At 35.2% G+C, this 256,295-nt stretch overlaps 6 protein-coding genes and 7 long non-coding RNA genes across 26 annotated transcripts in view; 6 read left to right on the top strand and 7 right to left on the bottom strand.

The window, feature by feature from the left end:
- The first annotated feature begins 4,952 nt into the window (after positions 1-4,952).
- Positions 4,953-15,523, top strand: LOC127852805 (uncharacterized). Of its 2 annotated transcripts, none has more exons than XR_008036270.1 (3): positions 4,953-5,090; positions 7,328-7,449; positions 14,672-15,523. It is a non-coding gene; the product is annotated as an uncharacterized LOC127852805 (long non-coding RNA). The 2 variants fall into 2 exon arrangements; XR_008036271.1 differs by having other exon boundaries at positions 4,973-5,090; positions 7,227-7,449.
- Positions 15,524-39,242: 23,719 nt separating this feature from the next.
- Positions 39,243-44,446, top strand: LOC127852798 (uncharacterized). Its single transcript, XR_008036263.1, has 2 exons — positions 39,243-39,391; positions 42,573-44,446. It is a non-coding gene; the product is annotated as an uncharacterized LOC127852798 (long non-coding RNA).
- Positions 44,447-49,206: 4,760 nt separating this feature from the next.
- LOC127852795 (uncharacterized) lies at positions 49,207-64,534 on the bottom strand. 2 transcript variants are annotated; one of them, XM_052386782.1, is made up of 8 exons: positions 64,463-64,534; positions 63,460-63,947; positions 62,836-63,034; positions 62,418-62,517; positions 62,003-62,184; positions 60,260-60,457; positions 59,671-59,852; positions 49,207-50,314 (listed from the first exon to the last, which is right to left on the bottom strand). In XM_052386782.1, the coding sequence occupies exons 5-8, from the start codon at positions 62,145-62,147 to the stop codon at positions 50,039-50,041; spliced, it is 801 nt and encodes a 266-aa protein (XP_052242742.1). In that variant the 5' UTR covers positions 62,148-62,184; positions 62,418-62,517; positions 62,836-63,034; positions 63,460-63,947; positions 64,463-64,534; the 3' UTR covers positions 49,207-50,038. The 2 variants fall into 2 exon arrangements, with proteins under 2 accessions (XP_052242742.1, XP_052242741.1); XM_052386781.1 differs by lacking the exon at positions 62,836-63,034.
- LOC127852801 (uncharacterized) lies at positions 51,556-54,161 on the top strand. Its single transcript, XR_008036266.1, has 3 exons — positions 51,556-51,980; positions 52,965-53,094; positions 53,843-54,161. It is a non-coding gene; the product is annotated as an uncharacterized LOC127852801 (long non-coding RNA).
- LOC127852799 (uncharacterized) lies at positions 55,705-58,773 on the bottom strand. Its single transcript, XR_008036264.1, has 3 exons — positions 57,333-58,773; positions 56,777-56,910; positions 55,705-56,218 (listed from the first exon to the last, which is right to left on the bottom strand). It is a non-coding gene; the product is annotated as an uncharacterized LOC127852799 (long non-coding RNA).
- A 9,342-nt stretch (positions 64,535-73,876) lies between the features above and the next one.
- On the bottom strand, positions 73,877-183,811 carry LOC127852782 (uncharacterized). Of its 6 annotated transcripts, XM_052386746.1 has the most exons (25): positions 183,754-183,811; positions 183,521-183,613; positions 182,797-182,943; positions 181,676-181,822; positions 179,760-179,984; positions 179,475-179,570; positions 179,173-179,247; positions 178,892-179,041; positions 178,489-178,557; positions 178,215-178,379; positions 177,338-177,562; positions 176,659-176,730; positions 175,209-175,541; positions 174,264-174,425; positions 172,277-172,406; positions 170,848-171,002; positions 170,255-170,361; positions 169,838-170,017; positions 161,693-161,819; positions 160,977-161,533; positions 160,548-160,706; positions 159,689-159,769; positions 78,617-78,856; positions 77,953-78,055; positions 75,824-77,086 (listed from the first exon to the last, which is right to left on the bottom strand). In XM_052386746.1, exons 1-25 carry the CDS (start codon positions 183,791-183,793, stop codon positions 76,611-76,613), a joined length of 4,314 nt encoding a protein of 1,437 aa, XP_052242706.1. In that variant the 5' UTR covers positions 183,794-183,811; the 3' UTR covers positions 75,824-76,610. The 6 variants fall into 6 exon arrangements, with proteins under 6 accessions (XP_052242703.1, XP_052242706.1, XP_052242707.1 ...); XM_052386747.1 differs by lacking the exon at positions 159,689-159,769 and having other exon boundaries at positions 78,617-78,937; XM_052386745.1 differs by lacking the exons at positions 159,689-159,769; positions 160,548-160,706 and adding an exon at positions 79,727-79,885 and having other exon boundaries at positions 78,617-78,937.
- Positions 132,963-133,593, top strand: LOC127852804 (uncharacterized). The gene is made up of 3 exons (XR_008036269.1): positions 132,963-133,144; positions 133,195-133,344; positions 133,495-133,593. It is a non-coding gene; the product is annotated as an uncharacterized LOC127852804 (long non-coding RNA).
- LOC127852803 (uncharacterized) lies at positions 135,208-138,692 on the bottom strand. The gene is made up of 4 exons (XR_008036268.1): positions 138,640-138,692; positions 137,335-137,414; positions 136,692-136,913; positions 135,208-136,261 (listed from the first exon to the last, which is right to left on the bottom strand). It is a non-coding gene; the product is annotated as an uncharacterized LOC127852803 (long non-coding RNA).
- On the bottom strand, positions 141,595-150,840 carry LOC127852794 (uncharacterized). 4 transcript variants are annotated; one of them, XM_052386779.1, is made up of 3 exons: positions 150,474-150,840; positions 149,940-150,028; positions 141,595-141,910 (listed from the first exon to the last, which is right to left on the bottom strand). In XM_052386779.1, the coding sequence occupies exons 1-3, from the start codon at positions 150,622-150,624 to the stop codon at positions 141,833-141,835; spliced, it is 318 nt and encodes a 105-aa protein (XP_052242739.1). In that variant the 5' UTR covers positions 150,625-150,840; the 3' UTR covers positions 141,595-141,832. The 4 variants fall into 4 exon arrangements, with proteins under 4 accessions (XP_052242739.1, XP_052242737.1, XP_052242740.1 ...); XM_052386780.1 differs by lacking the exon at positions 141,595-141,910 and adding an exon at positions 143,737-144,640; XM_052386777.1 differs by having other exon boundaries at positions 149,940-150,840.
- LOC127852619 (uncharacterized) lies at positions 183,811-198,625 on the bottom strand. Its single transcript, XM_052386570.1, has 6 exons — positions 198,600-198,625; positions 196,116-196,157; positions 188,256-188,991; positions 187,697-187,849; positions 184,946-185,401; positions 183,811-183,816 (listed from the first exon to the last, which is right to left on the bottom strand). Exons 3-6 carry the CDS (start codon positions 188,748-188,750, stop codon positions 183,811-183,813), a joined length of 1,110 nt encoding a protein of 369 aa, XP_052242530.1. The 5' UTR covers positions 188,751-188,991; positions 196,116-196,157; positions 198,600-198,625.
- Positions 198,626-212,316: 13,691 nt separating this feature from the next.
- LOC127853653 (importin subunit alpha-1-like) lies at positions 212,317-233,316 on the bottom strand. Its single transcript, XM_052388341.1, has 12 exons — positions 233,124-233,316; positions 226,478-226,656; positions 225,775-225,906; positions 225,006-225,196; positions 221,475-221,647; positions 221,253-221,335; positions 218,399-218,609; positions 217,834-217,943; positions 217,436-217,612; positions 216,237-216,419; positions 215,695-215,850; positions 212,317-213,432 (listed from the first exon to the last, which is right to left on the bottom strand). Exons 2-12 carry the CDS (start codon positions 226,529-226,531, stop codon positions 213,334-213,336), a joined length of 1,569 nt encoding a protein of 522 aa, XP_052244301.1. The 5' UTR covers positions 226,532-226,656; positions 233,124-233,316; the 3' UTR covers positions 212,317-213,333.
- A 3,473-nt stretch (positions 233,317-236,789) lies between these two features.
- The window catches only part of LOC127853352 (centrosomal protein 43-like), a 40,378-nt gene continuing 20,872 nt past the window's right edge, over positions 236,790-256,295 (top strand). For 2 of the 4 annotated variants that reach the window (XM_052387813.1, XM_052387810.1), the window contains exons 1-12: positions 236,790-236,922; positions 240,433-240,486; positions 242,200-242,254; positions 242,495-242,583; positions 243,176-243,325; positions 244,258-244,287; positions 245,297-245,353; positions 245,640-245,710; positions 246,323-246,384; positions 250,505-250,531; positions 253,957-254,090; positions 255,384-255,550. In XM_052387813.1, the coding sequence (XP_052243773.1) occupies positions 236,842-236,922; positions 240,433-240,486; positions 242,200-242,254; positions 242,495-242,583; positions 243,176-243,325; positions 244,258-244,287; positions 245,297-245,353; positions 245,640-245,710; positions 246,323-246,384; positions 250,505-250,531; positions 253,957-254,090; positions 255,384-255,550 (977 nt within the window). In that variant the 5' untranslated portion in view covers positions 236,790-236,841. The remainder of the gene's footprint in view (positions 236,923-240,432; positions 240,487-242,199; positions 242,255-242,494; positions 242,584-243,175; positions 243,326-244,257; positions 244,288-245,296; positions 245,354-245,639; positions 245,711-246,322; positions 246,385-250,504; positions 250,532-253,956; positions 254,091-255,383; positions 255,551-256,295) is intronic. The other 2 variants (XM_052387812.1, XM_052387811.1) reach the window with 2 other exon arrangements.
- On the top strand, positions 237,606-238,670 carry LOC127853354 (uncharacterized). Its single transcript, XR_008036581.1, has 2 exons — positions 237,606-238,036; positions 238,505-238,670. It is a non-coding gene; the product is annotated as an uncharacterized LOC127853354 (long non-coding RNA).

The following is a 256,295-nucleotide window of genomic DNA, read 5'->3' as shown; positions in this document are numbered from 1 at the left end:
TTATCATTTATAGATAAGCCAAATACAATATAAATGTTCAGAAAAATAAGTATAAGAATTAGAAGTAGTAACAGCAGCAGTTGTAGTATAATAATAGGTGGCCATAGTACACATATTACCGTTTTCATTTTTGTGTGTATTTTCTAATGATTCGATCCCATTGTCGTAAATTCCCTCTAGTAAAGTTTGCTTATATTTTTCATGAGGGGACTGTACAATCAAGTCGCCCACCATTCCGCTAGCACAATACTGACTGGATTTGTTAATAGAGATCTTGTTTATTTCGTCTGTATCGTTTTTTAGACCTTGCTTGTGTTTCTCATATCTCTGGATATTACTATGAATATTGCTGGCGAGTTGCAAGTTTTCAAGACTCCTCTCTTGAAGTTTTTGCCAGTGCAGATTTCTTATAAACAGCAATTTTCGGAGCTCCTGATCTTCTTGGCTGTTTCCAGATAGCGTTTGCCAACATTTTAAAGAATGAATACGTCTATCTAAAGTCTCTATTATCTTAAGCTTGGTGTTTAGTTCATCTTCAACTGTAAATTGTTGTTGTCTGGCGTTGAAGATCTGTAAAAAAAAAAAACACCATTAGAAGGCTTTAACGCGCAACAATACGCTCTCTTTTACGTGGGCACACGGCATGATGTGAGGTTATATGAATGAAAATAAACATGTACAAATGCAAGCCTAACAGCAACATTATTTGGTAAACCTTATATCACGTAAATTTTGTCAATAGTAAGCGTCTTCAATTATTTAAATTGTCGACCAGCCTGTTATTTGTCTTTAAACCCCAAAGCGAAATAATCTGGCTAAGTTTGGGCATGCTACTAGTTTGTTGTATTGTGCATCGAAGACCTATTGGTCTGCGAAAGCAACAGCGATTGCTATGGCGTACCGTTTGTGTAAATGTAAACTAAAAAATAACTAAAAAAACATACTTGTTATATGCTCATTTTAATGCCTATCGGGAAACCTTTAGCCTACTTGAATTTATCAGATAAAGGCTTAAAGGCTATGCAGTCGCTTTTTTAAATCACCAAAGGCATGCATGCTCCTGTTAAAAATAATGTTGGATTTGTTTGATTCGTTTATGTTACTTCAATACTGTGTTATGCGTGCGAGGTTTGGTAGCGGGGTTCCAATTATGAGGACATTGAATGAGTTCAAAGAAAAATTTTCAAACGAATACTTGATGTCAAAATGAGTTTTCTTAATTCAGCAGTATATGGGGAACTAGAGCGATACCCATTATATATTACTAGCTATGTACGAATTTACTAAATATTTTATAATAATGTATACTGTTTAACAAACTTATTGTATATTATATAGTGCATAGCACTAAATGGTTTCAGCACGAATCGAATGTACAAGGGCGGCATATCCAATTAAAAGGTAACATATAATAAATGCCACCTTGCATATCAAATTCGAACATTAGCATTTCTAGCTCAGAATGCCTTTTTGCTGCATATTTAAAGGGGCGTCCATACTTCGGAATTCATTGAAAAATCTGAATGGCCGACCCCCGGTTTTCTTCGTTGCTATCTAATATCTTGTAAGTTACGCAGCATCGTATGAGGGTTTCATGTTTTGCATTTCCATGGATATTGTTAATAGAAGATTTCAAAAATATCGCGAAAAATCGAGAAATTCGAACCGCAATTTTGATTGATTATGTTGAAGCAAAAGAAACCGCAGAGTGCACTCTTTGTTGACTTTCGTTAAAGAAGCGTAAATAACAACGATGAAATTGAATATGTTTGTTTCATGACTTGTGTCCGTTTCCTAAAAAAGCCATTTTATCGAATTCTATGTCGGAAATATTTAAACGCAGGGCAGTTAGTGCCTGCAGACTAAATGTGATGAAGGTGTTTTGCTTCACACACTGTTCTGAAAGCGTCTAATTTTATATTCAAGTTGAATTGTCTGTGGCTGTTGTTTAACGTTCATGCAGCTTTCATACAACTTTTGCCATCGTAAAATACGCCACATTATATATTTAAACATGACTCTAAATTAATTCAGGAGAGAAATTAGATTTCGATTCCAATTATACTTATCAAATGTAATTTAGCCATTTTAAACCAACACACACGAAATATATATATGAGTCATTAATCGGTTTTGCAAACGGGAACCGTATTGGACCCATATGGTTCCTATATGGGTCCCAAAGAGACTGCATGTGGGCCACAAATGGGCGGAATGTGGGTCCTATCTGAGTCCCATATCGGCTCAGTGTACATTCATTTGTTAGCTATTCGTTAAACTACTTAAAACAACTAATTCCAAGATCTAAAACTTTATTTGACGACAATATTTGAGGCGCAAGGTATTCATGCTAGGATTATGACTCAATATGCTATAGTTTGACTACGGTCTTCCTGTCATCGTCTTAAGTTCGTTGCCTCAAGGCTTCTTGAACTTCCATGTCCATGTACTTCAATTTGCCAATTCCATCGAACTTATTTTACAAAATAAAATAAAAGGCATATGCATTAATTTTTAAGTAATGCTTTACATGTCTACTTCGTCCTGGCAAAGTATTTTAATATAATGTCACTGTTTGATACAAATTCCAAAAACGGCATCACGTAACACAAAATTTCTTCTAAGAAATAAACCATGTTATTAACTGTTTTTAAGCACAATGTGGCATTTTGGTAGTATGAGAATATCAACGAAATAAATAAAACATTTATTGTTACATACATGATAATTGTAAAAAAAAATACCGTTAGTTTTCTTCATTGTTGACACTGCCAGTAGTTTCGTATTATTAATTGAAATTCTTGCACCTATTCAGGTATATTGTTGGACCCAGATGGGCTCCATTTGGGTCATACGCTATACGCTTTTAAGTGTTCATAAACTTTTTAAGATAAAATTATATTTGCTTTAAACTATAGTTTTCTTACAAACGAGCGGAAACACAAATGTTTTTTTACAAAATGTTCATTTAGTTTTTTTTTCCAAAAGTGCTGAAATGTGGACTACATATTGGTGATTTGTTTGGCCATATAGCTCCCAAATGGGTCGAATATATGGTTCAATATGGGCAAGCCATTATGATACTCATAGGCTCGTGTTCGCTGGATTAAAAGTTGTATGCTTCACATGACCTATATTTGAACGTGATAAACATGTCTTCAAACAATCAATATGACAATCATTGAGCCTAATTATGTTTATAAAGGAAAACCTGGATTTCACACGTTTCATTTGGATTCGCATTATGTCGATATTAAGATAACTGCAGGAAAATCAATAGCAACAACTATTCATGGCGATTATTTGAACACAAACGTTCTAAAAATAGTGAAACCAGTGAAACGTGGAACAGTACCTTTGCTGACATCGTGTGAGACCTTAAGCCCATATCGGCACCTCCGCATACTATCTAAAAAACGTCTTCGATCGTACGCAAATGTGTATTTAAATCGTCTATACCAATATGCAATGTTTAGGACTGGAATACTTGATCTCACTTCTCTAAAATCTGCAATATAGTGTTATGTAATAGATGTTCAACGACAACCCCCTCTTCCCTTACTATCCTCGTCTTTAAAGAAATGTTCTGTACATTTTTAGAATCGAGAAAAAGCACCACATGTCAAACAACCCAACATGTAAACATGCGCTTGAATTACATTTAATATAATGCTGACATATTAAACTATGTTGTTGATATTGCATGAACTTGGAAACTAAACGGAAATAAAATTCATCAGCATGTTTATTTTGCATAATGCGTTTTTAAACCTATGAAACTTTTCTGTTGCAAATCATCTCCTAGTTTTGTTTCCTTTTAAATGACGCATTATTACTTCTGTTACACTTGTATTTTGCAAGAAAGGGTAGTGCGTTTCCGAACAGTGTTTTCAAATCGCAATGATTTAAACAGATTTGAATTAAAGCGGACAATCCTAATTGCCGCACCATTCGCACCTCGCGATGTCCGTATTCCTTTATATAACATTTCATATGTTGCAGTGGTTCTATGAATTAAATTATAAAATGACATCAGCTGAAAAAATAGATGACTTACATCGTACCGTTAAAGTGCATCCGCCCATTTCAATACACATAAAATGTATAACAAGGGACAAAATTGTCACCAAACCAAGTTTTCAATTTGAAAATAAATCTAATAAAGGGAAACAATTCAAAATGTGCATTGTTACTGATTGTTCCTAGTTACCCCCTTGTGTCGAATTCAATCTATTTTTAGTCGTGGCGACCTTGATTTCAATGCATACTTCCTACAGTCGTATTTTCAACCAATCAAATAGCGGTACTGTATTCGCTGCCAGACAGCTTGTTGCTACGGTTCACACGCCATTCGTTAAATTGAACGTGAAAAGTGTTGCTAACGAAAGTATTCATCAAATAATTTCAAAATGTACAGGCACCGCAGTAGTCTATCAAAGCACAGATCTTAAAATCACCGTGCCTAGTTATCTGTTATATGACGATGGTATCATCAAGAATTATATTTAACCCTTTTCCTTGAATATTTCTAACAAATGTACCGCAATTATTTTCTTTATTAGTGATAATACAGACTTGAATACAATAATATAATGTATTACGTGTGAGTTTGCATTCAAACATTATGTTTCTTATCGTTTATCTTGTGTTGTTTTGTTTGGTATTGCTGTTTTTTATAAGATTGTTGGTGTTATATTTATTATTCTGTTTTAAAATGATTATGATAATGGTTGATCTCATACGAATGATTGTGTTCATTATTGCTCATCTGTGATAAATATTGATCTCAACCGATTAAAGCGATATTATGGGCATCTAACAGTATATGCGTTGTTTATAGGTGTCTATCGCAACCCTTGTTTATTTTTGGTGTTTTCACTTCATACACACTTATTTTTGTTAATGCAGCATCAACATACTAAAACAGAAAACTAATGCATTTGAATATCAACCGTACTTTCGTTTTGACAACTGACGACAGAAATGATTCGATGAACGATGTGAGTTTAAGTGTAGTTTTCATGCAGATTAATTCATACGACACAAAGACACAATTTTGTTTTACGGATCATTTCGGCTTAGAGGACTGGGTGAGTCATGTAAAATATCGAACATAATATATTGTTTTTATAAACAACTGGTAGCAAGATGAGTTGTACATAATTGGTCAGTTACCACATATTAACTAACTTTATTTACCTGTTAATTCTTTTCAGCTCAATTCACTGTGAAAAATGCCCACAATATCACTTTAATTCTGATGTTTATTGATTATCTGTGATTATTGTTGATCTCACCCAATCCGTTGGAATATACAAATCTGCTATTTGTGTTTATCTAATTCGAATCAATATGCTTAAAATATATTTTCGGGATATATCTTTGTCTCATTGGAATCATTTACAAATTGTCGGCAAGTAAATTTAAATCTGTAATGGCAACAACAACGTGATTTATTGGCACTGGCTTGATCTTTTCTCCTCTTGGGACATGCCATTGTTTCGAACACTTGTACAGCTAAGTAAGCTAGGAACTGCGGAAATATTACGCAGTTTTAATCCCTGTAGTGTTTTTAGCAACCCTATGATGTGTCAACAGAGCCCAGTCAGTCTGAAAAAAATGTAAATATTCTGCATTGTGCAATGTACACAAAAACTAACGATTAATAAAGATGTTATAAATAACAATGAATACTTTTTAAATAATTGAATAATCATGTATAATAACTCAACTAACTTTACAACTGCAGTGTGATTTTGTAATCTTTTCATCGGACAAATCGATGTTTAAACGATGCGGTTTTTCATTTTTCCGCATTGATCTCGAGCAGTCAGCGACGACACGCATACGGTTTTCTTCATTAAAAATCTTTATATTATGAATGTATCCCTGAGTGTAATAATTAAGACCTCTATTTAAAATTCTATCTGCTTGTTTATTATTATGTGGTAGGAATTTAACTGAAATATTGTCAGAAATATTAACAAGCGTATCAGATGCTTCAGCATCAGCGGACGCCATATTGGATGTAGCGTGTGAAGCGTAGCAACAATCATTAAGGACGGGTCAGTGAGCGGAACTATGCATTGGGAAAAAAAGTCTGATAAAGGGAGACAATTAAAAATGTGCATTGTTTATGAGTGTTCCTAGTTACCCCCCTTGTGTCAAATTCAACCTATTTTTAGTCGTGGCGACCTTGACCTTGAAGATATCGACGTTTTTCTTTCGTATGACACACTGTCCAATGATTATAAAACAATGTACCGAGTAATTTTAAAATCTCATTATGAATGACATAGTTATGGCCCGGACGAGATCATTTATGGCCATTTTTTACATTTGAACTCAAAGTGTGACTTTGACGTTGCAGATATCAACGTAATTCTTTCGCATGGCACACCGTCCAATGATGGTGAACACATGTGCCAAATGATTTTAAAATCTCACGATGAACGACATTGTTATGGCCCGGACAAGCTTGTTCAGCCCGCCCGCCCGCCGATCTAATAACCATTTTTTTCCTTCGGACAACCGGGTTAAAAATAGTATTAGATCGACCCTATAAATACTTCGTTTTAGGATACCTCACAAGAAAAACCCATCGCGACAGATCATAAACTGTTTTCCCACGTTCGGCATTTGAGTGTACAAAACTGATTAAGACCAAAGATCATTAGATAGACGTTGATAGTGTTTACATAAGCAGCGTATGGGTCAATACAAGACAGTTTTAAACAATGTTTTGGCAATACTGATATAATTTGTCTATTTATATTTCCCTTATCTAATTAGTTAAACCTATTTATTTGAGCTCGATTGCATCGAAAGCCTTATGCTTATTGAAACACTTTTGAGTCCATGTCATGGGTAGAACCAGTACTTGGTGTTTTGGGGAGATCTAAAAACAATCCCACGGTGGGAATCGAGCAAATGAACGCCATGTCGCTAGGCGGACACCATATCCACTACGCCACAGTGACCTTATCCCTTATCTATCTACGTGTAATGTTTTATAATGAAATATATTATCCATTTGTCAAAAACGTATTTAGATTTTTGTAACATTCTACATACATTTGAACTTACATTGTTCGTCATGTGTATGCAAAGCTTCATCTGTATATTATATAATTTTCAATATTGTAGCAATTAGTTCTATTATTGTAACGGTCGTCTGATATTGAACCTTGTGAGTAACCTTAAGTTTGTGACTTGACCTTTAACAGATGAACATGTGAGTTGTAAGCGACGCGTCATGTTTTCCTGTCATGGGAAAAAGGATCAACACATCCAACCCACCACACTATAAAAAACCCACCCATTCCAGGTCGGACGATGCAACTAAATGTATCGAACACCATCCTTCAGTACCATAAAGACGAAATTTTGAGGGAGCGAACATAGAGGAACGCAGTAGAGCTGTCAGAATACTTTGCGCTCGGATTTATGGTAGGCAGCTATGATTTTGATGATATGTAATATAATTATAATAAAAGAACGAACAACATGATACCATTTTTTGAGAAATAATTGTAAAACCAATCGCATTTCAAATGCATATCGATGTTAAATAACATATTTAAATTGGTTGAAATAATATTTTACTTGCATCGTGCTTATATATTGCACCCGCCTATTTCAATTAGAGCTGTAACGATTCATCCATCATTCGATTCGATTCGATTTCGATACCAAATGGTCCGATTCGATTATTTTCGATTCGATTCAAATTAAACTAAAGCTTTGTCACAGACGTGACGAATACCCCCACATGCCGCATTGATACATAATATAAAACAGCGGACACCATGCTCAATTTTAAAATCGCACTAAGTGACCCCTTGACCTAGTTTTTGACCCAGAAAGGCCCATGCTCAAACTTGGCCTTAAGATTATCTCCATAAAACTTCTGACCAAGTTTGGTGAAGATCGGATGTAAACTACTTGAATTAGAGAGCGGACACCATGCTGAATGTTTAAAACGCACTAAGTGACCCCGTGACCTAGTTTTAGGCACGGAATGGCCCATGTTCAAACTTGTTCTAGGGATCATTTAGATAAAACTTGTTACCAAGTTTGGTGAGGATTGGATAAAAACTACTTGAATTAGAAAGCGGACAACATAGTGTGGTTTAAAACGCACTAAGATACCCCGTGACCTAGTTTTTGACCCAGAATGACCCATATTCAAACTTGACCTAGACATCATCTAGATACAACTTCTGACCAAGTTTGGTGAAGATTGGTTGAAAACTACTTGAATTAGAGAGCGGACAACATTGTGATGTTTAAAAAGCACTAAGTGACCCCGTGACCTTGTTTTTAACCCGGCATGACTCATATTCAAACTTACCCTATACATTATCAAGATACAAATTCTGACCAATTTTGGTGAGGATTGGTTAAAAACTACTTGAATTAGAGAGCACACAACATGGTGAGGTTTAAAACACACTAAGTGACCCCGTGACCTAGTTTTTGACCCGACAAGGCCCATGTTCGAACTTGACCTACACATCATCTAGTTACAACTTCTGACCAAGTGTGGTGAAGATCGGATTTAAACTACTTGAAATAGAGAGCGGACACCATGCTCAATGTGTAAAACGTACTAAGTGACCCTGTGACGTAGTTTTTGATCTGGCATGGCCCATGTTCGAACTTGGCCTTCAGATCATCTAGATAAAACTTTTGACCAAGTTTGGTGAAGATCAGATTAAAACTACTTGAATAAGAGAGAGGACACCATGTTGAATGTTAAAAAACGCACTAAGTGATCCCGTGAACTAGTTTTTGACCCGGCAAGGCCCATGTTCGAAGTTGGACTTAAGATCATCTAGATACAACTTCTGACCAAGTTTGGTGAAGATCGGATGAAAACTACTTGAATTAGATATCGGACAACATGCTGAATGTTTAAAACGCACTAAGTGACCCCGTGACCTAGTTTTTGACCCAGCAAGACCCATGTTCAAACTTGGCCTAGACATCATGTAGATACAACTTCTGACCAAGTTTGGTGAAGATCGGATGAAAACTACTTGAATTAGAGAGCCGACAACATGCTGAATGTTTAAAACGCACTAAGTGACCCACTGACTTAGTTTTTGACCCGTCAAGGCCCATGTTCGAACTTGGCCTAGACATCATGTAGATACAACTTCTGACCATGTTTAGTGAAGATCGGATGAAAACTACTTGAATTAGAGAGCGGACACTTAATACGGACCGACAGACAGACCGACAGACCGACAGACCGACCGACCGACAGCCAAGTTCACTCCTATATACCCCCCCCTAAACTTCGTTTGTGGGGGTATAACTATATGTTGCTTATTTTGCAAACTATTTCATGTTTGGTTTGTCAAGGGCATGAATTAATATGTTTGGTATTTGTTATTAACTTATTATGTTGTACATTAAAAGTGTTTAATTTTTGAAATTTTAAAAAAGCAACATAGTTTTATAAGTAACAAATTTATTGAACAAAACTTTCTGTTGAATAATTCTTAAATAACATAAAATGCACATTGTATCACAGAATGCACACAGTTTAGTTAACAAACCATATGTATTGAGGAAAAAAATGAGATCAAAACAACTTTCATGTGACCTGTTGTATCAGATTGTTTTGCTAACATGTTAAAAGGGCTTGTCGTGGGAAATAAAGATTCCAATTTGAAATATCAACCGAGTGTTTTCTCTTTAAATATTGCCTCAAATTGGTAGTGATTACAGATTTAGGGTCACTTACGTCAACAAAACACATTTTACAAGTTGCCTTTGCATCAGAACCTTCGCGAAACCCGAAATGTTTCCATACTTTTGGTTTTAATTTTGACGGTGCGTCTTTCAGCGTGGTTGAAGAAGCCATTTTACCGGCTGATGTAATGTTCAGCATGTTATTCAGTCATTCATTGGATGCCATATTGGCTATTGACCAATCACAAGACGTATTACAAATGACAAGAAAGTTTAGACGACGGATTCGGAAAGTAAGGTTTAAAATGCGGATCGATCAGGATTGCATTGAATCGAATTGAAATTGGCCGTATTGATACCAAAATCAAATCGGCGGCTTTGAACCGGTTTTTTGATTAATCGAACCGAATCGTTACAGGTCTTATTTCAATGCACATAAATACTTTTTAATAGTATTACCTAAGACACTATAAATACTTTGTTTAGGATCCCTCACCAGAAAAACACATTAGATCATAAACTGGTTTTCCACGCCGGGATATTGAGTGGCAAATTATGGATATGTTACATTTGTTTGATCATAAAAGATTTGTCTGCTATATCATACGATTTAAAATTATCTTATCGATGTTTTAATAATAAAAAAAGAAAAACCGAAACGTCGAAGGAGAAGAGCTCTGTATACCTATGTCGGAGACAATATGTTTTCACAGCACTCATTCGATGAATTCATTACGCAACCGGCCGGTAATTTATGGCAAGAATGTTTCAGATGTACGAAGCTAATTAACGGACACATGAAATTGTAAGAACATCTTGATTGCATCAAAATCCTCTGGCTAATTGAAACACTCGAGCCCGTTTTATGGGTAGAATTAGTACTTGGTGTTTTGAGGTGATAAAAAAACGCTCACACTGTAGGAATCGAGCCCATGACCTCCCGGTCGCTAAGCGTACACACACACAATGTATAAAAAATATTATTAGATCGACCCTATAAATACTTCGTTTTAGGATACCTCACAAGAAAAACTCATCGCGACAGATCATAAACTGGTTATCCACGTTCGGCATTTGAGTATACAAAACTGATTCAGAGCAAAGGTCATTAGATAGACGTTGTTTGTGTTTACATAAGCAGCGTATGGATCAATAAAGGACAGCTTTAAAATATGTTTTGTCAATACTAATTTAATTTGTCTATTTATATTTCCCTTATCTAATTAGTTTAATCTATTTATTTCAGTTCGATTTTATCGAAAGCCTCAGGCTTATTGAAACACTATTGAGTCCATGTCATGGGTAGAACCAGTACTTGGTGTTTTGGGGAGATCTTAAGAACACACCTACGGTGGGAATCGAGCAAATGAACGCCCGGTTGCTAGGCGGACACCATATCCACTACTCTACGGCGACTTTATCCCTTATATACATGTATCTACGTGTAATGTTTTATAATTAAATCCTATATCCATTTGTCAAAAACGTATTTAGATTTTTCTAACATTCTACAAGCATTTGAACTCACATTTTTCATCATGTGTATGGCAAGCTTCATCATTATATCTCATATACTTTTCAATATTTTAGCAATTAAGTCTATTTTTGTAACGGTCGTCTAAAATTGGTCATTGTGAGTAACCTTAAGTTTGTGACTTGACCTTTAACACATAAGCATGTGAGTTGTACGCGACGCAAGATGTTTTATTGTCATGGGAAAAATGATCAGCATTAGTAAAAGGGCGTTCCCGGGTATTGATGTAAGTCAAATGATGGGAATGCAAACATAAGAGCAGATATATTGAAAATAACAAACTTTGACTTCATTTAATTATCATAGAGCAATATAAGTCGTGAAATTATATAATGACATCACCTGAAAATATAGATAACCTACATTGTAGCGTTATGGTTCATCCGCTCATTTCAATTCACATAAAATGTTTAAAATAGTTTAACATCGACCCTATAAATACTTCGATCGTTTTAGGATACCTCACAAGAAAAACCCATCGCGACAGATCATAAACTGGTTTTCCACGTTCGGCATTTGAGTGAACAAAACTGATTCAAACCAAAGGCCATTCGTTAAACGTTGTTTGTGTTTACATAAGCAGCGTATGGGTTAATAAAAGACAGTTGTAAACAGTACTTATTTAATTTGTCTATTTATATTTCCCTTATCTAATTAGTTAAACCTATTTATTTCAGCTCGATTGCATTGAAAGCCTTAGGCTTATTGAAACACTATTGAGTCCATGTCATGGGTAGAACCAGTACTTGGTGTTTTGGGGAAGTCTAAAGAACACTCGCACGGTGGTAATCGAGCAAATGAATGCTCGGTCGCTAGGCGGACACCATATCCACTACGCCACGGCGACCTTATCCCTTATCTATCTACGTGTAATGTTTTATAATTAAATCCTTTATCCATTTGCAAAAAACGTATTTAGATTATTGTAACATTCTACAGACATTTGAACTCACATTTTTCATCATGTGTATGGCAAGCTTCGTCATTATATCTCATATACGCTTCAATATCGTAGCAATTAATTTTATTTTTGTAACGGTCGTATGAAATTGGTCCTTGTGAGTAACCTTAAGTTTGTGACTTGACCTTTAACACATAAGCATGTGAGTTGTACGCGACGCAAGATGTTTTATTGTCATGGGAAAAATGATCAGCATTAGTAAAAGGGCGTTCCCGGGTATTGATGTAAGTCAAATGATGGGAATGCAAACATAAGAGCATATATATTGAAAATAACAAACTTTGACTTCATTTAATTATCATAGAGCAATATAAGTCGTGAAATTATATAATGACATCACCTGAAAATATAGATAACCTACATTGTAGCGTTATGGTTCATCCGCTCATTTCAATTCACATAAAATGTTTAAAATAGTTTAAGATCGACCCTATAAATACTTCGATCGTTTTAGGATACCTCACAAGAAAAACTCATCGCGACAGATCATAAACTGGTTTTCCACGTTCGGCATTTGAGTGAACAAAACTGATTCAAACCAAAGGCCATTCGATAAACGTTGTTTGTGTTTACATAAGCAGCGTATGGGTTAATAAAAGACAGTTGTAAACAGTACTTATTTAATTTGTCTATTTATATGTCCCTTATCTAATTAGTTAAACCTATTTATTTCAGCTCGATTGCATTGAAAGCCTCAGGCTTATTGAAACACTATTGAGTCCATGTCATGGGTAGAACCAGTACTTGGTGTTTTGGGGAGATCTAAAGAACACTCGCACGGTGGTAATCGAGCAAATGAACGCTCGGTCGCTAGGCGGACACCATATCCACTACGCCACGGCGACCTTATCCCTTATCTATCTACGTGTAATGTTTTATAATTAAATCCTTTAACCATTTGCCAAAAACGTATTTAGATTATTGTAACATTCTACAGACATTTGAACTCACATTTTTTATCATGTGTATGGCATGCTTCGTCATTATATCTCATATACGTTTCAATATTGTAACAATTAGTTTTTTTTGTAACGGTCGTATGAAATTGGTCCTTGTGAGTAACCTTAAGTTTGTGACTTGACCTTTAACAGCGGAGCATGTGAGTTGTACGCGACGCGAGATATTTTCTTGTCATGGGATAAATGATCAGCAGTAATTGAAAAATCCTCACAGCGTTTAAAACTGTTGAAGAGCGAAAAGCACTCTGAAGGGACACACACACACACACACACATACAATAAGTGTGTGCACTATAAAGATCTTAAAAAGAGCCTCGCTCTGGGAATAAATGCATTTGCATAAAGTAATGTCCCAGATTAGCCTTCGCAGTATGCACAGGCTTATCAGGGACAACACATTCAGCTTTTATGGATTTTTTTGTTTAAAAGAAGTCTCTCCTTTGCAAAAATCCAGTTTGGGCGGAAAGTGTCGTCCCTGATTAGCCTGTGTTGACTGCACACGCTAATCTGGGACGACACTTTATGCACATGCATTAAGCCCTGTTTTCCCAGAGTGAGGCTCAAATTCATTTGTTTAGAAATGTACTGCAATAATTGTGTGCGCTTAAGAACTTAGCGATGTCCTTTAAAATTAGGTCACGTCTATTGCTTGAGAGGGACTTACATGGAAATGAAGTTCTTTGTATGGTGGTCTGTGGAGTGGCTACTTCATTATTAAATAAACCCACTCACTTATAGCCACTTTCAAGAACATCTGTTCCTAGTATGTTAAAATAATACTCAAAGTACGTTGACACAAAAACTATTTATAAAAAAATTTCCTTTCTTCGTAAAATACCATGCATCTATTTTTTAAGTATTACTTGTCCAATATTTAGTTTTAACAGTTAAGTTCTTTTCATCAAGACTGCATGAGAGTACTATGTAATAACCTTATATTTGTTATAACAGTTACAGAAATGGTGGACAGAGGTCCCAAATTCATATGTATAAATTAATTATAATTTGTCTGTCTGTCTGTCTGTCTGTCTGTCTGTCTGTCTGTCTGTCTGTCTGTCTGTCTGTCTGTCTGTCTGTCTGTCTGTCTGTCTGTCTGTCTGTCTGTCTGTCTGTCTGTCTGTCTGTCTGTCTGTCTGTCTGTCTGTCTGTCTGTCTGTCTGTCTGTCTGTCTGTCTGTCTGTCTGTCTGTCTGTCTGTCTGTCTGTCTGTCTGTCTGTCTGTCTGTCTGTCTGTCTGTCTGTCTGTCTGTCTGTCTGTCTGTCTGTCTGTCTGTCTGTCTGTCTGTCTGTCTGTCTGTCTGTCTGTCTGTCTGTCTGTCTGTCCGTCCGTCCGTCCGTCCGTCCGTCCGTCCGTCCGTCCGTCCGTCCATAAGCTTAAGGTATGCTTCTTGACAGTTTGAATACTTATTTAGAATCAGGAATTAGCCATAAATCATTAATACATTATGATAAACAATGGTTGTTAGACAAATTCTCCAAATTTATACTATCACTTGATTGATGCATTGTTCTTCAGTGATGTTACGCTTGACCACCAATCCAAAAGTATAAGAATGGAATCCAAGGCAGGGCAGTGGGTTTCTTCAGAGACAATATCCATGTTTCCAACCCAACTAGAGGGGAACTTGTATGAAACCCAGAGGGTAGCCCAAGTATCTGTGCTTTACACAGAGGGGTCGCCTACACAGGGCACGATAAAGAAACAATAAAGTTCATAGACATTTCATAGAAATAGAGCTTATTTTATTTAATAAGTGTGATACTGGCAGTTAACTCATTCAAAATATGTACATGCCTCTATCAACTAAATCATGCCCAGATAAAATATGTTAAAAGCCTGAGACTGGCAATAAAATCAATTCGAAGTAAAACAATATCTTATCTGCATTAGACTGCAACTTTAATACATAAAAGATATTTTCCGCGTAATCGTGTCCAAATATATACACATAACTTGTGGCTTTATCCCACTAACCATGTAAATAACGGGACACTTATCGCAAAACAGCAACTACTTTCACAATGCCTTAACAAGTTTTCTGAGTACATACAATTGATATGTTAATCAGTTATATCAGTCAGAGTGTTGAAATTTCGGGTAATCTATACATTAAGTTGTAATTATAGGAACTTGTGCATTTCATAAATGTATCAACTGAGAAGAATTGTTTTTAGATAAACGCAGGCGTTTGCAAAACACTTCATACACTGATGAAATACAGAACAAACTTTTTATTTTTAATTGAGCATATTGAAAGGATACTCTTGCTTAATGATCGTGTGATGTTTGCATCACTTATATACTAAACGTGTGCACTGTATTTCACAATTTTTTAATAGGAGGAAATACCATATGCCGTATCAACCATGCATGGTATAATACTTAAGCTGTCCAAACTTGCTCAATGTTATAAATCTGTGTGAAGATGTCCTCAATGGAAAGATTGAAGCCCTTTTTCTGCCATTGCAAGACTATTTAAGAACACTGCCCGATTGCAACAACGTGTCGGTTGTTGTTGATTTCTGGAAATGACTTCACAAAGTGCATTATGCCATGCCGTAAGTAAAAAACACACGTACTAGTATAGTATACTCAATATATTTCTGGACAATACACAATATTGTAGGTGATATACGCATTTTATAATTTGAAATGAACAATTTCGCGCTCGGTCTTAGATCATGTATTGAAAATCAAAGAAACTAAACATGTATTCGCAAAATGTCATTCACGAAAACAGTAATTATTCAATTAATTATATTTTTTTATGCATAACCCATTGTTTCTCTAAACTGGTATGTTCTTTTCACACCGAATAGTGTATAATATAAATTATAACTGTGCCTTTGTTACAAACACGCTAACAAGTTAAAGAGCGCCATCTTGATATATCACACATGTAAGCAAGTTTGTACCTTAAGTTTTCATTAATTAATATAATAAGCAATTAGTGAACATTACTGGCCTTTGTTACAGACACGCTTACAAGTTAAATAACGCCGTATTTTATATTTCGGTAACACTTTTTTGTTTTATATTTTTACTGCTTTGATATTAAAATTTAGGGCAAACGGACCCAGGGCGAACAGGATTTAGGGCGAAGGGGAATAAGGGCGAACTGAGATTAGGGGAACGGACCAGGATTCATTCAGTCCACAGTTTGTCTGATGTCAACTGTAAGAGAATCATGTTAATGTACATAAAGTGGAAGTAGAATACTTTCTGAGGAATCAATGCACTTAACGTTTCGACGAAATGTTATAATTGTCGTTCAAGAAAAGTTCAACAACAAATGATAAATTGACAAGTGCTTTTGATTTCGACAACTTTCGGAGTTAAACTCACAAAGAAATATCGTCTAAAATCTTCGTTAGGACAGCCAAAACGGCCCATACACACACCATGACTGATGGAATAGATTATTTTACATTAAAATCCATCACCTCAGACAAAATGTGCAATATGTTGAAGCCAAACAACTCAAAAACTAAGGAAAACATACCATCACAAAATTGATAAATTGCCAAACTATACCCTACTGTATTCTTTGTAGGCTGACACAAGCTGAGGTTAATTTACACCATAAAAAGTCAAAGCAAAATATGGACAATTATCGTTCCACTGCACTGCTTATCATTTTGGTTAAGGTAATACTTAAAACTAAAGCTATTGTTTATCGCAAAAAGTGGGTTGACAATGTACGCGAAACGGAAGTCAATTATAAAGTCGTTTACTCGGAAACGAGGTCAGCGCCAAATGGGCCAAAATGTCGTTCCCAGCCACAATTCTATTTATAATCAACCAATGAAATTTTTTACTATGTGCTATGTCAGCACATAGTGGACTATTTTTATTCATTCATACGAATACTCTTCCGCGACGAGTATAGTTAAAGAATGTTTTTTTTTTAATTTTACTATATACGATCAGTTTAATACTATTCCATTTAACACGATATTCAAATTATGTGTCAAATTGTAAATGAAAATAGTTCAAGAACTGAAATCGCTCCCCAAACTCTTTTTTGCGCTGCGCGTATGCTTACAGGTTCGTTGGGTAATGGTAGTAAGACACTTCGAATCGTAATTCGTGGTCTAGTAACCTTAGTCGTTCGCAAGCGAACAACTAAAAATGACAATTGTATATTGTTAAATGACAACTCCATGTTACCATATTACAACTTGCATTTGAAATCAGTTACATTATATATTAAACAACTGTATTTTTAAGCCCCCTTTTGAAGAAGAGGGGGTATATTGCTTCGCACATGTCGGTCTGTCCGTCCGTCCACCAGATGGTTTCAGGATGATAACTCAAGAACGCTTAAGCCTAGAATAATGAAACTTCATAGGTACATTGATCATGACAGGCAGATGACCCCTATTGATTTTGAGGTCACAAGGTCAAAGGTCACAGGTCAAGGTCACAGTGACTGGAAATAGGAAAATGGTTTCCGGATGATAACTGAAAAACGCTTACGCCTGGGATCATGCAACTTGATAGGTAGATTGGTCATGACCAGCAGATGACCCCTATCGATTTTCAGGTCACTAGGTCAAAGGTCAAGGTCACAGTGACCTGAAGCAGTAGAATGGTTTCCGGATGATAAGTTCAAGTCTGAAGCAGTAAAATGGTTTACTGGAAATAGGAAAATGGTTTCCGGAAAATAACTCAAGAACGCTTACGCCTGGGATCATGAAACTTCACAGGGACATTGGTCATGACCCGAAGATGACCCCTATTGATTTTCAGGTAACTAGGTCAAAGGTCAAGGTCACAGTGACCTGAAGCAATAAAATGGTTTCCGGATGATAACTCAATAATGCTTAGGCCTGGGATCACGAAACTTCATAGGGACATTGGTAATGTCCTGCAGATGATCCCTTTTGATTTTCAGGTCACTAGATCAAAGGTCAAGGTCACAGTGACTTGAAGCAGTAAATTGGTTTCCGGATAATACCTCAAGAACGCTTAGGCCTGGGATCATGAAACTTCATAGGGACATTGGTCATGACCGGCAGATGACCCCTATTGATTATCAGGTCACTAGGTCAAAGGTCACCACCACCACAACCACCACCACCACCACCACCACCACCACCACCACGGCTGTAGAAACAGTTTATTGTTCATGCGCCATAATGCTAATGTAAAGCACCTTAATGAATATCATTTGTTTTTGGTGTAATGGACATGTGCTTTCAACTTTGCAATTTTGCAATGTATATTCATACAACTTATTTTTACTGTCTGTGCTTGCCTAAGTGCATTTCACTTTGTTGCTGCCTTGATGATCTTTCTATGCTGCCAGGTACAGCATTATTTTATTCCATGGAACCAATATAAATTTTACCTTCTTGCGCATATTATAATGCAGGGAGACCACTCTGGCAGGTGTACGATTAGATCCGGGGTGTAGACTACCTTTGTCGAAACAATAATTCCGGGGCTAAATTTTTACTAGGCAAGATTACTAGGGGATTCAAGTACCCAGAGGAAGCCCCATCTGTAATAAACAAACTAACCAACACGCACCACGTAGTATTGAACCAAGACCGCAGAAGTGAGAAGCGCGTGTTGTAAATATAGGGAGCATACAATTGCCATATTATTAATTCCAATATAGGTCTTCCGATTGATATGTGATGTTTTGCAATATTTCATCACTTCTTGTTTCATTTTTTTGGACATGTTCTTAAAAAAAACACTTTTCTGTTTGATGGCCTTTTAGAATTCATTTAGTCAACTGTTCCTTTAACATTTACTTCAGCAGAAACTTCCCTATATTTTGTCAACAGACTTTCAACGCCGTCGGCGCTTTGAATGTTTCCCTGCAGGGAGGGGTATGTAGGAATCATTTTGTTGGTCAGGTTCCTGTCTGTAGATCTGCCATAGAATCATATTGAATTCCATAGAAATCGTTCAATGGAATTCCGTGGAATATTGGCACTAACTTTCCATACGATTCCGTGGAAAAGTGAAAAAAAAAACAACAACAGGAAAACTTGATATGGTATGGAATGCCGTAGAAAACCGTGGAATTCCGTCGCATGCCGTAGAATTCCATAGAATGTCGTAGAATTCTATGGAACTCCGTGGAATTCCATGGAACTCCGTGGAATTCCATAGAATGCGGTGGAATTCCATAGAATTCCGTGGAATTCCATAGAATTATATGGAATTCCGTAAAAAGCTATGGAATAAAATAGAAAGCTGGATTAAAATAAAGAAAAAACAGGTTAGAGATTAATGGCATTTTATTGACTTTAAAAATAAATTTGCTAGTGTAATTTTCAGGGTGTAGTTTTAGCTCTGAATGGCTTGAGCAGGTCTCGCAGAACATATTTCACTGCGTACTTCATTGTGGAGGGCCATTTTTGCTTGATGACTTCTACAAAAGAGAAATATACAAAACAAAATATTAAATGGTCAATAGTTTTTTTTTCTTATGATGTTGCATTAACCCAATTCGGTCGGGAGACTAGTTTTATATACTTTTAATTATATTTCATACAGGCTGTAGACAAGTTCAGGTCCAACAATTGTTGGGCGTGATCTTGGCAACAGCCTGTTTGTTTTTAGAACTACATTTTTTTGATAAAAAATGTTGTTTTATGACATATTGATAGTGTTAAAGTGACTTGGCCACGCGCTCAACACCTGTGGTCACCATAGGACGACATATGCCCTCCTTTTCTGCATTTTTCTAAACCTAAACGCAAAGTGTTTTTCCACATTTTTCGAAAACTAAATGCAAAGTGTGACAGAATTTCAGACGGACAAACAGACGGACAGACAGTGCGATTTTTATATGCCCACCTTCTGGGGAATAAAAAACATACAGAAACAAGAGATGTGTTTTCCAGAAACACAATGCCCCCTACTGCGCCACTTTGAAATAAAATTTCTATATATCATTTGGCAGGTATAGAAATTATCTCCCTTTAAAGCTTGTTACTTCCCTTGCCGCGGGCCTTGGATTTTTATTTTTTTTCCCTTTGATCTTTCAGGATGACCTAGACCTTGACTTTTCAGCACTCAAATCGTGCAGCTCCATGAGATACACATGCATGCCAAATATCAAGTTGCTATCTTCAATATTGCAAAAGATATGACCAATGACGTTAAAGTTTCCGGACGGACAGACAGTTCAACTGCTATATGCCACTCTACCGGGGCATAATAAATAAGTCTAGAAACAAACCTTTAACACATGAATGAAAACATGATTTTTATTCAAAACCTTTGTTTTTAGCCAAATCGCAAAGACAAATGTCAGTGTTAAAACGTGAAATGTCCTTTTTTGGGTATAAAAAATTAAATTCAATATTGCAATATTGCATGTTTTTATTTCCAAAAACATGCTTTTTCATTATTATTATACACCAATTGAAACTGTATTGATCACCACAGCTAAATACTTACAATGACTTTTACTCTTCTCCAGTAACTTCTTTTTGTTGCAATTGTTCTTCAGCCATTTTGAATTTTTGCCTGATGACATCATCAGTGATGTCATCATGACATCATACAAAATATGATGTCATTCTACAATTCTCAGTAACAAAATAACACATGAATTTTTGACAGCTGCAAATCAATTTGAAAGGAAAAAGGAGAACTAAACATGTCCCATGATATTTTGTTGTATTAAAATAAAGCTTAATTTAATAAAGCCACCTATTTTAAAGCTGTTCAACCTGAATAAACCTTTATTTAATAAATCCACCTGTTTTAAAGCTGTTTTACCCATATAACACAATATTTATTTCATGCAATATTTACACACAAAAAACACAAAGTAAATTAAATTACCTGGTTTCATCTATATAGATCTATACAGTTTCAAGGACTTGTGCTGCCTATTCAAGGTTTTTCAACAAATCTTCTCTTGAGATGTCCTCTTTTTGTAATTTTCGTACGCGAATTAGGAACAGTCATAGAATTGTACTTGCTGTTCTAGAACAGTTCCAATTTCTAGAACAAATTTATAATAATATTAATTGCATTTTCTTTTTAATTAAAAAAATGTGATGCAAATAAATTCATGCAATTGTATTAAACTGAAAATACATTTCAGACAACCAGCAAAAAAATTCGAAGTTATTTTCCATCGATTTCCATCCAAGAAAATGTCTAAGTTATTTTTCATAACGATTTCCATAAAAAAAGTCAAACTTTCCATAGTGTTTTCCATATATTCCGTAGAAATGCATGGAATTTTAGTAGAGATTCCATTCAATTCCATAACAGCTTCAGATGGAAAATTGGCAAGTGCATGGAATTCCATCAACTACCATTGATTTCCACGGAATTCCGTTGAATTCCATATCATTTTCTATAGAATTCCATAGAAAAGTGCTAATGACTATGGCAGATCTACAGACGGGTACTACTACTTCTACTACTACTTCTACTACTACTACTTCTACTACTACTACTACTACTTTTACTACTACTATTACTACTACTACTACTACTACTACTACTACTACTACTACTACTACTACTACTACTACTACTTTTACTACTACTACTTACTACTACTACTACTACTACTACTACTACTACTACTACTACTACTACTACTACTACTACGACTACTACTACTACTACTACTACTAAACTACTACTACTACTACTACTACTACTACTACTACTACTACTACTACTACTACTACTACTACTACTACTTCTACTACTACTACTAAAACTACTACCACTACAACTCCTACCACTACTTCTACTACTACTACTACTACTACTACTACTACTACTATTACTACTACTACTACTACTACTACTACTACTACTACTACTACTACTACTACTACTACTACTACTACTACTACTACTTCTCCTACTACTACTACTACTACTGCTACTACTACTACTACTACTACTACTACTACTACTACTACTACTACTACTACTACTACTACTACTGCTACTACCACTACTACTACTACTACTACTACTACTACTACTACTACTACTACTACTACTACTACTACTACTGCTACTACCACTACTACTACTACTACTACAACTACTACTACTACTACTTACTACTACTACTACTACTACTACTACTACTACTACTACTACTACTACTACTACTACTACTACTACTAATACTAATACTAATACTAATACTACTACTACTACTACTAATACTACCAATCTCCATGCAGAGTTGTCGTTCGTTGCTCTCACATACACCTCTGCGTTGGGCTCAGCGGCTATATTGGACAAGAATCTTGTCCATAATCTTGTCAAAACCGAACAAACGCATTCAAAGTATATTTGATTGGATTTTAATGATCAGAGGCATTAAATAATGAAATAGGTACTTTAATTTTACGATACATTGTGCAAAAACTTGGTAGTTTTAATGCAACTCTTTGGAGCTATTTTATTGCCCATTTACGCAGATGGAATCATTCCGCGCACTTAACAAATGTAAACAAATGAACACATTGAGTGACGTTAGGCATTGCTTCGACGGCAAACGTGTATTTACAGAGAGGAGACGGTCAGTTCTGTTGTATTTATCAAACAAATAATGGGACCTTATTTTGCTAGTTGTATAAGGGAAAAGAAAAATGATTAGTACTTAGTAGTAGAAGGCTCTTGAACATTATTCATACGGACCAGTAGGTTTATGTTAAAAATCAAAATATTTTAGCATGTAGACTTTATTATTATTATTACTGTATTACTCATGCATACTTTTTTCCACCGTTTAAACTTAAAGATGACATCCATACACACCTGCTTTTTACCTCTGACACAATAAATGTGAACAAATTGGACAAAAAGCAAAAAGTGTTCTCAGGCTAGTGATTTAATTTTAAATATATGACAGAAAAGACTGCCTGTGAAGAACGGCATATTTTAGATGATCAAATATCCTCCTTATTACAATATGATCAGGCTCCGGTCGTTGTCGGTTCAGATGCTACATGTACTTAACTTGCAAGTACCCAGGGTACTCTAAAGTATACTACAATTTACCCGGCTTAGGAAATACAGTTAAAGGCAACTTGCCATACTCGGGGGTACTTTTTAGTATATTTTTCATACCCCTGGTACTTAGAAGTATACTTAAGAGTACTTGGGGTACTAAAATGTTGTACCTGAGCCAACAATTACCAAATGAGCGTTGGTGGTTACTGTCCTTTCTCAACACTCCAGTTTCAGATGAACATTACTGAAATTACAAAGATGAGTTCAAACATTACCACCACCTGTGAGTGTAGCAAACAGTCAACCTTTGATCCCTTCATTTATAGTCATCTGATCTACATGTAACAGGAAATTCCTCACTTCAATTATTTTATTATGTTGTACTAGTACTGAAAGGTTTGATACTAGCAAATGTACATTTTTAATAAGAACTGTGTACAGACTGATATATAAAAAAATATTTCTTTCTTATTAGATTCCTGTAAGTATATTGGTGTTTCAGTATTTTGATATTTCCATTGTGGTAGTCAAACAAAATTGACATTATTAAAGAAACTAAAACATAGGAAAAAGTCCCTAAAAATGGTGGCATATTTCTGGGATATTAACAGAGAAAAACAAAAGCAATACATTCTTGTTAGATTTTAATAACAGTATTAAACACCTGTGTTTAGGAGATACCATTCAATAAGGATAAACACAAAAGTTGAAATTACATGAACAATGCAACAAACTGAAGTAAAGCAGTAATGCATTGCAGATTCACAGATGTGTGTTATATAAAAAAGATCCATTGAAACATTATCTTAAGGGAAGTTTTACATTATATCACACATAAACTATTTGTTAAGGTTAATAATCTTTAAAATGCTAATTTTCCTCTAACATGCCCTTGTATTTCAAGATAGAATACTTTCCTTGCCAGAGGAAAGAGGTCTGGGTTCAAATCCCAGCAGGGCTTCAGAGGAGATGCATTTTGGACAAATGATTGTATTTGCATTTATTGTATTTGCTTTACTTTATCCTTAAAATCAACGTGCAAATGTCTTGAAAATAATCTTTGTTTTTACATAAATTAAAATACACCAACCTTATGAATGACATCATTTTAATTCGTTTTAGGCACTTAAACTATCACGCAAAATTCAAGTGCAAAAGAATAACATTTATGGTTTCAATATACTCAATACAATACAAACACAGCATAATGCAAAACGTAGATAACAAAATAAACTCAATAATTATGTATACAACAATTTCACAATTTATAACAATTAAAATAACTTGATAATAACTGATAATAGTAATGTACATGTATTTTAATACATCTAAGTAATAAAAAACTTGACAGATGTCATACTACGACTCACACAACCATTAAACCATTGATGACATTGCCTTAAATTCCTTTTTATCCATGACCACATGTGTGAATTTAAGGTTTGAAATTGTGGGTAAAGAATGAGAATTGTGCATGTGTGCACATGAACCGTCTAAAAAGAGGCAAAAACAGTTATGGGTTTACAACTGATTTCTGGATATCTTCTAATTGGACTCTAGCAGTATGTGGCTTGGAACTGGATTCTCATCTTGTTGAAAAGCCAGTTAATAATGATTTATATTTTATGTCCTGGGTTTTGGCAATTAGATCAGTGTAGGAATGCAGCTACTTAACTTTTTCTGTAGAATGTTTCTTCATTATCACTTTTCCCCTTTTTAGCTCATCTATTTTTTTTAAAGAATATGAGCTATTGCCATCACCTTAGCGTCGGCCTCCGGTAAAGTTTTGTGTTTAGGTTAAGTTTTGTGTTTAGGCACTTTTCTCATAAAGTATCAAAGCTTTGCATTCAAAACATGGCACACTTACTTACTATCATGAGGGGACTGGGCAGGCAAAGTTACATAACTCTGACTGGCATTTTGACAGAATTATGGCCCCTTTTGTACTTATAAAATTGAAAATTTGGTTAAGTTTTGTGTTTAGGTCCACTTTATTCCTAAAGTATCAAAGCTATTGCTTTCATACTTGCAACACTTACTAACTATCATAAAAGGGGAGGGGACAGGCAAAGTTATTTTACTCTGACTGGCATTTTGACAGAATTATGGCCCCTTTTATACTTAGAAAATTGAAAATGTGTTTAAATTTTGTGTTTAGGTCCATTTTATTCCTAAAGTTTCAAAGCTATTGCTTTCATACTTGCAACACTTACTAACTATCATAAGGGAAATGTACAGAACAAGTTGCATAACTCTGGTTGGCATTTTGATGGAATTATGGCCCTTTTTTGATTTAGTAAGATTAAATATTTCGTGAAATTTTGTATTTAGATCCACTTTACTTCTGAAGTATAAAGGCTATTGCTTTGAAACTTTAAATACTTTTTCACTATAATGAGGGTCCTGTACCTGGCAAGTTGAATTTGACCTTGACCTTTGAATGACATTGACTCTCAAGATTAAATTATTAAATTTTGCTAAAATTGCCATAATATCTTTATTTACGATCAGATTTGATTCATTCTTTGACAAAACAACACTTACCTGACATACCACACTGGACTCCACCCAAACCATCCTCAGGCCCCACCTCAGAATCCCCCCCCCCCATTTTTTTTTTGAAACATGGTTAAAAAAAACACAAATATTTATTTGTATTATTTTATTTTTGAAAGACTGTCAAACCGTCCAACCCAAGAATCCCCCACCAAATAAACAAAACTTTTCTTTTTTGAAAGATTATGTAATAAATGACCACACCCCCACACTTAAAACCCCTCTCCACCCTCACCCCTCGCCCCTATTTATTTTAGCTCGATTGCATCGAAAGCCGTATATAAACGCTATCGAGTCCGTTTCCTGGGACTAAAACCAGTACTTGGTGTCTTTGAGGGAGATCAAAGAAACGCTCTCAGTGGGGTTCAAACCCATTACCTCCCGATCGCTAGGCGGATACCATATCCACTACGCCACGGCGATCTTGCCCCTTTTGATTGAAGTTTTGATATAGGTCCCTTCACCTTTAAAAAGAAAAATAGAAGAGCGGTCTGCATCCGCTAGACGGTGCTTTTGTTCACATTTGAACTCTTCAAAATTGTCCGATTTTGACAATTTTCTAATGATTATGATACTGGAGAACAAATGTCTTTCTATTTATTGGGAAATGTTTTTGTGTATTTTTTCCATAAATATCCATGCAATGTATTTCCTGAAAACAGACAGAATTGCATATTTATACAAATTTTAAGCTATACATTAATGATGGTGACATTATGTGTTGCATCATAATATATTTTGCAGACAAAAATATAATACCAACCCTTGTCATTAGAGTCGTTAAATGGTAAATTGACAGTATATCACTTGACTATTGCCTCATTTTGAAACACGGCCATACAATTTGATTCTATGTTTATCGTCTAAGGTGTGCCCAAACTTTGTTTGATCAAGCGGAATTTGTTTATTTGAAGTGTATGAAAAAATATAAAACTACAGAAACCCACATGTCGACAATACCCGCGTTATTCCAGAAAAAAAATGTACCGGTATTCATGTTTGGTGAACAGGTGTTATCCAGGTCTCCTCCTTTGGAAAAATTTATTAACACCGTCAGTACAAATAAGACTGACTGATTGAATCAACCAGTGAAATATTCATTAAAATAATAAGAATTTATATGGCAAGTGATTTTGAAAGCTTTGTACCCAAAGTTAAGTAGGTTTTGTAAAAATCTAGCCTTCATGGAGTAAGTCTGTACTTAAATAGCTCCAAGAGACTGGCAAATAAGTATTTTGTTTCGATTAAGATATAAGCCCTTCCAATATTTATCGTTTAGAATGGTTTCTCTGATTATCAATAACTGCATAGATTGAACATTGTGAATGTGCTGTTTTGTCTCTTATACTAGCTTTTTATATTGTATATATTGCCCTTTCAGATTTACTTTCAAATATTTACCCAGTAATTGTAGATTTTAAATATTCTGTGACCCAAAAATATAGGTTTGTTAACATCAAACAACCATATCCATATTAAAATAATGAATAGAGACTGATATAAGATATTATGGTATGAGATGGTTTTCTTGAAAGCAGTGAATGTAATGTAACCGTCGTGCAAGAGATTGTTAAGTATACTGTAACCTTCATTATGAACGCATGGAATGATCATGACATGCATGAGACGCTCTCATAAAAATAGTCCGTTCTGAGCCCATCACAGAGGTGAATGTAATGTAACCGTCGTGCAAGAGATTGCTACTACTACTACTACTACTACTTATACTACTACATCTACTTCTACTACTACTACTACTTCTACTTCTACTACACAGCTCAATTAAGAGTGCCTCTCGAACACACATCTGTACATAAAGTGGTATAACGACTTCATGACTATCTTTAAGTACCTTTCACCGCTTTTCTTGAAAATAAAGCTAGTGTTTTGAGAATCAGCACTTGATAACATCATTCGCTGATCAAATGAGCTGTGTTATTTTGATTCTGGGTCAATATCGTTTGTCTTGATTTTAATACAAGATTAGCTCAAATTGCGACGTTATTTCGTTATTGTCCTTTTTGTAATTTAATAATTTATTATAATTGTTTGGGCAAATTATTTTCGTAATATAGTTCGTGTTCGTTAATGAATTTTTCAAAACCAGTACATGTTTGAAAATACACTTAGTTGGTGTTCGGAACTTTTACGCATTAATTGCATAACTGTCTTAAACTTGATATGCCTGTTGAATCGATCACAATCGCGACCACATTTTCTAATTCCTAATGGAAACATACTTAACCAAAAGTATGTATTTTATTCTTTGTCCAAGTCGAGTAAAACAAAAAATAAATATTGGACTTTTGCACGGGAAGCACGTGAAAATTAGACCCGCACTTGGCTCAGACTGCTTCTGCTCTTACTTCTACTACTTCTGCTGCTGCTCCTACAATTACAGCAACAGAAGCAGCAGCAGCAACAACAACAAACACAGCAACTACTACAACTACTACTACTACTGCTACTGCTGCTGGTGCTACTGCTGCTGCTACTGCTACTGCTACTGCTACTGCTACTGCTTCTGCTACTACTACTTCTACTACTACTACTACTATTACTACTACTACTACTACTACTACTACTACTACTACTACTACTACTACTACTACTACTACTACTACTACTACTACTACTACTACTACTACTACTACTACTACTACTACTACTACTACTACTACTTCTACTACTACTACTACTACTACTATCTACTACTACTACTACTACTACTACTACTACTACTACTACTACTACTACTACTACTACTCTACTACTACTACTACTACTACTACTACTACTACTATACTACTACTACTACTACTACTACTACTACTACTACTACTACTACTACTACTACTACTACTACTTACTACTACTTACTACTACTACTACTACTACTCTACTACTACTACTACTTCTACTACTACTACTACTACTACTACTACTACTTCTACTACTACTACTACTACTACTACTACTACTACTACTACTACTACTACTACTACTACTACTACTACTACTACTACTACTACTACTACTACTACTACTACTACTACTACTACTACTACTACTACTACTACTACTACTTCTACTACTACTTCTACTACTACTACTTCTACTACTGCTACTACTACTACTACTACTACTTCAACCACTACTACTACTACTACTACTACTACTACTACTACTACAACTACAACTACTACTACTACTACTACTTCTACTTCTACTACTACTACTACTGCTACTACTACTACTTCTACTACTACTACTACTACTACTACTACTACTACTACTACTACTACTACTACTACTACTACTACTACTACTACTTCTACTACTACTACTACTACTACTACGTGCGTACGTCCCGAAAGTTTGTTAACGCAACTTCTCTTAAACCGATGGGCGGATTTTAATCAAACTTTCAGGGATGAACACCCATATTGTCTAGATGATGATAAAGGCGAGAATTTTTGCTGCAACCAAATTTGACAGAATAATGGCTCTTTGTTGATTTTTCAATTATATAGTTTGTGAACGCAACTCATTTAAACCAGTTGGTGGATTTTGCTCAAACTTTCAGGGATGAACACCATTATTGTATAGATGATCATGAAGGAGATATTTTTTGCTGCGACCAAATGTGACAGAATTATGGTCATTCATTGATTTTTTTCAATTATACAGTGTGTGAACGCAACTCCTCTTAAACAACATGGCGGATTTTGTTTAAGTTTTTAGGGATGAAAACCCTTATTGCGTAGATGATCATGAATGAGAGAATTTAAGTAACAACCAAATTTTACAGAATTCCGGCCCTTTGTTGATTTTCCCACTATACTACTGTATGTTATAAAGAGGAAACGTGCCGAAATTTTGTGAACGCAACTCCTTTTAAACTGATTGGATGATTGTGCTCAAACTTTCAGGGATGAACACCCTTATTGTGTTGATAATCATGAAGGAGGGATTTTTCGCTGCAACTTAAATAAGAATTTGCAACAACTGCATGCTCAACATTTTAAGCAAATGTGCAAAGTGGGGGAACCAGTGTCCTCTGGACACATTTCTAGATCTATTTGCGTTTTAATCAGAGCTACTGGTACTGTGACATGTAACTGTGGTGTATGCATTCGAGTGATTTTGTGTTTTACATGTATCGCTTTTGTTGCACTAATTCCAGATGACTAATTGTGTGAATGTTATTGTTTAAGGGGCTATGCCATTTTGAGGGGTTCAAAAAGGGCAAAGTTTAAAAATAATAGAAATTGAGAATGAAAGTTTGATTTATACTGAATATATTTCACAGGAAATTTAATTATCCATTTTGAACAAAAATCATGGTTTAAATTTATTTTTGTTTGTTTTGCCATTTTCTTGTTACACTTTGACGTTTCTTGTTTACATTTTGACATCATAACTTTGAATGGTCAATATCACTGCATCTGATTTGTAACAAGCGAAACAGCTCAGTTGGTTTAGGTGCTGTCTGGTATTATTTACTCTTATAACACCTAAGTGATGAGTTTGATCCCAATCCAGGTTTTATATTTTTCAAACATTATTATAATTCGTTTTTATCTAATTAAACTCAATGTTTTTTTTATCAATTTCGGTTAATTGATCGAATATGTATTATTATAACCCAATAATATTATTTAAAATATTTTTAATTAAATTAGAAATCAATATTTTTGTTTCCATAGCCCCTTTAAAGATTATTTAACATTGCCATTATAATCAGTATTAGTAAAATTGCAGTTAATTATATACGGTTGTTTGTTTTAAGACAATATTTTGAGAGAAATGAATGCATGATTTGTGTGTTTTTTGGAACGTGGATTAACACACTGTCTTTCGTGAATATTGCAATTTGAATATAAATATAAATACTGAAAAACATTAAAATCGAAGATAAAACTTTCAAAATAAGATGGAATAATGAGTGATAAGTGGTTTTTAGCTCATCTATTTGTTGAAATGAGCGTCGGCGTCTGCGTCGGCGTCCAGTTATGTTTTGTGTTAAGTTCCACTTTTCTCATAAAGTATCAAAGCTATTACATTCAAACATGACACACTCACTTTCTTTCATGAGAGGAATGGGCAGGCGTAGTTAGATAACTCTGGCTGGCATTTTGACAGAATTATGTGCCCTGTTTATACTTAAAAATTTGAAAATTTGGTTAAGTTTTGTGTTTAGGTCAACTTTATTCTTTAAGTATCAAAGCTTTTGCTTTCATACTTGCAACACTTACTAACTATCATAAGGGAACCCCACGCCCCACCCCAGAATACCCCCCCCCCCAAAAAAAAAAAATATATTGTTTTTTTCCATTTTTTTCTCATTTTTGAAAGATCATCTAATAAATGACCACACCCACGCTATATCCTCCTCTCACCCCGACCCCTCATACAAACAATAATCGTTTTTGAAACATGGTTAAAACAATATTTATTTTTATTATTTTATTTTTGAAAGACTGTCCAACCATCCTACCCAAGAATCCCCCCCCCCATATTTTACTGTTTTTTTTTTTCGTTTTTCTTTTAAATAATGTTATAAATGACCACAGCCCCACACTATACACCCCTCTCCACCCACACCCGTCCCCCTTTTTGAGTGGAATATTGAGATAGGTCCCTTCACCTTTAAACAGAAAAATAGATGAGCGGTCTGCACCCGCTCGGCGGTGCTCTTGTTGTTTTCTAATCCTTGTTTGATAAACCTGATCTATGAACAGCAATAACCTATTATTCTCCATGTCATCTTTGGCATACACAATTCTTGGTTTGAAAAATTGCCATTCCGTGGGCACTCAAATTCGTGGTTTTTCATTTAAAAAAAAGTTGATCCATAATGCCATAACTGTTCCGAGACTGATCAAAGTCGGGACATTTTATATAACTTTGCCTGGACAATCGATCAGGAGGCGGGACATCCGTGGTTTCTGCCATGTCCATGTATAGTGATATATATTTAAATGTGTATTATTTTCAAATATTATTTGTTTGTGATTTCCAAATATGTAAATAAGTAAGATAACTTGCATTTCTCAATAAATAGCAATCAATTTTTATGTCCCCCAGTCTATACTGTGGGACATATTGTTTTTGCCCTGTCTTCCTCTTTTCAGTATATAATTTTCTAGGTAGTAAGTATCATAGAAGTAACAGTTTGTAATGCTTTTAATTTCCGTTGTATTAAAGGGATCTTTTCACGCTTTGGTAAATTGACAAAATTGAAAAAAGTTGTTTCAGATTCGCAAATTTTCGTTTTAGTTATGATATTTGTGAGGAAAGAGTAATACTGAACATTTACCATGGTCTAATATAGCCATTATATGCATCTTTTGACGATTTTAAAACCTAAAAATTATAAAGCGTTGCAACGCGAAACGATTGAATAATTTGGAGAGTTCTGTTTTTGTCGTTAAATTTTGTGAAACTACGAAGATTGCTTATATAAGGTATAAAATACGTCGAGTAAGTGTACTCGGCGGAATAGCTCAGTAGGCTAAAGCGTTTTTACTTCAGGACTCTGGCAGGACTCCAGGGGTCACTGGTTCGAAACCTGGTCCGGGCAATGTTCTTTTCCTTTTTTTAATTTTATTCTTGATTTTTTACTGGAGCTTTTACGATCCAATGTTTACATTTTTCGATATAAAGCATTTAATGAATAAGTTAAAAAATGCCAAAATCTGTGAAAAGGCACCTTTAATATACACTGCTCAGCTGTACGATTCGGCTCTTTAAACCTGTAAATGCATCTTCTTCGTGCACTTGTGCGACGATAAGGACGAAAACTCGATGGGACTGAACACAAATGAGTTGGTGCTTTCAGACATTTATTGGTCCGAAAGTATGGTTGCACACTACCTCACTTTTGGATATTACTTGCTTTTTATATATATAAATATTCAAGTATACAACTAAAATGAAACTTCAGCTGCTCCAGCAGCACAGCATTCCAATCATAAACCGCGCCTGGTCCTTAATTAAACCAACCAGGTGTAATGCATACATGATAAGGGTAAACTGTGGTTTATCCCACTTTTACAGCGAATTCGGTTGATTAAAGCCCCGTTGATTAAATTTCTGCTATAATACATGGCACGAAATGACGTCATTGTTTCGACAAAATGACGTCATAATTCGAACGAAATTATCCAGTTAAACGTATTTCGTTTAAATAAAAAGGTTTACTGAATAAAAAGTGGGATAAATAGAATAATAGGTTAGTGTTGATTATAGATCAGGTTTATCATGCTCGGCACGAAAAACGAAAAAGCACTCGCCAAGGCTCATGCTTTTAGTTTTGTAAGCCTCGCATGATAAACCTGATCTATAATCAACACTTACCTATTATTCTCTATATAAAATGTAGTGTTTTTAGCTCACCTGACCTCAATCAGGTGAGCTTTTGGGTTCGGTCTTTGTCCGTCGTCCGTCCGTCCACATTGGTTTGTAAACACTCTAGAGGCCACATTTCTTGTCTGATCTTCATGAAACTTGGTCAGAAGATTTGTCCTAATGATACCTCGATCGACTTCGAAACTGGGTCATGCTGGGTCAAAAACTAGGTCACTTTGTCAAACAAAAAGAAAAACCTTGTTAACACTGTTAAAGTCACGTTTCATGCCCAATCTGCATGTAACTTTGTAAAAATGTTTGTCTTAATGATATGTTGGTTAAGTTCAAAAGTGGTTCCGGTGCGTTGAAAAACATGGCCAAAAGTGGGCGGGACTGCTTTCCTTATTTGGCTAAAGAGAAACCTTGTAAACACTCTAGCTGTCACACTTTTTATTGATATCTCGGACGAGTTTGAAAATGGTCCAGATCGGTGAAAAAACATGGCCACCAGGGGGCGGGGAAGTTTTCTCTATATGTTTATAGTGAAAACATGTGAACACTCTAGAAGTCACATGTTTGGTCCAAGCTTCATGAAATTTGGTCAGAACATTTTTTCCTAGATACGTGAGTTAAGTTCGAAAATGGATCCGGTCCGTTGAAAAACATGGCTGCCAGGGGGACGGGGCAGTTTTCCTTATATTTATACAGTAAAAAAGGCTTGTTTACAGTCAAGAAGTCACATTGTTTGCCCAATCATCACGAAACTTAGTCAAAACATTGGTTGTATTGATATCTCGGACGAGTTAGAAAATGGTCCAGATCGGTAAAAAAACAAAATCAGTGGGCGGGGCAATTTTCTCTATATGTACATAGTGAAAACATGTTAACACTCTAAAAGTCACATTTTTGGCCCAATGTTCATGACATTTAGTCAGAACATTTGTTTCCTAGATACGAGAGTTGAGTTCGAAAATGGTTCCGGTCCGTTGAAAAACATGGCTGCCGGGGGGGGGGCGCATTTTCCTTATATTTATATAGTACAAATGCTTGTGAACACCCTAGAAGTCACAATTTTTTGCCCAATCATCATGAAACTTGGTAAAAACATTGGTTTTATTTATATCTCTGATGAGTTTGAAAATGGTCCCGATCGGTCAAAAAACATGGCCGCCAAGGGGGGTGGCAGTTTTCCTTATATGACTATAGAGAAACCTTGTGAACAATCTAGAAGTCACTTTTTTGGCTAACCATCGTGAAACTTAGTCAAGATATTGATATCTCAGACAAGTGCTCAGATCGGTGAAAAAAATACTTTTAAGCTCACCTGATTGCTCAGGTGAGGTTTTAGGATCGGTCTTTGTCCATCGTCCGTCCGTCCACATTTAATTGTAAACACTCTAGCATTCACATTTCTCAAGCATTCTTTATCAAAGTTGCTGAGAAGCTATATGGCCACAAAATCTCAGTCAAGTTTGATAATGAGCAAAATTGCATAATAAATGCCAGAATTATTGCCCTTAGATTGTCAAAATTTCCATTATATTATACAAAATCCTTGTAAACACTCTAGAGGTCACAATTTTGTTTCAGATTTTATGAATCTTGGTCATAATATTTATTATTTAAGCAAAGTTTGATGTTTGGTCATGATGGGTCAAAATATAGGTCAGCAGGTCAAATCTTACAAAAACCTCGTAAACACTCCAAACGCCAGAGGTTTGGTTCAATAATGAGGAAACATGACCCGGATGTTTGTCTGGACAATATCTAGACCAAGTTTGACGTTTGGTAATGTGGGGACAACATCTAGGTCATGGGGTCTAATCTAACAAAAACCTTGTAAATACACTAGAGGCCATAGTTTTGGTCCAATAATGATGGTACTTGACCAGGATGTTTTTCTTGATGATATCTAGGCAAAGTTTGACATTGGGTAATGTGGGGTCAAAATCTTGGTCACGAGATCCAAATCTTACAAAAACCTTGTAACACTCAAGTGCCCACAATGTTTGATTCAATAATGATGATACTTTAGGAGGAAGTTTGTTAGGACAATATTTAGGCAAACGTTAACATTTTGCTCATAAAATGACTAGAATTCTAACGCCATTAAAAGAAGTTAACAGTGTCTTATTTTTTAAGTTGTTTTGTTACATCATACCCATAACCATGAGGGTTACAGTATGACTATAGCAATAATAGCAAAAAAAAAAATTTGAATAGCAAACAGTGCAAGGTCTTTTTAGATGTACATGTATGCCGCACTACCGGACAAATTTTTTTCACACCAATAATAAAACAAAGAAAACAGTCAGAAGTGTTGCCTTGACCCCATGCTACGACCATCAAAAACTTGTACTGAACTGATTTTAAAATGCAATTAAAAAATGCATGTAGCCGCATCGCAAAAAAAAATGAAACTATTTACTTCAGATTTACATTTGATTACTAACCACTTGATGCAAAATATTAATGAAAGTCATTATGCGGTTTGTTCCCTGCACAAAATCACGAATTGGCGGTCCAAAATATGGAGTATATTCAAGTGTTTATGCAACGCTCTCTCCATATATGGAAAACACTACAGTCGCATATATTAACCAGAATCGTTTAAAGTTGTTTTCTTCCAACTGGGAAAAAGAAGGGCAGTAGGATAAGGTCGATGAAAGTACTTTGTTAAAGTATTACTTGTTTTAATTAAAAAATTAATTTACACGAAATAAATACCATTATAATAAAACACAACGTTTTTACCACATATCTATTTCGTTTTATAACATTTGTTTGATAATACTGTCGATGTAATCGATGAAAAAAAAAGTCGATTGTTTCACTTGTAGAAAACACCTACATTTCCACCACTAACGTAAAATGCGCATTCAGGATATTGGATGATTATCGTAAGATTCGCCAACTTGACGATTATTACGTGATAGAAGCGTTTATGAGTGACGAATAAAAGTTTGTCCCATTTAAAAAAAAAAAAAAAAAAAATAGAAAGACTTATAAATAATCTTAATTATTAATATTGTGGCTGTAATGTTGCCAAATTGTATACCTAAAATGTAGACTGGCTCATTAACCCGCTCTGGTTTGTCGTGTGTTGTGTATGCAGTGTTAATGATCACGTGATCAATCACGTTCCATAGTTCTGATTTAATATAAAGATAGCATGTGCATAATATGGATAATAGTCTGCCTTACGTTCGGTATGTGTTTGTCCGTGGTAATCGATCTTTATTTCATAAAAAAATATGTGGTTTGAGACTATTCGGCGAAGGCATAATGATGCCACAACAAGATGTTTGAAAAAACAGCAACAACAAAAGCATAGGTAATTACAAAAAAAGTTGTGATTTTCAGCAGTTGAGCAGGGGTTAGATACCTGGACGGTACATAGATGCGTATTTATTAAATTGCACAATGAGAAATGGTATGCGAGACGCGGTAAAAACATGTATCCGATTGCGATGCTTTATTTCTTTGATTTGTTCGGATTCATTCACTGTTTTATAATTTCTCTTACACACACAATATAAAGAAGTGAAACTCCAGCTGCTGGAGCAGTATTGAATTTTCATTAAAAACAATTAGTTGGTCTTTTATTTAAGGCAAGTGACCGATTGCCCAAACAGTACAAAACAGCACAATACAAACCAACATAAACACAAAATATGAATAAAGCTGGGGTCACCGCCTTGGAACGGTCAATGCAAAGCATTGGGGGTTTAAACCTGGTTATAGAGCGCTCAACCTCACACTTGGCCCAGCAATATTCATAATACATTTAAGTGTAAATAAAATTTAACGTCATAGCATTGTAACTCAAATTAAACAATAATAAAAGGGAATTAAAGCGCATTCAATTTAATTACTATTTAAATACTCAATTGCATTGAAGATACAAGAGTAACAGAATTACAACTTTTTGACGAACGATCAAATAAAACTATTAACAATTGTCAACTACATTCCTTCTTTATAGAAAAGGTTTGAGAATATAGAATTATAGAGTTAATATCTCAGATAATCATCGCGCAAATACAGGAAGAAGCAGAAATAATGGGTGTAAAAATTCCATATTACATAGCTTGGTTGTTTATTTGACTGCTAAACTAATTAAAAATAATTAAATCAAACAAGAAACGCCTATCAGAGAGAAAATATAAATAAAATGGAACATTATAAACCAATGACCTATGCATGTAGATTACAACTGGGAAAGTCCGTCGTATGACGTCACAAAAATCCATAATGACATGAACAAATTCCAAGGGCAGTACTAAATAAAAATATTAATGGGGAGCATAACTCATTACATTCTTTATTGGTATTGCTTTAAAACATGTTCTTATGCAGATTATCGAGTGCGGGAGGGGGTCAATTGGAAAGGGTGGGGGTTTCGTATACTATCAATCCTCGTGTCTATGTATATACATTCTTTTCTTACGGACGAATCGGACTGATGTCAGAATGATAATCTGGTATAGTTTCGTTTTAAGACACATTTTTCGGGATGTTGCTTTTTAATTTTCATAACAATCAACCTACTGATATAACAGGACATAAAAACACGTCATTAGAAAAAGCACATGACAATCTGTAAGTGCCACACATTCATTATGTCAATTGACAGGATGCAACCCTAAACAAAACACAATATATTCAGTGTGCTCAAGCTTTGTTGCACAGCCGGCAAACATGTATCGTAACATTTCCTTGAATACTTAAGGGCGGTGTCTGTCATATGTTTCACTGAAATATGAATAATATAAGTTAATCAATAAATCAAAGGTCCTGAACGGCGTATGAATCTGAATTGCCCGTGCAATAGCCGGTTGTGCTACCATTACACGAACAAGTAAACTGTCACATGTTTGGCCAACTGTATTAAAGTTTTGAAACATAACTAGTGGTTCGCAGACACCATTCGCCTATGTGTTACAAATACATTGACAACTATTTTAAACAAGAACTTTCCCTTAACAACCCATTGATCTAAAGTATACAAAGGTGAAACTTCAGCTGCCCCAGCAGCACAGCATTCCCATCATCAACCGTGTCAGGTCCATTATTTACGGCAAGTGACTAATTGCCGAACAGAACAGCACAACACAAAACAACACACATCAAATGACGTTGAAAAAAGCTGCGGTCACCGCCTTGGAACGGTCAATGCTAAGCATTGGGGGTTTTTAACCGGTTTTAGAGCGATCAACCTCACCCTTGGCTCAGCGATATCTAAAACACACATAAGTGTCAATAAACATTTACCTTATAGGATTGTAACACAAATTAAAAGGCAATGTAAGGGAACTACAAATGCTCAATTTAATTTCGGTTTAATTACTCAATGGTAAGAAAAAAACAGAATAAAAGAGTTACATTTTTTTGAGGCACGATGCAATGAACAAACTAACAAGTATCAATTACTTCCCTTCTTTTGATAAAAAGCTTTCAAGAAATAACGTCATATAGTTTATTTCTCAGAGCATCGTCACACAAGGGCGGGAAGAAGATGCAATAGTGGGTGCAAAGAGCCATATTGTACACCTTGGTTGTGTATGTTAATAGAATCGAAAAATAAAGCAAGGAAAATTGTAATTTATATGACAGTTACCACCGAACAAATATTCCACTACAAGCAGTAAAATATGTACTGTAAAGGGAGGGGGTGTTAACAATATTAAACGAAAAGACAATTAGAAAGTAAACTATTTATTCGTTATATAAATACAAAATCATATAAACAATATAAACCAAAACATCCAGACTGAGAAGTATTAAAATGAATTAGCAATTTGTCCAAGATAAGCAACTCACAACTCTCTGAAACAAATGTTTTCCTTAGTGGGTTTTTTTCTATTCGTTTGTAATTGAAAAACGTAAAAAAGCGGGGTAAATTTATTCAAAAGCCAAAACGCTTACACATATCGTAATTTAAAGCCTTTCTTATTTGTATATTGCATTTACACCAATATTCTGTCCACAAAGACTAAAGTGCAAAACCAAATGCTAGTCAGCGATATTTTTTTACAATCACAAGTGGACGCCAAGTGCCATCGACAAAACGCATTCATTCACTTAAAACAACATGTGTCAAAAAGCAAAGCTCTTAAATCTATATACGTCACCTTGGCGCAAGAACTCAGTAAGTGCATATATAATAAATGTGCACTTACTGAGTTCTTGCGCCAAGGTGACGATATGATGACGTTTGCACATGTTGAAATGTATAAAAGCACAAGGCTGCCGCACACAACTACAGACTTAACAGATTCTTTCGTGATAGACTCAATCATCAAAACATCTACAAGCTATCTTCAGAGGCTGTCTGGTGTTAGCGCGCTTGAAAGGGTAAGAGTTAAAAAATATATATGTTGTTCTTTTGTTGTTGTTTATATCTTTATTGAAAAAATGCATTCTTTTTTAATTGAATTTTTTGTTCTCATTTATTGCGCGAAATTATTTAATACAAAATTGGCATACTTTATACAGTTTAATAAAATTTACCATCTTTGATTAAAACATTCAAACGTGAAAAAAAACGGGGAAAATGTGCACAGATCTGTCATGTAGTCGATTGAAAAAAATGCTTTTTGTTAATTACCATGTATTGTACTTGATATTATTTAATATGGTTCATTTAATGAATTCTTTTTATTTCATATGTTGATTTGGTTTCGTGTTTTTTTGTTGTTGTTTTTTTTTTTAAATCAGAATCGTCTTGACTTTAGATGATACTTAAAGCTATTGGGCATGAACTTTGAGCATCAACGTAATTTAAACAACTACTTTGTAGCAGTAGGGCTTAACTCTGATTAACTCATCAGTGTCAACCTAATCCCTTTTGACAACGACTTAATGCTAACACGGTGGTGTAAATATTGATTTAACTTTAACGAGAGTTTTGAACAACCAACTTTATATAATGTAATGCTATAAGGTTACTGTCTATTTATACTCTTATTTAACGTGATCAATTCTGGCCCAAGTGTGTGGTTAGGGATCCCCGTAAACCGGTTTAAACCCCCAATACTTTGTTTTGACTATTTTAAGGCCGTGACTACAATTTTGATCGTATTTTGTGTTCGTTTTGTAATGGTTTATGTTGTATTAGGCATTTGGTCACTTGCCTTAAATAAGGGACTTACTGGTGGTAATAACGATTTCTCTTCTGATAATGTTTCAGGAATGTTTAAGACTGCAAACTCATTAAGTCGATCTTTACCAACTTTGTTCACATAATTTAACTGACCACGTCCTAAGCATTTTTGTTCATGTGATATAAACTATTTTTATACTTTGTCAATACTCAGGTGATGGAGACACTCGGTGTCTACTTTTTATACTCTTTTTTTTAAATAAATAAATTAAGTAAATGCAGTTTATGCCCTCAACACTTATAAAATGGTTGTGCATGTATATCTGCCTTTGGCCGTTCGTCAGTCCGTATGTACATGCGTACTTTCATCGCAAAAAATGTCCAGGCCATAACTCGAAGACTATTTGGGCTTTACAGTTATCATTCAGGCAGGGATTTTTTTTATTTTTCTTTCCTACTTCATATTTGAATTGAACATGTAACGTTATAAATTTCTATAAAGTCATTAAGAACGACACATTCTGGTTCCCGCAGGTTTCACGTTCATTTAGCAATACGAAACAAGCATTGCTTTTTCAACTATAGTGCTCTGAAAATCGAATAAAAATGTTAACTCTCAGGCGCATTTTGGCAAATTATTATAATTTTTATTCAAAGTATACAAAATAAATCCATAGCATAATAAACGCCCAAACAAAGTTCTATTTTACGTATAATCATAGGTCATATCCATTATTCCATCACTTTGGTGTTAAGACATACCGATAGCAAACGAGAAACACGTTAATCTGCTTGAGCTGTGATTTCTGTAATACGTATCCGATTTATAAGCTTTTTGGACATACGTTTATATAATGTTCTCAATCATTTTTGACGATCCTGCTTCAGCAGCTCGTCTAAGTAATCATACCATGAAACAATTCTTCACAATGGCGACCTACCTAAAAGACCGAGCCGATTGAGTTAGCTTAATTTTATCAATCGGCATACCTCGCTGATTATCATTGAAGTAGCTTGGTTCCCGTCCTCTTTCAAATTTATCGAGAGATTCGGGACAGGAACCACACACGAAACTGCTGGTTGCACTTAAAACTCTGTTACGCTGGGAAAACCCCAAATGTAGTTATCCCCACGCTCACACGTTGGACTAGCCTGTGTCAGACAAGTTAGACTAGTCTGTGTCAGACAAGTTAGAATAGCCTGTGTCAGACAAGTTGGACTAGCCTGTGTCAGACAAGTTGGACTAGCCTGTGTCAGACAAGTTGGACAAGCCTGTGTCAGACAAGTTGGACTAGCCTTTGTCAGACAAGTTAGACTAGCCTGTGTCAGACAAGTTAGACTAGCATGTGTCAGACAAGTTAGACTAGCCTGTGTCAGACAAGTTGGACTAGCCAGTTTCAGACAAATTGGTCTTGCCTGTGTCAGACAAGTTTGACTAGCCTGTGTCAGACAAGTTAGTCTTGCCTTCGTCAGACAAGTTAAACTAGCATGTGTCAGACAAGTTAGACTAACCTGTGTCAGACAAGTTAGACTAGCCTGTGTCAGACAAGTTAGACTAGCTTGTGTCAGACAAGTTAGACTAGCCTGTGTCACACAAGTGGGACTAACCTGTTTCAGACAAGTTAGACTAGCCTGTGTCAGACAAGTAAGACTAGCCTGTGTCAGACAAGTTGGACTATCCTATGTCAAACAAGTAAGAAAAGCCTGTGTCAGACAAGTTAGACTAGCCTGTGTCAGACAAGTTGGACTAGCCTGTGTCAGATCAATTAGACTAGCCTGTATCAGACAAGTTAGACTAGCCTGTGTCAGACTATTAAGACAAGCCTGTGTCAGACAAGTTGGACTAGCCTAAGTCAGCCTGTGTCAGACAAGTTAGACTAACCTGACTAACTAACAAAATGTTTCGTACCCAATTTTTGTTCGTACCCAATTTGTTTTTCGTACACAAATTTAGTTTGGCACAATTCTTTCGTACCAAAAATTTTCGTACCCATTTTTTTTGTACCAGATTTTGTTTCGTTCCCATTTTTTTTTCGTACCCAAATTTGTTTTCATACCCCAATTTCTTTTCGTACCCAACTTTTTTTTCGTACCCATTTTTTTTTTTGCATAATTTTTTCGTACCCATAATTTTCGTACCCAAATTTTGTTTCGTACCCAAAATTGTCGTACCCACATACACAATTGTGGTGATGTAGATAAACTTAAATTAATGCTTGTTTATCCATCCTCTTCAAAAGCATCGTTACACCAGTACTGTCAGTAATTTGATTTTTAATGTTCAGCAGGCATTCAACTCGTACGTTTCGTAATTCCACCATCCACAATGCAAGTGCGGTGGCGCAATTGGTCAAACAATTTGATTGTTAATGTTTAAACAAATGCTTTCTTCAATTAATATGAATGTAATTTGAAAATTGTTCTGCTTTGCAGCGGTAAACATGAATGAAAAAAAAGCCATTCTTTTGATGATATTCATATTACACGATGGAACAACAAGCAGACTATTGCCACCTACACATGCAATTGTCAATACAACACGGCCAGAAGACAAGTTTCCATTGGAAAAAACGTTCCTTGGACATGGAAGCGCCATTGAAGGGAAATTTGACGATATGCCAACTTTTGCAATGAATGATTTACAAAATAATCATGATGGCAGCGAACGTGTGCAAGCTTTACGTCGACTTGCCAAACGACATCTTGATCCTAAGTATTTGAGACATGGGGATGCAATATCATTGAAATACACGGCAATGCGGACTGAGTGGTTGAGTTGCTGGGGATCTGGATATTGGTGTGAATTGCGTTCGTGCCCTGGAACAAATAATCCGTCACACAGCTGTCGAGGAGAGGTTTTCTGGATCTATGGACGTGGAAGGCACCCCAATCAAAAAATACTGACATGTGATACTGTCGGTCTACAGTACAGCTTTATGCGGGGTTCCCATTATTGGCTCAGTGAAGATGAAAACCATCAGGGGTACTATTATAAGACGCGCACATGCCCTGGTGACGGTTTCGAATTTGGCTACGGGTGGTCGGGTTGCCCTAGGGAAAAGTTTGTAATACGAGTTGAAGGAAAGGGATGTGGCGAGAATGTGGAGGACAGGGATGACATACAGTTGCAAGCCGAAAACAACTTTTATGTGGCAGGTTATTATGGTTACCGTTGGATATATGCCACCCATACGGAACCGTCGCCATGGAAATTGTATATCCTTTAATTCTCCAACACTAAAACCATATAAACAAACTATTATTTCCATTTCTCAGTTTTGATGGAAATGGTGTGCTGTTGGGGCAGGTGAAGTTTCACTTTTGTATACTTTAAATTGTTTATGATGTATGTAATTTCAACATGTTAACTATTGCTTTTATTCAATTTTTAGTATCTCAGTATATATTTAATGCATGTCCATTGAATGACTAATGTTTATATATAAAAAGTTCTGGTAAAGAAAGAAAACAATTAATACAAATATTTTATGAATAATTAACTCGAGCTTTGTCACACACGTGACGAATACCTCCACATGCCGCATTGACACAAAATATGTTGCATGTCGTCTTCACAAAAAAATAGAAAGCTACTTGTGGCGTTTTTTTAAGAATCATGATGCAACTGTGACCTTGATCTTGGAGATAGCGACGTAATTCTTTCGCATGGCACACAGTCCAATGATAGCAAAAAAAGTACTTAGTCATTTTTAAATTTCACAATGATAAGCATAGTTATGTCCCGGACAAGCTCATCTATGACCAATTTTGACCTATTCCCCAAGTTTGACTTTAACTATGGAGACATCGACGTTATTCTTTCCCATGACTCACCATCCAAGGTCGATGAACAAATGAACACAGTCATTTTTTTTAATATCACAATGAATGACATAGTTATGGCCCGCACAAGCTCCTTTATGGCCATGCTTGACAGTTGAACTCAAAGTGTGACCTTGACCTTGGAGATTTTGACGTAATTCTTTCGCACAACACACTGTCCAAGGATGATGATGCAACCATTAATGAAACGCCCCCCAGATGTGCCGAAAGATTGTACAATCGCACAATGAATAACATAGTTAAAGCCTGGACAAACTTTCGGGACCGACCGACTGACCGGCCAACCGACCGACAAAGTGACTCCTATAAAGCCCCCTCCCATATAAGAACAACAAACATATTCATTAAGAAGTTCGTGTTTATGTGTATTCATGTACAAAAAAAAACACAATACAAAACTACATTTGTACATGCTTTAATAAACATTGTGTATCCATATGTATTCAAATAAATATAAAAACCTACCGGAGTTATTCTGTAATTTATAATTGAAGTCATAATTGAACATTGGCAGTCGTTTTTACGAAACTCAGTTTAACCTCGACTCCAAGTTATAAACACAGTCGGTTTCTCTTACCTATGTGATGCGTTGTCTATGATAACAGAATTAAGGCACAACTAATTTGTATTCACAATGTCTTAATATATATGTAAGATTTCATGTTTAATATTGCTGTCGGTCCAAAACACCTGACCGTTTTTTGTTCCAATCCCACCCCCACAAAGTTGGCGGCAGATAGCGTTGCCCTTGTCCGTCCGTCCGTCCGTACTATAATATATATGCTATGTTTAATATTCTGCCGTAATTTTTGCCAAGATACCTTATGTCACGAATTATTCGAAACTTCACGACAAATTTGCGTTGTTCGATGATTTTTGTTTGATATATTAAAAACAAATGTCCACGTCAGACTTTTTTTAATCTTCTTGATCTTAGGTTACTTTGGTAACGCGTGAGTTTTAAATTAAAATGTCACGAAATAGTGTTTATTGTAATTATGATTATATACACCAAAATATTGCTGTTCGTGCAAAAAAAATCAGACGCTTTGTGTTATTTTTTATTTGTATTAAACAATACACAATTGAATATGGTCATACGCTGCAATTTTGTCACAAACAAAAACAAAACAATATCTGCTTTCCAGCTGTATATAAACTTACACGAAAAATAGACACCTGGCGTAGAGGTAGCGGTTAGGGTTAAGGATTAGGGTTATAATTTACTTGTTCGAGATTGATGTATTCATACATTTATATGCATATTGCGAGAGATCTTAGGCAGGTTCAGACAGAAGCTATACCAAGAGCTGCATTGAAGCTCATCTTCGCAACAAACATAAAAATGAGCTGTGATATCGTATACACCTTAGTGATTGGTTTGAAATAAAGTTAAATCAATGTCAGAGTAATCATGTAAACATGCAGATATTATAAGTTACACTGTTAGTAACTGATGGTGTATGGGATATACACCCTCAGTAATTTCATACCATACGAGAGCGAAGCTCGAGTATGGTAAGACATTACTGAGGGTGTATATCCCATACACCATCAGTTACTAACAGTGTAACGATTATATCTCACCGACTACCTTTAAAGTATATAATATATAATATAATATATAATATATAATATAATATATAGTATAATATATAATATATAATATAATAAACTATATAATATATAATATTATGTAATATATAATATTATATATACTATATAATATATACTATATAATATATAACATATAGTATATAATATATCATATATAATATATGATATATCATCTATCATATATCATATATCATGTATAATATATAATATATGATATATCATGTATAATATATCATATATCATATATAATATATCATATATATATTTTTTATATATTATATAATATATATATATATTATAATATAAATATAATGTTATATATTATATATTATAGTATATAGTATACATTATATAGAATATATTATATATTAATAACAATACTTATCTAGCAGTTTATCGAACAGACGCCATTTTTTACGTTGATAGGAGTATGGAAATTACTCGGGGTGTATGGAAATTACTCGGGGTGTATGGAAAATACACCATGGGCACGTGACCGCTCTAAGCCAATCGGATAGGGTCATTTTTGTAGGAGGTGAGATATAACATTGTACACATGATGAAAACTGGATTAATATCCAGAGGCCGTACTTTATAAAAGTAGTACAATTATTATTATAAAACACATTCGTTTAGAACTAGAGCATTGAGGGTAATGTTGTAATTGTCGATGAGATATTGTCATCAGCGCTTTGATGTTGTAATTAGCGAAAGGATTATGTCACCAGCGCTGTTATATTGTAATCAGCGATGTGATATTGTCATGAGCGCTGTGATAATTTCATTAGCGTTGCGATAGTGGTATCATCGATAAGATACTTTCATTGGCGCTGTGATGTTGTCATTAGCGCTGTTATATTGTCACCCAAGCTCTGATATTGTCATCAGGGCTGTGTAATTGTCATTAGCGCCGTAATATTGTCATTAGCGATGCGATAGTGTCATCAGAGCTGTCATATTTTCATTATCGCTGTGATATTGTCATCAGCGCCGTAATATTGTCATTAGCGATGCGATAGTGTCATCAGAGCTGTCATATTTTTATTATCGCTGTGATATTTTCATCAGCGCCGTAATATTGTCATTAGCGATGCGATAGTGTCATCACAGCTGTCATACTTTCATTATCGCTGTGATATTGTCATCGGCGCCGTAATATTGTCATTAGCGATGCGATAGTGTCATCAGAGCTGTCATATTTTCATTATCGCTGTGATATTGTCATCAGCGCTGTAAAAATTGTCATCAGCACAGTTATATTTTCGTCAGCGCTGTGGTTTAGTCATCAGCGCTGTAATATTGTCATCAGCACAGTTCTATTTTCGTCAGCGCTGTGATTTAGTCATCAGCGCTGTAATTTTGTCATCCGCGCTGTGATATTGTCAAAACGCTGTTATAGTCATCCGCGCTGCGATATTATCATTTGCGTTGTGTTATTTTCATTTGCGCTGTGTCATCGTCAGCCGCGCTGTGTTATTGTCATCCGCGCTGTGATATTGTCAAAACGCTGTTTTTGTCATTAGCGCTGCCATATGGCCATTAACGCTGTGTAATGGTCGTTAGCGCTGTGTTATTGTCATTAGCGATGTCTAATTGTCATAAACGCTGTGATATTTTCATTTGCGCTGTGTCATTGTCAGCCGCGCTGCGCTGTGATATTGTCATTAGCGCCGTTTATTGCCACAGCGATTATGACAGTGCAAATTACAATTATAATAGTGCTGATGACAATATCAGAGTGCTGATGGTAAATAACACCGCGCGGATGACAATTACACAGCGCTAAGGACAATATCATATCGCTAATGGAAATATGACTGCACTGATCGGAATATTACATCGCAAATGACGATATCACAACGCTGTTGACACTATCAGAGCAATAATATCAATATCACCGCACTTATGGCGATATCACTGCGCTGATTATATTATCACTGTGATGATAGCAATATTACAGCGTCGATGGCAATATCACAGGGCTGATTACAATATCATATCACTGATTATAATATCAATGAGCTGATTATAATACCACTAAGTTGATTATAATATCGCTGAGCTGATTATAATATCACTGAGCTGATTAAAATAGCACTGAGCTGATTATAATATCACTGAGCTGATTATAATATCACTAAGCTGATTATAATAGCACCGAGCTGATTAAAATAGCACTGAGCTGATTATAATATCGCTGAGCTGATTATAATATCACTGAGCTGATTATAATATCGCTAAGCTGAATATAATAGCACTGAGCTGATTATATTATTACTGAGCTGATTATAATAGCACTGAGCTGATTATAATATCACTGAGTTGATTATAATATCGCTGAGTTGATTATAATATCGCTGAGCTGATTATAATATCACTGAGCTGATTATAATATCGCTGAATTGATTATAATATCGCTGAGTTGATTATAATATCGCTGAGCTGATTAAAATAGCACTGAGCTGATTATAATAGCACTGAGCTGATTATAATATCACTGAGCTGATTGTAATATCACTGGGCTGATTGTAATATCACTGGGCTGATTGTAATAGCACTGAGCTGATTATAATATCGCTGAGTTGATTATAATATCGCTGAGCTGATTATAATATCGCTGAGTTGATTATAATATCGCTAAGCTGATTATAATAGCACTGAGCTGATTATAATATCGCTGAGCTGATTATAATATCACTGAGCTGACTATAATATCGCTGAGCTGAATATAATAGCACTGAGCTGATTATAATATCACTGAGCTGATTATAATAGCACTGAGCTGATTATAATATCACTGAGTTAATTATAATATCGCCGAGTTGATTATAATATCGCTGAGCTGATTATAATATCACTGAGCTGATTATAATATCGCTGAGTTGATTATAATATCGCTGAGCTGATTATAATATCGCTGAGCTGATTAAAATAGCACTGAGCTGATTAAAATAGCACTGAGCTGATTATAATATCACTGAGCTGATTGTAATATCACTGGGCTGATTGTAATATCACTGGGCTGATTGTAATAGAACTGAGCTGATTATAATATCGCTGAGTTGATTATAATATCGCTGAGTTGATTATAATATCGCTGAGCTGATTATAATATCGCTGAGTTGATTATAATATCGCTGAGCTGATTATAATATCGCTGAGCTGATTATAATATCGCTGAGTTGATTATAACATCGCTGAGCTGATTAAAATAGCACTGAGCTGATTATAATAGCACTGAGCTTAATATAATATCACTAAGCTGATTATAATATCGCTGAGCTGATTATAATATTACTGAGCTGATTATAATATTACTGAGCTGATTATAATAGCACTAAGCTGATTATAATAGCACTGAGCTGATTATAATATCACTGGGCTGATTGTAATAGCACTGAGCTGATTATAATATCACTGAGCTGATTATAATATTACTGAGCTGATTATAATATCACTGAGCTGATTATAGTAGCACTGAGCTGATTATAATATCACTGAGCTGATTACAGTATCACAGCGATGATGGCAATATCATAGATGTATAAGGAGTATGTAATGTTCCTAATGCATACCACTTCATAAACATAATAATTAATATCCGAAATTGTCTGCCGTACAAACGTTTATTGCCTGAAGTGTCTACTGAAATGAGTTATCCGGAAATAAAGCCATGTCAACAAACATTATAGCAAATAAAATAAAAGTAACATTCGACGTTTCAGCCTTTTTAAAGTATATACAACTGATGCAAATCAATCACATTTGAATGCCAAGGCTTTTACATGTGTTATTATTATAATAAATGTCTAACATACTAAACAGTAAAGGTTAATGTATACATAATAAATATACGTGACTCGGTGCTTCTTTGTTTAAATATAATTCATGTGATTAATATTTAATTGGTATTCACTGAATCGATTGGAATTATGTTTTGTGTGAGAGATTTAAAAAAAAAACAATATGCTTATAACAAAATATCAAAAACAGCATCAACACAAATGTGCGCATTGGATCAGAGGAAAACAGGGCTTAATGCATGTGCGTAAAGTGTCGTCTCAAATGAGAAAGTGAGCGTACAGGCTAAGCAGTGACCACACTTTCCGCCTAGCCTGGATTTTCGTTCAAATAAGACTACTTTTAAACGTAAAAAACAATAAAAGCGGAAAGTGTCATTCCTAATTAGCCTGTGAGGACTGCATACACACAATTCAACGCAATGATTACAATTATCTCAACTCTCAAAATCACAAAAGAAAACTTAATTGCCTTAAAGACAACACTAGCTAATGATAACATGAGTTTCTCCCCTGATCATGCCTTTTGAGTTCAATTAATCCTTTCTTGAAATGCATTATTGAGATATATGATCACATTTATAAGCATTTATACATAAAGATAATACAATTAAAAAGTGTTATTAATATGTAAAGCATTTAAAATCTGACTACGATTTTAGCATCCAATCCACCTCCCAGTTCCTCATTTGCATATTCATCTCGTTCCGGTCCTTGCTGCGTTCTATGCTCCGCCTTTTCCGGTCCATTGGAATCTTGGTCATCGTGTAGGACGTGGTCACGAGTCGACTCAACGTAGGACACAAGCCAGAGACCCACCTTCCGTTGTAATGTGATTATGACGTCATCTTCGTCGGTTTCCGAATCGATGTGAAACGTCACGAGAGAAACATTTTTGTTGTACATCATCAGAATCTACAATACAATTTCAGTCTTTACTTCTGATTAGAAAAGCAACAACCCTTACGCACTGAAACAACAACAAAAAAACACACATAAAGTTAATGAACTCGGCATTTTAATACCTGCATGACGCGATTACCATTTCAGTCACAACCTTGCACTAGTAAGAAGGCTCTCGTCAAACAAAATTGAGTAAGTTTTTATTGAGTATTGATTTTTTTACAGCCTGTGCCTTTATGATTTGGAAAATTAGCGCAATAAACCATGAAAAATAGCCCGTTTATCAATGGATTTGGGGAAAATAAAGCATTATTAATATAATAATAAATGACAGAATAACAATTGTTTGTAAGTGCATGTTTGACTGCATTTTTAAATTTATATTATAAAGTGCTCAGTGCTGCTTTAATTTCTTATTACAATCAAGATCATGTTTAGATAATATCCTTTCACATGCATATTAAACTTGCAATAATTTATAGATTCTTAAATACACAATTAAAGCATCAGTGATCTTGTTGTGTTAATGATTATTAAACTGAGTTAACTTAATAAATATAATTTGTTTAACTTTCAATATTTCAAAAAACGCTAATTTCCAGTCTAAAACGTCTCATTTATTAGACATGGTCACAATATTATCTTCAAATGTGAACAAAAATGTAATTGAAATATCCATCAAGTTGGCTCAAAATGTTTAACAAAAGTAATTATACCTTTGAAAAAAAAGTCCCCGATTTGATTATCAACATTGTAAATCAGAAGCTCAACTTTGAATGTGTATAGAGAACAGTTTGTAACAAAGCTCGTTGCATACAGTGGTTATCATGTTGAATATTTTCCAAGACTGAAATATGTAACCTTAAAACTTGGTAAGATTAAATAATCAATTTGTTATCCTTAAAATGTTATACATAGTTTCAGCGTTTTTTTTCTCGGGTGCTTAATAAGTCCAATCAAAAGCAAGTGTTGCATAGTTCCGTACTCGAATCTCAAAAAGGGCAGCAACTCTGAGCTTGCCTGTATGGTATTTCTAAGTGATTTTTCGTCCTTGGCTGACTCCAGACTTACCTTACCTGTATGGTATTTCCACGCGCGTTTACGCCCTTGGCTGACTCCAGGCTAACCTGTATGGTATTTCTAAGCGCGTTTACGCCCTTGGCTGACTACAGGCTTACCGGTATGGTATTTCAGAGCGAGTTTTCGTCCTTGGCCGACTCCAGGCTAACCTGGGGGCCGTTTCATCAATAATTACGTATTTTTATACGATCGTAAATTATGTATCGAGATTAATGTAGTCGTTTACGATTTTACATAAACTCCGTTTCATCAACGAAATCGTAAATGCAACATACATAAAATACGACTACTTAAATATACGTATTTTGTAACCGAAAAAAATAGTGACACAGTCTGAAAAATTGCATGACGTAATTTTCGCGCGTTCTGTCAGCTAAGGCAAACATCGCACAAAAAAACATACTCCTATAAATATGAGGTCGAATTACGTCTAATTATTTGGACTAACAAAAACAATGCTAGTTGTGAATCGAAACAAAAACAAACACTGGAAAACGACGTGTAGACCGGTGTGGAAGGCTACCGATTGCTGTTTGGCCGACACTCCTTCCGTTACTAAACGCAAAAAGAAGTTATTTTGGATGGAGACGGTTGAAATGTGAGTTGAGAACTTGTTGGTTATGAATGAAGACCGCTGAAATAATTCGCGTTCAGGATAAATCTGAACACGAATTATTTCAGCCAAGTGTCTGCCAAAGCAAAAATCATCAAAAGACTCTAAGGCGGCAATTGATATTGACAAGAATGAAGATTTTTTGCTTATTTTCTTTATCCATGAATAAAAATGTATTGGTAAGATTAATTGTTTTGTTAATTCTATGCAGAAATGTGACTGTGGTGTAGATCAATTAACAGTTTAATAATATAATTTAATAGAGACCAATCGGAATTCAGGCTGACAATAACAAGACATCGTGGATTGAAAGTTTGTCATGTCAGCATTTTTGTGTTCAATTATCAAATATTTTATTTCAATAAGGTATTAGATTCACATGACACATGTTTAGTAATCACAAATGTCATATCATTGAGAATGCTATTTGTTTGTCTATTATATAGGGGATATTTGTTGGATTCGGTGGATCATCGTTTTTAATTCACGAGTGATCATAGACAATGATATTTTCACAAGTGGCGCAGCCACGAGTGAAAATATATATTTTCTATGATCACGAGTGAATTAAAATCAATATTTCAGCGAATCCAACAAATTTTCTTTTTATTTTATGCTTTTTTCGCAGTTTATATACATTGTTAAAGAGTTTTACTTAAGAATGTCGTTGGGATTATGTCGTCATTTTGTCAAATAAATGACGTCATTTCACATTAAGCAATGAAAATTATCGATAATTCTCACTGATAATTTTCATTGTTTGAAATAGTGAAATTATCCGTTTTAATCCACCGATATTTCTCTATAAACCACCGGAAAGCATTAAATAAATATCATTTTCCACAATAATTTATTATAGTGTTGATTCACAAGATGTAAATAATCATCATTGATTTATATTGCTTTCTCTGCAAAACTGTGTTACATGTAAAGATCACAAATGCAGTTTTCATTTCTTTGTTTTTCCAGAAAAGAAAATGTTATTACTGGCTGAAGGACCAAAATTGAATGGACAGAGAACACGGTTGACAAAACTCAAACAGAAGTTGTGTCACTCAGCTACATTAAAACATAAAACTGAAGGCAGAAGCAACAACTAGTAATTATTTATTTTTTCTATAGATTATAGTAAAGCTGACTGCTAATTATTTCCTACAATGAAAATGTAACAATTTATGTTTTCAATTTAAAGCTGGGCTGTTTTCGGAGAAAATCCAAGGTATTGTCATAGCCAGCGTGTTGTGTCGTCCGTGTCATGCTCAGTCCTTAACATTTTGTCAATGTATTGAACTTTAGCCATAAAATCAAAGTGCTTCCACCTATAACTTTGAAACTTCATATGCAGCTCCACCTTGACGAGTTCTACACGCCTCACCCATATTTGGGTCACTAGGTCAAAGGTGAAGGACCTTAAAATAATTCTGACAAGCTTTTATTCGTTAAAAAATGCACCCGTAGCCGAGCGTTCACACCTGTTATGCGGTGCTCTTGTTTTTCATTGTTCTCTGTTTTATGGGGATAAAGTATTGCTGCATATTTTCATTTAACTTTATTACCGGTAACCTATTTACCAGGGTATGAACTTGTGTGTCAAGGTATTTTTTATTTAATTCTTTCGACATCCATGTACTTAAAAAAGAAATTGGAATGTAGAGCATTAGTGTCACACACAAATGTTGAGTTTAAGTTCAGAAAGCTAGGTTAATTTTACAATACAAAAACCAACTTTCAGAAACAAAACCAGGTCATGTAGGCATGCTTACTTATTATGAACATAGTGTCATATGTTGTGTATTTAATATTTAGTTCTGTTAAATGTATAAACTAGTAAATTTATCTGCTCGCAGCAACATGTGAAGAATGAAGCAACAGCGTAATAAAACTCGGGAGGAGATGTCGATGGCGTCAAGGGGAAGATATGCCATTCAGAGGGACATAAGCAATAATCATGAGGAACTGGTTTCTCTTTAAAAAAAATGAAATTCTAAATTGCTCAATTGTTTCTGGAACTTTTAATTAATTTTACATGTGATGGTGTTCAGTGAGTCCATGAAACTTATTATTACACATACTATCATGTAAGATATAAATTGTCATATGAATTATAATACCATGCCCAGTTAATATATTTTACTTCCTGATTAATAATAAATATTTGTGAATGTTCTTTGTGTTTTATTCATTGAAAACTAGTGTAATAGCAACTGTTATCAAATACCATAAACATTATTATCATAAACATTTCAATAAAAATACAAAAAAAATGCACAGGTAAACAACATTTTAACGGTAGATGACTAAATAATTGAACAGAGACTCATAAAGGGGTAAAGTTTAGTAAATACATTCGGAAACAATCTAATATATTGGAAAACTTCTATTTTTTTATGACAATAATATCCATATTTATAGACAGCACACTTATTATTATAAAGTACCGTTACATTTACAAGCCCACTTTTTATGCCCCACTTCAAAGAAGAGGGGGTATATTGTTTTGCTTGGTCGGTCTGTTCACCAGATGGTTTCCGGATGATAGATAACTCAAGAAATCTTAGGACATAGGATCATGAAACTTCATAGGTAGATTAATCATGACTGGCAGATGATCCCTATTGATTGTCAGGTCACTAAGTCAAAGGTCAAGGTCACAGTGAGTTGAAACAGTAAAAGGATTTCCAGATGATGAATTAAGAATGCTTACGCCTAGGATCATGAAACTTCATAGGTACATTGATCATGACTTGCAGATGACCCCTATTGATTTTCAGGTCACTAGGTCAAATGTCAAGGTCACGGTGACTCAAAATAGTAAAATGGTTTCCGGATGGTAACTCAAGAATGCCAACAGCTAGGATTATAAAACTTCGTAGGCACATTGATCATGTCTGGCAGATGAATCCTATTGATTTTCAGGTCACTAAGTCAAAGGTCAAGTTCACAGTGACAAAAAACGTATTCACACAATGACTGCCACTACAACTGACAGCCCAAATGGGGGGCATGCATGTTTTACTAACAGCCCTTGTTTTAATGTGGCTTTGAGAATGTTCATTACAGAGAACACCTTTTAGAGCGAAAGTCAGTGGGTAAAATATCACTTGAATAATTGTTAATGGGGAAAAGTACCTTGAGTATATGATCTTTTCTGGAGCTCAGATAACTGTTCAATATTCAAGGGACCTTTTCCAGTCTTGGTAAATTGACTAAATTAAAAAAAATAAGTTTAAGATTCGCAAACATTTGTTGTAGTTATGATATTTGTGAGGAAACAGTAATACTGAACATTTACCATGCTCTAAAATATCCATTAAATGCAACTTTTGACGATTTAAAAACTTGAAAATTTTAAAGCGTTGCAACTTTCTGCTGCAACACTCGACGATTGAATAATTTGTAGAGTTCTGTTGTTGTCGTAATATTTTGTGACACGATGAGGATTGCTTATATAAAGTGTAAAATACATCACTCATTGTATCAACATGGACGGACAAGTGGTCTTAGTGTGAGGCTTTTACTTCAGGGGTCAGTGGTTTGAGCCCTGTAGGAGTTACTTTTTATCTTTCTTTAATTGTATTCTTTTTTTACTGGAGCTTTTTAGATCCAGTGTTTACATGTATCAATATAAAAGCGTTTAATGAAAAACTTGAATATCTGCCAAAATTTAGGAAAAGTTCCCTTTAAAATAAATATTAAATCAAGCACTTGGTAATACCTAACACATAACTTTTTTTATTGGTCCTCAGAACATTGACATTTTTTTCTTTCACAAACCTATAACCTTGAAGTAAATATTAGACAAATTATGCATACACAATTATAAAACATGCAAACATCAGCTGTTGTAACTATTGTGTCTAGACGACCAGGAATACCAATCTCTCCAAATCAGCTATGACACAACTTTACGCCATTTGGCTGAGTAGTGTAGCTCTGCCTATTCAGAGAAGACTCGAGCCATCTATCACTTTATAACATTTATAACTATAAATTTTTAACACATTTTATGAAACAGTTTGATCAGCTGCTGCCTCTTATCACATGCTGCTCGATGTACTGGTGTGTTGTTCATAACTTCCGGTTCCATCACATTTCCAACCAATTCCTCTATCAGTGGAACGTTTGAATCCAGACACAGGTTATGCAGGGGCATGTACACAGTTGATATTTTACAGCACTTATTGGACTTGAAAGGCCAACATCCACCAGTGGCATGCAGATATCTAAACAAATATCAAAAGTATTTCTTTAACATAGACATTTGTCTAAGTGACTAAATTGTCCTGATACCATTGACATTAATTTAATTTCAATATAAATTATATATAATATATAGCCTACAAAACACTTTATTTGTGCCTGTATTCACTATTAATGCACAATATCATTTAAATGCACTAGTAAACAATATTTCATACATAGAGTCTGATGATAAGCAAAATGAATTTTTAAGATATAAAATAAAATAAATAAATCATCAGTTTATTTAAACGGACATTTTTTTATGAAACATCATATTTACACATGCAAACAACCCTCAGTTATTATAAAAGTTAATTTACATATAAATTCTAAAATTTGATAATTAAAGTTGTACATTATCAAGCTTTAAAAGTTACGTTTGATTTAAGACACTGTGAGAAAGAGATTGGCACTAATACTTCATTTAAATACTGTGTGGTAAGTTGATCTCGCACTAATAAGACTTATATTTCACAACCTATATAATATGTTACCAATCTCGTGATTTCAACACTCCAAATGCCCTTTCTACTACCCACCCTCTACATAGATGGTCATTGTAGGCCTGTTCCGCAGCATGGGAGGGATGAGGTTAAGGGGTCATCAGGTTAGTCCTTAACGGATACCCACTATCTCCCAGCAGATGACCCTCATCATTGGTGCTCAGATATTGCTGTAAATTGAAATATTTTATTGGGCAGTTGCTTTGTCTTTGATAAAACAGCAGTCCACAGTTAATATTGTTAGATTAAGGTAGGAAAGCATCTCAATAATTTTCACAAAACTAGCTTAAGTATTATCAAATCACTATATTTTAGTTACCTTACCTAGATGAAATAATGTAACTTAAGACAATATTTAAAGATAATACTGATAGCTGCATTGGCTAACACATAAAAGAACAAAAGCTTGATCACACAGTGCTAATGGTGCTTATTGTGGTAGTTAATGATTTTTGCGCATGTACGTAACTAATAATTATTAGATGTCAAAGATGATAAGCATTACGCTTATTTCAACATTTTATGGTATTTATCTGCTTTATACCAAATTTAATGATAAGGTAATGAATCATAATACTGTATTTACATTTACCTCATGCTGGCATCAGCAACAGCCTGCATATTAATGGCATGGAATCCTCAGTAAGCATCTCCCTTGGCAATATGCAATATGCCAAAATCTATAAAAAAATAAAAGTTATTCATTAACATGAAAGTGCTCATCATTTCATGTTCACACTACCAACACAAAAGGGAGGAATGCAGAAAAGGAGTAAATAAATAAAAAAGCCCCATCAATATGCACGAAATAAATTTTTTGGATGGGGGGTGCATATTTATAGCACTGCAGAATTGAATTTGACAAATAAATAAATTGTAATCAAATGGAAACCATATAGAAATAAATAAGGTAATTGTTCTGCAATTATTAAAGACATAAAGTACAATCTACTTTACTCACGCTCGATTGGTTATTCACAGCTTGGGTACTACTTACATGTACCCCTGGTATCATTAAGCATACTTGCATGTACCTCGGGTAAGGTTAATATACTTAAACGTACCCGGTCCTTATTAGACTGTACCCGAGTTGTATTATTGCCCAAAATTCGATGTGGTACAGTGCACTACAGATAAATGTAAAGCCATATTGTTTATCTAAATTAAACTTACCTTTTGAAAAAACTGCATCAATATGCTTTTTGAGTATAAATTTCGATGATATAAAGACTATTTGAGAAAAAAATGACATTAATGTGAACATAATTAAAAAAATTAAGCCTACAACAACCCATTTAGCATTAAATTTCCGGCTATATTAAAGTATATTAACTGTAACAGGGTTAGCTCTACATGTAAGTATACTTAAAGAGTACCCGGGGTACAGGTAAGTAGTATCCGAGCTGACAATGACCAATCGAACAACATTGTAATCAAATGAGAACAATATAGAAACAATTAAGGTGATTTTTCTACAATTATTAAATACATAAGGTACCATTTCTCAGCATCTACTTAACTAACCAATACAATAACTTGTTTAAAAATAGCAAACACAAACAACATCATGATGTCATATTCATTTTCATGATCACGATGTTATAATCAACAATTTCGAGGTAAAGTATTGTTCAATCATAACATTTGGAAGTAGAACAACTACAAGTTCAACATTAGCGGGTGGGGTAAATCAGTCTGCACTTAAAGTCATCGATAAGTATACGTCGACACAAAATAGAATGAGTTTAACATAAAGTCATTTGTAAAGAAACAAAACAATAAATGCTTAAACTAATAACGGTAATCATCGAATGCTTTTATTAAGAAAAGATACAACAATAACTTATTCTTCAACCATTTTGCAAAATCCGAGTTGTCAAATGCTAAGTAAACAAAGGGCAACTACTCTCAAGTTTTTGGGTTAAATGCTACTTATTTGCTATTTGAAAATAAATACAATTTTATAATTATACTTGTTTAAATCAATGATTTCTTCGCCTTATTTACATACCTAAGCGACGGAATGAAAGGGATGAGCTCGCCGGCAAGTTGGTGCTATGTCTTCCCCGATCAAAACCAACAATCGCTCTATTCCACCCTTACTTAGACGATATATCGAAGCAATGTTCTCATCTCTTAGGTTTTCGAGAACAATCTCTCCCTTAAAAGCCTTGGCATTGGTAATTGTTCGTCTCCTGCCATCTTGGATGACAAAAACGACCGCCATTACGTTAATTTACGGGTGCCCTTACCCAGTCGTATATTTATGTATGAAATTTATGTAATTTTAATTTACGATTTGCTTGATGAAACGCGATTTCATTGAAACATCGTAATTTATGTAAATCGTAATTTACAACTAGTCGTAAATCGTTGATGAAACGGCTCCCAGTATGGTATTTCTAAGCGAATGTACGTCATTGGCTGACTCCAGGCTTACCTGTATGGTATTTCTAAGCAAGTTTACGTCATTGGCTGACTCCAGACTTACCGGTATGGTATTTTTTCAAGCGAGTTAACCTGTTCTTACCTGTATGGAATTTCTAAGCGAGTTAACGTCCTTGGTTGACTCCAGGCTTACCGGTATGGTATTTTTATACGAGTTAACGTCCTTGGACCTGTATGGTATTTCTAAGCGAGTTAACGTCCTTGGCTCTTACCTGTATGGTATTTTTAAGCTAGTTAACGTCCTTGGCTCTTTCTTGTATGGTATTTCTAAGCGAGTTAAAGTGCTTCGCTGACCACAGGCTTATATGTATGGTATTTCTAAGCGAGTTAACGTCCTTGGCTCTTACCTGTATGGTATTTCTAAGCGAGTTAACGTCCTTTGCTCTTACCTGTATGGAATTTCTAAGCGAGTTAAAGTCCTTCGCTGGCTCAAGGCGTACCGGTATGGTATTTGTAAGCGAGTTAACGTCCTTGGCTCTTACCTGTATGGTATTTCTAAGCGAGTTAACGTCCTTGGCTGACTCCAGATAGACGTCCACGTTGCCCACGGCTCTCCAGGCCAGCTCCTGTTCCACGATCTCGAGTAGCGGGCTCGGATTGTCCGCCCCGCCGAAGATCAGTTCGTCCGCATTCTCGTGCATGTACGTGGCGGTCGTGAGTGGTACTAAAAAAACGCAATCGTGGTACATCGACTGTTTTCGGAATAAACCGTAAGATAGATGCAATATATCGTATGCTGATCCAGAGAGTAAAAACATGTAATACAGTGGGGCTATTAGCGCTTCGTTCTGGGTTAAACGCATGTGTGTCTTATAATATTAACATGTGAAGTCCGAACAGGCTAATCAGGGACGACAGTTTCCACTTTGATTGTTTTTTTCGTTAAAAGGTAGTCTCTTCTGAGCGCAAATTCAGGTTAGGTGGAAGGTATCGTCTCTGATCAGCCTGTACGGATTGCACAGTCTAATTTGGCAGGACACTTAACGCACATGCATTAAGTCCCGTTTTCCAAAAACGAGGCTCAAATCCATTTGGCTTGCATCAACAGTCAAACAGTGAGAGCGCTCTTACACAGCAAGGCGTAGATCTGTGTGTTCTCGACGCACACCCTGCCATCATGACAGGCGAGCGAGTGGACACTGGACTGGGCGATGTCCGAGTTAAAGATGGACACCTTGTCTAGTAGTGGCTGGAACGGGACACTGGCTCGAGCAAGGTACTTCAGGATCATCTTCGTGCACTTGAGAACCTTCTCCTTCCAAACGCTTCCTGTAAATCGAGTACAGAAAATCCACAGTTTTCCTATCCTAAACATTATTTAAAAACATAAATTATAGGCACTTTCAGACACAATGTCTGACAAGATGACGTCAAAAGTTTACAGGCACGATGCTATGTATGTGTGGCTTATTGAGACAATTTCGGACACAAATACTGGCATTAATGGCGAAACAAAGCGCCTATACAATATGTAATTTGCCGATAACAGGTTTCGCAGATTCTGAAAAAATAACTGCAACAGCAACAAATGCATGTTAAAACCGTTGATTATTGCTGTGCAAATGCACCATACGAGTTAAACCATGTGTTATATGTTTCTAACATTTATGTTGAGCCTACCAAACACGCGCGGGACTATTCAGGACCTGTTCAATGTCGCATATAAAATGTATAAATAGTTATATTTTGAAAAGAACATTGCCTAACTTTATTGTATTTAGTTATATTGCGAAAAGAACATTTGTGCTTGTGTTTAATTCGTGGATCGGTCAATCCACGAAATCAACGAAAATTAATTTCTGACGAATAATAATGATTTTACAGTATTCATATCCTTAGCATTATTAACAAATGAAGCATAGACGGGAATAACAATGTGTTAATTTCGTGTCTTTCTGATTAATGTCAGACTTCGCGAAACATGTTAAAAATCTGAAAAAAAATGTCCGACAAACATAGTCACTTTCGGACACAATGTCTGACAAGACAATTTAAACAGTTAAAAGGGACATGCCCGTATTGCTTATTGAGAAGTGTCGGACGCAATAACTGGCATTGATGGCAAAACCATGTTCCTGATATGTCGTTAACCAGTTTAAAGGATTTTGAACGACGACAGCAACAGCAACAAATACATATAAGTCTCGCTCTGGGAAAACCGGGCTTAATGCTCGTGCGTAAAGTGTCGTCCAAGCTAAGCCGGTGCAGTCTGCACAATCTTATCAGGGACGGCACTGTACACATAGACTGGATTTTTGTTTATAATAGACTTCCTTTCCACGACAAAATACAAAACAATCGGAAAGTGTTGTCCCTGATTAGCCTGACTGCTCAGACTAATCTGGGACGACACTTTAAGCACATGCATTAAGTCCAGTTTTCCCAGAGCGAGGCTCTTCTTAAAAGCGTTGCTTGCAGCTGTGGAATGCACCATACGAGTTTATATATCATATGGTAAGGTTATATTTATACGTTTCCAAGAACGTGTATGTTTGCCTACCACATGCGCGCGGCACCATTCAGGTCCTCTACAGTGTTGCATATACACAATATATTTAGTTATATTGCTAAATGAACATGTCCATAACTTATATATTAAGTTTTTAAATGGTAAAAGAATATGACCATATCAAGTGCGAACTCTACACGTGTACACGAGAGATCGATTAAATAGAACTTAAAATTCCGTCCCTTAGAATGATAATAAATAATTGTTAACAAAAAAAAACACATAAAATTATGATGTAAATTAAAATCACGAATTTATTCACACCAGCTGCCCATTAATTTGAACGCACAAACTGAAATCCCTACCAGCGCTCGGGCAGCCACCGCAAGTGTCGACGACGCACGCCTCGATTTCCGGCATTATGTCTAGACGCGGAAGTTTCCCGGTGCCCGCGGCAGACGTCAGACGTCGTTGAAGAATTACGCTTATGTTGTTACGTGACTCGTGCATTTCCACGCAGAATGAATTGTCTGTTTTCCAGCAGTGTCTAGTGATGATGATATATATGTCAGATGATAGAAATTAGATTATTAGTTACCAGTGACCTTATAGGCAATTACATAATCAATTTTATTAACTGAACTAATGCGTTTGAAATACGCTTGTCCAAGGCTATCTGAAATATCAATAGTGCAGCGTATTAAATTTCAATAAGAAATATTGCACTGGTGGCATATATTCGCTTTCAAATTATGACAACTTATTGGACCTAGCACTTACCCTTCTTGGTCGAGGTCAAAGTTGAAGTAGAAATATTCGCGCCCCAGGGCGGGGGCGTTACAAATCACGGGGTCGGGCCTGGCAGTGACCACAGATCCGCCTAGTATTCAATAAAAAGGACAATTATTAATATGAGCCTCGTCCGGAGAAACAGGGCTTAATGCATGTGCTAAGGCTAATCAGGGACGACACTCTCCGCTAAAACTGAAAGAAGACACTTTATTAAAACGAAAAGTACCACGCCAACGTCAATGATTAGTCTGGGACGACACTTTACACACATGCATAAAGCCCGGTTTTCTCCCAGCGCTGCTAAATAAGATAAACTAAATAAAGCATAGTCTAACATACCCTGTACAATCATGTCCTGTATGAGTTTCAATCGATTAAAGAGTGGTGTGTTGCCGCTGTCCCAAACCTCTACAACAAAATCGTTCTCGTCGGCAATCGGTCGGACGTCAAAGTAGAGCCTGTCGGCCTTGCAGCCGACGCCTATGCCGATCTGCTGCGTATGCACGCTCTTTGCGATCCGGATGAGGGCAATGGCCAACCGGAACAAATTCTCCTCGGAGGCTACGTAATTGGGCTTTAACTCTACGGCTTGCCCCATTTCGAATCTGTTACCGTCAAATGTACATGTTTGAATAGTTTGTAGGAAGTAGTGCGGCATCTTAAATATTAGATAAGTCCATGCGCGATTTAAATCATCGACATATTCAAAGCCATGCATTTTATCTGGGCTGTGGGAAAACGGGGCTTAATTCATGTCCGTTCAATGTCGTCCCTGATTAGCCTGAGTAGTCGGCACAGGCTAATCAGGGACAACACTTTCCGTCTAAACAGGATTTTTTGCTGACAAGAGTCTTCCTTTAAATAAAAAATATCATAAAGGCGGAAAGTATCGTCCTTTTTTTCTGTCTTATCTGGAGCGACACTTTACGCACAAGAATTAAGTCCAGTTTTCCAAGAGCGAGTCTTATTTAAAATTTGATCGCATGAGTCGTATTGTAGGGCGTTACTTAAGTAACAAATTGAACCTCACCTAATCTGCTCTTTTTCGTGGCGAGTAGCTATGTTGTCCAGGTTGACCGATCTTGGCCTATAACCGGAACCAGAAATGGCGTAAAAACCGCCCTTAAAGTCATCATAACTAAGGTCCAGAAGAAACACCAACATCGTATCGAGGCGAATGTATCTTTTACCGGGACTTACGAACGCGTTCAGTTTGAAATGTTCTGACACATCTCCGCTCGAGGTCGATACGTCGAAGAGCAGGGTTTTCTCGATTCGTTCCTTAAACTGTCAGGGTAGTCGTATTCGTCCTCTTCCCCGAGTGAGAGGGGAACGGAAATCAAGTTGGCGGTCGGAAACTGGGCCAGATTCGTCTGAATACCGTCCTGTACCTTGACGCACACGTTTATGACGTAATTTGAAACATGCATGACGTAATCTAACCCGGCCAAGATGGCGTATTGTGCGAACGCTGATGCCGAGAGATGTCCGCCTGCTTTAAGCGTGATTTGAGCAGCCCTGGAACAATTTTAAGTTAAAATAACACGGATAATTATTCGGTAAATACTAAATAGACTTACGTACCCGTAGCAAAGAACCCCCAACCCCCCCCCCCCCCCCCCGAAAAAAAAGACACAAACAACAATAAATGTATTCAATTTCAAAGTTAATAGGAGAACCAAGGTTTCATAATTGGCAAAACTACTGCTTTAAATGTATTTCAAAGGTTTCACGATCGGTTGTTTCATGTCATAATAACTGAATTCGAGTTTTCAGTAGATAAGTTTAATAAAATAATTCCATCGATATTTTCATTAATATGTGAGAAACCTGTTTTAATGCTTGTTGCCCTTCAAACATGTATGCTGTCAAGATTTAAATTAATTACTAGCACCACTTTTTTTATATTTTGATTCTGTTCATGAACTCGTTTTACAAAGAAAGGCGCCAACCGTTTAATCTTTCAGTTTGTGTTAATAAATAAAAGTGGATACAACTCAAACAACTCTAAACACCTAAGTAGACCGCATTACCTCCCTTCCATAAACTGCTTATCTTTAAGATTTGTAATATTCATCGTCAATGCTTTCTTGACGACCACTGATAAATAAAACATACACGAAATATTTTAACGAACTTCTATGTGTTCGAATACTTCGCAAAACAACATTCAACTATAATGAAAGAAAGTAATTTTACAGCAGAACAGTGCGTCAAACGACATTTTACTATAAATAAAAAAAGTACTTTTTCCCCCCACCAAAGGCGGAGGGATATTGTTTTGGCGTTGTCGGTCCGTCCGTGGCATTGTACACCATCTGTTAATAACGGAGTTATGGCTCTTTGTTTATATTCCGTGTCAATGCAGCATGTGGGGGTAAACGTCACGTCTGTGACAAAGCTCTAGTTTGGCGGGGGATATCAATTCAACGAATTTGCTTGTTCTTTGTTGTGTTTACCGCGTTGACGATAAAGAAGATGTTAACGTTAAACAATGTTATAACTTAGTAATATGAAGATGAAACATCGCTGCAATATGTATTGTGTTTTAACATGACACTCGCTGATTTTCCTAAACATCATGAACAAAATTAACGTTGTTAAAATACACAATAAACAACACAAAATGAAGTCCAGATTTTGACAGCGCATCATTTAAAAATATACAAGTAGTTTTAATTTGAGCCTTGTTCTGAAAAAAAAGGTCTTAATACATAAGCGTAAAGTGTAATCCAATATTAGCCTGTGCAGTTAGCTCAGCCTAATCTGGGACGACAGTTTCCGCTTTAATGGATTTTTTTGTTTGACGGAAGTCTCTCCTAAACGAAAATCCATTGTTTTATTATACAAAACGTTTGATATACCGTGAACTTGAGACGATGGTGAAAAACAGTGTTTGATAGTTATAAATAAATAATATTAAAATAATCATACATAACTCTTTCAGACGACGGGAGAATCTTGGTCAGTCGCTGAAGCCTTGCCGCGAGACGCATGTGCATAGTGCGGGTGCCACACCAGTTCCAGTGGTCGTCAATGTCTCCCGAGTGCAGAGTGCAATCTCCATGACAACGCCTCGTCTCCACGCCGCACCACGCCCCCGTGTCGCCCTCTGGCTCAAAGTTGGCGTCACTCAGTGGATACTCGATGAGTCTGGTAAATGTTACATTAATGGGCTTTGCTCTGAGAAAACTGTGTTCAATGCATGTGCGTAAGTTTTCCGTCTTTACTGGATTTTCATTATGATGAGACTAAAAATTCATTAAAAGCGGAAAGTGTCGTCCCGCACAGGTTTTTGCGGACTGCAAATGCTTATCTGGGACGACACTTAACGCAGGTGTATTAAACCCCGTTTTCGCAGCGCGAGGCTCAGATGTAACATTTCTACTAGTAAGGTATTTTTAGGAAAATATTAAGGGCCTCAAAAGGCACAGGATGATGCAAAAAAGGGGCAGGGAGGAAAGGCTGGCCAGTCTGGCTACAAATATTGACTGAATCGAAAGATTATCTTCCTTAAACACATGTTATTTTTATGTTTAAGTACATATCGTTTGCATTTCTCATTTGGTTTGTAAAAACATATACTTGATAAAAAAAATAAGTTTGTGTTGACCATTCTAGAGTGGTGGTGGATTTAAGGGGGCGGGGGAGAGGGCAAATCTTAATGAAATCCTATTGTAAAGTTGGCAATGTCAAAATTAAATGCTGTTTTATTGGCCGATAAACAAATTGAACATTATTTATTAGCGTTGAAGATCTGCCAAAATGTACGTGCAATTGTAATAATAACAGTTAACTTAATGTTTCTATCCTAGCTTAAAAAATCGGAGCTAATTTCTGCTTTATTAATTAGGTGATGTTACAACTATATTTGTGCTCATCAAAGATTAGCAAGCAATTTTATAATAATCGTGAACGACCTGCAGCTCGCACGTTATGGAAATTTTCATTACTCTGCTGGTACAAATTAGTTTTATCAAGAAACATATAAGGCAAAAAACTGCTGTTTGTTTCAAATAAAATCTCTAAAAACTGGGTATTGTTTATTTCTGTATCGTTCAGTAGTTATTTCCCGCTTTAAGAAGTATAAATTGACAGAGGTATTTTATTTCTCTTACATTCTTTCTCTCTGTAAAAGCTTTTTTTGCGGATATAAACAAATGTAGCTAACATTATCGTTATTTCAACCGGGAATACATTTTTTTTAATAATACAAGATAAACAAGATTCGACCAGTTAAATTGAAAAAATAACCCGTCTTTTAAAATTTATATTATTAAAAAAATAATACAGGAACGGAATCAAAATTGAAACACAATTTAACAAGAAAGATATATTATGACCTATAATCTGTCGACGTTACATTGTTTTGACGGCATTAGTTGTATTAAAGCTGCGATAGTATCGGTCGAATTTCTGGCGAAAGATTTGCAAAGACGTCTAGTTGAAACCTATAACAATTAGTGCATTAGCCACTTATCAATTACATTCATATTTTGTCGAGTATTAAATACTTATTGTGTAGTATCGTTTCCGAGTAAACATTGTTATAATTTCACGCATACATATATATGTCATTATAACCGTTGACTTTATTGCAACAGTTGAATTATCCTAAGGGATATTAAATTATTATAACTCTCTGATTATGCTCCTTTAATTGACGTTTCGGCATAATGCCTTTATCAAAACAATGGAAATTATATGTTAACTATTGCAACAGTTAAATATTGTAAACATGAATTTTGATGTTAAATTGGATACGGATGCAAAACAAAACACAATTTAATTACAATAAAGTTATTGTGTTTTTTTTTAAAGGGGAATATTATCTTCGGTTGGTTATTAAATTAATACAAACCAAATAAACGGTAATGCTTCAAAACGCATAAGATTGAAAAACATGTCAATGTTAATAGTTCGCTCTTATGAGCTTGATCGAAACATTTATAACACAGAATTTTTTTTTGATATTATAACAATGATTTATGTTATAATTTATTTATTATTGGTGTCCCATGTCCTTTTCGGAGGTTTTCCCTAAAGTTACTTATTTAAACAATGCAAAAGTTCTTTTTTTGCATTGAGTTTCGTTCGATTTTACGGAGACTAATTTACATAATCACGTGACTAAATGCTCGCATATTCAAATTACAAGAATGGCGGATACAACGGTTTTCTGGTAGTCCCTCATATTTATTTTATTATTTGTTGTAAAAAAAATTATATCTATTTATTTATATTTATATATTAGCGACTGTTGCTGCTCAAAGGCGATTGACTTTAAAAAAAAGTTTCAATCCACGTTCATCTCTTACAACACTGAACCTTACGAAAATTGCCAAACAAGATTTTAATTAATCCTCTTGACAATTGAATCGTTTTTTATGAAAGATGAACACACAATGACTGTTGAACGATAAACCATATTTACACTTAAATGCATTTACATTTTAATTTTTAATATAATTGTTTTGTAAAGTCATTAAATAAGTTAAATATTTTCACTTCAGTAACTGACAACTCATAAACGACGTCAAACTTGAGTTTCAATCGTCAATATAGGAATTTTAATAGTTAAGTATTTTTTAGTATCATCAGGAATGAAGTTTAAGTCATTTAATACTGTATCATAACGTTAATTTATCATACCCTAAAATGACGTCCAAACTTAGCTATATAAAAATATTACCCTTCTATGACGTCAATCGCTGTGTTTTAGAGTAAATTCAAAAACAACAAAGACGCCAAAAGCTAAGTTTCAAATATAAAATTTAAAAAAAAGCATACAATAACTTTATAACTTTCAGACAATAAATACCATACACTGACACCGATAGTAGCCGTTAAGGTTTTGAATTTGTTTAAAAAGAAGCGGAATCGAAAATTGTACGACACCGTCATATTAGCAGTATTATAACATGATTACAAAGTTTTAAAAATCAAAGTCAACATTCTTTTTTAACGGAAACTCGTAGCTTTTTAATACAAGTATTTAAGATATTAAAGCTATAAAATTAAAGTAAACTTTGTAATGACCAGGTTTCAAAGTTTTTCGCTCGAAAAAACACCTGCGAATTATTTTTATACGCTTATGTGTATATCGAAAACCATATGAAGTTTTATGAAAACAGTACATTGATTTTTGCATAAGAGTATATACACAATCAAGCAATTCGTCTAACAACAGCATATCCTTCGAGTATTGCGTGTCGGTGGGAACGACGTATCGATGTAATCCGAGAGATGCAAATATCTGCCAGATGCCTTCTTAGTTCCGGTTCCGATTGCTTACAAGTTTTTCCCCACGGTATTAAAAAAAAAATATCCGGTAAGTGGCTTATCTACGGGTAAGTAAGTTCTCTTATATAAAAAAAATACGATGTCATTCACAAAATCTTGCACAGCTGCATACGTTTTGTTATGGATTGAGAAAGCATTTCACGATTTCCGATAGCTATTTTACAGAACAGAAACATGCCACAGTAAAATGACGTCATATGGCGGTGCGCGCGTTAGACAGAGCTGTATTTGTACATATATGGCATTTTATGGACAGTTAATTCTAGCTTGGCATTAACGTCCACCATTACATGTATTTTAGGGAAAATGTACAACACACAAAAGGCAATAAACATGCCCACATTCAAATGTGAAAATGAATGCATATACATGTCATTCGTGTATGCATGGTTGTAAGTATGACAACTGCAAAACACACTTGCTATGATGTGGTTGCTATTGCGGATACATGTTATCATCGGTTGCTAGGGAAAACGCTGGAAAACAGAAGCGAGACATGTTGCAACTGTTTTCAAACATATCATTATCACTGATGGTCATATAGACAAAAGAAACAAACTTTGGTAAATTGCTCATTTACAACTCAATATGTTCGAAACCAGAGCAGAATACATTAAAACATAATTCTGACTTTATTTGATTAGATAGTTATATAAAACCTGTAGGAATCTAATAAAAATCGGTTAACCGAAACAATATATATAATTTACGGTATTGTATAACTTCCGCTGTGTATCCTTCGATGTGTCAAGCAATGTAAGCCGCTTACACAATTTAAACGCAACAACCATAAAATCTACGTTCTCACCTTTTATAGTTATGTTTGGCTCCCTCACTCCAACAGACGTCACCGAAAATGACGTTATCGGAAGTGAGTCGGGACGCTGCCGGTCCGTCAGCAACGTCCCACTGCCGCCGCTCTCACCATATCATCCCCCGAGAACTCCAACACCTCATCCGCCGCCATCGCTACCGCCACTGCCGCCGTTGCCCATAGTAAACACCTATGTAGTTTTATTCAGATGTAAGTACTAGTTCTAACCTTATTTAGCAGATGAACCGTTTTAAAACAAGATTTAAGCATTACTTTCATAGAAAATAGAACATTTACCTATTAAAATGCAATCTTAGATCTAATACACTGTAGCAGAAGTAATGTTAATTTAAAAAGCGTGATTAACCGCGCATGCGCATTACAAAATATGTTATACAAGAGAAAATAAACTCACTGTTTGGTGATGTACTTCGTTTGCCTTTCTTTTTATTCAAATTACTGACTTCTTTTAGTGTTAATATTACTAAGTAATAAAGGGTTATTTTTGTGAGTATTTTTCGCTGCTTTTATCAAAATGCAATACCTGCTTTAAACGTAGCTACAAAACAACGTAATCCATACATTATTAAAATATCACAATGATTTTAAAAATAATTTAAAAAAAACTCCGACAAATACAAAATTGTTACATGTATTCTTAAACGTATTAAGATTGAATGCGTGCAAAGTGCGCGAACTCAGTTTATATAGAGTCGAAAACAAATGAACCCAGCATTACATCAGCGCTTTTTATCACCCGGTTTCCAAAATAAAAGTGCGAAAGTAAAACTAGATATGCAACTGCTTTCGATAATGGTGGAAATCCCTCGTGACTAGTGAGGTGTTAGACCTTAATAGAACCAATGCTTCGATATATATTCTATAAAAATGAAAGAATATTGTAAAGCTAACTTTTTGTTTTTTTCGGTGGAGACTTTAACCCATTCATGCCTAGCGTTCTGAAAAAAGGACATTGCAAACAGCGTAGACCCAGATGAGACGCCGCGGCGTCTCATCTGGGTCTGCGCTGTTTGCTTAAAGGAATTTCAGTAAGTAATATTCTAAATATAGAAATAAATATACTAGACATCCCTAATTTTGAAAATAAATTGATCCAATTTAGAAAGATGGGAGAGTCCACTGGGCATAAATGGGTTAATAACGTTGGTATTAAAAGGACTTGTTCACAGTTTGGCAAAATGACTGTTTCGTAAAAAATGGTCATATATAAAAAAGACTGTATTACTTATATTAAAATACGCAATATAACACTTTTGAGTATGAAACATGTTAAACAATTATGTTTTGATAATATCAATCGAAATCGAAAAAAGGAGTTTTTACAAGTGATCTTATATAATTATACACGTCTGTAACGGACGTGGGGCTTTAAGAACGAATCAGATTCAAAAGCAGTGGAGGCGAGAAAGCTTTTGCATCTAGAGGTCACGTGTTCAAAACTAAAAGTAGGCAAGCTTTGCTGTGTTTTTATTGTTATTTAAAACTAATCAAAACATTATAGTTTTGTCAAGAAAGCTATTAAATGATATTTGTCAAAAACACAGAAATCTGTGAACAAATCTCTTTAAAGAGCTACTATGTTTCATTCAAATTCCTTGCAGCATTCAATGTAGATAGCCTTATGATTTAAATAAATCGTTTACAGTGGAGAAAACCACTGTAAAAAATAAAAAGTTAAATCCCTATTTATGTATATTTAAAATAATATCTGAATCGATCATCATCACGTCGTAATTAAATTGCAATAAAACAAGATAATATATTCTCTTTTATACTGTTTATTTTGAACTAAATTGTTGTGGTTTATATTAATTTACACGCGTGTAATATTTTATTAAATCCGACCGAAGTATCAGTTTCAAGCACGGCGGTATGCTTTTCTATCGGTAAAAATAATGCTATGCCTTGGTCGTTCCAATTCGATTCTTATCTTTTTGTTGTTTGTGTGTTGTATTTTTTTGCCTTTTATTGTATAAGCGAATAGGACACTTGCCTTACATGAAAAACCGATACATTTTCTAAGGTTTCACTTTTCCTATATTCGAAATTGCGGCAGCGACTTTGTGATTTATGCTTGTAATCAATTGAACATCGTTCTGGGAAAACAGGACTTAATGTATGTGCGTAAAGAATCATCCCGTATTAGCATGTGCAGAAAAATTCTATACAAGCGGAAAGTGTCGTCCCTGATTAGCCTGTGCGGACTGCACAGGCTATGCTGGGACGACGCACATATATTAAGCTCAGTTTTTCTAGAAGGTGACTCAGTTCAAATTTCAGCGTGGATGATGCATCGTACCCCCGTAGATCAGTATTTAAAAATGACAAGATATCTTAATTTGTTACAAAACTTTATCTTCTAGTATATGAAACGGACGAATTAACGACGATTCTATTGTAATATGCCTTCTATCTGGAACAGAAAATACATTGAAAAGAATCTTGTCTTCGCTTCAAATAATGGCAGTCTACCGATGCAAAAACTACTAAAACACTGTACAGTTAATATATATTGCGACATAAGTCGATAATCCGGTTTCCTTGAACGAAATTAAGTAAATACAGTGTAAATTAAACAACAAATACAAATAATAAGAATTAAATTAAAAAGATAGATACATTTCACATTTTTACTTGGAGTTCTCTTGTCTGTCCCATATATTTGACAGAAATATTCTAATATGTGAATAACTAAAGCGATTGACGAATATATCATAAATTCTACTTATGCTAACTAAAGCTTTTGGACTTTTTTTGGTATTCAATATTTGTGATCATGGGGAAAATCACAAACGGCGGAGTTGGCAGAGGGCGCTGCGGCGGAAGAGGTGGTATGTTGGATCACGGCGTGCGGGGTTTCGGAGCCGGCGGAGGGGTACTTTTGGGGTTGGAGTTGCGAACGGTAGGACGGAAAGTGAGTGAGTTTTAAAGTTAAAGTATGCACATAGTTTACATTTAAACCAAGCAATAGTATCATTAATTTATAGACGTTATCTATACTCCTATTGCATGTAATATGTTTCGTTTAATTTTAAAACTCACTCACTTTCCGTCCTTACGTTCGCAACTCCAACTACTTCCATTTACATTTTAAACCAAGCAATATTATCATTAATTTATAGACGTTATCTATACTCCTATTGCATGTAATATGTTCCGTACCTTGGTTTATTGGGGCTTAAACCACTCTCTATATTTCTCCGTTAAAACTGATTGCACTTACGACGACACAAATAAAGCCCGGGCATCAAATCCAGCGCCATATGTTATATCGAGATTAAACACAGATTCCGGCAAATATTCGTTATCTAATAAAAAGTATTGTTTAATGTTTGCGCATGCTAATTAGTATGGCCAGTGCAACCGATGCATTATTTTAGAAACGAATCGCACTCTGCGAAAATGTAGTTTCATGCATGATAGTAAAGTGTCGTCCCTGATTAGTCTGTGCGAACTACAAAAGCTAATCTGGGACGATACTGTAAGCACTTGCATTAAACCCCGTTTTCCCAGAGCGTGTCTCAACTAGCTTGCGATGTATCATTGTATTGACTTATAGTCTATGATGCGGAGTTCTGATGCGAGTTGAATACACGCAGTATAACCATAATATATCGACTGTTATTTCATAAATGTTGGAACATTACCGTAATATAATATATTCCATGCAATTCTGTATATACAGCACTGTAATGCAATAGAATGAAGATGTTCCAAATTTCAGATTCATAGATTTATAGCATCTATACGGATTCAAAACGGATATATGAATCAATAATGCAATTAGCAAATAAAGTTAGCACTAATAGTTCACGTGCGCTATCTGCTGAAATGTTTTCACAACGTTAAAGTGGGCGTAGACAGAGTACATTGGAACCATTAACTAAACAATCCTAGCTACTTGTTAAGTCACTGTAATTTAGTTTGGTACTTGATATGGTAGCTTAATGTTCAATACATCTGGTTCGCAAAGCATGTGCAACGCTGTTGATGACGGCTACAGTATAGAAGGCAACGGTGGTGGTGGTTTGGGAACCGGAAGTGGCGGCAGACCGGCGGTCTTTAGGTATCATCATCATCACCGTCATCATGATACAAAAACATTACCATAATCATTATCACAAGCATCCCCACCGCCATCACCACCACCATCATCATCGCCATCATCGCCTGCAACACCGTCACTGTTGTCGTATTCATCATTGTTAACATAGCATTTGCACAATCTCAATCATCATTTACTATCATTATGGTTCTATTATTTATATTATCAAAGTCAAAATAATCATCGTACGAAGAACAATAACAGTTAGAACATCTGAAATCATTTCATTTGCATCAGATATTACAAACCAATTAAAAACAGTTTTTAGTTAACACAATAAACATTTACATATTAATGTAATACCTTATATATCCCTTTACTAGGCCAATGTTGGATTTTAAACACAGTTAATCTTAGGTCGAATTGATATGCGACGTCGCATTGATATGCGAATGACGCCGTCCCAATTTGTCATGTAACAGCGTTTAGATATCGCGTATTTATTAAGACAGTCTTTACCAAATTCATTATTAACGACCTTATCACCATGATCACCATCATCAACAACACTGTCACGTTCAAACCATTCAGAGGTGGAAGGTGTCCAGTCATATATTCGAAATCGTTTCACATCAATATTCTGCAAAGCTTCGAGTTCTTGTAGGATGGGGATGTATTCCTCTGATGGACTGTAATGTATTTTTTCTGTGTCAAAAATGTAACGACCACAAACGAATTCATATCTACACTCAAGTGACAGTTTGTTCACCAGCTGGCGAAATTCTGATCGATACAATAGATCATAACAGACAGTCACATGATACAATGACAGGGGAAGCAGTAGGTCGATAAAATGAGATAAATGCATTCTAAGCGTTTCCAGCTGTTCGAGTGTTGCTAGTGACCGTGACATTGACGATACATGATCAATGTCCAACCCCAAAGAAAAAAGACTCTGACCCGAAATACTCAGATTCTTGACACCTAGACCGATTAGAGTCTCCCATAGACCAGGGCTATCATGACAGACAGCGAATGCACATGTACTGTTTAAATCTGTTGTTATTGTTACATGTGATATACGCGGTGAGCAGAGAAAGGGAATCACCCCAGTCTTTACTTGATCGAGTGAAGTTATATCACAGAACTTCAGATCACATGCCACCTTATGATCAAGTGTTAAAAGTGTGGTGAGCAGACTGCGCAGCCAGTTGGAGGAACACGTTACAGCAAACAGTTCAATTTGTTTTATGGAGGGCAGTACTGGAGTATAGGCTGCACACAGTGCTGGATCAGCACCGTTTAGCAGACACCATGTATGAATGTTTTTATTGTCACACCTGTTGAAATCAAAATCATGCACACCAATAGAGTTAAGTTCTTGAATGTTATGAATGAGAAGTTGCTTCGGTAACACTTTCACTTGTTTGCTGATTGTTATCAAATTTAAGTTTTCAAACATTGACAAATCTAGTTCATAAGATGTGAATATTTTAATACATTTTAGATTCTTATAATTAGTAATAGAGTGTGGTAGTAAAGTTACTCCTTCCGCGAGATAAATTGATTCTATGTGTTCGTTATGTGACATGTCAAGCGCTTCACATTTACAACCGCAACACATTATTAGATCTTTCAACTTCTTCAAACCCGCAAGTGCATTTGGTAGCACGGTAACATCACTTTCGAGCAGCAACTGTTCCAGGTTGTGACACGCTGATAAGTCGAACTCCATACAAGATGCAGACGATCTGACTTCTTTCTGATTTCCTCTTGTAGAGGGGTCGGCATAATCACATGCAGCTAATAAATTGGTTCCAGGACCCTGACAAAGAGAGGAAGACGCGTCTTGTGAACGTATTGTAACATGTCTGTACATAGATATCTTAACATGTAAAGATCGAGCCCGTGTAGTGTTCAGTGCAAAGATGCGGATCAAATCTTCATCATTATTACTGTCGAATTCAAAGTGACTCAGATGTAGGTCTATTGGAGTGTTTTTGTTTGCTGCAGCCTCCGTATAACCCGAGATGATGACACTTCGGAAACCATAGTGATCAAAACAATGAGGAACATCGTCGACCTGATTCATCAGTGCAGATAGTTTATTAGCTGCCAAGATGTTGAAGCCACAAAGGAATATGAGGACTTGAGAAATATCCAGATAAGAACCCCTATTAATTTTGAGATATTCCCAAATGACGTTATCAATCACGTCTGTATTGTTGGAGATGTGAAGAGCAGCAAAGAACTCTTGAACAGTCTTGTGGACAAACGAGCTTGTATTATCATAACATTTTTTACTTTTTCTTTTGGATATTAATCCTGAATGTAGTGCGAACTGCTTTGTACCTTCAGACAAATGAGCCGAAAGATTAATGTCGCTGAACACTAGTGATGTTTCTTTTTCATTTGAAAACAAAAATGAAAACGCAGCTTTGGCTATAACATCTATATGTTCCATGTTTGGTTTAACATACTTCGTGCGAGAAAAGCAGTCTACTGGTGATGGGCAGTATTGATCGAAATAACTCATTTGTGGGTTAGCTTTTTTACATAGGTTTTCAAGCAAGGTGGTAAACAATTCACACCTTGACGATCCGGTGAGACTCTCAGCAATACCATCTACCCATGTACATAGGACAAGCGTGTGCAGCATAGGCGAAGATGATATCGAATCAAGGTCACGACTCTTCAGAAATTTCTGAAACTGATCCACAGTTTCGTTAAGATCCTTTGTTTCATCAAGAAGATGTCGTAGTATCCTTTTACTGAATCCATAGGAATCGATTATTCCGTAGACTTCCAACAATATGTCTATTTGAGAATTTTTGATACGTTCATCCGCGAGTTTCCATGGTCGAGAAGTTGTGAGCACAATGCAATGATCTTTAGGAATACCGTCCATAGATGGCATAGCTTCTTTACCAGACCACTCATCCAGACCGTCTTGAACAACAAGATACATCACATTTCTCATTATTTTTAAGACTAGATTTTACTTGCTATCCCATTCGTCTGCCGCGTAGATTTTGTAGATGAGCTGAGTTTGTATCATATGTGTTACATGTGTCTGTTCTTTCGAATCGCGCAACGAAATGAAGAAGAGAAACTTGAAATTATGAAGGGTATCAACATCAACAAACGCCGTTTGTTCCTTTGTAGATTCATTCGAGGACTCATGCACGTTACACCAATCGTCAACTAACTTGGCAGCAAAACTTGTCTTGCCGCTTCCCGGTTCGCCTTGTAAATATGTACGTCTACATAAATGATCACCTCTATAAAAGCAATCTTTGTATGTCAATATTTCTTCCTGTTGTGTGCGTCTACCATCATTTTCTATTTTCATCCTGTGTATTTTTGGAGTGGCATAGACATCTTGTACGTGCTTATTGAGACTAGGATCCAAAGTAGACAGAGGCACGTAGCAAACGGTATCACGGTAATGGTTCACCAATCGCTTGAGAAGATCTGAAATAGTAATACTTCTTCATTAAAACGAATTACCTGTGTGTTTCTTCGCAAAAACCAGATACACATTTATAGAAAAACATGGCGTCAAAGGAGCATGCTGGTGAATACTAAGATATTGTGTTTTCAAATATAAGATTTTATTACATTACATTACAACATTACAGCGGTTGAATAAATTTGTCTCCTTTAATAAATGTGCGCAAAAAGTAGTAGAAAAGTAGTTTTGAAATATGTAAAAAATACTCTCTTTTTTAATTTCACATGAAACATCGCTCTGAGCATAATCCCTACCGATTAAGTGTAGTGTATATAAGACACTTCTAAAATGTAGTGCGCATTGATTTCTGTTATCAAGTTCGAAGCCGATAGAAAGCGTGTATCGAAAATGTATTCTGCAACTTGTATTTCGTATTAAAAACGATCTTACCGCATACAAATGTAACCAGATAAATATATTCGTGAATTTATGCATTATTTGAATACGTGTAATTTTTCGCGGAAATGCAGATACACATACCCATAAAAAGCACTTTCACTGGTTTTATGCATTCTGTCCTGAGAGTATATCGTGATGGCAATCATTAAAGAAGATCAACTTAATGAAAAGGCTATTCCATGGTATTTTTAAATACATGTACTAACAGACAGAATGAAGGACAGACTGGCCATCTGACAGACGGATCCACTGTGAATCCAAGAAAACCCACCTCTTCTTATATGAGGGTGGTTAATAAACCCAAGTTAATACGATTGAGTGCTAATGTTTGTCAGCTTGGTAGTTCATAATTATTGTAGTGTGCACATATGTTAAAACGAAATATTATATAAATATATATATTGTTCAATAAAACTTGTTCACAAACCTGTTACGTCACGCTCGTATTCGTCTAGCTCCTTTCCAATCGCTGCTTGATTTATGCGGTTGATGCTTTCCTGTGTCTTGTTTTCAATGCTTTGTTCTCCAGCCTGTGTCTTATTTTCAATGCATTGTTCTCCAGCCTGTGTCTTGTTTTCAATGCTTTGCTCTCCAGCCTGTGTCTTGTTTTCAATGCTTTGTTCTCCAGCCTGTGTCTTGCGTTCAATGCTTTGTTCGCCAGCCTGTGCTTTGTGTTCAATGCTTTGTTCTCCAGCCTGTGTCTTGTTTTCAATGCTTTGTTCTCCAGACTGTGTCTTGTTTTCAATGCTTTGTTTTCCAGCCTGTGTCTTGTTTTCAATGCTCTGTTCTCCAGCCTGTGCTTTGTTTTCAATGCTTTGTTCTCCAGCCAGTGTCTTGTTTTCAATTATTTGTTCTCCAGCCTGTGTCTTGTTTTCAATGCTCTGTTCCCCAGCCTGTGTCTTGTTTTCAATGCGTTGTTCTCCAGCCTGTGCTTTGTTTGTAATGCTTTGTTCTCCAGCCTGTGTCTTGTTTTCAATGCTTTGTTCTCCAGCCTGTGTCTTGTTTTCAATGCTTTGTTCTCCGGACTGTGTCTTGTTTTCAATGCTTTGTACTCCAGCCTGTGTCTTGTTTTTAATGCGTTGTTCTCCAGCCTGTGTCTTGTTTTCAATGCTTTGTTCTCCACACTGTGTCTTTTTTTCAATGCGTTGTTCCCCAGCCTGTGTCTTGTTTTCAAGGCGTTGTTCACCAGAATGTGCCTTTTTTTCAATTCGGTGTTCACTAGTTTGTGTTTTGTTTTCAAGGCGTTCTTTCCCAGCCTGTATTTTAGCCTCTAAGGTATTCAGACCTTCTTTCAGGGTCCTTTCAGCCTCTTCGGAAAAACGTTCTCCGGCCTCTTTTGCATGTGTGAGGGTCTGATTTGCTTCTTTCAACATCTTGCCCAAATCAACAAATGAAAGACGATCATTCTTCAACTACAAACATTATTTGCATTTGTTGATTATTATCGATACAGATTGTCATTATTATATTATCTGTGTCTGCATATTATACAACAGATCAAGTAGAGCAAATTTTGCAAGGCAGTAAAAAATATTAAAAAATTATCAAATTGACATTTGTTTAATTCATATATGCGTCTGTTTTTAATAAATCTTTAATGGATTGTACTAATTATTTACTGTCATTTAAGAATGCGATTTCAATATCTCCTTTTAATAATGTGACTTCAGTATCTCCGGCAAAAAAGAGTGGATATTTCAAAGGTGCAAATGTGCGTGGTAAAGTTGATATGTGACGACAGTAGTGATATGCCCTGTATGTCCAGTTTATTGGTGCTAGTTCAATCCACGATTTTGATGTTATTTCCTAAAACAGTTTTTAGATTTTCATTAAAAAATATTTCAAGCGCAATTTTCTAGTCACATAACCAAGCACAGGTGCAGTAGATAATAGCTATAGACCAATTTACATAAACTGTACGATACAATAATATTTTCAAATAAGACATTCCTCTGGTCTGTTATTAAATTATTATGTTTTCTGTCCACTTAAAGCGTTTGCTAATTGCATACCGTTCCTAAAATGGTTCAGTATCAGGATGAAATACAAATATCTATTCTTACATGACACATATTTACAATTCGCTTAAAAATATCATTGTACAAATATTTCTGTGGACTATTGCTTACATCATTTTTCACTAAAATACATTATATACGCCTTTATATGGAGACAAACAACACAAACACAATAATATTTACATCACCGAGTTTCCTGCGCGCATTTGTCGCTGAGGGATCATGCAATAAGTGGACTGGATCAGCAAGTAGGGTGGTCAGTGTCAGAAAGAAGTCCTGCAGATCAGCATCTGTGACCTTGCAGTCTGCAGTGTGGCGTACATCTCGGCCTATTTGACGCACCTTTAGGGAGCAAGGATCGCTGTGATGTTAAGGACCGAGAGAAGAAAAATTGAGGTAAACCTACACACTTCGACTGTCAGTGAAAATGTGGCATGCGTTTTAAAAAATGCTTACATAAACATAGACTATTTTAAATAAGAATTGTATATTTGATACAATGAATAATAATTGCATGACATACATCTCGTCACAACACATGAACGATTCAGATAACAAACTAAACTTTAAAAAAATAATCACATATTCAGTCTATTAGAATGATACATTTAAATATTACCTTTTCTAGTGGGCATTGCTTATAAGGTGGAGGCGGAGATAGACATGCGGCGGAGATGCATGTCTGGAAATGCGTGCAGTTCAACACAATGCTAACCACACCATTGAAGTCTGATTCTTTAACAGAGGATACGCTGCTATATCCGTCCCGTGGGAGGTAGCATTTGCCAATTTCCCACGGATCCATTGCCCATCTTTCAGCTTTAGTGTTTGCCCAACTAGGCCCATTAAATCTGTGTAACAATGTGATATTTTGTTTCACCTTATGACCTGTTTGGCATGACGTTGGTTGTTGTGAATTGTGGAAAGAACAGTTATTTCGTTTCCGCTTTGTACACACGTCCTGAGTTGGACACGGTATGAGGTTTTGAATAAAGCATTGTCCACAACTTCTACCAACTAATGTTTGGACGTTATGTAATTCCTTCAGAACAAAATCAGTCAATCCTTCCTTTGTAAAATTGAGGGAGATGCACGCTTTAAACCAGTTATTGGTATTCTTATCATTGAAGATGTTAGTGTCGGCAGCCATCCCCACGAGACTACATGAACCATTCTGTAGAGAGATAGTTTGTGGACAACCGAAGAGTAGATGATATTATGGCATGTCATCAATGTTCTTGTCCATGAGCATCCTCTGATCATGTTATTTTGGTTGCTTTATTTGTCCTATAATTAAAGTATATTTTACAAAACTTAGATCGTCTGTTCAAAGAATAAAATCAACTGAAACATTAGGCATATCATTTTATACAAACCAGTATGTGTAAAAACTGAATCATCTACAAGCAAGTAGGTATATTTTATTATACTCATGTATTCAGTTGTCAGAAAAACATCAACTCAAACATAAAGCATGTCATTTATCACAGTGTGCGTGTAAAGCTGCATGTAAACTCTATTAAATTAGAAACAAAATTTAATACCTGAAATGTTTGTTTGCATGTTTACATTTCAAACATAATTTTATTCAAATAATATTATCATGTCAACAGCTTTCATATCTAAAAGCTGCGATGTTTGATAAATTTGTCTACGTTTTTTTAATGCGTAATCACAGTGCTCCAGCTAGGATTGAAAAGGGCAGGGAGGGCTATTTTGTCAAATGGACAATTTCGATGTGCAGTATTTTATCAAAAGTGCACTTTCGAGCGCATGGTCGTGTCTGAAATGCATATTAATTTATTTTATTAATAATTGTGAGAATAAATTATTTTCATTATAAAAAAATGCAAAAAAAGATATATTTTAATAAATAAAAAGGCAGGGCGGGGCCTCGGAAGGGTAGGGCGGGGCGCACTTCCATTTAGGCCAAGCTGGAGCACTGGTCAGTGCTCAAACTAGGATTTGAAAAGGGCAGGGGCGGAGGGGGGCTATTTTGTGAAAAGAGAACTTTCGAGCGCGCTCTACTTTGCAAAATGACACTTTCGAGCGCGCAGTCGTATCCGGAATCGCCCTGTTGTATATTAATTTTTATGTTATTAATACTTGTTAGAATATTTTATCTCCATTATTATAAATACATGCAAATAAAATGTCTATAATGAGAAGTTAATTAATCACAATGTAATATGAGATTTATGAATTAAAATATGTCTAAATACATAAAAGGGCAGGACCGGACCGCGGAAGGCAGGGCGGGGCTTGAGAAGGGCAGGGCGGGGCGCCTTTCCATTGGGCCTAGCTGGAGCACTGCACTTGTTTTCACAGTAACTGTTTAAGGGAATACATGTTTATAGACTAAGACCCTAGTCTGATTTCATTTATGAATAACAAGAGCCGATTGTTTTTTACTGTTTCCGTGAAGGATCGGATTTTATGTCCATAATTTTTGCGCATGTGTCTTAAAATATAATTAGTCTAAAAGCAGATGCCTCGAAACCAGACACCATGGGCAAACAAACGATTGTATATTCAGTTACCTATTAAACAACTGTTTAAGTGGCCCCTTTAGTACCCAGAGCTATCTATTCGACTTGGCATATGTATTTTACAGAAGCAATTTTCGAAGATTCTCCAAATTTTAATTAAAAAAAAAATGCTGACTATCCCACAACCCAATTTTCTCAACAACTCTAGACAAAAAAATACAGAAATAAACCTCTGCAGCTTATACAAATTAACTATATCAATATTCATGGTGCAATGTTTTTTGATGAACCATAACGATTTTAAACTCATCTGAGCTATTATTAAAACAAATGTTCTGACCAAGTTTCATAACGATTGGACAATAAATGTGACTTCTAGAGTGATAAAAAAGGTTATACTAAAGCAATAAAATGAAAAATGCCTCGCCCCCCCCCCCCTTGTTGTTCATGTCAACAGATTTTCGAACTCATCCAAGATATCATAAGAAAAATGCTATGACTAAGTTTCATGAACATTGGGCAATAAATATGACTTCTATAGTGTTAACAAGGTTTTACTATAGCCATATAAGGAAAACTGCCCCGCCTCATCCAATGTATTGTTGGTACACATGTTCTGACCAAGTTTCATGAAGATTGGACGATCAAGAATTACGGGGTCGGAGACACGTGCCCCCCGCCCAAACTGAGCTTTGAACTAGTGACCTAAATTTCAATACGAGTCATCTACTTTCTAAGGCCACTGCACATGTGAAGTATCAAGCCAATCGGTCAATGCATTTACAAGTTAATCGGAAACGATTTTCACTCTATTGAAACAGTGACCTTGACAATTGATCTAGTCACTCCAATTTCGATACATGTCATCTACTGTCAAAGGCGAATGCGCCTGGAAAGTATTAATGGGTCAATTGGTTGACGAGTTATTGATCGGAAATGATTTTAACACTTATTGAGACTGTGACCTTGACCTTTGAATTAGTGACCTTAATTTCTGTAGGGGTCATCTACTTTCCAAGACCATCACACATGTGAAATATCAAGTCAAGTGGTCAATTGGTTGACGAGTTATCGATTGGAAACGATTTTCGCACTTATTATGATAGACCTTGACCTTTGACATAGTGACCCCCATTTTAATAGGGGTCATCAACTGTCCAAGGCCAATGCGCATGTGAAATATCTAGTCAATCGGTCGATTCGCTGACGAGTTATTGATCGGAAACAAACTGGTCTTCCGACAGACCGACCGACAGACTGACAGACCTACCGACATTCAGAAAACAACATACCCCTCTTTTTATAAGGGGGCATAAACATGTGACTTCTAGAGTGTGAACAAGGTTTTACAATAGCCATATAAAGTAAACTGCCCCGAACCCTGTCGGCCATGTTTATCAACAGACCGGAACCATTTTCGAACTCATCAAACATATCATAAGAGCTTACGTTCTGACTAAGTTTCATGACGCGTGGATATAAAATATGACTTCTAGAGTGTTAACAAACAAGGTTTTACTATAGCCATATAAGGGAAACTGCCACATCCCCTGGCAGTCATGTTTTTCAACCATCCGGAACTATTTTCGAACTTGTCCAAGATATCATTGGGACACATGTTTTGACCAGGTTTCATGAAGATTAATCAATAAATGTGGCCTCTAGAGTTTTAACAAAGTAAATGTGAATGGCACAACCTAGACGATGCACAAGAGACAAAAGGCGATCACAAAGCTCACCATGACCACATTGTGTTCAGGCGAGCTATTAAGGGAAAATGCCCCCCCCCCCCCCCTGCCATTTGGCGGCCATGTTTTTCACGCACCAAGAACCATATTTGGACTCATCCGACAAATGTTGACGACGCACAACACACAAAAGGTCTACTTATTTTTGTCATCATATTGTGAAAGTAATGCTTTTAACAATAATTAGTGCTATTTTTTATCATTTAGGTTTTGCAGAAGTAAGGACTAAGCATTGTATAGAAAGTGTCAGGAATCTGGGTCTAAGGACAGAATATGAGAATCAGGATGGTGTGTACAATCTGCTGTGTAAAACTTTTGCGTCCCTACTACTCCCACCAGCCTACATCCAAGATGCATGAAACAATCTGGGAAAGGGAGAAGCCAGCGAGTAGACTCATATTTAAAAATTAATCAACATTATTTGGAAAATTTAATAAAGGAATACATCCGTTTAGGAAATAAAGTGAACATAAGCGGAAAAGTTTATTATAAATTCATCAATTATATTTCGCCCTTTTGTTTTTTATATGAATTTTTAAATTATACTTGATTGAGGAGCATAATTCTAACAAGGCAAGTGTCAAATTTCATATAAACAAAGAGGAAAATCGTCTATGGGTTATTCTGCAATAATTATGGGCGGAGCTTAAACACTGAAAGCACGCGCTGTAACTAAACAAAACATGCCGATACATTTTCCACCAGCGTGATAATCCAGTTGGCTGTTTTTGAGGGCGGAAATCTGATCGACAGAACAGCTGAAATTTAATTTTATGGGCGGAACTTCACATAAAATAGTACAAAATAAAAATAAGATACATTGTATAAATCTATAGTAAAACCGTGTTAGAATCGATATAATTCGTGTACGTTATAGTGTGTTGGTTTTAAATTTAATCCCTATGCATCGAAGCTGCCGGACGTGGATTATTCGACATCAAACAATAACCTAAACGAATTATTTCTTAATCAACCAGCTATACCCCTGATTGATCTTTCAGAAATCTGCGCAAAAAACGTTTGGTTCATGCCAAAGGCTCTACAACTATCTGTTGGACAAGATTTCTTGTGAATCACTTACAGATCAAATGGAGATTCCATTTTCAGGTCCTTATATACCGATTAATTTTGATGAAAGGTCATCAGATTCAAATGAACGAGTTCTTGTTGTTCTTCTGGGTTTATCGCTATTTGATTTTCTGCTATAATTAATATGATAATCTGAAGTAATGAATCTATAAGATTAATCTATTATCATAGGACAATGATGTATTGTTGAAGTTTCTGAATCAATTATAATCATTATCAGCAAAGCATCAACATCAGCATCATTAAAAACAACTTCAATACCTCACTATCATCGTATGTCTTGAATGTTATCACTTTCGAACTCGATCTAGGTATTGAAAGAAACATTCTGAGCAAGTTTTATGATAGGGACAATTTTACTTCAAGGGAGTTAACTATGTTTCAAAATAGGTATGTAGGGAAAACGGTCCCGTCCCATGGTGGCCATGTTTTTCAACGGACTAGAAGAATTATTTAACTCGACCAAGATATCATTATAAAAAATCTTCTGGAAAAGTTTCGTGGTTATTTAATAAGGAATTTGAATCATTTAGTGTGAACAAGGTTTTACTACAGCAATATAAAAAAACTTTCCCATCCATAGTGCCCATGTTTTTAGCAGACTGTAACCATTTTCGAACTCGGCCCCAGATATCAGTATTCAAATGATCTGACTAACTTTCGTGAAGATTTGACAGCACATGTGAATTATCGAGTAATATAAAGGCAACTTCCCCTCCATAACGGCAATATATTTAGCAGACTGGAACCATCTTCGAACTCGGACCAGATAACAGTATCAGAAGAAAAGAAAGTTCTGACCAAATTTCCCTAAGATTTGGCATCAAATGTGAATACGTGAGTGCTTCCAATGTATTTTCTTCAATTCGACTAATTGACCAAGACTTGTAATCGAATTAACATTACCTGACCCATAATATCACTATGAAAAATGTTTTGACCATATTTCTAGAGTGTTAACACGCTTTGTGTATTTGACCTCGTCAAATGAGCATATAAAAATGGTTCTTAATTGATAAAACATCTACGTGACGTTTGTTAACTGTTTTTATCATACTACAATAAAAGCTCTCATAGAATAGACAGCATGCTAGCAATATACCAACTTACAGCAAGTTAAGTTTAAATGCATTTTCGTAACAAAGAAACAACAAATATTTGTTTGAATGTTGTTCAATATTTCAGTTTCTGTTAATTTCATGATCTTTTACAAAAGAAAATTAACACAAACTTGTGTAACAAACACTACCGTGGAATATTGCTACAATCTTGTAGACGACCGCATTGATGGAGATCAATTGAATTTAATCACTTCATATTATAATCATGATAAATATATGGATACAGTGAGATTCTATTTCAATAATAATTAATTAAACTTACAGATGAGGCTTTCATTCACTTCATATCATTACATGAACAATCAAATCTTGTTAATCTCATGACATGCATAGAAAGGTTAAATGTTATGACGTCCACAGGACGTTTGGGTTATCGTCCTCATTTATCTTAAATGAGGTCAGATTGATTACATTTTATAATCATCTCAAACTAAGATAGTTACAATAGAGGAATGAATTTATCAGCTAAGTTTCATACTAAATATGAACTCATATTGTGACTAAATTGGATGTCTCACCAGTATACAATAAAGGGCCTGTCATTGTTTAGACAGATGCAGTTGATTTGAATACTCTGATAGCACCACACTTAAACACATACAACGAGTTCTACAACTTTCCCGTTGTAATTGTCTGCGTCTGCATGATGTCAGTGTTACGATGAGCCAGCTCATTTGCTGACTCAATACAGTAAAACCATTTATTTTCGTTATCATTAAATTTCGTGAGTTTTCAAGACTGACTATTTTGGTGACACGTAAAATTATGGATGTATGATTCTGGAAAACACAATTATAAGGAGTAATGTTCGCAGGTCATTTTCCGATGTGTTTTTAATACTTGTCATCGCTAAATGGCAGTGGAGGTAGTGGGGTCACTCCCAGGAGGTGGGACCTGTTTATGACATACCAATTAACTTGTCATTGTTATGATGTGATAGTAACTGGACTTTTGTAATGCATGCCTATTCACAAATACATGTAAATGGTCAGCGGATAAGCTGAATTACCGTGAACGATTGTTTTAAGCGACGAAGCTAATTTCGTATAAGCCATATTCAATTACAAGCATGGACATCATAAATACATAATAAATATGTTTTTATTTGGGTGCACTAACAGCGCAGATTTAATTTTAATCAGGTGTTTATCATCCGATCCACCGCTAGTTGGCCATCATCATAATCATCATCATCATCATCATCATCATCATCATCATCATCATCATCATCATCATCATCATCATCATGATCATCATCATCGTCATCGTCATCGTCGTCGTCGTCGTCGTCATCGTCGTCATCGTCATCATCATCATCATCATCATCATCATCATCATCACCACCAACACAACCACCAACATCACCATCATCATCATCACCACCACCACAATCATCATCATCATTATCATCACCATCATCACTACCACCATCACCACCATCATCATCATCATCGTAAGCAACCATTATCATCAACAAAAGCAACGTCAATATCACACTAGATTAGTATTTTTTCAATGGTTGTACTCATTCTCATAGAAATGCAACTTCAACCCGTGTTGTTAGTTTGCAATTAAGCCAACATTAGGCGCTAAACTAATACGAGCTGTATATCCGAAATATTGTTTAATAGACTAGAACCATTTTAGAACTCAATGGAAATATCAATAACATAAAACTGGAACCATGTTTGATCTCGGGTCCAATATCATTAAGTTCATTAACACAATGAGACAGTATTAACCTCGGTCGAGATATCGTAAGGCAACCGTTCTGATCAAGTTTCATGAACATTGGACTAAAAAGTGATTTGTAGAGTGTTTACATTATTTTACTTTAGCCATTTCAGGAAAACTACCCGCCTCCCTGGTGGCCTTGTTTTTTAACCGACCGGAAACATTTTCAAACTCGGTCCATATATAATAATACCAAATCTTGTGACCAAGTGTTAATGAAGATTGGCATAAGTTTGACTTGTAAATTGTTAACAAGTTTCTACTATAGCCATACAAAGAAAAGTGCCTTATCCATGTTGGCAATATTTGCAACGATCCGAAACCATTTTTAAATTAAGCCTAGATATCATTATATCAAATGTTCTGACCAAGTTTTATAAAAAATTGAACTATCAATGTGACTTGAATAATGTAAGCACGGTTTTACTATAGCCATATACGAAAAACTTCCCCGCCCCCTGACGGCAATATTTTTCATCTAACCGAAACAAAAACGATGTTCAACCTCAGATGAGATATCATTATAACAAATGCCTTGACAAAGTGTCACCAATGTTTTACTATAACAATATAAGGAAAACTGCCCCACACACTGGCGGATATGTTTAAAAAAAAATCCACATACCGCCAAAGTTTCGCACCTTCATATTGAATATTCACCACTAAAAGTGACATAATTAGTGTGATATATATCAAAACGGACTATGATTTTCATGATAGTAATATTATAATGTAACTCGCTGCGATTAAACTACAGTATATCGTGCAACAAATGGCACATTTATAGATAAGCGTTACTTTTGTTGTACATATGAAGAATGATGTATTTGATGAATTTATTGGATATAGAATAAACATATATGTTGGTTGTGCAATAAATATGGCTAAAACAATTGTTAAGGGGATAGACAGAAGGATGAGATTGTATGGTAACGACCATTGAGGTAACACTTCTGTCTTCTTAGTGAAATTAAAAAAGATCAATTTAATAAGGGAATGTCAACCTAAAAGTCAAGCAACTGATAGTGGTTATGACTCATATTACAACATTATATATATATGATTATTATACCTCACTTTTATTTACAATGCTAAACTCCCATAGGCCATCGTGACATAGAAATACTGTCAGACCCAGCGGGAATAAATTTACTGTCCAAAATATACTGTATCCCGCTGCCATAGCAATCACGTGCCACCAGCGGGAAAAAATTTACTGACAAAAAAATACTGTATCCCGCTGCCTTAGCAATCACGTGCGGAATGTTCGAAAATTATACTGTCCCATTCGCGCATGCGTAGTACGCAGTTTTGCGTGTCCGTTGTATTTGGATAATTAAAATATCGATTGCAGCTGAAACTGTGCTGTAGAATAGATTAAAGCCATTATTTAAGCTTTGACAGGAGTCAAAAAGAAAATCAATTTAGTATAAACGACACGCTTACCTCAAAGGCAACTTTAATCCAATGCTGATTACAATAAAGTTACAACGATATACACTTCAAGTGTCTGTTCTTAAGGTGTTATGCATGACAAACACACAATCCGAAATACGTTTTGGATTCGTTTGATGCTTTTAACAAATATTTTACTGTTAAAAAAACCCACCACGTCCATATTGTTGTCCCAAAATGTTTCGTCACCGAAATGACGTCACACAAGTACGTCATAAATTGCGTAATCAAGTGATGAAAATAAAATACGGAAAGCTGGTTCTGTAATATATTTTTAAAGAAATAATTGACGACTAAGAAAATTGATGGGATAAATTGATTACTAGGTCGGTGCCGAATAAAGCGAAGTTCATTATGCTCTGCCCGTAAATCTGAACTACTCCACATATTAATGGTTGTTCATTGCTGAAATTAAATTCAATTATTGAATATTAAAATTGTTCATGGTTCATATAAATTGTTCATTTTTGAATAGTTTATTCGGTATAATAAAATAAATATTACATGTCTGACAGGGTGACAGTAAATTTGTCAACTTTCGGAAAAATATTGTCAACCTTGGCTTCGCCTCGGTTGACAGTATTTCCTCAAGTTGACAAATTTACTGTCACCCTGTCAGCCATGTAATATTTATATACTATTCATTGAATGATAATAGGAAGAGTGATGAAGATATTTTTGATGAGCAAATTGATGAAGACAATTAGTATAATGCAGATACAGAAAAAACAATGCTTTCGGGGAAGCGAAAGTAGAGAAAATGATAATGATCATAATGGTATCAAGCATTCTGGTTTAGTATAATATTCCAGCTTAGGTGGGCTACACTTTAATTTAACACATTGAAACTATATGTATAATTATTATTTCAAAATGTATTGGATTGATTGATTAATTGACTTGATTGATTGATTGTCCTAACTTCTTTCGTGAACAATGTTAACAAATTGTTTCTATGATCGATACGAAAATACAATGGTGGCCATGTACTAATGTAGTTAAACCCTACTTTACACGTGATTTGTTTTCCTTTTAGTGGAATCCAGGCATGGCTTTTTCAATTAATAATAAATACATTGTGCGAAATTTTCCTTGAATTCCTTGTGAATCCTTTATATAGACAGATGCCAAATATGAAACAAAAAGAAAAAAGTATAAACGCTCGTTAACATAACATCTAAATTGAGGCAAACGCTCTATCTAGCAATATAAAAAGGTGTACATTCATGTATCTGATAATTTAACGGAATACGCATGGTATTCGTTCGACAATAGCACATGAACAACTGATTGTATACGTACCTCAGTATTGATCCGTAATGTTACGCTTGTACCAGAAACGCCTCTTAGTCCGTTCAATGTCGTCTTTTTCACGTGACGTGCGAACTTTCACTCCAACAATTGTACCGCCAATCCAATCGTGATACATCGGCTATCTCGGATTCCTCCGTAAGATAGGCCTCGTGGCTAACGGTCGCCATATTGCCTTGTATTACTACTTTACTACCCAAAAGGTTGTCAGTCTATTGTTATGAGGCTGTATACATGCGCGTTGAACTAGCGCCAAACTTTTTACCGAAACTTTGATATTAAGAGCACTATTAACGTTCATTTGTGTTGCATTTTGACCTATTATCCAAGTGATTTACTTTTCCATTATTATTTAATCACCCTATCATCCAATTTTTAAGATGAAATTACGGTGTTTACAAAACCAACCAAACCGAAAGTGAAACTGGATGCATTACGTTTCGCGATGTAAACATTAAATATTTGTTCAGTTTGAGGAAGCGAATCGATAATAGACGTTGGAATATGTATGCAATACAGACTATCATTGCCGATCGTAGTACTGGCTAAAAAATACCTTTTATGACAGGTCATGTATAGAACGTTAATCAAATGAAATAGTGACCATAAATCACTACAAATTTCTGGGTTGTTCATTAACCCATTTATGCCCAGTGGACTCACCCATCCTTCTAAATTGGATCAATTTATTTCCAAAAGTAGGGGTGTCTGGTATATTTATTTCTATATTTAGAATATTTCTTACAGAAATTTCTTTAAGCAAACAGCGCAGACCCAGATGAGACGCCGCATTATGCGGCGTCTCATCTGGGTCTACGCTGTTTGCAATGTCCTTTTTTTCAGGACGCTAGGCATGAATGGGTTAATATAATTAATGCATGTTTCTGATCTAATTGCCTGTATCTAGTTGTAATTACCATGATATTGATAAAATTAAAACGTTTTTTTTTTTCATAAATTAACATTACATGTTTTATTTTTATCATTTAGGGAATATATAATTGTATCATTATCATCATTAAATATTCTGAAAATGATCTAAATTATCATGATTACTTTAAAGTAGAATTTTTAAATTTTACTCATTATTTTTAATGAATTTCCACATTTGCTTGATTCAAAATAAAATGTATTAATAAGGGTTTCAGTTGTTAGTTTTAACCCTTTTTTAGTTCGATTAAATTTAAAGTACTAACTACGTACATGACATGTGAAATGCTCTTGAGTTCGTTTCCTGGGCCTAGAACCAGTACTTGGGTGTCTCTTGGAGATTTCTTAAGAATGCTCCCACACTGGGGATCAAACCAGTGACCTCCAGATCATTAGGTGGACACCACATCCATTACACATCAGCGACCTTTAATTAGTAAATTACTTTAGTATTGCAGCATTATATAATGTAATGTTGCTAATTATTTTTGGAAAATGATTAATGTGCAGTACTAAATAAATCTAAATGCATACAATTTTAATTGTGTATATTGTGTGATTATTAGTTACAAATTCCCTTTTTACAGGTATACTGGATTATGAAAGACTGATAAACATAAAATTGACAACTCATCTCCCCAAGGATACTTTGTGTGGCTCATTCTCAGAACAAACCCATAGTCAGTGAGAAAACTACAGTGTAAAAATACCACTTGATTGTGACAATTATGGCTGACCAAGCAAATGTTATCATTTAAAATAAAGAAAACTTCCAGTTTTTATACCAATTATGACATTGGCCAACACAGAAAATGATTATAAGGTTGATTTTCCCAAAATTGACTGTTACAATTGGATACTGTTTTAAGCTTCACTCTACTTTGTCTGAAAATAAAAGTCCTAAATGATGTAATAGAAACATACATATTTAATTTTTAGTTTTACAAGGATATATTTATATATACATATATTATAATATCTTTTTATCGATGGTCAATCAATTTAAGTTTAACTAATATATACATACACATTTTATACATGTGTATGCTTTGATTTGTTTCTATTGAAGCCAAATTAATATCCCATTAGATAGATAGATAATATCACAGCAGTATTCCTAGTTTGTCTGCAAGTACTGCAGAAATCATGGATTATTATTTTACTGAGTCAGCCTTAATCTTTATATTATAATTGTTAAAACAGATTAAGATGTGCATTATACAATTGAGGATGCATCAAGATTAAAAAATGGTACATGTATAAATTAATAAAGAATCAATTACAATAAGAAACTGTGCATTTTTTTCAGTATTGTGTGAAAGGATTTGAAGTAATTATGTGTTTTTGAAATATGATTTATGTGAATTTGAATAAATATATAAAATTTAGTGATTTTCTCAGACAAAACTGTTAATTACATACTAAAGTATTCAGAATGTATTATTGTAATATTCATTCGAATTTTTTAGTACAAAAAGCACTTTTCCCTGGCATTTGTATTTATAGTAATTGCATATTTTATAATTCTGACAGCATTTATAAACTGTGTTCATGCAAGCATGAAACCGGTTTCATTTTTTGAGTATTTAAACAAGAGGGCCATGATGGCCCTGTATCGCTCCACTGCTGAAAAAGGCTGAAACAAATTTCTCTGCATGTGCAAATACTTAAATATAGGCCCTATTTAAGCACATGTACACTTTTGTGACCTTCTGGGCTGGGTCAAATTTAACCCCAGGGGCATAATTTGAGCAAACTTTGTTGAGGACTACTATATCTCACTACATACAAAATGTGGTAGCCCTAGGTCCTAGAGTTAAGGACAAGAATATTTTTAAAGTTTTCACAAAATAAGCAAGATATAAGCGTATATAATGTTCAATTTTGTGGCATGCGGGTCAGGATCAAATTTGACCCAAAGGGCATAATTTGAACAAACTTGGTAGAGGACTATAAGATGTTACTGCATACCAAATTTGGTAGCCCTAGTCCAAATAGTTTTCGACAAGAAGATTTTTAAAGATTTCACAAAATAGGCGCTTTAAAAGCGTTTATTCAATTTTGTGACCCCCGGGGCAGGGTCAAAGTTGACCCCAGAGGCATTATTTGAACAAATTTGGTAGAGGTTTATTAGATGTCACTACATACCAGATTTGGTACCCCAAGGCCCAATGGTTATGGACAACAAGATTTTTAAAGTTTTCACAAAATAGGCCCCATATAAGCGTATGTTCAGTTTTGTGACCCCGGGCAGGGTCAAATTTGAACAAACTTGGTAGAGAACTATTACATGTCACTACATACCAAATTTGGTAGCACTATGTCTTATGGTTAAGGACAAGAAGAGTTTTAAAATTTTCACAAAATAGGCACTATATAAGCATATAATTGATTTTGTGGCCCCCGGGGCAGGGTCAAATTTGACCCCTGGGGCATAATTTGAACAAACTAAGAAGAGGACTGTACAATGTCACTACATACCGAATTGTGTAGCCCTCGGCCTAATGGTTATGGACAAGATTTTTTTTTAAGTTATCACAAAATAGGCATTATATAAGCATATGTTCAATTTTGTGACCCCCAGGGCAGGGTCAAATTTGACCCTAGGGATAAAATTTGAACAAATTTGGTAGAGGACTATTAGATGTCACTATATACTAAATTTGATAGCCCTAGGCCGGATTGTTATGGACAAGAAATTTTTTGAAGTTTTCACAAAATAGGCCTTATATAAGCATATGTTCAATTTTGTGACCCTCGGGGCTGGGTCATACTTGACCCCAGGGGCATAATTTGAACAAACTTGGTAGAGGACTATTAGATGTCACTACATACCAAATTTGATAGCCCTAGGCCCAATGGTTATGGACGAGAAGATTTGTAAAGTTTTCACAAAATATACCCTATATAAGCATATGTTCAATTTTGTGACCCCCGGGGCAGGGTCAAATTTGACCCCAGGGGTATAATTTGAACAAATTTGGTAGAGGACTATAAGATGTCTCTACATACCAAATTTGATAGCCCTAGGCCCAATGGTTATGGACGGGAGATTTTGAAAGTTTTCACAAAATAGGCCTTATTTAAGCAAATTTTCAATTTTGTGACCCCCAGGGCAGAGTCAAATTTGACCCCAGGGGCATAATTTGAACAAATTTGAAAGAGGTTCACCCCAGGAACATTCCTAAGAAATTTCATCAGAATTGGACCAGTAGTTTAGGAGATGTTAAAAGGAAAAGTTTATGCATGGATGCACGATGGACACAGGACCTTTGGCCAGTGGAGCTAAAAATCAAATTAAACATTTAGTTTTGATGTAAAATCAGTTTTAATATGCAAGTGTCTATTTCACTTATAAATTAAAACAGCATATTATTCATTATTGAAAAGATTATTCCAAGCTTGATGTCATATTTCAACTTTGCATAGTGTAGTTAATTGAACATTGTATTGAACTGTATGGGCAGCTATATTTTTTTATTTATGTATGTTGTATTATACAAAATGCATTATTTCTACCACAAGTAGACCATATAAGGCCTACTGCTACTAAATAGGCACTGGTATGAATTTGACACTGTTTTTGATGCTCATACAAAACTTTAATTATTACTACACTTTAGTATATTAAATATTTTCAAGTTTTTGTTCAACATTTTTTTGCAAATGAAAAGAGTGTCTTAATGCATTTGAAAATATACTTAAAACAAACTAAAAATGCATTTTAACATACCTTTTTCTGGTAAAGTGTATTTGGGGTGATAAAAAATACACTTGAAGAGTATAAATGCTGAAAAAATGCAGAAAAAAATACATTTGTTTCTGTTAGAAGTGTGTCTTGTCTGCATTTTTAAGTGTATTAAATGCACATCAAATGCAGATAAATACAATGCCAATACTGTTACATGTATTGTAATGGACATAAAATGCACTTGTTCTTGTAATTAAATGCTTTAGTGAATTGAAATAACCTTTTATAACGTTTTAACAATTAATAATACCTTTTTATATAAATTTTCTTTTGAAATGTGACACTTAAATGATTTTTGCACCACTAGTAAGAGATATAATTTGTGCTCATAATGCTTTATCATTACACTATATAATATCATTTGTTGTATGAAAATTACCAGTTAAATTCATGTGAAAGCTCAAGAGATCAATAGCAGCGTGCTATACCCTGCTCCTTTTTACATGACTTGATGGTATTTAGTCCCCAATTCTACATGGCCAAGGGAAAATTAATGTGCAGATTTGACAAATAAGTCTTAACTGGGATCCAATAGGCAGACTTTCATATTACTTGTATTTAATTTAAATCATGATCTGAATTGCTCTTTGGCAAGTCTTTGTTGGTCACAGTATTCAACTGAATTTTGTTCACTTTGTAGTGATTATATTTTCTATATTTATCAGACAACATCTTTCTTCAAAAGTTTAACAGGATTGCTTGGTTAATTTAGAAACAAGATCAATGCATCATAACATAAAATGAAAAAAATGTGTAATAGTAAAAATGGCAGCAAAAAAGCACTAGATTATCTGCCTTAAATCTGAGACGATATGTTGATGTTGTGGAATTTCCCATAAATAATGTGTTCCATAGTTGTATAATTGTAAAGTCACATGCATGAGTGGTGTCAATGTCACAATACCAATTAAAGCCTATAATTTACTCAAACAATTTGAAGTTTGATGTGTGTTTTTTTCAAGATCTGTTATATATAATTATATATACATGTATATATATATATTGTTGAAAAGTTAACATGCAATAAGTTTACTGTAATGAAGTGACAAATAGTTTTACTGATTTGGTTGGATGCATATATGCAGATATATCATGGTTTGTGCAGAGGACAGTAGCAAAAACAAGAGCTGTCTCCGTAGGATGACATACGCCCCCGATAAACGCTTTAATAGAAGTTATTAGCATTTTTCAAAACCTAAACGCCAACCCTAAGTTCATGGTCAAAGGGGTCATAATTTGTGTGTGTATGGGAAGGCCTTGTCCATATACATGTACACATGCATACCAAATATGATTGTTACATCTGAAGGGACATAGAAGTTATGAGCATTTTTTCGAAACCTAAATGCAAAGTGTGACGGATAGACAGACGGACAATGCGATCACTATATGCCCTCCTTTGGGGGCATAAAATGTGTTTCACATTGTTTTGGTACATTAGTAATGTAGTAAAAAGAACAGAATCATCAATTATAAAGTTATTGATTATAAAGTGTTGCTGGCATATTTGATGCATTCATCTAGCTATAAGAAGGTCCCTGTTTTATCCCCACTGGCAATGAGTGAGGGTTCTCAAAATCTTTAAACAATATGAATAACTACATATAGGGTCGAGAGCCTTGTTGATATGGGGGCTAAACACCTGAAGTCAAAGCGACGCAGGTTAAAGGCCGAGACCGAATAAATAAACCAGAGGCCGCATGAGCCTGCTATACTCTGAACAAGTATTGTTTCTTCTCAGAAAACTGGCTTAAGTGTCTTACTAAGCTTTAGACTTTGAGTTTCAGTGCAATCAATCTTAAATAAATTGGTCAAATTAAATAATAATTTGTAAAGAATAAACATTCTGCATAAATTCAATTATTTACTTTACCTGTGTGCATGAATCATTTCAGTCTTGATGGTTAGTGAACTATGTCAAAAGCACCATATCTATGAAACACTTGTATTTTGAATATTGCAATGTTCCACAGAAATGATGCTGATGATAATTCTACACGATAATGAATTACAGTCAGTGTATCTATTCCGTCACACCTTACGCTTTTTCGCTGCAAATTTCTCACGTGCGATAGACACATTTCTCTATTTTCGTATGATGAGAGACACTTTTTTTTATCGATAATTTAAGACTTACTTGAATTAAATCGAGCACGTGTAAGTAGGTAAAACCACGCGTGTAAACCTGCACCCGACGTGTCCGTTTGCGATAGCAGAGAAACTATTCCGAATCGCATATCTATTTTTAGATGTGTGCTCTCGGGGGTCATCTCAAAATGATTTTTGACTGTCACTTTGAGCAGATTTTTGTACAAAAAGGTATCGAGACATTGTTACAAAATATGGGGTGTAAATAAAAAACACGATTAAGTAATAATTTTACAATTTTATTTCTAGCAAATCAACTGCCTGTTGAAATAACACTTTCAATGCTGGATATTTTTTGCGTGTCTTATCAACAATGTGTTTCAAAGATAACACACACATTTGTGTAGTTGAATCTTTGTTACAAACTGTCTCAAATCATTTTGGCTATTTTGGAAGGCTGAGCTAATTGGATGCAAGTGCTTAAATCCAGTCCATAGACACATTAATTCCAAATCTTGAAATGCAGCATTGAAAGGTTTAAAATCAATAACAAGGGATTTTCATGTAAGTACCAGCTGTCTATACACAAAGTTTGGTGTTCATTATGCAAGGGTACTTAAGTTATTTAGCAAATCAAACTCTGAAGCCCACCCACACACCAGCTACAAGTGATCACATTATACAACCTGTCATAAATGACAGGCATATTCAAATGGCCACAAGTATATTTTGAAGTGAATCATTAAACAAACCTACTGGCAATTGTGGAGTACTGTATTGCATATTAGTATAACATATCATTTGACTCTGTTGAATGGCCACAAAGATTTTCAACTTTTGTTTACAGACACTGGACCAACCCACCGATGTGAATCCAATTCAGCCCCATACTTTGTACATGGGGTAAAATAAAAAAACCTAAATCCTTTTGTGTTCACCTTGTTGCACAATGTGATCAACTGATCATGTGAGAAAATACCACATGTACCATACTGTATTCATTTTTATTACAGTTCATACTGTATGTAACCTTATATGTTTACATTTATTAAAGGCAAATATTTCCTATGATATCATAGTTTATTTATACAGTACTGCGTGAGTATAACATACATTTTAATTTATAGCTAAGTTAAGTATGAAACTGTGCTCTGTATTCAATGAATTTGAAAATGGCTTTAGGAAGTTCACAACTAAGATACACACAGCAATCAAAATGGTATTTAAGTCAAAATTGTTATGTGTACCATTATAAGATGCACATTATACTTTGAAATATTTTTTACCGCATAACTATTTAATTGATTAAGATAATTAATTACCCGCTTTACAGATTTTGCTGCCTCTACAGCTGGACTACAATGTACTGATGATCTGTTTGTCTTCTGCTTTCCCATGGCAATTGTATCTGCAAATGTAAATGATATAACAAGTGTTAACCCTTTACAATGCAATAACAGGGTTTTACAAGATTTTGATGATGACACTAGATATAATTGTGATAAAAGGAGAAATTGCTCAAATTTGAGCAATTTCCCTTTTTATCAAAATGATATATAACCTTCTAAATCAACTTTGTCTTATTACATTACAACTTAGTGTGTTATCTGCAACCTCTTTCAGTTTGGGATGGTCTAAACCTAAAAATTAAGGTAATGCGGGCTACACAGAATGTTTCATGAATATTTAGAAATCCGCCAATTTATTTGAATTAATATTATAACTTTATCTTTATAATAATATCTGTCAGCATATACTCTTTAAATTTGTTCTGAGACAGCATACATTTAGCATTTCCCTAATGCAAAGAATATTATTCAATGCATTGGATAATTTGTGTAAATATTGTGACAAAATTATAAACTGCTCATTAATGAGCCTGCAGCAGGGATATAGTGAACACATTGTGACACACTGTGAATAATGAGACCAATTATTTGAAAGAATTCATCATAGCTTTTGTTTATAATAGTGTTCATACATGTATATGTGTGTGTGTGTGTGTAATCACATGAGCTTGAAATTCTATCACTACATAAAGTCTATGCATAAATTATTAAAAAAATACCCCACCCACCCCTCTTCTCTATATATAAAAAGACAAGCTGTCTTTTTATATATAGAGAAGAGGGGTGGGTGGGGTATTTTTTTTAAATAATTTATGCATAGACTTTATGTAGTGAAAGAATTTCAAGCTCCTGTGGTGTAATTCTGACAGTTAAGACAGTTTGTCTGACCACTGAAAGTTTATTTATTTTCATTACACATTTACAAATGGGAGAAAATATTGCAAACATTTTATTTCAAGGCATACTTTGCATGTCAACCAAGTTTAATGACGAACTATAGCATTAAACAACAGACCAAATCCGCAAAACATGCACCAAAAATGTTTGTCGAAGTTACGGTAATGTTTATACGGCCCCCGAGTTATGCATCCAGGTGGTACGGAATAGATACACTGACTGGCCTTTATATAATGGTGTTTATCTTTCTTAAATGAAGGTGGAAATGCATATTGATGACTGTAACGAGTAAAATATATATAATTCAAGAAAATAACACGAACCTTTTGGTAACCTCGGTCATTGAACAGATTAATGTTGTCCACCGACTTTTCAGACGTCCGAAAAAACGCGCCGGAAATTCAACCGATCTGAAGCCTCGTTTTGGAAATCCAAGCGCTGGCAGACCAAGAGTTCATACATTTTGTAAACATCCATTCAGTAGACAAAGAAATAATTACTTTACATGAAACAACAGACAAAATTAAGTTTCTAAACATACTCTCTCCGTACCAGCCATTCAATCTAGAAATATGTCGGAATCGGACAGGAGCCGGAATAGATAAACTGACTGTAACTGATAGGAGTACTTATAAGTTTTAGTATTGACATCGAGTAAATTTAAAAATTAAATCGACTGTTTTCGTTATATTTTGTGAGGTACGAGGATTGCTTACATAAACTTGATTAAGTATGAAACACATCACTCATTGTATCAGCATGGATGGCCGAGTGGTCCAAACGGTAGACTTTTACTCCATGGTGTCAATGGTTCGAGCCCATTTGAGGGTTACTTTTGCTCGATTGGTCATTGTCGGCTCGGGTACTACTTACATGTACCCCGGGTACTCTTAAGTATACTTACATGTACCCCGGGTACGGTAAATATACTTTATCGTACCCGGTCGATTTTAGACTGTACCCGAGTTATATTCCCGCCCAAAATCCGATGTCGTAAAATGCGCTACCGATTATCTTAAAAAAACTTCTCTTTTAACAAAACTGCATCAACATGCTTTTTGAGTGTAAGTTTCCATAATATAGAGGCCATCTGACAGAAAATTGACATACATGTGAATATAATAAATTTCAAAAAGTAGCCGACAAAGACCGATTTAGCTTTACATTTCCCGGGTACGTTTTAGTATATTTACTGTATCCGGGGTACATGTAAGTATACTTAAAAGTACCCGGGGTACATGTAAGTAGTACCCTACCCAACAATGACCAATCGAGCATTACTTTTATATTTTTATTCAATTTTATTCTCTTTTTTTTTATTGCAGGTTTTTAGATCCAATGTTTGCATTTATCAATACAGCATAGAGTCTATAATGAAAAAAATAATGTGGGGAGTTCTTATGTTATAGTTAGATTTTGTGACATTTAAAGGATTGCTTATATAAAGTATAAAATAAAACACTGGCTATATGGGAGCACTGATGGCCCATTGGTTAAAGATTTTACTCCAAGGGTCAGTGGATCGAGCCCAGTTAAGGAAGACTTCCTTTCTTTTTTTTTTATTCTTTTTTTTTATTGAGGTATTTTGCTCAAATGTTTACTTATCAATTTAAAGTATTTAATAACAAACTTCAATACATGTCTAATCTAATCTGTGAAAATGTCCCTTTGAAATTGCTAGTTTTCCTCTTACATGCCCTTGTATTTTAAGATAGAATACTTTCCTCTCCAGAGGAAAGAGGTATGGGTATGAATCCCATCGGGGGCTTCAGAGGATGATTCATTTTGAGACAAATGTTAATATTTGCTTTAGTGTATCCCAAAATTAGCCTAATACTAAATTATAACTGTAAAATATAATTCAAAATAATGTTTGTTTCTATATACATTGTGATCCATGGATATGAACATTCAATTATTCAAGAAACATGGATGATTTGAGGGAAGAATACGACAGCAAACTTAGAATGGACATTCATTTAAGATTGTTAAGTAACCAAAACTATAAATGTTGTAAAGCTTAAAATTTTGAATGACGTCCTTGCTTCTGGACAGCAGAACAGTTTAGGCATAAATGATTACTCTTTTTCTTTAGAATCAACATTGATGCATTATTACTTAAGCAAAGTTGAACTTTTTAAAAACTCGATGAATTGGGAACTGAATTTTTCATGTTCGTAACCAGTACTGAACATAATGTTACTGGTGAACAAATGCCTCTTCTCTTTACACTCTACAGGAAGATGGTGTTTTTCATAAATATCCAGGTTAATTTGTATAAATACCGGGTAAGACCTCGTATCATATTTATATACATGTAAGCTATACATTTATGATGATGACATTTTGTGTTTCGCTGTAAATTTACAGAGAAAATATACTACAACGCATGTCACCAGAGTTGTTAAAAGGGCATTTAGACAGTATTGTCCCTGACTTTTGCCCATTTTGACATATTCTTATAAACAAGAGGGCCATGATGGCCCTGTATCGCTCCACTGCTGAAAAAAAGGCTGAAAGAAATATTCTCGGCATGTGCAAATACTTAAATATAGGCCCTATTTAAGCACATGTACACTTTTGTGACCCCCTGGGCTGGTTCAAAAAACCCAGGGGCATAATTTGAGCAAACTTTGTAGAGGACTACTATACCTCACTACATACAAAATGTGGTAGACCTAGGTCCTAGAGTTAAGGATAAGAATATGTTAACAGTTTTCACAAAATAAGCAAGATATAAGCGTATAATATAATGTTCAATTTTGTGACCCGCGGGTCAGGGTCAAATTTGACCCAAAGGACATAATTTGAACAAACTTGGTAGAGGACTATAAGATGTTACTGCATACCAAATTTGGTAGCCGTAGTCCGAATAGTTTTCAACAAGAAGATGTTTAAAGATTTCACAAAATAGGCGCTTTATAAGCGTTTATTCAATTTTGTGACCCCTGGGGCAGGGTCAAAGTTGACCCCAGAGGCATTATTTGAACAAATTTGGTAGAGGTTTATCAGATGCCACTACATACAAAATTTGGTAGCCCTAGGCCCAATGGTTATGAACAAAAAGATTTTTAAAGTTTTCACACAATAGGCCCCATTTAAGCATATGTTCAGTTTTGTGACCCCCCGGGCAGGGTCAAATTTGACCCAAGGGGCATAATTTGAACAAACTTGATAGAAAACTATTAGATGTCACTACATACAAAATTTGGTAGCCCTATGCCTTATGGTTAAGGACAAGAAGATATTTAAAGTTTTCACAAAATAGGCACTATATTAGCATATAATCAATTTTGTGGCCCCCAGGGCAGGGTCAAATTTGACCCCTGGGGCATAATTTGAACATACTAAGTAGAGGACTATACAATGTCACTACATACCAAATTGTGTAGCCCAAGGCCTAATGGTTATGGACAATTTTTTTTTTTAAGTTTTCACAAAATAGGCATTATATAAGCGTTTGTTCAATTTTGTGACCCCCGGGGCAGGGTCAAATTTGACCCCAGGGATAAAATTTGAACAAATTTGGTAGAGGACAATAAGATGTCACTACGTACAAAATTGTATAGCCCTAGGCCGGATGGTTCTGGACAAGAATACATTTGAAGTTTTCACAAAATAGGCCTTATATAAGCATATGTTCAATTTTGTGACCCCCCGGGGCAGGGTCAAATTTAACCCCAGGGATAAAATTTGAACAAATTTGGAAGAGAACTATAAGATGTCACTACATACCAAATTTGGTAGCCCTAGGCCCAACGTTTATGGACAAGAAGTTTTTAAAGTTTTCACAAAAAAAGGCTCCATATAAGCGTATGTTCAATTTTGTGACCCCCAGGGCAGGGTCAAATTTGACCCCAGGGGCATAATTTGAACAAACTTGGTAGAGGACTATAAGATGTCACTACATACCAAATTTGGTAGCCCTAGGCCCAATGGTTATGGACAAGAAGGTTTTAAATTTTCACAAAAAATTAGCCCTTTATAAGCATATATTCAATTTTGTGACCCCCGGGGCAGTTTCAAATTTGACCCCAGGAGCATAATGTGCATAAACTAAGAAGAGAACTATTACATGTCACTTCATACTAAATTTGGTAGCCCTGTGCCATACAGTTATGGACAAGAAGTTTTAAAGTTTTCACAAAATAGGCCTTATATAAGCATATGTTCAATTTTGTGACCCTCGGGACAGAGTCAAACTTGACCCCAGGGGCATAATTTGAACAAACTTTGTAGAAGACTATAAGATGTCACTACATACCAAATTTGGTAGCCCTAGGCCCAATGGATATGGACAAAAGATTTTTAAAGTTTTCACAAAATAAGCACTTTATAAGCATATATTCAATTTTGTGAACCCCGGAACAGGGTCAAACTTGACCCCAGGGGCATAATTTGAACGAACTTGGTAAAGGACTTAATATGCCACTACATACCAAATTTGGTAGCCCTAGGCCAAATGGATATGGACAATAATTTTTTAAAGTTTTTTACAAAATAGGCCTTATATAAGCATATGTTCAATGTTGTGACCCTCGGGGCAGGGTCAAACTTGACCCCAGGGACATAATTTGAACAAACTTGGTAGAGGACTATAAGATGCCACTACATACCAAATTTGGTAGCCATAGGCCCAATGGTTATGGAGAAGAAGTTTTTAAAGTTTTCACAAAATAGGCCTTATATACGCATATGTTCAATTTTGTGACCCCCGGGGCAGTGTCAAATTTGACCCCAGGGGCTAATTTGAACAAATTTGGTAGAGGACTATTAGATGTCTCTACATACCAAATTTGATAGCCCTAGGCCCAATGGTTATGGGCGAGAATATTTTGAAAGTTTTCACAAAATAGGCCTTAAATAAGCAATTTTCAATTTTGTGACCCCCGGGGCAGGGTCAAATTTGACCCAGGGGCATAATTTGAACAAATTTGGCCAGTGGAGCTAAAAACTGATTCTTTGTTTAGCATGCAAAGGGGATGGAGGAACATTTGTTGGTGCCTTTATGAAAAGTTGTTTCATTGTGTGGAAAATTGAGTTTAAAAATGTATACACAATGCCTAATATGTGGCAAATTCCAACAATGTCTGTGGTTTTTCATGTAAAAAATAAGAGATGTGTTTGTCAGAAACATAATGCCCCCTATTGCGCCGCTTTGAAGCCATATATTTGACCTTTAAAGATGACCTTGACCTTTCAGTACTCAAAATGTGCAGCTCCATAAGATACACATGTATGCCAAATATCAAGTTGCTATCTTCAATATTGCAAAAGTTATAGGAAATGTTAAAGTTTTCGGACAGACAGTTAGCACATATAAGTTGGTTTTACAAATTCACTGAGTGTAAACATTGGGCACTTATATAGCTCAACGTGACCGGGAAACAAATTCTTGTGTTCTGATTTACATATTTACACTTGCAAAATTTAAAGTTAAGAATGGTAATTGTTCTCTTATTGCCAACAACTGCATAAATCTTAACATTGTAAACTGGTTGTTTTGTCTTTATTACTACTTTTGTACATTCTTTTGTATTGCCCTCTTTCTATTAACTTTCAACATATATATTATATCCAGTAATTGTAGATATCAGATGTTTTGTGATGTAAATGTGTAGGGTTCTTGTTACTTGTCACACCCATTTCCATTTCATAATGCCTTAACACTGATGTAGGATATTAGTGATTTTTGATTATTGTATTTATGTAAACTTATTTTATATGCTGATGAAAGTGTCATCCTTTATTTTCACAAAGATCCTAGTATCATCAGTAGTGTTTTTTGTAAAGAACTTGAAAATTGTATTAAATGGTTAGTGGATAACAAACTGTCTTTACACCTTGAAAAAACTGAATGTATAGTGTTTGGTTCCAAAAGGAAATTATCTAAACTTCATAATTTTAATGTAAAATGTAATGATCACACTATTGTTTCTCAATCATCTGTTGAACACCTTGGTTCAATATTAAACACTGATTTTTCTGCTACATCTATTGTTAATAATATTATTAAAAAGGTGAACTCAAGAATAAGATTATTCAGGGGCGTAGCTAGCATTTTTTGAGCTGTAGGCCCAAATATGTTACATCAAAACATACATCTTAATGTGATACTAGTAACAAGATAATAGTATCACCAGTGCTCTCTAATAATATATGCTAATTACTATTTGATCTCAAGACTATAGTCTCAAGTTTAAATGAATGATATTTGTATGTGTATTAATGCCACCATTTTTGTACATTTGCCACCCATATATAGGACCCTATTGGAAATAAGTTGCAAAACTTTCATGGGACATCCTGTGGTATATATATATCATGTCTTGATTTCAACATCTTGTAACTACTTGTTATTTCAGATCTCTGCTAAATACACTGACTAGTTACTTGTAACTGAATTTAACTGATTAACTTTGACTGTGATATTCAAAATGTGATATATCAATGCATTGTGACCCAAAACCTGTGATAATTGTTTTCCAATTGTTAAATGTTGTAAATTTACTGTATTGTATGATCTGTACTTGTATGAAATATATATACATATGCATGAATAATTCAATATTTAGAAAAGTGTGACTGACACTGTTTCCAGACATATAACAGTTAAATTACTTCATGTCAGTAATGGCAGTCAGGGATGGAAAATATCTTTTTTACAATTGTTGCCTGCACTGACGACCATATTTAGTGTTTTTGTTTCCCATCTAAAGAGTACCGACCCAAAACCATGGGCATGCCTGTGATATGTATTTTAAAGTTTCTTAAAAGATAAATAATATAAATTTTAACAACACCACTGCTCGGTTTTAACATTTCCAATACAGTATGTCTTATTTTTGAGAGGCCATTCAGAATTGAGTTCATTTCCAAGGGCAAAGTTATGCCTTAATATATTAATATTACCAAACTGAACATTGTTACACTGTCCCTAATTTTAATGGCACTGGATTGTTTAAGGCTTCGAAAAGCTATTTGCCTGGCCGGGATAACAACATCTGGAATTAAAATGCCTAGGATAAAATATAAACAATATCTGCCAGAAGTACTGTAGGGTTTACATCATCAAATGGATAGAAAGAATCGTTTTTCAAATTCAATCAAGCCCCACTCAATGTTAGTTCTCTGACATTGAGATACAGTTTATGACTGCCTGGCTGGTCACTATAATGCCATTGGGACCAACGTGGAGTTTACTATTTCTTATATTACACCAAAGAGTTTTCTCTGTACCACTGTACAGTGTTGTACGATTGTTTATGGTATAGAAAATAAACATATTGATTAAATCTCAAAGTTTGTCGCCTGCAGCCGAACATCAGCAATGGTGCAATGAATATATTTAAGAAATACTGATTCTTTTAAGTTTGAATAATGTTGTTGTTTTCACTTCAATAAACAACTAATTGGCTTTCTTAACATTTTATTAAAATTTGAATATTTTGCATGCAATAATATCTAATTTTAAACAATAACATTAATAAATATTCTATTATATTACTCCTTTGATATTGGTCCTTATATATCTATATTATCGGTTGATTTAGTGCAAATTTACTGGTGTGTAACCCGAACTATATTTTCGGTGTAATATCTTCCGCCTAGAGGCGTTAGACATATCCTTCCACCAAATACACCCGAGAGACGATCGCCGTTATGGCGGAATTGTCCGAGGAGTCCCGATTGTGTTAACGTTATCATTTCACGCGGTACAACACTCTGGATCAGCAGACGATTTATTTCATAAATCAATCTCTGGGTTAATGGTCGCCATCTTTCGAACTACTTTCAAAAGTACAACAACAACAATAACAGTAGAAGACAATTTTAATTGCGAAAAGTTGAAAAATTGAGTACATGTGTCACGGTTGTTGAGTGAAATAGTGTTATTTTCAACTGTGTATGAAGCATGTGAACTGGTAGTGGAATAACCGAATTGTTGGTGGAAATGGAATTTAATACAGTCAGTTTATCTATTCCGGCTCCTGTCCGATTCCGACATATTTCTAGATTGAATGGCTGGTACGGAGAGAGTATGTTTAGAAACTTAATTTTGTCTGTTGTTTCATGTAAAGTAATTATTTCTTTGTCTACTGAATGGATGTTTACAAAATGTATGAACTCTTGGTCTGCCAGCGCTTGGATTTCCAAAACGAGGCTTCAGATCGGTTGAATTTCCGGCGCGTTTTTTCGGACGTCTGAAAAGTCGGTGGACAACATTAATCTGTTCAATGACCGAGGTTACCAAAAGGTTCGTGTTATTTTCTTGAATTATATATATTTTACTCGTTACAGTCATCAATATGCATTTCCACCTTCATTTAAGAAAGATAAACACCATTATATAAAGGCCAGTCAGTGTATCTATTCCGTACCACCTGGATGCATAACTCGGGGGCCGTATAAACATTACCGTAACTTCGACAAACATTTTTGGTGCATGTTTTGCGGATTTGGTCTGTTGTTTAATGCTATAGTTCGTCATTAAACTTGGTTGACATGCAAAGTATGCCTTGAAATAAAATGTTTGCAATATTTTCTCCCATTTGTAAATGTGTAATGAAAATAAATAAACTTTCAGTGGTCAGACAAACTGTCTTAACTGTCAGAATTACACCACAGGAGCTTGAAATTCTTTCACTACATAAAGTCTATGCATAAATTATTTAAAAAAAATACCCCACCCACCCCTCTTCTCTATATATAAAAAGACAGCTTGTCTTTTTATATATAGAGAAGAGGGGTGGGTGGGGTATTTTTTTTAATAATTTATGCATAGACTTTATGTAGTGATAGAATTTCAAGCTCATGTGATTACACACACACACACACATATACATGTATGAACACTATTATAAACAAAAGCTATGATGAATTCTTTCAAATAATTGGTCTCATTATTCACAGTGTGTCACAATGTGTTCACTATATCCCTGCTGCAGGCTCATTAATGAGCAGTTTATAATTTTGTCACAATATTTACACAAATTATCCAATGCATTGAATAATATTCTTTGCATTAGGGAAATGCTAAATGTATGCTGTCTCAGAACAAATTTAAAGAGTATATGCTGACAGATATTATTATAAAGATAAAGTTATAATATTAATTCAAATAAATTGGCGGATTTCTAAATATTCATGAAACATTCTGTGTAGCCCGCATTACCTTAATTTTTAGGTTTAGACCATCCCAAACTGAAAGAGGTTGCAGATAACACACTAAGTTGTAATGTAATAAGACAAAGTTGATTTAGAAGGTTATATATCATTTTGATAAAAAGGGAAATTGCTCAAATTTGAGCAATTTCTCCTTTTATCACAATTATATCTAGTGTCATCATCAAAATCTTGTAAAACCCTGTTATTGCATTGTAAAGGGTTAACACTTGTTATATCATTTACATTTGCAGATACAATTGCCATGGGAAAGCAGAAGACAAACAGATCATCAGTACATTGTAGTCCAGCTGTAGAGGCAGCAAAATCTGTAAAGCGGGTAATTAATTATCTTAATCAATTAAATAGTTATGCGGTAAAAAATATTTCAAAGTATAATGTGCATCTTATAATGGTACACATAACAATTTTGACTTAAATACCATTTTGATTGCTGTGTGTATCTTCGTTGTGAACTTCCTAAAGCCATTTTCAAATTCATTGAATACAGAGCACAGTTTCATACTTAACTTAGCTATAAATTAAAATGTATGTTATACTCACGCAGTACTGTATAAATAAACTATGATATCATAGGAAATATTTGCCTTTAATAAATGTAAACATATAAGGTTACATACAGTATGAACTGTAATAAAAATGAATACAGTATGGTACATGTGGTATTTTCTCACATGATCAGTTGATCACATTGTGCAACAAGGTGAACACAAAAGGATTTAGTTTTTTTTATTTTACCCCATGTACAAAGTATGGGGCTGAATTGGATTCACATCGGTGGGTTGGTCCAGTGTCTGTAAACAAAAGTTGAAAATCTTTGTGGCCATTCAACAGAGTCAAATGATATGTTATACTAATATGCAATACAGTACTCCACAATTGCCTGTAGGTTTGTTTAATGATTCACTTCAAAATATACTTGTGGCCATTTGAATATGCCTGTCATTTATGACAGGTTGTATAATGTGATCACTTGTAGCTGGTGTGTGGGTGGGCTTCAGAGTTTGATTTGCTAAATAACTTAAGTACCCTTGCATAATGAACACCAAACTTTGTGTATAGACAGCTGGTACTTACATGAAAATCCCTTGTTATTGATTTTAAACCTTTCAATGCTGCATTTCAAGATTTGGAATTAATGTGTCTATGAACTGGATTTAAGCACTTGCATCCAATTAGCTCAGCCTTCCAAAATAGCCAAAATGATTTGAGACAGTTTGTAACAAAGATTCAACTACACGAATGTGTGTGTTATCTTTGAAACACATTGTTGATAAGACACGCAAAAAATATCCAGCATTGAAAGTGTTATTTCAACAGGCAGTTGATTTGCTAGAAATAAAATTGTAAAATTATTACTTAATCGTGTTTTTTATTTACACCCCATATTTTGTAACAATGTCTCGATACCTTTTTGTACAAAAATCTGCTCAAAGTGACAGTCAAAAATCATTTTGAGATGACCCCCGAGAGCACACATCTAAAAATAGATATGCGATTCGGAATAGTTTCTCTGCTATCGCAAACGGACACGTCGGGTGCAGGTTTACACGCGTGGTTTTACCTACTTACACGTGCTCGATTTAATTCAAGTAAGTCTTAAATTATCGATAAAAAAAGTGTCTCTCATCATACGAAAACAGAGAAATGTGTCTATCGCACGTGAGAAATTTGCAGCGAAAAAGCGTAAGGTGTGACGGAATAGATACACTGACTGTACACGTATGTCAGTAATGGCATCTTTAAATTTTAACAAGTTTTTAAGTACGTTGTGGGAATTCACAGATCTACATTAAATTATTACTTAAAGAATGTTATCTTGAAAATGACGAGCTGAAACACACGTTTAATTTTTCATCTTTTTGAGGGGGCCGCCATCTTGTTTTCTAAAGTAGTTCCAAATCCAATATGACGGCCGCCTACGTACATCAGAGAGACGGTGTGGTGTAGCCCACTGTCCGATGCGTTCAGATTGAACGTTAACAGTAACACGTTCACTAGGCGGATGTATTCGTGATACATCAAATATCTCCGGAATTCTCCGTAATCTTGGTTTATGGTTACATTACACTAAATCATTTTGTAATCATCCGTGGTCCCTAAGTAGTGCCTATTTCTAAATAGATCATTTTCTCTTCTGTCTTAAAAGCAATTTAGCGATAGCACCCATTCTTTTTGCCGGTATTTCCCTAATCCTTTGTGAGTCTGTTACATTTCGTTTATTTTATTGGGTACTTCATTGAAAGATGAACGTTTTGGGAGCGTTTATTGCAGTACGGGGCTTTTGTCGAAATCTCACTACCGGAATCCTGTTTTCCGATATTGCCTGAAATTGCTCGAATTCTACTTTCTTATATATTGTAAGAAGGTATATTGTTAGTGCAATTATCTGAAGAGGACAGAGTGATCTTTATATCAGACTTACACAATAAGATCAATAGGAAAGGCAAGAACAATATTTTGTATTGGCATATGTATAATGGGACCTTATTTGACTCGGAATACGTGTAATCATACCTTATGTAATGAATCGTTTGCTGATCCAGAGTGGTCTATTAATAGTGCTCAATTTGTCGTTGTCGGCTCAGGTACTACTTGAAAGTACCCCGGGTTCTCTTAGGTTTACTACAATGTACCCCAAGAAAATAAAGGCAATGGTCGAAGTGTGGGGTACTGTTTAGAATAGTGTGCAGTAAACGTAAGAGTACGCGGGGTAGTTATAAATAGTACGTGGGCCGACAACGACCATGTGAGCCTTAGTTGCAGCTTGGTGTACATGTTAATTTAAATCATAGAAACTTGAAATAGACTAAGAAACGCCTTTAAAATGGCGCAGATACTTTCACGGACGAAACTTTCCCCTTTTATTGGATGTTTCGTTTGAAGGAAGTTTTTTTAGCAAAAATCCAGTTCAGGCGGAAAATGTCACACCTGCATTAAGCCCGGTTTTACCATAATAATAGAAACATAATAGAAATACTACTATTACATTATGATAAAATACTTCTTATAAATTTCACAGTTGTTTGCACTTTGGATCGCTGTAAATTAATATAGCCTAATTACAGGAAAACTGGGCTTATTGCATGTGCTCAAAGTAACGCCCCATATTATTCTATGCAGTTCGAACAGTTTTATCAAGGGCGACAATTGCCGCTTTAATGGAATGATTCGTTCAAAGGAACTTTGTTCTTAGCAAAAATCTAGTTTACGCAGAAATTGACGTACCTGAATAGCCAGTATGGACTGCACATACTGTTCAGGGGCGACACTTTATGCACATGTATTAAACCCGGTTTTACCAGAACGGGGCTCAGTGGGAACTCACGGGCCGCCTAACTTAGTTCAAGTCACGTTCATTAACATGCTCATTGTCGACACAACTTTTGGCGACACATAATAACCCCACCTAATGTTCAATATAAAGTAAGCGTTACCATATTTCTACATCGAAATTTTGTCAGCTTATGAGAAAATCCAATTGGTTTATAACCGCATGCTTTTGCCATCTTGAGTTTTGAGTACATGACCCAACTATATCTGGTACATGGCAGAGTTGTAGAAACATAAGCAATTAAAATATTCGCCTGCAAATCCACGTGATTTGCTATCGCATGCTTGTGCGATGAAAACATAAGGTTCAAGCTATCTGGCACAAATATATCGGTTTCTTGGCAGAGTAGTAGTTACGCGTTAAGTGTGTGTCTTCTTAAAACCCACGTGATCACATGCTTTTGTGACGTTAAACATTAGGTTAAGGTTATACGCACATGACCAAAATATATCGGGTATATGACAGAGTATGAGCTACGTAAGTCATTTTACGATCGTCTTAAACGAAATGCTAAAACTTACATCGGGAAATATTGCACAATACTGTTTGACGTAAAAATAAGAAGTCAACACAACGCGTGCACAAATGCACGCACACAGGTCTCGTGAAAGTACAAGACTGGTATCATTTCAAAGATGAACCGGTCCTCTTCCGATAACCGCATTTAAAATACATGGCATGTGACTTCCAAGAAAATTCAGACACCGGCAACACGGGTTTGATAGTGAAATCTGACCAAACACCATACCAGAATTAAAACGTCCGAAAAGTTGATATCATAAATAACCGAAAAGGGCGTTTCTATGGTTGATTCATTGATTTTATACTAGTAAGGGGGGCGGAACTCTTTAGAATCATCGTCGTCATCATCGTCGTCGATGTTGCCCCCACTCGTTGTGTTTGTCATAATGTTTTAGTAGTATTTCAATTATTATGGGAAAACCGGGCTTAATGCAGATGTGACAATTTCCGCCCGAACTGGATTTGTGCTAAGATAAACTTCCTTTAAACGAAAAATCCAATAAAAGCGGAAAGTTTCGTCCCTGAATTGTGTTAAGCCCCGTTTCCCATAGCGAGGCTGTTATAAGTATTGATAGATTTATCAAACAGACACAGGGTTGGACGATTAACATAGAAAATTCGAATATTGTTTAGATGTTCACATTATTTTACAATTACTGCATCATTATTATGTAATAAGGCAATAATATAACGAAGTACATGATTTTATTTCCGATAGTTAATAATATTTTACGATGACGTGATGTAAGTTGAAGGGTGCATCTCTTTAGATTTGCATGTATATATGAATAATTTAATAACCCAGAATCTGTCTTATAATTGTTTTGGAATTATCCACCTGTTCATTTGTGAAGTTGAATGATCTGGTATAGATTATTAACTACCATATACAAAATAAACAAACAAAAATGCGCAACATTGATTTTACGTCCTGCACTTTTCGAAGGGCGATAATTTTGTAGAAACGACAAAAACAAAATCCTCGTCAGTTTTCTCCGTTTTTAAATCGTTAGAATATAGTAAGACCAGTATAACAAAATCACAGGAAACTCATTCCCTTTACAAATTACAAAATATTACTCAAAAGGTAAAAGAAAAAGAAATCCCTTAAAGGGAATAACGATATTAAAAGCTTTGAAAAGTATTTTAATAGTGGCTTAAAGACTTGTCAACGCAGAATGCTGTCGTGAGGCTGTCCGGTTAGCAAAATAGCCGGTGCACGCGCTTTTCACGTAGGCGACCGGATCAATGCCCTCTTTCGGCGCCGGTGAGTAAATTTGTTGTATCCTGTAAACCTGTGCCCCCCTTACAAAAAAAACAATAACAAAAAAACATACATACCAAAAGACCATATACATATTGACAAATCTTAGAATAAAAACTATAAACAGTCGAAACATGACGGTCAGAAGTCGCGGGACCGACATTATAAGCTTAAAATTCAGCCTACGGCGTTGATGGACCTCACACACTTTGAAATACGCACACATGCCTTCGTAAGACGCAGTTAGAATTTGAACACTGAAGCAAAATAACACACACACATATGTGATTTTTGTTTCAAAATGTCTGAGGAAAATATGTTTTGAAAGGTTGTCCTTGTTATAGTATAAGCATAATTACTATGAAAGTCGTTATCAAATGAATGAACCGAAGTTCCCCTATATGCATGGTCACTTTTTTAAACATAACTGAAATGTTATAAATGTATGTTCGAACGCCACTGGACTAAAATGGCATAACATATGTTTTATTTGTTAAGTCTATTCATCATCAAGTAATTATAAGTAGACATTTGATCACGCTGGCCAGTCGGATACTTTGATAACGGTTTGATATCGGATGGCACATCGATAACAGAGAAAAACATACTTCACGCGCGAATCATAAGTTCCTCATGTTTTAAAATTTATATCCTTAATATTAGTTTTTGAAACACGGTGCATGATGAAATTGATGAATAGTATATAATGTTGTGTTGCAAAGTATGAATTTTAAAGAAGAATAGTAGATATTTGTCAAAATGAGTAAAGTCCATCAGAAAACAGGGAAACATGCTTAGGCGTTAAATAACAAACTCACTGACAACTCATTCCCTTCACAAAATACGATATAGTACTCAAAAAATAATACACTTGATAAAGAAACCTCTAAAAGGGGAATAACGATACCAAAGGCCTAACAACGTATTTAAGTGATTGCTCAAAGACTTTTCAACGCAGAATGCCGTCGTGAGGCTTTTCGGTAAGCTAAATAATCGGCGCTTTTCACGTAGGCGACCGGATGTAGTTCAAATCTTACAACACAAACTATATACAGTCGAAACACGATGTCAACGCTCGAAGTCGCGGGTCCGACTTTTTAAGCTGAAATGGCAGCTATTATTAATGCAGCCTCAGACGCTAATGGACCTCACACACTTTGAAATCGCACACATGCCGCAGTTAGAATTTGAACACTGAAACACACACATATCTTTATTTTGTTTTCAAAATATCGGAGTTAAATATGTTTTGATTGTTTTCCTTGTTATATGATAAGCATAATTACTATAAAAGTTTTTTATGAAAGAAATGAACCTAAACATTGTCACATTTTCAACAGATACTGGAATGTTATACATTATCTTCGTGTTCGAACGTCACTGGAAACGAATACCAAAAATGACATTTCATATGTTTATCTGCTTAGTCTATTTATCATCAAGTAATTGTAAGTAGACACTGTATAACGCTGGTGATGCAGCTACTTCGATAACGGATGGCACTTTGATAACGTAGAAAAACAAAAGCCGCAAACAACATCCAAGTTTCTCTTGTATTTAAATGTATATCCTTAACATCAATTTTTGAGACAACGTACATTGTGAGGTTGAGAAATGGTATATCCTATGGTATTGTGAAGGGGACATTTTATGAACGAATATTAGATATTTGCCAAAATGAGTATATTAAATCTGAAAACATATGATAATACATATTTCAACAGCATAAACATTCTTGGAAATATTGCTGTACAGTGCTTGCTATTCCAGCATGAAGAGTAATTATTGTGCTTGGAATAGTGACATTTTGATAGTACTCAATGAAATATGAACAAAGATGAGCAAGTTATAATAAGTGGTTGGAATGACATTGTGTACACTTTGATTCCCTATAAAGGGCTAGTCGGCAAACGGGGACTGCCAAGAAATGGGCACTCTGATATCCGAGTTGTATCTTCTACTTAAAATGAGTTTATTTATATTGTTACTATTCTTACCAAAGGTGTGTCTTTCCCAGAAAGTAGAGTAACAAATGTGCTTAAAATACTGAAATGGTGCTAGTATCAATGGCATATGAACGAAGATTGAGGATAGTTTAATTGGTGATATGCATGATGGTGTAGACACTTTGATTTCCGATAATGAAACCGTCGGATAACGGAAACTTTTAACAAATTCTGCACTATGATATGTTCTAGAAAGTCGAGAGTACCAGTGTAGTACAAAGGAAGCAGACATCGAGATGATTTCACGCTTAAATGTTCAGATTTTAATCCTCAAGATGTCGTGTCTTAATTTAATATGCCATAAAAACATGCTCATATTCCAAACGGATAAGAAAAATGAAGCAAATGTGCGGTTTCGTTTTTAATGTACGTCATAACAGAAATTGCTTATTGTTACCTGCTTACTATAACAGTGTTCAACAGCTTATTTCGCATTTTTTGGTTCACTTAAACTAGTGTGTTATATCTGTTAAAAGTGTCGGGTAATCGGTAACAGAAGTGCCATTGTCATTAAGATGATCGGCTAAAGAGTTTTGTAACATCAATAGACATATCAATGCTTTATTGCGAATTGACTACACTTTCTACATTTATTTCTAAGAGTTTTCATTTTGTTTAAATATGTACTTAATGTCCAGTTCATGCTGATGGAATTTTATCGGTTTTTTTGCATACAATAAACCGTTCTTCCGTGATTTGCATTCTTCGCAATACGGAGTGCAATACCATTAATCGGCCAAACATTGTTTCGTGTCTGATAAAAGTTGAGGGAGATATGGTAATTAACGTAAGCGTTTACTACTCTATCATTCGTGATGAAAGTTGTTAAAACACGTTTAACTTTGCAATGCATATGCAAATTGCGTCTTTTATATCAGAAATAGTTTGTAATGGAATAATTTTGCGATAGCGCATTTTGAAGCCGTGCGTAAATTATCAAGAAAGTGTGATACAAAATCTTATAACTACCGTGTTACGTACAATCTTAGGTTATAATGTTTAAAGTTTTATATGTCTCAATTTTGACCTTATTACAAAACATAAGGGCTAAATTTTTGTTTTCAACATATTGAGTGAAGTTTAAAAGATAAAGATGTGAACAAAACTGGTTTCACTTTGGCAATCTTGTTTCTACATTGTTAACAAACATGTCTATGACGGCCGTTCACAGCGTTCGTAACCAAGTTTTAACTCATGTCAATGTACAATCTCATACTGGAATGTCAGCAGAGCCTATAAACCAAAAGCGGACCACCAAGGTTCAGCTCGACCAATCTGAACGCATCGGACAGTGGGCTACACCACAACGTCTCTCTGATGTACGAAGGCGGCCGTCATATTGGATTTGGAACTACTTTTGAAACAAGATGGCGGCCCGACGGTTTCAAACCTGACGTAAAGAAGAAACATTAAAATGTGTTGTTTGTAGCTCGTCTGTTTCAAGATTACATTCTTTAAATAATATAAAGTGTAAATCTGTGAATTCCCACAACATAATTACACTTGTTTAAATGGAAAGTTTCCAGTATTGACATTGACTACTCCTTTAGTATTAATTATCAATGATGACTTCATGTAGTCAATATAAATTGCCGCAATAGTCTTTTGATGATTTCTGTTTTGGCAGACTCTTGGCTCAGATTTATTCTGAACGCGAATAATTTCAGCTATCCTATAAATATGAGGTCGATACATGTATACATCGGTAGATTACGTCTAATTATTTGGACTATGACATTAAGTTAATTTTAAATTTTCGCGTTTTTGGTAAATTGAGAAAATTTTAAAACAATGTTTCAGATTCGCATATTTTGGTTTTAGTTATGATATTTGCAAGGAAACAGTAATACTGAACATTAACCGTGCTCTAAAATAGCCATTATATGCATCTTTTGACGATTTAAAAGCCTGAAAATTATACAGCGTTGCAACGCGAAACGATTGAATACTTTGGAGAAATCTGTTGTTGTCCTTGTATTTTGTGAAGCTATAAAGAATGCTTATATATAGTATAAAATACATCCTTCATTCAATAAGCACGGATGTTTGAGTAGTCTAAATGGTAGACTTTAAATCCAGGACTCTAGGGGTCAGTGGTTCTAGCCCTGATGAGGGCTACTTTTTTTCCTTATTTTAATTCTATTCTTGATTTTTAACTGGCACCTTTAAATTGACTGTTTTCGTTTTAATTTGTGACACTACAAGGATTGCTTACATAAAGAATAAAATACATCACTCATTGTATAAGCATGGAAGGCCGAGTGGTCTTAGCGGTAGACTTTTACTCCAGGGGTCAATGGTTCTAGCCAAGTTGAGGGTTACTTTTTTATTTAATTTAATTTTATTCTTGTGTTTTATTGGAGCTTTTTATATTGAATGTTTACATTTATCAATATTGCATTTAATGACACAAATAATTTGGGAGAGTTCTTTTTTTATTGTTTGATTGTGTGATATTTCAAGGAATGCTTATACATGTATTAAGTATAAAATAAACCACTGACTATGGAAGCACTGATGGCCCATTGGTTTAAGCGCTTGACTTTAACTCCAAGGGTCAGTGGATTGAGCCCAGTTAAGGAAGACTTCCTTTCTTTTTTTCAGCATAGCTGTTTAACGTCACTTTTGACCTTAGTTTACCTTTAATCATGACAAGTCAAATTCATATAAAAATTCCCGCCAGTAGGTCCCAAATGATTACATTCGAATTGTACATTAGCTAATAATACAAAAATCACTGTAAACAATGGGTTCATATCATTTGAACAGAAATATGAATATATTTTTAAGAACATGTACATGTTAATTACAATAAATTAAAAACATGATTAAAAACATTCTCCAAACATTACACCGAAACGTTTTTCCTTAGTTTAAGAAGCATTATAGCATTAATCACATGTCTCTAAAATTAAAAGAAGCTATTGTTTACATGCCGTAACGCTCACACTAAACACTACAAAAACACACACACAAAGTGTAGCAAAGGTACACAAAGTCAAACACATGCTGCAAGGTCCAATAAACCCACTGTAAGTCTTGGATTGCCTTTGTTATACCTTGCCTGGAATTATATCAAAACTACTGTAGACCAAATAAAAACAGTTATTTATGTTAAAATCTTTGTTTCTCCTAAATATATTCCCACAATAGTCTTAAATTTATTAAATAAAGGAAACACTGGTTAACTTATTTGTGTTTTGATCTGACTTAACTTGTCTTTGTAGCCTTTGCTAGACTGTGTGTGTCTTTGCAGTGTTTAGTGAGACCCACTCTTATCTAAATTTGTAAACAGCATAGTTAAACATGTCAATGTATCAAGTCAAAAAATGTAATAATTTACACTAGTGTTAGTCTATTGCAAGATTTAGTTCACTGATATATTAATTAAATGTGTTATTACTATTAATCACTTCAAGTGGCATAATAATCAATCAGTTGTGTATTGCGCATCAGACCAAAGAAAGAATTGACGCTTGCTGAAGAACTTTTTATTTCAAGATGGTGAGCATAATTAATGGTAGATTTCACCAAGCGCTTATTATATATAGTTCTGCGGGTTTTTCAATGTACATAACCTCAATAGCTTTTCTGCCATTTTGTTTATCGGATGCAATTTAGTTCAAACACCCATATACCAAACGATTGACTGCCCACAATGTTTACCTAATTCTTGATTATGGACATTTTATGTGCAAATTATCGCGTTATATAATTGTGTTGTTACCAGTGCAGCAAGCGCCCCTTTTTTTCAACAACGATATGTTAAGTCATTGAAACTTTTAAAGTGTTTTCTGTTGAGTTCAGTAACAATGTTTATATGTGAATATCTGTAATATTATATAATATATTGTTAAGTGTTTTTTTTAGTAAGCTAAACTTTTCAGTACATTATACTTTCTTGAAGAAATTTGGATGAAATAATCCCAGAACTTTCCAAGCAAATGTTCTGTGTACATCTTTTTTTCTTTATCTGTTTCTTTTACATTTAAAATACTAGTTGGAAACTGTGTAGAGCTATGATGGTCCCAACTTTGTTTTTGTATATGATCTGATGAACATGACCATTCCAAAACTCTATTTTACTGTCTGTTCATGTCAATCTACTATCTAGTCAATTAATATTTCTGTGTTTTTTGTTTAAACTATTTGGGATTATTTTGATGCATGTTACATCAATTAAAAAGTGTTATTTCTTACCGTACAAGTAATCAAACGTTTTATCTTGTAAAATGTTGCAACTCGGCCCTGTTTGTATATAAAGTTCATTGAACATTATATAGATCTTAATAGTTAGTGCAGCCCAAAATGTCATATTTAGTTATTCTCATTATTTGCTACTTAATTGCTAGCATAAGAAACATACCATTGTAGTTATTTGAATATTTGTTTCGATTTAGTTGTTGCAGTTTCTTACCGCCTCACTGTCACATGTACCAACACATGTACTCACAGATGTAAATAAGCAAACACATTTTCAACAAGTTGTTGGGTTATGTGTCCAGATTTTTATGGGGATCAATAATCTATTGAAATAAAAAAGGCATTAAATTGTTTCTATAACAAAAAGGTGGTTTTAAATAATCTTTTTCTGATTTCAGGTTCAGTTGTGGAAAAACATGAGTTCCTGATCCAGAGTAGCTTTAAAGGCGAGCCCTTATGATACATGTCATTATCAATGTGACAGTTGCCTTCAATATATTATTTTTAAAAAGCTTAAAACGTTTATTTACACATTTTGTGTCAAGACTTAATTAATCAATTAATATAGTTGACAGAAATAATTGTAACCAATATTATTGCTGTTAATTGGAACATCCTTATAGTGTAAGCAAACACACCTTTCGATATGGAGAGGAAATCCAGGTTCAAATCCTGGTGGGGATCCCATATTAGCAGCAACTTAGATTATGTTCATATTGATTATACAAACAATACTTTTTGTTGTCAAAGTGTGTTGTATTTAATATGCAAATCAAATTTTCATTGTTTTTTGATAATTTTCTCTATCTCACACACACGCAGTAATTTTGTTTTGTTTTACTTCATGTTATGTATCATTCGTATTAGGGCACCATTATTAGGTTCACAAGATATCAGATGTCAAAAACGAAGGCCCATAATTATGTCCTGGCAATTTATCATAATTATAAAACTTTTACTTTGAAAAGAAAAGGGTTCTTCTTTGTTTCTACTACAGAATCAAATAAAATTGTTATTTTTCGTACTATATTACAAAATCAGGATATACGCCGAATATCTTTTAGGCTCCACTGGTCAAAGACAAGCGGGGCTTATGTTATGGTCCTGTGTTCGTCGCGCGTGCGTCTGTCCGCGCGTTAACTTTTCCTTTAAACATCTTCTCCTAAACTTCTGGTCCAATTCTGATGAAATTTCTCAGGAATGTTCCTGGGGTAAACCTCTTTCAAATTTGTTCAAATTATGCCCCTAGGGTCAAATTTGACCCTGCCCCAGGGGTCACAAAATTGAAAATTTGCTTATAAGGCCTATTTTGTGAAAACTTTCAAAATCTTATTGTCCATAACCATTGAGTCTAGGACTATCAAATTTTGTATGTAGAGACATCTAATAGTCTTCTACCAAATTTGTTCAAATTATGCCCCTGGGGTCAAATTTGACTCTGCCCCGGGGGTCACAAAATTGAACATATGCTTATATAAGGCCTATTTTGTGAAAACTTCAAAAATTCTTGTCCATAACCATTGGGCTTAGGGCTACCAAATTTGGTATGCAGTGGCATCTAAAATAAACCTCTACCAAATTTTTCAAATAATGCCTCTGGGGTCAACTTGGACCCTGCCCCGAGGGGTCACAAAATTGAATTAACGCTTATAAAGCACCTATTTTGTGATATCTTTAAAAATCTTCTTGTCGAAAACCATTCGGACTATGGCTACCAAATTTGGTATGCAGTAGCATCTTATAGTCCTCTACCAAGTTTGTTCAAATAATGCCCTTTGGGTCAAATTTGACCCTGACCACCGGGTCACAAAATTGAACATTATATACGCATATATCATGCTTATTTTGTGAAGACTTTTAAAATATTCTTGTCCTTAACTCTAGGACCTAGGGCTACCACATTTTGTATGTAGTGAGATAAAGTAGTCCTCTACAAAGTTTACTCAAATTATGCCCCTGGGGTTAAATGTGACCCAGCCCAGGGGGTCACAAAAGTGTACATGTGCTTAAATAGGGCCTATATTTAAGTATTTGCACATGCCGAGAATATTTGTTTCAGCCTTTTTTTCAGCAGTGGAGCGATACAGGGCCATCATGGCCCTCTTGTTTAATAATTAAGACTATAAATGGTTTAAAGTTTGTGTTTGACGTCCTTGCTTCTGGAAAGCAGAACTGTTTAGGCATAAATGACTACCCTTTTTTTGTTAGAATCAACATTGATGCATTATTACTTAAGCAAAGTTGAACTCTTTAAAAACTCGATGACTGGGGGACTGAATTTTTCATGTTTGTTGCTTACAATTTACTGAATATATAAATGTTTATGGCGAACAAATGCCATCTCTCTTTACAGGGAGATGGTGTTTTTTCATAAATATCCAGGTTATTTTGTATAAATAAGACCACATAACATATTTATATAGTATAAAATGAATTCTGAGCTATACATCTATGATGAAGCCATTATGTGTTTCGCTGTAAAAAAAAAATACAGAGAAAATAGACAACAGCTGCATGTCACAAGAGTTGTTAAAGGGCATTTTGACAGTATTGCCCCGGACTTTAGCCCATTTTGAAGGATAATCTTATAAAAAACTGATTCTTGGTTTAGTGTGCATAGGGGATGGAGGAGCTTTTATTGGTGCCTTTTAAAAAAGTTGTTTCATATTGTGGAAAAATGAGTTTTAAAATGTATACACGATGCCTTAAATAAGTCAAATTCCAACAATGTCTTTGGTTTTTCAATTAAAAACAAGAGATGTGTTTGTCAGAAACACAATCCCCCCTATTGTGCCGCTTTAAAGCCATATATTTGACCTTTAAGGATGACCTTGACCTTTCACCACTCAAAATGTGCAGCTACTTGAGATGCACATGCATGCCAAATATCAAGTTGCTATCTTCAATATTGCAAAAGTTAGGGCAATGTTAAAGTTTTCAGACGGAAGGACAGACAGACAGACTGACGGACAGTTCAAAAACTATATGCCACCCTACCGGGGGCATAAAAACACTGTATTCTTAATTTGTTTATAGGTGTTATTGGTGTCTCCACAGTATTGGAATAACCAATTTACACTTAAGGCTAAAACAGGGCTGATCCATTATATTCACCACGAGGTTCATTAAAATGCTTACTGGGTCAAACATGCAGCATGGGGATACGCGTCGGCCTCTGCCGCGCCACTTCTAGTTACAATTGTTGCCTGCACAGTTGACCATATTTAGTGTTTTGGTTGCCCAGCTAAAGAGTATCGGCCTGGCCAGAATAACAGCATCTAGAATTAAGTTGCCTAGGCTAAAATATAAAAAATATCTGCCAGAAGTACTGTATAGTTGCCATCATCAAATGCACAGAAAGAATTGTTTTTCAAATTCAATCAAGCTCTCCACTTATTCCATCCTGCGAAACCCTTTAGGTGTCTCAATACTGTTAATAGTAAACCCCACTGACAGCCATATGGCTTTTGTCTGTATACAGTTTGTGACTGCCTGGCTTGTCACTATGTTTTTTTTGGGGGGGGGGATCTTAGTGGATTTTACTATTTCTTATAATACACGGAAGAGTTTTCCCTGTATCACTGTACAGTGTTGTACGATTGTTTATGGTATAGAACCTAAACATATGGATTAAATCTCAAAGTTTGTCGCCCTGCAGAACATCCGCAATGTTGTACCGATAATTAATGTAATTTAAGAAATACTGGTTCTTTAAGTTTGAATAATGGTGTTGTTTACACTTTAAGAAACAACTAATTGGATTTCTAAACATTTAATTAACATTTGAATATTTTGTATGTAATGACAACTAATGTTTAACAATAACAGAAACAAATATTCTATTATATTACACCTCAGAGATAATGGTCCTTCTATATCTATATTATCAGTTAATTTAGTGCAAATTTAATGGTGTGTAACCCGAACTATATTTTCGGTGTAATATCTTCCGCCAAGAGGCGTTAGACATATCCTTCCACCAAATACACCCGAGAGACGATCGCCGTTATGGCGGAATTGTCCGAGGAGTCCCGATTGCAGCTCGACCATATTTAGGGTTAAGTCAAGTAAATATGGTGGACAGTGGAAGTGGAAAGTTTGATTATTGTCTCTACTGTGATTAAGCTATTTGGAAACATTTTAATGTATTGAATCTCGGGTTTTAATCAAACGTGAATCGCCTATAAAATATAGAATTTAATTTTATGCGACGATATGCTTATTAATTTATTGACGCAAAACAAGCTTTTATACATACATTCTTCCATTTTTATCAAGATTTTCATACTGCTATCAGTGCCTTTGATTGGATATAATAACCTGTTAACAATCTGACGGACGACGGGGTCATGAAAATAGCATTTCTTAGAATCAACATTTAAAGGATATATAGTTCCACCACAAATTCATCTAACGTCGTGTATAGTCGATCACAAAACGTTGTATGTATATATAATATTGTACATGTGCGTGTTATAAATTCAGGGTATACACGTTCTCTTATTTTTTATAAGGTTCCTATTCACATTGACAATGGTATATCATTGTTTACATAAACGTTTTTCTGTGTGGTCAAAGAGTATAATTTTAGTCATGTGTTTGCGCATTTTTCTGACAATTTAAACTAATTAGTTCCGTGTTCATAAAACTGCATCGTCTGCATTCCCCTCTTTCTCATTAAACTACGCCTGAACCTCATCATCAATTTATTCCTCCATCTACCCCCCCCCCCCCTCATCATGTTAATCAACATCATCATCAACAGAAGAATTATTATAATAGTTGTCTAACTCATTCTCCTTTTCATCGTTGTCGTCGTATTTATCATACTAATCATTATCACCACCATCATCATCGTAGTTATCATCACTTCCGCCATCATTTTGTATCGCTATAAAATAACCACAATAATAAGTATTACATTGGTTGAAATTACTTTCCAATTCTGTGTTGTTGCATCACACTTGTTCATGAAATTGATCACTTTAACTGCCTTTTCAATCGTGATACATCGGCTATCTTGGATTCCTCCGTAAGATAGGCCTCGTGGCTAACGGTCGCCATATTGCCTTGTATTACTACTTTACTACCCAAAAGGTTGTCAGTCTATTGTTATGAGGCTGTATACGATGCGCGTTAAACTAGCGCCAAACTTTTTACCGAAACTTTGATATTAAGAGCACTATTAACGTTCATTTGTGTTGCATTTTTACTATTATCCAAGTGATTTACTTTTCCATTATTATTTAATCACCCTATCATCCAATTTTTAAGATGAAATTACGGTGTTTACAAAACCAACCAAACCGAAAGTGAAACTAGATGCATTACGTTTCGCGATGTAAACATTAAATATTTGTTCAGTTTGAGGAAGCGAATCGATAATAGACGGTGGAATATGAATGCAATACAGACTATCATTGCCGATTGTAGTACTGGCTAAAAAATACCTTTTATGACAGGTCATGTATAGAACGTTAATCAAAATAGTGACCATAAATCACTACAAATGTCTGCGTTGTTCATTAATATAATTAATGCACGTTTCTGATCTAATTGCCTGTATCTAGTTGTAATTACCATGATATTGATAAAATTAAAACGTTTTTTTTCATAAATTAACATAACATGTTTTATTTTTATCATTTAGGTAATATATAATTGTATCATTATCATCATTTAATATTCTGAAAATAATCTAAATTATCATGATTACTTTAAAGTAGAATTTTTAAATTTTTCTCATTATTTTAAATGAATTTCCACATTTGCTTGATTCAAAATAAAATGTATTAATAAGGGTTTCAGTTTTTAATTTTTATCCAATTTTTAAATTAAATTTAAAGTACTAACTACATACATGTATGTGAAATGCTCTTGAGTTCGTTTCCTGGGCCTAGAACCAGTACTTGGGTGTCTCTTGGAAATTTCTTAAGAATGCTCCCACACTGGGGATCAAACCAGTGACCTCCAGATCATTAGGTGGACACCACATCCATTACACATCAGCGACCTTTAATTAGTAAATTACTTTAGTATTGCAGCATTATATAATATAATGTTGCTACATATTTTTGGAAAATGATTAATGTGCAGTACTAAATAAATCTAAATGCATACAATTTTAATTGTGTATATTGTGTGATAATTAGTTACAAATTCACTTTTTTACAGGTATACTGGATTATGAAAGACTGATAACCATAAAATTGACAACTCATCTCCCCAACGATACTTTGTGTGGCTCTTTCTCAGAACAAACCCATAGTCAGTGAGAAAACTACAGTGTAAAAAGACCACTTGATTATGACAATTATGGCTGACCAAGCAAATGTTATCATTTAAAATAAAGAAAACTTCCAGTTCAATATACATTTTATACCAATTATGACATTGACCAACACAGAAAATAATTATAAGGTTGATTTTCCCAAAATTGACTGTTACAATTGGATACTGTTTTAAGCTTCACTCTACTTTGTCTGAAAATAAAAGTCCTAAATGATATAATAGAAACATACATGTTTAATTTTTAGTTTTACAAGTATATATATATATATATATATATATATATATATATATATATATATATATATATATATATATATATATATATATATATATATATATATATATATATATATATATACATATATTATTATATCTTTTTATCGATGGTCAATCAATTTAAGTTTAACTAATATATATATATATATAAATATACATTATATACATGTGTATGCTTTGATTTTTTTCTATTGAAGCCAAATTAATATCCCATTAGATAGATAGATAATATCAGAGCAGTATTCCTAGTTTGTCTGCAAGTACTGCAGAAATCATGAATTATTATTTAACTGAGTCAGCCTTAATCTTTATATTATAATTGTTAAAACAGATTAAGATGTGCATAATACAATTGAGGATGCATCAAGATTAAAAAATGGTACATGTATAAATTAATAAAGAATCAATAACAATCAGAAACTGTGCATTTTTTTCAGTATTGTGTGAAAGGATTTGAAGTAATTATGTGTTTTTGAAATATGATTTATGTGAATTTGAATAAATATATAAAATTTAGTGATTTTCTCAGACAAAACTGTTAATTACATACCAAATAATTCAGAATGTATTATTGTAATATTCATTCGAATTTTTTAGTACAAAAAGCACTTTTCCCTGGCATTTATATTTATAGTACTTGCATATTTTATTATTCTGACAGCATTTACAAACTGTGTTCATGCAAGCATGAAGGGGCATAATTTGAGCAATCTTTGTAGAGGACTACTATATCTCACTTCATACAAAATGTGGTAGCCCTAGGTCCTAGAGTTAAGGACAAGAATATTTTTAAGATTTCACAAAATAGGCGCTTTATAAGCGTTTATTCAGTTTTGTGACCTCCTGGGGCAGGGTCAAAGTTGACCCCAGAGGCATTATTTGAACAAATTTGGTAGAGGTTTATTAGATGTCACTACATACCAAATTTGGTAGCCCTAGGCCCAATGGTTATGGACAACGAGATTTTTAAAGTTTTCACAAAATAGGCCCCATATAAGTGTATGTTCAGTTTTGTGACCCCTGGCAGGGTCAAATTTGACCCAAGGGGAATAATTTGAACAAACTTGGTAGAGAACTATTACATGTCACTACATACCAAATTTGGTAGCCCTATGCCTTATGGTTAAGGACAAGATCTTATAAAATTTTCACAAAATAGGCACTATATAAGCATATAATTGATTTTGTGGCCCCCGGGGCAGGGTCAAATTTGACCCCTGGGGCATAATTTGAACAAACTAAGTAGAGGACTATACAATGTCACTACATACCAAATTGTGTAGCCTTAGGCCTAATGATTATGGACAAGAATTTTTTTAAAGTTTTCACAAAATAGGCATTATATAAGCATATGTTCAATTTTGTGACCCCCGGGGCAGGGTCAAATTTGACCCTAGGGATTAAATTTGAACAAATTTGGTAGAGGACTATTAGATGTCACTATATACTAAATTTGATAGTCCTAGGCCGGTTGGTTATGGACAAGAAGATTTTTGAAGTTTTCACAAAATAGGCCTTATATAAGCATATGTTCAATTTTGTGACCCTCGGGGCAGGGTCAAACTTGATCCCAGGGGCATAATTTGAAAAAACTTGGTAGAGGACTATAAGATGCCACTACATACCAAATTTGGTAGCCCTAGGCCCAATGGTTATGGACGAGAAGATTTGTAAAGTTTTCACAAAATATACCCTATATAAGCATATGTTCAATTTTGTGACCCCTGGGGCAGGGTCAAATTTGACCCCAGGGGCATAATTTGAACAAATTTGGTAGAGGACTATTAGATGTCTCTACATACCAAATTTGATAGCCCTAGGCCCAATGGGTATGGACGGGAGATTTTGAAAGTTTTCACAAAATAGGCCTTATATAAGCAAATTTTCAATTTTGTGACCCCCGGGGCAGAGTCAAATTTGACCCCAGGGGCATAATTTGAACAAATTTGAAAGAGGTTCACCCAAGGAACATTCCCAAGAAATTTCATCAGAATTGGACCAGTAGTTTAGGAGAAGATGTTTAAAGGAAAAGTTAATGCACGGACGCACGATGGACACAGGACCTTTGGCCAGTGGAGCTAAAAATCAAATTAAACATTTAGTTTTGATGTAAAATCAGTTTTTATATGCAAGTGTCTATTTCACTTATAAATTAAAACAGCATATTATACATTATTGAAAAGATTATTCCAAGCTTGATGTCATATTTCAACTTTGCATAGTGTAGTTAATTGAACATTGTATTGAACTGTATGGGCAGCTATATTTTTTAATTTATGTATGTTGTATTATACAAAATGCATTATTTCTACCACAAGTAGACCATATAAGGCCTACTGCTACTAAATAGGCACTGGTATGAATTTGACACTGTTTTTGATGCTCATACAAAACTTTAATTATTACTTCACTTTAGTATATTAAATATTTTCAAGTTTTTGTTCAACATTTTTTGCAAGAGTGTCTTAATACATTTGAAAATATACTTAAAACAAACTAAAAATGCATTTTAACATACCTTTTTTCTGGTAAAGTGTATTTGGGATGATAAAAGATACACTTGAAGTGTATTAATGCTGGAAAAATGCAGAAAAAATACATTTGTTTCTGTTAGAAGTGTGTCTGGTCTGCATTTTTAAGTGTATTAAATGCACATCAAATGCAGATAAATACAATGCCAATACTGTTACATGTATTGTTATGGACATAAAATCCACTTGTTCTTGTAATTAAATGCTTAAGTGAATTGAAATAACCTTTTATAACGTTTTAACAATTAATAATACCTTTTTATATAAATTTTCTTAACTAGTAAGAGATATAATTTGTGCTCATAATGCTTTATCATTACACTATATAATATCATTTGTTGTATGAAAATTACCCGTAAAATTCATGTGAAAGCTCAAGAGATCAATAGCAGCGTGCTATACCCTGCTCCTTTTTACATGACTTGATGGTATTTAGTCCCCAATTCTACATGGCCAAGGGCAAATTAATGTGCAGATTTGACAAATAAGTCATAACTGGGATCCAATAGGCAGACTTTCATATTACTTGTATTTAATTTAAATCATGATCTGAATTGCTCTTTGGCAAATCTTCGTTGGTCACAGTATTAAACTGAATTTTGTTCACGTTGTAGTGATTATATTTTCAATATTTATCAGACAACATCTTTCTTCAAAAGTTTAACATGATTGCTTGGTTAATTTAGAAACAAGATCAATGCATCATAACATAAAATGAAAAAATGTGTAATAGTAAAAATGGCAGCAAAAAAGCACTAGATTATCTGCCTTAAATCTGAGACGTTATGTTGATGTATTGGAATTTCTCATAAATAATGTGTTCCATAGTTGTATAATTGTATAGTCGCATGCATGAGTGTTGTCAATGTCACAATACCAATTAAAGCCTATAATTTACTAAAACAATTTGAAGTTTGATGTGTGTTTTTTTCAAGATCTGTTTTATATACTTATATATATATATATATATATATATATATATATATATATATATATATATATATATATATATATATATATATTGTTGAAAAGTTAACATGCAATAAGTTACTGTAATTAAGTGACAAATAGTTTTACTGATTTGGTTGGATGCATATATGCAGATATATCATGGTTTGTGCAGAGGACAGAAGCAACAACAAGAGCTGTCTCCGTAGGATGACATACGCCCCCGATAAACGCTTTGATAGAAGTTATGAGCAATTTTCAAAACCTAAACGCCGACCCTAAGTTCAAGGTCAAAGGGGTCAAAATTTGTGTGTGTATGGAAAGGCCTTGTCCATATACACATGCATACCAAATATGAATGTTACATCTGAAGCGACATAGAAGTTATGGGCATTTTTTTCGAAACCTAAATGCAAAGTGTGACAGATAGACAGACGGACAGTGCGATCACTATATGCCCTCCTTTGGGAGCATAAAAATGTGTTTCACATTGTTTTGGTAAATTAGTAATGTAGTGAAAAAAACAGAATCATCAATTATAAAGTTATTGATTATAAAGTGTTGCTGGCATATTTGATGCATTCATCTAGCTATAAGAAGGTCCCTGTTTTATCCCCACTGGCACTGAGCGAGGGTTCTCAAAATCCTTAAACAATATGAATAAGTACATATAGGGTCGAGAAAGCCTTGTTGATATGGGGGCTAAACACCTGAAATCAAAGCGACCCAGGTTAAAGGCCGAGGCCAAATAAATAAACCAGAGGCCGCATGAGCCTGCTATACTCTGAACAAGTATTGTTTCTTCTCAGAAAACTGGCTTAAGTGTCTTACTAAGCTTTAGACTTTGAGTTTCAGTGCAATCTATCTAAAATAAATTGGTTAAATTAAATATTTTGTAAAAAATAAACATTCTGCACAAATTCAATTATTTACTTTACCTGTGTGCATGAATCATTTCAGTCTTGATGGTTAGTGAACTATGTCAAAAGCACCATAGCTATGAAACACTTGTATTTTGAATATTGCAATGTTCCACAGAAATGATGCTGATGATAATTCTACACGATCATGACATGAAAAATGATGAATTATTAGATATATTTCTAAATTCCATTTCCACAAACAATTCGGTTATTCCACTACCAGTTCACATGCTTCGTACACAGTTGAAAATAACACTATTCCACTCAACAACCGTGACACATGTACTCAATTTTTCAACTTTTCGCAATTAAAATTGTTTTCTACTGTTATTGTTGTTGTTGTACTTTTGAAAGTAGTTCGAAAGATGGCGACTATTAACCCAGAGATTGATTTATGAAATAAATCGTCTGCTGATCCAGAGTGCTGCCTTTTATTTGTTGGTTGATTCTTACACCTTTGTCTTATTTTGAAAACAAATCCTTGTAAACAACGTTTGAGAATTTCTTCGAAAAGTTTCCAATCAATTGGAATCAATTAGTACATAAGTGATGAATTAGTGCGAAACGAGTTTATTGCGAAACGGGCGGTTATTTCTTTTTTACATTGCAATAAGACACTGCAACCCGTTTTGCAATAACATTGGATTTCTGGGTTAAATACGCTTAATCATGATAGTGTTAAGATCACTGTTATATACATTCTGTGTCTGTGTATCACATTTACTCATGACATTGGTCAATTTCAATGTCTGTTAATTGTTGGTCGAATCTTATACCTCTGTCTTAATATATACAAACTATCTAAATACGACACTTGACTATTTCTTTTTAGCGTTTCAAATCAATTTGAATTACTAAGTTCATGTGTAATGAGTGTATTGCAAAACGAGTTTAGTGCAAAACGGGTTGTTATAAAAATGCACATTGCAATAAAACACTGCAACGCGTTTTGCAATAAAATAATGCATTTCTGGGTATTCTTAACTTAATTCCCAAACTGGTGAACATAACTTCATATATACATTCAGCCTTGTTTTATCATATTGACCATAGAGACGACATTTGAAACTTCCTTTATACCGTTTCAAAGCAATATAAAACAATTAGTATATATGTGATGATTTTATTTCAAAACAGGTTGTTACACAAAATTCACATTGCAATAAGACATTTCAACACGTTTCTCAATACATATATCATGTTTGCGTTATCTTAACTTATGTACTAAATTGTTAAAAATCACTTTCGATACACATTCTGTGTTTTTTTTATCGTATTAATCTCGTATTGGATTTCGAAATTTACCACCTTTCATGCATTTTTATTTTAAATCTAAACTCTCAGTTTTTTTTTCTATTTTTTAAAACAGAATGAATGAATGATTAATTTATTCGGTATATATTATATTATAAAATATACTGGTATGCAAATGTATATGTTATATTATGTAATCAATTATCATGATATGATAATATGATTATACATTTTAATCCCTGATTTTAACATCAATTTTGTTGTTTCTTTAAATTGATATGTGATCAATATTATATTCTAAAACAAACCTTCTTTTTAAGGTATTTAGGAAGACGTGCCGGCCAAACTATTGCAAGTTTGATTTGTCAGCATAATGTTAGAACAACAAACTCTTCAACTATGCACGGTCATCAGCCCCCGCCAGGTCCTGGCCTGTCATTTGTGTCACAAGGAAGTACCACACCTGGTCATGTGTCAGGAATTGGAGAGATAACATCTTACTTAAAGTATGCAAACAACCCTGTCTTAGCATATTTTAATTGATAAAATAATATATTTATATTCAATAAGATTCTATGTGCTTCATAAAGTTTCTTGGTAATATAATTGATTTATCTTTCTTTTTACCAGAAACTTTTTATGTTATGAAAACCAGAGGATATCCGATAGCTGGTTTGTTTTCTGAACCGTTCAGATAACTTGCATGGTGCTTGGTCATGAAATTATTTCAATGCCATTCTCCTCCAATCTCTAGTTGTACAGTAATTGTCAGTTAGTGACTCAAGTATGATAACTTCATCATATAATAAGCTCATACTGGTGAATCAAGAAGCCAAGAAAAGTATTGGTAGGTTCATAAGTTAATACTGGTGAATCAAGTAGCCCAGAAAAGTATTGGTAGGTTCATAAGTTAATACTGGTGAATCAAGTAGCCCAGAAAAGAATTGGTAGGTTCATAAGTTAATACTGGTGAATCAAGTAGCCCAGAAAAGTATTGGTAGGTTCATAAGTTAATACTGGTGAATCAAGTAGCCCAGAAAAGTATTGGTAGGTTCATAAGTTAATACTGGTGAATCAAGTAGCCCAGAAAAGTATTGGTAGGTTCATAAGTTAATTCTGGTAAATCAAGTAGCCCAAAAAAGTATTGGTAGGTTCATAAGTTAATTCTGGTCAATCAAGTAGCCCAGAAAAGTATTGGTAGGTTCATAAGTTTATACTGGCGAATCAAGTAGCCCAGAAAAGTATTGGTAGGTTCATAAGTTAATACTGGTGAATCAAGTAGCCCAGAAAAGTATTGGTATGTTACCTGATTGGCATGATATGAATAAAATAATGTTTAAAATAGCAAACGAATTTCATACATAGTTTTTATGATAAGTTTTAGTGTACATTTCAAAATTACAAATATGCTTATATGTTATTTCAGAGTAAATTGAAGGCAGCCAACAATTGGATGGTGGTGCCAATCAATGAAAAGAAGGGATACACGTACATGCACTGAGTACACAGAGATCATCAAGGAAAAAACCCTTCGATCAAAGTTCCTTTTTGATTCAGCTTATCCAAAGCTGATTGCCTCTACAATTGCCCCTTATATATCCACCTGCGGCTAATGAGGAGCTGCAATATCCAATAGGTCAAGCAACCCGGAAACAATATGAAGATTTACTCATACAAATTGGTACATGGTGTATGTAACTATGTTGTTTTAACTAACTTCAACATAACTGACTATGGGTAGGAACATGTTGTGTGAATTTGGCAGCATGGTTTTATTGGATGTATACCATTGAGTATGAAAGTGCATGTGTGACCCTGGCTGTTTTTTCAGTCAGTAGATGACTTTAGTATTTGAAATGATGCTTGAATTTATTTGTGTAATATAAAGGCGTGACCAAATGTGTGACATTATGGTCGACTGTCCTGTCATCATCATGGTGATAAAATGTGATTTTAATAAGTGAACTGCTTATAAACATAAGGCAGAAATATCATCATACAAGTGCCCTGAAATGCCATGAGAATATGTATTTGAGTTTTAAGTGTGTAAGGTATTGTGAATTTTGTTAATTGTTTTGTTATAAAAATATAGGATCCAAAGTATTCAATCATAGGTCACTCTGATAAAGAAGAATAAGTAAAAACCTTGTCTGGCAAATAACTACATAAACAATGGGCCAAGTTCCAGATTTTTTTGTCACAAGTCAAGACCATTTACAGGAATTGTTGACTCTTATAGGTGTTATGTATCATGATTTGTGTTAAGTTTTTTATGGGAGACCCATGATCAAACATGGTGAATTAATTGTTTTTGTTATTACAATAGAGGATCCAAAGTATTTGATCATAGGTCACTCTGAAACAGAAGAATTTGTGAAAACCTTGTCTGGCAAATAGCTAAATAAACACTGGGCTCAGCATTTTCCTGATTTTTTGTCACAAGTAAAGACTATGAAAAGGAATTATTGACTCTTTTAGGTATAAGCTACCATAGTCAATGTTGAGTGCGTGCTGCACACCACATTTGTTTATGTTCCATTAACAATGACATCAAAGCACAATGCTATAAATAGATTATGTATTGTTTTCCATTGTTTATCAGTCTATAAACAACCATTTATTGTAATAGCCTTACATAAACTGTCATAAAGATGATAAAGTGCTGTTAATTCATAAATAAAAAATTGGTGGAATTTAGAAATAATTTGATCTGTCATACGTTGAAAGTTGGAAACAGTTATTCAAAATGTTATCAATTATAGTTTTGTTTCATGAATATAGAGTATTTTGTTTTGTGTTCAATATGTTATGGATTTTGTTGTTTTGGTTTAAAATGTTCCAATAAATAACATGAAGAAATAAGCAGCTAGTTGTTCAATTTTGATTTATTATTACATGTATATTACACAGCAAAATATTACTGCAAGAATGTTAAGTGAACACCTTATTATAATACATGTTGAGTTCAACACTGAACAAAAGAATATGCATCAATTAAAAACGACTCATAATACATTATTATATGAAACTGCATCATGATTCAAAGGTTAAAGAGCATATAGACAGCTAAAACCTAAATAGGTGAGCCTTGCCCTGGGTAAATGGGGCTTAATGCATGTGCGTAAATTGTCGTACGAGATTAACATGTGCTGATCATACCAATCAGACAGACAATTGCTGCTTTATTGTATTTTTTGTTGAAAGGGAGTCTCTTAGAGAAAATCCAGATAAGGCGGAAAGTGTTGCCCCTGATAAGCCTGTGCAGTCTGCACAGCCTAATCTTGGACAACCTTAAGTACATGCATTAAACCCCCTTTTCCTAGAGCGAGGCTCAAATATTTATTAAATGATTGATAAGTCTTACACATAACATCTTTTAAGAAACTTTCAGTAAAACATGTTTATTTGATGACAGGTACGGAAAAATCAGTAGTAAATTCATAGTATTAATGTGTGTTACATTATAATACTTACATATTGTTGCTGGTTATAAATGTGGAAAAAGTTTGAATATGCATTGCTAAAATACATGTTAATTTTCTAAGAACTGCCCCTTTTATTTAAGGAATACTGTATGTATGCCCCTGTAATATTTCTGACAAAAGAACAAGATAAATAAATAATGATTAATAGAACAGTAAACTTGGTTTTCATTTTGTATACAAAGGATAAATATGTTCTTATTATTTACACTATATTGAAAGAAATAAGATTACATCATTTAATAAAGAATGCATTACTGAAGATTCAAATTTTAAACAACCGTTTATCCACTTAAATGTTGCAAGCATTTTTAAACAACAAGACTAAAAAAGCTGTTAACAATAATTTTATTAACTACTTCCTTTCAAAAAAAAGGCAGGTACAGTTTTGTTGTCGTCCCGTTGAAGGTGTCCATGTATCCAAAGGATGTACTGTGATCAATCTGTGTCCTCCACATCTTCAGTGTCAACACGTTGTTCCAAAACGTTTCCTGGATAAGGAGAGTGAGAGGATCAGTCACCACTTAACCCTTTTTCTGAAAAATATGAACACACAAAAAACTCAAAACCCCTTGCTAAATCTATCTATATATATATATATTAGCTGTTATTGTCCAACTTTTAAGATGCAGGAACATAATGGCCACTGTTTCGACAGTAAATGAGTTAAATTTTCTACACTTTTGATTTTAAGCTGAGACAATAACATGAGTAGTTTTACGTGTTCTATATTCATATTACAAGCAACAATATTTGATAAAGATAAAATGCATTACTAACTCCGTTAAACAGGTCCACAGACAAATAAAATATTTGATATAGATAAAATGCATTGATAATTCCGTTAAACAGTCCACAGAAAAATAACATATTTGAAATAGATAAAGTGCATTATTAATTCTGTTAAACAGGCCCACAGAAAAATAAACATGAAAAATGGGTCATATTCAACAACAGTAAACATACTGGTCTCTGGATTGTACAGTATTGTCAGGCCATGCCACAACAAAGCTGGTCTTCATCATGGTCTACCAAATGGACAATTCTTGCAAACACACCATCATGGTTAGCTTGAGGATGATCCAAGCTGGGCCAGGACAGGCTGTCAGTGATAACTGCTGACTGTCTGGCAGCAGTTTCCTTCAACAGCTCCTGTGCTTCTGTATAAGTAAGGTGGTCTATGATATCCTTGAAAAGACATTTCTGCATTTAACAATAAATGTTTTGAACATAAAGCTAAGAATTTTGACACAAGATGTAGCTACATGTACATATAGAATTTTTTATTTTTCATGACACCATTTTTAAACATTCCTGTCAGTTTTCTTGTAAAATTTCAATATTCACCTTGTGTAGTGTAGGATCATTTTTTAAATTCTTTGCTCATGTAGCAACACAGTTTTACATACAAAGACTTTGTTTTATATATCAACAATTAGTGCGTTGAACTGTGTTTTTTTCTGTTTCCATTCAAGAATATTGTGAAATGACATATAAAAAAATTCAATGAAATCTCAACTTGCCTGAATATCTGAAAACATTATCTACAAATTATTTCAATATTCTCAAATGAAATCAACAGAAAAAAAATGCAGCTAAATAAGTATACCTTTTCTGTTTCTTGTACCAAAGTGACAAAATCCAGTGATCCCTTCTTCATAAACTTCTTGGTTTAATTATGGTTGTATCCTATTGAAAAAGTAAATACACAATTTAAACCACTTTTTAAAACTATTTATGGTCTCTATTAAAAAAAGTGAGTTGTAAATATGTGGTATTATTATCTAATAAGTTTTCTTTGACATTAAGGAAATCAAATCTTGAGGATATTCAAAACAATTGAAAAAAGAGGAATATCCAGAATATTCTTGGCTTTTACAAATATAATGATACATGCATTTCAGATGACCTGTATTTGATTTATTCAAAATACAATGTACTGTTGAAATACACATTTATCAAAATATATACATGCTTTGCTAAATTAACAAAGAATATAAAGACAAAATACTTTAAATAAAGAAACAATAAGATGCACGAAAATAAATTGGGGCGAGTTGTCTCTTGGTTGGAGTGAGTGACCATATGTTTGATGCGAGTTTGTTTTGGGGCAAGTTGGTATTGGGGCGAGTTGTCTGGCGCCAGCTACATGCATTTGATGCCATGAATTACTAAACTGTGTTACTATTTTCAAAAATATTTTGGTTATTCAGTTTATTTATAAAATAGCTGTGCAGAAGAAACTGATATAAATACATTAACCCTTTGCATGCTGGGTAATTTGTCATCTGCTAAATGTCATCCGCTGAATTTCTAAAATTAGCCATTTCTTCGATTTTTTTCAAAGAATACTATCAGAATAGCAAACAGTTTGGATCCTGATGAGACGCCACGTTCTGGAACCAAACTGTTTGCAAAGGCCTTCAAAATTCGGTTCCAGCGCTTAAAGGGTTAACTATGAGTTTTGGGTTTAAATAAATGAACTTCCAGTACCATTCGAATGCATTTTAGTTAATAATAAATGTAATTGTCATATAACACACAATAATGAATATGTCAATAAATGCACAGCATCTTGAATTGCCTGCCAACAAATAATGTTGTCACTGTCAGTTATGAGGAAAAAAAGATACTGTAATGTTTAAATGATCTCAGTACTCCAAGGCTAATGATAAATTTAATTTATTTGCGCGAATACTAATGTTAATTCTGTATTCAACTCGGCTTTTAATTTTAGTCTCTGTCTGTAACTTAAGTGTAAACGAGAGAATCAGTATTTACGCGTTCTGTGATGTATATGCATATACTTATGTAACGAAAACGAATCATTTGATCAGTTATACTATTTAAATCTACTTTTATACAAAAACATCATACGCACTATTGAGTTTTACAATAAAAAAACATATTTTACCTTCTTCTTCCGTGTTTGACAATACAGATTCCGCCATATTTGTTGTTGTTGTTGTTGTCACAATGCGTGTTTATATTTAAATTTATATTTAAAATCTATATTTAGTCGGGGAAAAACCGATCCAAGGGTCAGTGGTTCGAGCCTTGGTGCGGCTTTCTTTTTTCTTTCTTATTTTAACTTTATTTTTGTTTTATACTGGAGCACGTTATTTGCGATGTTTAAATTTATAAAATTAAAGCATTAAATGAAAAACTTCAAAAAATGCAATTTAAGTGTGAACAAGCCCCTTTAAAGCGGGTATATACGATCTTGTCAAATATTTATTAATTAATATAAAATGTGTAAAAAACTTATTATACATATAGTTCAATATAAACTAAAATAAAAGTTAAGAGGAACATGTGTCGAAAAATGCTAAATAAGCCAGATATTTAATTCTGAAATCTAAAAAGGCTGTACAGCCGAATTCGCCAGCATGTATATCATGCATGCACGATGTGTATCTAAATTTAGTTTAACGGTTCATTTGAAATTCCTGCAGCGATATCGATTCATACGACACACGAACACTTACTAAAAAGACGAATGCATCAGTTATTGTAGGAAAATAATTACGAATTATCTTCGTCACAATCGGCTCGGGGCGCTAATTTGTATTTGCTGTATTTTATGAAATTCGTCTTAAATGTATCATTTTTCTTGCATATTGTGTGTTATTATAACATATTTGTATCAATATTTTACAATTCAGCATGATGAATCAATTCTTTAAGTACCACATGATGAATGCATTCTTTAAGTACCATATGATAAATACATTCTTTAAGTACTATATGATTAATACATCATTTAAGTGCCATATGATGAATATATCGTACGTGCTTTTACTTTCTATTTCAATATCCTTGAAGTTTCCATTATTTCTATCTAGTGTAATCGGTAACGGGATCTTTATTTACGTACGATACATTAATTTCTTAACAGTTAGTTATTCTGTCCATTACGGTCTTAGTGGATGTTGTATTTGTAGTGTTTCATTTTCAGTTAGTATCAAATGTTACCATTCTTCATTTTATGTAAATTAGCGTTAAGCGCTAATATTCTATAATCCATAATAGATGTAAATAATCAAGGAAGTCGACAGTGTAAACAGCCCATTTTATTCTCTGTAATATCCGAGAAAACACTGTGGTGAGTCCCCCGCAGTGTTTTCTTAAATATTCTTCCAGATGCAACTTTCTGAAACCTGATCAGGCTTTTCCTAATACGTTTCTCACGTGATCCTATGTGGTCTCACGTGGTACGCTGATTCACCTACTTTTTTATATTTGTTCGGGTCAAAGTTGTTAACCCTTGGTCATGGAACTTTCCAGAAGTTTCTATTGCTTACGTTTGCGTTCTTGATTTGGTAAACAATTTAGATTGGAATGTGCTATTCTTTGTTAGCTTAGTAAGCTGTTTTCTTATAGTACATCAATATGATAGAGTTTGTAGCTCACCTGGCACAAAAAGTATTCCGGTGTGGTTTTGTGAAAACTGGGCTTATGAACTGCGCAATTCCTTAAGTATTTCTAACAATGTTCAATAGTTATTCTAAACAATATGCAATAGTTATTTTAAACAATATGCATTAGTTATTTTAAACAATATGCAATAATTATTTTAAAATTTTGTTAATTGAAATTAATTAAAACTTTATTAATTATGATTAATTAAAATTATTAAATAAGTTAAAGTGAAAATTTAAATATTACAAATATTTCATAAGATTGTGATTTTAATTGGATTACATCTTCCCCTCCTTCTTTTTAATTAGAATTCCTATTCTAATATATGGGCTGTTTAAATTTAACTGCTGTTTAAACAATCCCAGAACATTTAACTGTAAAATATTAAAGCATGCATACATGAATTTACCATATTTAACAACAATCGAAATAGATGTAATATATAGATAATAGGAAAAGAATTCGTAAACACACTAGGCATTAATCGTAAATGAAAATACAACAACTTTAAATATACACTCCGCCTGAAGTGTCTATAACAAAACAACAAATATAAACAGGGTTTCAAATAAACTATATTAGAGAATTAATACTTAGATCATTATTTGAAACATCAATAAGACAAAGATCAAGTACATCGTAATTGAAATGCACAATAATGACAAAGCAGTCTATATACATGTTAGTATTTGTTGGAAAACAAAAGAATTATCAAGTATTATTTATACAATTGAAAAGTTTGTAAGTTACTGTTTAGCATAGGTGACTTTAATAGTCACATTTAGTTATACATTTTTATGTTTAGTATGTTCATTTGGGTTCCAACATATACTGTTTTATTAGTTTCCAGTTGAAACATTTTACAGTATGAAGACATAATTTACAAATTTTGAATCCGTTTTGTATAGTGTCATAGGAGCAGAAGATATGATGGGGTGTATGGCAACAAGGGGTTCGACTTAAGAATAAATGAACAAGAGGATCAAGTTTTTTGAATTTTGGACGACAATGTTTCAGCGAAGCATGACAAACTCGACAATATGTGTTGTCAAAATCGATAGGGATCGATTGGCATTTAAGGGATTGCTTGTAAAGGCGAAAATGTTGAGTCATTAAGTCATTGATTTGTTTAAGATCTGCATTTAAGATGTCTGTAATGGAAAAATTGGATAAGGAGGGAGGTAGAAATTTTGATTGAAGAAATCTTTTGTGGGCTATTATGGATATTTGGGATTTTGAACCGAACCTTAAAATAATTGTTTGGCAGATTTGAAAATTTAGGGGGTGGATTTCATAAAGTAGATGGTCGAGCATTTGAAGATAGAGTATATTTATGTCGAAGTAGTCTATAGCAAAAATTAAGCTTGAAAATGAAATGTTAGGATTATTTAACATGTGGGTAAATAGTAATTTTTTAGTGCGTCTATGAATTTTTCTTAATTTGGGAAAAGTATTTAAAAAGTATTTTATGTGATGCAGTTGATGGTGATCTAAAGGGAGGGAAATGTATAAATTACTAGAAGAGTTGCCATTGTATTTAAATAATAACTTGAAATAATTAGAGAACAATATAAAAAATGAAATGTTAATAACAATATCCATTTTATGAAATTAATGAAATGTAAAATTGACAATAGGGAACCAAAAATGTAACGATAAAATGATATTATATATACAATAGAGTATCAATGAAAATACAAATTTAAGAACACAATTATGAAATACACACTATATTTATATGAATGATGTATTGTCGTGTGCGCCTGAAATGAGAACAGCGAAAGTATAAAAAAAAATTTGAAGTATGTATGTAATGAATAAAATTAAAGTATGTAACGATTGACATCTAATATGAGAAAACATGTAAAATGTAGTATTTAATAATGAAGATTAAATTAAATCATTTCAATAATCTTCAAAGTATTTATAATGGTTAAATGGAAACAAAAAAATGAAATATAACATTGAATAATTGACGTCAGAGTTGAAATCCATGCAAAATTTGACATCAAAGTTGTAACATATTCAAATATGATGATGACAAAGTGATAACTAATGCTATTCCACTAATGCTATTCCATTTTTTTTTTTTATTTATTTTTTTTTTTTTTTTTTTTTTTTTTTTTTTTTTTTTTTTTTTTTGCAGTTGAAGTTCGCTTATGTACGTTCCTTAATTCCGTTATGGACCAAGAATAGTTCAGTGTGATAGTTTGTGTTGAGCATTTGTCGGAGTTTGATGTACTGATAAATGCCAATTGACAGAGCAGATGGTATTTCCATTATTATATCCCCTGTAGCGTTCCGAAACGAAATTTCCGTAGTGTTAATGAGCAGTTTTGGAAACAATCCAAAGCGTATGCTGTTTATGTTCAGGGTGACAGGTAAGTCAATGATCCATTCTGATCGACAAGAAACCGAACTGACGATGTTGATATCAATACAATTTAAACCATTTGATACATGTAAAATCAAAAGAGTGCCACGTTGTCGTTTGAATATTTGCAATTTGCGAAGGATTGTTATTAGCAAGAGAACGTGAATCATGGCCAGAAAGACAAGAAAATGTTCATATTTCAGAGACTCATTAAGACTGTTGGTAAATTCCTGAAGTGGTGATAGCGTGGTGGGATTGTCGTATTTAAGATGTTGTGCCGCTGTTGGTTTTATTAGTGTAATTGCAGTTAATAGAATGCGAATTTTTCGTGAAAGAAATATCAACATGAGCGTGTTTCCGATTGTGAGTAATATACCTATGATTGAAATTATATCAAAAGTGGATAAACCTGATTCAATTGAGATTTCACCGTTAAGCATTGCTTCTGTTAGGCTATGGTACACAATTTGGTTTTTCTTTGCTCTTTTCACAAAGGTTTGCATGTCAATTTCTAATTTGTGCGATCGAGTTAATATATCCTGTGTGTTTTGATCGAAGGTTTTAAATACCGGTAATAATACATTTATTGGATCATTGTACGAAATGTTTTTCATCAATTTATCCAAAACCGTATTATTAAAAAATTGTTGGAGTAACGGTAAGTTAATTGGATATATTTGGTCGACAGTAGTATCGTTTGTCAAACATTTTGTGAATTGCTCATCAATACGTTGACTTTTTGAGACTAGTTTACATGCACATGGTACATCGATAATGCAGTACTTACAATCATCTATTGTTTTAGAACGATTTACACATTCCAATTTTAAATTTGATTGCATGTATGCAAGTACCTTAGAACTATTTAAAATTCTCAGCTCTGGTTTCAAGACGTTTCTTACTATCTTATATTCACATATATCTTTCGTTTTTGCATTGTCCCCGTGTTTCAAGAGTTCTACGAAACAATTCGTATTGAAATCGATTTCAAATATAACATTATGTTTACATAAAATTGTTGAACCTGCTGTCAAACAGTCTCTCAAGAATGATTCATCAAGAAAAGTGAATAATAGGTTTTTCCCATTATAAATTAAATACCTAGGTTTTGATGTGAATTCATTAGCATCTTTGTTTTTTATATCATTGTCAAGAGGAATTGGGAAGAAATTTAATTCATAAATTTCGTTATCCAAACTGTTTGTCAGTGGAAACAATACCATTATGTATATTGAGTTATTGTTGCGTCCATAAATAAATTCAGCATGATTGTAGTAGAATGCCAATTCAGTGCTGACCAATTTATGAGTCGGATAGTTGATTTTTAACGACGAAGCTATTTCTGTTAACGTTTGGGACATTAGTTCGGGGTTTATTATATGAATCGACAATTTACGATTGCCCAGTGATTCAATTCCTATGGCTAGCCTATCAAACTGTGACCTTATTTTGATCATTTTATCATTTACATCTAGTATTAATTTTTCAGCAGTTGTATGTTTATTTGACATAGATTCCATTTCGTCCACAATTTTATGCCTGACTGCTGAAGCATTCGCAACGAATTCATCGAATAATTTCATATGCTCGTGAACATTAGTTGCAAATGATGCCATTTCGCCGAATTCGTGCGTAAATGTGTTTGTTAAGAGATTAACTCTTTGTGCCAATTTATTTGCATGATCGCGTAATCGATTAAGTTGTGACGTTGTTGCAATGCCAAAAAGAGTTGAACCTAATTGTCCTATAAAGGGAAGTAAGGGTTGTGACTCACGTGTCTTCCGTTTATCTGAGATTGTAGGAATCATGCTACGAAATTTGTGTAACAAAGATTGTATATCATGTTCCATTAAAATCCTTAGAGTGTTGAATTCGACGCTAATGGTACATCCTTTTTCGTAGAAATAAGTGTCTCTACACAATGAATAATTTCTACCGATGTCACTATTGAATTGATAGTCCGGCATATCAAATCGAAAAGTATGCGTCCATTCATTATTCACGAAGTTTATTGTTTTTGGATCTGAGAACTTAACGCCATGGTTCATCAGCAATTGTTCGCTGTGTGCTCCCACAAGTGACAGGAAAAGTATAATGAATCGTGTGACCAACATCTTGCCTAAAAGAAAAAAAATTAACAGTTAATTTGTTTATCATTTTACCGTTTTCTTTTGTGATTTTTCTTTAGAGATTTGTTTATATAAAATTGTTTAATAAGTGCTTCTGATGTGTCTTCGTCATTTGCCCAACTGTTCTTATACTTTTTGTTTGTCCATTTTATCAAATATTGTCTTTGATTATCTTTAATTCTGGTTTTTAAAATTTTGTCAGCTTTGTACCATTTCTTGTTTGAATTTTTTGGTGGAATATCATTTTGATTTATTGTATTTTGTTTGTCAGTTGCCGTTATATTTGGCTGTGTATTGTCGGTAACGGTTTTCGGATTGTTTTGATTTTCTGTGTTATCATTAGTTTCTTTTTCATGGAATTTGAATGTTTGAGATAAATCACGTAAATCCTTTTCATCATGGTATCTTCTTAATCTGTTGATATTAACCGGAACTTTTAATTCTTTGTTTGAATATCGTTCTCTCAAAATATATGTGCCATTTTGTAATATTTTGGTTATGTAATAGGGTTGCTCTGAAAATTTTCGAAACAATTTTCTGGATTTATTTAAAGGTACTTTTCTTGTTTAATAAAAACAAGATCTCCTAATTTAAATGGACGTATTGCAGTTTTGCGATTGTAAAACTTACGCATAACGTCACGAGAATTATTTATGTTTTCTTGTGTGATATTCCATATAAGTTTAAATCTTTGTTTCAATTCCTCAACATAAGTGTTTATTGAAGGGTTGGTATTAATTGGTGGAAATAATTCGGAAGTGATGGGTTTATTCATATGTCGGCCGAAAAGAATGTAGTACGGAGAGTATTGTGTCGTTTTCGGACATACTGTTGAATTATAGGCTAATTGGACACTGGAAAGCTTATCAGGCCAATCGCTTTCGTCTTTTAACGATGTACGTAGTATTGAGAGTAATGTAGAGTGTACCCGTTCTACCATTCCGTTACTCATTGGGTGATAAGATGAAGTTCGATGCCTCTTTATTTGAAAGAATTTATAAAGAACATCCATTATACCACTTAAGAAGTTTTGTCCTCGGTCAGATGTGATACGTTTGGGCGGTCCAAATATTGCAAATACTTTATGATAAAGTTGTTCTGCGATTTCAATAGTGTTTTGCGTTTTTAATGGTATAAATAGTGCGAATTTTGAAAATGCGCATATAACGCTTAAAACATATTTATATTCTTTGCTCTGTTTTGCTACCGTAACAATGTCGATGTGTAACATGTCAAATGGTGCGCTTGCAATAAAAGGTTCTTGTAATGGATATGGTTTATAATTGTGATCTCTTTTAAATATTTGACAGTTTTTACAAGATTGAACATAATCTTTAACTGCTTGATACATTTTTGGAAAGTAATAGAAAGTTTTGAGGGTTGCAAACATTCTATCAACACCACAGTGACCATTTAAATCATGAAAACTGTAAAGTATTTCACTTCTTAATGACTCAGGTAAAGCTAATTGTTTAATTAAAGTTTTTTCAGTTTGATGTTTCTTAGATCTTGGTTCGTAAAAATGAAACAGAACATTGTCAACTATTTCGTATTGGGTGCTTATATATGGAATTCGTTTTGCTGAGTCTTTATCATCAGGTAAATGACCGTTCTTTAAAAATGCATAAATGTCGCCGAAGTCTTTTGATGTAGCTTGTAAGTTTATAATGTCTAGTTGATTAGTTGTTAAGTGCGCGTGTTGTTTGCGGTCATTGACTGTCTGGAGTTGTGAACCAGGTATGTGATCATTATCTGAGATAACACTGTTGTCAGGTGGAATGGTGCTAAGTTGATTGTCAGCAGAGATAATTGGTTGATGATTGGTGGGTGTTGTGTTGATTGTTTGTTTTCGCATTTTTCTTGTGAGAATGTTAACCTGGGAGCAATGATTATTTTGCGTTACTTGTATTGGTGCCAAGGTTTGTGGAGGTGTTAAAGGTGCGTTATTGTTGGAAAGTGTATGTATGTTTTCCTTGGATTTAACGTGGGTGTCTGATTTAGAATAGTTAATTCTACTAAGGTAATCGCTCGGATTTGTCTTGCCAGTTTTATAAATGATTTCATGATCATAATTTTCTAGTTCTAAAGCCCATCTATATAGTCTGTCATTTGAGTGTTTTGCTGTATGCAAAAATGTTAAAGCTTTATTGTCTGTTATAATTTTGACATGTATATTTGATATATAGACTCTACATTCTTTCAAAGCGTAAATGATTGCTAATAATTCCAGTTCACAACTACTGTAACGTTTTTCGTTATCTTTTAAAGCACGACCCCCATATAAAATAACATGATGACGGTTTGGAGAATCTTCTTGACATAAAATGAATCCTACTGCGGAGGTACTAGCATCTGTATAAATAGTGAATTCTTGATTAAAATCTGGTAATCGTAAAATTGGTTTTGCCATTAATGCCCGTTTTAAATAATTAAAACTTTTGTCATGTTCCTCGGTCCATTTGAATATGGTATCTTTCTTAAGTAATCTATTTAACGGGGCGACAATGTGTGAGTAGTCTTTTATAAACCGTTTTAAGAAATTTGTCATGCCTAAAAAACTCTTTAATCCTTTTTGATTATTAGGAATTTGGAATTCGTTAATTATTTTCAATTTGTCAGGGTCCATTTGAATAGTGTTTCCTTCAAATACTGTGCCTAGAAATGTTATTCGTTTTTGTGCGAAATGACTCTTTTTAAGATTTATTACTAAACCAGCTTCTTTTAGTTTATGTAAAAATTGAGAAAGTTCTTTGATGTGGGTTTCAATATTGTCACTCATAAGTATACAGTCATCCAGAAAAAATAGAAGGTTTTTGAAGTTGAATTCTCCTAATATTTTTGAAAGATACAATGACCAATAAAAGGGGCTATTACATAACCCATAAGGAAGGACGTTAAATTGAAAACATCGTCCTGTTGGTGAATTAAATGCAGTATACTTTTTAGAATTTTCGGCCATGGGCAGATTAAGAAATGCTTGTTTTATGTCTATTTTAGTAAAAATAGTTGGCTTTTTCTCTGCGATCATATTTTGAACATCTACAATTGTAGGTATTTGATAATACATTTTTTTCGAAATTTTATTTAACAGTCGGTAATCAATGCATAACCTATATAATTGTTTATTTTCTTGTTGGTTTTCTGGTGAAATATCATCTGAATGTGTATGTTTTTTAACTAATACAATAGGACTACTCCAAATTGAAGTTGATGGTGAAATTATATTTTTATCTAGCATTTTCTCTAATTCATCTTCAATGATTTGTCTCGTTTTGGGGTTTACCGGATATGGTCTTGAACGTATAGGTATAGCATTCGGTATCAATTCGATGGAACATTCAAAATTTTTAACAGCGCCGACATCTGTTTCTGAATCACTAAAAATATCTTGATATTGCTTTAAGAGATCGAACAGTTGCTGATTATTCGCAAATTCTTTTCCTATTTTATTATGTAATATTTGTTCTTTTTCGGTTGTCGTCTTAACGTTTCCACTTTCGTTACATTTATCTAAATTATTAATGTCGTATATTTCGTTTTCATTTAAAATATGTATTGAAGCTAAAATGTCATATTTATTTATCATTTTTTCTGTATCCGAGTTATTGTAAATTGGAAATTGTATAGTTTTATTTTTGTTGTCTGTAATATATAAATCAAGTTCCATGATATTTGTTTCATCCATAATATGTAAATCTTTATTCAAAAAACATTCTTTTAATTGAACAGGTATTTTCTGAAATGAATGAGGTTTAAGTCTTATCTTTTTATTAGCTTGGATACAGTGAATTTCATTTGTTATAAAATTGGTTTTGCATGTAATATTATCTTTATTTATTTCAAGAGTATTAGTCTCAAAATTTAATTTTGCCTCGTATTGCGAAAAGAAGTCTACTCCTAGTATTGCATTATTCGTTAAGCCTTGTACTATGTAAAACGGGTGCTCAAAGCGCGTGTTGCCAATTAGCATTGGGAGGTTAATGACCCCTTCTACATTGTACGAATTATCAGAAATGGCGGTCTTGACATGGAGATTAGATGGTAGGCATTCGTTTCGCGAAATGTTTGTGGAGGCGAAGAATGATTTGCTGATTACAGACATACTACTGCCCGAATCCAAAAGAATGTTTGTTGGGACATCTGCAATTGTTCCTGGTAAAGAATTATGAAAAAATGTGGATACTACCTTTAAAGCTAATATTTTACGTTTAGATTTAATACTTTGTTTTTGTTTATTTTGAGTTGTATGCGTACTTTTGTTAATTAAACCCTTTTTATTTATTTGCTCGTGTTTTACTTGGAATTTTGAATAATTTGCGTTGTTAAAATGGTACCTACTGCTCTGTCTTTTCCATCATTTTTTAGTTCGAAAACACATTGATTGGAAGTGATTGAATTGTTGGCAATTGTTGCATCGTTTATTGAATGCAAAACAGTTTCTACCCCCCCTACAAGAATCGTATCCGCATTTGGGGCAAATTTGGTTTTGTGCATTTTGTCTGTGTACTTGTAAACGTGGGTTAGATACGGATCTATCGACTATTCGCGGTCTTTGATAGTCTAACGGTACTGACATCCTATAATTTTGGTTTTGTCGTGGTTGAAATTGTTGATAACGGCTGTAAGGAACAGATGGCATTTGATTTGGAAACATATGCTGTTGAGCGTAAGAATTTTCTACCGGTATATTTGGTATTGGGGTTGACTGTAAAGCATTAATTTCCTTAATTTTGATGTCCGCTTTTAAGGTTTTAATCTCTTCCAATAACGTTTGAAATTTTGTGTCAATAGCATTGACTGAAAATGACGTGGTCATGTCACAGAGTTTACAGTATTTGGCCAGTTCTGACAGAGATTCTGGCTGTCTTAAAATAACATCTTTCTTAATACTGTCTCTTAATCCATTGACAAGCAAGCTTACGAGAACTTTTTCTTCTAAGCCTTGTACATCAGTAGAAATTTTTAATGCTCTCGAGATATAATCATCACATGATTCATTTTCTCTTTGTTTAATAGCAATTAGATGATAATCTAATTCTTTAGTCTGAAATCGTTTAGCAAGTGCTTTGGTGAGTTCTTGATAATTAGATTTAATATCTTCGGTTAGATTATTGTAAAAATTCTCTGCATTGTCGGACAGGTAAAATGGAAGAACATTAGCGTACTCACCCCTATCAATGTTATTCATGCTACAAAATTTCTGAAATTTTGCCAGAAACGCTGGTAAACTATCATAGTCTCTGCCTGTAAAGCATGCTAACTTAATTATGTTTGGCTTAAACATTGTACCTCTTGGGTCTGAAGTCTGTGCGGTATGGGAGTTTCTCGCCGGTCGTTCCCCGTCTGTTGGAGGGTGGCCAGGTGCGGAAGGCGTCTGCCTACGTAAGTTAATATTGTCACTATTAGCACTTTGCGATGGAAAATTAGCACTATTAACACTAGGTGATGGGGTATTTAAGAAAAAGTTAGGTCTCTGCGAAATAACACTGGAAATTGGATCCTGTAGTCGTTCGTCGGGAAGGCACTGAAAATTACCATATGGCGGTGGTACTGGGTCGTACCGGAAATTGGATAATGGCTCGAGCAGCGATTCCTTCGGTGGGTCCTGCGTTAATGGCTGGAGTGTTGTTTCTTGGGTTTCTTCGGTGTCTGATGCATCGGATTGTAATGGGTGACTTTGAAATGGGCTGTCATGTATTGTTACTCTTCTGATTGTTTTGATAGAATTTAATTGTTTATGAAAATCTGAACGTAATTGTTTTTTACGACGTTTTTCACTTGCAACAAAATCTTCGGGAGTTTGTAAATAAGGTTTTGACTCACTTGATGATTTTGGAGTGTCTTGTTTTGATATGGTAGTTGATGGGTGAAGTGGTTGCTCCGGAACTGTCGACTCGTCAGGTGGGGATGTTGGCGGCGTCAACTGTGGCGGTAGAGTGGCTGATAGGCGAGAACGTAAATTGTAGTGAGACATCTTGAAACATTTCTGACGATTTTTGTTGTGGAAAATGTTATTGTAAAGGAATTAAACTTTAGAACCTATTCTCCACCAGATATCGTACGTGCTTTTACTTTCTATTTCAATATCCTTGAAGTTTCCATTATTTCTATCTAGTGTAATCGGTAACGGGATCTTTATTTACGTACGATACATTAATTTCTTAACAGTTAGTTATTCTGTCCATTACGGTCTTAGTGGATGTTGTATTTGTAGTGTTTCATTTTCAGTTAGTATCAAATGTTACCATTCTTCATTTTATGTAAATTAGCGTTAAGCGCTAATATTCTATAATCCATAATAGATGTAAATAATCAAGGAAGTCGACAGTGTAAACAGCCCATTTTATTCTCTGTAATATCCGAGAAAACACTGTGGTGAGTCCCCCGCAGTGTTTTCTTAAATATTCTTCCAGATGCAACTTTCTGAAACCTGATCAGGCTTTTCCTAATACGTTTCTCACGTGATCCTATGTGGTCTCACGTGGTACGCTGATTCACCTACTTTTTTATATTTGTTCGGGTCAAAGTTGTTAACCCTTGGTCATGGAACTTTCCAGAAGTTTCTATTGCTTACGTTTGCGTTCTTGATTTGGTAAACAATTTAGATTGGAATGTGCTATTCTTTGTTAGCTTAGTAAGCTGTTTTCTTATAGTACATCAATATGATAGAGTTTGTAGCTCACCTGGCACAAAAAGTATTCCGGTGTGGTTTTGTGAAAACTGGGCTTATGAACTGCGCAATTCCTTAAGTATTTCTAACAATGTTCAATAGTTATTCTAAACAATATGCAATAGTTATTTTAAACAATATGCATTAGTTATTTTAAACAATATGCAATAATTATTTTAAAATTTTGTTAATTGAAATTAATTAAAACTTTATTAATTATGATTAATTAAAATTATTAAATAAGTTAAAGTGAAAATTTAAATATTACAAATATTTCATAAGATTGTGATTTTAATTGGATTACAAATACATCCTTTAAGTACCATGTGATAAACACATCCTTTAAGCACCATATGATAAATACATCATTTAAGTACCATATGATTAATATTTCCTTTAAGTACCATTTGATGAACACATCCTTTAAGTACCATATGATGAATACATCCTTTAAGTACCATGCATATGATGAATACATCCTTTAAGTACCATATGATGAATACATAATTTAAGTAGCATATGATGAATACATAGAGAATACGAAGTTCGAGTCGAATACTAAATACGTTTATTCAGCAAGGTTTAGAATACCTAAACCACAAGCCTTTGCGATTGGCTGAAGGTTTTGGTTGCTGTGCCGAGCAAATTCACTTATTGGTATTCAGCACTTACCTGGTATTCTATTTATCCCATAATTTTCGCCTTTTTCTTTCTTCGTGTGTTAACAAAAGAGAGACTTAACCCGAAATTGAAACATCAAATGACGTGACGTATATTTATAAATTTTTGGTGTTTCTCAACAGTGTTGAAACCCCCCCAAACATTATCAGATGGGATTGTTATTTCAATAATGCGTGCTGCAGGATGGGATAAATTGAGCCTCGATATGGGAAAACTGGGCTGAATGCATGTGCGTATAATGTCGTTCCAGATTAGCATACGCAGTCTGCACAGGGTAATCATGGACGACACTTTCCTCTTTTATGGCATGTTTCTTTAAAGGAAGTCTATTTGTAGCTTAAATCCAGTTAAGCCGTAAAGTATCAGCCCCGTTTAAGCGTTTTCTGCACAGGCTAATATGTGACGACACTTTTAGCACATGCACAAAACCCAGGGACTTAAAAATACTAAGTCGTGTTTTTATGCATATCGAAATACCAAGAGTTTGGTTAACTTACTGCAGTATGCTAGATTTTATATTCTTTATATTAAATCGATAAAAAAACATACCACTATTTACACTTCCTTAATGTGTCTGAATTTGTATGCGGAGTCCGATATTCTCATGTAAGTAGTATTCGTTTCCAGTGATGTTGATATATAAATTGTTTTTGACCCTATCACCGGTTCTTAGCTTATACTAGAAAAGTGCTGACTTATGCAAGATTAAAGAAATAAATATTGCCACTATATTTATTGTATATCATTGGATGTAAGTTAATACAGTTATTAATTTAGAAATGTTTAAATATGAATTTAGCTTCAACTTCTATATACAAATTTTCTCACGAACAAAACAACATTTTTAAAACTATTCGCTTTGCGACAATGCTTTACTATTTTTCATAGCTGACGTCATCTGATCGACATATCTGCTTTAAACTGGTTTGAGATCGTGGCAGGGAATGCGAATTTGAGCGTTGTTCTGGGAATTTTGGATCAAATGCATGTGCGTAAAATGTCATCTAAGATTAGCTTGTGCAGTCCACACAGGCTATCAGGGGGACACTTTCCGCCTAAAACTGGATTTTTCGTTTAGAAGAGACTTTCTTGATACGAAAAATTCCATAGAAACGAAAAGTGTCCTCCCTAAAAAGCCTGTGCGGACTGCACAAGCTTATCAGGGATGACACTTCACGCATATGCATTACGCCCAGTTTTACAGAAAGAGGCTCATGAAGTGACAACTGCTGGCGATAAATGGTGTCCCAATATCTAAGGATAAAAAATGGCTTAAATGTTGGATTTTTTTGTTTCCTAATATATAGTGTATTTAAATACTCAAGATGGCAATCAAATTAGATGCTAGCAATGTGTAGACATAAGTTATAGTTTTCAACACTATGTATTTCACTTGATACAATTCAACTTTGTACTTACAGCAAACAACACCTATTTTCTTGTGATGTGTATGTATTGACGAAATGATGATAGCAATAATGCTTTCATAGAATTAAAGCAAAATTACTAAGCATTTAATAATTGTTGTTGCAACTATACGGATTCAAAACGGATTTAATTATAATTAATACAATTCACAAATAAAGTTAGAACCAGTAGTTGGCGTGCGCTATCTATTGAAACGTAATGACAACGTTTTAGTTGGCGTAGACAGGCTACATTGGAACCATTAATTAAAAAATAGTTACTTCTTTTAGTCAATGTATTTTAGTTTGGTTATTGATATGTTAACGTAATGTTCGATACATCTGATTTGCAAAGCATAGGTAACGCTGGCGATGACGGCTACAGAATAGAGGGAAACGGTGGTGGTGGTTTGGGAGCCGGACGTGGCGGCAGAGGCAGGAGCTATTGCAGAAACGACCAGGACGGGAGCGGGCCAGGCAGGATTTTAGTTAAAAGTCAGAAGAGCGATAAAGATCGGCAGTTACCAGGCAAAGGAAAGGCTACCATCCAGACAGGTGGTTGCCAGGGAGGAGGGCGGTTTACCTGAAGACGGGCGGTTGCAAGGCACATGGATGTTTTCCAGAAAAACTGGCGGTTGCCAGGCATACAATTTGTTACAAGACAGACAGGCGGTTGCCAGGCATGAGATTGGTTGCCAGACAGACGGATGTTAACTTAATACGTACTTAATTGGTGGTCAACGGCAGATGGGCCAGAATTACCAGACATAAGTGGCTATTAGGAAAATGGGTGGTTTCCCTTAGGCGCTAGGTTGTCAATTTGCGGTTGCGATTAGAAGGGCAGTTACCATACCGGTGGATGGTGATCAGAAGGGAGGGCGGTTAACATGAAGAAAGGCGGTCATAAGGCAGGCGGGAAGTCTGAGGCAGAATTGCGGTGCTCAATTATCAGGAAGTTGTGCTTATAACCAGCAAAAGGACAGGTATCAAACAGGTTGAGGGTTACAAGGCAGACAGGCGGTCATTAGGTATATTCATTTTTCATCATAATAAAAAACCCATTTGCATCAATATTATCATCACAAACATCACCACCATCACCTGCAGCAGCTTCAACAACAGCAACACCGTCACTGTTGCCGTATTCGTTATTGTTGCAATATCATTTGCACAAACTTATTCATCTTTTACCATCAGTATTTTTCTTTTCTTCATAGTATCATCCATGTCAAAATAACCATCGTCAGCAACAACAACAACAGCATTTAAAACAACTGAAATCATAGTATTTGCATCAGACATTACAAACCAAATTAAACAAAAATAATAGGTTTTCAATTTACACAATCAACATTTAAAGATTATTTAATGTCACATATACCACTTTACTAGGTCAAGGTTGGATCTTAAGCACAGTTAATCTTAAGTCGAATTGATATGCGACTAAGGCCGTCCCTATTTGTCCTGTAAAAGTCTGCACAAAATTGTTCATCAACGATCTCATCACCATGATCACCATCATCAACAACACTGTCACGTTCAGACCATTCAGAGGTGGAAGTTGTCCAGTTATATATTCGAAATCGTTTCACATCAACATGCTGCATAGCTTCGAGTTCTTGTTGGATGGGGATGTATTCCTCTGATGGAATGATATGCATTATGCCTGTGTCCATGTAATAACCACAACATAATTCGAATCTACACTCAAGTGAGTGAGTCCATGCAGACAGCTTGTTCACCAGCTGGCGAAGTTCTGATGGATTCAATGTATCAAAACAGACAGTCACATGATCCAATGACAGAGGAAGCAGTAGGTCGATATATTCAGATAAATGCATTCTAAGCGTTTCCAGCTGTGAGAGTTGTGCTAGTGACCGCGACATTGACGAATCATGATAAGCTTTCAACTTCCGAAAATAATAACTCCCATTCGAAAAACTCAGATTCTTTACACTCAGACCGAGCAGTGTCTCCCATAGACCAACCAGGACAATCTTGAGCGACATCGAATGGACATGTATTGTTTAAATCAGCTGTTATACATACGTTTATACATGACTCGCCGTATTCATTCCATACATGCGATAAAAAATGTATGTCACAGTCCTCCAGCTCATTTACATGCTTTAAACTAGGCTTTACATGATCGAGTGAAGTGATGTCACAGGCCTCCAGAGAACACTTCACCCTATGATCAAGTGTAAACAGTGTGGTGAGCAGACTGCGTAGCCAGGTGGAGGAACAAGTTACACCAGACAGTTGAATGTGTTTTATGGAGGCAGTACTGGAGTATAGTCTGAACACAGTACTGGCTCAGCACCGTTCAGTAGACACCATGTATGAATGTCTTTCTTGTCACATCTGTTGAAATCAAATTCATTCAAACCAATAAACTTAAGTTTTTGATTGTTATTAACGAGAAGTTGCTTCGGTAACACTTGCACTTGTTTGCTGATTGTTATCGAATTTAAGTTTTCGAACATTGACAAATCTAGTTCTTTATAAGCTGTGCATATTTCAATACATTTCAGATTTTTATAATTATTAATATATAGTGGTAGTAAAGTTACTCCTTCTCCGAGTTCAATCGAGTTCTTTATAAGCCGAGTGTATTTTAATACATTTCAGATTTCTTATAATTAGTAATACAGTGTGGTAGTAAAGTTACTCCTTCTCCGAGTTCAATTGATTTTATGTGTTCATAATGTGACAAGTCAAGAGCTTCACATTTGCAACCCATATTCATTGTTAGATATTTCAACTTCTTCAAACCCACAAGTGCATTTGGTAGCACGGTTATATCACCCTCGAGCTTCAACTGTTCCAGGTTGTGACACGCTGATAAGTCGAATTCCAAACAAGATGCAGACGATCTGACTTCTTTCTGCTTCGCTGTTGTAGAGGGGTCGTCATAATCACGTGCAGGTAATGAATCGGGTCCCTGACAAAGAGAAGACGACGCGTCTTGTGTAAGACGTGAACGTATTATTGCGTCTATAAAGGAAACATGTAAAGATCGAGCCCGTGGAGAGTTCAATGCAAAGATGTTGATCAAATCTTCAGCATTATCATGCCAAACGTGAAAGTGACTCAGATGTAGGTCTATTGGAGTGTTCTTGTTTGCCACAGCCTCCCTATAACCTGAGAGGATGACGCTTTGGAAAACATAGTGATCAAACCCATGACGAACATCGTTGACCTGATTCATCAGTGCAGATAGTTTATTAGCTGCCAAGATGTTGAAGCCACAAAGGAATCTGAAAACTTGAGAAATATCCTGATATGAATTCTTACTACTTTTGAGATATTCGCAAATAACGTTATCAATCACGTCTGTATTGTTGGAGATGTGAAGAGCAGCAAAGAACTCTTGAACAGTCTTGTGGACAAACGAGCTTGTATTATCATAACATTTTTTACTTCTTCTTTTGGATATTAATCCTGAACGTAGTGCGAACTGCTTTGTACTTTCAGACAAATGAGCCGAAAGATTAATGTCGCTGAACACTAGTGATGTTTCTTTTTCATTTGAAAACAAAAATGAAAACGCAGCTTTGGCTATAATATCTATATGTTCCATGTTTGGTTTAACATACTTCGTGCGAGAAAAGCAGTTTACTGGTGATGGGCAGTATTGATCGAAATAACTCATTTGTGGGTTAGCTTTTTTACATAAACTTTCAAGCAGGTTGGTGTACAATTCACAAGTTGATGGTCCGGTGAGACTCTCAGCCATATCATCTACCCATGTACATAGGACAAGCGTGTGCAGCATGGGCGAAGATGATATCGAATCAAGGTCACGACTCTTCAGAAATTTCTGAAACTGATCCACAGTTTCGTTAAGATCCTTTGTTTCATCAAGAAGATGTCGTAGTATCCTTTTACTGAATCCATAGGAATCGATTATTCCGTAGACTTCCAACAATATGTCTATTTGAGAATTTTTGATACGTTCATCCGCGAGTTTCCATGGTCGAGAAGTTGTGAGCACAATGCAATGATCTTTAGGAATACCGAACATAGATGGCATAGCTTCTTTACCAGACCACTCATCAAGACCGTCTTGAACAACAAGATACATCACATTTCTCATTATTTTTAAGACTAGATTATACTTGCTCTCCCATTCGTCTGCCGCGTACATTTTGTAGATGAGCTGAGTTTGTATCATATGTGTTACATGTGTCTGTTCTTTCGAATCGCGCAACGAAATGAAGAAGAGAAACTTGAATTTATGAAGGGTATCAACATCAACAAACGCCGTTTGTTCCTTTGTAGATTCATTCGAGGACTCATGCACGTTACACCAATCGTCAACTAACTTGGCAGCAAAACTTGTCTTGCCGCTTCCCGGCTCGCCTTGTAAATATGTACGTCTACATAAAAGATCACCTCTATAAAAGCAATCTTTGTATGTCAATATTTCTTCCTGTTGTGTGCGTCTACCATCATTTTCTATCTTCATCCTGTGTATTTTTGGAGTTGCATAGACGTCTTGTACGTGCATACCGAGACTAGGATCCAAAGTAGACAGACGCACGTAGCAAACGGTATCACGGTAATGGTTCACCAATCGCTTGAGAAGATCTGAAATAGTAATACTTCTTCATTAAAACGAATTACCTGTGTGTTTCTTCGCAAAAACCAGATACACATTTATAGAAAAACATGGCGTCAAAGGAGCATGCTGGTGAATACTAAGATATTGTGTTGTCAAATATAAGATTATATTTCACAACGGTTGAATAAATTTGTCTCCTTTAAAAAATGTGCGCAAAAAGTAGTAGAAAAGTAGTTTTTAAATTTGTAAAAAATACTTTTCTTAAATTTCACATGAAATACCGCTCTGAGCTGGATCCCTTCCGATTAAGTGTAGTGTATATAAGACACTTCTAAAATGAAGTACGCATTGATTTCTATTATCAAGTTCAAAGCCGATAGAAAGCGTGTATCGAAAATGTATTCTGCAGCTTGTATTTCTTATTAAAAACGATCTTACCGCATACAAATGTAACCAGATAAATATATTCGTGAATATATGCATTATTCGAATACGTGTAATTTTTCGCGGAAATGCAGATACACATACCCATAAAAAGCACTTTCACTGGTTCTATGCATTCTGTACTGAGAGTATATCGTGATTTCAGTCATTAAAGAAGATAAACTTAATGAAAAGGCTATTCAATGGTATTTTTAAGTACATGTACTGACAGACAGAATGAAGGACAGACTGGCTATCTGACAGACGGATCCACTGTGAATCCAAGAAAACCCACCTCTTCTTATATGAGGATGGTTAATAAAACCAAGTTAATACGATTGAGTGCTAATGTTTGTCAGCTTGGAAGTTCATAATTATTGTAGTATGTACATATGTTATAACGAAATATTATATATATATATATATATATATATATATATATATATATATATATATATATATATTGTTCAATAAAACTTGTTCACAAACCTGTTACGTCACGCTCGTATTCGTCTAGCTCCTTTCCAATCGCTGCTTGATTTATGCGGTTGATGCTTTCCTGTGTCTTGTTTTCATTGCTTTGCTCTCCAGCCTGTGTCTTGTTTTCAATGCTTTGTCCAGCATGTGTCTTGTGTTCAATGCTTTGTTCTCCAGCCTGTGCTTTGTGTTCAATGCTTTTTTCAATAGCCTGTGTCTTGTTTTCAATGCTTTGTTTTCCAGTCTGTGTCTTGTTTTCAATGCTCTGTACTCCAGCCTGTGCTTTGTTTTCAATGCTTTGTTCTCCAGCCTGTGTCTTGTTTTCAATTATTTGTTCTCCAGCCTGTGTCTTGTTTTCAATGCTCTGTTCCCCAGCCTGTGTCTTGTTTTCAATGCGTTGTTCTCCAGCCTGTGCTTTGTTTGTAATGCTTTGTTCTCCAGCCTGTGTCTTGTTTTCAATGCTTTGTTCTCCAGCCTGTGTCTTGTTTTTAATGCTTTGTTCTCCAGAATGTGTCTTGTTTTCAATGCTTTGTACTCCAGCCTGTGTCTTGTTTTCAATGCGTTGTTCTCCAGCCTGTGTCTTGTTTGCAATGCTATGTTCTCCACACTGTGTCTTGTTTTCAATGCGTTGTTCTCCAGCCTGTGTCTTGTTTTCAAGGCGTTGTTCACCAGAATGTGCCTTTTTTTCAATTCGTTGTTCACTAGTTTGTGTTTTGTTTTCAATGCGTTCTTTCGCAGCCTGTATTTTAGCCTCTAAGGTATTCAGACCTTCTTTCAGGGTCCTTTCAGCCTCTTCGGAAAAACGTCCTCCGACCTCTTTTGCATGTGTGAGGGTCTGATTTGCTTCTTTCAACATCTTGCCCAAATCAACAAGTGAAAAACGATCATTCTGCAACTACAAACATTATTCGCATTTGTTGATAATTATCGATACAGATTGTCATTATTATATTATCTGTGTCTGCATATTATACAACAGATCAAGTAGAGCAAATTTTGCAAGGCAGTAAAAAATATAAAAAAATATCAAATAGACATTTGTTTAATTCATATATGCGTCTGTTTTTAATGGGTTGTACTAATTATTTACTGTCATTTAAGAATGCGATTTCAATATCTCCTTTTAATAATGTGACTTCAGTATCTCCGGCCAAAAAGAGTGGATATTTCAAAGGTGCAAATGTGCGTGATAAAGTTGATATGTGACGACAGTAGTGATATGCCCTGTATGTCCAGTTTATTGGTGCTAGTTCAATCCACGATTTTGATGTTATTTTCTTAAAACAGTTTTTAGATTTTCATTAAAAAAGATTTCAAGCGCAATTTTCTAGTCACATAACCAAGCACAGGTGCAGTAGATAATAGCTATAGACCAATTTACATAAACTGTACGATATAATAATATTTTCAAATTAGACATTTCCCTGGTCTGCTATTAAATTATTATGTTTTCTGTCCACTTAAAGCGTTTGCTAATTGCATACCGTTCCTAAAATGTTTCAGTATCAGGATGAAAAACAAAAATCTATTCTTACATGACACAGATTTACAATTCGCTTAAAAATATCACTGTACAAATATTTCTGTGGACTATTGCTTACATCATCCTTCACTAAAATACATTATATACGCCTTTATATAGAGACAAACAACACAAAGACAATAATATTTACATCACTGAGTTTCCTGCGCGCTTTTGTCGCTGAGGGATCATGCAATAAGCGGACTGGATCAGCAAGTAGGGTGGTCAGTGTCAGAAAGAAGTCCTGCAGATCAGCATCTGTGACCTTGCAGTCCTCAGTGTGGCGTACAGCTCGGCCTATTTGACGGACCTAGAGGGAGTAAGGATCGCTGTGATGTTAAGGACCAAGAGAAGAAAAATTGAGGTAAACCTACACACATGGACTGTCAGCGTGAAAATGTGGCATGTGTTTTAAAAAATGCTTACATACACATAGACTATTTTAAATTAATAATAATTGCATGACAAACATCTCGTCACAGCATATGGAATTATACACATGAACGATTCAGATAACAAACTAAACTTTAAAAAAATAATCACATATTCAGTCTATTAGAATGATACATTTAAATATTACCTTTTCTAGCGGGCATTGCTTATCAGGTGGAGGTGGAGATAGACATGCGGCGGAGATGCATGTCTGGAAATGCGTGCAGTTCAACACAATGCTAACCACACCATTGAAGTCAGATTCTTGAACAGAGGATACGCTGCTATATCCGTCCCGTGGGAGGTAGCATTTGCCAATTTCCCACGGATCCATTGCCCATCTTTCAGCTTTAGTGTTTGCCCAACTAGGCCCATTAAATCTGTGTAACAATGTGATATTTTGTTTCACCTTCTGACATGTTTGGCATTGCGTTGGTTGTAGTGAATTGTGGAAAGAACAGTTATTTCGTTTCCGCTTTGTACACACGCCCTGAGTTGGACACGGTATGAGGTTTTGAATAAAGCATTGTCCACAACTTCTACCAACTAATGTTTGGACGTTATGTAATTCCGTCAGAAGAAAGTCAGTCAATCCTTCCTTTGTAAAATTGAGGGAGATGCACGCTTTGAACCAGTTATTGGTATTCTTATCTTTGAAGATGTTAGTGTCGGCAGCCATCCCCACGAGACTACATTCTTTCAGACCTTCTTTCAGGGTCCTTTGAGGCACTTCAGCCTGTGTCTTGTTTTCAAGGCGTTGTTCACCAGAATGTGCCTTTTTTTCAATTCGTTGTTCACTAGTTTGTGTTTTGTTTTCAATGCGTTCTTTCGCAGCCTGTATTTTAGCCTCTAAGGTATTCAGACCTTCTTTCAGGGTCCTTTCAGCCTCTTCGGAAAAACGTTCTCCGGCCTCTTTTGCATGTGTGAGGGTCTGATTGGCTTCTTTCAACAACTTGCCCAAGTCGTCAAGTGAAAGACGATCATTCTGCAACTACATACAGTATTTGCATTTGTAGACTTTATCGACACAGTTTCGCATTTTGGTGATATCAAAGTAAATTATTATATAATATGTGTTTGTATATTATACAACAGACCAAGTAGAGAAAAGTTTGCAGGGCAGAAAAACCTATAAACAAGTGTTCCGCAGTCGGAGACATATGTCCCCAAAATAGTGCTTTGAACTAGTGACCCCAATTTCAATAGGGGCCATCTACTGTCCAAGGCCAATGCGCATTTGAAGTATCAAGGCAATCGGTCAATTCATTGATGAGTTATTGATCGGAAATAATTTTCACACTTATTGTGACAGTGACCTTGACCTTTGACCCAGTGACCCTAATTTGGATAGGGGTCATCGACTGCCCAAGGCCGATGCGCATGGGAAGTATCAAGCCGTTTGATTCGTTGATGAGTTATTAATCAGAATCGCTTTTCCAACTTTTTGTGCCAGTAACCATGACTTTTTACATAGTGATCCAAATTTCAATAGGGGTCATCAACTGTCCAAGGCCAATGCGCATGTGAAGTATCAAGCCAATCGGTGAATCAGTTGACGAGTTATTGATGGGAAACAATTTTACACTTAGTGTGTAACAGTGACCTTGACCTCTGACCTAGTGACCCTTATTTCAAAAGGGGTTATCTTCTGTCCAAGGCCAATACACATGTGACGTATCAAGTCAATCGGTGAATTGATTGGCAAGTTATTGATCGGAAACGAGTTTCACATTTAGAATGATAGTGATCTTGTCCTTAGACCTAGTGACCCCAATTTCACTAGGGATCATCTACTGTCCAAGGCCAATGCACATGTAAAGTATCAAGCCAAAATCGGTCAATTTGTTGACGAGTTATTGATCGGAAACAATTTTCACATTTAGTGTGATAGTGACCTTGACCTTTGACCTGCTGACCCCAATTTCAAGAGGTGTCATTAACTGTTCAAGGCCAATGCACATGTGAAGTATCAAGCCAATCAGTCAATCAGTTATTGATCGGAAACGATTTTCACACTAAGTGTGAAAGTGGCATTGACCTTTGACCTAGTGACCCCAATTTCAATGGGGTCATCTACTGTCCAAGGCCAATGCACAAGTGAAGATTCAAGCCAATCGGTCAATTTGCTGACGAGTTATTGATCGGAAACAATTTTCACATTAAGTGTGATAGTGACCTTGACCTTTGACCTAGTGACTCAAATTTCAATAGCAGTCATCTATTGTCCAGGGCCAATGCATATGTCAAGTATCAAGCGAATTGGTTAATTGGTTGATGAATTATTGATTGGAAACGATTTTCACACTTAGTGTGATAGTGACCTTGACATTTGACCTTGTGACCTCAATTTCCATAGGAATCATCTACTGTCCAAGGCCAATGCAAATGTGAAGTATCAAGCCGATAGGTCAATTTGTTGATGAGTTATTGATCGGAAACCACTTAGTGTGATAAGTGACCTTGACCTTTGACCTAGTGACCTCTATTTCAATAGGGTTCATCTACTGCCCAAGGCCAATGCACATCATGTGACATGTGACGTATGAAGCCAATTGGTCAATTCGTTGACGAGTTATTCATCAGAAACTATTTACACACAATCGGTCAACTCGTTGATGATTTATTGATCGGAAACAATGTTCACACCTAGTGCAATAGTCACCTCGACCTTTGACAAAGTGATCCAAATTCAATAGGGGTCATCTACTATCCAAGGTCAACGCACATGTGACGTATCAAGCCAATTGGTCAATTCGTTGACGAGTAAATTATTGGAAACTATTTTCACACTAAGTGTGATAGTGACCTTGACCTTTGACCCAGTGACCCCAATTTCAATAAGGGTCATCTACTGTCCATGGCCAATGCGCATGTGAAGTATCAAGCCAATCGGTGAATTCGTTGATGAGTTATTGATCGGAAACGATTGTCACACGTAGTGTGATAGTGACCTTGACCTTGTGACCCCAATTTCAATAGGGTTTATCTACTATCAAAGGCCAACGCACTTGTGAAGTATCAAGCCAATCAATCAATTGGTAGACGAGTTATTGATTGGAAACGATTTTCACATTTAGTGTGATAGTGACCTTGACCTTTGACATAGTGATCGAAATTTGAATATGGTTAATCTACTGCCCAATGTCAATGCACATGTATAGTATCAAGCCAATCAGTCTATTCCTTGACGAGTTATTGATCAGAAACAATGTTCGCACTAAGTGTGATAGTGACCTAGACCTTTGACCTAGTGGCCCAAATAAAATAAGGGTAATTTACTGTCCAAGGCCAATGCACATGTGAAGTATCAAACCAATCGGTTAATTCGTTGAGGAGTTATTAATCAAAAACAATTTTCACACTTAGTGTGATAGTGACAATGACATTTGACATAGTGACCCTGATTTCAATAGGGGTTATCTACTATAGCCAACGCACATGTGAAGTATCAAGCAAATCGGTATATTCGTCCACCAGTTATTGATCGAAAACGATTTGCACACTAAGTGTGATAGTGACCTTGACCTTTGACCCTGTGACCCCAATTTCAATAGGGGTCATCTACTATCCAAGGCCAATGCACATATGAAGTGCCACGCCAATCGGTCACGAACTGGTCTACTGACATTCAGACTTCTGTACCGACAGACAGACCGACCGACATCCAGCAAAACAATATACCTCTTCATCTTGGACAAGGGGCATAAAAAATCCCATATTGACAATTGTTAAATGCATATAGGCGTCCGTTTAAATAAAGCCTTAATTCATTCTACTAATTATTTACTGTCGTGTTATTATATGATTTCAATATCTCCGTTCAATAATGTGATTTTCAATATATTTTTCCCAAAAGATGGAATATTTCAAAGTTGTTAATGTGCTTGATTTTACTGATATTTGATGAAAGTAAGATTTGTCATGTCAATGTAGGTGCAATTAACTGGTTCTAGTTCAGTCAACGATTTTGATTTTATTTCCAGTGATCTTCAATGAATATCACTGGAAATAAAATCAAAATCGTTGACTGAACTAGATGAATTTCATCAAAGCAGTGTTTACAGTGCTCCAGCTAAGATTTTATAAGAGCATGATGGCTATTTTGTCACAAGGGCACTTTTGAGCGCGTAGTCTTTTGTCAAAAGGGCACTTTCGAGTGCGCAGTCGTAGCTGGAATGTTCCCTGTTGCATATTCGTTTATATATAATTAATAATTGTTATAATTCATCATTTCCATTATTATTAAACCATGCTTATAACAGGGGTCTCGCGAGTGGGCGATTTGTTCGCCCAGGGAATATTAATTTCGCACATTAATTTCATGAAGGCGAAGTAACCTCTTCCCCTTTAAATGATTTAGTTTGTGCCTGATATTGATTGATTAAAATCAATTTGATGTGGAGAATTGGACACAGGAGGATTCTCAGACATAAGTTGCTCCATTTACAGGTCATGCAAACATGAACATTCAAAAGAACAGTCTGGAGCTTTTATACTTCTTAAAATTGTTCATAGATGATGCCTTGATTAATTGCCTTGTTCTTGCTACAAATAACTATGCTTAAGCAAACTTAAATGACCCATTGATGGGCAGAGGTAACCTAGCACTGGCAATAAATATGGGGCTCATTTACAGGTCAGGTTTGGAATATCTGCTGTAAAATGAGATTTTAAATTAATTTTTAATTTAAAACAAATATTTGTAACAAAATATTCATTTGATTTAATGTTGAATTCATTAAAATTAACAAGGAAGTAAAATGATTCTGAACATTACTTGTTTGTTACAATGAAAGTTTATTTCATACACCTGTTCAGGAAAAAAAAATTATCAACAATCAATGAGAAATAAGAAAAATGTAGGTTGTATACACTAAACTTATCTTATTGTATAAAACAAGTGAATAGTTGATTGAACGCTGAACAGAAACCACTCATCCTTTAAGTTTCCCCAAAATATACGTAAAACTAAGATCTATGACGCAAATGTACAATTTCTTCCAAAGTTGTTACCAATTCTCCCTATTTTGGCTTTAGGGAGAAGTAACTTCTCCCTAAATTTTGAGCCTAGCTAGACCCTGCTATAAACGTCTACAATGAGGAATAAATTAATAACAATGAAATACAGGTTTATAAACTATTACTAGAAATGGCGCAGCAGAGGCCGATGCGTATCCCCACGCCGCATGTTTGACCCAGAAGTTCCCCAGGGTTGGTAATGGGGCAATGCATAGTTGAGACTGACCGTATTGTCATAAGAGAAGTTCAGTATCAATTAGAAGTGAATCGGTGTAGAAATGAAGAAATTATAATAAAAGGCAATTTTGGGTGGGTGTGGCCTATTTGGGCGGGGCGCCCCAGGGTTGGTAATGGGGCCATGCATAGTTGAGATTGACCGTATTGTCTTAAGAGAAGTTCAGTATCAATTAGAAGTGAATCGGTGTAGAAATGAAGAAGTTATAGTAAAAGGCAATTTTGGGTGGGTGTGGCCTATATGGGTGGGGCGCCTCAGGGTTGGTAATGGGGCCATGCATACTGGAGATTGACCGTATTGTCATGCATAGTTGAGATTGATCGTATTGTCATAAGAGAATTTCAGTATGAATTTGAAGTGAATCGGTGTAGAAATGAAGAAATTATAGTAAAAGGCAATTTTGGGTGGGTGTGGTCTATGTGGGCGGGGCGACCCAGGGTTGGTAATTGGGCCATGCATAGTTGAGATTGACCGTATTGTCATAAGAGAGGTTCAGTATCAATTTGAAGTAAATCGGTGCAAAAATGAAGAAGTTAATGTAAAATAACATAAAAATGAGTGAAAATCTCTGACCCGGCCCCGTCCCAACCCCCATAACTTTTGACCCAGGGATCAGATCAAAATTTCAAAAAGTGCAGGGTCGTACATATGCTCATAGCTACCATGTGTGTAAGTTTCAAGGTTCTAGTGCTTATAGTGTAGGAGGAGATAGTGGCCAGGACGGACGGACGGACATACGACGGACAAAGACCGGTCACAAAAGCTCACCTGAGCAATCAGGTGAGCTAAAAATATATCAAACAGTTCAACAAGCTTTTATAACTGACCACTGATATTAACATCTGGCATACAGCAAAGTGAGAGGGTCAGTAAGCTGAGTGGTAAATAGTTACACACTGCAATGATCAATATCTGGGGTCTAACAAATTCTAGAGCAGAAATAAAAATAGATTGGGAAATATGACTCAGCAGGTTAAACAATGGAGATAGATACTGCAAAATTGTGTACATGTTGTCTTCATTTCAGCTTCTCCTAGTTGATAGGCTTACCATAAGTATTAATGACTAAAACAGTTGTTAATTATGAAAATTCTGTGTTATGAAAAATTAAATAAAACAGTTAATGGTACATAATACTGACATAATAAAACCAAACTTTACTACACAGGGCGCAAATGTTCTGACCAAATTTCATGAAGATTGGGCAACTGAATTAAATAAAACAAGAGTGTTAACTTTTTACTATAGCCGTATAAGGAAAAATGCCCCGCCCCATTGAAAGCCATGTTTTTCAAGCAAACATAATTATTTTCGAACTCATCCAAGATATCATTGAGACCAATCTTCTGACCAAATTTCATGAAGATTGGACAATAAATGTGGCATCTAGAGTGTTAACAAGGTTTAACTAAAGCCATATATAGCCATATAAGGAAAAATTCCCCGCCCCTGGTGGACTTGTTTTTAAAGCAACAAAAACCATTTTCGAACTCGTCCAAGATATCATTGGGACAAATCTTCAGACCAAGTTTCATGATGAACTGAAAATAAATGTGACCTCTAGAGTGTTAACAAGGTCATACATTTCAATATAATTTAAAATATAACTTAAGAAGAACATGTGTCGAAAAATGCGAAATAAGCGAGATATTTTATTCTGAAATCAAAAATGTCTGTACAGTAGAATTCGCCAGAATGTATATCATGCATGTACGATGTGAATCTTAATTTAGTTTAAATGTTGTTTTTAAATTCCTGCAGCAATGTCTATTCATTCGACACACGAACACTTACTCCGATCCTAATAAAAAGACGAACTCTTCGGTTATTGTAAGAAAATATGTACGAAATATCTTCGTCACCATCAGCTCGGGGCGCTAATTTGTCTCTGCTGCATTTTATGAAATTCGTCTTCAATATCTTGCCTATTTTGTGTTATTGTCACATGTATTTATCAATATATTACAATTTAACACCTATAAAAAACGTATAGTCTCGCTTTAATTTCTTGACAAAAGAATGCCATATTGTACAGAATCATCAAACAATAAAAAACATATTCAAAAGTTTGCTATCTTCCAGAATGTAAAACTATCGTTTATAATTAATTCCACTTAATCTTCTTGTGCTTAAAACAAATATTTTTAAAAGGTTGACAACTCTGTCAATTCAACATAATTTTTCATTTTCAGTTACTTCCCTTGACATGATAAACTATATAGTGTTCAAAAGCTGTTATTACTATATAAATATAAGGAAAATGACCCCCCCCCCCCCCCAGCGGCCATGCTTTTTTACCGATCCGAACCATTTTCGAACTCAACTGTCATATTCTAAAAACACATGTTCTAACCAAATTTCATGAACATTGGACCAAAAATGTGACTTCTAGAGTGTTCCTATGTTTTCACTATATACATATAGAGAAAACTGCCCCGCCCCCTGGCGACCACGTTTTTTCACCGATCTGGACCATTTTCGAACTTCCCTTGACATGATAAACTATATAGTGTTCAAAAGCTGTTATTACTATATAAATATAAGGAAAATGACCCCCCCCACAGCGGCCATGCTTTTTTACCGATCCGAACCATTTTCGAACTCAACTGTCATATCCAAAAAACACATGTTCTGACCAAATTTCATTAACATTGGACCAAAAATGTGACTTCCAGAGTGTTCCCATGTTTTCACTATAAACATATAGAGAAAACTGCCCCGCCCCCTGGCGGCCATGTTTTTTCACCGATCTAGACCATTTTCGAACTCGTCCAAGAAATCATAAAAGCCAATGTTTTGACCAACTTTCATGACGATTGGGCAAAAATTGTGACTTCTAGAGTGTTTACAAGGTTTCTCTATAGCCAAATAAGGGAAAATGCCCCGCCCACTAGCGGCCATGTTTTTCAACACACAGGAACCACTTTTGAACTCAAATAAGATATCATTAAGACAAACATTTTGAAAGTTACATGAAGATTGAACATAAAATGTGACTTCTACAGAGTTTACAAGGTTTTTCTCTTTTTTTACCTAGTGACCTAGATTTTGACCCGGCACAACCGAGATTTTATTGGGGCAAAGCTTTTGACCAAGTTTCATGAAGATGGGACAAGAAATGTGGCCTCTAGAGTGTTTACGAGCAAATGTTTATGGACGGACGGACGGACGGACGGACATTCGACGGACAAAGACCGGTCAGAAATGCTCACCTGAGCAATCAGGTGAGCTAAAAAAAACACACTAAATCCTATATATTACAGAACAATATATAGCTAATAGTAGCAAATAGTTAATTTCAGCTGTATATTGATATAAACATCAAGGTTTCATTATTCCCAAATATTACATAACGATATATAGCTAATAGTAACTAATAGTAAATGTTCACCTGTACATTGATACAAGGGCTGTTTGTAAAACACGCAAGTCCCCAAAATGGGCTGTCAGTTGTAGTGGCAGCCCTTGTATGCATACGTTAGAGTATGATTGGCAATTAAAGCCCTTTCACCTAGTCAGCTAAAAATCAATAGGGATCGTCTGACAGACATGATCAGTACCCCTATGAAGTTTCATGATCCTAGGCCTAAGCATTCTTGAGTCCTGAAAATCAATGGGGGTCATCTGTCGGTAATGACTAATGTCCCTGTGAACTTTCCTGATCCCATCCCTAACATGAAAATCAAATCGGTCGAAAAATACATGTTTAAACAATAGCAAAATTTACCTATTACATGTTAATAATGTATTTTTACCTGATCTTCCAGACAGCTGATTTTGGGCATTAATATCTCCTTGGTAGGGATGTTCTCGGTAAGGATCTCCTCGGTAAGGTTAAATTCCAGCATATGTCCTCCAAACACTAACTTTCCACCGAACGAATCAATCACGTTAGATTTCGACACTGACTTGGAGACAGTAAGAATAATTTTTATCTGTAAATAAAAAGGTTTGCGTTAACAGTTAAAACGCTATATGTTATATTTTATGGAACATTATGTATGAAACCATAATAACCATGTAGTTCTTTTCACACAAATAGAGAGAAATAAACAATATGTATCAGAGATTAGGCACTTTCAAACAAATAAGTACTCGATCATGAAATTACCAATATTTCTCATTCAATAAAATGTAAACTTTAATAGTCATATGTCTGATATACCACTTACATTGTCCACCTCTGCAATAGTATCCATGACATCTGTCAGAAACTGTTCGCAGGGCGAGTGTTCGTGTTTGAAATGTCCATCCATGTCATCAAGAATTACTAAGTAATCTGAAACGATAAACGGGAACAAGTGAAATTCATCAGTATTTATAACCAAAGTGAATATCATCTTCGGTGAAGTCATCTTAACCTACAGTAAAACATGGACATTATTATTCAGCGAAACACATACGGTAATATTCAGTGAACCACAGACGGTCATATTAAATGAAACACCGATAGGCATCTTCATTGAAATATAGATACCCGGTTGTCATGTTCAGTGAAACGAAGAAATTCATCTTCAGTGAAACATAGTCAACTTCCGTGAAACATAGTTAGTCATCTTAAGTGAGACACATGCAGTCATATTCAGTGAACAATAGATATTCATATTCAAGGAAACATAGTGAGTCAACGCCACTGCAACAACGACATAAAGCGTGAATAAAATATAGTAAGCAATCCGCCGCAGACGATAGTCAATAATCAATAATGAAACATAAACAGTAACTTGTAATTGCATCCTAAATAGTCACCATAAATATAATATACCTCCTTTTCTCTTGCCGAGGTCTTTTAGGAGGGACATTAGATTTTGTTTCTGGTCATTCACGGAGATAAAGTCACAAATAATATCCTCCATACCCATCTCTTTGCGTATGTTATTGATCATGTTGGATGACAGCTCCTTAACTTCTGTTTTGTCTCTACCAAATGCAGAAAAAATGTCGAAATATTCTATATAATGCCACGCAAAGATGTATGAGATGATAGATTACGAGGAGTTATCTTTGTTATACAGTTAGACGTTATTTACAGTATTCATAAGACCGTTTTGTTCATTAAACCATCTTCCCACAGTTTTCCTTTGCGGACGAGGCGATACTTGAATTAGAGGTAGGGTTTATAAATTCATCGATATTTATTAATTAATTTAATGGTAATAACAAAGATTTGTCATGAAAAGATGGAATACGTGTTGATTTAAATTCGTCACTATGAATAATTCAATACTTACACAATTCTTCTTCATGTTTGACCTTTACATTGAGTCGGAATTACATTGAGTCGAAATGGCGGGCTTACACTAATGCCGATTGTTATGATATCAAATAGCAAAACAGTTGAGAAATGTTTTACAAAAAACGAAATATATGGCGTGTTAAGTGGACATATAAGATGCAAATGTATATGAAGTTTCCATATGTTTCCTACGAATGGTGGTAGGAAAAATATAGCAGGCACGAAACTGGAGGCTCTTACTTTTTACCTTAAATCGTGAACGGTGCCTTATACCAGCGTGACTGACTCTTGTCTTCTGCAAATCTTATAAAAGGCCTTTTCATGAAAACTATTCAAATTGTATAGGAAGGATAAATCGGACACGAAATGGGAGACTCACATTATTAATCCTCAAGTGTGACGTTAACCTTAAGCCGTCGTGACTGACACATGACTACTGCACATCGTCTTATGAACATAAATGAATAATCTATAGTAAACGAAATGTCTTTATTGTACAAATGAATGAAGCGTACACAAAAATGGAGGCTTAAAATTTCAACTTTCCTATGGATAATGCATATTGACTCAATGACCTTATTATTTGAGTCAAGTACCATACTAATATGCGGAAGAGTTAAGGATATAACTAGCGGACACGAAAATGTTACTGAAATACTTTCGAACGGAATGATGGATGTCCTGACGATTTGTTACTTAGACGGAATGACAAAGGGACACATTGATTGACATATTTATGGCATTTCTGTCATCCCCACCCTTCGCGTCGGTGGATAAAACTTGATAACTTTAATAAAATACTCAAGCAAAAATACAAAATACCATAATGCTAAAAAAGCAGCACACATCAACTCGATAAATAGAAACTAAATATGCAAATAAATATATTGATTAAGTTCAGTTCATTTATTCAGTCATTGTTGGTTTTGAATAAGGCAAAGTTATAACCTGGACTCACCTTTGATTGACAGCGACTATATTCCACTGTCTAACGATACTGGTTGTAAGCGAACCAAAACGAAGACGCCACAATATTTGATTTAAGAACCGTGTCATGCCCATTCCTAGCTGTCCCCAAAGAACGACCCCTAGAACAATAGTCGTTTCATTTATCGATGGTCAAAGTGTTTAGGCTTTTTTCAGTAATGAGATTTCGATATACAAAAAACGCTTTAAAGTTAAACACAAGGTTTTTCATTCGAGCAAGTCTTTTAGCCGTATAGACGGTTTAAATAGTTGATTATTCGGGGCAACTATTTATTAAAATAACGTGAATAACCAGTCTGTAATTGTATATTGACTGACTAACAATATGGAGTAGATTTTTCATAGAAGTCCCACTCCTACATAATAAAAACAAGATTCAAGAAGACCTTAGACAATAACGATTGACCCGACGGAACCTAACTGTTCTGGGCAGATAGTGATCACAATCGTTCACTAAAGACATAAACGAAGTTTATCAAACGAAAAGAACACTTTTCAAGTTTTGCAGATGTGTTATTTAAAACTAATGTTTGAGCTTGTTAAGCGATGATTGGGCTAAAAATAACTTAAAGTGTTCAAACAGATTAAGTGTAGCCTTGGAAGGAAAGCTGAACCGCCCCCTGGTCGCAAGTTTTTATTTAAGACTGAACCTATTTGCAAACCCAGTCTAAATATTGTTTAAATTAATGTTATTCAGGCTCTACGCAGATTGTGCAAAAAGGTGAATTTTAAAGAGGTCGCATGACAAACCGTCCAATGATGGTGAACAAATGTGCCAATTATTTAAAAGTCTCACAACAAATGACAAAGTTATGGCTCAGACAAGCTTATTTATGGGAAACTCCAAGTGTGACCTTGACCTTAGAGATATCGATGTACTTCGTACGCATGACACACCGTCCCATGATGGTGAACAAAATGAATGTACCAAGTCATTTTAAATTCTAACGATAAATGACAAAGTTATGGTCCGGACAAACTTTCGGTTTAAAACGCACTAAGTGACCCCGTGACCTAGTTTTTGACCCGGCATAACCCATATTCAAACTTGATCTAGACGTCATCTAGATACAACTTCTGACTACTTTTGGTGAAGATCGGATGAAATTTTCGGGACAGACTGACCGACAAACAGACCTACCGACAAAGTGACTCCTATATAGCCCCCATTACCAATGATAATACTAATAAGATAAGAAAATAAAAGACTTTGGCCTGCTTTTATTTGATATTTTACTATTGTATCTTATTTTCAGAGAACTAAATTTTGTTTTCGTTCGGCATCAATGGACCGAACCGACCCGGATTCAGTCAATGGATCGGGATACGGGGGCAAGTGCTCCATTTTAAATGTCAGCGGTCATAAACATCATTCGGAATGTTTCTTAAAAATCCAACGATAATCGATTACAACTAACTGTAGTGTTAAAAGGGAGACAAGAAGATCTACGTGTAGATCTATGTAAAATTGTAACAGCAAGTCACATGAAAAGAATCGAGCTAGAATCTATGCACGTAGACAGAAGTAGAGTTGATAATTGGAAGATATGTCCTTTGAAAACGACCAGAATCCATTGCCTAAGGATTATGTCAATATGAAATGTAGAGTTCTAACAACTCACCCCCTCAGTGTCAACATTTTAATGCGTTTTTTCGAAGTTGAAGCATTTGTAGTTTTCATGTTTAAAAAGAATGTAGGCTCGAGCCAGATGTGCCTAATAGCAGCTACGCCCTTGTCTACAGTAATAGTATGTTTTTGACTTATTTTTGAAGACGTGTATTTGAAGCCCACATGATGCGTTTATTAAAAAGTATGTTTGGCATTTTAAAACTGTTTCAATGTACATGTAGAAAAAATATATGCATTACAAAAACTGATTGTGCGTTGTTTGTAATGTACCGTCGACATTTTCATTTAATTGACGTTATAATTTTATATTTTGTTAATATACATATACCTTTTGGATGTCTCTCATAACTAGAAACATTTTCCTCTGGGCGTTTCTGAAGAATATCTACGATTTTACAAGACGGCTCCATGACCAGACCTTTTGTCGTCAAATGCAATTCTTCAATGTCTTGCTTATACTGTTCAAACGCCGTTGTGTATGTAACACAGGCTGTAAATGCCAAAACAATAACAAACACTAAGCAATACATATAATGGCACACCGTGAATACCGGTGTCTTGTATAATTTATTGATAAGTTTTAATATTGGTATTAAAATGGAATAAATGAATTTTTCTTACCTGAGTTCTCTTAAGTGAGAAATTTTTTTTTATCTAAGATTGGCCACAATCACTTTTAAATGGAATAAATGCATACATGGCAAACCTTATTCGCAAAGTAAACATTGGAACTTCCTGGTCGTTTAAATTATACTTTAACAGAGTACTTCAAATCACGTGATTATTTAGATGGCGACGTCTATGCCGAGGCAGGTATTTTACGACGTTTTATAACCTTTATTACTTGTACTTGCGCTCACTTTCCAGCCATCTCAACAAGAAGGTTACACGCGTTTATTTCGTATTAATATTCGCTCCATATTTCGACTTTACTCACAGCGAAAATTGTTAGAGCAATGACCTAATTACTGCTCCAATAAGAAAATTTGCGAGAATTAAACTAGAGTCATTTACCGAATGTTAATACGAAGTAAACGCTAAACACCGTTTGACTGATATGATTGGAAAGAGAGCGTCACTTTACAATTTAAAAAAGTAATAAAGGGTTTGACACGGCGAATTGTAACTGTCTCGGCATAGAGGTTGCTATCTTGACTATCACGTGATTATTCACTCTGTTTAAAGTCCACACAATGCGAAAAAATTAAAAAAAAATGTCTTTCACTTGTTTCACTCTTGTAGTGTTAAAAATCTAGACGATATGACCACCAACCTGAATCGCTATGGAAGTTCAACGTCGCTGTTAAGTGTAAAAGGAATTCGACAGAGTCGTGCTGTCCGAATTTCCTTTCCAGACAATCAAAAAAAGCGTGGTATTTCTGGCCAGAGCGTCCATCAAGGCTTTGGATTCGGTTGTAGTTATCATCACCAATGCGAGTCTTTGAGCCCCATAGGAAGTTTTCAAAGTCCGAGTCTTCGACTGAAAACTCTTCGCAAAGCTGACTGATAAGTCTGTCCCACGGATGGACAGAGAACGGGCCCTCGAAGCTCGAGTCCTGTTTGTTTGAAGTGCAGCTCTCGATACCCTTGTCGGCATATTTCGATACTGAATGAAACACATACCTCAATACATTCTGATTGCGGCATTAGCGTATTAATATTTACGTAAACAACTGATATTAACTGCAAGTTGGTGATCGGTATTCAAGTAGTATTGAACGTTAAAAGTTATATAGTTTCTTGTTATATCGTCGCGCATAGTGCCAAGCGTATTAAAAACATTTTGATTTTAATTTTTCAGCAAACTCATTTCCTTACTGTTCAAACAGGTCTGCTCCCACCGCACCAGTTTTAAACAAGAGTTCCGCGGTCGGAGACATATGCCACCCCACAGGGCTTTGACCTAGTGACCCCAATTTCAATAGGAGCCATCTACTGTCCAAGGCGAATGCACATGTTAAGTATCAAACCAATCGGTCAATTTGTTGACGAGTTATTGATCGGAAACGATTTTCACACTTATTGTTACAATGACCTTGACCTTTGACCTAGTGACCCCAAATTAAGAGGCATCATCTACTGTCCAATGTCAATTGGCGTGGGAAGTATTAAGCCAATTGGTCAATTAGACTCATTTGGCAGGTTTATAAATTATCTCCCTTTTAAAGCTTTTGACTTCCCTTGGAGTGTATGTTTTTACTTTTGAAGGATGACCTTGACCATGACCTTTTACCACTCAAAATGTGCAGCTCCATGAGATACAGATGCATGCCAAATATCAAGTTGCTATCTTCAATATTGCAAAAGTTATGGCCAATTTTAAAGTTTTCGGACGGACTGATGGACGGACGGACAGACAGTTCAAATGCTATATGCCACCCTAACGGGGGCATAAAAATAAAACCGAAACAGAAACAGCAAGAGGTTTTGCATCTATATTAGGAGCTATTAAACCAACGTTTCGTTATCGGCTGTTTAGCAGATGTGTATTTCAAAGGTGCACACCTTTGTTGTCAAGGTTAGCTGTCAAGGTTAGCAACACTCCCATTTCTTCTACCAGTTAATTTGTAAATTGGTTATGAACACACTTTATTTAAAGAATGTATCTGCAATTTTAGTGATATAATAAAATGAATTACTTTAATAAGCATTTAATTTATTAAATCATCCGTCAACAATCGTTTTCAATCAAGTGATATTAACAAAACAATCAATCAATATACCTGCCACCGATCCCATCGAGTCTAGCCCTTGAGTAGGCACGCATGAATCCAAATGACGCTTTATTGCTGTGACTGAAAGACGCATTACGGTTACAGTTTCATCACGTTCATGATTTTGGTCATCTTATCTACACAGTGGAAAATTTTCAGACGCTTGACTTCGTGGTTGACCCAACACCAAATATTAAAATGCCAGAGATATATTTTTGAAGTTGAGGTAATAATAATGCAGAACGTATGAATTTGAAAATATTTAAGTTGCATAACAGTAACACGAGTGCTTATTACAAGAATGACTGTTTTAAATGAAAGTACTGCCTTGTCTGGATAATTTGTAAACCTTGATTGGAAAATAGAATTAGATAAATATTTATTTTGCAAAAATACGTATTACATTTGTATAAAGAACAAAATACTAGTAGTGTACAGAAATTGTGTAAATTTACCTAGTTTAAAATAATTTCTAATTATCAATATTTTACAAGTAATTGCATATAAGGAGCCTATACGGCTAACGTAGGAGTATATTCTTTCTGAAACGGTTACCTTGTCGATTTACATAGCTACACTCTCGATAATTATTGACGATTTCAAGAAACTGTATTTTATTTGAAAGGGTTCGCATTATCTTAAGAAAAAAAAGATAATTGAGTAGTTCAGATGATATAATGTTACTTACGGGAAGGAAAAATGCAGTTGACAAAGTCATTTTCTGAAATGTCAACAACTATCGATACATCTTGGCATTCTGGCAGTGTTTTCAAATAACCCTGCAGTGGCTGGAACAGCGCTTCAACTTTGCCAGTTAAAAAATCCTCACACAGTGTCATTGCGTAGGCCAATGTTGGGCAGCAGATATAAAACGCCGAACAGTCAGTTTCGCGAATACTGAGTGCATATCCGCCTAATCAATATTATAAAAAAGAAAATGATACAAACAATGCTTAATGTGTTTTAATTTTGCGAGTCTTAATATTAATTTAGCAGCTGCACAATTTAGAGTGAAGTATATAAAGCAAAAAACAAAACCCATGGAATATGTATCAGATGATGAAATAGCTGTTGAAACGAATATAAATTCCATTTTATCATTAGGAATAATACTAGTGATATGCAGCAATATGAAAATCTGACCATTTATTAAAAATATATCATACGGAACGAAATATAAATCTTTAACTTTGACTTCATACATATAAGAATGGGTCGTAACATGCGGCGCATTGGCTGATCTAATGGGTAATAATTAGGGGTCAAATTGAAATGTACGACTGCACTATAATGTGATTTCATTACCTTGATTTGCAACATAGACCTTTGCTTGGAATGTGTGGGGTATATAACCGACAAATTGTCGAGTGCAGGGGGCTATACTTTGAATCCTTCTAACTATTTAAAAGTTGTTGAACTATGACTTTCATAATTATCTTGCATTAACAATCTTACACTATATTTTGAAATATCGAAGCATTATGAAGTAAAATAGCGGAAACGAAAGGAGGTCTGTGCATAATATAGTTAACAATATGGGTCTGCTACCCTATATTTAAACCAACCTTTTTTCAAATACTGGAACACATGTTGCAGATACTGTCGAAGTTCCTGAGAGTTTGATGTCTTTATTTCCTCTGTACTATGCAATTCTATCGCAGCATCAAATATCTGACGTGTCAGTGAATGTCCGTCCTTTACTCCAATTACCTGTACTTTCAATCTCAATTCTGTAAAGTATTTTTCATATGATAAGTTCGAAAATTATTAATTAAATTGGCGAATGCGAACTTTTCGTACAAAAAAATAAACACTGAAAACCACACAGAAATATCTTACCCGATGTTTCATCGATAAAAGGTATTTGACCTTTTAGTTCTTTAAAAATGGATAAGGCAGTTTCTATACCTGCAATAAATAGTTCATATACATACACGTCTTAAAAGCAACAAGTCGTTTTAAATAGTGTTACCTTTTAAAATAACTTACATAATATTTACATAAAAATATTTTTGCAGTATGTACTCAATCCTCGTATATTAATATATATTAACTATCAGTTTATAAACATCTACACCCAGTAGTTGCACTATTTTAAAGGGTTATGCATATTAAATGAATATAATCAAATTGTGATAATGGCTTTAAAAAGAATTGTTGCTAAATTTAATAATTATAAAGAATATACAATTATTTTTCGTAAATCAACGTTATACATGTACGTCTTTACACGAGTACCAACCATATTTCTCGTGTCGATCCGTAGGTTGTAACGTTTCTCTATATTTCGCGTTTTTCTTGTGTCTTTGCAATTCATTCGCAGCATCAACTAAATGACGCGTCAGTGTATGACTGTCCTCTACCCCAATTATATCTACTGTTAGTCGTAGCTCTGTAAATCATATTGTATTCAATTCAAATATTCGTTCGATAAACTCGTGCTTTATTGACACCGAGGAAATCAAACGCACACTTGCACACTTTTATAGAACTACAAATTCTGACTGAAAAAAGCTATCAAACCTGACGGGGTTTCACAATTGACACTTGGGTGATGATCTATCAAGTCTTTGAGCATGGAAATTGCTGTTTTCATGTCTGGAAAGAAATAGGAAACCATACGTGGATATCGAGAATTTCGTCATTATGTTGCGCAAATGGAAACTTTGTAAAATTTGCAACCGACACGCTGATTTTTCCAGAAAACTACTTCAAAACACATTATGACATTTATAGGATGAGTAACCTAAACTTTATACACTAAATGCCTTTGAGTTACTTTAAACACATTATACCATATTTAATTATGTACAAAGTGCTAATACCCGTGTTTCCTGCAGCAGTACTAGCTGTATTGTGTTGTGTGTATGGATACTCGAGTTGTTGGATTCTCGAATCCAATTGACGGTTTAATTTGATAACTAAAACGTGAAATATACAATTACGATTTATATTATACACTATTCGGTCTGAAAAGAACATACCAGTATATAGATACAAGCGCGATATTTTACATTTCAAATTATTTAATGCGTTTGTCATCTACAATATTGTGTATTGTCCAGAAATATATTGAGTATACCATACTAGTACGTGTGTTTTTTACTTACGGCATGGCATAATGCACTTTGTGAAGTCATTTCCAGAAATATCAACAACAACCGATACGTTGTTGCAATCTGGCTGTGTTCTTAAATAGTCTTGCAATGGCAGAAAAAGGGCTTTAACCTTTCCACTGAGGACATCTTCACACAGATGTATAACATTAAGCAAATTCGGACATCGTAAGTAAAATGCCATGCATTCGTGGTTGATACGGCATATGGTATTTCCTCCTATTAAAAATGTTTAAAATACAGTACACACGTTTAGTATATAAGTGATGCAAACATCACACGATCATTAAGCAAATGTGCTCAATTAAAGATTTATAGTTTTTAGTTGTGAGCGTTAGCATGTTTTGCAAATCAGTATGTGCTTAGAAGCCTTAGCTACGGTCAGAACCGTAACTCACTATGCTAGGAACGATTACCGCTGCCTGTCTGCACTGCAGACGACGAATGCTTAGGTATGCTCTCTTACTGCTGTGAGTGCGTTTACCAGCTTGTAAGACGACATTGGCCAGTCTAGTGTTTATCATTGAAATCTGTATATATTGGCTGCTTTCAGGGAAAATGGGGCTTAATGCATTTCAAATAAGATTAGCCTGTGCACACTGATTAGCCTGTGCAATGCGCACAAGCTAATCAAGGACGACAACAGCGAACAACTTCAGTGCCATCAGCGCTTAGATTTCTGTATTTCATCAGTGTATGAAGTGCTTTACAAACGCTTGCGTTTATGTAAAACAATCTACTCAATTGATACATTGTTGAAATACACAAGTTCCTATAACTACAACTCTAGGTATAGATTACCCGAAATTTCAACGCTCTGACGGTCATAACTGATTAAAAAATCAATTGTATGCACTCAGAAAAATTGTTGAGGCATTGTGAAAGTAGTTGTTGTTTTGCGATAAGTCTTCAATTAATTACATAATTAGTGCGATATAGCCACAAGTTATGTTTACTGTATATATTTGAACACGATTAAGTGGAAAAATCGTTTGCGTATTAAAGCCTCTATAACGCTCAAAATCAACGAAAATTTCGTGAAGTATTTCGTAAAATAAAATTTACACCTAAAAATCAGTGCTCCTTATGGCAATTGCCGAAATTTCAACGGAAGATGTGGTCTGGTAAAATAGATGTTTGTAGATACAAAATGCTCGTTTTTATTATTGTTTTGCATTTTTAATTCCATTTTAATTTCCCGCAACGATATCTATTCATACGACACATGAACACTAACATGGTACCATTTTAGTCTCGTGTGTCGTATGAATAGATATATTCGCGGGAAATTAAAATGGAATTAATTGTGTCACAAATAAATTAAAATGAGCATTTCAAACAAATTTTATACAAATATTGAACGTCGTTTTTACATCAACATAATAATAATTTATAAAGTTTCAAGTTTTTCTGTCAAAATCATACAATCTGTTCTCAATTGGTGGTCGAATCCCCATTTGGCATTTTGAATTGCCCATTATAAAATTCTCTACATGATTTATTTCACATTTTTCACATATCGTGTTTTAAATTTGTATACATGTATATGAATATTCTTTAGTTTATGAAAAGTCTTATATGAATGTTCAGTATAAGGCATGTTGGTTCCACATGCCATAGCTATGTTTATGACGTTCTCAATAACTGCCAATTTGCAATCACAACATGGTTTTGTTCTGTCTTTCATGTGATTTGCTATTTATGAATAAAGTCAGCCTCGTTTAGATTTTCTACATTCGCAACTTCTAATGAAGGAATTTTTTTAGAAAGATCATTCAGTTAAACTAGTTAATTTGCCAAAGGTAACATGCGTGGCTTATCCTATCAGCATGCTATAAAGAAAACGCTCTAAGTTGTTATCAGGTGTAAATAAAACAAATGTGAGTCTCAATTGAATTATGTTTACAAACCCTCTTCCAAGTGCTGCAACGGTCCTTCAAACAAGCTGATGTGTTCGGATACTGGTTCCGTCGAGTTGACGGAATTGGGCGACTCTGTTAGAATCTGCTCTGTTCTGATGGCTTGTAAGTTAGGCGTGACTGTTACCTTTGGGCACTCTGTTCAAAAGTAAAAGAAAAAATATGCTTTCAGTACGAATGTGAAATGGCTTTCAGTATTACGAAAACGTTAATATTACAATAAAAGATGCAATTAAGTGGTGAAAGTGTCTCGATTCCTAGATAAACTTTATCTTTGCTATTCAATTAATGGCCAGTTAATTGGCTTCATAATTCATTAATATACATGACCCTTTATTTCAGAGATATCTCATTTCATCAGTCGGTTACCGATAATTTCATAAAAATATAAATACATACTATTGAAAAACAAACACGTTACGATCAGTAGGTGTGAAAAGCAACATTCAACTAAATTATCTGCGTGTTCGTCATAAAATATAATTGAAAACGCAATTTTGTTTTTATTACGCCTTTCCAAAAAAGTTAATAAAACACTTTCATCAAACCATTAAACGCAACGCATATTACTCAGCTTTGAAGCAATTCTGAGGCAAGACGAGGCAGTTGCCTCGACTAAGATTTGCAAAAACATAACATCATACCAAAATATCAGCTGCCGCATATGCAAAAGAAGACAATTAGCGGCACCCTTTCGACCCATGTTAAATAATATGGAATATAAGAACCTTGGCATGTCTTGGGCCTGACTTCCATTAATGCCTCTACTACGGACGACATAAGAGTAAGACAAGTATAGCATAACAGGTGTGAAAGTTTGTTACGCGCAAAAAACACACTGAATAGAACCCAACAATTATTTGTATTGTTGTTCATCCATTCATCCGCATGTATATCCAATTAAGGTTTCCGAAAACTCCATTTTATTTTGCGAAGATGAATTTTGCGTATTTTGTAGTTTCGCTGAGTAGCGGTCAGCTTACGGTTAGTTCGCAAGCAAATCAAAGATCGTCTTAAATGCCATTTTCTTTCAATAGTTATTCATACATGACTGGATGTGTTTAATTATAAATAATTCAATGGTAATTCGCACTGTGATAAAATAAACAAACCGATTTCCAGACACTGATATGGTCTTTTTAAAGATTTCTTTTTGCCAATAACCGGTTCCTGTGTATTCAGTCCACTTGGAGACTGAGTTAAACGAGGCTTTGTTGTGGTGGATGCTTCGCCAGGAGTGTCAGTTTCCATTGGGCGGTCTGTTCAAATATAAGACTATTTTGATGAGGCGTTTACCGAAAAAGTGCAATGGCTTGTAGTTTAGAACTTACTTACATTTAAACATAATTTTGTGGAAAACTACTTTAAACTGTAATAATAAAAAAAATACTGAAGGTGTATGATAGATTCTTCGATGATGGTGAAGAGATTGATTATACCAGGACTAAAATGGGTGGTCATGTTTGCAGATAAACGAATATCTGTTGTAACTGTCATTTGCTCATGGCATAAACACAACAAAAACCATAAAACAAGTGCAATTAAAAATATAAAGCCGCTGAACTTATAAATTAAATTTCCAAAAGCAAAGACTTATTTCACTTTAAAACACGCATTCAAAAAATGTGTACATTTTTTATCCTCAAAAGTATTTTATAGTCATGTTTTATATTGACCCGTTGTTGTAAGTTTGCAATCACAAAACTGAACATTTTTGCATTATTTTTCTCGCTGCATAGATATCACAAACAATCAAAGTAATTAACATAAAGGCCACTTCAGTCTGCCGAAAACATAACGTCACAATAAGCCTAAGGTTCAAAAGGTGTTCCTTACTAAAATCACGAATGATTTTACGCGAATCCAGATCACTTGTCGAGTCAGTCTGAGCAACAGTTCGCAAGTCTTCTTCTTTCGACGTGCCTGGAACTAAGAAATGGCCTGAACAAATAAAGGAAATAAAAATGACTGCATGTAAACATGCATTGAATGAACCATACATAAAACTTTATGAAAGTACATGTATTAGGTGAAGAGTTTTTTACCACGTAACGCAAAAATGCCAATACCTGCACGGAGTGCGTCCAATTTATTGCCTATATCAATCATTACACCAATCGCCGTTTTCACATCTGAAATAACCATTATTTTTAGCGGTTATGTGTAGTTTTATAATAAGCGAATAGTTATATCAATAAATTATATGAGAGCAATTGATGATTTTCAATTAAAATTTCCAATAAACAGAGGACATAGATTCAACATGACGTCATAATTATTAGCAGCCCTATATTGCGTGTGACTGCGCGAAAAACCATATACTGTATATACAAAAAAGAGGCCATCTGCATCAATACGGTAGTATATGTTCTAAACTTAATTATCTTTAAATTATAAAAATATCAATGACGTAAGCAAAGCCATATAAAATATAAATAGTCAGGACTATAAGTAGTAGTAGTAGAAGAAGTAGTAGAAGCGGTAGCAGCAGCAGCAGCAGTAGTAGTAGTAATAGTAGTAGTAGTAGTAGTAGTAGTAGTAGTAGTAGTAGTAGTAGTGGTAGTAGTAGTAGTAGTAGTAGTAGTAGTAGTAGTAGTAGTAGTAGTAGTAGTAGTAGTAGTAGTAGTAGTAGTAGTAGTAGTAGTAGTAGTAGTAGTAGTAGTAGTAGTAGTAGTAGTAGTAGTAGTAGTAGTGGTAGAAGTAGTAGTAGAAGTAGAAGTAGTAGTAGTAGAAGTAGAAGTAGCAGTAGTAGTAGTAGTAGTAGTAGTAGTAGTAGTAGTAGTCGTAGTAGTGTAGTAGTAGTAGTAGTAGTAGTAGTAGTAGTAGTAGTAGTATAGTAGTAGTAGTAGTAGTAGTAGTAGTAGAAGTAGTAGTAGTAGTTGTTGTTGTTGTTGTAGTAGTAGTAGTAGTAGTAGTAGTAGTAGTAGTATAGAAGTTGTAGTAGTAGAAGTAGTAGTAGTAGTAGTAGTAGTAGTGGTAGTGGTGGTGGTATTAGTATTAGAAGTAGTACTAGTAGTAGTAGTAGTAGTAGTAGTAGAAGTAGTAGTAGAGTAGTCGTATAGAGTAGTAGTAGTAGTAGTAGTAGTAGGTAGTAGTAGTAGTAGTAGTAGTAGTAGTAGTAGTAGTGTAGTAGTAGTCGTCGTCGTCGTAGTAGTCGTAGTCGTCGTCGTCGTAGTAGGTAGTAGTAGAGTAAGTAGTACCGTAGTACGTAGTAGAAGTGATTGCAGCAGAAGTAGTAGTAGTGTAATAATTGGTGGTCGCAGTACATATATTACCGATTTTAAGTGTGTGTGTATTTTCTACTACTTCGATCATATTGTCGTGAGTTTCCTCTCGTAAAGTTTGATTGTATTTGTCATGTGGAGACTGTACAATCAGGTCGCCCACCATTCCACTTCCACAATAATGACTGGAGTTGTCAGTAGAGATCTTGTTTATTTTGTCTGTATATTGTTTTAGAACTTGCATGTGTTTTTCATATCTCTGGATTTTACCATGCGTATTGCTTGCGAGTTGTTGGTTCTTCTCTTTAAGTTTTTGGCAGTGTAGATTTTTTATAAACAGCAATTTTTGAAGCTCCGGATCATCTTGGCTGTTTCCAGATAAAGTTTGCCAACATTTTAAAGAATGAATACGTCTATTTAAAGTCTCTATTATCGTGAGCTTGATTTTGAGTTCATCTTCAACTGTAAATTGCTGTTGACCGGCGTTGAAGATCTGAAAACAAACACCATTAGAAGGCTTTAATGTGCAACAATACGCTCCCTTTTACCTGGGTAAACGGCATGATGTGAGGTAACAAGAGTAAAAATTAACATATACAAATGTAAGCCTCAGAGCAACATTTTTTGGTAAACCTGATATCACGTAAATTTTCTCAATATTAAGCGCCTTAAATTATTTTAATCGTCGACCAAACTGTTACTTGCATTTAAGCCCAACACAAAATAATCTAAGTTTGGGCATGCTACGAGTTTGGCCTTCGAAAGCAACAGCGATAGCTATGACGTATCGTTTGTGTCAATGTGAACTAAAAATAAACTACAACAAGAGCACCGCCTTGCGGGTGCAGACCGCTCATCTATTTTCTTTTTAAAGGTGAAGGGACTCTCATTTTCAATCACAAAGGAGGGAGGGGTGGAGTGAAGAGGGGTGTATAGTGTGGGGGCGTGGACATTTATTACATTATCTTCCAAAAATGCGAAAAAAAAATGCAAAAAAAAAATCAGGGGGGAGGGGGGGTGGGTGGTGGGGGGGATACTTGGGTGCGATGGTTGGGGGGTGGGGTGGGGGTATAGTATAGTGTGAGGGTGTGGTGGTCATTTGTGAGATGATCTTAAAAAAAAATTAGGGGGGATTCGGGGGTGGGGGATTCAGGGGGGGGGGGGTATAGTATAGTGTGAGGGTGTGGTGGTCATTTGTGAGATGATCTTTTAAAAAAAAAAATTAGGGGGGGGGGGGGAATTCGGGGGGGGAATTCGGGGGGGGGAGAATTCGGGGGTGGGGGGGAGGGGGGCTGGGGGGGTATTCTTGGGTGCGATGGTTGGACGGTATTTCAAACATAAAATAATAAAAATAAATATTTGTGTTTTTTAACCGTTTAAAAAAAAATGGGGGGGAGGGGCGGTGGGGTTGGGTGGGGGGGGGGGTGGGGGGGTGGGGGTAAAGTATAGTGTGAGGGTGTGGTGGTCATTTGTGAGATGATCTTAAAAAAAAATAGGGAGGGGGATTCGAGGGGGATGATTCGGGGGGGGGGCACGGGGGATGGTTGGGGGGAGTCTATTGTGGTATGTCAGGTAAGAGTAGTTTTGTCAAAGTATCAATCAAATCTAATCATAAATAAAGAAGTTATGGCAATTTTAGCAAAATTTAATAATTTGACCTTGGAGTCAAGGCCATTCAAAGGTCAAGGTAAAATTCAACTTGTCAGGTACAGTAACCTCATGATTGCATGAAAGTATTTTAAGTTTGAAAGCAATAGCCTTGATACTTTAGAAGTAAAGTGGATCGAAACACAAAATTTAACAAAATATTCAAAGTTACTTAGTCAAAAAAGAGCTATAATTCCGTCAAAATGCCAACCAGAGTTATGCAACTTGTCCTGTACAGTACCCTTATGATAGTTAGCGAGTGTTCCAAGTCTGAAAGCAATAGCTATGATACTTTAGGAGACTGGAGTAAAGTGGAAATTTTCAATTTTCTAAGTATGAAGGGGCCATATATCTGTCAAAATGCCAGTCAGAATTACAAAACTTTGCCTGCACAGTCCCCTTAAGAAAGTAAGTAAGTGTTGCAAGTATGAAAGCAATAGCTTTGATACTTTAGGAATGAAGTGGACCTAAACACAAAACTTAACCTAATTTTCAAAGTATAAAAAGGGCACATAATTTTGTCAGAGTTATCTTACTTTGCCTGCCCAATCCCCAATGTTAGTAAGTAAGTGTTCCAAGCTTGAATACAATAGCTTTGATACTTTATGAGGAAAGTGGACCTAAACACAAAACACAACCGGACAACGACGCAGACTCTTAGGTGATGACATAGAGGATATTTGTTGGATTCGATGGAATATCTATTTTATTTCACGAGTGTTCACCACTCGTGAAAATATGTATTTTTGATGATCACGAGTGAATTAAAATCGATATTCCATCGAATCCAACAAATTTACTTTTTATTTTATGCTTTTTTCACCGCTTATTAACATTATAAAAGAGTTTAACAGGATAATTTCGCTGGATTAATGACGTCATTTCGTCGAAAAAATGACGTCATTTCACAGTAAAACAGTGAAAAATATCGATATTTTTCACTGTTATTTTTCACTGTTTAAAACAGTGAAATACCAGTTTTATTTCACTGATATTTTTTTATAAACCACCGGAAAGCATAAAATAAAATCGCTTTTTTTCCAAAAATAGATGAGCTAATAAATAGCAACAACTATTCATGGCGATTATTTGAACACAAACGTTCTCATAACAGTGGAACTTGTGAAACGTGGAACAGTACCTTTGCTGACATCGTGTGAGACCTTATGTCCATATCGGCACCTCCGCGTACTGTCTTAAAAACGTCTTCGATCTTACGCAAATGTGTATTTAAATCGTCTTCACCAATATGCAATGTTTCGGACTGGAATACTTGATCTCGCTTCTCTGCAATCTGCAATGTAATGTAATTTAATATATGTTCAACGACAACCACTCCCCCCCCCCTTACAGTCCTCCACCTCAAAGAAATGTTCTGTACATTTTTAGAATCAAGAAAAAGCACCACATGTCAAACCACCCAATAGGTAAACATGCACTAGTTGCTATATAGTAAGTTTATATTATTGTGTATTAGATTTAACATAATGCTAAATTACAACAACTATGTTGCTGATATTGCATGAAATTGGAAACTAAACGGAAATAAAATTCGTCAGCATGTTTATTTGCATAATGCGTTTTTAAACCTATAAAACTTTTCTGTTGCAAATTATATCCTAGTTTTTTTCCTTTTAAATGACACATTATTACTTCTGTTACACTTGTATTTTGCAAACAATGTGCCAAGACATTCATACCTTTTCTAGGAAGGGTAGTACGTTGCCGAACAGTGTATTCAAATCGCAATGATTTAAACAGATTTGAATTAAAGCGGACAATCCTAATTGCTGCACCGTTCGCACCTCGCGATGTCCGTATTCCTTTATATAACATTTCATATGTTGCAGTGGTTCTTTCATAATTAATTTCCATTCAATATTCTCCCAATTGGGAGATTTAAGTGCATGTTTATCCGTTATGCGATCATATAACGATTGACACAATTTGCAGACCTCTCTTTGTTGACTCGCGTCGGAAGATCCCTCATGCGTTTGGTACAGTTTGGCTATATCGCAGGTTGAGCATATATAGTCAGACACTTTGCAAATAGTTTTTATGTATTCCCTATTTGAGGAACAAAACTCGGCACTTTTTTTGTTAATGAAACATGCAAGATATTTCTCAAAATTATTTGTGGCAGAACAAAATGTTACCAATGTATGTATATGCTTACTTTTAAGTTGTTTATCCATTTTAAAATGTTCTTGTTTATTTTACATATATGTGTATGTCCGTTTTCCTTTCAAAAAGTGGGAATGGTATTTTAAATATTACATTTAAACATGCATGTTCTTCGTGTTCATTGTGTCAGAAGTGGATGTCCGTTGAAAATCCATATTGAACTACACTCGGCACGAATTTTGCTCTTTTAGAACAGGTACTAGTAAACAGTAATGTTTTGTTGGTCTCTCTTCATATCACTGCTGGCTAGATCTTATGAAAAAAAAACACAATAATGATAACATATCTAACACAATAAGACGTAAACCAATTAAAAACAAATAAACACAAACCTTAAATAAAAATGCATTTTCAAAAACTCAGATATAAACATGGTGCATATAATGGAATAACGAAAACTTCAGCGGGTATACACTACATTAACAATATATCAACGATATATTTAATAGTTTTATAACTTGGCGTACGAGATGAAACAACACTCGATGAGTCACATAAGATGAGCCATATTGACCACACCACAAATCAACGTTTAATAAGTGTTTATTCAGTAGCAATATCAAATTGCATATACAATATCAAATTTACCTACTTTTCACCAACACCCACAAACCACAAATAAGAAGAGAGCAGTTATATAAAACTTTTTTTTGCTCAGTGAGTTTGTAAAAATGAAGATTTAATTTTTAAACCTACTTTTAGCTCTGGTGACCTACATATACATATACAACGGATGAGAACGATCTGAACATGTCCTTTGCCAAATGATTCAGGAGAAGTCGAAGGAAGAAAAATTCACACGCGGACTGACGGACGACGGCCATCACAGTATCATAAAGCCAAGTAAAAGGCTCTCCGCTCATGTTAGCTAAGAACACGACAGCTGTTGATGCGATGTGTCATAAGGGCGCCATTTAAAAGTTTGCTCAGTGAGTTTGTAAAAATGAAGATTTAATTTTTAAACCTACTTTTAGCTCTGGTGACCTACATATACATATACAACGGATGAGAACGATCTGAACATGTCCTTTGCCAAATGATTCAGGAGAAGTCGAAGGAAGAAAAATTTACACGCGGACTGACGGACGACGGCCATCACAGTATCATAAAGCCAAGTAAAAGGCTCTCCGCTCATGTTAGCTAAGAACACGACAGCTGTTGATGCGATTTGTCATAAGGGCGCCATTTAAAAGTTATTATTGCGACAAAAGTAAAACAATATAAGTCCTGAAATAAAAAAAATGACATCAGCTGAAAAAATAGATGACCTACATCGTACCGTTATATTTCATCTGCCTATTTCAATTCACATAAAATGTATAACAAGGGAAAAACTTGTCACAAAACCAGGTTTTTAATTTGAAAAAAAAGTATGATCAAGGGAGACAATTCAAATGTGCATTGTTACTGATTGTTCCTAACTACCTCCCTTTTGTCAAATTCAGTCTATTTTAGTCGTCGCGACCTTGATTTCAATTGGAAAAAAATCTGATAAAGGAAGACAATTCAAAATATGCAATGTTACTGATTGTTCCTAGTTACCTCCCTTGTGTCAAATTCATTCTATTTTAAATCGTGGCGACCTTGACCTTGGAGATATTGACGTAATTCTTTTGCATTCACATCGTCCAATTATTGTGAATAAATGTACCGCGTAATTTTAAAATCTCACAATCAATGACATAGTTATGGCCCTGAATGACATAGTTATGGCCCGGACAAGATCATAAATGGCCATTTTTTACCTATGAACTCAAAGTGTGACCTTGACGTTGCAGATATCAACGTAATTATTTCGCATGACACACCGTCCAATGATGGTAAAAACAATTGTGCCAAATGATTTTAAAATCTCAATGAACGACATAGTTATGGCCCGGACAAGCTTGTTCAGCCCGCCCGCCCGCCGACATTCACCAATCTAATAACCAGTTTTTTTTCCTTCGGAAAACCTGGTTAAACATAGTATTAGATCGAACCTATAAATACTTCGTTTTAGGATACCTCACAAGAAAAACCCATCGCGACAGATCATAAACTGGTTTCCCACGTTCGGCATTTGAGTGTACAAAACTGTATCAGACCAAAGGTCATTAGATAAACGTTGATTGTGCGTTGATCGCGTTTACATAAGCAGCGTATAGGTCAATAAAAGACAGTTTTAAACAATGTTTTGGCAATACTAATTTCATTTGTCTATTTATATTTCCCTTACCTAATTGACATGAGGCCTTATCTATGATCGCTCCGCCCACTTAATCACGTGGCTCAGCGGGTAGCAAACCTAGACAAGCTAACACCAAAATGGCTTCATTGCCTATATACTGCATGTAGATTTATGGACTTTTTGACACCATATGAAACTTGTATAAGGGGTTTGTGTCATTTAGTTATTCTGCGAATGCAAAAAATATACGTTTATAGAGAACATCGGCTAATTATAACGGGTTTTTCGGTACATGAATAACGCTCTCAAACGCTTGCGCGCTGACCGAAATCGAACCTGTTATTACGTGTGATGTTGGTATTAGCAATAAATTAACACTTCTTCAACGGCATTTACCCATGTTATTTACGAAACATTTCCACTCGTGTATTTGACACGAAATAGCGCTTTAAACTGGGATTTCGGTGAAGTTTTACACGCTTTCTGACACCGAGTGTACCAAAATCCCACATGTTATTACGTATAAAAGTGATATTAATAATATTGAACATTGCTTATGGGACATTTATCAATCATCATAATTGAAAGTGCAAGACAGTACAATACGACGCTGGCGCAGGTACCGACTTCTCCCAAGTTCGGCATTTATTGGTTATATCAGTAATAATAAATCTTATTATGTGGCATTTATCGATTCGATTCTATTAAAATAGAAATATATAATTGTTTTCACTTGTTTCTGACACACACAAAACTCGATTTATAACGGGGATTTCGTTAAGTTACGTAAAGTTGGTACCAATCTTTTCTATTATTCTACAAGCACACGTAATATAATTCATACTTAATAATGCGTAGTTATTTCTAACATAACAATACCAGTTTTTTTAAATAAATAAATGCTCCATAAGGGTGATCTCGGTAATTCTACACATTGAAGCTTCCACTTGCTCTTGTCAAGACCGCATTTCCGCGTTTGAAATGGTATAAACATGTATTTAATTAATCTAACTTATGGATACCGAATTTCAGAGTTACATAAAACCTATTCACACCGTTTTGCCTTATTTCATTTCCGCCTTTTTTGCGAACAAATCAGACGAAACTCTTTGAAAAAAATGAGAACTAGGCATTCGATCTCAAAGGTGGATTAAAATCGTTCATTGGTGACATCACTTGTCTGCACATGTGTAGATACCATTATTAATATAATATATCACGTGTCACCTTCTCATAACATGTATAATGGCAATAAAGTGCATTACTATCAGAGTAATAAAACACAGCACGAATTAGGCTTCATGCTGGGTTTTATTTCTCTTTAAGTAATGCAGATGAACCTCGCTTCTGTATATTAATGACCAAGTAACTGATTTAAAAAAAAAACGTGAAATATTATGTGATAATCAGATCGATAACATAAACTATTTAAATCGGCTAGTTTATCCGATAAAAATATATTATAATTGTCTTTGACAGTGTTGACGTTTAGTTGTTCGTGGTGACAACCGCATGCATTTATACATCTCTTACACTTCTCAAGATATCTTTTCGGCTTTGGAAACGATATAAATTAAATGTCACCGACTAATCTTTCAGGATATCGATTGTCCGAGTTACATAGTCCCCATCGACACCGTTTAACTATTTTTAATCTACTTTTTTTTAAAGAGGAAAACAAAAGAAACTCGCTAAAATAAAAGTGAACCTATACGTAGCTTGTCTAGAAAATGGCGGACAGTGCGTTGCTAACTAACGCGCCCGATTAATCGATCGCTGATTGGTAGATCAGTTCTTAGATAAGAACTTGATTGACAGGCGGCGTCATGTCAATTAGTTAAACCTATTTATTTCAGCTCGATTTTATCGAAAGCCTCATGCTTATTGAAACACTATTGAGTCCATGTCATGGGTAGAACCAGTACTTGGTGTTTTGGGGAGATCTAAAGAACACTCCTACGGTGAAAATCGAGCAAATGAACGCTCGGTCGCTAGGCGGACACCATATCCACTACGCCACAGCGATCTTATCCCTTATTTATCTACGTATAATATTATATAATGAAATCCTATATCCATTTGTCAAAAACGTATTTAGATTTTTGTAACATTCTAAATGCATTTGAACTTACATTTTTCATCATATGCATGCAAAGTTTCATCATTTTATCTCATATAATTTTCAATATTGTAGCAATTAGTTCTATTTTTTAACGGTCGTCTGAAATTGGTCCTTGTGAGTAACCTAAAGTTTGTGACTTGACCTTTAACAGAGAAGCATGTGAGTTGTACGCGACGCGAGATATTTTCTTGTCACGGGAAAAATGATGAGCATTAGTAAAAGGGCGTTCCCAGGTATTGATGTAAGTCAAATGATGGGAATGCAAACATAGAGCAGATAAATTGAAAATAACAAACCATGACTTCATTTAATCATCATGAACAATACAAGTCGTGAAATTATAAAATGACATCGGCTGAAAAAATAGATGACCTACATCGTACCGTTATGGTTCATCCGCCCATTTCATTTCACATAAAATGTATAAAAATAGTATTAGATCGACGCTATAAATACTTCGTTTTAGGATACCTTACAAGAAAAACCCATCGCGACAGATCATAAACTGGTTTTCCACGTTCGGCATTTGAGTGTACAAAACTGATTCAGAGCAAAGGTCATTAGATAGACGTTGCTTGTGTTTACATAAGAAGCGTATGGATCAATAAAAAATAGTTTTACACAATGTTTTGACAATACTTATTTAATTTGTCTATTTATATTTCCCTTATCTAATTAGTTAAACCTATTTATTTAAGCTCGATTGCATCGAACTCCTCAGGCTTATTGAAACACTATTGAGTCCATGTCATGGGTAGAACCAGTACTTGGTGTTTTGGGGAGATCTAAAGAACACTCGCACGGTGGTAATCGAGCAAATGAACGCTCGGTCGCTAGGCGGACACCATATCCACTACGCCACGGCGACCTTATCCCTTATCTATCTACGTGTAATGTTTTATAATTAAATCCTATATCCGTTTGTCAAAAACGTATTTAGATTATTGTCATACCCGTGGCAAGGGGGGGGGGGTGCGTTGGGTGCGTTCGGACTCAATCTTTTTGGATGAGTAAAAAAATTGCACTCTAAGTTGCACCCGACTTTATTGGACGCAAAAACGGAAATTTATTTTTTCTAGCAACCTAGTGAGTCTTCGTCCTTAAGCGTTAAAATAATGTTGTATTCAATATGCAACCGACAGGTCTCCATATAATTTTGTTTCGATTAAGTCATTTCCAAGAAAGTGCGTCATTTTTATTTACAAGTTTTAACCGTAGAATTGTTGAAATCATTAGAAGTTGTGACAGCAAAATTTGAGAAGATCTAAGAAGCCGGTCCCTGCAAAATGGAATTGGAATCTTTGTTACAAATAGATATTTGTTTTCTGTATTATGCAAAATTATTTACCTGGCACACTAATCCGTATACAATCGATACTTATTTATAAATATTTGATACTAAATGATTGTTTTGTAACTTTTGTAATCGTTATTAATGTTTGTTAAAGCAATAATTGTAATAGATATCATAACAAAATGTTGACGCCTACTTATTGTGGGTTGAAATCTCAGTCCAATAACTTTTTTCGACAATTATCTAAATGGCTGGATAAAACAATTTGATTAACTTGAATAAATAAATAATCTTATAAAAAAGAAAATATATTTTAGATGATTATTAACAGAATGTTATGTCAGCTTCCAAACATTACTGAAATCAAAGGACATCCTTCGACTATTGCCGAAGACTAATGAGTCACTGGTTAATAACTTCGATTATACCACGATTTATAACTATAACACATTGTGCACAGCATTTTCGACGGGCTGCATTGTCTTTTTGTTATATCCCCGTACAAACATTTTCGGATACCCTAAAAGATTTTCCGGCCAAAAATATCAGCTATGCTCAAGTCATGATAATTTTTTTTGAATGACAAGAAAACAAATCATTGTTACCTAGCTTTTTTCTAGTTTACCAACACTTAATGGCATCTGTTCTGCTCCACATACAGAATTTTCCACAATGTTTTAATTATGTCAAACTTCACACTTTGAATGTCATACTCTTAACAGTTGTTATAATGAATTTAAAACGTTATAATATATGATCAGATGGGCGTTAACGTTTAATTTTCGACAACTGTGACGGACCTTGAGCATATAATGGGCAAATAAGTACACCTTTTTTTCTTCAACGTCCTGGTATAAATTGTTTAGGACTTTACAAGATACAAGATACAAGAATTTTTATTTAACGTCGGATGTGAATAACAATAAACATTAGCTCATGAGCTATTTCCCGACAAAACAATTGTATATATATAACAAGTGTATATTGAGCTGAAAGAAAGATTAAGCATATTATATAAGCATTTATGGTACAAGGACATATTTAAAGCATATAAAACACAAAATTAAGTAAAAATGTTCATTAAAAGCATACTATTTTGTAAGTTACATACAATTGCGACAATGGGAAATACACCTAAAAACTATATTGGAGCTTTTTTTGCATAGTTCATAATTAAAAACATATGTAATACACTTTTAAGTTGTACAAACAAAGCATTGCAGACCTGTATTAAAATTTAAGATATTAAAACAAGTATAGCACACAATTCATGTTTAAAAGCAAGCACATGCACAATATCTACATAGTACAACAAATAAATAGCACATATATACACATGTATACATGTTTATAACATTTTAAAAACACACAAGAAGCACACATACAATTATACATTGAAGAGTAACCAATGAGAAAAAAGGGAGTATAAAAAAGCATATATAAGCACATGAAAAACAACTACAAAGCACATATATACACATATATACATGTTTATTTTTTATTTTATTTTTTTTTAAACACACAAGAACCTCATATACACTATATACAAAGAGAATAAAAAAGGGGTTAACTGGCAGATAAATAAATAATATAAGCAGGACAGCAAAAACAAGCAAGCAAGCAAGCAAAAAATGTGAGAAGCAGGTTACTCACACATGGCGCATTTACATTTTGAACATGTCTAGGTGCGGCTCAGCCGTACAAAGTCTTTATATTTGTCAACTGTGCGAATGTCCTCTGGGAGGATGTTCCACACCTGTACAGCCTAAAAACGAAAGGAATTTTTGCCATACCTTGTTGTTCTTACTTTTGGTGTCTCCAGGATGTTTGAATATCTGAAATTATAGGTAGAGGATTTAACTTTAACCAAGGATTGAAGATATTCTGGGTAAAGATTGTGTATACATTTAAATGTTTCTGACGCAATGAGGCTTAACCTCAATGAGACCATAGGGCCAGTAGTTTGTGATTATAGGGTCCTAATGAAGCCTAAAGTGTTCGTATGTTTCTGAAATTCGTTTAGAAAAAGATAACGTATTTGTTTAAAATAGCTTTTAAAAAATTAAGTAACCAGTTATACCATTTTGATTTCTTTTAGTATTGATGCACAAAGACCCAGTTTTGTTAATCAGTGTTTGTTGTACAATACACTTTTAGCACTTTTTTAGCAATGCTAGGCCTCTGGTACTATCCATAGTAGCAGACAAATAATTGTTTTGAAAAAAAAAATCAAATATTTCAATTTTAGTTGCTCGATTTATGAATGGTAGAATGTTTGAATGGTAAAACACACCAATTTCATCAAGATTCCAAGATTCCAATAAATAATGATATTTTATACCGTTCTTATTGTTGATTTCATATTATATAAATTTGTGTTGCATATGTAAACAAAGTGTGTGCGCGCATACGAGTGTCGGGTTAAACACCGTATCAAATGATGTATTTCCATGACTGATCGAAAATGTTGGTTATTGACAACCGTGGTAAAGAATACATGTATGTTGTATCATATTCATGTCGATCAGTCAGAGTATGGTCAATGAAAGTGAAATTTCATATAAAAATCCTCTATAACTTCAGTCTCTAAATACAGTTAAAAAATGACCAGAATGCAGGAGTTTACTTTTCAACATCCCCTCCCGCACATACTCCTTTCGCCACTTCGTTGCTCAATAACAATGGCAAATATTCGCACCCCCCCCCCTTTTCAAAACCCTGGCTACGGGCCTGATTGTTACATTCTACAGACATTTTTCATCATATGTATGGCAAGCTTCATCATTATATCTCATATACTTTTCAATATTGTAGCAATTAGTTCTATTTTTGTAACGGTCGTCTGAAATTGGTACTTGTGAGTAACCTAAAGTTTGTGACTTGACCTTTAACAGAGAAGCATGTGAGTTGTACGCGACGCGAGATATTTTCTTGTCACGGGAAAAATTATCAGCATTAGTAAAAGGGCGTTCCCAGGTATTGGTGTAAGTCAAATGATGGGAATGCAAACATAAGAGCAGATTAATTGAAAATAACAAACTGTGACTTCATTTAATAATAATTGAGCAATATAAGTCGTGAAATTATAAAATGACACCAGCTGAAAGAATAGATGACCTACATCGTACCGTTATGGATAATCTGCACATTTCAATTCACGTAAAATGTATAAAAATAGTATTAGATCGACGCTATAAATACTTCGTTTAAGGATACTTCACAAGAAAAACCCATCGCGACAGTTCATAAACTGGTTTTCCACGTTCGGCATTTGAGTGTACAAAACTGATTAAGACCAAAGGTCATTAGATAGACGTTGATTGTGTTAACATAAGCAGCGTATGGGTAAATAAAATACAGTTTTAAACAATGTTTTGACAATACTAATTTAATTTGTCTATTTATATTTCCCTTATCTAATTAGTTTAATCTATTTATTTCAGTTCGATTTTATCGAAAGCCTCAGGCTTATTGAAACACTATTGAGTCCATGTCATGGGTAGAACCAGTACTTGGTGTTTTGGGGAGATCTAAAGAACACACCTACGGTGGGAATCGAGCAAATGAACGCTCGGTCGCTAGGCGGACACCATATCCACTACGCCAAGGCGACCTTTTCCCTAATATGTCTATGTGTAATGTTTAATAATGAAATCCAATATCCATTTGTCAAAAACATATTTAGATTTTTGTAACATTCTACTGGCATTTGAACTCACATTTTTCGCCATGTGTATGCAAAGCAAGTAGTTCTATTTTTGTAACGGTCGTCTGATATTGGTTCTTGTGAGTAACTTTAAGTTTGTGACCTTTAACAGAGAAGCATGTGAGTTGTACGCGACGCGCCATGTTTTCCTGTCATGGGAAAAAGATGCAGTTATTTTAAAGTCCTCACAGCGTTTAAAACAGTTGAAGAGCGAAAACGCACTCTGAAGGGACAAACACACACATCCACCCCACCACACAATGAATTCCCCACCCATTCCAGGTCAGACGATGCAACTACATGTATTGAACGTAATCCTTCAATACCATTACGACGAGATTTGGCAGGAGCGAACCTAGAGGAACGCGGTAAAGCTGTCAGCATACTTGGTGCTCGAATTTATGGTAGGCAGCTATGATTTTGATGATATGATTGTATAATTATGATAAAAGAACGAACAATATGATACCATTTTTGGATATTAACATGTAAAGCCAATCGCATTTCAAATGTATTTTGATGATAAATAGTATATTAAAATAATAAAATTGGTTGAAATAAGTTTACTTACATCATGCGCATATGTTCCATCCGCATATTGCAATGCAAATAAATCTATTTTAACAGTATTATATAAGCACTATAAATACATTTTTTAGGATCCCTCACCAGAAAAACACATAAGATCATACACTGGTTTTCCACGCCCGGAAATTGAGTGGCAATTTATGGATATTTTACATGCGCTTGATCATAAAAAATGTGTCTGCTATATCATAAGATTTAATATTACCTTATCGATTTATTAGTACAAATAAAGACAAAACAAAAAGTCGAAGTAAAAAAACAACCTCTGTATACCTATGTCGGAGACAATTTGTTTTCACAGCACTCGTTCATTGTGCATCCGGCAAGTAATTGTAAAGCTTTACTGAGTTAATCAACTTAAAGAGAAAGTGTAACTTTCGTTTTCCATAAAGCCACTTAAGGCCTTGTATAAAGGGTCCGTTTTATATCCTCTTAGCATGTGGGGCTGAATCTAAATTTTGTATTATTCTCTGAATAGAGATTCTTTTTAAAATACATAAATCCTTAATAATAATTCTATAGCTTATATTGTAAAAAAACTTTTTCTCATGCATTTCAACTGGATATTTGGTAATCAGTCGATGTCCAAAAACTGATTCAATTCGTGTATTCGAGCTACGAAACAAGACACAATAGTTGATGAAATACCATATAAATGTCGCCGTGGACATCATGCACCTGCTTCCCAAATGACAATATGCGATTAGACACATAGAATGCGTGTTGAACTTTTTGTATAAAAATATTACGAGTAAAAATGTGTGTATATAGCAAATGAACTGTGCGTGTAATCAAACAGAAGAGATCGAGTGAACGGGAATTCCGAATAATTAATGGCAAACGCGACGCAAGTAATGACTTGGAAAATATCGGATCGGTTGTTTAACAAGAGAAATCAAAATTGCAAAGTTTAAACAGGTATTTATACATGTATCAATCGGAGATGAAGTGTTTTCAGAAGAGCGTTATGCTAAATTATTTGTACATCCAGCAAAGACTTCTTGCTAGAATCATGAAAGGTCTCCACTGAGTTCATGTACGGAAATAACAATGTGTTACTTTTCTCCATCTTGCCGCTTAAGGCCAAGAATATTTGGGTCGTTTTAGCCTCATTTTTCGATTCGAATAGGAAACAAATTGGAATCTGCACCTCCCCTCATTTGTGAACAACTGATTGAAAAGAAGCGACTTGTTACTGATTCATCATACTTAATAATGATCAAAATTCATTATTTGTTCATTAAAAGTAATGTTTTGTTGAGCACGATTTGTTACCGATTTATTAGAAACGTTTGGGATCTACCAAGCAACTGATAGCATCATTAGCAACAGCAGTTATACTATTATTTAAGTGTAAATCGTTTGAATATTATTATTTTATTTTAATTCGTTATTTTAAATGTGAATATGGCTTAATATGCATAAAATCATAATATAATAAGTTATGTTACGTCATTATAATTACCCGGTAGGTGTCTTATATGTCACCTTCAATAAGTTATTACCTATAAAACCTGTCAAACAGATCCATCGGAGTCACGGTGCCTATACCACGTGCTTTTTTAAGTACTGTGTTGGGAAAATAAAGCGCGATTAAGATAACATTTTAAGGATGTCTTTTTTAATATTTCACCATTTTAAAGGGATAAAGTGAAGAGCCCGCTCATTCGTGACAGTTTTTTTTATAGGTATCATGATTTTTTTTAAACAAATAAGTATTTTTTCAATTAAGTGCAACCGAGCGTTTGAAAGTTTAGAATAAATGTCGGATCAGTGTGGGGACCTCATATGACAAACGCACGGGCTCTCCACTTTATCCCATTAAACATGGTAAAATATATATAAAAAAACATCCTTAAAAATGTTATCTGGGTCGCGCTTTATTCTTCTAACACACATTTTTTAAGTAAAGTTCATTTCAATTATTAAATACTTACCTGCTATCTCATAGCTACCTTTTCCAAGGTGGATTTATTCGTCCGGAAAATTTCTTGAAGCTGGGAGCCACCACCTATATACTCAAAATAGACTAGGTCGGAAGATAGTGTAATGTAATCTAGGCTAAAACGACACCCTATAATTCATCTCCCTTTAATATATACAAAAATACTAGTCAAAGAGCGGGGTCGGAGGTGGGACTTACCGATAGCAGGTAAGTATTTTATTATTTAAATGAATTTTACTTTAAAAATTTGTTTTAATAGCATAAATATGTTACCTGCTATCTCATAGCTGAATTTGCAGCTGCGGTGGGAAGGTCCGCGTATATCTCCCCATCACAGCAGAACCCATATTCAGGGTTATCAGCAAAGATAGCATGGTCATATCCTCAGGTATTCTTCGTAAGTATGGTATTGTACTTTGATTCACGGATAGCGGAATTATACTTATGCCACAGAAGACACTACCGTTTGTGCAACCACAAGAGGGCCCAACATATACAAGTGCTCTTGTTGGCACTCCAGAGAACGAAGATAAAAGGATAAGAAGGTGGTCGGATTCCTCCAGAAAGCAGCATGAAGCACGTCAGAAAGTGGGGTGTGATTAAAATACCCCCACGAAACAGAGATCGTAATTCATGCGGTCTGATCTTAAAAAGGGATGAATCCCTAAATGAGAGAGTAGAGTAAGCCTTTCTTATAGTCGAGGGTATCTAACGAGAAATAGAAGCCGCAGACACATCGCCCCCCCCCCCCTTTAATTGAATTAAGAGTCGCCAGCGAGATCCTCGAATAGACTTAACTCTATTGAAGTAGAACTGCAAAGCCCTGACTGGGCATAGGAGTCTATCTTCATCTTCATGTCCACAAGTTCTGGAAAGACTTGGGACCTTGAAGGGTTAAGAAGCCATAGAATGGAGTTAATTTTAAGCAAGGAATCCTAGCTGACACAACAAGGTGACGGAGCCATCAGAGGAATCAAAAAGATGATGACCATCTTCGATAGAAAGAGCATGAATTTCACTTCTCCTTTTTGCTGAAGCCATAGTAAGAAGGAAAACGGTCTTCCAGTTAAGGAACTGTAATGAAGCCTGCTCAAGTGGTTCATAAGGAGCCGTAGTAAGCGAACAATAAACGCAAGCCATATCCCATTTAGGGGTAAGGGAACGAGAAAAAGGACGTTTGAGTTTCATGGCTCGTATCAGTTCCGAAATGGCTGGGTCAGCACAGACTTGTAATGACTTACGAAAAGCCAATGTATGCGAAATCATAGATCTGTATCCTTTGATGGAGCTAAGAGAAAGTTTTTTTTCATCAAAGAGATATATGAGAGAAGTGCTTCCATCGAGCATCATAGACTGTTTTGGTGGACTTTCTCCTAGCAGAGGCAACGAGTGTGGAAGCCCTGACGGAAACCCGTTTCTTCTACAGGGATTGCCGAATAACGGCCAGACGTGTAAGTGCAACATGTTTGGATCGGTGGATCCGCATATAGTCTGCCTCTCTGAGATAGGAGATCTGATCTGTGAGGAAGTTTCCTGGGATAGTCGCACAGGAGACTGAGAATGTCGTTGAACCATGATCTCCTGAGCCACCAAGGGGCAACCAGGAGGATTCGGCAAGAGCTCACCATGACCTTTGCCAAGATTTGGGGAATGAGAATGGGTGGGGCATAGGCGTAAGCGTCCAGTTGGTACCAGGCGAACGAAAGCGCGTCTACCGCCCACGCTGCTGGATCGTAAACTGGACTCACGAACAGGGAAAGTTTGTATTTGTCTCTGGTCGCAAATAGATCGACCATAGGATAACCGAACGTGAGAAAAATCTGGGTGGCCACTTCCTGACGAAGTGTCCACTCCGACGGAAGTAACTGGTGTTTGCGAGACAAACCGTATGCTAGGGCATTGATAAGATAGATGTTAAGGCTCTTGCAAATAATGAGTAAGTAATTGGTTTCCAGATACAGGGAGTGAGAGTGTGTTCCCCCCTGTGCCTGGGTGTAAGCCACAACTGATGTGTTGTCTGATGACACCATCACACAGGAGTCCCGAAGATGTGATTGGAAATAAGAAACCGCTAGAAAGACTGCTCGCATTTCTAGATTGTTGGTGTGCAGGTGAGACTGCTAAGGAGACCACAATCCTGAGATTATCAGGCTGAGTGGTTCCAGGTGAGCGCCACAACCTTCCCTGTTCGCATCCGTTATGAGATGTAATGAAGGTTGCGGGGAAAGAAGCGGTACTCCTGCCAAGAGTCTCCTCGTCTAGCCACCACTGAAGATGGGGGCTAAGGCCGGGTGGATGGGAATCTGTGTTAGCAGATTGCCCGGAGACCATTTCCAACAAGATAAGAGATAGTGCTGAAGAAAACGTAGGAAGAGACGGACCAACTGCACAAAGTCTGCTACTGAGATCAGGATACCGTTGAGATAGGAATTCTTGAGCTGTGATATGAGATTGGGACAGAATCCATTTGACCCTCACAAGAAGTTCTGATACACGTTGACGTGAGACCCTGACCCGATTGATGTGAAAATCATTCCCACGAGGGTGAAATCCTGCGAAGGAGTGAGGTCTGATTTATTTGCATTGTGAAGGAGTCCTAATGAAAGGAGTTCCTTTCAAGAGAAATATAGGTTCCGCAGATCAGTTGACGATCGAACTGGTGTTAGAGCCAGTCGTCAAAATACTGAAAAAGAAGAATCCCGTGAACCCGGAGGTGTGCACCGACTGCAGCCATTAGCTTGATAAAAACTCGTGGGGCGGTCGCCAACCCAAATGGCATAGCCCAAAACTAGTAGACCTGGTCTTGAAAGGCGAAGCGAAGGTACTTCCGGTAGTTGGGATTGATTGGAATATGGAAGTATGCATCTTCCAGATCCAAGGACACTCCCAGTACATAGATTTGATGAAGTTCCGTATGAAGGCAGGAGTCTCCATCTTGGAAGTCGGTTTGACTAGAAACGTGTTGGACACTTACGTCTATGACCGGTCTCCAGGAGCCGTTTTTCTTTTGAACCAGGAAAAGACGACTGTAAAATCCTGGAGAATAAGGGTCGTGAACTCTTTCTACCGCCTGTTTTTCCATGAGTCCGAGAAGTCTGGAATTTGTGGATGCGGATATACCAGCTCTATGGAAACGCGAGAAAGTGGGGGCCTTTTCTCGAATTTAAAAGTGAGGCCTTTTGTAACAAGGGAATGAACCCACGCGTCCGAAGTTATTTGGATCCATCGTTTTGCGAAGTGTAAAAGTCTGGCCCCGGCTGGTATCTCCGGCATCGAAGATGGTGGCGGTAAAAAGGGGGGAACCCTAAGGCTGGTAAGTGGGAGGTTTGCCCTTGCCGGTTGAAGGCTTGAACGTCTTCTGATCCGGCTTGAGTTGTCCTTTTTACAAGAATCCTTAACAGACGACTTCTGAGAAAAAGATGGCCTGCTATAGGAAGACGGCCTGTTAGGGGCCGGACGTGGAGTAGAAGAAGACCTTTTAGAGAAAATGTTGTTCTTCTAAGCATTATTGGCTGTCGGGGCTGCCGAGGAATTAGAAGCTGGACGCTTAAAAGCCCCTTGGTGTTGTCCAGAGTTGTTCCTTGCTAACAAAGAATGGATCTGGTCTTCCCGGTCAGCCATGATTGATGTTTGTATCCTGCCTCCAAAAAGGAAATTTGCTGTGAGAAGAGCCGTTCTGAGTGAACTGAGTTAGCCAGACCTAAGGATCGGCGCTCTCTCAATTCCCAATTCTCCAACATGGAGTAAGGAACTGAAATAGAAGCAACTGGCATAGTAAGCAAAAGCTTGCTAATGTCCGAATCCGGACCCGGTAGTTTGGAAAGGTCAAAACCGGTAGTCAGCTCGGGTACCGGGGCCTTTAAGCTTTTACCGCCTTCAAGCGGTTTAGGCTCAGTCAAGTCCTTAGGTACTTTCCATGGTGACGAAGAAGGCTAATCAGAGGGTTCCAGTGACTGAAAACCCGACATTGTAGTCGAGCCAATAGGAAGGCGGAGGTCGACGCGAGACTTCGCATTGCTAATCCTGTTGGGATCATTTATGCAGGCCAACTATTCCGTGACGGAGACCGCATAACCTGTAGCCAAAAAGGAAGGGTGTGTGCAAAAGTCTTCACCGAGAGCCTGGAACATAAGTTCATAGACCTTATTAATAGAGGCTAATTAGTATTTGGCCTCAACATTAGACACTGAGCCCGTTTCAGCCACACCGTTTGCAAGATCAGTGGTCTGCATGGAGTCGGCGGAGACAGAAGTAGGAATACAAGATGAATGTATTCCATCAGCTTCTGGTATCAGTGGATTAATTTCCGGCGCCAGAACGGAAACATCTGGTGAGGAAGGCCGACCAGTAATAAATTCAGCGAACTGATTATGTAAACCGGCTGTAGCCGGTACATGTGAGGATCAGTATTAACAGGCACAAAGTGTCCTGGAGATTGCTGAATCCATAAAACATTTGGAATTGAAGTGGCAGCAGACGGGGGTATACGACTAGACAACGTAGAAGATACCAGTGGAGCTGGTGGAGCTGAAATTGTAGCCGTAGTGGCGAGGTAAAACCCCTGAACCTGGAGCCTGAGAGTTAAACGTACTAATGTTCGTAGACAAACTAGGCCCGGTGGTTGTAGAGGCGATATAAACGTGTGTGGAGGTCAATATAGGGACCGCCACACGGTGAAAGGAGCCATGATATTCCGTTAAGGAATAATCGGGGGACCCATAGGTCCGAGAGCGCCTACGTGAGGCGTGGCGATGTCCTTTTTCCCTGCGATGCCGTGACACTGTTCGGCAATGCTGGGAACGAGGTCTCCTGGAGAAGCGTCTCCTCGAGCGTTGGTGTGAACGCTTACGAGTGGAACGACGCCGAGAACTGCTCGAATATGGAGAGCGTGTCCAATATCTACGTGTCATGACCGGTATCCGGACCGGTCTGACCGGTGCCGGGTACCCGGTGAACGGACCAGTCATATGATGACCGGTGACGTTACCGGGTAAAGACCGAACGATGGCTGAAGCATCGTGGTCAAGGAAGGGTGGGCAAATGGCACGGCAAGCCGAACTTCCCCCACTCCAACCAGAAGTCAAAGAACCACGGGAAAAGGATTCTCCTCCACGTTTCCGGCTCTGGTACTTCCTGCGGTTCGAAGCTATACGCCAGGTTTTATCTAACCAAACTTCGCAGAATGAGCATTTGATAATCTGTGTGCAGCCGGTACATGAAAGGCAAGAGCCATGGGAATCCCATTCTGCCTTTACATGACCACATGAACCGCGTTTTTGAAGCATTATTTCTAAAACAAAAGAAACGAAAATCCAGAAATAACAAGAATAATAAGTAGACAGACAAATAATAAAACTTGTCTTTACAAAAACCCACAGCGAAACAATCGAAATTAAATTCACTTTACAAAGCTTACAAAATGGCGTATACACATGGCCGCTCCGGAAAAGAAGATGAATTGTAGGGTGTCGTTTTAGCCTAGGTTACATTTCACTATGTTCCGACCTAGTCTATTTTGAATATATATAGGTGGTGGCTCCCTGCTTTCAGAAATTTTCCGGATGAATAAACACACCTTGGAAAAGGTAGCTATTAGATAGCAGGTAACGTATTTATACTATTAAAACAGATCTTAAGAAGAGCACCGCATAACGGGTGCCACGCTCGGCTGCGGGTGCAGTTTTGAATAAATGAAAGCTTGTACGAATTTTTTGTTTAGAGGTCACAGTGACCTAGTGACCCAAAAATGGATATGTCATTTAAAACTCATCAAAATGCAGCTACGTATGAAGTTTCAAAGTTGTAGGTTGAAGCACTTTGATTTTAGAGCCAATGTTCAAAACCTTAACAAAATGTTAAGGTTTTAGCACGACGCGGACGGCGGACGACGAGCTGGCTATGACAATACCTCGGGTTTTCTCCGAAAACAGCCGAGCTAAAAAGTCACGTGGTTTAGGCACCGTGGGAGTGGGCATATGGGCTTCTATATAACCAAATGACCGGCTTATTGTAGTAGGAAAGTACAGCTGTGTTCAACGGTTAATAAATTTTGCATAGTTTATATAATATTTGCTTTTTATGCCCCCGGATCGTATGATCGGGGGTATATTGTTTTTGGCCTGTCTGTCTTTCTGTCTGCCATTCCGTCATTCTGTCATTCTGTCCCAAAACTTTAACCTTACATTAAAGTTTTGCAATAATTTTTGAAATATTGAACATAGCAACTTGATATTAAGCATGCATGTGTATCTCATGGAGCTGCACATTTTGAGTGGTGAAAGGTCAAGGTCATCCTTCAAGGTCAAAGGTCCAAAATAAAGCGGCGCATTAGGGGACATTGTGTTTCTGACAAACACATCTCTTGTTTAAATATATCGTTATCATCTGCAACTGTTTACTTTACGGTTATATAGCTTTTGACCAGGTAGCTTTTAATGCATCGTGCAGTTGGTCAGTTAGAAATATATGCAATAGTAAATGGACGTACCCGGGTATTGATGTTCGTCAAATAATGGAAATGCAAAGATAAAAGCACATATATTGAAAATAACAAACTATGACACCATTTAATCATCATTGAGTAGGCGCTTCAACAAAACAGGTTCATTGTGTGAGGATTATAAACTTATGTCAGCATTCTTATAACAAACCCAAAACTCTAAGAATTCAAAGTACTGACAGTACTGATGTGACGATGCTTTTGAAGAGGATTGATATAAAAGCATATATTTAAGTTTATCAACATCACCTCAATCGTGTATGTGTGTACGAATATTTTCGGTAGGAAAAAAATGGGTACGAAAATATTCAGTACAAAAATTATGCAAAAAAAAAATGGGTACGAAAAACAATTTCGTTACGAGCAAAAATTTGGGTACGAAAAAAAATGGGTACGAAAAAAATGGGTACGAAAAAAAATGGGAGTACGAGGAAGTAGTACCCGTGGGGAACTTGATCCATTCAGCGAAACTGGGAGGCGGATTACATTCTCGATCAAATATAACAAGAAATATATTTAAAAAAGATATTCGACGTGTATTTTCTGTACCACTTATCTTAAAAAAAAAGTTCTGTAACAGTAAAACGTTTGTGGGTTATAACATTACGTTTCAGCATATAAATTCAAAGCATGACATGCTCTTTTATTACACCATGCTCTTTAATTTCACATGTATATCATAACAGACTTTATATTTCGTTGTTTCCTTTCCTAAGTTAATGATGCTATGTGTACGGACGTGATTTCATATGCCCATGTGCATGAACATATACTTTTTCTTCTTTTCTCTAATTCAATAAGCTTAGACATGTTTGTTCGTTAAGTACGGCAATAACTTCATGATGATTCCCGAAAGAAGGTATGAGCACATAGTCGTAAAAGCACTTGAATACGTGAGTTCGCCAATGAACACATGGTAAGGTTAACTAAATCTCCGCGATATGACCTAATATGTGTTTAAAACAGCAAACAATATCCAACAAACGAATGAATTATCAAACATAGTATGTGCTCTGATGTGGCTCTGTAATTTCTGTTTGAAAAGTTTATTAAATATGCAAAATGACAAAGCACGCATAAGAGCGAGTTTCGCAGATATAAAGGTTATTATGCTGTTTATATACCATAGTCGCTACAACGTTTACAAATGACAGGTTCGAAATAATTCGTTTTCTTTACACTCATGATCGCGTGGAAATTGAATTATACATGTTTTAATTCGCAATTTATTTACTGAATCACGACAAATGTCAAATTCAATACAGAAAATGCATAGTTGTTTCATTGATCTATAAACATATAATGGATTGAATATAACTGATTTGAAATTAACGTTTTCAAACTATTACTAAATCTTTTTCCAAGAATATGCTGTCCTATTTATAGCTGAGCTTCCTATACCTTTATCAATGATAATCAGCGAGGTATGTCGATTAGAATAATCGAGCTATCTCAATCGGACTGGCTCGGTCTTTTACATAGGTCGCTATTGTGAAGATTTTTTTCATGGTATGATAACTTAAGACGATGCTTCACAGCATCGTCAAAAAGTACTGCTGCTGAAGTGCACCACCAGTTTTGGTGATACAACTTTTTTTTATAGTTTCATACAATTATTACCAGGTGCAGCAGTTTTTGCTGAGACAGAGCTCGGAGAAGAGTTAATATTGCATAGTATATGTATATATAATTTTGTTATTAATCGTTACATTAATTATAAATTAAGTATACATGTCTTCCCTGTTCATGCATTAATTTGCTATTGGAACATCACATCAAGCCTTATGGTAATATGTTCTAGCTGCGGATAAAATGAAACGCTGTAGTTTATTTGAAATTCAGAATATAAGTTCCGTAACTCTAAACTATCTCATTGAAAATTAAAATAAATTTCATTGAATTCTAGAAAGTACATAAAATAAAGTTTCATTGAAATCTAGGAAGTACTTAAAACAAAGTTTTATTGAAATCTAGGAAGTACTAAATTGAAATCTAGGAAGTGCTCAAAATAAAATTTCATTGAAATCTGGGAAGTACTTACAATAGTTTCATTGAAATCTAGGCAGCACCGAAATAATTGTTTATGGAAATGATCAAATCTAGGAAGTACTTAAGGTTCATGGGGGGGATAAATTTCATTAAAACTTCTCTTTGGTTTTTCTTCATTGAATTTGGTACAATATGGTCAAACTATATATCATTTTAATGCTTAAGACGGATAGAATAACATAAACACATTTTTGACATTCAATATTTGTGTGCTTTATTCATATTTTGGTTTAAAACCAATACATTTTTACACTAATTTACAAAATCTCAATCTAAAGTTAGGAAGGATATGCACTACCTTAAGTTGAATAAATACAAAGCTATATACATATACAAGGTCAAGTTAGCAACATTTCACAGAAAATAATTGCCATAAAACAACAAATGAGTTTTTATTCAACTGCCTTTTTTGGATAAATATCCTAAACAAAGTTCTAAAAATAACTAAAACGTAACTACTTTTTAAAAATCCAGGTACGGTGGATAATAAGAGTCACAATTATATTTCAAAGGCTTAACAATTTTGTTATTTACCTCTCAACCAAATTGCAAATTTTACACCATCTCAAATTGAAATACATTGCAGACGACATATAAAATTGTAAAGAAATAAAGAAATTGGCAAAACTATTGATTTTATAGTTCGATTCCTTCTAGCCATTTTGAAAGCGTGGCCATCGCTGTGATCCGTAGAAAAACGTGCAAAACAAATCGGTCGAAACCACGTGCAGTGGTGAGAAAACCGGGTATGTGTATACACATACCTGAGAAAACACATGTACTTATTTTGACAATTGTGTGGTACTAGTAAAACAACTATTAACATTAATCAGCAAGAGATCGCACTAAATAACAGAAATGACCACGCAGAGATATCATCACTTACCCTATTGCAAATATTTTCCAGCTGAAAATTGTCCCCCACACGACTTTTTTAGTTTATTTGTTTTGTTTTTCTGGAGCGAAGTGCATCTTACAGAATATCCATCCAACTTCCGTTGTTTTCACTTTCGTTATTAAAAACTCCGTTTAAAAGAATTATTTCTACTTTTGGATTGTTAAAGCGATGTATTATTATATATTATTGATAGAATTGTATACCGTGATGAATTGAACGGAGTTATGTATCGATCTTTCTGTCAGTCTGTAAGCGTACTATTTTATGCGCAATAATATAAGTACAGTGATTCGACAACGATTGTAAACATTGGTGAAATGCTTCTTACATAGTAATTCTTTTGAGTGTTTATGAGGTCTGATCGTGCAGTTTGCAAACATCAAAGGAAAGATTACAATCCAATGCATTTGTCATCGTCAACCGTTTGGAATGTCAATCAGGCGATGAGTGAGTTTTTAGCATGTTTCTTTCTATTTTATTAATTTAAAAATGGCTGCCCCCATGGTGATGAAATGACATGTGTTCGAGTTTTGATATTTTTAGATATGTAAACTTTTTTTACTATTTAAGCGTAACTTGCCCTCGTCAATGTCGATATTATTCACTAGTTATATAATTTTCCGCCGAAATACGTGGAATAAACATGATTCAGATTTTTGAAAATAATGTATATTTTAGTGTTAAAATCGCTTTGTAGTTTGATTGATTTTGTGGATGTTATGATACGTTGATGTACAAAATTGGTAGCAGTTTGAAGGAAAAACATCCTTTCAAGCATATATGTATACATTTTCAATGTGGCACTCTTCCTTTAGTCAAATTTGAGTTCAATGCTAGGGGTCCCACATTTTTCAAAATGAAGCCTCTACATGAACCTTAAAATAAAGTTTCATTGAAATCTGGAAAGTACTTAAAATAAAGTTTCATTGAAATCTATGAAGTACTGGAAATAAACAGAAGGAAGAAAATTGTCCAAATGTGACCGTTGAGCTAGACGTGACGCTGTCAGTCTCAATTGCGCAAATGCAAAGAGGGGGCACCACAGGACGCAGTTGATGGACACGGAGTATTTGCTTCCTGTCACGCCAAATTCCTGCTCTCCAAGCCCATGAGGACGAAGAAGACCTCGCATCTCGTTTTAAAAAAAGTGCACGAAGGATATTGTCAATGGATTTGTCAGCGTGAATGAGTCACTATTGAGCATATTTGGAAAGTGTAAAAACACATTCGTGTACGTTGATGCGTTGCAAGAATTGTGTCATCGTGTTGCAGTTTCTGTATCAATTATTAAATTTTGATTTAAGCTTATACATTGGATAAAAAAGAAGTATATAAGTTGCTGACGCTTGTTTTTTTATCCAGTTTGAAATGTGTATTGTATTTGTAATGGCAAGTCATGATAAAATTGGTATTATAAATAAATACGTTCAAACTAAGCTTATACGCTGGTAATCAAAATAAATAGCATTTAATGATTGGGTCCGCGTGATTTACTTATCCTATTAGATGTTCGCTGCTTCAAATGCACAAATGTAAGGTTCGCCCCTTCAATATTCCACCATGTTGGACGCTCGCGATTCGAATATATCCAATATTAGAATATCCCAGCTTAATCGGTGATTTTCGAGCCTACTTCGAAACAATCGATTATGAAAAATCTGTGTAACCGCCAGTGTTGAAACTTGACGTGTTACAGATCTCAGACGATCTGCGAAAACGCATTAAGATAGCACGTTCCACATTTATAACTTACTTCAAATAACATTCTTAATAACCTCAGAGAGTTTACTAGTATTTATCGAGCTAATCGATGATTGTGACTTACATCTCACAACTGTCATCAAATGATGTGAACGCTGTCGATCTTCTGAGGACTTGATGCTGTCATATTTATATTAAACGCGAATACTGCAATAACCGAACTCTCTTACTAGACTATAGTATGTGTATATTATAAAGTAGTTGCGTAATTGTACGGGGATATATTTGTACTCGTGCATGGCTGACATACTCACGCTGGACAATCAGCTTATCCAATATGTCAGTTTGGCACTCGTTCAAATACCATCGAATCATACACAACGCTGTTAATTAACTTAAAAATCGATAGCGATATTGCCCTCTGAACAATACACGTCAACACATTTGAATGTATAATATGCATGATAACAAATTGTCGGTATTGCGTGAAACTCACGTTAAGCCCTCTTTAGTATTAAAAACAGCTTTTAATGATGTACATGTAGTGCAAACAGACAGATAAAATAAAATGTCAAGAGTTTATTTTGAATATTTAACAGAACAAATAATCATTCTGCCAATAATTTATTCACATAATATTGTTCCACCACATCGTAAATAAATGTACAAAATAGCTTTACAGAGATTCAAATAGAGGAGAAAAAAGGCGAGTACTGGAGTAGTTTTCAACGTATACTTTGTATGCACTATTGCACATTTATGATTATCCATGAACAAAACATTAAAACTTGGGCCATTCTATACTTAAGTCATTTAAATAGTACCGACAGTAAACTCCAAAGGAAGCTATTGCGTCAAAATTGTACTACTTTAATTTGCTACAACTCTTGCTTTTTATCTGTTTACCTATTATGCAAATTACATGACATATGCGAAAGAAAATTATTAAACTCTCTCGGTTTTATAAAGTTACAAACGGATTACATCATAAAATATACCGGGAAGGAATAATTTTACGATTGCATATAAAAATCAAAGTGATCATATAAAAAAATACCAGCAATTCATATACAATAAGCGTGCAACATTAATGTGTGCAACCATTCACCAAAATTTAATATATTACATATTGACATAACATTTAGCACAATTTCTGTTTCACATACATATAGAAATAGCACTTCCAAAATCAATCAAAGGTAAATATAAAACCAACACACAGCACAAACCAGCACATCTTCACACTTATATCAACATAGCAAAACATTCTTGACATCCATGTATAATGTCTTAGAAATATTGGAAAAATCAGTTGAAAAAAAAAATGAATACATATGAAACGAACATAAGCACCTGTCAGTCAAGTGTCGAAAATAAAGTCAAGTCATTCTGGTGAAACAAATATGATGTAAAAGATGGAAAAGAATATCAAAGTGAAATTTTGAAAGGAAATCAAAGTGGCAGAAGAGTTGAAAGCAGGTCAGAGTATAAAGATACTGTATAGAGTTGATTGTACACAGTGAATGTCTAGAGATCCTCATGAAAGACTAGCCATAGGACGGGAAAGGTACGGGAGGAGGGGCCCCTCCTGTCAGGCACCAGGGGTCCAAGGGATAGGAGGGTTCTCAGAAGGAGAACTGCTGTGGAGGGGCCATGGAGGCTGCAGTGAACTGGTACGCCGTGGCCCCTTCCTCTACTTCTGGCGCGAGGTTCTGGTCCTCTTCCTGCAATAGACAGTAACACACCATTCTGACATCACACTCTGTGACTTAAGATCATGGCTAAAAGCACAAAGTTCACATTCATAATTCACTATCGTGGATATAGAGACTACTAGGTCTGTGTTGAATACTGAACAGTGTATTTAGTGAGGCTTAGAAAACCAAAACAATGAGAAAGAATTAAAATGGAATATATTGTGCCACAACAAAATAATCAAAGTACTGACAGTACTGGTGTGACGATGCTTTTGAAGAGGATTGATATAAAAGCATCTATTTAAGTTTATCTACATCAACACAATTGTGTATGTGGGTACAAAATTTTTGGGTACGAAAAAAAATTGGGGTAAGAAAAAAAAATTGGGTACGAACACAAATTTGGGTACGAGCAAAAATTTGGGTACGAAAAAATTGGGTAGGAAAAATGTAGGGTACCAAAAAAAATTGGGGGTACGGGGAAGTAGTACCCGTGGGGATCTTGATCCATTCAGCGAAACTGGGAGGCGGGTTACATTCTCGATAAAAAATATAACAAGAAATCTCTTTAAAAAGATATTCGACGTGTATTTTCTGTACCACTAATCTTTAAAAAACATTCTGTTACAGTACAACGTTTGTGGGTTATAACATTACGTTTCAGCATATAAATTCAAAACTTGAAAGGCTCTTTAATTACACCATGCTCTTTAATTTCACATGTATATCATACCAAACTTTATATTTCGTTGTTTCCTTTCCTAAGTGAATGATGCTATGTGTACGGACGTGATTTCACATGCCCATGTGCATGAACATATATTTTTTCTCTTTTGATTATTGTTTTTTCTTTAATTCAATAAGCTTAGGCATGTTTGTTCGTTAAGTACGGCAATAATTTCATGATGATTCCTGAAAGTAGGTATGAGCACATAGTCGAAAGAGCACTTGAATACGTGAGTTCGCCCATGAGGTAAGGTTAATTAAATCTCAGCAATATGACTTAATATGTGTTTAAAACAGCAAACAATATCCAACAAATGAATGAATTATCAAACATAGTATGTGCGCTGATGTGGCTCTGTAATTTCTGTTTCAAAAGTTTATTAAATATGCAAAATGAAAAAGCACGCATGAGAGCGAGTTTCACAGATGTCAAACGGCTATTATGCTGTTTATATACCATATTCGATACAACGTTTACAAATGACAGGTTCAAAATAATTCGTTTTCTTTACACTCATGATCGCGTTGAAAGTTAATTATACACGTTTTAATTCGCAATTTATTTACTGAATCACGACAAATGTCAAATACAATACAGAAAATGCATAGTTGTTTCATAGATCTATACACATATAATGGATTGAATATAACTGATTTAAAATTAACGTTTTCAAACTATTATTAAATCTTTTCCCCAGAATATGCTGTCCTATTTATAACTGAGCTTCCTATACCTTTATCAATGATAATCAGCGAGGTTTGCCGATTAGAAAAAAAAAGCTATCTCAATCGAACTGGCTCGGTCTTTTACATAGGTCGCATTGTGAAGATTTTTTTCATGGTATGATAACTTAGACGATGCTTCGCAGCATCATCAAAAATGAGCATTTTGTATCTATGTGACCTATGAAAACAACCTTAAAACATAAAATGATGTAATGAACATTAACAAATTGATGTTATACTGCAGGTTTTTGCTGCATTGAACGATATTCAATACAAGCACACATAAATTTGTTCAGTGGGTTGTTATTTTTTTTAATGCAAGTATGATGATGGCAAATAAATGTAAAGACAAGAAAGCAGTTTTTTCAATGAGTAATTTAAAATGTTATTTTATTTCCTAGGATATTAACCATTTGCTTTTTGTTAATAAAAACAAACAAAGAGTCAAAGATCTCCGTTGATTTCAACGGTTACTAACAATCTTGGCAACAGCTACATTCCCAAAAATATCAATTCAAAACAGCAAAAAAACGCCTGTTTTAGTCGCTGGCTACTTTTAAAATATAACTGGCTACTCAAATTTTTATGGAGAACACAGAGTTAACAATATTATGCTGCATAATGCATTAGTTCTTTCAAGCAGCTAAAATAACCATGTTTAAGTTGGTAAAAAAATATTTTACTAGTTTCTAAATTTTCTAGACTAATAAACTCATAACTTTCCAAAAATATTTTACAACGAAACATTTCTCTTCTTTCATTTAACTGCAATTTAATATAGAAATGGACAACTGCACCACCATAAAAGAAATCCAGAAGCCCACTTATTGCACTCACCTCGCCAGTGAAGTATTTCTCAATGAGCTCTAGCGATGCCTTGTAAACTGTCTCGTTCTCGTGGCCTTGCAGTGCCTCTATCTTGTCCAGCCCTCCGTTCTCCTCGATCATTATAGTCAATGCATTTGTAACCTCGGGGCCGGCCCTCTCCGCAGCCTGCCAAGAAAAGGGGCATTACATAGCATTGTAAGCAGACCACTAAACAACTCAAATAATTTATAAAAAAATTCAAACAAAGTCAGAGTTGCAAGAAAAACAAGCCAAAACATGTATTTTTTGTCCTTAAAAAAGGCCATAAATACTCTTTTATTGGAAAACTACTTACACACATACTCCAGTGCTCCCATGTTAATATTATGAACAATACATTATTTTTATTTCACCACTCTAAACAGTTATACTGTCACAGTTACAATTCGACTAGACAATTGCAGACAATGGCACTTTAAAACAATCCCCTCCAAACTGAAAGTTGAAACATACAAATTCTCAAGGAAAATAATTTTCACTCACAGCACACATGCATAAAATACTGAACATACCAGCAGTATGTTGCCGAGGGCGTCCAGTATGACCAGTATGACCTTGGACTCCTTGACAGTGAGCATGTTACACAGGTGAGGGATCACGCCCATGTTGACCAGCGTGCCTATCTGCTCCATGGAGCCCCCGGAGGTCAGGTTGGTCACCGCCCACACCGCCTCCTTCTGGCTCTTGTAGTCACCCTGGTGGCAGGAGGAATAAGAATTGTGATTTGAATAGATACACGTGTCTTGCTCTGGGATAATGGGGTCTAATGCACAGGCTTTTTCCGCTCCATTTTGGGAAAACGCCACACTGGAATTTTGGGAATTTCGCGTCGTGAAAACCCCCATTTTGGGAAAAAAATAATTGCAAAATTGGCTCAATTGGGAAAAATTATCGCATGTAAATAGTGTTTCTTATATTTCAAAGAAGCCGTTAACTGGTAAAAAACGACTATTTTGATAACTTATTATTAAAATTTTACAAAATATTATGATTATGTGTGATAAGTGAAGGTTTTTTAATCTGAATTTGCAGAAAAGGCCTGGCCTTTTTTGAGGTGAAAAAAATCGCGCGAAGCGCCGGATTTTGAGGAAAATTAGGAAAGTCTTAAATAATAATTAACATATTTTACAGTTTAAAAAAAAATTAAAGGCAGCAGATAATTTAATTATGCAATATTTCTATTTTCTACACCGGATGAGGTAAACTTATATATTTTAAGGTCAAAAAGAAAAAAAAAAAAAAAAATTTTTTTTTTTTTTTTTTTGGAATTGGGAATTTTTTTTTTCAATTGGGAAAAATACAACCAGATTTGCATTGGGAATGGGGCCGAATTTCGGACCCGTGGCATAGGGCGGAAAAAGCCTGATGCATGTGCGTAAAGTGTGGTCCTAGCCTGTGCCATTAGACATGTTCATCTTTATTGGTACTTTTTGTTTAAAGGAAGTATCTTTTTAGCAAAAAATCAAGTTTAGTCAGAAAATGTTGTACCTTATAAGCCAGTGCAGACCACACAGGCTAATTGTGACAATACTTTAGGCTCATGCATTTAACCCAGATCAATGCTCGTACTCATAATATACCATGGAAAACGAAAATTGTTCTCATGGTCAAATACCTCAGACTATCTTCAATTCATGCTTGAAATTAATTGAAAACTTGCAATCATTAAACAAGAGAAAATTCAGTCCAATTTTTCTTCCAATGCGCTTACATTTTTGAGTATGTCAATGATGAGTGGCAGCAGCCCACAGTCGAGTACGTGCTGTATCTGCTCGGAGTTGCCCGCCGTGATGTTTGAGATAGTCCATGCGGCCTCCTTCTGAATGTTGATCTTCGGGTGGCGCAGTAGCTTCTGGAACACTGGCAGCGCCTTGCAGTCTATCACATGCTGAAATATGCATGGAGAGAAGATGAACGATGATGTGCAGAATGGACAGCATTTTACACTGGTCTAAATCAGAACAGATCTTAAACCATTTATAACTCAAATAGTAGGTGTGGAACCAAAGTGTCTGCAACACATTCACCATTTTTGAAATATGACTTAAACCCGTGACATTGGGAAATAAAGAATTAATAATTAATTTGCCTTATTTTTGGAGACCTGACCTGAGTCTGCTGGTCATCGCCCGTGACGATGTTTCCGATGGATCTCAGTGCTGGGGTGACCACCACCACCTCCACGTGCTGTAACAGCTCTATCAGCCTGGGAACCACGCCTGGGAACATGGGAACCAGTCATATAAGTATGATCATGAATTTATATATCTTGGCTCTAAATTTCACAATGCAGTTGCATTGTTAGTTATTACTAGATGTCAGCTCATACGTTGTATTACGAAAATGCTGGTTCAGTAAATAAGTGAAATACACAATGTTGAAAACACTGAACACAGATTAATAAAAATCTGAGAATAAAAACGTATGGGCCAGGAGATAGACGTGGTCTGGTTACTGTGTCCCAAGAACTCTTGTGGTGCTCAGATGCAACCAGCATAAAATGATGCTGTCTGCTGCTCACCAGTAACTTAGGGTTGGAAAAGAAGCCTTACAAAATTGAACTTGGGTCTTTATTTAACTTTGATTTTAAAGGGACTTTAAAAGAGTCAAAATGAGTATATCAGTGGTAAAGGGTTCAGCTTGACAACTAAAACAAGAACAACAGCCATCCTACCACTGTTGATGACCTCCTGTATCTTGTCGTTAGTGCCGTCAGTGAGGTAGGACAGAGCCCAGCAGGTGTCTGACAACACGTCCTTGTCTGTGTGGTGCAGCAGTCTGTTGAGCGTGGGCAGGAACTGTTTCACCACCTTGAAGTTGGGAGGCGGGTTCTTGTTACGGCACAGGTTGGACAGGGTCCACGTCACGTTACGCAGGAAGGCAGCCTGTGGGACGAAGTTTAGGGTGGTAAATGGTAGGTGTCGCATAATTTGCATAAATATATATCAATTACGAGAATGCAAATATAGAAAACAAGATTTGATGGTAAATGGTATGTGATACGTAAGTGATCAGGGCCCTCAATCCATTTTAGGGGAAGCGGGTCGCTACCCATAGCAGGGTGAATTTTAGCGGCGTTTCCCTTTTTGGGGGGATTTTTTACTTACTCTCTAATTATAACATATGTACATGTTTGCACTATATTCATTGCTTTTTTCATAATTTAGTACCGTATACGTGCGCTTATAAGACGCATTTTTAAGACTCAAATTAATAAGTTACAGTTGCGGTCGCGTCTTATAAGCGAGATACTGGTGAAAATAAACAAAAAATTTCAAAATATCGAGTTTACTGGGCTTATGCTAGCCAAGTTGGACACTTGTCAGTTGTTTTGAATCATCGCGGCAGCCATTTGCATTTTCTCTAAAGTCTGTATTGGCCCGTACCGTGTATCGAAACTCTATGTTCAGTTACCGATTTATTAGAAATAAAATGTGTTGTTACTGATTTTGTTGTCTATTATTTTTAATTTGAATATTGTTATTTTTGGGGCGTAAGACTTTATATTGTCTGTGATTATTCTTGAAAAGTTTGTATCACCGGATTGTCTGCACGCGACGTCGTTAAATGTCATATAAATTGGCCATTATAGTATACGTGTGTAAGGGGTGACACGATGCCAACATGCTTTAAACAACAGCAAAATCATTTCTCAGTTTGAAACTGTCATTTGTTAAATAAACACGCTGCCGATTACAAATGCTACTTGACAAGTTTGTATCACCTGATTGTCTTTGTTCCACGTTGTTAATTGTCAATTTAGACATAATTGGCAATTAGAGTATCCTCTGAAATAAGTTACCAGTTTGCAACTGTCAATTGTTAAATAAACACGTTCATTCAGACGCCCCCCTAATGCCGATGACACCTTATTTATTAGGGGCCAACAACGACGGGAGCAAAGAGCGACCGCATGCAATTATCCGCATATGGCTTTCTTCTTGACACGTGATTTCGATCTGCGCTTCGGAGTCTATCACTCTATCACGCGATTGGCTAATTTTATGAAAGTAGGCGTTACCTATTGTTGATAGACAATGGGCGTAAATTTTGCATAATCTAGGTAATAAAACTATACGCTTTCAAAATATCTGCCTATTAGTTTTCAATACCTGTCAAACAATACAATTAAGATGACTGATACGATCAATTTCTTGTGCATTGATATTACGAACGTAATATGTTTGCAATTGTTAGGGCAAATGATTAAATACGCAATTGTTAGAAATATTGTTAATTGATAATTATTTTTATTGCATGAATAATACTTGAAAACAAATTAAAACCCTCTAATATATCATAAAATAAACAAATATTATTTACTTTGTTGTTTGATTGTTTTATTTTTCAGACTTGCGTGAATTACTAATTGTATGCAGTGCGAGTTTGAAAAATTCTCAATGTGTTACTAATTGATGATTTTCTTTAACTTTCTGCCATTTTTGGCCATTTTTTCGGCCAATGAAAACGGCTAAATTTGACAGCGTCTTACACGCGGGTCAGTCTCAAATCCACCCATTATAAAGTCCGAAGTCGGGGTGCGTCTTATAAGCGAGGGCGTCTTATAAGCGCACGTATACGGTATGTTTGACAAGATTAAATTAAAATAGAATTGAGATATCATAATCATGAGGCACAAATATCTATTAAATTTTTTTTTTTTTTTAAGGGGAATTTTTCCCCCAAAAAGGGGAAAAAAGTATACTTTTCAGGGGGGGGGGGGGATGCGGCCGAATTTCGGCCGTGGATTTGACAGATTGAGGGCCCTGGTGATAGACATCATTTGCATCACTATTTTGAACATATTCAAAACCATAGTTTACACAAAAATTCCGACTAGCATGCCAACTAAGATGGTTAAAATATCATCTTACTTCCAGGGCTTGACACTAACCTCTACAGATTGGTGTCTACAGGAAATCCTGCCTATTAAAATTAGAGCAAAACCCTGGGAAAAACTGGTGTCTCTCACCAAAATTTGGGGGTCTCGGGTTCACGGGGACACTTTTAGTGTTGAGGCCCGACTTCATATGCTCATTTGTCTAAGGCTTAGCCAGGTCACATGCTGACCGTGTATTTTCCCATATTAGACAACTAGCTTTTTAAGTTTTGGTATTAGGTTGGCAACATTGAACAATGCCACAGAAATAAACAGGATGAAATAAAAATAGACAGCAAAGCTAATTTTTCTCTGATGCTTGCAGTGTAACAAAAACCTTTTGTTATTTAAGTGTACGGCTCTTAAGCCACGGATTTATATTTCCAAGACATGTAACAAATTATTTGTATCAAATCTGTCATTAATGCAAATGATAACATGAGATCTTTTAAAGCCCAACTGGGAATCCGTGCATTCACTTTCACAGATACCATAATAACTTATTTTTTAACATTATTATAAAGACTGTTATAGAAAAATACACTGAATTTCATCCACAAACCACTTTGTTTTTAACCCTAATAATGATTACAATGACTGTACTTTTTCAGTCCTATGAAAACAGTCGATGAGCATGATTTGTACATACATTTGTATCGTTTTGCACAAGACGAAGGAGGGGCTCCACAATTCCACAGTCAGTTACAAAATCACGAAGGTCTGGTCCATCCCCTGATAGAGAAAATACAACACATGTACATGATTTGATGTTTTCACAAATTATCGTGTGATCTAGTGTTGTTTTTTTCGTAAGGGACCCATTCTATTTTTTCCAAAATGCAACTTATATATTGAGTGAGACACTACTTGCCAGCAATATTGCCTAGAGCCCAGACAGCCTGCTCACACACATTAGGCACACCGGACTCCAGCAGCTTAATAAACTTGGGCACGGCACCCGCGTTCACCACGGCCTTTGTTTGGTCAGAGGTGCCAGATGCGATGTTGGTCAGAGCCCAGGACGCCTCAAACTGCAACTCGGCCCTGTGAGGACAAGGCAGAGAATATGATGTTATAGGACTGCATGTTGTGATATGCAGGGAATGAGAACCAGGCAGAAAACGGTGTAACAGGGCTTATGTTGTGATATGCAGGGAATGAGAACCAGGCAGAAAACATGGTGTAACAGGGCTGATGTTGTGATATGCAGGGAATGAGAACCAGGCAGAAAACATGGTGTAACAGGGCTGATGTTGTGATATGCAGGGAATGAGAACCAGGCAGAAAACATGTAACAGGGCTGATGTTGTGATATGCAGGAATGAGAACCAGGCAGAAAACATGTAACAGGGCTGATGTTGTGATATGCAGGGAATGAGAAACAGGCAGAAAACATGTTACAGGGCTGATGTTGTGATATGCAGCGAATGAGAACCAGGCAGAAAACATGGTGTAACAGGGCTGATGTTGTGATATGCAGGCAGGGGCGTACCTAGGCATGCAGCGTACGCCCGTGCGTATAATTCAGTTGCAAACTAAAAAATAGAAAACTCTTAAAATTCGAAAAAATGCAATAAAAAGTGAGGGCTAAGGGGGGCTAGGGGTATAATTTTGTAAAAAAGCAAACAAGACGTCCAAACATACGAAGTAGTCTTTTTTCACTGATGAGAGGTTGTTATCACTGTGTAGACTTTACTCGTTCCACGACTGTGTTTTCGCCCTTCAATTTTTTGGGAACCAATAATCGAACACGGGGAAACAGATTATGTTTACATGGCGCAAATTTTCAAAATGTCTGCGAACGCTCCGTTTTATCCAGGTGTTTTTAAGCGTCAGCGAAACATGTTCATGAGATGATACTCAGAAGCTAGCTCTTTTGACAGATAGGTATGTCAATTCATAGATCTACGAGTTAAATAAGTTTATTATTCTTGCTCAAGACTCAGCGAGCATGCTGTTGTTTTATTCAAAGAGTGTTTCTTTTACAGTTTAAATTAAAAACGAATTTAATTTCTGTTAACCAAATACCCCAAATAAAATTAGTTTCAGCAGAAAATAATTACGGGCTTAGTTTTTGGCGCCACGTCACACCAGGTTTGACGACTCGTCTAAACAAATACACATGTCGTGGGCATGGAACTACATTTTTACAGAGTCGCAACAAATACACGGACATGGAAAAGGTTTCCATGGAAAAAAAGCTAAATCTTTTACTTTTTTTAGAGGAAGAAATTGAAGAATAAAATTGCCAAATGTCGGTGAAAGATAACAACAAAACGCTTCTTCTGCAATAAAATCCAACATTTTCCTGGGGAGGAAGCAAGAGTCAAACATTTCCTCACATGTACATACCCATTCACTCGCAGTCATAGGCTTATTGATTTAAAGCCTTGACACTCAAACTTAATAGATTAAGGTCAAAAGTATATTTGCAGTTGGCAATGTTAATTGAAAATATTTATTTTTCTCAATTATTCAAGCTAAAATTCGAGGATAAGCATTGCCAAAATGTGCCTGAAATGCAACAACAAATTACATCTTTTGCAAAGAAATTTCCAAAATTTTCTAGGAGAGGACCCCATACTCCCGCCAGCAATAGAGTTGAACACCCTCGCACACCTATGCAACTACAGATCCGTTCTCCTTCGCAATAAAGGTTCTTGATTTTTAAGCATTGACACTTATCCTTAGCAAATAAATTATGGTCGAAAGTATATTTACTGTTGACACTGTTTAATAAATTATTTCCATTTCAAGCAAGAAATTAATGAATAAAATTGCCAAAACGTGGCTGAAAGATAACACCAAAATGCACCATCTGCAATGAATTTTCCCAAATTTTCTTGGGGGAGACCCCCCATACCACCCCAGCAGGATGGGGAGACCCCCTCCCGCACCTACCCCCCCTCACAGCTTCGTTGCTTGATCATGCTTACAGCTGAAATAGCCTCAGGAACGCCCCTGGCAGGGAATAAGAACCAGGCAGAAAACATGGTGTAACGAGCTGATGTTGTGATATGCAGGGAATGAGAACCAGGCAGAAAACATGGTGGAACAGGGCTGATGTTGTGATATGCAGCGAATGAGAACCAGGCAGAAAACATTATGTAACAGGGCTGATCAGAGCTCCAGATAAGGGTCGTATTTTCGTAATTACGAATTATTTTCAAGTCTGTTACGTATTTATTTTAAAATCTTGTCGTACCATTAAGAATTACAAAATCAAGTTACGAATATTATTTTTACATCGGTTCGTATCGATTTTTATTGAGTTCTTTTCGCGTATTAAAGATCTTTGCGGTGCTTATATAGAATGGTTATCAGGTTTGTTTAACAAAGCGAATTTTTCCAATAAAAGCGGCGTATACAGTCTATCTGTCAAAAAACAATGGCGGCGCTCAGAGAGCGTCCTAAAAAACTGCAAAGCGTCCAAAAACACGCTTTTTACATATTGTACGCAAAGTGAGCCGAAGTTAAATGTTTAGAAAGACATTATAGAAAAGATCTTATACGATGTTGTATGTTCAGTTGCCGACACAGTCGGAAAAGCTAAACAAAAAGCGACACGACGGGTCCAAACTTAAACACAAAAAAAACATTGAACGAGTGGAAGGGACAAGTCCCGTGGCTAATCGTTGAAAAGATTGAAGGGGAGACCCGTTTTAATTGTGAAATATGTAAAAATTCATCTAAGGCATGCAATCTAAGCACAGTTTGGGCATATGAAGGTATTTGAAAAATAAAATTGTATAATACTGAAAAGACACTGTTGAACTTGTATAAATAAAGTTGCTAGTATGTTTATTTTGCTTTTGTTGCATGAAAATAACCATTATTATTTATTTTTAGGTCATTTAGAAAAAATAAGAATTATTTCCCAAAACTTATTAGTAACGTTAAGAATAAAATTTCAGAGTTAAGAATTCTTTTTGAAAATCTGGTAGTAATTTAAGAATTTCACAAAACCTTATCTGGAGCTCAGGCTGATGTTGTGATATGCAGAGATGAGAACCAGACAGGAAACATGGTGTAACAGGGCTGATGTTGTGATATGCAGCGAATGAGAACCAGGCAGAAAACATGGTGTAACAGGGCTGATGTTTTGACATGCAGGTAGTAATAGACATTAGCTCATTATAAATGTGCCCAGAGTGGAAAATTTCGAACCATAATTGTTCTCTTATTGGTTTCGTAAAAGGTTATTTTGTTAGATTTCTGGTCTCAAACATTAACTTTTGGAAGGCTTAGTTGAAATTCTTATATTAATTCTCAGGCAGGTTCCGATTTAATGATACTTTATTTATAGCTGCACAGTTTGTCAAACTACAGATTTTTTTTCCGTATGAAAGGTTCAAACCATTTAATCAACAATTTTAAAATGAAAGTTATTGAACCAGCCTACTTGTCACTGTAAGCGAGGAACTCCACCAGACGTGGTATAACCCCAGACTGGATAATGTCATCAATAGGGGGGTTACGTTCCTTGGACAGAAGTTTTCGGACTGCTCGTGTGGCTTTCATCTGCATGTCGCTATCGATGCCGTTGATCCCAGCAATCATTTCCTGAATGCTCATGTCAGGAATAGCGTTTTGCTGAAAAACATGCAGTTTGTTTACCAAGTCAGTATACTGACTGTTGTTTTCTTTAAGCTAACCGTGTTCACTTAGTGTTTTATTTGGATTGTAAATGATACAAATACTTAATTGACTTCTGACAAATCAAAGTCACTGTTATATTGAGTAAAACTCAATGTCCATCACATTCAGTGTCAAATCATTTAGTCTCCACACTCTACAAAACAGGGCTTTGAATGACGCTTCACTTTACAATAAAATGTAAGTGAATGTATTAACATGGATCTTTTCAAACCATCTACTACAATTTTAGCACGCCTAACGAGTCACGACTTTCATAAATAATGAAATACAATTGCCTGAGCGATTTCAACTTACAGGAGACAAGTTAGACTAGGGACAGAGAATACTCACTAAATAATATAAGGCACATTTAAACGCAAATTATCTCATATCAATCAGGATTAACTCCATTGCAAAATAATATTCTGCAAATTCAACCTGCAAAACAAATGCTGGTAATAACATCAAGGATCTTCCCTAGATAGGGCTTGATTCCTGTAACACTAAGATATTTGAGTTTTAACAAAACTCACCCTGTTTGAGGCATCCCCAAGAGGGCTGGTGGGCTCCTCATCAACATCCACGTTCCTCCTCTTCAGCAGCTGATCATCCTTCCTCTGCTTGCGCAGCTCCACCGACACGTCTTGACGCCTGCGTCGCATCTCCTATAATACAATCGCTTTTTTTCTTCTGCTGTTTTTCAAAATTTTGGGAAATTCCGGACTCAAATTCTCACATTTTCAAGAAGTTCGCGACTAAAATTCTCACAATTTCAATAAGTTTGTGACTGAAATTTTCAAAATTTCAGAAAGTTTGCAACTCATTTTTTCACAATATTGAATAGTTTGCAACTTGTTTTTTCCACAAAAAAAACAGGGGAAAAAAAGCCCTGCAAACTTCTTAAGGAAAAACACAAAGCGATGTTTCTTATCAAATAAGTGTCCATCAATATTTCTATACAACTTGGGGAAAAAACATTAAATATGTAGATACAAATAATGCTGACCAGCTTTATCCATGAAAGTTTCCTTCAATTAATAATGACTGATACTGTATTATTTTGAAAGCATTTATAAACATGTGAATCATGTTTGTACCTACATATTTGTGTTGTTGCTTTTTGTAATTCTAGCAGTTGCTGATACCTAAATCTATTTAAAGCTTGCCATAAAGTAGTAGCTTATTATTAAATATTATTTATTAAACAAACAAAGTAACTGAAAATATAAAACTTACATCAACATCTCGTCCCTTGTTCTTGTAATCCTTCAGTCTTGATTTTTCAGGCATCTTTTTTTGTTATTTGTGGCTTGTTAAATAAATAAATAGATGTCAAAAAAAATCTGTGGATTTTTGTTTTAAAGACTTAGCTACTGGAATATGATGACCAGATTCAGGGGCACTGCAGTCAAGGGCTGTAAAAACAAACAAAAATTTACATAAGTATCATAATTTAAATAGAACTAAAAAATTAAAGCATTTCAGATTTCTGTTGCATTACCGTTTAACAAACATAATATTGCTTGGTTATCGGCCGACTGTGATTAAACGGCTGGACAGATTTCTTTGAAGTAATTTTTTTTAAAGGTTTTCAAATTGCCCATAAGAGGGCCAATGGATGCTTTGGATTAAAGCTATTTTTGACATTTTTTGCGCCCGCCAAGACAGATCTATGATAAATTTTAGTTAATGACCTTGTTATGATTCCAATATCAGAGGGTGGGGGATTTTTTTTCATGGCTTTTTGTCAATTTTTCTCTCATAAAACACGATTATATATATTTATTTGAATATATTGGCAGGGTCTTCCCCAGGCCATTTAAGCGCCCCTTGCCGGGGCGCTTGAATTTCGAAATCAGAGTCCCCGGGGCGCTTGAAATTTTCCGATCAGTGTATTCTTCAGAAAAAGAAAGTGGAGATTGTCCAAAAAAATCAAGGTTTCCCTATCAGTGTATCAATATTCCCTGTTTTAAAAGAGCACTCGGTACCTACTTTCACAAGTAATCGCCATAAACACCACATGGGGTAATGGATAATCCACTGATAAGAGATTAGCATGACGCGCGTATCGATTATTCTAGCCACATTACACGGTCATTTAAATGCTGACAATGATGTATCTGGTAACTTTCCAGTCGTCAAACTGTGAAGTTCATCGTCCAATCGGTTACGCGAATGCTTATGAGGGCGGGGTTAACTATCGACCATTATTTTTGATTGACGTCGGGCATGAAGTAAGAGTTTATCGCAGCTTGATTAGCAAGAAGTTGTACCATTTGAGCAATATAAAACCGGTAATTAGTACAGTACATAACATTAAAGACGGTTTCGGGCATCATCATCACACCTTTTTACTGTAAACAAGTGTTACCTATGACTCATAATTAATACGAGAAATTAATTGCAAGTGGTAAACAACTTAATTATTATAGCGAGTAAGTTGTGCAAATGACTCCCGGTTACAATTATGTGATAACAATTTATTTAATTCCAGTACATGTATATTTCAACATGTCCATTTATAGAACTGATTCACCTCGTTTTTCTGACATTTATTCGACACGTTATGCGCTTTAACAAATTTTCCTTGAATTAATTACGCACACTTGTAAATGTTTCGTCCGATAATCGATAGTTAGAAGACTGATGATGGCAACCGGCCGTGATCCTCGTGGACAACGTGAATTTCATGCATAGTTCCGTCAAAACATTTATTCGACTTGTAAAGTGTTTAAACAAATTATCGTTGAATTTATAACGCAACGGTTAATATTTGTTGAAATCTCAAATGGGAATAATTTAATTTGTAATCCGAAACCCATTCCCGTAAATCGATGTTAACGCGTTTTTAATCCGAAACACACTTCCGAATGTAAATGTTACCGCAACGTTAAATATTTTTGCTTCAAATTAGCAGTGCAAATTTATCTTTAATCTTTTTCTCAATTAAAAAGAGCGCGAACATTATGCAGCATGTACAACGTCGCGTCTATTGCATACAAATGGTGTGTAGTGAGCGTAACAAGCACACAACAGGTCAGGGGATTGACGCATATTCAGAGACAATATTTCATCAAATCTATAAATAGTCACTTAAAAAATGGCAAGGTTTGTGTTAAAGAAATAACTGAAAGCTTTTATCGTAAATATTTACCAGAAAGAGATTGATAAAAACGGAATAAACGGGATTATCGGGTAATAAATAGAAACTTGAAAAATAGTAAGTATACAGTAATAGAGTCGGGTTGAAACGGATGTATTGGGGAATCGTTCGAGTCGGGATTTTACTATCTGTGCGGAAAAGTTTTAAAACAATTAAACAATATAAAAAATATATATTTTCAAATGACTGGGGGATTTTTTTGAAGAGTCATAGCGCACCAAATGACGTCTTTTGACGCTGTTTTTCTTTGAGTTATAACGCACCACAGAACGTGAATTGACACGTTAAATTAAAAAAAATCAACGTAGGGAGGGGACACCCCTCCCGAACCCACCCCCGATCGGCCCCGGGGCGCCTGCAAAAATTCCCAGGGAAGGCACTGATTGGGCTCCTATACTATCCAGGGTACGTTACTTCCACCTGTGTTATGATCATGGTTAAAAGTGCTGATTGTATGCAGACCTTTTCCAGGATATTTTAGGGGCAAAAATGCAATTTCGGGATTGGGCATTTATTGGAACGAAAAATCCAATTATTTGGGAAAAATTAATTTAAGTCTATCTAAAAATCAAAATTGTGGAAGAAAATCATATAAATTATAGTCATATCTTTATTAGATGAAACTGACTTAAAATAAGGATATAATAATACAGGGACCTACACTACGCGACCCGTGATTTTTGCCGCGATTCTCGCATCACCGCAATCGATGCAACGTGACAAATTGCGGTGATTCCGAGCGACAAGAAAATTTGGGTGATGTCTCGGCGACCGTCGCGCGATGTATCTCGCTGTTACGCAATCAGCGCGAATCACCGCAAATCACCGTGAACTGCCGTGGTTCACCTTTTTAAGAGATTTACATTAAGGGTTACACTACATTACATGTACATGTAACATATATGTATACACTTATATTATACATTGCAATAATAAAGCTTTTGTTGTTGTTGTATGCAATGGGCGTATTAGCTAAAATACTCCCGTTCCGTCATGAACGCGATGAAGTAATGTCGTAAGCTTTAACGGCTCCAAATTAATATAACAGCGCAGAAGAATGATCATGCAATAATTATTTAACATAACATGTAAACATTATTTAACTAATTGCATTAGCAGAATGTTTATTAAAACTTACAATCAATTATATTCCAGGCCCGAATACACTACCACTGTTCAAATTCCATACTTTTGCAATATACATGTAGCGTAGCACTGTGTAAATTGAAAGTTGCATAGTGTTTCGGCATTGGTCGGTTATAAATACCTTGTTTCTCTACATGGTATTTGATTTCGACGAAACTAATTATTTGGTAATTTACGAGAAATATGATATAAGTTTTCCATTTAAACTTTGATCTTACCGTGTGTGTTAATTGACGTTATTAATTATGTTAATACTTATTTTTGCATTTCATTAAGAATTATAACGTGTAGATCTAGCCCTTTTGTTAACAGTGTTTAGCAAAATATTCGCGCTTAAGACACGGGAAATTGTTTAAGTAACACTTTCATTTAAAGGTTAAATGTAATCGGTAGATTACATCTAATTATTTGGACTAAAATATGCTATACTTATTTATTTTCTGTTTCAGGCTCCAATGCGGATTACTCGTGTTACTCGCGTTACTTTCCGAGCGTTGTACATACATTCACAATGCTTGATAAGCCGGAAATGGGAAATACATTACTGTTCTATTTTTAAGTACATGTTATTATGACATCGTGGTAAATAATTTGTTGTTATTACATCATTGCCTATATATTAAAGCCGTTAAACATTGTGTTTGTTTTGCTGAAAAACAAACACGAGTATATCAACGTAGCACTTAGCGTTCGCAGAGTTCAATAAATTTATGATGATGTATAATGTGCATGCCTTTCTCTGGGTTTTCGCGCCAAAAACAAAAAACCCTCAACATTTGATTATTTAGTGTGTACTGTTCAACAGTGATAGTGTTTGTTCAAGTGTCTAATTGGCACTCTTTGTACCTGTTCAAACTGTGAAAAGATGTGACAATCACAGAAACAACAGGATGGCGCTGCCAATTAAGTGCGATAATGGATCAAAGGGCATTGACAAAAAATAACAGTTTGGATATATTTTTCGGCGTTTACTCAGATGGTCTCTCACAACAAAAAAACTATACAAGTCAAGGTATTATGTTTTACTTCTATCAGTAACGATACGGATACGGCGTGTTTGATTTGAATTGACTTTAAAAGAAATATCAAATTGTTGGCGATAATAACTGTTTTAAAAATACCAAAGAAACATTTAACCGAAATCAACAGAATTCAATGTTCTCTGCGCTACGCAGTTTGTATAAAAAATCGATACTTGCACACTCGTATACCTTGACCTTGTACATTGCCGGATAATTTTTGCACTCTTTTGTCGGGAAATATACATGATGACTATATTGAAAGCATTTGTAAACGTCGTGTTAACATTAAAACAACGGAAGTGTGTTTCGGATTATAATTTTTTTTTCTTATTTGGGAATTTAACGGAACGTTTATACTTATGGTATATTTGTTTTGAATTGTATATTAATTTTTTACAACGCTTTACGTGTGAAAAAAAATGTTTTGATAATATTATGCATTAATAGCACAATTTCCAGAAGGAAAACGTTTTTTACATGAAGGCGTATGACGCAATAAAACATTTTTTTTTGTAAGAGCGTATTGTATCAATCTAATTTTAAATACGCTCGTCCAATGAAAGCTGTGTCCCACATTATGCGCTGTACTCTTTACACTTCTGAAAAATGGGGTAGTCATATGGTTGTTTTAATGAAATTCTCAAACATATTTACCGACATAAATGGTCAAGATTATTTTTTTGATGTTGGATTATCGGATAATTGTGAACATTAGAAGCGTTATGTACATGTATAAAGTTATCGATACGATTCGGTTTCTATGCATGAATTGGCGAGTCATCGTTGTCACTGCGATCACGGCGAATTTCGGTGAATCACAGCGAATCACCACAACACTGAGGGGATTTTGCGCGAAGATTATCTTGCTCTCGCGCGACGTCGGAGTGACGAGTCACGTGAAATCGCGGTGATTTTCCACCCAAAAAGCAAAATGCCCGCCTTGACTTCGCAAATTAGGCAAAAATCACGGGTCGCGTAGTGTATACGCTTGTTTGTATAGGTCCCTGAATAATAGACACTTTTCTGTAAAAAATTTGATTATCGTCGACTCACCTAAATTCGTGAGTGACCTAGATTCGCGGATTTTGTTTTCGTCATGTAACCGGTACCAATATTTGTTTCTGCGCATGCGTGATCGTGGCGCTATGCAAATGAATGTTTACGCGATTGGAACGATTGAAGATTTGTGAAAAATAATGCGTTTTAAACAAGTAAAAAGTGTGAATCAGAATTAGCAAAAATACCATATTTTCTTAACACCAATAATACCTGACCATCGAATTTCATATATATATTAAGTAAAAATCAGATATCACGATTTTTTGTTGTCGTCTGCTGTTGTAGTAGAATTGCAATATATGGAAATGTTACGCTTCAAAAACATGAGTAATTCCAACACATGATTTATTGTGTGTTTCTTAGACCATGACAATCAAGCTAATTTCTATTTATTTTTTGTTTTTTAAGGCCATCCCTAAGCATTGTCGCAAGAAGTATATAGGCTTTATTCACCGACTTCCTTGATAAATGCTTACAAAGCTGTTCAGGAGAAGAATATGTCCGTTCTTAAAGCCTCAAAATTATACAGATTGCCTGAAAATACATTACGTCACAGGGTCTTTGAAAAAATCTACCCAGACACAGTTGTTCTGTGAGCTGCTCCCATTTTCCATGCAATTTACCTTGTTCATATGTTAATATTTTATTGTTATTTTGTGTTTGACTTTTTTGTTAAATGTTTCATTTGCACCAGAAATCAATTTAAACTGTTAAAAATAAGTTAGCTTGGCCTAATTACTCGACATTGCAATGAATTTTTGTATGACGTCATACCCGCGAATCAAGGGTAGTAAAACAAAATGGCTGACGCTTTACACTTATGTCAACAATATTGACATTTAAGAGCTTTAAAATCATTGTTTGGAAATCGCAATGGAACAAATCAGCGAAGAATGAATTTATTTTAAAAGTTTAATGTTTGTTTTCGTTGTTTTTTATGCGTTATTATTTTAATATTGACATTAAATGTTAAGGTCGCGAATTTACGGTAATCGATGATATTTTTTCTTACTAGGATTTTTTTACAATTTTGATTTGGGAATGGGTCAGTTTACAAACGCGTAGTTTCGCCAGTAAAAGGCCTATGCATGTCAAAAATCAATGGTATTACCTAGCTATGTCATTATTTGCACAAATCTCTTTTGAAAACGTATGCCACAGGTGTGCTGTTAAAAAATGACACATGTGACAGACAAGCTGTTTCGATTTGTGAAATATCAATATATTTTGTTGTTTTTACATTCTCTAAACAAATGAAAACTGTTTAGTGTGTGCGAGTCTTCGTTGAGAATATACACAAGTACATTTTTTTTCACATTATCCTCGCTATCCAGTGGTAAATTGCTATCCAGTCCCATTGAACCCAAATTGGAACGTATTTTCGCGATTTTGATTTCAAGCGTTCCTGTGGCAGGACAATAAATAATGATTATATAAAATGGTAATATAACACAAAACAAGTTACTGATGATATGTTTTTGTTCTCAATTACCTTTGTGAAATGAATTAATTGAAGTTTTGTGCTCTGGCCAATTTCACCGGTTTTCAAATCAGGTGCCACAGGATGGATTGACTTTCAAATACTGAATTTGATTGGTCCTTTTAAATGTTGATATTTGATTGGAGCGGTGTGTGGAAATATTTTTTTACTTTTGTTCTTAGTTGTATTATATGTTATCTTTTTTTTATACTTTTTATCTTCTAAGTAAACAATTACGACCAGTAGATCTTTACACAAAATATATTTGTTAATAATTAGTCGTAAGCAAGTTTTTACTATATCCCGTACTTGAAGAAACGAAAACTCACACACTGTGTACAGTGCTTTATATCATGTAGCTCTAGGTCTAGATGTAGTAAAGACAAGTACCAATACTTACAAGTTCACTGGAACTGTATAACAGATAGTAAAATATTCATTTGTTGCATGTTAAAAGTTTATGAGTATGCAACTTTTCCACATACAATAATATACCCGTGTCCTTTACACTTCTTGTTTGATTGGTTCCAATCAATCAAAAGAGGTCATTTCACAAGTTTCATCATGCATTTTTATATTAAAAATATGTGAAAAAGTAGCGTTTAAACACTGCTTAAATATCCCAAGTCTTGCATTCAGTAGCACTGTTGTTTTGTGGAGACAAGGAGGCAATCACTATTAACATGACCGATATCGAAACAATATTGTTCAGAAGGAAAACTTGTACGCATACTATTCTAATTCACATAATTGAATTGTTCCTATAAATACCAATATGTTTACATATACATAACATACAGAGGATATTTGTTTAGTTCAATTTAAGATCATATAATTATTTCAAGACGGGTCATATACAAAATATTTTCACATGCTGCTCCATCACCAGTGCAAACATGCTTTTTATGACAACTTAGCGAAAGTAGAAATTCACGCTTTTAGCCACTAATAAACATATTATGTATTTTTAAGATAACAACATGTGATTTTCATCATAAATATGAATGCTTATGCTTACAAAAATATTTATCATTTCTGACTTTTGTATTAAAAAACAGTTCCTTAGTTTATGCATAACTGTCAATGAAATATTTCATTTAAAAGGTAATTTTTTACAGTGTCATTGAGGTTACTTTACCTTTCATAATATTATTTTTTTAAAGTCACAAAAATGGCCCAAGCCAACGTGAAATGATCAAACGTACGCGTATTTTACAGAGAATGAAATTATAGAGTTATCATCATTAACTTCTTTGCTCTACTAATTCACCGGATTGCATTGAAAAATAAATACCATATGACGATTTCTATCAGTTCAAAAAAAATATCAGACACAATTAAATGTAAATATTGAGGCCACAAATAAAGACCCATATTACTTAAAATGGATCACAAATACATTTTCAAATAATCGCATTGCAAACTTCAACAAAAAGTCAATATACAAATGACAAAAATCACATTGCGACCATACACTATCTTCGCTTTTCCTGTTCATTTTCTTTAAACATGATATTGTTAATGTTACTTGTGCTACAGTTACCTGATCCGGAAACATTCGTTTCTAAAACGGGAAACCAGTATTGTAGCTTATTTTGTTAAAGATGTGTGAACTTTGAGTTTTAATAAAAAGTATTTTTTTGTGATCTGAACGGTAGAACTTTATATTAATTCTTTAGCGTACACGGAAGAGCACTCCACTCCAGTTAAATGTATCTCGACCTTTCGTTAGCACCTTCACAATTATGCAACCCTTTATAAAACGCGTATTTCCCAAAACAGGAAGCAAAATGTTTGTACGAGTTACAAAATTTACAGCTCAGTTGAATCCCCGGATTTTACCAGGTTGTTTTATCCATGACTTTTATAACAGAACACTAGATATAATCATATAGTCGTTAAAACTGTGATCACCACATTGGAAAAGTCGATGAAAAGAATTGGGAGTTTTAAGGGCTTGCCGAACCTAACACTTACGCTCGATTGGTCATTGTCGGCTCGGGTTCTACTTACGTGTACACCGGGTACTCTTAAGTATACTTACATGTACCCCGGGTACGGTACATATACTTATACGTACCCGGTATAAGACTGTACCCGAGTTTTATTCCCGCCCAAAATCCGATGTCGTAAAACGCGCTACCGATTACCGTTACACGATATTGTTTATCTTAAACAAACTTCTCTTTAAAAACGGCATCATAATGTTTTGAGTATGAGTTTCGATAATATAGAGAATTGACACAAATGTGAACATAATTAATTAAAAACAAATATCCAACATACGACCGATGTAGCGTTAAAATTCCCGGGTACGCCTTACCGTACCCGGTGTACATGTAAGTGTACACAAAACCAGGGTTCCGCGAGACCCTCTTACTTTCCCTCTCTTAAGCTGTAACTAGCTACCGACTACACGTATAACACACTTCCTTCCATCGGTGTAAGATGCAATAAGTGCGAACATGAGTCCACCCCATCTACCCACAGTGCTCCCCTAACAAAGAGTACGCGCACAGAAAGTGTAAATAATTTTTTATCTAAATATAAATATTTGTGTTAGATTCACAATGTAGTTATATGTATCATAATATATTAGGTAGAGCATGTCAGCGGCGCTAGCGGCGCGCACCTGGCGAATTTCAATCACGCCAGCGCGCTTTGGCCCTGATGACATGAACCACTTCATATTCAAAAAAAAAAATTAATGTTGGCGGTTTACTCTTGTCTGTCGCATGCTCTCTCGTACTTTTCTCTGTAGCATTTGGTTTACAATGCAGGATATTTGTTAAATGGGCGACGGGTAAGCAGTAAAATTTAGGGGAAAACAATTTATACCCACCCTGCAATATTTTCTCTCAAAAGACATAAAGCGATACTAGTGTAATATCACCACATGTCTGCATATAACAGGTACCATGCCACTCTTGAAATATTAAATGCATATTTTCATCTGTGTTCGAGTATTGATTTAAATTGACAGGCAGCAATAATACTCCATTTAATCCCATCCTCTAACTACTCAGAAACTACTCATAACTTCTTCTTACTAATAATTCCTTAGTCTCATCATGCAAGTATTTTTTACTAAGTTTTCCTTCACTGCTTATATATATGGTTGCTATTTTTTGTGTGCATTGTTTTAACTTACACTTTAAATACTATCCTAATTGACTAACATGTCTTCCGCGAGGGACATTTAACGGGGGTGCAGTGTATCGCAGCTCTACACCGGGCACTTAAAAGAACCAGTGACGCCTCTGGAATCGGGGCGTTTCCTGTATCCCGCTCGATCCCCAAGTAACAACTCTCTATGGGCAGAGAGCACAGTAACAACACACACAATTTGAAAAAGAAACTATAAATAATCATAAATAAACATGATAACGGTGGTAGTAAAAATACTAATAATGGTGTTGGTGTCAGTACGGAGGAGAATAATAATAATGATGATGATGATGATGATGATGATGATGATGATGATGATGATGATGATGATGATGATGATGATGATGATGATGATGATGATGATGATGACGACGACGACGACGGCGACGACGACGACGACGACGATGATGATGTTGATGATGTCGTAAGTATTAAAATTCTGTTGAAACGAATGGGGAATATGTTTGTAGGTGTGCGTCAACACACCCGTCATGAATAGGCCGTTGTGACTATACACTACATTTCGACACATGCGCAGTGGCATTGTTTTGGATATTCCAACATGTCTGCCGACGAAGATACTGAATTGAGGGATCTTGTGGCACAGACCCTCGAAACTAATGGGGTCCTTGGTAGAATAAGGGTAAATCGATATAATAAAATATGTTTAATGATTTGATTGCGTTTTACCGTCTCATGCATTTTTACTTATGCAAAAGTCACTGTTTTTTTTCCGTTGCCTACTTGCTTGAACATGTTTGTTAGGTGGGTGGGGAAAGGATATTTTGGGGAAATATTTTATTTCAGCAGCGTTAACATTTTTTGCCCTTTGTAAAACAAAATTTGGTTTGGACGAGCTCCTACTCTTAGAATTCTGTCGATTGGCTGTTATAACTCGCAATTATTTGGGATCTGGTTGTCTTTGCTATCTTAATATTCAACACATTCTATGTATTGGTAATACCTGGCCATGTGGGACCCCCACACCAAGACAAACATCAACCAATTGGAAGCTGTCCAACGCCCAGCAGCCAGATTCGTCAAGGGAGACTACCTCACTACAAGCAGCACCAGCCAAAAGGTGGCAAACCTAGGGTGGCAGCCCCTTGCCGAACGACGCTCCAATGCCAAACTTGTAATGGTGTACAGAATTACACACTTCCTCATTGACATCCAACCAGAGACCTTCTTCCACCCGACTACCACAAGCACAAGGGGCAACTGCACACGCTTCTTGCTACCCTTCTGTCGGACAGACGTCTACAAGTACTCCTTCCACTCCGCCATCAGACTGTGGAACCAGCACCCATCGCCGGGCACCAGGGTTCCCGCTGTCGATCGCCATTGGCGCCAATTGCGACAAAATAAAAAATCTGGCGACAAAATTTCGTAAATGGCGATTTTAAAAAAATCGTCATTTTTCTGCATTTATATTTTCTTAAAATGACAAAAGACGCTGTGTTTACCAGCCGCTTTACGGCAGTCGTAATACTATAGATTTCCATGATGTAAGCGATACAGCTGTTTTCAATGGAGCGTGGAGCTGACTGCATACTACCGCAAAGTGGCATGTTATGGTGATAATTGCGATTATCTGGAGTGTTGTTGCAAGTTATCTTAATTGGTCGGCAGTTTTATTGCATCAGAGATAAGGCAATATTGAAATATGCCGACTTTGCGCTTAAATGTGAAGTGTTTGTCACAGTGTTCGAAGCAGATTCAAGACCAGTAAATTGACAACAATGACAATCAAAAAGGTAAGTATCGATTGTTTTTAGAAAAATCGGGTGTAATTATAGAAAATAGTAAAACATTTTACATGTATTGGTTCTATTTAAACAGTGACATATTTCTGTTTCACTCGTCGAAATGGCAAGTTCAGAGTGTAAAACGACTTTTAAAAAGTGAACATTAGATTCTGCTAATTTTGAGACTCATTCAAAATGCAAACGTTCCCCTCCCTAACATTCACCAGCTAACAAACAAAAACCAAACAAAGACAGTTGTTTATCAGAATTTGATTTCCTTCAATATGATTTCCAACACACAATCTATGCTGTGTGAACTCTTTATATCCTCATCACTTATCAATTCACTCGCTACCGAATGTACTGTTTTAAGAAAGGTAAACATAGTTAAGCACATTTATATTATTCATATACTACACATTAATTGATTATTATTAGTTTAATATTAATATTATTTTTCCCTTTTTGTATTTTCAGAATACCATAGAGCTTATGAAGCACCAATACTGTGGCAACATATTCAGGCTGCTAAGAAGGTGTCAATCAACAAGAGTTACAACTGATTGAATGTGCCTTTATTTAATGAACAATTTTTAATGTGTTGTTATTATAAATACTACTGTTATTAAATCAATTCCTTTAACATACTGTAAATGCTCATTTTTTTGGTATTATAATAACATGATCTTCATCGCCCAAATGTTGCCCCAGTGTGGCGACAACTTTTTTAATTCGGCGAAAGTAAGTGGCGACAACTTTTGAAAGCCCAGAGGGAACCCTGGGCACCATAGCTGACAGCTTAGAGGCCTTCAAGAGGGGCCAGTCGGCACAGCGGTAGGCCCGAGAGGCAGATGTTTTTTAACCTTTTAATCAGCACTGTATATAGTTGCGCGCCGTGCACACGTCCCTGTACATAAACTCCCATGTACGAAACTGCCCCAGAGGGGACCTGTACATTACTGGAAGAAGAAGAAGAAGTATGTACACTGCAGAATTTAAGGCTTTCAGTTTATTCAAAATAATAAGTGATCCTATTTGCAGGACAATTAATGTGCTATGTATCTTATATTTATGTCTCTAAGTTTTCGGACAGTATATTTTACAGCGCTATTTTACCAAATTTCGAACCTATTTTAGATATCTAATGACACTTCGATCATGGGGTTTTACAACCAGATTAACATCATAAAACATTGCGCGTGCATGCCTGAGGGCAATGGACCATTATTTTTTCGTTATTGGGTAAATAACCTTGTAAACCGGTATTAAACAATGGTTTCGCCCGATAGCATAAGCGTTATGAGAATTACCAGGGTCAGTGCCAATTAACAGTTCAATTATCTACCGCAATGGTACCACCCCTTCTCAGTAAAATAACTGTGACAAATACTAAACATTTCAAATTGTGATGCACCCTATTACAAGTTTTACGAACAATGGAAGGTGTTACACAACAACTATCGGAAATGAACAAACAAAGAATTCATAGTTTGCATTTTTTATTGCTTTAATTACAGGTTCATTCAACCGTGTATCGGTACATCACATGCTCATTTTTGAACTCGTTGGTCAAAGTACAACCTTGAAGTTACTTTCTGTCAAATAAATTAAGCATTTACAATTATTTAAAATGCAGTGCAAACATGTATAACTGTAATTTAAACTATACGGCATGGTATTTTACAAGCGCGTGCTATTACTGGTAGTCGTTGATACAATTGACGCTATTTTCGGACACTTCCATTTTCGACTCTAAGTTTTCGGACATCTGTTTTTTGTTAATATTTTTTCGTATCTAAGTTTTCGGACACGAAAAAAATATAATTTAAGTGTCCGAAAACATAGAGTTATTACGGTATTTGCATTCTTAAAAAAATCATAACCATGGCTATCAAATGTAAACATCCATAAGTTTTTTGCTACATAATTATATACTATCACTGTGTCTTTTCTATTTGTTATTTGAATGAAATATTTCAATGATTAATGGCTATTTATCATATTTACAGGTTACAACAAGGCAAGATTATGTACATAAATTTAGTAACATCTGAAAAAAATACATTGCTTAAGCTCTTCTTGGATTTACAATATGTGTATACTTACATATACAAAGTGAACACTATTTTTTAGTTTTTTAAAAGGTAAACCCCAATATATCTACTGGCCATTGCCAAAGGAATAAATATTTTCTGTTTTGCTGTTATGTATTTGGCATCCATCCAATATCTATGGAGGCAATTATCTGTTATTATATTTGTTCTTATTCACAAACATAATCACTTAATTATCTATTGTTACAGTTCAAACTTCAAAGAGTTCAACTTCAATTGTAATTTTGGATATTTGTTAGGTTTGCAATGTTTAAAGCAATTTCTACAGGTTTTCAATCATCTCTCTTTCAGGCCGAGCTTCGTGCCAATGTCTTTCTTGCCTTAGAAGACCAAGAGTCAGTCAAAGTAAGCTTAACACATACCATAATTAGTTATTACTCTAAGTTTTCGGACACTCTAAGTTTTCGGAACCCCCTTTTTTAGCCAAAATAATTATTTTTCGTGACTATATTTTCGCACATTTGGGTTTTCGTCCATAATTAATGACTGCAATATTTCGGACAGTATATTTTACGGCGCTATTTTTCTAGATTTTTGCCCTGTTTTCGCTTATCTGGGACCCTTTGATCATGGAGTTTTACAACCAGTTTATGGTCATAAAACCTGGCATAGAATGCCCGGAGGGCAATTGACCATTACAATACGTTATTGGGTTGGAATCATGTATGCTGGTAATAAACAATGGTTTCACCCAGCAGCATTTGGAATGATATCGTATTCAGGAAGCAGTATGGTTGTTGCTTTTTATAACGTTTTTTATATACCATTTCAGGTAAGAAATTGCAAATAAGTAAAGTTGTATTTTATTTAAACCAGAGAAAGAACAACACAATAAAATTGGTGCACATTTATTAATTGGTTTTATTGTCCCCTACCGGTTTCACCGGAGAGGACTTATGGTTTGCGCTCTGTGTGTCAGTGAGTCCATCAGTCTGTTACACTTTTCTGGATCCTGTGATAACTTCAAAAGTTCTTCATATTTTTTCATGAAACTTAAAACATGGACAGATGGCACTATTGAGATTATGCACATCATTTCATTTTGTTCAAGAATTCTGGTTGCTATGGCAACAAATAGACTAGAAATACTGCTGAAGATGGTGGATCCTGCATACTTTTTCTGGATCCTGCAATAACTTTAAAAGTAATTCATATTTTTTCATGAAACTTGAAACATGTATAGATGGCAATATGGACATTATGCACGTCATTTCATTTTCTTCCTACGTCAAAAATTCTGGTTGCTATGGCAACAAACAAACAAAATCTGACAATGGTGGAGCCGGTAGGGGACATATATTGCTTGGCAATAGTCTTGTTTCAATATCATATTTGACAAACAAACATGGCATACATGTCTCTAAATTTTCAGACACTCATACTTTTTGCATATTTCTCGTATCTAAATTTTCAGACTCGAAAAAAGTAATTATTTTTAAGTGTCTGAAAACTTAGAGTAATTATGGTAATTGCTGCATGGGTAAACTAGAAAGAACTTGTAACTGACTATGCAAAACCCAGGAAAAGCCTGTCAGACACATTTTCCTATTAAGTTAGAATCTTGTCACATATTTGATCAATCTGCTACAAAAATTCTTGTCACCGTTAATGTTTTCAACTTTTCATATTTTTATGCAAGATATTGTTTTTCTGACTGTCACTAAATTTTTGTCAGACATTCAAATTTGTTTATCAGATTGTCAGAATGTCTAAGGGCTTTTGAATCTGAAAGTCTGACAGTTTTCAGAAAGTCTGACAGTTTTCACAGGGCCTAATGTTTTTTGGTATTATGTCTTAAATTATGACAAATGCATGCAGCTAGTTTCAGCTTGAGAACATCATATTTTAAAAAAAATGAAGCAAATTACATAAACAGTAAAATATATTACTCTCTTCTAAAAAACTTAAATTAAGTATCAATCAGCAAATGATTGGATTAAAAAAAAATCCTAAGGTGGTCTTAGAATGGTTTCAAAGTCAGAATCACTTCATTTAAGTGTTCTTATCTATATACACCATTCAAAACTACATGCATTTATGTGTTGTTTTTTTACATAGAACAAGACACCATTTCTAAACCAAGACCTGAAGAAATTCATTTCAACCAAAGAAGGTATGACAATGTTACAAGGATTTTTGTAACTATGTTGTGTTTTTTCATTATTCTCAATGGATTTTTTTAAAGATTTATTTATTGATGTTATAAAACATATTGGCATTAGATTTTGAAGTAATTATGTGTTTTATGTCAGTTTTTACATAATGTATTTTGTTCAGAAATTCCATAATAATTTCTGGTGGTAATTTGTGAACTTACATAATGGTTCATACTGTAAAGTGTTTTTGTCTTCAGGTCACAATGTAGTGGAGTTGATACGTGAATTTCTGGACTTCTTCAATTTAGAATTCACACAGGCTGTTTTTGGACCTGAATCTGGTTGCGTAAGTACAGCATTATGAAGCATGTTGTGGTGAAGCCTGGTTTGTATGCATAATGTGTAAAGAGTTAAGCTGTATGCATAATGTGTAAAGAGTAAACCTGTATGCATAATGTGTAAAGAGTTAAGCTGTATGCATAATGTGTAAAGAGTTAAGCTGTATGCATAATGTGTAAAGAGTTAAGCTGTATGCATAATGTGTAAAGAGTTAAGCTGTATGCATAATGTGTAAAGAGTTAACCTGTATGCATTATGTGTAAAGAGTTAAGCTGTATGCATTATGTGTAAGGAGTTAAGCTGTATGCATAATGTGTAAAGAGTTAAGCTGTATGTATAATGTGTAAAGAGTTAAGCTGTATGCATTATGTGTAAAGAGTTAAGCTGTATGCATTATGTGTAAAGAGTTAAGCTGTATGCATAATGTGTAAAGAGTTAAGCTGTATGCATAATGTGATGGTTTGAAGTATATATATTATATCCCAAAAATATCACTTAGATTTGAATATATATATATAGAGAGAGAGCATTCTGTGGATATTGCCCCCCAATTGTTTTGTTTCTCATACCCAGTAATTTTATTGATGGGTCCATTTTAGGGTTCCAATGTTGAGACTCGAGGACATCTTGCTAAGGAGTTGAGCCTCCCAGATGCCTCAGGAGGGGCCGCTGCCAAACAGCCCCTGTTACTGGAGGTCTTAAAGAGGGCCCAGGGGTCACATTCTGTGGCACGCTCTGTTGGCGAAGAGGTACACAGTGATTCTTGCATAATCACTTGATTCTTGTTTTGTTTTTGCTGAAGGGTTCACAACCATAGGATTTTTTGTTGGCCATGTTTTAGGCCTAAGAGGTGCTCTTATTGTTGCATGGTTATTAGTGTTACATAGTTATTAAAAGTAACAGCAATGGATTTCATATGAAACTAAAATCTGTATTTTAGTACTAAAGTTTACCTATGACATAGAATAAAAACAATAATCCATCTTACCTGGCAAATTGTTTAAGTTGATCCTGAAACACTATAGTTAGAGTATAGACACTTAACCCTTTGCATGCTGGGAAATTTGTCCTCTGCTAAAATGTCGTCTGCTGAATTTCTAAAATTAGCATTTTGTTCGTTTTTTTTTTCAAAGAATACTATCAGAATAGCAAACAGTTTGGATCCTGATGAGACGCCACATTATGTGGCGTCTCATCTTGATCCAAACTGTTTGCAAAGGCCTTCAAAATTCGGTTCCAGCACTGAAAGAGTTAACATAAGTGTTCATGACACCCATGTATTACATGTTGTATTCATATCTGCATAAAAGTTGAATATTAATATGCTCTTATTTAATGGAAATTATTTTAATATACATGGTATTAATAATCCTTTCAAATCAGATTTTGAGAATATAGTTCAAAGTGTTGCATCTTATTGTGCTTGTAACATTGTGTAATTACATATATGATTCACACAATATTTTGTATATTTTTTGCGACATATGTTTTGCTTAAGTAGAACAAGAAATAACGAATGTAACAAGAATAAAATAATTAATGCGCCTTTTATAGATAGACCATTGTAGCACAGTAAGTTGTTGATGAAAACATTCATTAGCTGTTTTCATGTTTATATTCACTTAACGCTTTGCACTGTAACTACACTACTGTTCCCAGCTTTGTTGTATTTTTTCCACAGACCGGACTTACTTTGACAACACTTCCACAGGTAACTATAGAAGACTCTTGATAGCTACTTGGCTTCCCTGAGCACCTTTTCTTGTCTGTCTGTCTCGGGTTATTAAAAAACACTAACATTGGGTAAAGGGAAGTGAAAATTAGGCGTAAAGCCAGCTTTTTGGCAAAAAAAGATTCAATTTAAAAGCACTTAGCTTTCATAGCTTTGCAAAAACATAATTATAATGCCCCCATCGAAGAAGTATATTATTTCTTTCACCTTTTTCATTTTTGTTCAAGATCCCGATGCTGGTTCACATAGTATATATATTTTGAAGACATATTTGAATACATATTATACTTTTGTTTGTGATCTATATTTTGTGCCACAGTAGAATAACAAGAGCCTTTGTTAAATTTGTCGAGGATTTATTAGACATTGTTATACAAATGTGGCGATTTTTTTACAGTTCTTTATTTAAACACATGAGAATTTTTATGCCCCCCTTCGAAGAAGAGGGGGTATATTGTTTTGCACATGTCAGTAGGTCGGTCCGTCCGTCCACCAGATGGTTTCCGGATGATAACTCAAGAACGCTTAGGCCTAGGATCATGAAACTTCTTAGGTACATTGATCATGACTGGCAGATGACCCCTATTGGTTTTCAAGTCACTAGGTCAAAGGTCAAGTTCACAGTAACAAAAAACGTATTCAAACAATGGCTGCCACTACAACTGACAGCCCATATGGGGGGCATGCATGTTTTACAAAGTGCCCTTGTTACATTAAACTTACAATTAAGAAGATTGCTAAAATTATGAATATTTTCTGCTTATAGAAGCAGATTAAATTTGATTTGGCCTAGAATATTAATTTTTAGCTTAAACAGTCAGGCAGGTACTACTTAAGCTACTAGTCAGATTACCCTTGGGTCTGTGAATGCCAGCGTATGCAAATGCACTAACTTTAGTTACAACATGTATTGGGTATTCAGGATCCAGTAATTCACTGAGACAGGTATCTTTATGGATATTAAGTACACATTTTGTATTATCTCCAGGAACTTTCTCAGAAGCAGTTAGCAGATGCCAGAAAGAAATTCGACTACTATGACAGGGTGAGACACTCTTTGGATTTGTAACCTAACAAAACAGTTAAAAGCTTTAAATGTTAATCTTCTCACGTAATACGGGTTTTCTGTAACTGTGGTGAAAAGGATACATTGTTACTTCTAAAAGTCTGGATCCAATCTGAATCTTGCAAAAAAATTAAGGATTTACTGAAAAATTAAGTAAAAATAGCAATTTAATTTTGTGTACTTTGTTTTATAATGCCAGGTGCTCTTGATTTATTGTGTTGATGGGAAAAAAGAAAAACTTTTTAACCAAACTGTTTGTGTTTAGGACAAGAACAATGAAATAGACAAAGAAGAATTGCGGGGTTTGTTTGTAGATCTGTTCCCCAGTTTTAACAGGTAATCTTAGTCGTATGTATACTTTCATGCGTTAATGATTTAGATGTATATAGGATATATATAGGATCTATAATGAGTTGTTATTTCATACTATATTTTAATAAAGACTTAAGTTTTAAGGAGCAAGCTCACTAACAAATATCCTGGATGAGTTTAATAAATCAATGTATGAAATGATTATGGGTGTCAGATCTTTTTTATCATGTGCTTCTTAATTAGGAAAGAAAATTATTATTTACATTGACATCTTGACAAAAACCAGACGTTTTTATTGCGTGACATCAATTTTTAATGCAACGTCCACTCGGGGAAATAACAAAAGTGGGATTAGTGAAACAAGTAGCCAATTAAAATGCTCTAAAAGCTGTATTATACATATTATATTTGTAATGGTTCTATTTACTTATATGGAAAGCCAAGAGTAGCATGTGATTTAACACTGTTGAATAGGATCACAATGCGTTTTAGCCAGCGTGCATTATATAAATACAATACAAAGTGATTTTAATCACTACTTTTCAAATTGAACCGGCACTCATGCTGAACCATTTCAGTACAAAAGCATGCCTATTGTATTGACTGCAAGTAAATGATGTTCATGTTTATTGACAGGAATATGCTGGACCGATATGTAAATGACGAATTCCGAGCAACAGATAAAGATTTTAGCAACAGTGAGTACAGCTGGGGCTGTTTGTATGAAGTTAGTGAAGTGGTTTTTTGTCTAGAGGTGTAGAAATCTTGAGTCACACAATAATCTGGATCAGTGTTTAGCATCACTTTGAAACTCTATAGTTTCTAGTTGACTAATGAGAAAATTTTGAAACAATTATGTAGTGTGTTTCGCTAATAAAATGCAGTGAATATATCATGAAGTCTATACTTTATTTAAAACATACTTGAAAAATTACAAAATATACATATTTTGTTTAGAGATTGTTTTTTTAATAGAAGAAAGGGATTTTTAGTATACAAATAATGCTTAGACTAAAAGCTATCAACTTAAAGTTTCTTTTATAGATTTAATGGAGTAGATCTCATGGAGTATAAGCACAGTTAATATGAACCGCTACTTTGCATCAAATACTTTAAGAGTTATTGCCTTTTGTGCATTTTAGCTCGGCTGTTTTCGGAGAAAACCCGAGGTATTGTCATAGCCAACAGGTCTGCTGTCGTGTCGTCCGCAATCCTAAAACCTTAACATTTTGTTAAGGTTTTGAACATTGGCTCTTAAATAAAAGTGCTTCATCCTACAACTTTGAAACTTCATATGAAGCTGCACCTTCCATTTTTGGGTCACTAGGTCAAAGGTCAAGGTCACTGACCTCTAATAAAACCTTAACATTTTGTTAAGGTTTTGAACATTGGCTCTATAATTAAAGTGCTTCATCCTACAACTTTGAAACTTGATATGAAGCTGCACCTTGATGACTTCCACTCTCCACACCCATTTTTAGGTCACTAGGTCAAAGGTCAAGGTCACTGTGACCTCTAATAAAACCTTAACATTTTGTTAAGGTTTTGAACATTGGCTCTATATTCAAAGTGCTTCATCCTACAACTTTGAAACTTCATATGAAGCTGCACCTTGATGTTTTCCACTCTCCACACCCATTTATAGGTCACTAGGTCAAAGGTCAAGGTCACTGTGACCTCTAATAAAACCTTAACATTTTGTTAAGGTTTTGAACATTGGCTCTATATTCAAAGTGCTTCATCCTACAACTTTGAAACTTCATATGAAGCTGCACCTTGATGACTTCCACTCGCCACACCCATTTTTGGGTCACTAGGTCAAAGGTCAAGGTCACTGTGTCCTCTAATATAAAACTTTATCATAGGCTCTAAAATGAAAGTGCTTCCACCTACAAGTTTTAAACTGCAAATGTCGCTGCACCTTGATGAGTTCTACACACCACACCCATTTTTGGGTCACTAGGTCAAAGGTCAAGGTCACTGTGACCTTAAAAAAAAAAAAATCGGACAAGTTTTTGCAGCCGAGCGTGGCACCCGTTATGTGGTGCTCTTGTTATATTAAATGCTGTCAAGATCATGAATAAAATACTACGTAAGTTATCAATTTAAATGTATGTGGGTTTATAAAAGGTTGATGAATGAGGTGCTCAAGAAACATACTCTGAATATTTTAGTGAGTTTTTTATGCTTAAGTTTTGTTAAGACTGTTATTTAAACACATAATATTGTGCAAGTTGTGCTTTGCACATAATTGCCAATATCTCAACTAAGCTTGCGGACATCAGGCAACCCATATAACTCTGTCTTAATTATTTATGAACTTACTACTTGCAAGTGTTGTGTATATAGAGGATATTTGTTGGATCTGGTGGATTATCGATTTTAATTCACGAGTGATCATAGAAAATAATATTTTTAGCTCATCTATTTTTTGAAAAAAAAAATATGAGCTATTGTCATCACCTTGGCGTCGGCGTTGGCGTCGGCGTCCGGTTAAGTTTTGCGTTTAGGTCCACTTTTCTCAGAAAGTATCAATGCTATTGCATTCAAACTTGGTACACTTACTTACGTTCATGAGGGGACTGGGCAGGCAAAGTTAGATAACTCTGGCGTGCATTTTGACAGAATTATTTGCCCTTTTTATACTTAGAAAATTGACAATTTTGGTTAAGTTTTGTGTTTAGGTCCATTTTATTCCTTAAGCATCAAAGCTATTGCTTTCATACTTGCAACACTTACTAACTATCATAAGGGGACTGTGCAGGCAAAGTAATGTAACTCTGACTGGCATTTTGACAGAATTATGTGCCCTTTTTATACTTAGAAAATTGAAAATTTGATTAAGTTTTGTGTTTAGGTCCACTTTATTCCTACAGTATCAAAGCTATTGCTTTCAAACTTGCAAGATTTATGAACTATCATAAGGGGACCGTGCAGGCAAAGTTATGTAACTCTGACTGGCATTTGGACGGAATTATGGGCCCTTTATACTTAGAAAATTGAAAATTTGGTTAAGATTTATGTTTAGTTCCACTTTTCTCAGTAAGTATCAATGCTATTGCATTCAAACTTGGTACACTTACTTACTATCATGAGGGGACTGGGCAGGCAAAGTTAGATAACTCTGGCATGCATTTTGACAGAATTATTTTCCCTTTTTATACTTAGAAAATTGACAATTTTGGTTAAGTTTTGTGTTTAGGTCCATTTTATTCCTTAAGCATCAAAGCTATTGCTTTCATACTTGCAACACTTACTAACTATCATAAGGGGACTGTGCAGGCAAAGTAATGTAACTCTGACTGGCATTTTGACAGAATTATGTGCCCTTTTTATACTTAGAAAATTGAAAATTTGATTAAGTTTTGTGTTTAGGTCCACTTTATTCCTACAGTATCAAAGCTATTGCTTTCATACTTGCAAGATTTATGAACTATCATAAGGGGACCGTGCAGGCAAAGTTATGTAACTCTGACTGGCATTTGGACGGAATTATGGGCCCTTTATACTTAGAAAATTGAAAATTTGGTTAAGATTTATGTTTTGGTCCACTTAACCCCTAAAGTATCATAGATATTGCTTTCATACTTGGAACACTCACAAACTATCATAAGGGTACAGTAAAAGGACAAGTTGCATAACTCTGGTTGTCATTGTTACGGAATTATGGCCCTTCTTTGACTTAGTAACTTTTAATATATGGTTAAATTTTGTGTTTCGATCCACTTTACTTCTTAAGTATCAAGGCTATTGCTTTCAAACTTCAAATACTTACATGCTATCATGAGGTTACTGTACCTGGCAACTTGAATTTTACTTTGACCTTTGAATGACCTTGACTCTCAAGGTCAAATTATTAAATTTTGCTAAAATTGCCATAACTTCTTTATTTATGATTAGATTTGATTGATACTTTGATGAAACTACTCTTACCTGACATACCACAATAGACTCCACCCAAACCATCCCCCATGCCCTCCCCCCCCCTCCCCCCTTCCCCCTCCCCCCTCCCCCCCCTATTTTTTTTTTTTTTTTTTAAGATCATCTCGCAAATGACCACCACACCCTCACACTATACCCCCCCCCACCCCCCCCCCCACCCCACCCCCACCCCAATTTTTTTTTTTTTTTTAAGATCATCTCACAAATTACCATCACACCCTCACACTATACCCCCCCCCCCCTCCCATTTTTTAAAACTGTTATGTTTGAAATACCGTCCAACCATCGCACCCAAACCCCCCCCCCCCCCCCCCCCCCCCGATTATTTTTTTTTCTTTCGCTTTTTTGGAAGATAATGTAATAAATGTCCACAACCCCACACTGTACACCCCTCTTCACTCCACTCCTCCCTCCTTTGTGATTGAAAATGAGAGTCCCTTCACCTTTAAAAAGAAAATAGATGAGCGGTCTGCACCCGCAAGGCGGTGCTCTTGTTATGTGTGGCGCAGCCACGAGTGAAAACATATATTTTCTATGATCACGAGTGAATTAAAATCGATATTCCACCGAATCCAACACATTTTCTTTTTATTTAATGCATTTTTCACAGTTTATATACATTGTTCAAGAGTTTTAATAAAGAATTTTGCTGGGATAATGACGTCATTTTGTCAAAAAAATGACGTCATTTCACAGTAAACAATGAAAATTATCGATAATTCTCACTGATAATTTTCACTGTTTGAAACAGTAAAATTATCAGTTTTAATTCACTGATATTTCTCTATAAACCACCGGAAAGCATTAAATAAAAAAGTGTTAGACCATCAAACTTATTGCTTTATATCGTAACAAGTAAAAGTGTGTTCATTGTAGAGTCCTATTTCTCCATCACAGAAAAAGGTAACATGGCCTCACGCCGCCTGGTCTACGCATGTTGCATTGATATGTCTTATGTCAGTTCTGCTGGTTCAGTTAGATTTTTTTCTTCAATATTCTGTTAATTGTATAGAGCATGCCATAGAAGTGGATTTTGCTTGTGAATGTTTAATGATTTTTTATGATTTTGGGTAGATTTTCATGCATGATTTCACTTAAAATGTCATCCAGTGCAGAAGTACATTTTCACATTTAAGTTTTATAAAGGATGTGCCTATTGATTTGTTTATAGTTGTTTTATTCTAAAACAGATTCTTGCTATAAGTTTCCCTTGTGATTTCTAAGTTTAAAAGTTGTTTTAATGTGAAACAACATTTGTGTGTTGTCTCTGTTGTGAAAATCTGTCAAGACAATGCAAATAAACAAAAATAATTGCAAGATTTAATAATTATAAAACAGTGCAGTATTTTTGCCTCTTGTCGAGCAGCACTCTAGGCTTATGATAAAAGAACATTGACCTTTGTTTGAAATGGACACTATACTGTTAAAAAATGCATTAATTATTTTGCAATAATAACATTTTGGTACAGTTTATGGTCAGAATTCTGTATGTGATTGTACTTTATACCTCTTCAGCCTTTATTTACCTTATTATCCCCGCAGAAAAAAAATTCAGAGGGGATATAGTAATTGGTCCTGTCCGTCTGTCCGGCCAGCCGAAACTTTGTCCGGAGCATAACTCCAAATCTATTCAATGGATTTACTTTAAACTTTGAATATAAACAGCAGTAACTAAGAGAAGTGCAGTGACCAAGAACCATAACTCTATCTACCTTAGTTTTTGAATTAACTCCCCTTTTATATAACTTTATAGTAAATTTTTGTCCGGAGCATAACTCTAAATATACTAAAGGGATTTACTTGAAACTTAAAATATAAACAGATGGCAACTAGGAGAAGTGCAGTGACCAAGAACCACAACTCTATCTACCTTTGTTTTTGAATTATCTCCCCTTTTATATAATTTTTAAGTAAATTTTTGTCCGGAGCATAACTCTAAATCTACTGAAGGGATTTACTTGAAACTTGAATTATAAACAGATGGCAAATAGGAAAAGTGCAGTGACTAAAACCATAACTCTATCTACCTTAGTTTTTTAATTATCTCCCCTTTTATATAACTTTTAATTAAATTTTTGTCCGGAGCATAACTCTAAATCTAATAAAGGGATTTACTTGAAACTTGAAATATAAACAGATAGCAACTAGGAAAAGTGCAGTGTCCAAGAACCACAACTCTATCTACCTTAGTTTTTGCATTATCTCCCCTTTTGTATAATTTTTAAGTAAATTTTTGTCCGGAGCATAACTCTAAATCTACTGAAGGGATTTACTTGAAATAAAAACAGATGGCAAGTAGGAAAAGTGCAGTGACTAAGAACCATAACTCTATCTACCTTAGTGTTTGAATTATCTCCCTTTATTTAATTTCAAAGTAAATTTTTGTCCGGAGCATAATGAATTATCTCCCTTTATTTGTTTTTATAAATATTATTCTACTCTCTAAAACAAATGTTGTCATACAAGCAAACACATATCGGCGGGGATTGGCACTTCTGTGACAAGCTCTTGTATTCTATATGAATCAAATGTTTTTCTGAACATAGATCGTATGAAATACCATTCAGAAAAAAGAATCAGTACTCCGAGTATGTTCATACCAATCATTGACGCATTGTTATGTATTAATTTAACTAGTTCCTGCTTGGCCTTGGGCTTTGGTTTAATTACAGTCTCTCATAGCTGTAACATATCTTGGTAGATATAGAATGACTTTTAGAACAGGTCTAGTTTGTAGTCGTTTACTTTTTATGTGTTTGTCATACATGTCCCCAACTAACCATCTATGGTGGCTGTTTTGTACCCTATTAGATGCATTTCCTTACAGCATTAAACATTAATACCTATTGCTGTTTAAATTTCAAAGAAAATTAAAATATACATTTTATGTCATATTGTGGCTTGTCAGTTTAGTATACATCTTTATTGCTGCATGTACCAATGAATGTATGTTCTTTAATTTTGATAATGGGTACTCATGTTATGACATGTTTTATGAACACGATATGATATGTGCATAATGCTTAGGGTATAAATGTTAATGTTTTTGCATTCCAATATCTATTTAACTCCTGATTGTTCAGCAGATGTAGCCAACTGTAATTCAACACATTCAATCTCTTTTAAACATTAATTTATGTATCCAAATAATAATAACGTAGACTCTGAAATGAGCATAAAACGTTTAGATCACAAATGAGTCATTCACAAAGTCAAGTGGGATGCCAAAGGATGTTGACCATCCAGGGAACACTTTTTATGTCCCCCACCACTATAGTGGGGGACATAATGTTTTTGCCCTGTCTGTTGATTGGTTGGTCTGTTGGTTTGCGCCAACTGTAACATTTGCAATAACTTTTGCAATATTGAAGATAGCAACTTGATATTTGGCATGCATATGTATCCCATGGAGCTGCACATTTTGAGTGGTGAAAGGTCAAGGTCATCCTTCAAGGTCAGAGGTCAAATATATGTGGCCAAAATCGCTAATTTTATGAATACTTTTTGCAATATTGAAGATAGCAACTTGATATTTGGCATGCATGTGTATCTCATCATTCTCATGGAGCCGCACATTTTGAGTGGTGAAAGGTCAAGTTCAAGGTCATCCTTCAAGGTCAAAGGTCAAAAAAAAAAAAAAGCGGCGCAGAAGGGGACTTAGTGTTTCTGACAAACACATTTCTTGTTGTAGATTATTCTGGGCTTTGCCATCATTAGTTGATGGTATATTTAAGACTAGAATAGCAATGTGCTGCATTTCATAGGAGCATAAACACAGCAGACCTCTAAACATCTGATGTATAAATCAAGAGTTTCTGTCACATCTCTCTTAAATGCCATAGCCGTAACATAAGCATCAAACTATAAATTCATTTTGCTGTTGATTTATGAAAAGAAATGGTAAGATTTACGCAATCCTTTGACATATCTTGGATATTTATTCGTGAAAAAAAAGAACAAATGAAACACTAGTCATGTGGTCTGATTATTCAATCAGGATGCAGCATTTATGTTACAAAGTAAGAAGTTGTTTTTGTTTTGTTTTTAATTCATTCATCGAAAATCACAGACATAACAAGATGTGTTAGATGCTCATTTTAATGTCACACTCACTGACACACTGTTTGCTTTACTTTGTGATTTTCATGTTCGATCATTGGATAATATTGAGCATTTATCTATATACGATTAACATAAATCTGCTGGAACTTCTATTCATTTTAATGAAAGTTGGTTACTTCTCTTTTCTAACCCTATTTACATACAAAAGGCACATAGCACATCCAAACATTATAATCCAATTAAAACCAAACACGGGTAATTTTCAGGTATCAGTTTCCAGGAGTTTCTTGGCATGTACAAGCGCTTGTTCCTGCAGTGTAGAGGCGTGGTGTCAGGAGATGTAGCGGACATTCTCTCCCCTGTCTCCACACACAAATCACTTTCTTCACCTGTTAGCAAGGTACTTTTTAGTATGCTTATGGGCCGTGCTCTGTGAAAAGGGGGTTCAATGCAAGTGCTTAAAGTCGTCCCAGATTAGCCTGTGCAGTTTGCACAGGCTTATCAGGGACAACACTTTAGGCTTTAATGATATTTATTTTTTTTAAAGAAAGTCTCTTCTTACCAAAAATCTTGTTTATGCGGAGAGTGTCCTGCCTGATTAGCCTGCGCAGACTCTTTACACACATGCATTAAGCCCTCTTTTCACAGAGCGTGGCTCTTATATTTTCTTAGGGGGACGTGAAACGTTTAACTAGTCCTTGAATGATTTCTTCAACATTGTTTAACCCTTTGCATGCTGGGAAATTTGTCGTCTGCTAAAATGTCGTCTACTGAATTTCTAAAATTAGCATTTTCTTCGATTTTTTTCCAAGAATATTATCAGAATAGCAAACAGTTTGGATCCTGATGAGACGCCACGTTCTGTGGCGTCTCATCTGGATCCAAACTGTTTGCAAAGGCCTTCAAAATTCGGTTCCCGCACTGAAAGGGTTAATGCATTGTGTCACTTATACAAGTTAATGACTAAACTTTCATCTTCACTTCCGGTCAAATAAAAACAAAGGTAAACAGCTTTACCATTCAGATGAGGGAACTTATTAAAGAATGAGTTATCATATATATCATAGGTGAACAATATTAATAAGATTGAGACCCTCATTTGTGGGTGTGGTGAAAAGTGGCACCAAATTAAAACGACATGCAATTCAAATTTGAGACCAAAATATGAGTATATTTTATGACAAAAGACACTGTTGTCATTGTAGAGGACTGGAGTGAATAGTAAGCAACATTCAGAGGATTTATTTTACTTTAGCATTTCTAAAACGTTCGTACAAGTTAAAAGCCCATTAACACTCAAAATCAAAGAACATTTCGTAAAGTATTTCGATAACACATAAAAAATCTGTGTTCCTTAACTAGGGATAGCCAAACTTTCAGCATGCTAAAGGGTGCACTCTTTCTTGATCCAAGTTTCAGATTGCAATTGAAGTTCAATGGTAAAACAGGAGAAATCAAGCGAGACTGTGTCCTATCTCTACCAGAAAAATCTTTATACTGACTTTATTGTGACAATGACACACTTGTTTGAATTGTACTTAAAAAAAAATATTCAGGACAACCTACACTTATGTATTTCTCAATAGTCTTAACCTTGAAAAAATAGTCTCCAGAAAAAGTTATTTTATTTACATTCCTCACAGTATTACTTGATGCAAATCAGAGCCTTTCAACTGATATTGCTCTATTTCAGGCCAGTACCTCAGAGCGTTCAGAACGCAGTCAAGTGGATTCTCGCAATCGAAAAAACTTGGAGAATGGGCCAAAATCTTTCCAACAAGACAATAACAATACAGACACTGAAGAGGACTTTTTTGACGACCCTCTGCCTACTTCTCCAGGGTACAAGTCTTTTGGCAGGTAAGAGGGTTGACCCCAAAAAAGGTTGAAAAAGAAAGAAAACAAATGGAACTTTCTTGCATAAACTGGAAAAAATCATCTGAAAATCAAATGCTTAAAATGTTGTACTGGTCATTTCATACATGTTCAGTAGGTCATTTGACACCTAATTGTGTACATAGAAAATTATTATCCGCTGCCATAGGCAGAGGGATATTGTTTTGGCGTTGTCCGTCCGTCAGTCTGTCCTTCTGTCCGTCTGTCCTTCCACTTTTGTGTCTGGAGCCATATCTTGGAAGTGCTTTGGTGGATTTCATTGAAACTTGGTATGAGTATATATATATATATAAATATATATATATATATATATATATATATATATATATATATATATATATATATATATATATATTTATTTATTTATTTATTTATTTATATATATATATATATAAGAGGATGATGCACACCAAATGGCATTGTACACCATTTGTTAATAACGGAGTTATGGCCCTTTGTATCTTGAAAAAATGCTTTTTTTGTGTCCGGATCCATATCTTGGAAATGCTTTGGGGGATTTCATTGAAACTTGGAATGAGTATATATATATGGATAAGAGGATGATGTGTGCCAAATGGCATTGTACACCTTTTGTTAATAACGGAGTTATGGCCCTTTGTATCTTGCTTTTTTGTGTCAAATATAACATTTTTGTGTTCAGAAGCATATTGGCGGGGGATATCAATTTAACGAATTTGCTTGTTTATAT

Source organism: Dreissena polymorpha, chromosome 12, assembly GCF_020536995.1.
Source record: "Dreissena polymorpha isolate Duluth1 chromosome 12, UMN_Dpol_1.0, whole genome shotgun sequence".
Lineage (NCBI taxonomy): Eukaryota > Metazoa > Mollusca > Bivalvia > Myida > Dreissenidae > Dreissena > Dreissena polymorpha.
The sequence above is the reverse complement of the archived record's forward strand: the minus strand, read 5'-3'. Positions and strand labels throughout refer to the sequence as shown.

What these genes read in the sequence shown, in the direction of transcription:
- LOC127852795 (XM_052386782.1), bottom strand. Translation starts at nt 62,147, where the DNA reads ATGCACGAGTCACGTAACAACATAAGCGTAATTCTTCAACGACGTCTG. An exon ending in CGGTGGCTGCCCGAGCGCTG is followed by an intron (nt 60,458 to 62,002) that starts GTAGGGATTTCA and finishes CTCGATTTACAG; the next exon opens with GAAGCGTTTGGAAGGAGAAG. An exon ending in CGCTTAGAAATACCATACAG is followed by an intron (nt 50,315 to 59,670) that starts GTAAGAGCCAAG and finishes ATTGTATTGTAG; the next exon opens with ATTCTGATGATGTACAACAA.
- LOC127853653 (XM_052388341.1), bottom strand. Translation starts at nt 226,531, where the DNA reads ATGCCTGAAAAATCAAGACTGAAGGATTACAAGAACAAGGGACGAGAT. An exon ending in GGCTCTAGGCAATATTGCTG is followed by an intron (nt 221,336 to 221,474) that starts GCAAGTAGTGTC and finishes TTTCTCTATCAG; the next exon opens with GGGATGGACCAGACCTTCGT. An exon ending in GCGATGACCAGCAGACTCAG is followed by an intron (nt 217,613 to 217,833) that starts GTCAGGTCTCCA and finishes TGCATATTTCAG; the next exon opens with CATGTGATAGACTGCAAGGC.
- LOC127852794 (XM_052386776.1), bottom strand. Translation starts at nt 149,934, where the DNA reads ATGTTTAAGCCAAACATAATTAAGTTAGCATGCTTTACAGGCAGAGAC.
- LOC127852782 (XM_052386743.1), bottom strand. Translation starts at nt 183,793, where the DNA reads ATGATTGATATAGGCAATAAATTGGACGCACTCCGTGCAG. An exon ending in GGATCGACACGAGAAATATG is followed by an intron (nt 178,558 to 178,891) that starts GTTGGTACTCGT and finishes TATTTATTGCAG; the next exon opens with GTATAGAAACTGCCTTATCC. An exon ending in TCAGCTGTCTGGAAGATCAG is followed by an intron (nt 161,820 to 169,837) that starts GTAAAAATACAT and finishes TACTGTATGTAG; the next exon opens with TTGCAGAATGATCGTCTTTC.
- LOC127852619 (XM_052386570.1), bottom strand. Translation starts at nt 188,750, where the DNA reads ATGGATAAACAACTTAAAAGTAAGCATATACATACATTGGTAACATTT. An exon ending in TACTACCCTTCCTAGAAAAG is followed by an intron (nt 187,850 to 188,255) that starts GTATGAATGTCT and finishes ATTACATTGCAG; the next exon opens with ATTGCAGAGAAGCGAGATCA. An exon ending in CTCACACGATGTCAGCAAAG is followed by an intron (nt 185,402 to 187,696) that starts GTACTGTTCCAC and finishes GTTTGTTTTCAG; the next exon opens with ATCTTCAACGCCGGTCAACA.